The 268,766-nt window shown below is 28.8% G+C and overlaps 3 protein-coding genes across 9 annotated transcripts; 1 reads left to right on the top strand and 2 right to left on the bottom strand.

Annotated features, from left to right (window-relative positions):
* Positions 1 to 33,374: 33,374 nt before the first annotated feature.
* LOC129981874 (protein LZIC-like) lies at positions 33,375 to 43,275 on the bottom strand. The gene is made up of 5 exons (XM_056092913.1): positions 43,027 to 43,275; positions 42,342 to 42,477; positions 38,867 to 38,965; positions 37,657 to 37,834; positions 33,375 to 34,110 (listed from the first exon to the last, which is right to left on the bottom strand). The coding sequence occupies exons 1-5, from the start codon at positions 43,125 to 43,127 to the stop codon at positions 34,058 to 34,060; spliced, it is 567 nt and encodes a 188-aa protein (XP_055948888.1). The 5' UTR covers positions 43,128 to 43,275; the 3' UTR covers positions 33,375 to 34,057.
* A 201-nt stretch (positions 43,276 to 43,476) lies between these two features.
* On the top strand, positions 43,477 to 66,953 carry LOC129981875 (vesicle-associated membrane protein 3-like). 3 transcript variants are annotated; one of them, XR_008785381.1, is made up of 7 exons: positions 43,477 to 43,634; positions 48,903 to 49,008; positions 51,801 to 51,879; positions 53,119 to 53,198; positions 55,014 to 55,065; positions 58,995 to 59,078; positions 64,077 to 66,953. XR_008785381.1 is itself a non-coding variant. In XM_056092914.1 (6 exons), coding segments are annotated over exons 1-6 (339 nt in total). In that variant the 5' UTR covers positions 43,477 to 43,632; the 3' UTR covers positions 64,097 to 66,953. The 3 variants fall into 3 exon arrangements, 2 of the variants coding, with proteins under 2 accessions (XP_055948889.1, XP_055948890.1); XM_056092914.1 differs by lacking the exon at positions 58,995 to 59,078; XM_056092915.1 differs by lacking the exons at positions 51,801 to 51,879; positions 58,995 to 59,078 and adding an exon at positions 51,494 to 51,572.
* A 14,585-nt stretch (positions 66,954 to 81,538) lies between these two features.
* On the bottom strand, positions 81,539 to 218,093 carry LOC129980989 (uncharacterized). 5 transcript variants are annotated; one of them, XM_056091555.1, is made up of 5 exons: positions 217,959 to 218,093; positions 152,074 to 152,122; positions 100,416 to 100,503; positions 90,839 to 91,287; positions 81,539 to 88,260 (listed from the first exon to the last, which is right to left on the bottom strand). In XM_056091555.1, exon 5 carries the CDS (start codon positions 88,001 to 88,003, stop codon positions 84,644 to 84,646), a length of 3,360 nt encoding a protein of 1,119 aa, XP_055947530.1. In that variant the 5' UTR covers positions 88,004 to 88,260; positions 90,839 to 91,287; positions 100,416 to 100,503; positions 152,074 to 152,122; positions 217,959 to 218,093; the 3' UTR covers positions 81,539 to 84,643. The 5 variants fall into 5 exon arrangements, with proteins under 5 accessions (XP_055947530.1, XP_055947531.1, XP_055947533.1 ...); XM_056091556.1 differs by lacking the exon at positions 152,074 to 152,122 and having other exon boundaries at positions 217,959 to 218,087; XM_056091558.1 differs by lacking the exons at positions 152,074 to 152,122; positions 217,959 to 218,093 and adding an exon at positions 124,098 to 124,116.
* Between the last annotated feature and the right edge of the window lie 50,673 nt (positions 218,094 to 268,766).

The raw sequence follows: 268,766 nt of genomic DNA, 5'->3' as shown, positions 1-268,766 counted from the left end.
GTAAAGATAACCAGTAATGGATTTCCAATTAGGTAGCTGCTTAAGGCTGCAAGCAGGTCGATTAAATAACTTTATTTCCTAGTTGTCGATTAAATAACTTTATTTCTTAGTTGTCAAATACATAATTTCGTATAAAACACAAATTCCATTAATGGAACTTAATGAAACATATATGAACATGACCAATTAAAAAATTGGTCGTATTTCCATATGTTTCATTATACTTACTTAATTCTTAAACTATTGTTACTAAATATCCGTTTAAATAATATTTTTACAAAGGAAATCGGGCAGTCTGGAGTCGTGATAAATAAAAACAAATGCATAATAACAAAATTAATGTAATAAGAAATATTAACCTCCTAAAAAAGATTAATATGCTAAAAAGTATATTGAAATGTGAAATTAAATCGAGCATCTTATTACAAACGATGCCTTATAATATACACTTTGTATGTGCAACAACATTCTTAAGAGAGGCGACTTTTCGTGATAATGAATCTGTGCTACGAAATAATTTTCGGCGTGGATGCTAAATAGTAAACTCGAACATTTAGGATTGTTAATGAGCCAGGCTCTCATACAATATAAATGGAGAACAAGTTACTTTATGATATCGCCACAATGTTGTTTAAATAGGATGCTGTAGAATATCGTAAAGATGTTTTTGAAAATATTTTCGAATATTTTGTGCTAATACAGCTATGACTTATCTTTGGTTTTTAAACCAAAGAATCGAAAAATCGTAACCCTATATTTTATCAATAACCCATCATACATACAAAGTTTTATGCACGTCATTCGATCGCAATTTAAAATGTACCTTTACCAAATTTTAATGTACCTTTGGCTGTGTCAAAACCAGAATATTAATCTAATTAAACCAAATATACGATATGAATGAATACTGATACCTCAAAAATTTACCTTGTATAACTGGGAATTCAGGGAAATTCGGCTGCTAGTACAGTAATTCTTATGTTATCAGTGCAGGCTTAAAAATAAGAATTTAATAAATGAAGACTATGGAAAATATGCATTTATCAAATCATCTACATTGATTTTTAATTTTATGAAATAATTGAAGCCAGCTTAACTATTGCCATTAAACGTATGTTTTCAATTGCACAGTGTGATCAAATAAAGTATCCAAATGTATGGAAATACTTTGGATTCTATAGAAGTTAAAAATAAAAAGTAAAAATTCTTCAACACATATTTGAAGAAAATTGCCCCTCATATTGAACCTCTTCTACGGAGAATGAATTTTTACAGATTTCAAAAGTGGTCGTTTTGGCAATAAACGCCGTTTCTTAATCGATTAAAGCGACATTTATCTGCCCAAATAACCTTTCTGTGAAAAGAAGGATATGATTTCACCCGAAGTAGAACTGATTTGTAAAATTCTAGATGTCGATCGTGCAGTTGCCCATGTAACTGTTGTAACAGTGCACGGACTAAACAAATACTCTATACCAGTCATTAAGTTGAAATGTTCTTTATATTTGAATGAATATTCTATATATTCATTTTTTAAATATTGAGCTTGTACAGCTTGTAATCGCTAAATCGTACTTTAAGCACATTTCCTGGAAGGGTGTCTAGAATTCGGAAGATGACGTTTATATTCTTTTACAACCAGATGTAGCATTGTATGGCAGTTTTTCTGATTTGAATAATTTTACAGAAATAAAACTGTCCATTTAAATTTGTGATTAGTCGAAATCTAAAAATATACATATTTCTGCAAATTTTGTAGATAGAAATTTGAAACTTTGTATGAACATGCATAAATGCAAAAGAAACATTTTACTATTTGCTCAATAAGGACATATACAAATTTAATTTCTTAAACTTTTCATTATCAACCTCCACAGAAGCGAACATATTTTCATAACATTTTCCACCTTATATAATAAAGCTATGTAATTCAAGCGTATGTCTAGGTGCAATATTTAGGCAGGGAGAATCTGGTTTCATGTTTTTGGGACACCCTGTACCTATATATTTTTATATAAACCTCGCGTTTAAATTTTTTTTTTATGTATCTATATTTTCTATTATTTTTAATGTAATTAGTTATTATAATTTTTTTTTGCCAATGATTTTTGCAATATTTAATAATTTATTTATTGATCCATTTCAAGTTAGTCAACTTTTTATATATTATTTCTTTTTACTCTTATAATGCTGTTGTTATCTGCATTTAATATTTTTATTATTGTTATAATTAATTTTTTTCAAGCAATCGTTTATTGCAAAGCAAAATTATCTTCAAAGTCATAAATCAAACAAATTTTTGTTAAAAAAATGAACAATTAGATATTCAAAGAGGATACAACTTGGTGGCGGGGGGGGGGACAAGCTGATGTGGATTTTAAGGATTTGTTGCGCAGATTGCTTCCTTTCACATACGTTCAACAAACATTAGTGCAAGATCATGTTATGGCGTCTAAGTCACAGTAATAAAGAAAAACAATTTTATTTAGAGATACTTTAGACCTAGAAGGTTACTCAAACGTCCAATTTTGCAACAATTACTCAAAATCCTTCCATCTTTAGTTACACAGAGAATAATCCCCCTTGAAAATGCTCAGTATTTTGGGAGTGTTAGTAACATGAAACTCTTACGAAGAAATTAGTTGTTGGACGTTTCGTAAACAATGGATTTGAGATTTTTCCAATAAAATGTATCCAAATTTAATAAATCTGTTGCTTTCAATCCAGTCACAGCGTTCACGAACAGCACTCATTAGCTCACCCAGTCGGCATTTCCGCCTTAATTTTCTATATTATTATTTTTTTAACTTGTTTAGTTAATAGTTATTAACTAAACTAATTAGCTGCTTATATATATATATATATATATATATTAGCAGTTGTGTAGCCAAAAAGAAGAATAAACTTTTGGAATTTCAACTTCGATTTATTTCATCCCGGATGGTATATTTTATATAGATAAAAAGCGGTAAGAATAACGTCAGTTTACATCGCTAGACCAAAATATAAGAGACTGAAATTCCCCCTCAGTGATTTTACTATGAGATTTTGATGGAAATTTCTTTGATACGCGTCAATTCAGTAAAGGGAATCTTAGGTATCTTTGAAAGAATGTTGTAAGCATTAGGGTTTTTTTATCTCTTCACTCAGAGCGTGACAAAATGCTGAGATCATTAGTTTTCTAGAGCATGTGTAGAATTAATTAAATAAAAAAAAATTGCTATTTGGTCAGGAAATAAGAAAACATTTAAGAATGAAGTTAATGTAAGCTACATTAAGATAAAAATTTGGAATTTAATTAAGATTTAAATTAGATTTTATAATATCATTACACACACACACACACACAACAGAGCGTTCCATTCACAGTAAATGAAAACTAAGCTACCAAATTTGGCACATGCATACCTTGGAGGTAGGAAATGTGCACCTGGCGTCCCTTTTTTAATTTTTAATTAGAATTTTAATTATTAATTGAAAACTAACTTTCCCGTCAAAAAATCTTCATTTCCCTACCACCAAATGAGTAAGGCTTCAGTTTTTTTTCCCACGCTAACAAGGGTAGGCTTAACATATTTTCAACCGATTATTTCAAACGATACTGTTTATTTTCTTAGTGTTTTATGCAATTAAAATTAAACATTGTTAATTAATCGATCTTTCAGATTCATTATAAAGTACTTTTGAATTTAAATAAAACAGAATAAAGGAAATTAAAAATTTCTAATCTGCGTAGCGTTACCCCAACTGGCGTAGAAAATTCACGCATTTGCGTTACCATAACAGGCGTTGAAAATTCACGCATGCGCGTTGTGTTCTGATTGTTGACAACTATTTTCAACGGATGCGGACTTGATTTAAATTATTTTTAAGTTAGTTGTATGCTTTTGTAATTAAATTGTATTTATGTTAGTCATATATTTTTTGCATATGCTTATAGTTTTAAGTACACCGTTTTTAAGTAGTTTTTTAACCAGTTTTCGACCGATTATTTTAAACGATTATTTTTATTTTTTTAGTGTTTGATGCATTTAAAATCAAACGTCGTTAATTAATCGATCTGATCATGATGATCTCAGAAAATTTTGTTGAAAAATTCTTGAGATATTACATAAATTATGAAAGATATTCTTTAGTGCACGTACGGTTTAAATCCTGAGCGACTATTTTCACTACTCATATTTTTGAAAAGTGCTTAGTTTCAATAAAAAATATTTTTATATTAATTGCAGTTTAATTATTTTCACTTTAATTTAAAGTAGAAATTCTACGGGAGCTAACAGAAAATTAGATACATATTGCGTTTTGGTTGAAGGCCTTTATAATATTATGAATGAATTATATGTCTATCAAAATTTGAAGCTTTAAAATATTTTGATGAAGAAGCTATTAAAAGAGGAGGTACATAAAATATTTAATTATTAAAATTTTAACGAGCATTAAGGTTGGCGAACTGGCTGGTCGCCAAAAGCGGCTATTATCAAATAAAATGGGAAATTAAAAACAAAAACTTTACGAATTCATTGTTTAATAGCCTAAAACTCAATAATCTATTTTACGAAACTTGAAATTTACTCGCTTTGAGATCTAATTTTGGAAAAAATACAGTTATATTCCATTCTAGTTTGTAGTATATAGATAAAAACATAGATTGTGCCAGAATGCCGTATCATGTTAAATGAACAAATATATACTCTTACCATGGAAGCTATATAAAATGAGTTTAGAAACTTAATTCAAAAAAATTTATAAAAGAAAGATTTTAGAAATTCAAAATAATAAATTAAAAAATGTGCGATATTCTCGCCAAAAATCGATTTTTTAGCGTAGTCCTCTACCTAAAACAATTTTTATAAGAATTGCAACAACGAACAGGAATTCGGATGTATTTTGAATCTGAGGCGAATAAGCAATTAGTATTTTTACTGAATCTATCTTGTCATCCTTGACGAGTTATTTGGCGATTAATCTCTGGCATGCGTTAGTAGTATCCAAAAATCGAATTTCGGTTTTAGGCATGTTTTTCTTAATCGATTGAAACAAAACTGCACTTGTAGTCACAAAACCACATAGTAAATTTGATATATTTAAGTCATTGTATTTTTGAACTATCGAGTTTGTATATTTTTGAAAGTACAGACCAACAGACAGTCAATACATGGTTGATTTTTTCTCCAAATTTGACAGGAATTTATACTATAGATGTTAAATTTGTGTACCGAGTTTTACCAGTCTAGCTCTCTTCGTTTTGTAATTGTCGTATTAACTAAAATTCGAACTGCTGGACAGACGGATCTCTGAGCAGATTTTAAACAAAATTTGATTGCAAATTTGCTGTAAAGACAGTATACCAAATTTCAACAGTCTAGCTCAAAATGATTTTCAGCTATTTTGTCACAGGCGGATATTTTCTTAAAATGCGTTTTTCGAATTCTTGGAAAACTAAGACGCAGATATTGGCCAAAATCTCGAGTTCAAATTTTTTGACGATTATTATACTTTCTCTATACTATGTGTACGAGAAAGTAAAAATCAATTGATTTTATTAAAAAAAAAACTATTAGATCTTGAATATGAAATCCGCTATCTTCATTTTTAGGTACTTGGTCTTGTAAAATACTGTTACGAAATTTCCGGGGTTCGTTTGGATAGTGGAAGTTATATGGTGTGAAGAACGCTCAATCAGCAGGCGGCAGTAGAAAAAGAAACAAATTTGTTTATTTACACGAAGACACACAGGACAGAACAAGGAAGACAACTATATACAGCACAGAAGACGATTATCTTCAGCCAAGACGTGTAGCATACAACAAGACTCTACTGCAGACAGTAGAGCACAGCTTAGTTCAGCACTAGCTTCGCTCCGTCGCTGCACCGCTTATCTCTGGAAGGCCAGTTCTTTATCGTCGATTCTGACTACTCTCTTCTGTCGCTTCCCACTACGACTCCACTGGTTCACGACTGCCCGGCAGCTGGGGCTGCTTCCTTTTATAGGTCTCAGGAGGCGGAGCTAGAAGCCTCTCAACCAATCAGGAACGTTCGAGGCGTAACTTGGTTCCTACTGGACGGATCGGGAAAATTCTTAATGTTTCGGGTATAATTTATTTTGGCGCCAAATGGTCGCCAAGTTTGTCGCCAAGCTCTGGGACCTCCTATGGAACCAACTATGCTGGGAAGCCGCATCACAGATTCGTAACAATACTTTAAATTTAAATACTTTTTTCCCTCGAAGGTATTTACTAGCTAATATTCTTACCAAAAAATTAATTTAATCTTCTCAGTTGCATGTATTGGTTTTTCTCAATCCCTTCGTCTACAATGACGAGTCTGAATCACGCATCGAATTACGAACTTTTTAATTTTTTTTATCTGCAATTAAGTGAAAAATAATTTAAAATGAAAAAATCACTTGAAAACGCATCATAACTTCAAATGTTTTTATATTATTATAAAGATTAAAATAATAATAATTGACCCAAATAAGATGTGCCATCTAATTAGGAAGTTAAGTAAATTCTTATGTGAAGGGGTCAATGTGCTATATAAGAATATTCTATAAATAAATATTTTAATTATTATTTTATCAAGACATGTTTATCCAAAGCCAATTAAAAATTTGGAAGCACCTGAAATTATATAAATTTTGCAGCAAAAAGTAATTGAAATTAAAAATGAAAAATAAAATTTTTAAAAATGTGTTTTTTGATAACATCCAGACATAACATAGCTAATGCTGAATGCAGAATCTGAAGAATTTAAGTAGCAATTTGTTTAATAAATTTAATGCATACTTAGATAAGTTCTTTTTGTATAGCTGAAAGCTATCATACCACATATACTTATTTTTTGTTGTCCATTAAGTTGGCAATATTTATTTAGTGTAATAATTGCAGCCTGTAAATTAAGTATTAATGTTAAATAAACTTAATTCATAGTTCTACAATTTACTTATTCCAGTGATTTATAATGAATTCACATAATTTGGCTACAGCAAAGTAACTTTTTTTACCATGCATATTACATAAGAATGTCTAGAAAAAAGAGTGTTTTATTAAATTTTGTTTAACCATTAACTAGATTTTAGTCGGAGAATTCTCACAGTAAAATAAATAGAATAAATTTAATAATTCGTTACCGAGGAAGTTACAGTTAGATGAAAAAAAATGACTATTAATTTTAGAACTATTATTTATTAAATTCTGAATTATTATAGTATAAAAGTATATTTCCCTAATAACTGCACTTGCAAGTAATCGAAATAATGGATTAAAAATTTTTTTTTCTCCTAACCTATGATAACATCTTAACTGAAAGACGAAGATTAGTCGGCAAAAATGCGACGTCATATTCGCTTATCTGCTTATTGATTATTCTAAGTATAGCGCAAATTATAAGCTGAATGAACGACTTTTAATTCCGATCTCTGAAAATCTGAGGGCTTATCATCGTCGGTATCCATCGCACTGAATTCTTAACTGATCGATCAAAATTTTTTGGTAAAATGCAATATTTTATTCACCTCTCACCTTATCGTTATATTGCAAAACATAGCACAAATTATAAATTGAATGAACTATATTTGAATCAGATATCTAAAAGTCTGCGAACTTTAAATCGCATTTAGTTCATAGTAGACCTTCCAGAAATTGTCCGTAGAATGCGGTATCTTATTCACCTTGATGGATATACTCCAAAAGTAATGAAAATTATAAGTTTAATTATTTCAGAATATTTCAATCAAAAGCCTAAAAATCTGCAGATTTAACATCCATCACATTGCGTTCCTAGTTAGCCGATAAAAAATTGTGCACAAAATGCAGCACCTTAGTGACCTGACACTCTATCGATTATTTTGCCAAATATAGGCAAACCATTTTAACTGTTACCTGCATATTTCGACTGTTTACAACATGTTAACTTTAAGGTAGTTTTTAAATAATTATATTCGAGAATGTGTAGCTCTCCGCAAGCATCTTGAAGTGGTCAAGATTTTTGTTAACAAAACTTCAATCTCTCGCCGAGGAGGGTGACAAGGGTTTCCCCTTCGCCCCCCTGCTAACGCCGCCTCTGAATAGGAGTGCTCCCTCCTTAAACTTTATTCTTAGAAAATCTAATATCATCTTCATTTATCTTCCTCTAAATATATAATAGAGTAAGTAATATCAGTAATATCACTGACTCTCCAACCCGCCCGAAGGCACACGGATAAATAAATACTGAATGACCGGACCGCCACTACAGCAACAAACGCGGGAACTATGTTTGAGTCCTAAGGTTCATCACCGGCCACGGTACAACTCTTCCCTAAGGAAGTACGTCCTGTCATCGATGGGAGGAACCAGACCCCCACCTTTTCATGCACCCTACAAGGTAGTGAGAACCAACCACCATGCCGGAAGCTTCTTATCTTCAATTACGAGATGCCCCCCGGGGAGATTATATAATGTGGTAAGTCATACATCTGACCTCCGACCCGCCACGAAGGCACACGGAAATATTACTGAATGACCGTATCGCCGCAACAGCAACACTGGCGAAAACTGTGGTTGAGTCCTAAGGGCCATCACCGGCCACGGTACAACCCTCCCCGAAGTAAGTACGTCCCGTCATCGATGGGAGGAGCCAGATCCCCCACCTATTTGTGTACCCTCCAGGGTGGCGAGATCCAACCACCATGCCGGAAGCATCTCATCCTCATTTCAAGGTGGCTTTTGAAGATCACAACAATCTGTAAGATGGATGCCTCTCCTCCTGGTCTGCCATGTGTAGTGACGCAATATAGCGCGTTCTGTGCTTTGTAATGTAATAAAGAAAGTTTATATACATTTCGGACGCTTTCCTTTACACTGGTTGAATCTAAAATTGGATACAGATTTCCAATTTCGGTTGAAAGAACATAAATTTTTTTTATTTATCTTAATTGTTTTATTTTTGAACCTTTACATGCGAAGATCAATAAATGGTTTCCTTTTGACAAACTTGATTCAAAATTTTATTTGCATCCACAATTTTGATGATAAATCTCCAAACTATTTTTACCGATATAGACATTTCGGTTTTGAGTTATCGCGTTTTCATGCCACGGAAAGACAGACAGACTTCACTTGACGGATATTAGTGATAAGATTACATACCGAATATTATTGCTTTAATTCAATACGTTTCTGAATAATCATGATGAAAAATAAACAAAATTCCAAACACATGATTTTCGAACTTACGAAGGTCTTCAAAATTCGTTAAAATCTCGCGATTGAATTTTTTTGGTGATTATAATGCATTCTCTTTGTTAAAAATTTCAAATATTCAAAAGGAAATATATTTTGAATACTAGTTAACAAAATATAAAGATTTATTGTACAAAATCCTAACTATTTTGCATTCAGCCTATAATTCAATCAAATAAACATATTAAAATTGTAAGATTTTTATAATTTCTGAAATAGTATATAGATCAAAAATTGTGGAAATACGCTGTACAAAACTTTCTCATATCTCCTTATAAAAGTATTCCCGAGGTAAAATTGTATACTTTGGGCGAGGCCGTGGGTATTATAAGTGCTCAGATTTTTATTTTTAAAGTCTTGCATGTGAATGATTTGTGCTTACCAGTATAGTGAAGGAAACCAGTATGAACTTTTGGTTGGGTTTTTTTCTACTGATTGGAATCAAAATGTGACACAAATCTATAATTTTGGTATCAAAAATCACATACCAAATTTTATTTAGCCAAATCTCTAGGCTTCTGAATTTTTGTGTTTGCATGCATATGAACGCACAGAATTAGAAATAGTTAACCATTTATGGATTTAGCTTATAAATAAATATGAGCATATACCTACATTAGATTCCAAATTTATATCCAAAATTTTTTCCGCCTAAGTCTTTATGTTTCGTAGATATCCTGTTCACTCAAACAAAGAGCCAAACAAACCTCCTATGAATGGATTTCTTTCAAGATTTGGTACAAATCTGAATTTGGTGTAAAGACCACAAGCTAATTTTTATCCCTCGGAACTTCTGTGAGTTATCACATTCATTTTAAAATAATTTTTTTTCGGATTCAGAGTCAGGGTTTGAATCGGGCAGATTCATTAAAATCTAGAGTTCGAATTTTTTGAAGATAACAATAATTTTTTTCTTCCGTATATGGCGTACGAAAGAAAGTAAAAATAACACACATTTGTTTAGTAAAACATAAAATAATTTGATTTTTCAATAATTATTTTTTTACAAGTTTTTTAGAAACTTGTAAACTTTGAATATTTTATTTTCAATATTTTAAATTTTATATTCAAAGTCACAGTTGAAAACCATGAGATATTTTATTTATAATAATCACCACCATAAAATATTTTGTTGATTGTAGACAACAGTGCAATATTTTAGAAAAAAAAATGAAATGAAGAAGTGAGAATTTTTGGACAGTACATGCAGATAATGACAAAATTTAATTTCACTGAGGTGCTCTTATAAGCATACATTTAAAATAATAATTAATTTTTCTCCTCACCTCCTCCCTTCAAAAAATTAAAGGTTTACTCCTCATAAAAAATAAGCATTAAATATATTTTTATTTCAACAAAAAACAGCATTTTTTTGAAAAAATTATGAATTTTATATAAAAATCAACATAAATGAACTTGTAGTTTTAAAATTGCTTTATTAATTAAAATATTTTAAAATAAAAAAAAGTAGAACAATACCTAACAGTTCAAAACCAACAGAAATACTCTCTACAAATTTATCTCTCTTATTCCCTTATGAAGGTGCCATTTCCTTCTGTTTTCATAATAATTGTAGATCTTGAGTAAGAACGCAGACGCCCCCAGTGCTCAGATTTTTATTTGCAGAGTCCAGCCACTAGCGTTTTGTGCTTCACAGTATAGTGAAGAAAAATCGAATATTTATCTCTTTGAATTTTGTAATTATATTCTCTTGTTCTTAGACAGTGAAATTCCCAAGAATGGGTTTCATTTAAAATTTGATACCAATCTACAAATATAATGCAGAATTTCATCCATCTAGCTCAAATGGTTTGTTGAGTTCACATAGAGACTTAATTTCAAAAATATATTTTCCGGACTCAGGGAGATCTGATAAAATTTAGAGTTCGAATCTTTTATCTTTTTAATACTCGCATACGAGAAAGTAAAAATTAAAGAAGATTCAACGACCTCTAGTCCCAAACATTGTACATTCTAAAGTCTGGTTCGACGAGTCTTAATTTGGCTTGATTATAATAATTGTTACATTTTGTGGGTAACAATCTGTACGTCAGGAAATTTACGGAAAGACTGCTCAACTAAAACTTCTGACAACAAATTCAAATCACAAAAGCATTATCATTGAAGAGAATGGATCATCTCTGTATAAATTGCTTTTGTTACGTAAAGCAAATGGTAAGGATTATTTGGAATAATTGTCATTGTTTCTATCATACATAGCTGATGATCTGAAAAGAAACTTATTCGCTAAACTATAAAAGCAGCGGGAGTGATCTTCTCAAAGCTTTCTTACATACTCCCTAATAAAAGTGTTATTCCAGAAAATGCATTTTATGGCGTTAATTTGTTGCGAAATATCAACCTTTGGCATGAATTTACCATTTTTATAAAGCTATCGTAGGATCCTTAGCGACATTTTTGGCGATAAATCCACCGCATGCGATTAATAGTATCCAAAAATCGAATATGTGTTTTTCCCAACCGATTGAAACAAAAGTTTGACACAAAACTACACTTAAAGTTACAAAATCATGTGCCAAATTTGATATATTTGTCAATGTATTTTTGAGATATCGCGTTTACATATTTCTGAAAGTACAGACCAATAAACAGTCAACTTCGCCATGGATTTCACTTAAAATTTGATAGGTGTTTACGTTACAGTGCTCACCTGTTGCATTACATATGTGTATCGAATTGTATCCATCTAACTCTCTTCGTTTTGTAGTTATCGTGTTAACGTTTATTCGAACAGCCGGACAGACACTTCCCACGAGTGGATTTTGCTCAAAATTTGACAGAAATGTACAAATTTGATCTAAAGATTATATAACAAATTCCATTATTCTATCCGAAAGCTTTTAAGATAATAGACTGATAAAAATTTCAAGTTCGAATTTTTTGACGAGTACATACTTTCTCTCTACTTCGTGTACAAGAAAATAAAAATAAAAATATTAAAATTTAATAAAATTTTTATATTTGTAAACAAACTAAATTTTAAAAAATGGGAAAATAAAATCGGACATGGAATTCTGATTTACGATTTCCAAATAAGAAACGTTGCAGTTGTGTATACATGCATTAAAAAGAGATAAAGGAAATTCGAAACTATTCACAAACATCCAAGCATGATTAGATTTGACTTGCCTGCCCTTTCTTTGCCTGAACTGAATGAATATATCAGTCATTGCATTCTATGCATAGTGATTTCTAGAGCACACAATTTATAGAAAATAATATCTGTCGAAAAACTTTGATGTTAATGCTCAAAGAAAGCATTTTTTTTTTATCGTAATGTTAATATTATTAGAAAAAGTAGACGGGTGAAAGATTTAATTTAAAAAAAATCATTTTGAATTCCATGACATTGCTACAAATTGTGGTGAAAATTAATCTTGAAAATTCATAAAAAGAATTGTATAGAAGTAAAATGAAATTCAAATATCACTGAAAATTTAACTATTTTAATTTTGAAGAGATGTAAAAATAATTTTTGCAAGATACAATTATTCAAAATTCAAAAAAAAAAAAAAAAAACTTCAAAATTTCGCATATTTTTTTTATTCAATTGATATTTTACTTAAAAGTTTTATATGTCCTTTATTAGGGAGCACTTATTACATAAGAAATAACTTCTTGTCAAATTTGGCAGCTCTAGATCAATTGTTTAATCTGGTGAGCGCTTTGAACAATTTTTATACTACACATTTTACCGATAGCATGTTAAAATCTTAAAATATTAAATGTATATTTATTTTTTTGTATGTACATAAATAGATATGGTAGATAGAACAGTAAAAAATAAAATAAAATCGCCAATGTTTTAATTGATTGCCATTGCCTCCGAGCTTAATGAAATCTACTGAAAATTATTGCAGTATGAGTCCACTACTCTGAATTTTGTGGAAAAAAATAATTACATTCATTTTCAGCAGTCTCAAAAACATAAATTAAAGCCTTTAATTGTTATAATCTCTTAAATTGTTAAATATTTTACAAAAAATTATGAAAGAACACTTTTTTTCTCAAATTTTTTTCTTTGGAAGCTCACGATTTTAACCGATTAACCGTAATTCTAACATAAATTAGAAATGCAATAGATTTTATTTTAATTCGTGCCATAGTTAATTAGTTTAATATTTAATTTTTAAAGACAATCCACTGGTACATTTAACTTTTGATATCAAGTATACTCTTCACCTATTAACAATTTTCACATAATAAATTAATAAACTTTCTGATTAATTGATTATCCACTTAGTCTTCGAAAAATCAAATAGTCGTCCCTGTCTCAAAGAACAAAACGGAAAGAGAGGGTAGTAAGCCGTACGTTTGCCCTGAGCACATTGTGTTCAAAGAGCAGAAAAATATATCGGCCATCAATTGTTCATCAAGCAAAAGGAACATTAAACGCTCTCGTGCATCGGAAGTCGAAACTTCTAATTATTTCCTTCAAGAGGTTACTTAATTAAAAGATAAGTGTTTTATTTGATATAAAAGAATTCTTTATAAACTTTTAACATAAAGATTCTTAAAAGTTATTCTGAAATCTATTGATAAAAAAACTTAAGAACATACTTCTAGAACAAATTATTGCAGCGGTTTTCTACCTTTCAGAATTTAAAATTAAAATTTTCTTTACCATTTTATGAATTTATTCATTTACTCATTTATTCATATTATCTCATTTAATGAATTTTTACTTTCTCATATGCGCAGTTTAGAGAAAGTATAATTATTGTCGAAAAATTCAAACTCGCGATTTTGGACGAATCTCCACATTTTGGTAACCTATTTCCACACAAACCAATCTATACATAAAAAATGCTAACTTACGGGGCACAAAAATCGCTCATATTATTTGTTATTGAATGGCAACAGTCAAATGTAAATAAACTATCATACGAATTTTAGACTGCTTCATGGAACGTTTTTACAGTTGCATTGATTTAACGCTTCCCTTACTTAGTTCACGAAGCTGTAAATTATTATTAGAAATGTAATAGATATATTTTACCATGTCACCAAAAAGTACATTTAGTCAGAAGAAACTCTTCATCAAAACATTCAAGCATGTGCTCTTGCCAATTATTAAATCCATAGTAGGATTTTTATTTCCGTTTTTATTTCGTAATATATGCACTTTGTAAATTGTAGTAAATTGTTTTAATTGTATTCATGTATTTTAGTCGAACCAAATTATAGGGTCAAATACTTTTCTAAAGAAATATTAATAATATAAAGTCCTATCCCATATTAATCCTGTATTAATAATTTAACAATCTAAAAAATCATTAATCTAGGCGAACAAACTGGTCCTCGGAGGCGGCTAGTTTAAGAAAACATTGGAAACGGTTTAAATAGTTCAACAATGCAATCTACTCCTAGAAATGAGTCAAAAAAGAAAAATAATTAAAAATTGCTTTAAAAATACAATTTTGTACGATTATTAAATTGATGTCATTAAAAAAATAATTCTTTACTTTCTCTATACGTAGTATAGAGAAAGTATAGTAAACGTCAAAAAATTCGAACGCGAGATTTTGATGAATTCTCACGTTTTAGATCTCCTAAAGTTTGAAAAACACACTTTTGGAAAATATCTATTCGTTTGTGTCAAAGACAAATCAAAAATGCTTTGAACTAAACTGATGAAATTCGATGTATGGTTTTTCCATAAAATCTGCAGATGTCTATCAAATTTTGAGAAAAATTTGCTCAGAGGAAATCCGCCTGACTTCTAACGACGTCCTGCTCGAATATAAGTTAACAAGATAAATACAAAATGAGGACAGCTAGATAGATAATGTTCTTCACACAGATTTAACATGCATAATGTTAAATGCATAATCTATCAAAGTTTGAGACAAAAATAACAAGGGATTGATTGTCTGGCGGTCTGTACTTACAGAAATATGTAAACGTGATAATTCAAAACGCAATGACTTACATATATCAAATTAGGTATGGAATTTGTGATTACAAGTGCAGTTTTGTGTTAAATCAGTTAATTGATAAAAACGCGTCTAAAATACAAATTCGATTTTCGAAAACTATTAACCGGGTTCCAAGGATTAATCGCCAAAATACTCGCCAAGGATGACACGATAGATTCACTAAAAATGCTGAATTCATGCCAAAAGTTTATATTTCCTAACTATTGTACGCTAATGACATGTAAAGAGAGAGTACGCCTGGCACGAGAAATTTATTAGAAAGTACACAAGAAAGTTTTGAGTTGCTGGCTGAATTTTGAAATGCTGTAAAATCATATTTGTGCAGTTATATTTTTGGAAGTTGTCGTAGAAAAATCTCAAAATCCAGATTAAGTTTTAATTAATTGAAATTTAAATTCAAAATTTAAAAAAATCGTTCCGCGGTGCATATTCCCACCTTTCGTAGTACATATATCCCAAGTTTAATATATGTAGGTCAAACGATTTGGTCTATAGAGCATCTGTACTTACTCACGCAGAAATATTCACCTTCGTTATCAGTAGCGACATATATATACTAGCCGCCTTTGGCGATCAGTTTGTTCACCCAGATTATTCACCTTCCAGGCTATTAAATGATTTTCGGATAGTATTTTTCTAAAAAGAACATTTCATCTTGTTATGTGCTACAACTGAAAAATGCGGATTCAACTAAATAAGCTTACCAGAAATTAAAAAGTATATATATAACGGTATAAAGGACTTCGGTCTTTATACCGTAATACCGTAATACCGTAAGTACCGTATACCGTAATACCGTAAGTTAATGAGTGTCATAAACACGTGGTTGAATGTTTTGACGAATGAGTTTGAATTCCATTATAGCATTTAAAAACATTGTTATATATAATTTATCAAATTGAATTAAAATATTATTAAAGTTAAGGAAAAATTCTATGAAAATAACATCCATATTATAAAAAAGATATTTTTTTCTAAATATAATAAAATATCGATTAATTTATATAATAATTAATAGTAAAATAAAATTAATATAATTAAACAGGCAATTTTTTGAGTCTTAAGATAATACGATGGAAGTTGTAATAATTATTTTGGATGATATGACATCAGTTTCCATAGGCAAATCTATAGTTTCAAATCTATCAGTTTCCATAGGCAATAACTATTGCTTACCCATTTGGAGATGGTTAAGTCTATTTACTGCTCGATTAAACTTACTGCTTGAAGTCTGTTTCTTGATTTCATTTATATGTTCTTTCCTCAGACTGAATGCACTTTTCAGTGACACAGAGAACATCTCCAGAAATCTTTTAATAATATTTTGTAGCTCCATAAATCAGCTCTCTCTCTCTCTCTCTCTCTCTCTCTCTATATATATATATATATATATATATATATATATATATATATATATATATATATATATATATATATATATATATGGCAGGAAAGGTATTCTTTTACTTTTCATACGAAATCATGGAAAGAAAATTCTTTTATTTGTATCATTCATTTTAATTCCTGATGTTTTGTTCCTCCCGTTGTTATTTATATCATCCCATATGCTCCGACATATAACATCGGTATATACAAAACATATCACAGGTTGAGAATCTCTTATCTATATCATTACATTTTTGTATGTATGCAAAAATGTATTGTAATGGTAAAAAAATTCGAACTCGAGATTTTGACGAATTTAGAGTTCCAGTTTAGAATTCCCTGAGTTCGAAAAACACATTTTTGGAAAATGTCCGTCTGTCTGTGAGAAAGAAAACTCAATAACATTTTGAGCAAGACCGATGAAATTTATTATACACGCTTAAAACAAAATCGTAAATTTTATCAAATTTTGAGTAAAATCCGTTCAGGAAAAGTCTGTCTGTCCGGTCATTTGAATACAAGTTAACACGGTAACTACAAAATGAAGAGAGCTAGACAGATAAAACCCAGTGCGGAGATTTAAGTTCTATAGTGTTAGACACCTGACAAATTTTGAGCCAAGGGTTGACTGTCTGTCGGTCTGTACTTTTAGAAATATGTAAAAGCGATAATTGCTAAATTCACGCCAAAGGATTATGTATTTCTAACTATTGTTGTTGTTTCTTATGGCACTTGCCACGGACAAGCCCGCTGTTCGAAGACAGCCGATTTACGCCTAAGGGGGAGCGCCTCTTGTTTTTGTTTTTTTTTTATCGTAGAGCCAACTTGGGCCAGAGACTACGACTTGGCTACTCACGCACCACTCATTCGTTTGCACAACCCCTTTTCACAGGAGAGCACATTCACACATCTCACAGACAGAACAGGGAGAACAATCATGCCCAAACCGGGACTCGAACCCGGGACGCCCAGATCAAGGGAAAGACGCGCTACCCCTATGCCAGGACGCCGTTTGTAACTATTGTACGCCTTTTCAATGTAAGGCTTTCACTAGGATAACATCTATATTAGAAAGAACGTAATTTAGGAAGACTACTCCTGCTGATTTAATTACTGAGTTCACAGACAGTCAATATTCCATGAATTTGCTTTTCGGAGATATGAAACATGAAGATTTATAAAAATTTGACCTTGAATAAACATTTGACTAGCATATTGTTTTCTATGAACTGTATAGGTGAAACGAGTATACAAAATCCAACTAGAAATCGCTTTAAGAAGCTCCACATTTAAAGAAGCACCACATTTATCAAAGGAGAAATAGAATCATAACACGTTACAAAATTTAACCATTTTGACATCACTCTAGGTACAAAACAAGGTGAAAAAAATAAGAAAAATAATACGTCAGCGTATGTTCATTAAATCAACTTCAGTATCTTAACAGCTATTTTACAATCGATCGTACAATAGTTAGATAAAGCGCTGAAGGGCAAATGGTAGCGGCATGTTACTCAAAAAGTGAAGAAAGAAGTTTGTCGGAAATTTTGTAATGTTTGCATGAGATAATTCAGAACTACCGACGTAAGGTGACTAGATAAGATAATATAAATTAATCAGCCATAAAAGCACTAAGCGAAACTCCTTATCAAGTATTTTTTATCTTGCAATTCAAGCACAATTTGTTTTTAAACGTGCATCTAGAAAAGAATGGTTGCGAAAACTGGCAATGCGTAGCTCTGCAGTCGATATTTCATTACCCACAAATTCAATAAACATGAAACTGCCATTTAGGACAAAGTTGAATTGGATTTGGGAAAAAATGTGTGGAATTCATTTTTCCTCCAGAGAACAAATTTAAGGAAATACTTCAATCTTAGAAGCAATAAATATCAGCAATAGTGCTGTTTGGATTGCTGTCACCAGTTCATCCAACTTCTTCAAAATTTTTTGCCATGAGCCATTTAAAAAAATATTTTTGAATTATTTTGAATTCGTAGGTTTTTTTTAAGTGGTATAAAATTTATAGAAAAAAATATGTAGGGATAAATAATGAAATTATTTGTCTCCACGATATTGTTCAAGAAATCTCTATACTAAGTGACAAAGAAAAACTTTTAATAAAATATAAGAATTAAAAGAAAATTTAGCTGGAGTAGCGAACATTCACTAATTATAGTATGTATCTCTATTGGCACGCTACAAGTCAAATCATTTTAGACGATTTTAATGTCGACTTTGGACGGTAAAATAATTTTCTCAAATAAATTTTTTTTAAATTTTTTAATTAATTAATTTCCCAATTAATTAATTAAACATTACGCTAAATTTCGAACGTTTTCTCGCAATAATTTCTGAAAATTATTACACAAAACTAATTTTTACACCATTCTTAAAATTTAGAAAATTATCTTTTTAAGAATTTTGGCTTTCTCTTTCCCTGAATCTCGGTAATTTTTCAAAAATATTTTTTAAATAATTTTCAACAATATTTAGCACTATTGCAATAAAATTCAAAACAATTTCATTATTTCGTCACATTTTTTTCCTTTGTTAAAAGGAAATGAAGTTATTGTTTATATTTCATATTCATTTGCATTATCGACATTATACCTTCTGATTTAATATCCTTCAATTTTTTTGCGTAATGTTTAAATATACCCAATGAGATATTAGGTGTACCTAATAGGCTAACTGTATTTGCTTTTCTTTGTTGTTTTTTTATCAGCGTATTAAAATCCAGCTAATACACTATTGAATACGCTCATAATGTGTTCATGTCAATTTCGGTGCATTATTTTAATGTTAGAATGAAGAGTGCATAAGAAATATGAAAGTGAAGTTACAGCATGTCATTAGACAACGATCAACTAGAATTAGATAACGCAGAAATTGACGATTTTAATGCGATTTGGTCGTTCAATTCCATTAAAATGGTTCTTTCACAAAAGAAGAGTAATAAACTTAATTAAATCATTGTCTCAATTTTAGTTTAAAATATAATTTGGTGAACGAAAACTGCACTTGAAGTTACCAGTCCTGAATATATTGTTACGGAAAAATCCGAAAGCCATCCGATGGGTGCATGATGAAAAAATCTGATAAGCACAAAGTTAAGTAGTGGCACTTTATTCTACACGAAATGCAAGGGGCAAAGCATTCACGAATCAAATATAAAACAGCTCTTATAGTAAACAGCAGTACAAAACAGTAATGGTTACCTGTAACAACACACAACGCTCAACGAGAGCTCGCACGAGATCAATATTCCAAAGACAGACTTCGCTTAACTACTCGTTTGAGCTGAATTCAACTCCCCACATCTTTTGATCTATCTACTGATTGACTCCTTTAAGTTTTTTAGCTCCCTCATGGGATATCAAAGTTCTGGAACAAAAGCTGCAACCCCACTCATAATGGAGCTATCACCTAGATTCTAGAATATTCTGGTTCTTTCATTTTTGTCACTAAGGCTGGGATTTAACATTTATTCGGCAGCTATTAAAATATAAATAAAACTATCCTCCTTCTCAGGAGATTTACTGCGAAAGGAGGCAATATTACGAATCCATCAAGCCGATCAAAGCATAAACCGATGAAAGAAAGCACCAATAGAACAAAAACAACAACAAAATGTGGTCCTCACGCGTCTTTCCACTGCTACGAAAAGAACACCACTGTTATGAGAGAGCTAATATTTTACATATTTCTCAGAAATTTCTTAATTTTTTACATATCTCTCTGAAACTTCACATATTTCTAAAAGTATTAATTGCTTTTAAAAAATTCTGAGATAATTAGAAGCTTTAAAAGCTTCACGTCTCAACAGCACAAAATATTGTATGCATTCTTAATAATAATAATGATAATGTATGTATTCTTTTGGCGAAATGCTTTAGCTGATATGTACGTATTTTTAGTAAAACTCTTTCTCCATTTCGTTCACAACACTGAAAAGCAGAATTTAGATTTATCGAAGATGACCAATTTTTACAAACCCTAGAAATACATATATAGATTTACAAACATAATCACAATTAGAGTCTGGCTGATATTTTGGGAAAAATAAATAAAATTAAATAAGAAAAAAAAGTTAAATTCACCAAATATAAAATATTAAAGCGAGCGAATATTTTTACTTTTTCATATACGAAGTATACACAGAAAAAAATATTTTAATTGTGCGAAATTTCTAACTCGAGATTTTGATGACTCCATGTTTCAAATCTCTTGAAGCCAAAAACAAATTTTTGGATTTACTTCAGCCTAACTTTGAACAAGATAACACAAAAACGCCTTGAGCTAAATGATGAAATTTTATACTTGATTTTAACACGAAATATTACAGCTTACAATCGAATTTATAATGAAATACATTCACAGTAAATCTGTCTGTCCAGTTATTCGAGTACAAGTTTCAAATTCGATATCTTCAAGAGCAAGGCAGATAAAATTTGATACATAGTTTTAGCATTTAATCTGCCAAAGTGTTGACTGTCTGTCGGTTTGTGTTTTCTCACGCATGTGAATGCGATTATTAGAAACCCCACTAATTTAAATCAATGAAATTCGGTATGTGATCTTGATACTGTAACTGTAATTACGTGTAAAATTTTGGTTTCAATCGATCGGAAAAGTATTTAAAATACATGTAGTATGAGCCCCTATGGTATTCTCTCTCCCTCTTCGCCGGCAGATGGCAGTAGTGTTCTGACTAGACGGAGAAGCGAGAAAAACGGCAGAAGAGAGACGCTTGGAGCGGGGGATTTACGTCATAGATCTATATCTTGTGATCATTGTCCGCCAATACTATGCAAGGCATTTGTGCTCTTATTCAAGACCTGCAATTTCATACGAGGTAGAAGAGTATAAATAAATTTACAGGAAAGTATGTGAGAAAATTTTGGCTGAACATTCCCAGTGGTTGAAAGAGACGCGGACATAAAAAAAAAAATTGTTGATAATTCCAACGAAAACGTATGTAAAGTAAGCAACAGACATCTATAATAATTCCTAACTAATCTTCTAATCGTTCGAACTATGGCTTCGCTGTAACTTTAATTTCTCAGTTGCGCGGGCTACTATTTTTACACAGAACCAAAATGCTACATCGGCAAATTCGTTTGTAAAATTATAAGAGTTCAAAATACTTTTTCACCCCCCTCCTTTTTCTGCTTTTGTCTTCCTAGTTGGCTTACTGCACTGCGTTCGTCATAGGTTTAACAAAGAAATCTTGAAAAAAGATAATAATTGGACTATATTTTTTAAAATTCTGAGGAATAAAAATATTTCAAGTACATATATCGATAACACGCACGCATGCATGCATACACATACAAATATGCAGAACTAAATTCGCTAATATTTATGAAAAAACATTTGAGCTTAAGGAAGAGACAGATCGGCTAAAAACAAGTTATTTCCCAGTTACCAGATATTTATAAAAAATACAAACTCTATGATTTATAAGGAATTAGTATAATATTAAAACTGTTAAATGTAACTGGCCCAGCTATTTTCTGTTTCACTAATCACTTATTAATTTACGTTATTTATAAACAACAACTGTCTGCTTAAATATAATTGTGTTCAAAATTAGAAATAAAATATTCGTGAATCATATTAATTAATTAATTAATAAAAAATACATTTTTATAAAATTACTAAAATAAAAAATTATCCTTAACCAATCATCAACGTATCGATTATATTAAAAATGTGATGAAATGTGAAAAATGACCCAATTATTTAAAGAGAAATCTCTCTATGAGCTCTATCTTGTTTAAATCCGCTACTGCTTATTATTGTTCATGAACTTTAATTTCTAAGTACACCGTGATTTGTATGCATTAGTCTATTTTTTATTGCATCCTGTAACTTCTACGGACAGATGAATTTTGTATATATTATTAAAAAGTTGAATGCTAAAATTTTATTATAGCACCACATATAAGTACAGTAGACTCCCGATTATGCGCGGGCGGGTTATCCGCGGAGTGGATTATCCGCGCCTGCCACACAAAGTTTTTTTTTTTTTTTTTAAGAGAAAATGGTTCCAAAGCAAGAAGCAAACACAAATGACTGATTTCTTCAAAAAGGTGTAGTTTTACAGTTATGCTTTTGTAATTACATAATACATTACAGTATTAAAACAGTACATATGTATTAATTTTTCTGTGTATCCTTGACGCCTCTCGTAAGTACAAAGCACTTTTGTTTTCATTTAGGTTAGTTTTGAGTGATACACTAAAATAGTAAGCGTTTGTTAAACATTTCCTGCTGTTTATTTTACGTTTTATTATACATAAAACGATTTTTCAAAGTTGGAATGACTGTTTTTTCTTTTGCTATTCCCGTTTTTAGCTTTTTTCGGATTATCCGCGATTTTTGTTATCCGCGGTGGCCACGCCACCCAATTCCGCGGATAATCGGGAGTGTACTGTATTAATTATTTCCATATCAGAAGAATTCGGAACTATTCGTAGCCGCTGCATTTAAAAATTCTATTTGGACGTTTAGTGTATGCTAGTTGTTGGTTTGAATAAATATCATTCATGCAAGAAAAAAAAAAAAAAAGAAAGAAAGAAAGAAACAGAGAGAGTTGTTTTTCCAAAACTTTCTCGCATACCTTCTAATAAAATTGTTATGCCTTCGAACGTCTTGCATGACAATGCCGTACAATAGTAATGAAATACTAAATTTTGGCGTGAATTTGGCCTTTTTAATGAATTTATGTGTCATCATTGGCGAGTGTTTTGGCATTTCATCATCCTGGCGTGCGTTTAATAGTATCCGAAAGTCGAATTTGTGTTTTAGATGAGTTTTTCCCTACTGATTGAAAGAAAAATTTTACACAGAGCTATACTAGTAGCCGCAGAATCACATACCAAATTTCATATATTTAAATCATGAGTTGTCGTGTTAACCTGTTTCTGAAAGAGATAGACAGACGGCCAATCCGCTGTTTGGTTTGGCTTAAAATTTGACAGATGTCTCCACTATAGGTGTTAAATTGATGAGTCACATTTTATCTTATTTTCTTCGTTTTGTAGTTATTGTGTTAAGTTATATTTGGACAAACAGACTTCCTCTGAACGGATTTTACTCAAAATTTGATAAAAAAATCTACAAATTTGAAGTGAAGACCAAATTTTATTCTTCTAGATCAAAGTATTTTTAAATTATCTTTGCCACACACAACACCACTCCATGCCCCTGCAGCTATAATCTACTGGTTATTTAAACAGTGTAATGAGCATAAGTCAGCCATCTAACTCTCCGACCCGCCACGAAGGTATACGGATTTAAACCATAAAACTGAATGACAGGACCGCCGCAACAGCAACATTTGCGGGAACAGTGGTTGAGTCCTAAGGGCCGTCACCGGCCACGGTACAACCCTTCCCTAAGGAAGTACGTCCCGTCATCGATAGGGGGAGTCAGATTCCCCACCTATTAGTGTACCCCTCCAGGGTGGCGAGATCCAACCACCATGCCGGAAGCACCTCATCCTCATTTCGAGGTGTCCCCCCAGGGGGTTGTGTAATGAGCATAAAGTGGAAGAGTGAATTTATCTTTGTCAGAGACATTTTTCATAAACACATTTTTCGAATCCAGGGAAATCTAAATCGAGGAGATTCATCAAAATCTCGAGTTCGAATTTTTCGACTACAATACTTCCTTTATACTTCAGGTACGAGAAAGTATAAATGCTATTCTGATGAGCAATATTCTGGTAAGATTATCACAAGAACAAGGGAGAAAGATTTACAAATTCCATTATATCGATGTCTAATAGCATTCAAGATTATTGACTGGTGTTAGTTACCTATTCAAGAGATTCGCCTAAAGTAGTTTGGCATTTTATCGCGAGGAATTATCACTATTCGGCATTATTAACCAGTTACAATTAAAAGGATTTGATTGCCTGATAGAAAGTTTCGATTTTTTTAAGTCTTTTACGGACTCTGCGTAAATGGCCCTGGAGATGGTTTATTCATCAAAAGGCATGCCAAGATCAAATGCAGGAATTTTGGAGCAAGTAGTGCCAGCTAGAGTATCGTTCTCGACATCTGACTATAGTTCAAAATTAAGAGCGACATGCGAAAAATAGTTATTTTGGTACTTCACAACATGGTAAAAATATAAGCAAATAAAAAACTGAAAACCTTTATTCATTAAAAACTAATTAAATGCTTATCGTGCTTTGCAATCCTTATTCACTGATTAAAATCCTTAATGACAACTTAGTTATTTACTTTAACCAGCAATCAAAATAAGAAGTTACGGAAGAAAATAATGATATATTAAGGCTGGATTGGATTTTAAAGAGATATGAATATTAGCAGACAATCGTAACTTTTTATAGTTTCTTTCTGATTGTATGAACGTGAGAAGGGGTGGGCGGGAGGCCGAGCAAGCTCGAATACTTAACGTCTTAGATTTCGACTATCTTTTCGATGTCCCATCCATTTTTAAAAGTTCCCACGGCAGGCTAAATGGAAATGAGCTTGCTTTTGCCTTGGTCAAGCCTGCTTCTGTTGGAACCATGCATGGAGACAAAACATTCACTTACTCTAAAATCTCCTCAATTAACAAAAAAAAAAAAAAAAAAAAAAAAAAGGAAGTAAATAAACATTGAAAAGGTCAAACCAACCACGCATAGTTCATTCCATACAAGTTCAATATTTCAAGAAACTAATAATGTGTTTTTCTTTCAAGTCAAGTTTTGCCAAATAATATTTTAAAAATTGTGGGAAGCGCTTTTCCTTTTTACTTCCTTGCTTTCGAAATACAGAGAATTCGAACTCGAAATTCTGACGAATCTCCATGTTTTAGATCACTTCGAGTTCGACAAACATATTTTTGGAAAATCCCTATCCGTATGTGACAAAGATAACACAAAAACGCTTTGAACGAGATTGATGAAATTTGGTATACGGTCTTTACATCAATTTTGTCGATTTCTATCAAATTTTGAATAATAGCTGTTTTGAGGAAGTCTGTTTGTATGGCTGTTCGAATATAAATTGACACGATAACTACAAAACGAAAAGAGCTAGATAGATAAAATTCGGTACATTCGGTAGCATCTATAATGTAGATATCTGTCTCCTTTTGAGCCGAATCCAACAAAAGATTGACCGTCTGTCGGTCTTTTCGTTCAGAAATATGTAAACGCGATAGTTCAAAAACGAAATTATTTAAATGCACCAAATTTGATACGGGATGTTTCGACAAGTGTAGCTTTGTGTCAAATTTTTTGTTTCAATGGTTGGGAAAAAGGCGTTTGTTGTTGTTTCTTATGGCATTTGCCATTGACAAAAGCGCCTCTTGTTTCTATAGTAGGGCCATCTAGGGCCAAGAGAACAACTTAGCTACACACACGTTACAACCCTTTTTACGGGGCGGACTTCATTCACGCACCTGAATCAGAGAATGATCACCCCTGATCCAGTACCCCCAGTTTTATTACTCTCGACATGGAGGACTTTGTGACCACGACAGATTTATACGCGCGTCAGCCACCAAGCACGCCGGGAATCTTCGGCCGGCGGGGTTCGAACTCGCAAAATAAGGGACGCGTATCCAACACTCTACCAACCAGGCTATACCTCAAAAAAATTTAGATTTCAAAAAGGCGTTTAAAATATACATTCGTTTTTCGGATATTAACCACATGCCAGTGAATAATCGCCAAAGATCATACGATGAATTCATTAAAAATATTAAATTCACGACAAAGGTTAATATTTCGTAACACTTGTATACCAGTGCGATGCACACATTTTTTTTTTTTTTTTTTTTTGGTATAACCGTTTTATTACAGAGCATGGGATAAAGTTTTGGGGGGCACTCCCGATGATTAAAGGAAATTTTGAGAATTCCCTCACGAGCAATTTTTCGTTAACATTGCGCTAGTGTTGCATACACAATAAATTTTCGATGAATTAAGATGAGGGAAAAAAAAAACAAAACTGTGAGGTGGGAAATAAATAAATAAAATTATTCGTTTTCTGTGAGAAATATTCTTCTTTTGAGAATGATTTCAGTACTCATCTTATAAATATAAAACACATTTTCTACATCGTGTACAGCATTTTTGTTTTATTTGGACTCTTTAATAAGTGTTTATTTTAACACCATTAGCATATTGTCATAAAATCACAACAGATAGTTAAGGTAGTTTGAAAATGCCCATTTTGAAGAGACAAAATCAAGGAGACAAATCTAAAAATAGAAAATTGTTTCTTGTTAGAATATTGGTGCTATTGGAATGCCACGCATTACAAATTAACAATGAATTCAAATTTACGCTTGAAAGTTTACTAATCTATAATGCTAGTTAAAACAGAAGTTTTTCACTCTCTTTTCTCAACTGTTTTGCCTACGGCTGATGCCTCTACTCTTCGATTATATACCAAAAAAGAATTCATTATGATTATTGAAACGGTACCGTAATCAATTACTTAGGACGAATTTTTATAAACTCAAAATGAATTTTATGATTAGCTATATGCTTCTCATATAGAGAAAGTATAGTAATCGTCAAAAAAAATTCGAACTCGAGATTTTGACGAATCTCCACCAATCAGACTTTCCCGAGTTCGAAAAATCTATTTTTAGAAAATGTCTGTTTGTGACAAAGATAACTTAAAAACGCTTTTGAGCTAAACGGTTGAAATTTGGTATACGGTCTTTACACAAAATTTGCAAATTTCTATCAAATTTTGTGTAAAATCTGTTCAAAGGAAATCTATTTATTCAAATATAAATTGACACGATAACTATAAAACGAAAAGAACTAGATAGATACAATTTGGTCTGTGCTTTCATAAACATGTTAACGCGATAATTCAAAAACGCAGTGATCAATATATCAAATTTAGTATGGGATTTTGTGACTACAAATGCAGTTTTGTTTCAAACAGTTGATGAAAACGCATCTAAAATACAAATTCTATTTTCGGATACTATTAAGAGCAGGCTATGGATTAATCGTCAAAAAATTCGACACGGTAGATTCAGCAAAAATGCTACGTTCACAACAAAAGTTAATATTTCGTAACTATACTATACGAAAATGCCAAATAGGCGTCCTCTGGCATGACAAGCTTAGAAATTATGCGAGTAAGTTTTAGGGGATCACTCCAGCTGATTCTTCTTAAGTAATTATTAGAAAAATGTTTTGCAATAAATGTTGAATCATATTGTGGTTTTTTTTTTAAATAAAAAATAATTATTTTTCGAAATTATGGTGCAAAGATAGATGGGATGTGTATTCATGCCATTAATATTTTTTTTCCTTCTTTTATTTCAATAACAAACTGAATGCTGTCTTATGTTAAGACATTCTTACTTTCTTATACGAAAGATACAAAAATAAATTTTTTTTTATCCTTAATATATTAACGAATTTCTGTGATTCACAACGTTCTGTAAACAATTTTTAAAATTACGCCTTTTATTCCATCTGTGAACATAATAACTTATAAACGTATTGAGCAAGATCGATGAAATTTGGTATATAGTTTTAATACAAATTAATTCAGTTCAGTTATATCAACACCTCGTTTTTAAAGCAATATTAGGGCTATTTTGGAACGAACCTCATAATTTTGTACCTCGGTCAGATGACAGGGACGATACCTGAGCTACCCCCCCCCCTCCAAACTTCCGCACCACATCAGAGGGAGGACGTTTGGTTCCAACGAATTTAAACAGACCCGCTTATACGACGGTTCTTTGGTGGAATCGGGTCTCGAACCTGAAAACCTCCGATTCCGAACCGTTACCACCACGGCCTCAAAATAAACTTTAGTTTTCTGTCAAAGCTTATACGAAATCCATCGAAGGGAAGCTTGTCTGCCCGTAAGCATACATACACGATAAATTAAAAACGAGAGATATATGCACGAAATTTGGTATAAAGATTTATCATCAGAATTGTTGATGTGTACTAAATTTTGTACCAAATCTATCAAAGGAATAATCATCTGCCATTTTGTATATACGCAAGAAAGCGAACATGACAACTCGAAAACACAATGACTTAGATCAATAAAATTTGATATGCGATTTTGTAGGAAGTGATATAGATTACATACTTAATTTTTTCAATAAATTAAGAAGCAAACGCGTCATAGTGCATTACTACCTACGGAAGTCAGAAGAATTGAAGCTTGCAGGCTATTGCGACCTTCGAGGGTTTCCAATCTGTCTTCTGACACTGCATCCAATCACCGCTACATATTTAGAGAATGAAGAGGATAAAAGAAGAGCAGAAAGGAAAATGCTAGATTATCTAAATATAAAAGAAAATCGAAGGGAGTGCACCCTCGCCGATTTTTAATGACAACCTGGATGGAGATGTACAATATACGATAATCAATTATATTCCATTGTATTTTCGATCAAATCAAGTTGTTTTAGAAACCCTTTTAGAGAATTATTTCTAGATGTGTTATTAATACATTTATTTATTACGAGGCTATTTTTAGGGTGGTAAATGTTTATTATCATTTTAAGGTCTTCAGTATCTACAGGAACTGGACTACACAAGCTACAGCAATATTTTCCTCTTCATACGTAAATTTGTTTTCTTTTGGAACAAATTATTGGTTGGAAGATACGGGCAAAGATACCACCTCTTTTGGCAAACCAAGTTTGTGAAATGGAATTAAAACAAGCATATGGGATTTCAGGCAAATAATCCCTATTTTTTTCAAGAACTTTTTTATATCTCCTGGGTACATTGCAACAGATATAAACACTACCATCATTATTAATTATTACTAAAAAGTAATTTAAATAAAACAGTTAAGGTTATTTTTCAACACAAATTTTTATGGTGTTTTTTTTTTGTGCAAAATTTTTTAGGGTAGAAAACTTAACAAAAAAGTACAGTCGGCATTCCTCCAGGTTGCTTATAAAATAGAAAAAGTAACCTAGAAACGCCTACCCCATATCAGAGCCCCTTTATTTAAATTTTTAGTACATATTTGCCCTTACGATGCAAAGTAATGATTACAGTTTCTGCTCGCACCTGACTAAACTGGTCCAAAATTTGACACAAACTGTTTTTATTCTATCACACTAGTTTGTATAATTCTTATCATATTCTCAAATAAATCAGCATAGTTTCAAAAAGATTTTTTTAAAAATTCAAACAGGTCTAAATTTGGGGATATTCATTGAAATCTAAAAGTTGAATTTGTTGATGTTTACATGGTAAACAAGGGGGAAAAAACGTAATAATTAAAGGTGCTTTACATCGTTTTACAGGCATTCGATGCAACTCAAAGATAATTTTTTAAGTTACAGCTAAATAATTACAGAATTCGCTGACAATTCAGTATTTAATTACTCAAGGTTATTAATTACCAATTTCTTTTCATTCCAATTATTTTTTGGATAACAAAATTAATAAGTATCTATTTGAAGTTACCTCAAATGCTATTCGTTTTAAATTTATGTTAGTTTTTGATATAACCTTCCTTTTTTCTGTAAGTCATTAAACACGTGCAATGCTGTTTTCGTCTTTTTAGTGCCGCAATGATAAAGACTATCGTTTCGAAGATTGCTAATGATCGGTAGAAATCCTCTAGGAGGTTAATCTGTATCTTGAATATCCATGTGATATAAAAGTTAGAGATAAGGATTTTTTTCCCCCCGACCAATCAACAATTCCTGAATGAAAATGTGTAACTATTCCTTTTTTCTGAAAATTAATACATATATATTATTTGAACAAATAAGTTGTCAGTGGATAATAACATTTAATAGGATTGAATAAAAGATTTAACAAGATTGAGTAGGATTGATCAAAAAAGATTTGCTAGCAAAAAAACAATCTTTCTTTTTAAAATGTCTTCCATGAAAGCGAGATTTCTTACATGTAATACATGTATTAGTAACTGTACATTCCATTCGGAAATACTTTTGTACACAAAAATTCAAATATATATAAAATGGAAATCGTTTGGTATATTTGATTCGTAGTTTAGTGGTACAAAATTTTAAAAGAACCTCCTACTTTATGGCATTCATCAAATCATTCCCTCCTAGAGCCTGTTTATAAAATTTAATAAGACGCAATTTTTTTTAACTAACAGGGTAATACCAGGAGGGGGGGGGGATTATTTACAGGGTTGTCACTCAAATCTGGAAAAAAAATCTGTGTTTCCCCTCTATGTATATGCAGTATAAGATGAAACATGCAAATAGCACTCATGTGTTAGTTACTGAAGAATATCAACACCCCCTCCCCAATTTTTATCAATAGTAAAAGGAAAAGGAATTAAGCAATAATTCAAAATTAACTAATAAAATTTATATACATAAAAAAACTATGTCTCTTTATTATTGCCTAGAAGTTTAAGAGGCAAACTCACATAAGGGAAAAAGTATTTATCACTTACCTCATATGCTCTTTAAAGTTATGCAAAATTAATGACTTGGCTGAAATGAAACACACAATAACATTCTTGTTATCATGACTTAATGAATAAATATCACGAAACTATTTGATAATTATTTAACAAAAACATTACATTCTTGGTATCATGATTTCATGAATAAATATCATGAAACCATTTGATAATTATTTAACAAAAAAACATTACATGCTTTTTTTCTCATTTTTTATTATCAATTTATATGTTTGACATCAATTTCTGTAACTTCTGCAAATTTTTTCATTCATCAGTTTTTTTTTTCTTTTACAATAATTTATTTTTCAAAGATGTTATGCATTTCTTGGAATTTGTCACACAACCCCCCCCTCCCTCTAACTTTTTTCTACTTTTCTAAAGCTTCATACCTCATATACACTCATTTTGTATATTAAAGCAAATCTTTTGAGATTGGAATATTTAAGAAATTTACATAAAAGTTTAAGGCATCTTATATAATTTCTAAGTCAATTAAAGAATCTTCTTCCAGTTTTAACATGAATATCCTTGCTGATAATAAATCCACTTCCCATAGTATCATGCAACAATACAAGAATTCTTAAAATTCTCCAAAAATCGGACAATACTTTGACCTAAAAACATTAGAATAGATATAATCTAACTGAATTTCTTTATTATATGAATGAAGCTGTTTTTAGCTTTTTCAAGAAAATGTCAAATTAAATCTTTGCATGTCCTGCACATGCAGCGGAAATTTAAGTTTTGGAATAAAGAAGCAAATCAACCATTTGGTTTTCACATAATACTGTATTGCTTTTCAAGAAATTTGAATTTAATCAAGATACAGCTTTTGAAATAGCAAATATTTGGACATGTATTCAAATATTTTTCTGTAATATTCTTCAGAAATATAAAGCACTCTGCTAAAAGTTCCATTTTTAAGCTTCAGTAGGTCCTCTAGTACTCAAGTAATTATAGTTACTATTATAATATCAGTTATTTTTCTCACTCTCTAGAAATTGGACTGAACTATGCAAAAGAAAAGGAATGAGATTCATGAATGGAATTTTCAAATTTGATAAATATTATAATAAATCACTTCCAGTTTCCAGAAATAAACTATTTTCTAAATTCTAGCAGAGGAATTCTTAGCTTTGTTGAATATTATAAACGAATATTTAAACTTCCATGAAAGAAATTATTTTCTAAACTCTAGCACAAAAGTTTTTTTTTTTTTAAATTTTGTATTATACCAAAAAGAATAAAAATATACTATGTACTATTCACATATATGAAACAAAAATATATTTCTTTAAGAAGCGTTATTTTACATTCATTAAATTTTTTAAAAATAATTATTGCACCGCCAAAAGTAAAGTAATACACTGCCCTGTAACTCTGTTGCAGTTCCTACCCTGCAATCCAGTAACCCTTCTCTAGAATACAATTAATTGCAGGAAAATAATAATGCATTAACAATTTGGAGGGATAAATCTTTTTATTCTGATTTAGAATACAGAAAGTGTACTTTTCAATCAATACACAAGAAGGTATTTAATAATATGAGTAAGAAATTATTTAATTACTTCACTATAGGAAAATAAGCATACATACAATTAGAATTTTATGAAATAATAAGTGTCAGGTACTATCTAAGGACATTTAATAATAAATCTAGGAAGTGCATTTCCTTATCAATTTAAATAGTAAATTAATAAAATTAAAATTTAATTCTGTATCAATCGATATAATACAAGACACGTCATTTACATTTCAGGTATTTAAAAAAATATAAATACATTAGGTATACTTGAACAGATTAAATTTTTAAAGCTGTATGGGGGGGGGGGAGAAGATATTATTTAATCAAATATTACCTCATTAAGAAACAAATTTCAAAAAAAAATTTAGAATCAATTTTAAAAGTTAAATAAGCGATAATTTTCAAACAAATCATCATAAAGCTAAAAAGATTCAAATATAAAGTGTGATAAAAGATGTAAAAAAATCTATTTTAATGTATGATATATTAATATTATAAATACTAGAATGAACAAAAACAAATAATTACTGCTTTTTTTAATTATATAAATTCTGAAATCAAGATTTAAATCATTAAAACATTCTCATCAATTTGATATTAAAAAAATGAAAAACATCAACAAATATTCATGCCATGAAGGATCTACAGGACAATTATTTAAAATATTTAATTTTTTAGGTTACTTGCATTAATATAAAAAAGAATTCATTGGTGATTTACAATATCCAAAACAAACAGACAAACAAAAAAAAAAAAAACAAAAAAAAAAAAATTCTTCTGACAATATTTCAATATTTTACAAATGAATTTAAAATAATTTTTTATAACAATTTTTTTATATATTCATCAATATGGAAAAATTATCCTGTCTTCAAAAAATATTTATTTTGTACCAAAATTTGACTTACATACAAGTTCAGTATAAGTTGTATACAAATAAACAAATATGTCAGCAGAATATTATGATCTATTCTTTTTTAAGTATATAAACAATCAGAGCAAGTATACTTACATTACTTTTCCTGAATTAATTACTATTATTATCATTTTTAAAATTTGCATTTAATTTGTATGTCATGGTCAATAAATCTGTTTAACAACACACAATGTAAATCACCACAAATCATGAGAAAAAGATAATTAAAAATGAGATAAATTACTTCATGAGAACAAATCTAAAAGAATAGTTAAGTTGTTTTTAAAATAAAACATCTAACACAAGCAAAGCATTGTCCAACTAAGATTTTCACGAAAATTACTTGATTTATCAGTTTATCTAATAGAGAAAAAGGGAAAAACATGACAAAATTAACTTAACAATTTAGCAGCATTTATTAAACAGCAACATATCATATACATCATATATAATGATGCATCTTAGCAACAATCAACTTAAAAAAATCTATTCTAACATACATTGATGCGATAAATAGAGACCAACAAATCAATTAAGACGTTGGTATAAAAAATATAAAACAGACATTGAGCAACACCAAATAAAATGACAATTATTGATGAATTAAAGAATCACATTGATTTCAGCTGAGATGCTGCAGTTTCCAAAACTTTCTCGCTAGTCCCTGTAAAAATTAGAAAAGAAAATGTTAATTTCATAAATTGTACAACAGACTATTTATATAATACACAAATTAATTTTAGAGTAATATAAGGTAATAATATGAACATTCCATTCAAAATTAACAATAAAAAATATATCATTTAAAAAGATTTGAGAACAACATACTGAAATGAAAATATAACTTGGCCAGCAAATAGTTAAAATCTTTTTTGACAAGTATTCCCGTTTTTTTTTTCTCCTACAAAAGAATATGGTAATATTTCTAAGCCATTGTGCAATCTCAATCTTATTTGGCTTTAAATAACAATTAATTTTCAAACTAGGCATATACCTGTTATAAACAGTACATAATTTATTTCATTCAAATTCTAAATATTTTAGCTTCTTAACTGTGTAATTTCCTTTATTATTGAATAAGATGACTACTTTTTTGGAAATAAGCCACACTGATTCGACTAAGAATGCATAACACAGTTGAATTTTTTATGGATTAAAAATCATTTTTACATCAAGTTTTAACTTATTGTCTAAAAAAAAAAGTAATCCAGTAACTTTTAAAATGCAATAGTTCAATTTATCACTAAAGTTTATCAAACATTGTTGTAAGTGATTAAGTTTTGCATTAGATCATTAATGACAGACAAAATCTTTTAGTTCAGAATTATGTGAATTCTAATCACCGACATTAGGCTTTCTCTTCAGACTGTATTTACATTTTCATTATGATTTAAAGAAATTCACTCTACATATATAGTCATTCAAATGAAATATTAAAACATTTTGCTCAATGTAATGCTACTTTGCAAGACAAAAAGATATAGACAGACTTATGCAATATATATAAAATCAAGTTTCTGAACATTTTAATTAATTATTAGTTCCAGCATATCTTAAAAATAATTGTAATTTAATCACAGTTTTATTGTACAATGGTTTAAATCAGTATTAATCACACACAAAAAAAAGATGCAATGTTAGTCATTGTTACAATTTGATTATGATTGCCATTGTCATGCAATTAATACACAGGTACCATTAAATAAACTTTAATCAAAATAATTATATTATAGAGTACAGAAATGCTAGTGCATTTATTAAAGTAAGATGTATTTGCACCAAGAATTTGAAATTTACAGTAGAAAAGGGGAAAAAAAGTATAAAAAGGAAAGCAAAGTATAAAAGGATTTTTTCCCCCTTTTCTAGCATTTAGGAAAGAAAAGCATAAAGACTTCTATATAAGAAATATAGAAGTTCTTCTAATAACAAATATAGAATATATTCGTCTTTATAACAAATATAAATAAGGCCTTTTCTTTAAGTTTGTATTTAGAGTTTTATAGAACAAAACCATAATTTGGTTATGTGGAATAAAATTAATAATAATAGTCCGTGCTTTCCTTATAAGAAATATAAAAAATTGCTAAATCTAATATAGTACAAATAAACACAATTGATTAAATAATTCCGAGAAGTAGAAAATAGATATATAATATCAGAAACAAAATGTTAATATCATATACTTCTTAAAATTTTAAAATATGGTCTACATTTATATTGCAAGAAGCAACATTTTAATTATTTTTATAAGATCAAACAATTAAGAAAAATTACAGTAAAAAAAAAAAAAAACCCCACAAAATGAAGATAAAATGATAGAAATGATGAGAATATTTATATTAAATTTTTTGTGTGCAGAAACGTTTTATTTTGATTACGAGACATAGGATATCTATTGTTTCTTCCATCATACACAAATAAATCCATTAATTTTCTTTAATACCTTTTAACATTTTTGATATACTTTCAGGACTTGCCTGCCATAGAAATTGTTGAAAGAAACTGCCAGGACAGCTTTTTCTTATTGTCAATTTATTACTCTCCGAGCATCCAATTACTGTGACATTACAGATTTCAAGATATAAAAGCTTTTAAAGCAAATGAACTAAAAAAATTTTGTATTTCAATTATATTTCTAAATTCTCAAGTAAATTTTATTAAGTGGAGGAAGAGTATTTCAAAGGATACTTTATAAAATATACATATAAAAATGAATGAGCTGCTTTTGAATTAGGGAAAAGGACAACTTTGGGCTCAAAAAAGGACAAAGGGCATAAAGGTTTAAGGCCATGCTGATCTAGAGAAAACAGTGAAGGTCTGATGATACTTCTTTCTGAAACTAACCGAAATTAAATAACTTTCAAGAGAAGATCATAGAAGACAGGAACAGTTTCAGAAGTAGAGCACCAGATCTAAATATTTCACCAGATTTCAGAATTTCACAAATGGATTTTGAGGTTAAGCTGTTTTACAAGTAATATGAGAATAAAGGTATGCATTTACTTAAAGTTTATTGATGCTGGTAACTTTTTTTTTTGAAGAACCTAAGAGCAAAATGGAATACTATTTGAGTCCTGATCACACCAGTCCAATGGAGCTTCACATAGGAAAAGCACAATTAGCTTTAAATATTCCTAACATTGTTATTAAATTTGATACTAGAAAAAGGCTATATCCCCAAGCTGACTTTATGGAGCATATTTAACAATGGCCCCAAATGTTGATAAACTTAAGTGACCAGTAAAGTATTTGACTAATACAATAGAGACCCAAAGTGCACCATACAATCAAAAGATTGTTGTCTATAACAACATACAGAACATTTAGTTCATGAAAAGAAAGAAATAGAATGGCAATATTTACTTATGAAAAATTCCTGACATGCCAACAAGGAAAAAAAAAAAAAAAAAAAAAGTGTCAGGTGTAAGTAAACTTTAAAGAATATAAGATAAAATAATTGGGAATTGAGATGTTATTCACATTTAAATGTTCACCTCTCAAGTCTTTCTATTAGCAAATCTTGTATCAAAATGACTCTTTAAGAAAAATTCTGAGACATTTGTATGAAAGAAGCATTCATCAAAAAGAAGGCAAGAATCAAGTTTTTATTACATCACTCATATAAAATCTCAAATTATTTCAACATAAAACTTGGTGTGCATATCTTTAAAAAAATATTAATTACTTTTAAAAAATGCTGCCAAATAAACTTTAATTAAAATTAACTTTAATGATAATAATTTGTTGTTGAATTCAGCATTAAATTCTAGTTAAAATGATATATGAATATTTGTATTTCATATTGAAGCTGCACAATGCACAAGTATATAATGTTGTATGGTAAAGAATTTTAATAATTTTGACCAAAATATTAAAATTTCATACACTGATGGGATAAACTACTAATTTTAATATACTACTAATTTTAATATAATTTTATATTTTAAAGTTAATTCTAACATCAATATATTATAAAACAGTTTCATTTCATCCCATTTTAAGAGAATTTCTACATAAGGCATAGTTAGGGAACAGGAATATAAATAAAGCATGCAAGCATATTTTGAAGATAAATGAACATGTTTATGAAATTTTTTTATATACTGCTAACTTGCTTCAATGCTTTAAGTTGAATAAATATAAATACATTTCTTATATTTAGAATATATAAATATGAATTAATACACACACATATAAATTAATTAATTACCTGAATCTCCAGAAATCTGTTCAAATTCTTTCATAGTAGCAGTGGAATGTAATTGCAGAAAATGGGCTTCAGAAGGATTTAAATCCTCTCCCAGTTTCTTTAATACAAACAATATCTCAATTTTCTGTTGGTTCAGAGCATCTTGAGACAATTTACCAATTTTTGCATCTCGTTCTAGCTGTAAAGAAACAGCAATGTTCATACATAGCTAAAACATAATTAATACTCCAATTTATATATAATTGTTTCTTGAACTAAATAGTGTCAATATTACTTTTAGCTTTCTGATAAATGTTCTTCTTCCCATCAGAAAACTTTCAAAATTTTTTTACATGACTGAGACAAACAGAATTACAATCTTTTCTCATACAAATGATCTTCAAAATCCAAGAAAAATTTAGAAGCACAAGCCTGTTTAGTTGCTTTAAATTTTTTCTAAGTGTTTTAGCTTTCAGAACTATTAGAGTGATGGAACTAATTACTCAAATATCAAATTCTGAAACTTTCAAGAATAAAATTTAATAAGTTAAATTATTTACTAATACCATATAAAGGATTATATGTGATTCTTCCACATTTCATTCAAATTATCAAATAAATTTATGTATTAACCACTAGCCATTGGCGAACTTTTGGCTTAACTGTATGATACTCACAGACTTTACACTTAACTGCATGTCACTAGAGATCATAATCAATAGACTAATGTTTCTGGTGATTCTTTTAGCAATTAATTGCTAATTGCATCAAACGTAACATGACGCCATCCTGAGCCCCAGTGCCTATAACACTAAGTTATCTAACCAGTTGGATGAGCACAAGATGGAAGGAAGATTAACTGATTAACTGCACAAATATTTAATTTCCATACAGTAAAATCCACATTGATTCATTTTTAAAGAATAAAAATTTTTAATCCTACACGAATAAAAGAAAAAAATGAATAAATATGATCCAAATTGATGTTTTTTTAAGTTTTGAAGATTTTGATTAAAATGCAGTTCATAAGTAAAAAAAAGTTTTCAAATGCTCTTTATTCAATTAGATATTTAAAAAAAAGTCTGACTTGCATTTTCTATCAGCAACAAGACAATTCAGCTTTTTTAAAAAAATATTTTATCGAGCCTAGAATTATTAAATATACAAATATTTGTTTTATTATCCATAAGAAAATATTTTTTAGGTATACATTAGCAAGAATAAGTCTTACTTCAGATAATCTCTCTCGCAATTGTCCAGGCTGTTTCTTAGCAAACATCCTTATAACTTCTGGGGTTTTGAAAGCATTACTAATTGCAGCTTGAATAGCCTAAAAGAAAACCAATAAGTTGACATAATCTAATCTGTCCTCTGAACATATTGTTTAAATCAAACAAATTATGATACACTGATGATGCACATGCCTTATAAATATTATATGATGATTTTTACGGTATTTGTCTAGTATAAATCAGAATATTTTCTTACACAATTGCTGTCAATCATTTGGGTGAGCAAAAAAATTAGATCTTTATTAGACTAATCCTTTAACTGCAAATGATATACACATACCTTGTGATGTCAAGAGTGTTAACTACCATGAGCATATTTGTATGGCAAATACCTTCAATCTGTAATTATTTGTATAACTGCACTCTCTGTTTTGAAATATAATAAATTGGTCTAGAAGAGGGATTTGCCTATGATATAGAATAAGAGAGAGAATTATGTAGAATCCTGACCCTTTGCCTGTGATATAGAATTATGTAAAATCAGGTGGCAATAAGAAGCAATCATTTATAATTTTATCAGCAATTGAGGGGTTAAATAACCATTTCAAGTTGTAGAGGCAGAATTTAACGAAGCAGATAATTAGTCAAAATTTAAAAGATAGATTTAGAGAAAAAACATTTACATATGGACATTTAACTTATAAAGAGTATTACAAAAAGAATAAATTGTTATGTCAACAGAAAAATATAAACTTAACATTTATTACATTAGATAGATACATGTTATTTATTATTTTTTTTTTTTTTTGCCATTTGTTCATTTTAGTTCAGATTAGAGAATCATAACCTAAACTTTAGTTGAAAAATCAGAATATAAATATATAATAAACATTAAAAACATTTTGCAATAGTTACTTACTTTCATTAAAGCTAAATCAATTTTCATTCATGAAAGCAATAGATGACAAGTGAAATATAATATTTCTTACTAAAAAAATCTGTTATACACAAATTTTTATTCATTTACTGCTTTGCCTTAAACTTTTGCAAATAAATGCAGCAAAAGAAATAATCAAATCTGAAGCAAAAAAAGGCAATTATATTAGAATTGCTGCAGATCCTTTAATGTTATACGAGCTCCAACATTCAACCCCCTCCCCCACAAAAAAAGACTGTTATTAAAATATAAAAGGAAAATAATAGAAGAAACTTGGTATATAGTCATTATATCCAAACTGTAAACCCATATCAAATTTTTGATAAAAACTATTAATAGAACGAGCATATCAAAAGTTGAATAAGTTAGATAACATGGAAACTTTAATTTTACATTAGATTTTGGATATCAATATCTTTTATTAAATTAAAAGGCACATATGTAGTGCAATAATTTTTCCTTGGTAACATTTTACAAAGAGGGTCAATTTAATTTTGACATTTATTTATTTATTTGGAATGCATGTTCTATTTGGCATCTTCTTTCTGAAGAAAGAGAGAAGAAAAAAAAATCACACAAACAGATTGGGAAAAGGGATCATTGTGGTTTATTAATACTATTTCCTAAATCTCAATTAAAAAAGAATTGGTTGAAGTGAAGTTTAGTATGCTTCTGAGTTTGTCGCCAATATGGTAACCCAATAAAATGATTTTATAGCAACCTTACTACTGTTTTGTATGGGTCATTTTCAAAAAATGTTACAATTTGCTGTCCCACACAAAAAAGAAGAAATTGAAAGATAAAATATAACAAAAAGTTAAATCTGAGTATTGCACTACATTAAAAAAACACTGCTATATATTTTCAGCATTAAAAATCAGAAAAATTATAAAAATTGTTGAAATATAACACTTCTTTAAAAGGGAGTGCAGACAAAAATACCTGTCCCTTTCAAGTTTTGTTATATTCAACTCTTTATTTTGTTAACTTTGGTTGATAATTAAAATGAAAAAAATCTTTTTATTACACTCTAAGCAATTGATGTAACATTTTATTATATAAAATTAATAAATTTATTTTCTTTAGCAGATTAACAGATATACTTTGTCCCTAAGTCTCTGCCAAGTTCGTTACCAAATAATTATTTCCTATTTAATAGTAGTATGCATACTACTTTTTACAGCAGAATCATATTAAAAATTATTTAAATTCTTAGGCAAAAGTATAGTTTAGTGTGCCCTTTGCTATGCCAAGTCGCCAATAAAGATGGTGGACAATATAAGCAAGTTGTATATGAACTACAACTATTTAATATTTATATAATATTTATTCTTTTGCAATACTTAACTTAGGGTATGCGTTTTGGAAATTGTCCGAATTATTAATTTAAGAAATCCTCTGCAATGGAATTCCTTGCACTTTTCATAATTCTTTTTCTGATCTGATGGTTTTCTTGACAATTCATTATATCACTAATTGTTCAAGAATGGATGTGTGATGAATGAGATGGCAGGAAATATTTTGAACCTGCAAAATGGATGAAGGGTGAGTGGAATATATATATATACAAGTTGATGAAGTTGGGAAAAGGATGATTGTTTGAAATTTTGAATGGAGAATGGTTTGATTGCTTCTTTCTTTTCTTTTGATTATGTGGTATACCTGCTATCCACACAGTCCTTATGTTCATTGAGCTACTAGGATCACGCTTCCGCTGCTAACAAAGTCATAAGATGTTTTTCTTAAGTTAAAAAATTCTGCCTGGTGCCTTCTTTAGAGCCGAAGGCATCGCATGCTCTAAATTTTACTCTCTACACAAAACTTGCTTATTTCAAAATTGTTAAGATAAGCAGCGATATTGATCCCAAAAGTTTAAAAAAAACAAAAAAACATCTCAGATTAAAACAATACTAATGAATAAAAATCATAATTTTAATGCAAAGTGGTAACCATAACTGTTTAGCAGAAGTGTTTGCTTATATTGTCCGCCATCTTTATTGGCAACTTGGCACAGCAAAGGGCACACTAAACTACACTTTTACCAAAGAATTTAAATAATTTCTAATACGATTTCCAAAAAATTATGACCAACGGCACAATCCCAAGTTGACTACTTTGACCCATTCCGAGGCACATGAATAAATCTGAATAACTGAACAGCTGCAACAGCATTGGCAGGAACTGAGGATGAATTCTAAGGGGCATCACCAGTCATAGTACAATTCCTCTCATGGGTGGAATGTCTCATCATCATTGTTGTTGTTGACCCCACATCATTTCCATACTCAACCAATTGGGGAGAACCAACCACCATGCTGGAAGCTTCTCACCCTCATATCTGAGGTGCCCCCCTCCCCGTTGGGAGTGACCATAGTATAAGAAAGATTTAAAGTCAGATAACTACTGAATACAAAACAGCAATTTGATAAAAACAAAATCTCACAAACAGCAGGCGTTTATCAACACAAAATTCTAAGTGGAAAGACTCAAGTTTTCATAATCCTAACTATATTCTCAAATAAATATATAAATATTACCAGCTGCATGTTTCCAAGCTCATCAACAAGAGTCATGTTTCCGGACATAATTTTTGAAAGTGTAGCATTAAATTCTCGGAGCTGGTCAACAGTTTCAGCTTTGGCTTCTGCAAATTCATCCTCATCCATATCACTTCTAAGATGTAAAAAATTAGCATATATATTTCAAATAATTTTTTTAAAGACATAATTTCTAAAACAACACTGGCATTAATAATCAACACAAAGAAATCTTATAATATCTCTATTGGATCTAATTGGTAGATGAAGCACACCATAATGTGATTTATGCAATTTATAAATGTGAGAAGACTATATGGAATTTTCTTCTTATTAACTATTAAATATGATATATAGAATAATTTTAAACATGTTAAGTAAAAAAAACAAAACATTACTATAGGAAATATCATACCTATATTAGTTAAAAGATGCATTAGAAGAAATTGTAAATTTGAAAATAAATTTACCAATTCAAGAATATATTTTTTCCAATTTATAAAATAAGTAATTCACTTAATTAAAAAAATGCAAATTTGAAACGCTAAACAAAAAAGAATAAAAAGGCTTATGCATATAAAAGGATTTATAAAACGCTTAACGTAAAATTGGAATCATTGAAATAATTATAAAAAATCCAAGTATTCTTCATTTAAATAAATATGCATAAAATATAAAGTCTTACTCGCATTCTTCTAAATCAGAAAGTTGTGATACAAGACGATCTAATTGCTCTTCAAGATTATGCTTTAATTTATTAGTTTCGGATAAACCCCGGGAAGACATATTAAATTTGAATTGAAAGATGTTAAACTTTTTGAATCTGATCTTTATTACTTATATACAATAATTAGTACAGTACAAGATACTGTCAAAACTTTGACGTATTTTTAAAAATCGAAAGAAAATGAAGAGGAAATTCTCACAAGATTTGATTCTGTGGTTACAGTTTACTAATCATTGTTTTGAAAAATATCACTTAGTTAATGGTATTTTATAAAATGTTTAACATTTTATTTAAATTTCAAAATTCGAAATGTGAATTACAATGTTTAAAATATCTAAATGAAATGATGAGCACTGAAAATGTAGAAAAAGAAACGCGCAAAATACGGGATCCTTTTAGTGGTGCAATCAAGTTCGTGTGTGGCAATCGAGACAGCTGTCTTTTAATTGAGTTAGTGGGCGACGTTCACCGCCATAGGTGCTGTGAATTTGCGTAAAACATTAGTTTTTAATTTGAATATATTTGTAACTTTCATAATAGAGTGCTTCACTGTACAACAATAAAATGTAAGTACAAAATTTAATGTCAAGAAAACTTTTCTTTGCTATATTTCTTGTAATGCTATGTCCTGTGCTTAAGTAAAGGGAAAATAGTGTGACTCATGGGAAGATTGACACCCGGAAGGTTTTAACGAAGATCTTAACTTTAATCTTCATTCGGTTGATAACAAGAATTGGAAATGATATAATTAAACTTTCCAGTGAAATCTTTGATTTATTAATGGTTTCTTTGCTTTTAGTATTGTAAAATTTATGGCTTGTTTTGGTATATTTATTTTAATGTCAAGGCAATGCCAGTAGCTTGCCCTAGTTCTTTATAATACATCATATTTCACATAAGAATTTTGATTTATTGCATCTTTTCCCTTCTGAGGCTGAAGTCTATACTTTCTGCGACTTTTATAATTTTCTAATTGCAGTTTTAAGTATTGATGCGATTTGTACGTATTTTATACACCATAGTAAACAGCTCCAGACGTAAATGTAAATTTAAAAAAAAAAATGCAATTTCATGCACATTTGGTAAAATTTTCTTTTAGTAATTGTTTAGATAGTTTGTTCTTTCTTTTCATTTTGTGAAAATTTAATAAATTTGAAAATCAAAACTGAGAAATTTAGTTATGATTTATTGAACAAAATCTGCATCTTAATTTTAAAATTAGTTCACGTTTGTTTTGCTTCTTAAAGTAATGGGCATGGAATAAACATGAAACTAAGCATGGTTTTTTATGATGTAAACTTTATTTTATAAATCAGCTTTATTAAGACGTTTTTGATATTTAAAATTCTTTTAATGTCATTTGAATTCTTAATGTTGATTTAATAAGCAAATTAGGAATGTAAATTTTGTTTTCACACTTTTTTATAATAATTAATGTTGGAATTTGTCACACTATACATAATAATTTTAATGTTGCATAATGGCACAATGGGTATATTTTATAAAAATGGATATAAAATAAGTGTATGAAAGAGAAAAAAGAACAAAAGGTAACACTGAAAACTTTGGGGAAGGGGGAAATATTAATTTAAGGTGTATGATTTATTGTTTTTTTACATAGATTTTTTATAAAAATGAAAATATTGTTGTTAATTTATTTTATTAGATAATAAATTTGGTATAAGTTGCGGTATTGAATATTAGATACCTATGGGGGAAATTTAATCAATAAATACTAATTTTCTTAAATATTTGTCATACTTCACTGTGCAAATTTCACAGAACTTAAAATTAAAGTTATTATTGCCATTTATTGTTGTTTAAAAAAATGCTCATGACTCTTTAAAGACTATACAGGAGAATTAGGTACATGGTGATAAATAGCACCAAATTATAACTTATCAAATATGTTAATCATTTACTATTAATTTCTTATATTAATTAATCACACAAGTTTAAATGGGTTTGGCTGGAATTTTTCTATCTTGGTAAGAAACCTGATATCTGATTCTCCAGATTTACCAGTTTTAAAAGTTCTTGATGTCAAAATTTTGAAAGATTAATTTTTAGCAATAGCCTACAAAATATAGGCTATTGCATTTTATTCCTGATACTTCTCTAGGTTAAGTTTTGTGTTTTGATACTATCTGATAAATTAAGTTTTTGGAACTGATTACTTTTGGGAGTTTTTCCAATGACATTTGAATACAAAAATAATTGCTGTGACTTCATTTAATGCTAAATATCTTTTCATATTTTTAAAAACAACTGGAAACAGGATATTTCACAGATTGCTTAGTGATTATTCTGAACTAGATGAATATAAATGTGAAAGCTATCAAATATTAGTTAAGTAATGAGTGAAATATAAATGAAACCTAGTTAGGAGAAAAGATTTATATTCTATTTGTACCATATCTTCCATTTTCTTCTTTGTTTTCTCCATTAAAATAACCATAATGTTTGTTGTGATTAGCTTTATGTACAATAGGAGCATCAGAGTTCAAATTAGATATTGATATAGAAAGAATTGGTGTATGCCTATAGTAGATGCATTTAATATTTCTTTCATTAATGAGCTAATGAATTAAATGGATATCAAGTATAATAATTTTAAGTATTTCTGTCAAACAACACCTTTTAATTTTATTACCAAGCAACCAAAATATATCCCCAAGATGGTTGTATTGTGTATAATGATGTAGTTTCACAATCACTATCAACTTTGGGGCTGCTAAGCATTCAATTTTGTATTATTAAATATTGTACAAAATTCCTTTCATTATTTAGTAAATGTTCTATAATATATAATTTAAAATGCTTTTGTCAGTTCTATTTATTAATATTCATGCTTTGTAAAAACTACCTTATAATTAATTTTTAACCTTTTAATTCTAAACAGATATATATATAATTAATTTTTGTTCTTAAATCATTTTGACCATTGATGTAGTTCAAGATAAATTAAGATTGTTTCTCCTTCAATATTAGAGGAAAGGCTTGATTTTGGTAGATTTATCAGATTTGTGTATACTGTTTTTTCTCCATTCAAAAAAAGATATTTCAGAAAAAAATAATTAAAAAAAGGCGAGAAAAAAAAAGATTTAAAAAATTGAAATTTAGTATCGTTTGTATTTAACAAACAATCATATGAGAACATATGTTTAAAAAAAATATTATGGATATTAAAGATAGATTTTTTTAGATCATAATGAGTCACAATATATGCAATGTTGCACTGGAATATCCAAAACATTCTGAAAGCTTTATCCCATAAGCTATCTATATAAAATTGCTGATTAATTCTATAAGATACAGAAGTTGAAGGTTCCGATTTAGAATCAACTTTAATTGTAAAAGCTTTTACATTTTTGTTTCTTGCATTCTTGTTGAAAAGGTACATTTAAAAAGCTTTAAAAGAAATGCTTTCAGTTTTAAAAAAAAAAAAAAAAGCCATTAAAAGAAATAAAACACCTAGATTCAGGAATTTTCTAAAGCTGATCATTTTTATGTTATGTTATCAGTAAAGGTTTCTGTTCTTTTATTTGATTAGTTTGCTTCAAGTTATTAAATTTTAGTCTATGTGCATTTCATCATTTTCAAAGTATGGAAGTAAATGAAATGAAATCATTTATTAATAAAATTATATCATAGTAATATTTATATTTTGTTATTTTTTATCTACATCCCAAATTCTATTTCCAAAATATGCTCTCGTGTAGTAAAAATATTTTTTAAGAAACAGTTGTTTGAGAATTATCGTGTTTAGTAAAAACATTTGTAGTGTGGGACTCCTGAATTAACAAGGAATTTTTTTTATTGCACAAATAGAGTATTATTTGTGGAAAGAGGGTAACTCATTTATTTAGCAAATTTAATTATTTTAAATCAAAGTGGAGTTTTAAAAAAAATCTCAATTTCATTTGATACAAGGGTTTATAATTAGACTTTTTGCAGTGTCAATTTAAATTCATTCATGACCCTTAGCTTAATAATTCAATTATAATATCTATAGAAAAAAAAAAGGATGATAAAGAATTGGGTATGAATAATATCAAATACTTGTTGCTTAAATTAATAATTTATTTCATATGGATGAAGATAATTAATATTTCCTTCGACGGACTGTGCATTGTATACAAATGTTTTCACCCTCTCAAGTTGGATACTAAATTGCTTACAATGGTTTCAGCTTTTTTAAATTTTGTTAAAGCTTATATATATTATGATACATTTAAAATCCTTTTTAGTTAAAGACTTATTTAATTTTATGTGTATTTGTTGTCTTTGATATCTGCTTACAGTTTTGTGAGTTTTTTAAATTTATTTATGTCATCATAATATAGGTCAGTTTTGTGATAAAATCTTGTTGGGAAAACCTTTTCTAATTGCTTCTTGCATGGTAGTTAATTTCTTTCTTCCAGACTGACCTTGGATTCGAGCCAATAGCCCATTCTTAAGATTTTATGGGACAAAAGCCTTATTGACATCAATACAATACAATGCCGAAGAAAATACTTCTGCATTTGCTATTTTCTGTTCCTTATTATTTTGTCTGTTCAGGTTTTTGGAACCTAAATAAAATCTTGTTATATTCACCTCCCCCCTTCCCCTTCTGTCTTCAAATTTTACTCTTTTCTGTTTTGGTAATGTATATTCTAGAATTATTTTTGCCCATAAATTCAATTTATTTATAATAGCTCATTACTTTTTACTTAGTATTAAATAATTATTGAATTTAATGTTTATACAAATCTGCTGTATATTTTCTTATCGAGTTGTGGCTGTTAGTTCTTTGTAAACTAAAGAATTATACTTCTTAAGATTATTATGAGAAAAGTTACATGTGTTTAGAGGATAGTGGTTCCATGATTGAATAGCATGGATTCAATAATACATATATTTACAAATGCAAAATAGTTTATTATAGTTTTTAAACCAACTATGTTACATGCCTTTCTTTTTTATCAAAATAAAATCATATTAATACAATTTTAATAAGATATGTAGTCATCAAAAATTATAAAATGCTAAATTGCATATTAAATTGTTAATTACTAAGTCATTTTAAGTTATAAGAATTTCTAAACATTTAAAAATATAATTATGAAACATTGTCAATTCCTGCAATAAAAGAAACATTAAGTACTAATCAAAACATTTTAAAAATCAATTGGTGTTTAAGACATTTAAAATGTTTAAAATTTATATTTGTGCATTAAGTTCACACATAGTCCTGAATCCATGGATTTTTTTGTCTTTTTCACGCTTAGCTATTAAAGTATTAGTCTTGGGAACAGTTTTACAAGTGATTCATGTTTTTTGTACATTTGCACCATTTTAGCATTCAGCTATCAATTGTTGGATACTTTTCTCTAGACTGCTACTTGAATTTTGATCTGGTCTCGAATGTAAGTATTTCAATAGGTTAAAATAGATTGAGTTTTAATATAGTATCATATTCATGACACTCAAGCTTAGAATATCTCCTATTTTTACTTGCATGATTCCTATATTTCTTCACCGTTCCATTTGACTTTTAGACTCGTGGGTGAAGAGGTTATATGTTAAAAATGTGATTATTCTTAAATAAACTAAAACAGGGTTTAAGTCTTGTTGTCAGATGAATTGGAGTAAAAAATTATTTTAAAGTAGATTTTACATACTTATTTATTTTTAAAAAATCTTTCTTTTATATGCATTTGTACATTTTTATTGCATTTTGTGACTATTGTAAATATATATATAATTTTGTTTAAGCAATATCAATAAAAAAATGTGTTATATGTGTTATATATGAAGATTAAATTACAGTATGTTTAATTCTTTTTTAGGTCCACTGAAGGCAATGAAGCTCTGTCACCTCCAACGAGGCAGCCAAATCCACAACAGTCTGCAGCTTCCAAAAGGTTGCAGCAAACACAGGCACAAGTTGATGAGGTAATTTATTTATAATTAACTTTATTGAAATGGTGCATTATAAATTGTATTATTAAATGTTATAAGCAAGCGTATGTGGAATTTTTCAAATAAATTAATGTAATGAAAATGTTTTAATGCAATGAAAAATGTTTTAATACACAGATTCAAATTAAAAATTAAGTCTTGATCTTTAGTCGAAAGCTAAAATAAAAATTTCTGCTTAACCACAAGGGAATAATTTTTTTTAATTCTTTTATTTGCATTAATAACTAATTTTAATTTAAATAGCTATTTTTATTAAAAGTGTATATTATAAAAGATTGTTCATTTATGCATATATATATATATATATATAGATAAAGACATCCTATAAATGTTTTGTATATTAATATAGTGTATGTAAAATATAAGCTGCTTATTTAAGTAACATTTTGCTGAAATAATACCGGGAAAATTAAAAAGAATTATATTACCATTAATCTGTGTATTTTTCATACTTAAGAGTTTGATTGTTAAAATTTGGTGACTTTAATGGCTAACTGTTCACCTACAAACTATATATTTTAAAATAATTACCAAAACCAAAGAATCTGTTCATCAGTCACAACAACTATACTGATTTTGCCACTTTTTATTGCATATGAAAGCTTATGTCTAGGAACATCATGATGGTTCGTCATCCTCTCTGCTTCCATTTTTATGAGATATTGCAAAATAAAATGTGGATGAAGCTCCTGACTTAACAACTGGACCAGTTTTGTCTATTTTCATCATCTTGCATGTGTGGGTTGTGACTTTTCTGTTGTGCCAACGTCTTTGTTTTAGAATCAAAAGACTTCAAATACGAAATCCAATTTCCCTAAAGATTTGTTGAATGTGCAGACTTCGTGAACTTAAATCTGATATCATGGGTCAAAAGTTCTTCCATTGGTGTGGTGCAGAATTCTGGATATGAGATGGTAACTCAAATGTCATTCTTATCAGCCAGAAATTGAAAATTGAAAGATCCATCCCAATATAGCTCTCATGTTGCTTATAAATGGGATTTTAATATAACCAAACAAACTTTGCATATGCAGACAATTAGCATGCTCAGTATCAGTAATCAATATAATTTTTATTTAATTATAATTTAAGATTGTACCATTTTGATAAGATTTATTTCAATCAAATAGATTGACTTGACTATTATCAATATAATGACTTTATCAATATGAGACCAATATTAATAAGATTTAAAGAACTGTATTTTATAACAGCAAATGTGTAATTAAACTTTAATTATAATAATATAACTAAAAATAAACAAGTATTATTTCAAATTATATTTGTGCGTTAATGATTTTAAAAAACTTAAATTTGTTAGCTGTACTTCAAAACTGCAATAAAAAAATGATGAATTTGGTCTAACATTGGAAGTTAATGTCTTTATGAAAGTCTGATTTTGTAATTTAAAATGGAGAGTTTAGAGTACTAATGATGCTATGTGTAGGGGTCATGAACATTCATATGAAGCAAGTATTTTTCAAATTGGTACCATGTTTGACTCGAAAACTCCATTGAGATCTTTTCCCACAGAATATTGTGTGAAGTGTTTTTTCAGTTTATTTCAAAAATGGAGAGTAATGAGAAGAAAGGTAATCATTGATGATATATCTCAGAGTTGTGAGCTTTTATATGACATGAAGATTTTTGAAATTAGTTTTGTGGTTATGGCTAGGGAACTCTGTTGTGGGTTTTCTCCATGGAAAGTGTGCAATGAATTAATTTTTTTATTGTTCTCAAAAGTGGAGTATTGAGGAGGGAAAAACAACCTTGACTTCCCCTGGGGTCTTGAGCTTTCATGCGAAATAAGTCAGTAGTTAGAGCTGAGGGACTGTTTCTTTGCTTTTATTTTTATTTTAAATATCTAGTTTATTTACTAAAGATTTTTCACTTAAAAGCATATTAAGATTTTTTTTTTTTTTTTGCATTCATTTTCCAGTTGTAAAAAAATGTGAAATAACATCATTTTCTTGTTTAGTATGGATATTTGACAAAAATATAATTTTCGTAACTTAATTTTTTTTAATAATTTCAATAGTTTTTAAAATATAAAACTATCTATGAGTAAAAAAATCAGAATGTTTGAAAAAAAAAGTAATTTTGAAACTTCTGAATTATGAGACAAATGCATTTGTTTTAATGGAACCTGGCTTCCAATATTTTTATATAGCTGTATATTTCTAAAAAGTACAATAGTAATTTAATATGTATTAATATTTTTATTTGTTGCATTTATTTTAATAATTAAATCTAATATAATGTAATGATTTCTTTTTAGATGTCTTTTTCTTTGTCTTTAAAAATTCAATTTAAAAATGCAAAATTTTAGTATTTTAAAATATATCTATCCATTTTGGCAATATAATTTCTTGTTGTTACATATATTATGTTTCTTGCTTGCCCATATTATTGTGGGTAAATATCAGGAAAATGTGGAGAAATTTTATTGCTGCTATAGGTTGTTGGAATAATGCGTGTGAATGTTGAGAAAGTTCTGGAGCGTGATCAGAAGCTATCTGAATTGGACGACCGAGCAGGTGAGATGCTGAATGAACTGTGCAAAAGAATCAACTTGGTCTCTGCTCAGTTGGTCTTTTGAGGGTCATCAGGGTTAATGATTGACATGAAGAATGAATTACTGAAATAATTAAAAATGTTTTTTTCTATGACTGAATGAGTCCAAGTTTATTCTTTTATTAATTGTAATTATATGTGTCTAAATTATTTTTTCATTTTTGTTCATTGCTGCAAACACCTAAAATTAGGTTGTGGATATCATGCGTACAAATGTGGAGAAAGTATTGGAAAGGGATCAGAAATTATCTGAACTGGATGACCGTGCAGGTAACTTCTTTAAAAATCCTGGGGAAGCAACTCAGTGTCTGTAGCCTAGCATTCTTATTTGATGTTGCATGCTTGTATTTAAAATTGCCTTTTATAATTTTAAAATAAAATTTTTTCTATTGAGATTTTTTAAATTTATAAATTTTTTATTAGCTGTTTAGTTTGCAATCAAGATTATGAATTAAAAAAAAAATTAAATCCAAAATTTAAGATAGATTTATGTAAAATATTTCTAAATCTACATTTTATTTTCCCTAAAAGCTTATCATTTATAAAAGAGATATGCTCATTCATTGAATCCAAATTAATATTTATTTAGCGTGTTGATCTGTAATGGAAAAATCATTATTTGGCTTGCTTGCTTGCTTAAAAGATTGGGTACTAATATATAAAAAGAACTACAATTTAATAAATCATGTCCTTCTTAAATGTAATAACTAGTATAGTTTTTTTATTGTTAAAATTTAAAAGAATGCAGATTTTCTTTGAATTTTCAGTTAATATATTTTTTAAAAGTTATACATTTTATCTTCCATTTAATCATAAAATTCAAGTGAACCACAATACAAAACATGCAAGAAATAAACTATAAATTTGCTTAGGGTTTTTTTTATCACCTTTACTGTCTTTGCTTTAAATTTTTAAAATATGAATTAAGAATTATATAACTTGTGATTGAAAAGCATAATTTCTTTTAATTGAAGATAATTAGTAGCCCTATATGATTAGCAGAAAATTTGGGATTAATATTTTGATATTTTGGAACTTGAGTGTTTCTTTCAACATAAAATTAGACTTGCATTATATATATATATATATATATATATATATAATATGAATTGCAAATAATTAAAAGATTTATATATAGGAATATCCAAAATCTTAAGCTAGGTCAGATTTTGTAAAAATTTGTATGTAGAGATCCATAAAAAATGCAAGTCTTCTGAATAAACCAAATTAAGTTGATTTTTATTATTTTTTCACAATAGAACTAGTTAAAATGTATATTTTGAAGTGTTATTTTTGTTTCTTATGGTTACTAGTTGTATGCTTTTTATTTGAATTTGGACAATGTTTCTAATATACAAATTAAAAATCTGTGTCTAATCTTGTTTCGTTTGAGTAAATGTGGTTGCGGTTATTGTAATTGTTTTTTTAAATATTATAACTGTAACTTATTTTAGAAATATTAACATGATCACTATTTCAACCTCACTTGTTTTTCTCAAATCCCACTAGATGCTTTGCAACAAGGAGCCTCACAATTTGAACAACAGGCAGGAAAGCTTAAAAGAAAATTTTGGTGGAAAAATTGTAAGGTAAGAGGTTGCAAATTCAGAATGAGTCAAGGGGAAAAAAAAAAAAAAAAAAAAAAAAAAAAAAATCTTTGGATTTTAAACACATTATCTTGCTTGAGTAAAAATATGTAAATTAATATTCAACAAACTTCTTAAAGCATTTTTAAAGTTTTTCTTCATTTGCATTTCTGAATCTTAAGAATAAAAATAGAGTACTTTCTATATCTTGGATCTAAATTTTTATTTTGTCTAAGATGCATTTTTTCCCCTTTATTGTTGTTTTTTTATTCTTGCGAAAATTTTGCAATGAACTTTTTGTAAATTAATAATAATAATTTAAAAAAAAAGTTTTTCAATCTTTTTTAATTTTTCAACCTTTTAGCAATTTCTCACTATGCATTATATGCAAGTATAGAAGTATTCTATTTTAAATAGGAAAAATATATTACATTTCTACCTTTTGTAATATTTGCTTTTGCTGCAAACTTAAGATCCAGATGACTTAATACAAAATGACAAATGCAAAACTTTCATTTATAAATTTGTCTGCAGAAAGTATTTTAGTGTGTTAATCTTTTTCTTTAACAAATAATTTTCTATTTAATTTTTTTATTCAGAATTATTGTAATTTTTTCAACTGTTATATTTTTAATTTGTTACTTTAAGTATTACAAGTGAAAGCTTGTAAATTTTATTTAAAATTGTATTTCATATTGCATTGTGTGAATCATTTCTACTTTTACAGTGTTTAATTGTTGTTGAATCATGGGTTAGAATTGCCTAAATCTTTGCTGAAAACTTTGCTAATCATTGATATATGTGAAATTTTATATTTTGAAGCAATTGATAAATGCTTTTGTTATACACGTGCTGTTATATACAAAAATAAGCAAAAGTTATACGAATTATATATAAATCTTTAATTTACGTCTTTTTAACTGTAGCATTTACCAACCATTGTCGCAGTTTAATAATAGAATAATTACCTTTGAAGGACCCTATAAATCATGATATTAAATATGGCCTTGTAAAGCTTTTTATTCCAGTCTAAATATGCATTAAGTTACTATGAGAAATAAAAGAGCATATAAAAAAATTGAAAGCAAATTAACAAACATATAATTAGACCATTCTATTTACTTTATTCCTTAAATAATTTTTTACTATGTGTTGGAAGATTTTAAGTTATTCAGAGTAATTTTTTAATTTATATTTCTCTTTTTGTATGGGAAAATTAATCTGTTTATATTTTCTAAAAAAATGATAAATTACACTGTATTAGATTGCTAAATATTAAATGTTAAAACTAGGTGGCAAATGGGGTTCCATTTATTTAATGATTTTTTGGTTCCATGAAAATATATTTTTTCTACTTGCCATGAAATAATTTAATCTACTTTAATTGTAATTATTACTATATCAATTTTAATGGCTTGTTTTATTCATTTTACTTGAGAGATAGACTAAAAGCAAATAGGAAATATGCTATTTCTATTACAGCATTATAGCCAATTTTCACATTTCTAATAACTTGAATGAGCTGTTTTGAAATTCTAAGGTTTTATCTGTTTGGTTTTAGATGATTGCCATTATGGTCGGTATTGGTTTAATAATCGTTATCATTATTGCAGGTAAGTTTACACTTTTAGAGTAGCAGAAATAAATCCCTAGGCATGAAGAAAAGTTTTTCAGTTTTTTTCCCGTTTTATTTCTGAAATCTGAGATATATTGGGTGGGATTAGGAGAAAAAATTTTATTTTGTATTACTGGATTTTTATAAAACCATATATTTTTTTTCTTCATGCCTGTTTCAATTTTATGATTTTATTATTTCAGATGTGGGCAATCTTAATTGGAGTAGTTCTTATTATAATTATTGTTATTGTTGGTAAGTTTTATTTTTATTTTGTTTAGTTTTATTTATTTTTTTAAATTTATTATTTATTTATTATTATTTTTTTATTTATTGTTATTTTTTTTATTATTTTTTTGTATACTTTTCAAGCACACAGCAAGAAACAAAAGGAATAGAATATATGTATAATATTTCTAGGTTTAGAGGAAAACTTTACTAGTAAAAAGTATTGCAACTCTTTGAAAATGAAATCTTTTGATTGAATTCATTTGCATTTATAATTTTTTATTATATATGTAATTAATTTTTATCATGTATAAGTTAAAAAATTAGTTACAGCTCTGATGCTAAATGAATAACTACTTTCTAGTTCAATAAAATTGAAAGATTTATTTACAATTTTATTGATAAAATATAAAGCTATATATTTCTTAGTTCCCAAAAATAGAATAATATGGATGTTCAAAAGAAGTTTTGCTCAGCTAATTTAAAACTTCATACTATTACTTAGAAATATTACGTAACAAGGAATTTCAGAATTATCTTAATGCAAGTAACTTTCATTCTTAAAGAAGTTGGAAGTGACTGATTCCTTTTCATTCTTTTTTTTTTTTTTTTTTTTTTTTTTAAGTTGTATTTCTTTGAGTGTGTGCTATAAATATTTATTTTTATTTATTTGTTTGGTTAAACCTTGTTAGCATAAAATATTATACAATTTTACCACAATGTTACTTTGATGTTCTGAATGCCAGACAAAATCTTGAAGATATAATAACATTGTAGGGCATTTTATGTTAACAGGAAAAATGGTTTGTTCAGTTCTTTTCTTTTTTTCTTTTTCTTTTGATTTTTCTTTGATTTCATTTGTCTTAGTTATTTGCCCAATCTGAGTAAATTGAGTATTATTCAATATTATTTTAATTAAATATGAAATAATCGGTATTATTCAAATGATCTTTGCATCATCTGTATGTCTTTTATTATTATTAATATACAGAGTATTCAAAAAAATATTGAAAAATGTTTTCACTTTTTATTTATTGGAGATAAATAGGCACAGTAAATTGGAAAAGTCTGTTAATAAAATAACTATATTAATTTACAAAAAGTTAACTTTTTAATTTAAGTATGGCCACCTTGAAAAATTGGTCATTTGGAAATAATTTCGTTTTTCTACTGCCACATCATTATAAATTGAGTAGTTAATATTTTAAAACTAAATGAGTTGTGTTTAATTGAACATTATGTTCAGTGTATATTAAATTGGAATGGTGGTATATCAAGAACTGAAAACAAAGATGATAAACTAAGTCTTGCAAATTTTGCTGGTAGCCAGCACGGTAATGAATTTTCTGTATTTTCATGTTGAGCTATGGCATTTTTTAAATTAAAGTGAAAAAAGAATTTATATGCATTTTAATGAATTACAAAAATTCGTTTAAATGATTAAAAATTAATAGAATATTTTTAAAATATACCTAGTCAATTTGTGATCGCATGATGAATGAAAAATGATTGGTTAATTGAATTTGAGGATACAATTGATTGGAGGCCTCACCACTTGTACATCTAATGCGTAGGACTTGAGAGATGGAAATGTATTTGATAATTTGAAATAGTAGAACAATTAAGAGAACACTGTAAAATGAGAGCTGGAATCATCCTACCAGAAATGGATCTATCTATCACACAGTGATGTTTTTGTTCTTTGTTCTTTGAACTTTTAAACAGCAAATGTTAGCCCCATTCCTGAAGCAGTGGCTTGATTTCTTTTAGTGACTGTAACAAATGTTCAAAGGTCAGGATGCCCTGTATTTCTAGAATTTTGGAGAACTTATCTTCAGAGATCCGAACAACTTTTTTTTTATTTCGATGCTCTTGATTAGTTGATGACTTTAAAATGATTGGTAATGAATTAAATTCTGAATATATTGCATAAGTTTTCCCACATTATAAAAAAAAATGGATGAAATAATTTAGATTGTGCATTATGTTCTCTGCAATAACTTCATTTTATTTGCATGTATTAAATCTAAATAAATTTTATGAACATTTTATTCTTCTAATATTTTTTAAATGGCATTTGGTTTATTTTGGGAACTTTTATTCCGTTTTGCATTATTAGAGCACATATAATTTAAAATTTTGGAATTGTCCAAGTTAATTTAGGATTATGAAATAAGAAATATAAGAATGTCTTTTTGTTGTTTTCTACTTAAAAAAATTATTTAAAATATAACAAAAAATAATAATGAGGCTCATTCAATTAAGTGATACAGATGCATTTATTAAGGATATATGCAGCTACATTCACCATTGAATTGTAGTCTAACATGACATAATTTTAATTGGCTTTATTTCAATTATTTGTAGCAGAATAATTTTTTAAAAAACCATAACTAAAATGATTAATTTTTTTTTAAAGATTTGTATATTTATATCGGTAATATTCTGTTATAACATGCTTTGAAATGAAATAATATATATATATATATATTTAATTAGTTAGTTACAGAAGTGTAAAAATATTTGTACTTGTGATTCCATAAATCCATGAATTCATCCATTAAGCAACAAGTTGTAAAGTTTTGGTAGCATGTAATATTCAACATATATTTAAATTTTACTTGGAACATTCTTTGGGGTCTTTATTGTTTATGGAGGAACAGAATCGACCGAAAAATTGTTTCAGGAACATTCCTCTCGTCCCCATCCCCCATCATTAAATAATTTTTCGTTTTCAAGTAGTATGAAACTAGGGGGGGGGCGGCGGCGATAATCCTTATTCTATATAAAGGCGCCCTTACATCTGAAGAAAAATATATCCAGCAAATTTTAATCTGTCCTGTAATTGATCTAAAAAATATCAGTTCAGGTTTGTTTATAGTCTTTTTTTTTTCCTATTGTTTCAAATGGTTAAAAAAAAAAGTATATGTCATCTTTTCTTTTTTTTCTCTCATTATAATTCAATTAATTTTAAAGATGAAAATTTGCAGCATTTATTAATCTGATTGCAGGAAAAAGAATTTAATTGACCAATTCGATCTAGAGAGATCATATAAAAATTTGTAACAGGGTGATTTCATTAAAGCAATTATTTGTCTTATTTTAAATGCTTTTAAAATTTATTGTGCTTAATTATCTCCAGTAGGTAAAAAGTTAAAGCATTTTTTTTTTTTTTTGGAACACTGTATATGCAATTGCATATTTGTAATATATTGTATATAAACATGCTTGAAAATATCTTCAGTTTTTAGTTGAATAAGAATATAATTGCGACAGAGATTGATAATTTGTGAGTAGAGATTGATTTCGAATTACAAAATATATAGCCCTTTCATTATTGACATATTTGGTTGGATTATTATGTTTCTATTTTCACTTATTTGGATTTATTTCATTTTCTTCCATCTGATTTGATATGGTTTTTAGTCCTTCAAACTGAATGATTTTAATCTAAATCAAAATATGGTTTCTATGTATGTTTCATGCATTCTGTCTTATTCTATTCTATCTTGGCAGTCTAAGAAACTTTGTAACCAATTATGTGTTTTCTTTTGACAGCCATTTTGTCTATTGATCTTTTATTTCTCATTTTTTCAATGTTTGATCATTAGTAATTTTACTATACATACATGAATTTTTTTAAAGAAAATGGAGCACAAATTTCTGTAAGAAATTAGTAATTTATTGTTTTCTAGTGGATTTGTGTTAAAATCTGGATCTATATTTGTATAGAAACGAATTGAATTTTTCCGAATGAATTACATAAGTAATTCAATAATTGCAGAATAATATACTCATTTTTATCTTTCTATTGCAATGGTACATTTAAATCTTTTTTTTTTTTTTTTTTTTTTTCAAGTAGCATCTTTTCTGATTTTTTACTTCTTATTTAATATATATATTCTCTCTCTTTCTGCTTTCTTTAACTTTTTTATGTTAAAATTTCATGATTGAAGCTTCAAGTTTAGCCTAAAGCTGGATGGAATGGTGTTCAAAGAAAATTATCTGTGGAGTATTCAGCAAGATAGCAACCTTTTCTTGTAAGATACTGATTGAGTGTAATTATTCATAGAGTGCTGTGCTTCTAACACAAATCTGGATTCTTGCATGGATAGTTTTCTGTAATAACTGTTAATAGAATGCAAATGAATAGCTTTGTCAGTTTGAAATGATTTTTGAGATTAGTTGCAACATTATTCTGTGTTAATTTTTGTTTTTACTAATAGACTGATATTTTAGGTATTTTTTGTTACATAATTTGAGAAATTGCGCGGGTTTTATTATTTCTGTCAAAATAAATTTTAATGGTTTTAATATTTAAAACTTAAAGGCTTTGTTGATTTCAAAATTAAAATCTTTGCAATGAAAATCAACTTGTTTGGGAAAACAAAGTGTTGAATTTTCAATATACAAACCCAGTATTAGTTGACATTTATAAATTTTGCATCCAATGGGATTTTTTCTTACTTTTAAATGGGGAAAAAGAAAAAAAAACCTGATCTTTTTTTTAAGTACATAGAAAAATAGACTTCATTCCAAGCTTTCTTAAACTTCTTTCCCGGCTACATTTGTTTTTGAATGGATGAAAAAAAAAAAAAAACTTTTTTAACTTCATTAAATTTTAGTACAGTTTTAAACTTGGAAAATTAAGCTTTAATTAGTGATAGTTATAGAGAAATTCAATGCAAGTAATCATTCAGTAACTTATAGAAATCTTGAAATAGGACAAAAGGTTTTATGCCTTTATGAGGCCCAAAGGATTTAAAAACATATTGCAGAAAAGTGGTTTTTCCAATATAAAAACTTCAATTTCACAGTAGGTGCATCCAATGTCTTTTGTCAGCTGACTATAGATATTTCAGGAATTAAAACTATTTTCTTTATCAAAGGGAACAAACGGGTGGACTTCTAAAATCTTGTGTATATACTTGTATTTTAAAATTGAGTTATTAAATTTTATTTCAAAATTAGTAAAATAATATCTGTCTGGTCTTGTATTTCTTACTTGAATGCAATAATTAAAAAAATTTTTTTAGCATTAAACGTAAAAATATTTTCATAGATGAAATTAAAAAATAGGATTTACCCAAAATCTATTCTAATGTATTTTATATATTGTACTTTTATGCAACTATGTTTTCTGTTAAACAAATGTTTCTTTGTGTTTTATTAAAAAAAAAAAAAAAAAAAAAAAAAAAAACTTTTTCTGTGAAGCCTGGTGCATGTTCTCAGATAAGTGCAAGAAATGTGTCTTCACTGATTCAGATTCTTTTCTAAACCATTCCCCCCCCCCTTCACTTACTTGAGATCACTACCCTTATAGTTAAAAGAAACTGATTTAAAAAAAATTAAATTGAAAGGAAGCATTTTGCACAAAACAGTATCTAACTTTATTTATTTGTTGGAAGAAAAATTAGTTTAGATTTTTTAAAAAATTATAGAATTGGGAAACTTCTTTATATTAATGTAATTTATTAGAAAAAAAAAGAGTAAAGAAAAGAAAATTTAAAAATATTTTCTTTTTCAAATAATCATAATGGTGAAGTGGTATTATGTATGTATAATCTGGTTTCCATTTTTTCAGCTTGGGCATATTCTTAAGGTTATTGAGCTGCTATGGTTTCCACACCTTATGTGCTCACAGAATAACCAAACATCTACAGATATTCACACCCTTAAGAATCAGTCATGTTGTGTGCATGTCTATTGTTTCTATGTGTATTTTATTATGCATTTTGCTAGGTATACAAAGTATTAATGTCAAACTATGTTCGCGGCGGTATCAAAAATATATAAATTATTATTACATATAGTATTAGCTATTATCTATCAAAGCAGAAAATCACAGCCATGCTGTAAACTTATGCTGTGGGTGTTAGAATTAGACTATAGAAATTAAAGAAGAAAAAACTATATATGTATATATATATATTAAGAGATATTATGCAGAGTTATTTTATGACTTCTAAACATATCGTTTATATTACATAAAAATTCTTCATTACCTGGATTAAACTATCCTAAAGAGAGAAAAAAAATTTCAAAATTTTACATCCAGATTAATAAAATTATTCTTAAGACATATTTTTGGAACATATTAATTTTAAAGGTCTGTTTTTTTATAAAGTAGTTTAGATTTTTAAATATGGTGATATATTTTATGTAATGCAATATTCTTAAATAACACCCTACTAAAACATTGTATAGAGATTAAAATTTACCATCTTTTTTGCTAAACCATTTATGAAAATTTTCTTCTTAACAAATTTAATATCGGTAAATCTTTATATAAGGACCTGTTTCAGATCCAATTTTTATATCAAGTATGGGACTCAACAACCACACACACACACAAAAAAAATGAACCATAAAAATTTATTTGTCAATCATTATTTGAATACCACTTTTGAATGTACTGTTATTTCTACATCAGATTTAATGTACATAGCTGGTGCTTGCATTTTCAGACTTTAATGCTATGTATAAAGGTCAATTTTTTGCCCTTGCTTTAGGTTTTTCTAAATTTTAATATATATGTGTAGAATTATGGTTTCTTTTTAAAAGATGACTCTGCTTTAATATATGTGTGTAATTAAATATCTTGCAGTTGCCTGTATGCTAGCATGTATGAAATAACAGCTGTTGTTTAAAAATAAAATTTGTATAGATTTATTTCTCAAAAAAATATGAAAATTCTTGGGAGGCAAAACATACATCAAGTATTAATGGCTTCATAATTTTTCAAATTGAGTTTTTACATTATATGAGGAAAAAACATTCTAATTTTTTAAAACAATTTTTATTATTTATTCAAATTTCTCTATAAAATAAGTCCCTGTGGCGTGAGTTGTGTATTTTTTGTAGATGGAAAATATATTTTTTGATTGCAAATAAATCCTTATAAAATGAATAGCTTTATTTATGAAAACTATAAAGATGAAGCCAGTTTGTTGCAATTTATTTTCACTATTTCACATATTTTTTATTAAATTGTACTGATATATTTGCCAAATAGCCATCTTACTTTTCAAGGCCCAAACTTCAATATCTAATTATAACAGGAAGTTTTTAAAATTTTTATCAATATTTTTCAAGGTGAATTTTCAATAAAAATTTTTCAAAAAAGTTAAAAGCAGTTTTAAAACATAACAAAATGTAATTTTCAGTAACCTTTATAATATGAGATTTAATATTCAAAAATGTTTCCTATCATTTTAGAAAAATCTTTGCAGAAAATTTTGTACTTTCCAAAAAAGCTAAACATAAATAACTATTCTTATAGCTTATGTATAGGATTCTTTTTTCTATCTTGTCTTTTGAAAGGCAAAATTGTATACGAGGGTTTGAGGACTTTAATATTCAACCCTAATTTTTGAATAGAATTTCCCAATTATTTTTTATCTATAATGAGAGATTTACATTTATTAATGTATTTTTCAATCTAATGTGTGAACTATAGGCACCGAATTTAATAAAAATTTTTCTCATAAATCAGATCAAAATATCATCTTTTTAAAAATCCTGAAAAAGAAATATTTTTATATCTTAAGAAATGTAATCTTTTATTGTATTTAGCATATTTCTAATTAAAAACTTCTGATTAAACAAATATTAATTTTTGAATATTTTTGATACTCTTGTTGTATAGTAATAGTTTTCTACTGATAAAATTTCTTGAATAATTTATTCAGGAAATGTTTACAGTTTAGATCATTAATGTACAAATAAAAATCTTACATTATTTAGAAAAATGTATTATTTTTCTTAGAAAATCAACCTTTCATATTTCAAATTCGGTGCCTATAGTTATAGTTGTCATTTGAGATTGGCTGTCATTAATACATATTATTTAGGAGTAATTTATTTTTGTAAGTTATCAATGGCAAGCATGCATTTGTAAAAAAATAAAAAGGAAAATTGTAATATAAAATTATATTTAGAAACTAGACTTTTTTTCTTTTTCTTTTAAATCTCATTACTCAAATACTATAAAGAATTCAAATATTGTTTTCGTAGCTTTTGTATGTTTCTCATGATTTTGTTGATTTGATTTTAAAAATTTTAAAGTGCAAGAATGGTTTTTAACAACTAAAAAAAAAAAATACAAAAGTTGTGATTAAGTTAGTAGTATAAGTAATAATTTGAATAGTAAATAACATTTGATAAAATCATTTTGAATATACAAAACTATTGAATAAATTCATTTATTACTTATGATCTTTCCTGATATTAACTGTTCTTTTTTGACTAATAAATACAAATTATTTTGGGATAAAATTAACATCTTTAATCCATTAATTTTAATATAGTAATATGTATCAAATAATTAGATTTAGAATTGTTGCTAAGAATATCGTCTATTTTTGTTAGGTTTATAATTTGTAGCTGTTCTTTGGTTTTTCATAAGGAAAAAAAATTGCAGATTTTTCTGTGATTGATATGTTTTTTTTTTTTTTTAAACTCACTTTTGTTTTTAGTTTTGCTTGAATTTAGAGCTTTTTTTTTTTCATTATATTTTGAGAAAGTTAAAATTTTGGGTCTAGAAGATTGAATAAAATATCCATCTAAGAATTTTATTGCTGAAAATTTCAGAATTCCTGTGGTATCAAATATAAATATATTAATAGTGATATAAGAAAGTTGTAGCATATTTATAATATATCATGTAAACTTTTTTCTAATAATTTCAGCCCTTCAGTAGATCCATAATAACATATGGGAAGTGAAAATTTCTTTTTCAAATAACTTAATGATTTAATTATATTAAAAGTCAAAGCATATAATATAGAAAAGCTATATGAACTGCCTAGATTTCTTTTTTCAACATAAAATAGTGTAATTAAAACAAATTTATTTTTTGCTTTTTTAAACAGTTATTGTGATTACAGTAATCAAATGGGGCCTTCTTTTATTCATTTTTGCATGGAATGTATTTATTATTTTTATTTTGAGTTTAACCTTTTTTTTTAAAATTTTATTTGCAGTTCTGCTTTTTAATTTATTTGCACTTATATTTTGTTGCTTATTTTATTTTGCAGTTGCTAGTTTATCTGGCTAGTTCAGGATTCTGCACCATGAAATTTTAAATTTGTTTAAAATGCATGCAAACAATACACATAGATCAGCCTTTGGAAGTGGACAAATTTATTGAAGCTTTTGAAACCCTCTATTGACTGTTGTTGCAACATGTTCCCTTCTGTAGTAACAGTGTTCAATTTTTTTTTTTTTTTTTACTGCTCCAAGATTATTTATTGATTTTTTTAAACAAACAAAAATGTTATAAAATGAGATTTATTGTATGTTAATAAAATTTTTGTTCTTTTTGCATGTTTTATTTGTGCACCTTTTTTTCATAAATTCATTGATAGTATTTGCTTAAATATTAATTGTTTAAATTTATTCATTTTCTTAAAATATAACTTCCTGCTTCAAAAAATGTTTAAAAATTGCAAATTTCTGTTGCTTAATTCTTTTATTAGTATTATATCTACAAAATTCCTTTCGTATTGTTTTTAAAAAAATAATTTGTGTGCTAAATTTCGCAATAAATTTTTTTATATATATTTGCATATATTCTGATACTAATCTTAATGATTCCAAAACTAATATTTTTCTTTCTTATAAATTCTTAGTTATGTATTTATCCATGATATGTATTTGTCTTAGAGAATTTATGGCTTTCATTTTGACTTATTTTTTATTTGTATATGGTAAATTGTTTCTAAGCGTTTTATACGATTATCACATAGATACATATATCTGTGAACTATATCCCATTTGTATAATATGCCAGTTTGTCAAGTGATTAGATTGGTGTTTGCTCTATTACGGTTGTTCTGTCAATTGTACTAAATGTTTAAATGTAGGAAAAATGATGCGGATTCGTGAATAGCAAACATGAACCGATCTGCTGACAACTTACTATTCATGTAGTTCATGTGCTTGGATGTATTAAAATTGAGCATATAGACACCTTTGCAAACAAAATGTGAATTAGTATCATACTTGTATGTTTCAGTTTTCTGCACTGTATTATGAAGTTTAATATACATTCCTGGAGTTACTTATCTTACACATAATGACACGTTATTTTCTAAGTTGTATTCAAACCTCAGTTTAATCATTTTAAAATTACATAACTGTTGGCTTAATCTTGTATTAAATTTTTTTTAACATTTGTCATCTGAAATTATAAGCTTGATTTTAGAGTTTTAAATTCTTTAATGTTGCAATTTTTAATTGTTTTGAAAAATAAATTGAGAAAGTATGAAGTGTTGTATTGGTCACATGATAGTTTATAAATTATTCAGCTCTTGATCACAGTCATTGTATCAGAGATGCTTGGAGTTTTCATTATTGAACAGAAATAATATATTTGATTTTTAGATGTATAAGCATAATTTACCTTATTATTATTAGTATTTATATAATTAATACTAAAATAAAGATTTATGATGCAAAAATAAATTTGTTTATTTAATCAAATAATTCATAAGAGTTAGGAGAAATGTCTTTCTCTAACCCATCACTTTATTAACTATGCAAACAATCTTCGGTAGAAGAGATAGTTTGAAAATATTAAATGGGATGTTTCCATACAAGCTTCTTATGCAACATCTTTTTTCCTAAAATTAAACATTATTAAATAGTTTTCTAACCAATGAAATATAATAAACAGCAAAATTAATCTTTATTATATTATAAACACATTTAATAACATCTGTTTTTAATATTTTGAAATGGATTGTTACACTATATATTCATCTGCAGCAAAGCCATCAGCTTTTGCTTTCATGTCATTATGAAAAGTGTGTGTCTGAATTTCATTATTAATATAAAAAAAAAAAATTAGAGAAATCTTCTGTATGAAATTTATTTTGAGAAATGAATAAAGGGTGCAGATTAATGCTGTGTAAAGTCTTTCTGTAGACTTGAATGTGTTATTTATTCTTATGCATTATTCATGTAAAATAATTTGTTTTTAATCAATGCTTTTGAAATATTGGTTAAGTTTTTTTTAAATAAAAAGTTTAATATTAAGAATATATAATAAAGTGTAAATTAGATGCAATAATAATTTCCTGACCTTTATATTGATAATTTCTTCAAGTCCAACATAACAGGAATTGGAAATCAACAGCATAGAAACTTAAAATGTGTAAAAATAGTCAAAATTATCCAGGTTACTCGGGATTTTTTTAAATTATTTTTTTTTTAAATTTATTTATTCTTTTCTGACTTTGAGTGGCAGACAATTGTGGAAGCTGTTTTGTAATCAAATATAAATGTGTTTCATTTTTTATTGAAATGTTATTGGTAAAACAAATGAGCTTAATTAATTGGATGTAAATTTTAAGAAAAAACAACTTAAGGAGGATATATTTGTACTAAATGTGATGCATTTTCCTTACGCTTGTAGTATTTAACTATATTTAAGAATTTACCAATCCATTATAAAATTTCTATATGCTTATCTATTTTATGCATACTTTGTAAGATAAACTCATATAATAGTTTTCTTTTAAGCTTTTATCCTATATACTAGAAATTAATCTGTTGATTGTCCAAAAACTTTGTCAAGTATTCTCTGGTCCATTGACTGCAAACTTTTGCCCTATAATATTGTGAGAGAAAAATCATGTATATCATGTGTTGTTGGAAATAGATTGTTGAAGTGTAAAGTTATTGTGTTGTTCTTGTAACATAACTATTGCATATTGTCATTGTTTTGAGATTTGAGAATGATGAGCACATAAAATGTATATACATATATGACAGATTAAGTTATTTATTAACTTTTAGAAAAATGGGATTTGAAAAATCAATGTTTTGGGGTTTATTGTATGAAATAATCAGTATTATTTCAGTAATCTGTGTATTATTTGATGAATGTTAATAAATTAATTTATCTGCAATTTTCTCATTTCTGATCAATGACAACAACCACATTTCCTCATTCTGAAGCCTATTAAGTATTTAGTTGTATTATAAAGTTTGTAGAACTTTTGGCATAAATTATATAGCCTTGGCATATCAAGTACAAAATGTAAATATGACGGATTTCTCAATTTTTAGTTTAATTTCCATTGCTATTTATTAACCTTTCCAAGTTTTATGGAATATCTAACTATAGTTAAATCAATGATTAAAAAAAATCAATTGAAAGAATTAATATAAATTTTTATTCCAAATAATGATAAACATGGATATATGTTTGAGGGTGCTTTACAAGCCAAGACATTTGATATAGAGCTACTAAATTTAGTATAAATATCCTATGGAGAGTGAGAATGTACTCTGGAGCATTTTTTTAAATATGATTTTAATTAAATAAGTGACTTTGACAATTTCCTGCATATGTTCTAAAATATCACAAAAATATGATTGTGCAAGTTATTTTCACTTAAATTATGATTTTTTTTTTTTTTTTTTTTTTTTTGCATAATATCCAATAATATATTTTTTTCCAGCAGTAAAACTCGAATAATTTTAATTTTTTTCCCATCAAATATTTAAACATGCTCTTTTCTTCCATTTTTCAAAGTTAAAGGGTCCTTTTCATCATATAGTCAGTTAAGAATGTTCATAAAGAATAAGAAAGTGAAACAATATGAATTAGAAAAGATATTACCTGAACACTTATATCTTTAATGGCATTATAGTGTCATGGGATTCTTATAAAGTTATAGCAATTTAATGCTTGAAAATTTTATTCAGATAATAGTGAACATTAAATTATGCACAAGAAATTTAATAGAAATAAAATATAACCAACACTTCCCGGTGAACAATTAGTCGCCTTATAGGGCTAGTGTTGTAACAAAGCGTATTATTTTTTTAAAATCAAAAATCAACAATAGAGTTGTGGTAATCTTCAAGAGTGTTGTTACCTATTAACAACACCAATTCTAAACATTAAATTCTTTAGCACCAACCATGAATTAAAATTCAGAATTTTTGAGTAAGTGATGAAAACAGATGGTTCAAGCAGTTGAAGATCTTTATATTTTATAATTAAAATAACAGGAAACAGCTAAATATGGATACATATATCTTAAGAGTTCATAATGTGATTCCAAATCATTATTTTTATAACTGATGCAGAATTCTGCTTATAATGTATATTAGGATGGAAATACTGTTTTAAAATTGGATTGAATAATTTCTTTTTATTGTTCTCATCAGCTGTAACTCTGATTTCAAAATAAGAAAATTGTTGGTATTAACATGTTGATAAGTTACAAAAGTGCTTAAAATTGAAGACACAATTCATATTGCTTCTTCATTTTTTCTAAATGCTTCTATCTGACCTTGCTTATAAAATAAAATGATAAAATTCAGAACACAAAATCTTATTATTTTTTAAACTCCTTCAAATATGTCTCATGAAGTGAAAATTGATTTATTTTCTTTTAATGAATCATAAGACATGACATGTTTTACGAACCACAAAGATGTTTAATAGCAAAAGTTTTATATCCAATGTTTCTGTCAATTAAATCCAACATTACATTTAAATTTGTTTATGAATTGAAATAGAATTTTGTAAAAATCATTAATTTAATCAGTATGAAAATTATTACAGCAAATGACATGTAAAATGCAGCTAGATAATCAAGTTTTAAAGATTAGCTAGTCTTTCATCCAATGTAAATATGGAGGTACTTATAGGTTTATTTTAGAAAAGATAGGGAGAAAATTTTAGTAGATGAATTACATATTATGTGAATGTCGGTATCAGGACTGTGGTTATAGTATGTGAAATGTTTGTCTTTCATATAGAATATTGCTTCTTAAACTAGCAAATGTATACAGTATCTGTGTTGGTTCCCTCAATTTAAAAAAAATCATCTTTATTTAAAAATTTTATGAAAAGTTTACAAACAAGAGGATGTGATCTTCAAATTTTTATTAAAAAAAATGCCCCCTTCTTTGCTTGCTTATAAAAATTGTGGACCTTGGACAAAACAGAAATGAGTGATCAAATTTTTATTTCCAGAATTCTACTTATGAGTGTTTTATGTTTCGTAGTAGAGTGAAGATTATCGAATATGCATTTTGTATGGCTTTTTTTTTTTTCAATCGATTCAAACAAAAATTTGATCCAATTTGCAAGCAAAATTCTTTAAAGAATTTCAGTTTTTTTAAAAATCGTTACGTTTTTCGAAAACATGAAAATGTAGACCAGTAGACCGTCTACTCAATTATAGATTTCATTCAATGTTTGATAACCTATACTTCAGATACTAAAACTGCATATCGGTTTTAATACATGAAGCTCTTTCTATTTGTAGTTATCAAGTTTAGTTGTACTCGGGTCGACAAATAAACTATCTTCATGAATTTTGTTAAAAATTCGATAGAAAACTACAAACTTTGTATAAAAACACATTGCCAAATTTCAACAATAAAGAAATATCTTTTGAGGCATAGAATTCAGACTGACAATTTTAAATATGTTTTTTATTTATTTATTTTTGAACGATGGGAAATATGAAATTTGAAAATTTCATTAAAATATGGGGGGTACAATTTTTTGGCAATTACAATATTTTCACTTTATATATGAGATAATAAAAATCTGTCTAAGTTACTTTTTTCTAATCATTAAAATTTCATTATGCCTTTCTGTTTCATATTTGGTGTCTTCAGAAATTTTTATTTCCTGGTGGAAGGAAGATTACGCATTGCATAGAAACCAAAAGATTGCGTGTAATATTTCTGCTTATCTGATTTTACCAAATACTTCATACTCAGCAACGTTCTCAAATTACAAAATTTGAATCATAAATCTCTTACACAAAATTGCCGACTACATTTAAACGCAACCTAACGCTGATAATCGTGCAAGATTTTAAGAAGTAGGGTGCTGGCTAAATTTTAATATGATGTGGCATTTTTTCTATTAATATTTTCGAAATTATCCGCAATAAACATACGGATAATTTTAGCAGCTTTGTATAGACGCCATTTGTGAAAGATAGTAAAAATCAGCGGAAATGGTCTCCCTGAAAATTTCTCGTGCACTCTCTAATAAATATGTCTCTGAATTATTAACTACATGCCACTGGCGAACGATAGTTATGAAAGAACTTATTAGCACGCGATCTTTGGAGATTTTTTTGGCGATTATTCTCTGGAATGCTGTGATTAATAAGCACCAAATGTGTATTTTGGACGCCTCGCCCCCTTTTCCCGACAGTTTGAAATCAAAATCTGGCACAAAAGAAAAATCATATATAATTTCATGTACACCAGCGATCGCATGCTTTACTTATTGAGTTTACATGCTTCTGAAAGTACAGACGGTCAATATTTTAACGGATTTGGTTCCGCGCAGTCTTGGTTTCTACTCTTTGGATCTACATTTCAAATGTTAAATCCGTGTATTAGATTTTATTTATCGTTTTGCAGCTATCATGCTAGCTTCTATTTGGGCAGACTTCTGCATGAATTTTGTCCAGAATCTGACAAAAATCTACATATTTCGTGCATAAACTATATGCCATTTGTCTATCTTGAAGCATTTTTTTTTTTAAATTATCAAGTTTACAGACAGATAGACATAATTCCCAAAAATATTTTTTCGGGGCAAGACAAATCTGAAACGCGGAGATTCGTTAAAATTTCGAGTTCCAGTTTTATGACGATTAAAACATTTTTTCTCTTTGTATACTTCGTATACAAAAAAAAGAAGGAAAAACGAAATAAATAAATAATTGGTCACAGCTTATAAATAACATCCTTATTGGAGATTAAATGAGAAAAGAACACTTCAAATTTCTCTCTCTCTCTCTTTTAAAATAAAAATTATAAATCTTTGTAGTTTTAAGATAGAAACACATTTATTGAATAAAATTCTGGCGAGTCTTTAGCACAACTTTTGGAGTCAATTTTCAAAGGATAAAATATGAATAACAAGAATATTTTCTCTGTTCTACTGGAATGCGGTACTCTTATGTACGAGTTATCGTGCTGAATTAGTAATATTATTTTCCAGAGTAATTGGTTTCCTGATAAGGAAGGGAATATTACAAATATCTCTAATACCTGCTGAATGTATGCAAGATCAATGACTTCCCGACCTTGTTAACCATTTAGCGATAAAAACGAAGGGTCAAGAATATTTGAGAATCTTGACGGTAGTTCCATTAGGACTCGAGTTCCAGCGTTTGCTCTAGAACGTTTGATGTTCTGCTATAAAACCTGAGAGACTAATTTACTAACAGTCAATCTAGTCGATAGAGTAGTTGAGTTGAACTGAAAAGAGTAATTGAGCGAAGTCTCTATCTGGAGAGTTCAACTCAAGTTTGTTCTCTCTGAGCGCTTTGCGCTGTTGCAGTTATTTAATAGCTATTTCCTGATAGGACTGCTTTAACATACGCTTCGGCTGTGTTTTGCTTCTAACCATTCGTGTTTTACTAGAATAAAGCGTTGTTATTATTTATTGAGTCTGTCATCAAACAAGGTGAAGATAATTACTGAGGCTGTTAATTCTTTTTTTCAATTTATTATTTCAATTTTGAGATTATTACTTTTATTGTTTTAATTTTTATATTGAATTAATTGATAAAAAAATTTGCGATTTTTTAAAAATTTATTATTATTGATTTGTATTAAAAATAGCTGTATTTTATTGAAGTCTGAGGATGTAACATTCTCACGGAATCTGATGTAAAAATTTAATATTTGCATAAAAAAAATCTTTTAGGAAATTAAATGTTACGCATTCCCAGTGACAATTAAATTCTTTTCAATTATATTACATTCATTTTTTTCCTTCCTTTTTTTGCAAATTTTAGGGAAAAAGTCATTTTAATTCTATGTTTTTAAAATCAAGTAAATAAAAATATCGTCTTGTTCAAATTCTTCCCATCACACATATACACACACACGCATGTACGCACACAAATGAGAAACATGAAATCGAACAAAAGTTTGAGTATTAATTGTTAAAATACTTTTTACCTGACAAGTTACATGGTATATGCTCCTCCAATGCCATAACAAAAATTAATGATGGTTGCTTTTTTTTTTTTTTTTTTTTTTTTTTTTTGCCCTTTTACGTCATATTTGACTTTAAAAATGGGAAATAAACGCACTAATATTTCGTCTCCCCGGCAACCCTCAAGTGGCAACTAATATTCACTTCTTGCTTGCCCATTTATTAGGCATTTTCCCATTTAAATTTATTGTAGGCTGATCGAAACGTGAAAAATACGTCTGAGATAAATACATATTTTTAAAGAAATTGCTTTTCTATAAAATATCTTTTATAGTCGGACAAAATTATTTCTAAATTAAAATGTTAATTTAAGAACTAGGTAATTAATAGAATTACCTCTCATTTTTTAAACACTGATAATGATAAGCGGGTGGTTCATAAAGCAAGCATATTTATCGGTATCGAAAATATGTAAGAAATTAAATTATAATCGGAATGATAATTATTAACCGATAATTTCATGTAAATTTTTCTTTAAAAGTTGTATTTTTTACTTTAAAGAGAAAGTATTCTTTCCTAAAAGTATTGTAATCGTTAAAAAATGATATCGAGATTTTGTACATATATTCATAGTTAAAATTCCTTTTTTGAAATTATGTCTGTCTGTCCATTACGATAAGAGCTCAATAATCCAAAAAACGAAAAGATACAGGTGTATGACATCTGGTATGCTGCACATATGATACGAAATTTATAGATTTGCATTAGATTTTAAATAAAATCTTTTAAAGGGTATACTGTCTATCCAGGTGAGTGTGTGAAAGCATAAGTTAAAAGCTGCAACAAGTTAGACAAATGCAATTTGGTATGTAACAAACACGTATTTTGTATTTGGCAAAACTGCAAATATGTACTGAAGTTTGAATATAATCCATCCAAGGGAAGAGCTTGAAAATACATGTTGTTCATTTCAGAATCCTTTTTGGTTCATTTTATTTTCCGGAGATGATGTGCAGTAAGTAAAAATCGAGTTTTCCCATGGTGTGAAGCATATATTGCATTTATTATTTTCACCTTATGTAGTTTAAGAGTTTCTTTTTAAATCGTGCTGTTTTTTTCTTTTTAAATGTACTATCGTTCAATTTTATTCGAACATGTTTCTATAGCGAGGGTAGCATAAAATTAATATCTCCTTCTCCATCTGTCATCGTTCCTTTATTTTGGTGAAATCTAAGACGATTTTAATTAAAACGAATGAATAGTACGAATGGTGTCGCGTAGTCTATTTTTCCTAGCGTCCTTGTAGTTCTACAAAACTGAAGTATTTTTAATATTCCGATGTAGTGAACATTTTTGGCACGGAATCAAAACGAGCACTATAAGCGGCGTCAATCTATTTTATTTTTGATGTATATATTTTATTTTGCTCACTGACTCTTCAATACATTTATAAATCTCGTGCGTGTTATGTTTGGTTGGTAATTGATATTTTGAGTATAAGAAATTTCTTCATGAAAAAAATAAAATTATATTTTGCTCTAACATTTTTCTTGGACAATTTATACTCAATTACAAGGAAAATATTCAATTTTTTTAAGTGAGTTAGGAACCAATTAATCGAATGACATCCTTTCTAGAGAAATACAATATCGGCCGACTGGGAAAGTAATATAAGCGTGTGGGTTTCGAAGGGGGACAGAAATTCGATTTCCATTTTCAGATGTTCCGTAATAAAAAGAAGCTATAGCAACCTTGTTCTAGAAAATATGCATGTGCTAAAAATCTTTCTTATCATTTGCTTCCGTCAAGTTAAACAATTAAAAGCCTCCATAAAATCTTGTCTTTTGAAAAGTAAAAGCATATCGACTAGAATATTAAAATTGCAGAATTTTTTTTTTTTGAAATTCCTTTAACATTCATAACAATTATTAAGAGAAAAGGGGAGGAGCTGAGTTAAATTATTGTAGTTTACTGTATTTTTTATTACAAAAACGTGTTTTGATTGCGTTAAATTGTATTATCTTTAACTAGAATAATGTTTTGCATTTGTAACTTAAACATACTTTGCATTCCACGTAAGTTCATTCGATTTTCATCTTTGCATACAAAGGTAGTTTTATATTTCTGTAATAGTCCATATTTCATTTATTACTGCATTAACAATACGAATTTTTTTTATCATCATTTTCTTTTATATGTATTTTCCTTCAGTTGAGAAAATCATCAGAATTTCAGTAAACTACAATTGGAAATTGTTTAATTTTACAAGAACTTTCATATAGTTATATGTTTTTGCGTATTTTTTCATATTTTAATAAAATAAGGTTTTTAGGTAGTCATACTAGTTGAAAAGTATTACATTTATTTTTAAATTATTTTATTTAACTATTTACATTTTACTAATGATAATTCATATATCATGTAATAATTTTAATTATTGTATTCATTTATCTATGTTTAGACCATTCACTTTCATTGATAATATTACATGCAATTTTAGTAAACTGAATGTACTTATTTAAGCATTGTCACTTTATCCATAAGAATATATAAAGTATTTTTTATTGGAATTTTAAAGAAGATAGTTTTTAAAAATTTGGAAAATTGGAGATAAATAAGATAGTAAATGAAACTGGCACCACTAAATGGAATCTTTTAAAAAATTTTTTAACTCTGATTACTAATGAGACATATACATCCCACTAACATTTTAAAATAATTTATGATAGTTTTTACTAAAAACAGTTTTTGGTTACTTGATTCAGTTACTTCCCAACCTTTGATTTAAAAACCACTTGGAAAAAAATTTGGAACACATGATTTGTCTTTTTTAGAACCTATTCTTTCCCTCTGCGTAGAAAATGAGGAGGAATAAGAAATTTAAAAGAAATCCGTAGTCAGAATGTTAAGCTGTTAGTAGCATAAAAGAAGTTTTTTTAAATTACACGTTTTAAATGCAGGATTCAAAGAAGGGAGAAATTCATTCAAATGGAAAGGGTACAAAGTTCATTATTTAAGCCACAAATGCATTATTATTCGATTTAGAAAGATTAAATTAACTATTTCAGGAGAAAAGAAAAACAATCGTTAGAGGAGACTAAATAAAGGGTCTTTTTTGCTATTTTTATATACAGCAACTAATTAATCGCATGTTAGTGCTACTCATTTAAAACATCAGTAAGTTTAATTTTACTTCTGACAAACATTTTAATTTTTTATTTTTCGTTTGTTTTACGGCCAATAACAATAAAAATTAAAACTAGAACAGTTGCATTTCCGCGAAGCGAAATAAAAATTCACTATACTAAAAATGCTAAATGCTTTCAAGTACATATCAACAATTCATCTGAAACCATTAATGAATTGAATTAATACAGCATCACAACTCTCAACATATTAACCGGAAAGAAACAGTAAAATTAATTAGAGCCTATGCACGCTGTGAAATATCGACTTTCTAAGATAATATACCATGATGATAAAAATTCTGATCATCAAAATTACTGGAATACTGTAATACTATATGAGAAATATTACTTACTATTTTCAATACATACAGAATAAGAGCATTTAAATGCAAATAACTTTTGTCCCATTAGTAACTATATAACTTATTATACAATTCTATAGTGATTTAAATTGTATAGCTGTTAACAAAAAACAAGTTAAGATCACGATATATAATCTATTTCAGTATGACGTCATTGGAACACCATTTTCGTCTAATTTTATCAACAAAATGACCAAACTCTAAGATTTTATTTGGAACAATTAACTCTCTGATTACAGATTTTTTTTAAATCGTTATTTTGACGCAAACTTTGAAAATAAGTTCAAATACTTTTAAAAAGAAGCGAGTTGTTATGATAAGTTATTCGATAATAGTATGACAAAAGTCAAATTTTTAACAATAAAAGATAAATATATTAAACTGCTAAAAATCAAGAGATACAGCAGAAAATACTTACTGGTTTTTGGCTTCCAATTTATAAAAGTCATGGGATAAGCAGTTAAAGGGTTAAATGGTCTGAGAATAGTAATCATCTTTCTTTTCACATGTAACAGTTTTAAACTGATAGAATATATTCTATTATATCATAAAATATATGCCACTTACTGCTGCTTTATTATTCTATTCCAAAAGAATGAACATTCATACAAATTTAATTAAAAATTTAATAATTAGGAAAATTTTATTAACAAACAATTTGTCATAGCTGGATTTTATTCGATAGTTTAAAAAAAATGCAAACTAAGGAGCGTTTGAATATAATTACAAAAACTTTTTAAATCATGAATTTCATAAATTTCTCTATTTGATTCATCCATCACAAACTCAATATATATAAAAATAACTCTATTTAAATTTTAAAAAAAAATACAACCACGATTGCCTACAGATTCAGTAAAAAAAAAAAAAAAAAAAAAAAAAAAATCGACCAAGACACAATAGTTTTGAAACAAAATTCCTTTCTCCTGAAATGTAATTGTTTGATTTTTTTGTCAGTTATTCAGTAAAATAACATCATCCAGAGAAATCCATTAAGGTCGATCGTTTATGAATTTTCTCGGATATACTTTACAAAAGTTAGATCGATTAACTGCTCTCTGTCCTACAGTTTCACAAATCATCACTTTTTGGAGTACTACTGATAATCGGAACTTTCAACTCGAAAATGGTACTACAGCGATCGATAATGCATTTTGTTAAAAGCACTAACCTTTCTCGATTTATTAGATAGAAATGTTTTAACATCTTTTTTTTCTCAGTTATCTGACAAGATATACTTGAATCCTAATAGTTATTTAAAAATAATAATACAATTCCATATTTCTATTAGGCAGTGATTTTTAATCTGTCATTGCTTGGCCTTCAGTTTTCCATATATTTCAACTTCCTGCTTCCCTTACTATAAATTCCGTTGAATCTCCATCGTATTCTTCAATAAATTTTTAAATAATAATTATTATAATATATTTTGACTCTTCTCCCCTTTGCTGACCGAAAAAAAAACCCATCAAAATGTAGTACTAATTGTTTATTTTCCACATTTTAGTCTTTTTAATAACGCAGTGTATATTTATTTCGCAACTCCTAATATAGTGGTTAATATTTGATAGAGCATACAGTAAGAGAATAGAGACTTTAAAATGACAACCAAATACAGTGCATTTCAAATTATATAATCATTAAAATAAGGTATTAATATCTAAAAAATATTAATTGAAAGCAATTATGTCAAAAGCAATGAACATCAAAATATGCATTTCGAAATGTAAATGGTTTCGTCAAACATTAAAAAAATTAAAAGATTTCAACTATTAGAAGATTTTTTAAAAATAAAAGATTTGAAGCATTGTAACATGGTTATGTTAGTCTTGATTGAGCTATCTACATTTTATTTTTAAAATTTACTCTTAATAGCATAGCAATGATAGCATTCACATAAAAAAAATCAATAATTAAAACAATGGAAAATATTGTTGTAAAATTACTTAAAAACAGTTTAAAAATTATTAAATTTAACAAAAAATAGTACAGAAATAAAATTGGTATCACTAAAAAGTTTGTTTTCTAAATATTAAAGTGGTGTAAATCTTTTTTTCAATATTACGTTTCGAAGCTATTGAGGAAAAAACGTCTACATTTTAACTTATTTTTAATTAATAATCTAAATAAAAATTTTGAAACTCGTTTTCTAAATGAGCTTTTACAACCCAAGAAAAAATTATGTTGAAAGTTTGGTAGTTCTATATACAATGTAGCGTTTTGGAGCGCAGTGAACAATTTTTAATCATGCATATCTCAATTTACAGCGCGTTCCTTTATCAACCATATGCAGCATAATCTATTTGGATCTGGTATCATTTCTCTATTGTTTTACAGCAATATTATATATTTCTCTTGAAATAATTAATAAAGCAAAATAATACATTAATAACTGGAAAGTTCGGCAATATTCACAAGTATATCCACTTTTATATATTTTGAATAATAACGACAAATTTATAACACATATTAAAATAATTACTATGCTATATCATTTACACTAAAATGATAATAATTTTGTTTTTGTTTTAGATTTTATGTCTTTAAGTGAGCATCATTTTTTCTATACGTTTCTGGATGAAATTAAAAAAAAAAAGCTTTTCTTTTTAAAATATTCAAAGAACACAAAAAATTTCAAAAGTTATAGCAATTAATCTCACTTAAGTGTAAAGAATCCATTAGGAAAAACGGCTCAATGCATAATAATAATAAAATGAATCATTAAATATTAAAATAAACTGGGAAAATAAATGATCTTTTGTTTTTTCTAAATTGCACTTTTGAAAGTCAGGATTTCATAACCATTGCAGAAAGACTCCTTTCTCCGTTAATTATTCTACAGATCCATTTTTTCGTCACTACTATTGCATCAGGCCTCTCAATGCTGATCAATTATTAAAGAGATAAGACAAGAATAGGCAAGCTACATATAAAACATAGATGTTATGATTCGAAATGAGAAAAAGCAATTTCTTACTTTTTCTTTCACAGTTACTTAAAAAAAAAAAAAGATATATTCGTATTTTATCATACTGTAAATACAAGATTAAAGAATCGGCATTTGATAAATGCGCAATCCAGACATATTAAAATAAAATTATCTTAAGAATAAACGATGCTCCGCCATTCTTCTTATTTACGCGCAGTTTTTTTTTTTCCATGCGTTTATGCATTCTAAGCGATCAATCATAATTTGAAGCAAGATTTTTGGAAAATGAAGGTCTATTTTTATCTACTTTTCCATTTGAATGAATCGATTTTTCATTCACAAACTGAGATTATGAGAAGAATTTAACTTAAGATTTCATCTTTATTTGTGCTAGTTAACAGTTTTTTTTCATTTAGGAAAAGCAACACATTAGTTTCTGAAATAATTGTAAGGGGGCTTCATATTTTCAGTTAAAATGTGAAAGCCGCACTACATATAACTCGATTCATCAAAAATGTCTTACTTTGATTATAATACAAATTTCATTTCGATTCGGAAAGTCTATGAGATGATTACTGATTTGAGCACAACAATGGCAACACAACTTTTAATCATGGGAGAACGCTATCAGAAAGTGAACAGATAATGGAAATAATGATCCTATTAAGAACATTCATGAATTTATCTATCTCCGACATTTTATGAAAAAAATGACAATACCAGACTGAAATCTGTTACAAAATTATTACGAAGCAATGTATTTACAATTGGTGCAAGTACAAATAAAAAGTTTTTTTTTTTTTTTTTTTTTTTTTTTTGCTAATGAATTTAATAAAAGTAATGTCATATTCCCATGAGAAATTTAACTGCTCTGTTTGGGCTCATATCCTTTAAGCCTCCGGAAGATACAGAATTTATAAGTCGAAATAAAAAGACCTGTTTGAACATAGTATGGTATGATTTCATGGCACATTAGTACTTATTTCACCTAATGCAAGATAAATTTAAAAATAAAAATACTTTCAAGGGCAGCATAATTGTATAAAATAAACAAAGTTAAATCATTGGTACAACCTTTAAAAAAATTGGGGCATAGATAAAATATTACAATTTCAAATATTGTGTTAATAAGACAGTGGTTTTTATGAAATTCATACAGTTTCAGTTGGAGTTTGTCTCCTAGCTCAAACAAAATTAAAATAGATGCATTTCGTTAAACAGATGTTTGAAAATTTGTAGTATTAAAACTCCAAATATGAAAAGTCTCTATGTGTTTCTGAAGGGACTATTGAGCAAATGACTTAATTTTAAAATCGCGAGTCGAGGATAAAATGGACATCATATTTACAAATGGTTCAAAATTAAATTTATTATTTAATTATTACCAATTAACATATTCTAAACCATCTCATCCCTTCACATAGATTTACACATATGATTCTAAGCGCGCTTATCTCTTGCATTATAACCATGATTTGAGATAAAACGGTTAAAAATGGAAAAATAAATGTCAGAAAAATTGAAATAAATAAATATCGGAACTTTCTGTTTTTATTCCTATGAAATAACATTGTATATATAGATACAAGATGTTATTTCGTTTAAATCAATACTAATAAAATGAGATTAGTAGATATATATAGAACAGTTCAAAATATGAGATTTTTTTTAAACAAAATAAAACAATAAAATAATTTTAAACAAAATAATTCACAATAAAAATTTAAAATAAAGTTATTAATAAGAAATCAATCATTAAAATAAGTGAAAATTAATAGGATATTATATAAAAGGAAAATAATGATTTAAATAACATATATCTACTTTCTTAAATATCTATAAATTTTCCTATTTTAAAATGCATAGTAATCATTTAAAAGAATAAAGACACATTATTTATATTAACTGAATTATACCCTGCTATTTTTAAAATATAAAAAATAACATGATAAATAAATTAAAAACTTTTAATAAATCCGACCATACCAAATATTTTTTGTCTAATTTCTTAGAACGTAAATAATGAAAATATTTTTAAAAGGTTCACAGAATTTATTCATCTAAACTCAATGTGATAAGTAAAATGCTTTAATATCCTGCCTTAAATTCAATTGATGGAAGTTTAAGATATTTTTTTCTTTTAATATTATATACGCAAAAAGTCAATATTAAGTGCTTAAATTGCAATTTATTTTCAATCAGCAGACAATTTAACTTTCTTAGTTTTAAGAGAAGACAAAAGTTTTTTTTTCATTAAAAAAACCCTCATCATTAAACTTTTCCTAAAATGCATCCAATCAAAATAATTTCGGGAAAGTGCAGCTCGTCATTGTCAGTTTGCTCAAGAAAATTCATAACCAGTTGGAAACGTCATTTCAGTTTAAGGCGTTGATGACCAGGACATTAACATTTTGATTTAAGTTTTTATTTGATATTTTACATATTACAAAGAACTTTTCCTTAAAATTGTATATTTTTGGTATATATATATATGATATATTTTTGAATATTTTGAATGGTATACTTTTTGAGACAATAATATGACAAAACGCAAGATCTAAACAGTAAAGATTATATTGGATATTTTATATTACTTAAAAATATACATTTGATAGTTTAATAACCTAATTTTCAGCGAAAATGTATAATCATGAGAAAATGAATGATTAATGGTTCATTACTTTGCAATCCTTGATGAATTTATAAATCTAGATCATAAAATCCGAAAAAAGATACCAATTCATTTTTTGAATCAAAAAGTCAATTAATTAATAGCTTGATCCAAAAACGCAATCGGGAATCAACCATTATTTGTCAAGCAAAATTATTTTGAAAAAAAATTTTTTGGGGGAAAAAAGCCATAAATTGTGTGTTTTGGAGGTGGAAGAGGCACATTTCAGTAATTACTTCTTTAATTTTTGAAATACTACAGACAATTTTTAAATCTGATATGAAAAATAATAGATACAGCAGTGTTCTGGAAAGAAAAAAGTTAACTTGTTATTTTATTAAAAAATAATAATTGTTTCTCTTTTGGAAAAAGTGAGCAGAAAAAGACGAAAGAACAGTCCAAACACACAGAAGCTTGTGCACTTTATATAACTATCTAGCAACATACAAATTCTTATATCTCTGTTAACAAAATGCAATATAACTAAAATAATGCTTTTTTTTTACTACACTTACTTTACATACCATTCACAGTCCTATTCGTATTGAAGTAGTGTAAGTAATTTATAATATAGTTTGATCTTGTACAATATCGACTTACAGAATGTAGATATTTCACAAAGGTCTCTTTTCAAAAGCTCACGAAATCATGAACGTATTGCAACATTTGGTTCCTTGGCTCACATAAAATTATTCAGTGGCTGCAACTTTATTCTTTTTCTTCCGATTAATTTTTTGTACAAGAGTCAACAAGTTGAAGAGAACAAAGTCTGAAAATTGGGCTGGTGTAAGAAGTGACTTTTCAACTCTATATTATGTACAAAACTCCTATTGATCTCGATGTGACAATTTTTTTTACAATTGAACAGCTTCTTTTTTTTATAATTTTTTGTGCTTGAGCGAGATTTTATCACCACACAAGCTCTTCTTGAAATATACGGTTGTGCCTTATTATAATACAGAAAACAATACGAGAAAGATGTATCTCAAATAGAAGGAAGGTTGGAGGTAATAAATTCTGTCTTTAGAAATCTGCTTTTGGAGGCCATTTCAAGATTACATTATAAACAAGATAAAAAAATATGTGCGCTTCAATTATATTGAATGGTTATCAACAACTAAATTTAAAAACAAATAACTTTCGAAAATTTATATAAAATTAGATAGCAATTTTTAAAAAAAATCTTTCAAACAATTTATCAACTTAAAATCAATAAAGATACACTACTGATTAAAAAAATACATAAAAAGACATACAATCAGATTTCTTTGAATTTTAATGATAAGTATTGTTCTAAGAATGCTTAAGATATCTCAAAATTTAAAATTATATATATACATATATATATAATATAAAATAACTTCAGAAACATAATTTTGCAAGAATCAAGTTTAAAATATATATTTTTGTTATTTTGGATTTCAGATAGGAATTTATAACCTCCATTTCAAAGAAAATACAACAAAAGTCATGACAGCTAAATCAATTGTCTTATAAAGGATATTAAAATTTTACAAAATATTGTATTCAAAATTGGCTAAAGCAGAATAGATAATAAATAAGGAAATCTAAAATATGGAAAGAGTTTGTGTGTTATATCAGAATTCCAAAACATATTAAAAAAAAATACTTAAATGTTTATTTAAAATACAGATTAACACAAAGAACACAATAGGAAAAAAAAATGAAATATCTACACATTATTTTTAGAGAAAATATGAAAAATAATGAATATCTGAAATACAAAAGTTTTTTTATTTTATAGTCTGCGAATTTTAACATTGAACTTTTTTTTAGATGATTGTCCATGATACCGATATAAAATTTCCGATAGAATTATAGCTGTTTTCATTTGATTCCACTAAAAATAGCAATAGTAAAAAATAGTTTCATGTGTGTGTAATGTGATATATTATTTTATGTCTAATAGTAGATAAGTATACTTTGTGTTCTTTCAAAATAACTGAGATGATATAGAAACTGATAAAATTATGATTTGAAACTTACTTTCAAATTTAAATAATCTAAAATGAGGAATTTTATAACAAATCAATACATCCATTTGAAAAGTAAAATGACTTTACTTATTGGTTTAACACCAGAGAAAATAAATCACTACAAGAATTCTAGCTAAGCTAGGAGGGAATTTAATTTCTGTCAAAGATTGAAGAGAAGAAAAACATTATTCATGCATAGAATGAAAAACATTCCTTACAGAATAAGAAGTGTTTGTTTTAAACAAAATAAAAATAATAATAAGAAGAAAATACAAGATGCTTGTCATAAAAGTTCACTTGTGTAAAAGAGCTAAGAAAAAAAGATACTGTCCTATGCCGTTTTATTATGAAACTGATTTAATGAAATCACATATTCACTTATTAAAAATTAGAGGAAATAATCCAAAATTTGAAAACAAAATTATTTTATCAAAATGACATTTGTTATAAACTTAACATTTCCTTAAAGCTCTTGAACATAATACTCTTATATTTTAAATATTTATAATGTTTATAATTTTTATCAATTTAGAACATTCTTTTTGTAATTATTTTATTAAACAGTGCGACTAAAAAGAGAAAATTTACGAATTCTTTCTTCCTGTTAATTTCTATTTCATGATTTTCATAAATTGTTTTTGATATTGTGATAAAACCTTCAAATCCATTAGTTTCCTTAGGATTGGCGAATTTTAATCACAAACATCCTGTATTTTTCCAGTACTTACATAAATCATAAAATATATTTCTTTCTTTGATATTACTTTTTGAAAATGCGAAAAAAGGGCAACAAAAAGTTTAGCTATTATATAAACTGTTCTAATAACATATGAGATGCTTTATTTCAACAACCATATGGAGTAATTTTTTCGTGTTAAAAATGTTCAACACATATTTTAAACAACAAAGAACTTTTGCAATATAGGTAATTTTAATATTATAATAAAAAGTAAGCTATAATTAAAAAAAATACAAAATATTCATTTTTATTTTTTAGGTTTATCTTCAAATCAGGAGAAATAAAGAATTTTCAAAAATATACATAATTATTTAAAAATACATTATATAAAGGGATATTTTCTCAATTTATACACAGAATAATAAACTACAAGCAACAATCAACAAATAACTTTTTACGATAGATTCTATAATCATTCATAGAAAAGAAAATACACCAAGAAGTTTTAGTGAAATAATGACAAGATTTAGAAGATAAATAAGCTGTGATCACAAATACTTACCGGCTGTCAGCCGTTTCTAATGTATCTGTACGGAAGACTGTTTCTTACGGATGTAAATTAAAAATGTACACAATTTGTTCACTGAAACTGCAAAGCCCAAATTTTCATCTTATACGCATTTGGAAAGAAGATGAATAGAGAAGATGGTTAAATGCTGTTACAACACGTTCACTTTTTTTTTGTTGACTAACAAACACTTTTCGGAAGACCACACGTGTCGTCAGAAACGGTACCAATTAAGAAAAAAGTTCACTCCAGTTTTCCGATTCTCGTCATACATTTAAAGAATAGTAAATAACTCCTTCGTCTTTGTGAGGTCCTCCAGAAGCTATTGGATCAGGCACAGGGGAATGGTACAAGGAATCCGACGAAATCTTTGGCGACGAGCTAGCACCTTCCGGAACTCCTCTCTCGTCTTTTGAAGTAACAGGATGAGGAGGAACTTGAAGCATCTGAGAAGACACAGTCGGTAACTGAATCTGCAGAGTCTGGTGAGCAGCAGCAGGATTTGAGACGTTGTGACATGTTCTGGGATCTGGTGGTACCCAGCCTTTTGTGGGTAATGTCCTGGTACTGCCGTACATGCTTTCAGCGTAAGAATGATACCTGGTATCTGCTGGATGAGGTTTTCGATGCGTGTAAGGGATGGTGGCATTGCCTGAAATTTCTGTCAGGGCCACAGAAGCCCTATGTATATGCATGGGCATTTGGGACCGACTGGATTGAGCAGGAGGACCATAAATAGGGCACTGAGCAGAATTATCCGGTCTCCAATTTGGGTCCCTGTTCCAGACTCTCATTTGTTCGATAGCATAATCAGGTCCTCTGGGATGTACTAAAGGTGGTCCCTGTCCAGGCTCTTCACGTGTTAAGTAAGGATCCAGTTTATTAGGCCCTTGCATTGATTCGGACGGGTTGGGTTGGATTCGGCTTTGCACTCCTCGAACAGACGGTCTTCTAGCAAATCCAAAAGTGGGATCATCGTCATCTTCAGCTAAACTATATCTTTTGCGCAACTTTTCGATTCTTTTTGAATCCTGCTCAACAAACTGTTCAAGTTCATCTTTGTTTGAGCGAGTAGGTGCTTGTGAAGTTCTGCTAACATCTGGTGGAACGCTTGGTCCATAAGCAGATGCACCACCATTACAGCACCGAACATAATCCGCTGGCACTGAGGATTGACGACCATCACCATTTCTATTAACTGTGACTCTTTGAATCACCCTCCAGTCTCGAAAGTTCCTCGGAACTGTCATGGATCCCATATTCCTCTGATCAGTCCATTGTCCTTGGGGACCACTTGGATGAGCTACCATACGAGTAGGAGCATACTGCATATTGTGCGATCCCATTTGAGATGGATGTCCTGGGCACGCCATTCTTTGACGAGGTAAAGAAGGGTGATAACCATCATGACGTACATAATACCCTCCTTTAGGATTCATTGGCATAGCAAATCTCTGTACTGGATGAAATTGTTGCTGTGCATAAGACATTGCACTTTGGTTATGAATATCACTTTCTGATGAAGCACCATGAGGTACAGAACCATTAATGGGAATACCGCCAGTAGAGAGGATAACATCTGGCGGTTTGGAATGAAAATTCACAGCTCCTTCAGGGTTATCTTTATGCTCATCTATTGTCGTCAACCATTTCAATTTTTCCACAAGAGATTCTTGGGAAAGCAAAGGTGACTTGGGCCGAGGATATTTAACTCCTGGTTGCTGACGACGCTTGGCTTCAATACCTCTAAACAAAGTGCATTGCAAAGCGTTCTTTTTAATAATTCGTCTTATTTTTGAATTATGATGTGCCATACCCCTGAAACTTTCTTCATCATAATCTTCTGCATCCTCTTCGTCATATCCTATATCATCAAGTCGTATTTCTTCTTCTACTTCTCCACTTCTGGAATCAGATGATGTCGAATCATCGGCATCTTGTGGGAGATCCTGAGAAGCGCCACTATTGACAGACTGTTCACCAGAACTTTGTCGACTCAGGCTTTCTTCATTGGCTTTATCCATTTTGACAGCTGCTTGATGCATTTGCATATTTTTTATCATTAGTGACTCACGAGGTACCGGCTTTGGTTTATCTTCCGTAAGAGTTTCATCTAATCTTTCATTAAATACTTCATCAAAACTTTCTTGTTTTTGAATAGAAACGGTGTCACTCCTTATGGTGAAATTTTCTTGGTTATCGGTATCTACAGTTTTTTCTGGTTTTTTATTGGTTAAATTAATAGAATTCGATTCATTTTCATCCTCTCCGAACCTAACAATTATAGTATCCTGAGAGGATATACTGCAATCACTATCTGCCTCAGAAAGAGTCCTAGAATGAGTTTGATTGCTATCGTCGTCTTCCGTTTCATGATAAACATCGTCACCAGAGTTAGCAAATTTAGTAGACGAGAATAAGTCGCTGTCTTCCACGCGAACATCTCCTTCAGCAGAAGATAACAGAGTGATGAGCTTCCTAAAGAAATTATCATCTAATGCACCGTTTCTACTATCGCTGGAGAAATCACTATCCAATTCCTGGAATACACTGTTTAATTCCTCGTCAACAGCGAATTCTCTTTCAGCTTCTAAAAATCTTTCAAACATTTTATCACTCTCTTTGACAGAATCTAACTGCACATCGTTTGCATCAGTTGTTTCATTTTTAATTTCACAGGAGGCACTGTCGGTATTTTCTGTTTCCTTAGAAACACCGACGTCACTATTTTCTTGCGATGGCGCCGCTTCCGGCTCCGTTAAATTTTCAGTAACATTCGAAATCACCATTTCAATAGAACAGCACTCACCACAGAGGGAATCCTTAGAATCTGGTTCATTCGGGACAGTTTGGTCATCTATGGGGGCCGGCGGCGGCAATTCCTCCGAATCTCGATATTCAGCTGGAGGTTCGAAAGGTGGCACATCTTGGTATTCTGCTGGGGGATCGAACATATAGAACTCAGCACAGATAATGTCAGGACCTGTCGTGAGAGCCAGTAGCTGAATATCTTCACTCTCATCCGAATACAAAGTAACTGCTTCATCGAAAGTGACCCGTCCTTTGGGTTTCTTTCTGGGTTTGTTGCTCCTCTTGAGGAGGGATTTGAGCTCCTTCTCGACCGGGCGGTCATCGCTGGACGAGATAGCAGAGTCGTCGAAGCTAACCTGCCGCTTGACAGCGTGGCTCTTAGCCCGTGCGGTGGAATCGGACTCGCTGCTCATGTTGTTTGCGTCGCGTGTATGATGCTCAGCGCTCACCTCTGCCGGAGGGTCGGCGGAGCCCAGCTGCTGGTCCTCGCTGGGTCGGAGGGCGACATCGCCCAGCGTCGCTTGGTCCTCCGCGGCATCGGCCTCTTCGTCATCAATGAACTGGAAGTGCTCACAGTCGAAGAGGGGATTGTTTTGGTTGTCAGCGAGCGGCAGAGTGCTGGAACCACACCCATCGCATCCCGGCGATGTGAGCCTTTCGGGGCGGCCGATCGATGATCGCTCGCTGTCCTGCGCAATGGAAGGCAGCTCTCCGACACTCACGGAGCATCCTGTTGACGACCCTCCTCCCCCGCACTTGCTGTCCGCGGAAGTGAACGTATACAAAGAGTTGTGGACTTCCGCTTCGATCTTCATCTTCCGGTGACGGCTGTGAATGACCACACACGATGACCTGTGCCAATGTCACTCCTGTCAATTTTTTTTATATGGAAATGACTGCAACTACAATTTCACAGTAATATTAGATGCACCTTAATTTTTTTGAGGAATTTCCTTTCACTTCTTTTTTTCCCCCTCAACAGCTGCGTTTATTTTTATTTGTTTTAGGAGGGCAAAGAGTACTTTACAGAAGTAATTAATTCCATTTCAGCTTACTCGAAAAATCCGGATTACTGAAAAAAAATGAAATATTTAAATACAAAATAATATTATGTGAATACATTAAATAAACAAATCAAAGCAATGCAAGTATAGCGATATTGAGTATAAAATAATCATGTTAATGATTATTAAAAGTGATAGATAGATTAAATCTATTATTTATAACGAATGTTTAAAAAAAATCAGAGTTTAATTTAATTAATGTAATGCAACTCATACAGTAATTAAAAATTTTTGTCACATTTATTTATAAAATTAATTTTAAAATAATAGAGTAAAATGCATCTTATGCAGCATCTATGCAGCGGACTTTTTATTAGAATCAGGAATTGATTTAACGAATTTATGATTCCAAAATCGAGACTCTTTCCAGGCCAACTCCTTTATCACAGTTTTAAAGAATAAGCTTGGCAATTAGTCATTAAATTTTTTTTATATAAATAAGTATAGGTATATTTAATATATTAGGATAAATATTTTACAAACTTATGAAATTCGAATGCAGATTCTACGGTCATAAATATTACTTAATTTGAACAAGCATTTGAATAATAAATTTCCAGTTTCATAAATTCATTTTTAAGAAAAATACCAGCAAAAACAGCAGGATATAGTGGTGGATTTTAGGCATTTTAACTTCGTCATTTACAGTCATTTGTTACTCTCCCCATCTACTGCCCCCTCCCACCCCTCAAAAAAAAAAAAAAAATGCGACGAGGTAGGGAACGAGAAATGTGTTGTGTTGCGGCAGTGTCAAACAATACCGGCACAGGAAGTGCAGTTTCCGGATTCGCCCTCTAACATCTAAAAGAATCAAAGGTTCCGAGCCATTTCCCGCCACGCGCCTATTCGTTCTAAACAGAGCTATATTCATTCCTACTTTTTCATTTGTGCTCTGTTATTCACTTACAAATTCACTAGAAAAAATAGCAGTGCTTTTACTTAAGTGAGTTTTTACACCAGTTAACTCTTTCGTGCGATGAAATTAAAGAAAGAGATATTGTTCTTTTTATAGCATTTAGAAAAAAAAGAAGGAGTTTCTTTTTGTAATGTGGTTTTTTACAATCAATGTCGCGCATGAAGGAACGAAATAAGATGAATTAACAAAACAGTAAACCAGGAATTTCATTCAAATAAAGAAAGAACCTACTCTAATCTTTTGCTATGTTAAATATTTTGTATTCCAAAATGAGAAATGATTTTCATTAATTTGTAGACACTAAATTTTACATGAAAAAAAATCAAAGAGATATATCTTCGTCACAGTTATGTAAAATGTAATTATTCATGAATTGTTCGTTGTTCTCATTTCTTTCCAATAATGAAATTTTTGAACATATAAATCTAGCAAAAGGAAATTAATGTAAATAGAATATTGAACATTAAATGATCTTAATTTTTCATTTGATTTTACAGCTAAATAATAAAAAATCTATTTGAAGATAAAACATTAATATATAATTAATAATAAAGTAACTAAACAGTAAGTAATAAGAAATTAAGCAGTAAGTAATAAGTAATTAAACAGCATACAATATACCTATAAAATATAGATGGCCAGCGATGCATTTTTTACACACATGAATTCCTATAAACAACTAACGCAACTTTTTAGTACTATAGAAAACAAAAGTAATTGATTAAAAAATTATGAAAAGTAATCTATGTCTTTGAAATAATTACGTAATAGCATTTATAGCAAATATCTACCGCATTACAGCATATGAAGTACAAACTGCATAAAATCAAAAAAAAAAAATTATGAAAAAAACCCCAATATATTATAAAAAATTTAAATTTCAATTAAAATAATAATAAGTTTTAAGTAGAATTAAGCAGTAGAATTGTGAAGCATTTCATTGATGAGCTTCTTACAATAATTTCAGTAAAACGAAATTATTATTTTTCTATCGGGATTTTTCAAATAATATTACTCGGTCAGGTAAAAAGTTTTTAAAGAAAATATCAGTATTTAATCGATGCGGTTATAATTTATTTCCATTAAATGATCTATAAACGATTATTTACCAAACAAATTCTTTATTTAAGACAAATATAATAAACATCATGAAAAACTTCCTGTATATGAATTTTTTTACAGACATGAATTCCTATAAACAACTAACGCAACTTTTTAGAATTTTCGAAAAAGTTAACAAGTGCACCTTAATTAGCTGCTGAAATCACCATAAGAAATATTTTCTTATTATAAAAAAGTCTAATAAAAAAACAGGTTTCTTTTAAATAAAATATTTATATTTTAAAATTCCAAACGTATTGGAGCATGTATGTGTATTACTTCCGCTAACATACACTTAAAGGATAACAAGTGAAATAAACATGCGACTTGTCTTCTTATATTTAAAAAAATGCATATGCAAAATGAATTTTAAAATGCTTTATTGCAATCATATAAAAATATCGAATTCATAATTACATTGAATTTTATTCTGAATGAAATTAAGAAAAAACTCTGTTCTTAAGTTGTACATTAACGACAAACTGCAATTCTCCCCCAAAAAAACAAATGCACACAAAAAACAGAATAGAAATTATACATTGACCCAAATTTTAGCAAACAGAACTCACCATGTTTTTAAAGTAATCAATGAATGATCTCCTCGGAGCTTTGTTCCGTCAAGTAAAAATTTTTTTTTTCTAAACTTCTTCTGCAATACAGGTGTTAAATAACGAAACCAGAAACCAATAAAACTTTTGCATGAATTGGAGGAGGTGCCAGGAAAAAAAAATTCGTTGTTTTCTATAAGTTTCTTACTCGGAAATTTTCCTCAGAAGCAAATTCCAGGAGCAAGTCCAGATGTTACTTCCTGTTCATTTCGAAACTATTGGCTCCTCGATGTATTTCTTCAAAAGGTGTTGCGTGCGACGTCCCTTCTATGATGAAGGGGGAGTGGCCGACACCACTTTCCCTTTCAACTGTTGTCAAGGTAACAACGAAACATAAGAGCAGGAAGAGCAGATGCTGGAAGATATCTCAGGATCTGATCCAAGTACTCGCAAGTGGAGTAAGAGGGGACCTGTAAAGAATAAAAGGAAGTTTGGGTGAGGTTCATTACATGCAGAGATATCACTCACTACGACGTAAGAGAGTTGAACTCCTAATCTAATTTATTTCACCAATTATTCTAAGACATTCTAAAACAATATCTATGCATTCTTTATTATGATAGGATAGCGATTTCAACATAAAAAAAAAATTTATGAAAAAAAACTTTGTCTAACAGATATTTACATTACATTAAATTTTATTTAGAGAGTTGGTTGATTGTTTTCATACCATGTTTCGATTTAGTTTAGTAAGATAAGAGTCCTGTTTTAGAAGCTACGCAAGGAATTAATATTTCGAGACGAACTTCGCAATTTCGAGTAGTGATCACTTGACTAGCACCATATTTGAAACGACATTTCCTCCTTAAACTATCACAGCCGGAGACAATGTTTAACCTCAACGAATTTAATATGTATTCACTTTCGTACTCCGTGGGTCATTAAGGGATTCGAGAATCCAACTATCGGCACTCTGATCTCAAAGTAAATGCTCTTTCACCACTTCAACGCAACTTCTTTCACTTAATAGGAAATATCAATAACAATGCGTTTGCATAACAATTTCCACATAAGAGAAATAATTATAAAATCTTTTAAACCAATGACATGAATAGTGTTTGGATTATTGTAAGACGATGTGATTCAATCCTTTAGTAAAAAGTACTATTAAGTCATATTATTCTTCGTTAGTTTCTCGTAGATTGAAATCAAATGAGGATTTTCTTTATTATCTTAATTAAATTAATTATTTCATCTTAAATTTAAAATATTTCTTCACATTATCTACATTAAAACAAATCTTTTCGAAAGGATGAGGGAAAACACGAAATTTGTCTTTTAAGAAAATCGCATCGGAAAATGAACATCTCATGATAGACATTGAATTTAATTCGGATTGAAATAGAGGATTTCTACTTTGATGAGTTTAATATACTTCTTAATGTAAACTACTTCGAGCATCTTTATTCCCTTTTGAAATGAAAGATGAAAGTTTATTTCTATTTCTATTTAAATAATTTTGATCGATCACTGAAAGCAATTGATTTTGGTTTATTTCTGTGTATTAGTTTTTGAAGGATTCCAAGGACGTATTAAGGGTATTTTTTTAAAGAGCAAATGAAATTTATGTTTTTATATAAAAGCAGTATTTGGTTCAAAAATTATAAACTGCGATATATGAAGGTATCATCAAGATATTTTTCCATTTAAAAATATCGTGATTGAATGTTATATAGCATTCAATAGCAAGAATTGTTCATTACTTCAAAAAAAATTACGAAAAATATATTGCCAGTGGCATAGAGTGAATGTTGAAAAAAATTAACTTAATTTTTTTACCTAAACTATGAATTAAAAAAGAAATTTGCACAATGTCTTTAAACAAAAAATATTATTGCTTAACTTTATCTATCTTTCATGAGCGGTTACATAAAAAAATGTGTATAGAATTTCATAAAAACCGAACACATAATGATTTGAAATTTTGTTTTCGCCTTCTATCTTTTCAATAAATTTTCACTTCTAAAGAGTCACAAAATTTTCATTCCCTTATTTTTGAAAAAAAAAAGTAAGTTTTTATATACTCCTTAAGATGTTGTTGAATCAGTTCATCGGAGTAAGGCTAATGTTTGATGAATTTGACATCGAATCCAACAATAGGATCATGTACACCTTATGCTAAATTACAACATATCTCACTTTCAAATTATCATTACTGGAAGACATCTATCTTTATGAGCTGGAATCGATAGCCAAGTCATTTGCATTGCATTTATCTGCTGCTTGTGGAGTTTATATTTCGGTGGTATGCACGATCAAAGAAGGACAGCACCTTCTTTCTTCATTAATAGCTTTATTAGCGTTATCGTTTAGTTTTATATTGATCACATAATTGGAATAAATTTAAATATTAAACCAAAGATTGCAGTTCGATACTCAAGACTCATTTTTTTCATGAGTTCCCTTTTATTTTTCATAAGACTTGTATTATTATTTTAGCAGACTTTAAAAAACGTAAAAAAAATAAATAAATCAAGATGCATTTTATCCTCTCCTCATTCTTTTTTTCAGAGAATTTTCAAGTTGTCTCTTTTCTTGATTAAATAAAACTTTATGGAAATTTATGTTTAATTATCGAGCACTTTCTGTTTCAAGAAACAAGGAGTCATTATAGGTTTTTCTGACTAGTTTTTCTTTTTGATTTATATAAAATGAAAAATAAAAATAATACTTAAATTTGCAGAAAAAATGGACGTGGTAATAAAAATAAAAAACCACAAATCATGGTGTAAAAATTAAAAATTTGATCTAGCAAAAACTCCCGCTGCTTCCAGAAAATATATGCAAATGAATTATTTGAGTCAAAACCATATCAACTCAAAATTCCAATGAATTTTGGATGGCATACATTTTTAAAAGTATAATTTATGCTTACAGTTTTTAAAATAGCTCATTACTGTGTAGACAAAACCTTTGACTTATTTAACCGCTTCCGCTTCAATTTAAAATTAAAATTTTGCGAGAGTTAATAGAAAATCAGAGAGATACATAGTACAATTAACAGAACTTCGTAAAGTATCTATAATTGTGTGAGTTACGTGGCTATGAAAAATAAGGCTACATATAAAAATATTTTGCCGAGGAAATTATTAAGAAATCAAATTACATGAAACATTGAATTAAAAATGTTAATTAGCAGTAATCCAGGTGATTCAATGGGTCACCTAAGCCGACTAGCATCATATTAATCAGAAAATATTAACCTTATTCTGTATAAACAATAATTTTAAATAAATGGTTTCGTTGATGTTTGTACTACCTATTTCTGTTCTACTATAAAATACTATACAAACAAAAACAACAAAAATTTAACAAATCTTTCTATTTTTAAGGAGACAATAATCATAACAGACTTTTTTTAAATCAAACTCTAAAATTCAGTTAAATTTATTTTTAAAAATAACTTTGAGCACGTGGAAATTTCAATACAGATATTTGTAAATTGCCTATTATTTCATTTTTTTTCATTCATCTTTTTCATGGTTTGGTCGCATGAAAAGCACACTCTATTCATTTGAAAATATCCCTGCTTTTCATTAATGGATATTGCTCATTTATAGTGTTCTTAAGAGCACAATAACAATAACTAAATTGAAGTATCAAGTATCAGGGCAAATTTTGATGTATGCAGTAGAACTAAATAAGGGTTTCTAAAAATATCATAATACTGTAATCATAAAACATTGATCATAGTGTCGTAATGTTGTGCAACATTAATAATTAAAAAAATTGTAAGAAGCGAAAATTTCAGAACTTCATTTCTAACGAAAGAAAACTACATATTATTATAAGTAATTCATGCTTGGCAATAATAAAAATAAAGGAAAAATATAACAAAGTTAGCAAATTTTTTTAGAAATGTCTGTCTAAAAATAGTTTAAACTCGAAATCTCTAACAAGCAATCCAACATTTTCTCTTGTGAATTCCACAAATATATATATATTTTTTTGCCTACATCAACTTTACTGAACTACCAATGCTTCTTTTTCATATTAAATTAAAGTCTTGAAAAAAAAAAGTATTCAGCTTCAAAACACTGAAGCAGTTTCGTCTTGTTTTTGTTAAAAAATTAAATTATAGATAACGAATTGTCGTCGCATAGTCAAAATACGCTGTTTGAATTCAAAAATCATTTAATAGCCAATCGGAAATTAAAAGTAACAAATGACAAAAAGGAATTCATCATGTAAAAGTAAACACGGCTGAGAATCGAAAATGACAATAATTAACTTGCTCATTGGTATCTAAAGAATTCGTTTCGCTTAGAGTTTTAATCACATGCAATTCAAATTAGAATCATTTCAATTAAAAATCTTATTTCATAATCTTGTATCTATCTTATATAATTAATTGAGTACGTGCCTATTAAAATATAAAGATTTCTTTTTGTATTATTTGGAATAACTTAGCCCATGAAACGGCATTTCGAAATTTAAATGAGTAGTTTCAGATATTATTCGAGAATTCTAATGAACTCAGTAAATCTGTATTTAATTGACAAGAGTAAAGGAATTTTGGAAAAGAGAATCCTTAAGCAGTTACGAGGAAGAGAATTTGTTAATTACTTTCAAAACAATAACAAAATTATAAATCTAGGATAAAATGAGAAGAATTCAAATAAATATATGTTGCAATAAATTGGGGTGAAATTCTGCAATAAAGATTTTAAAACAAATGCTTAGCTTATATAAATAAAAATTTAACTCGTAACTATTATCTTTCTTTAACACAGCGATTTTTCTTCATTTAATAATACGAAAGGTTTAAGCATTCAAGAGATTTTAGATAAAAACAACTACGAATACAAATATTTTTTTGTATGTGATGATTAATGTTTGAACTAATTCAATAGCCAAACATATATAATGAAGAGGAGGTACGCTAATCAGTTTTTGTTAATATGGAATTCCTGAAACATTCAATTCGTATAGATCAACACAAATTTGAAAAGCAGGTTTACTATAATTACATCAATATACAAACAAATCTCAAAATAATAGTTTTTAAACAACATTTATTTTCTTTTTCGGAATCAAAGCATTCTTCAGTGAAAAAAATAAAATGGGTGGGGATTTGAATCTCTAGGTCGAAACGTCGTATGGTAATGTTTTAGGCTGGATCCACCTGTCATATTATTTTATTTTTTAAATCTTATTCTTAATCTAACAATAACATGCATAAAAAATTTGCATTCAATATCGTTGCAAAGCGAAGTGTATAAATGGAGTACAGTACACTCCCGATTATCCGCGGAATTGGGTGGCGCGGACGCCGCGGATAACAAAAATCGCGGATAATCCGAAAAAAGCTAAAAACGGGTATAGCAAAAGAGAAAAAAGTCATTCCAACTTTGAAAAATCGTTTTATGTACAATAAAACGTAAAATAAACAGCAGGAAATGTTTAACTAACGCTTAATATTTTAGTATATCACTGAAAACTAACCTAAAATGCATTTTGTTAATGAAAACAGAAAAGTGCTTTGTACTTACGAGAGGCGTCAAGGATACACAGAAAAATTAATACATATGTACTGTTTTAATACTGTAATGTATTATGTAATTACAAAAACATAACTGTAAAACTGCACCTTTTTGAAGAAATCAGTCATTTGTGTTTGCTTCTTGCTTTGGAAGCATTTTCTCTTTGCTTGGAAGCAAAAAAAAAAAAAAAAAAAAAAACTTAGTGCGGCAGGCGTGGATAATCCGCGGATAATCGGGAGTCTACTGTAATTAAAATATTATTACAAAAAATATTAAAATTAATTAATATTGAACAATAACAAAATATTATTGTAAAAATTGGTAAATTTAAATTCCTTTTTAACTAGGAGAAAAAAATGTACCGAGATAAAATTAACATCACTAAAAAATTCTTTTATTAAAATTTTCTACCACCGAAGAAGTAACTATACTCTTCGAAGCTCTTGGTTCAACTGTCAGTTCTATATAGCTATTAAGGTACCATGTTTGTCGTAACGCAGAGTAGATATCCAGCTTACAGATAATACTCAACTTATAAACATATTATATTAAAATATAGGATATATGGAGAAAATGCCTTTAAAGTTAAGTTATTTTACTGTTTCTACAGAATATTTCAAGAAATTTTGGAATTAGCTTGACAGAATTTCAAGCATAGAGTTGTATTTGCAATAACAGTACATAAAATACTGGTACGTCACCGCGCCGAGTGACACTAGTAAGTAACTAATAATGCTACTCAGCTTGCAAAACCCTCATTGTGACAATTTTTGATGTTAGGCCTCAAAATATCAAAAATTTTATAAGCAATGCCATTCCATAAGTTAGTTAGATAAAAACAGATTGTTTCAATCTGAATGTTATTTGAATTAAAATCTAAAAATCACATTTGAATGATTGAAATTTTATACATATATATACACAAGAAATTTCAACTTCTTTTATATACTTATCTGTTGACGGAAATGAAACTATTAAATTCGCATACAAAATAATACAGTTTTTTTTCTCATGATTGAATTTTTAAGTTTCAATTTTGGAGGACATACGATATGGATGTGCTGCGTATAGAGACAATTTTTTTGTGATTTTAATGAATCTTCTATGCACAATGTATTAATGTAATATTCGATAAATTCTGAATATAATTAAGCATACAATGCATTTTTTTTTCGTAAAATGTAACCAAAAAGTAAAATATATACCTTACAATGAAATAATGGCTATTGATTTGGATCATAAAGGTTATACACAATATTAATAAGACGAGAAGTAATCAATAAAAAAAGTGCCTTATCAATGCTTCTTGGTTTAAATTTTTTTAAATATGTGAAAAATGAAGCCAAATTACTGCATGTTTAAGGAATTAATTTTTAATTTTCTCACACAAATCGAGCTCTAGAGTGGTCTCATTATAAAAGGAGGTGAAAAATTCTTATTTGAAAGTGAAAAATTTCTGGGAACAATTCGCCATGCATGCACGCAAAGTTGTAATTAAAATTCAGCTCACTAACTGTTGATAATAAATTTAAGCAGGAACAATGTAAGCTCCACTAGTATGCTTTATGGTTGCTAGCTTTGCGTGAGAAAGCCACATTACGTTCTTGTGTGATGAACAGTTACGTAAGAAAAAGGGTAAAAGAAAATATACTGGTTTGTGTCTCGAGCAAAAAATCGACAAACAAAACAATATTGTGACGTGGTGTGGTGTTGTCACGGATTAGGATGAACAATTTCCACGGGGGAGTCCACATTTAAATAAAAAAGCTCCGAAAAGTCGTGCTGTTTCAACGATGAAAATAATTCTGTAGTAATTAGCTACAGAATTATTTTCTTAATCCAAACTAGTATTTAGGTTGCCTTTTTACTATTACCAATTAATAAAAAGTCTTACTTTCCTTTCTGGCGTAAAAGCCATGAAATTGACTATGATTCGCCAAATAAAATGTGAAAATCATATCGATATAAAACCACGATAAAACTATAAAACGGCAGATGTAAAATGTACAATAAAACATTAACATATTTTAAAAGAGTTGATAAAATTTAGCAAAATTTAGTTGATAAAATTTAGTTTAGTTAGATAAAATTTAGTTGATAAAATTTAGCAAAAAAGTGAACATCAACGAGAACGCAATTTTGGTCTAAATTTTATGAAAATTAAATTAACCCTGTCAAATGCGAATTAGCTTGAGATAAAAAGATAGGAAAACTTAAACCGATTAATTGTATAAAAATAACAATATACTGAAAACATCATAATTTTTGAAAAGTTTAAAGTTATATTTTAAATAATAACTACGTGCCGCTTATAGTATTGATTTCTTTATGCTGTTGATGACCCGAGAGAGAGTCATGTGCATTGGTCATGTAAAACCTATAACGACAATATTTCATTTCTTAAAAGTGAAGTTAAATTGTTTAATGAATGATTAATAGCATCATTTACGACAAATTCTAAAAGATTTGTTTCCTGAGTTTTAAAAAATACGGAATTATTAAATTTGACAGCTCCTTTTCAAGAGAACTAAGTCAACTATTTAAATTTTGATGATATGTATCATTTTATTCACATAGATTCCAATCGAATTTTAAAATTAAAAACATGTAAAGTAAGAAACTTAATTCTCGCCTTAATACATTTAAATTGATAGTTTGATTACGCGAACTTTAATTATAAAAATATCTGAAATCGGAGAGTATAATTCAAATTCAATAGTCCTATATTATGTTTGATATAATCTTGATCTTTATATATTTCTACGTTTTTCATAATCTGCGGGCACGAAATAACGAAAATGAAGCGCAGGAATATTGAAAACAAACGTAAATAATCGGAAGCAATCAACTATTGAAATTGCAGTAGAAAAGAACCGTTCTTTAATAATAAAGATAAAATTAAATAAAAAGATACTAATAAAAATCGATCAATACATATAAAAATGAATAGCCAGCTTCTAAAATTACAAAACTCAAAAAAATCACTGGATGAAGGTCCGATTGAATTGATATGGAAAACTAGACAGAAAATACTTATAGATCAAGAGGTTTTTACTAAGAGCAATTCCAGTTTAGAGATGATTCCATTGTTGTAAATGAACTGAAACCTAATTAATTTTATTTATCTCTTTCCCTTTTTGAGAAATAAGAGATTCTAAGATATTCTGGCAAAAAAAGTACATGACATATCAAATTAAATTTTGCTAAAAAGAGATGAGCAATGAAAGATGCATCGTCCTCAAAATCTACAAAAAAGCAGATAAATTTGTTCCTAATATAGGAAAGAGGTAATTTACACTTGTCTTTCACTGATAGCGCATAAAAAATTTGCTGACGTTTTTTCACGCGCCATCAAAACAAATTAATTGCAATGAGAATATTTCTTTCCTCTTTCGAGATTATCGTATTCAGTTTGATTATACCTTTTCGGTTTGAAAGAATGAAAATTCATTTTCTTAACATTTTTTTTTCTTTTTTTACTACTGCTTTTATTTTCCCTGAACTAATGGAAAGAATTCATCCTGTAGATGAGCATTATTCTGATTGCAACTAATCAAACTTGACTTCAAAAATAACAATTCACTTATATTTACAGCAATAATAATAATAAAAATCCACCACTCTCTAGAAGTATATATTACTTTTTCAATTGATTAAAATAGTTTGATTTATATCTTATTCACAATAAAAAATAAATTACTAAGAATTTAATATTGAAACATCTTTTTAGTCATTTTAAGTTTAAGGCACTTTAATAGTGTTTTAAAAATTTAATATTTCACAGAAAAAATTTAAAATTTTCCATATATTCACACTTTGTATCATATCTATCTTACAGAAATATAATTAATAAATAATCTTGAGGTAAAATTTATAGAAATTTTGATATTTTTCTATAAAAACAAGTATTTAAAAAAACGTTAATGAAACAGTTGTCCTTTATGACAGAGTAGCTACCTTTACCTTATTAAAATAATTTCAATTTTCTTTATCATACATATTCGATTATAATAAAGAAATGGTTATAAAATAATGAAAAAAGTATAAATATTTACCCAAGTATCTGCAGCTTGAATTGTTCTAATTAAAGTTGCAATTCAATTAAGAGGCCGAAATGTTACAAAGGTCTTCATGCAACAGCAACTGAAAATGAAAGATAAATAATTTTATAGATTTTAATTTATATTTATGCGTGCAAAATATCAACTGTTTTTGCAAATAAAATATTTTCACGATTGTCTCAATAATCAGAAAAGAAATAGTACAATAAATTAAAAAAACCCACAAAAGCATTGAATTTCTCACAATAGTATCTTTTAAAAAAATTATTCAAACATTGTTCTGCAATTAATCCTTTAAATTGTATATACAAATTATCACAAACCATATACAATTTTTAAAATAATTTATATAGTAATTAAACCAGTCTAAAAGAAGAAAAATATATATCAGAGGTAAAATATTATTAAAAAAATAATTAATTAATTAGATTTGCATTTATTTTTATTGCGTTTCGTAAATGGAGAAGGCAAAGAATAGAAAATTCTCCCTTTCATGCTCAAATTTAATATTTAAAAAATGCAACAATCAAAATTTTTTTATTAGTTAATTTTTTAAACATCAAATCGATTCATTTACATAAAGAAATCTGAATATTTAAGAATTAAATAATATCATTTAAATGTCAGTATCTCAAACAAATTCACACAGCTCTAGCAAGCTGGCAGTTAAGAATATTATTTTAAGAAAAATATAGCTCTTGGTTACAGTTAAACATTCACATTTCATTTAGTAATTTGTCTCCATACTTTTATTTTATTTATATTTCATAATATGACTTTTGTTCAAAATACTTTAAACAAACGTAACAAAGATATCAATCGAATAAAAAATATTAGTATCATTATACACAACGTAAAATTCTGTGAAGAAGGGAAAGTGGCTTTATTTCTTTATTCAATTTTTAAAGTTGAATTTTTTTTCCAAAGTCGGAATAATTCAATAAAAACTCAGAGATTCCGCAACCACTTCGTTATGCAAAGTAAGTGAATTCAGCTTTCCATAAAAAAAAAGCAAGGAAATTGGCCCTTGTCATTGATTTTTAGCAGCTAACAAAGAAGTTACTTTCGAGAATGACTCTGCAGAAATGTCGCCGGTTGAAAAGAAAGAAACGAGTGGTTCTGAAAAACTCTTCAAAACACTGATGAAGACGAATATTTTGCATGTAGCCACTCAATATGAAGGTTGTCAAAAAAGGAAGAGATTTTCTTTATATGTTGTCTTCTAAGTTCTGTAGCTTGTCTTGAAGAGCTTGTTAAAATAAAAGAGAAAATATATAGATGATATTCTGAAATTATTTAACTTTTTTGTTCCTAGCTAGCTACACGATCGAACTGTTCAGCAAACAACAAAAATAAAGGAGTCTAATTATGTAAGTTAAATAGAACATCATTTGCAACATGCAACATGCAACACGCATATGAAGGCAAAGATCAGATATCAAAAATAAAAAAACATGAAAATTCTGCATGGATACAGATACAATCTTAAATGAAATTCAAAATGAAAATGAAACTTGGTAGAAAGCAAATAGAAATTAATTATTATATTTTTAGTTTTAAAGAATAGAACTAATTTCAGAGATACAGATACATCTCAGGAAAAAGTTTCCGGGTGTTTCTAAAGATGGGTTCATGACCATAAAAGAGGAATTTTCATGAAATAGTTTAATCAAAAAATATAAAGGATACTGCTGATACAAAACAGTTATCTCTGTCATAAAAGAGGTAAAAAGAAAAAAAAATAACAAATGACAAAATAATTGTTTAAGTGAAACTATTGATATAAATGAGCGGAATTAATTAAAATATTAAACTAAATTTCATTATTTAATTCAAATTAATGCATCTAAAATACATTTAATATCTAAAATAAAAATACAATATAAAGCTTAAATAATGAATAGTAAACATTTCTAAGGAAGAGCTTATAGCAGATTAAAGTTTATAATAAATTAAAGAGAAAAACTATGGAATAAATAAGTGGTTAAAGATCTTATTAAACTGATACTGGTATTGCTAGAAGTCAAAATAAGTTTGTTATTAAAATTAAAATGATAGTTTCTTAATAAATAAAATTAATAAAAACTTATTATGCTAAATAAATAACATACTTTATTATGCATCATACTGGTAGAATTTAATACGTAATCACAAAACGGAAACAGTCGCCCTGTCCATGCCACCGGAGTGACTGAAAATTTAGCTGTCGTGATATATAATACTACGGTAGATGCGTAATATCTCTTTTATAAAGAATACATGCTCATATTGACGATTGGTTCAGAGTAGTAATACCATTTGAGTATACCAACAAGAGAAGTGAGAGCCAACCACTTTTTAGTAGGTAAACCAACTTTATTTTTGCAAATTCATTCAAAATATGTACCATTGAAAGTTAAAACACTAGCTGCACGCAATGCATAAATTTTGCAAAAAAAAAAAAAAAAAAAAAAAAAACATTACTTTTTTAATTTACGATTTTTTTTATCAAACTAAATTTTCATGTCTTCATATAACCTAGAATGCTATTATTCCAGCTAGAATACAGATATATGGATATATTATACAGATCTGAAAAAATGAATTAAAAAAATAGAATTATCTGATGAGTACGGAGTGAAATATAACGCCTCTCATCCAAGTGCCTACTTTTTCTTTATAGGTTTCGTAACAAATAACTTAGCCGCTGAAAAAAATTAAAATCGTCCCATTTGGCATACTTAGGTCAAATACCGTAATTTTTTTATTTAAATTATTTAATAGTTGAAGGCAGTGGGGATAATCTGACTCGATTTTAGGGTTTTAGAGAAGATTGTGCTCTTTTAAACCCATCACATTTACTAGGCTTTTTAATCGTTTCCGCTCTCCTAACGAATCATTTGAGGGAAAAAAAGACAAAACATTGCAGTTGATGACTGTATAATCAATGATTGTTTCGACAGCTGGTTACAACAGTGGCGGCTTGCTCATAAAGGCTGCAACAGGCCTTGAAATTATTTTTTTTAAAGTTGCACTTCCGTATTTTAGAACATTCTATTTTGCTTGCTTTTTCTACTCTGAGAATTTAATGACTTTTCCTTACGTTTTCCACACTAAGAGTACGTTGATAAATGAAAAAAGAAAAGAAAAGAAAAAGCAATAAAGGCGTGAAAATAAGTTAGAAATGAATTAATATGCAAAAGATACGAAGATTGGGAGTAGTCTGCGAGTAGCTCGAAAATGCCCACTGCGCATACAACTGACTGACTATTTTCAATTTTTTATTTTCAAAAATATTCGAAATATAAGAATATTTTTATTATTTATATATTTTGAAACATTTAAGCAAAGCCTCAACTTCCTTTGAAATTGTATAACATAAATTTTCCGCAAGTAAACAATAAATTAAGTGTATTTTACTTTGAAATAAAATAGTACAATTCTCCCGGATACTGACTCTTTGACTCAAAATTATTAATTTCAAAAAAAGCGTAAAAGATCTGTTTATACTTCATATAGGTATTATTATTAAATATAAAACTCGTGTTTACGACATTTTTTTCTGAATATTATTATTGCAAACTGTACGTATGTAAGATATAATAATGTTATTTCTAAGTAAGCAGTAAAACTTACACAAAAGCATAATATTTTTATTTTTGAATAATATTTTTTTATTAAACTTTATAATATTAAATCTAATATTTTTAATTGACTTTCGAATATCAAATATTTAGATAAAAAGTCACATTTTCTTTTTCTGAGAAATGAGGCCTCATCATTTCTGTTTTTATTTCGAAGTTCCCATGTATGTAAAATAATACCACATGCTTATTGTAGAAGCAGAGATTACTATCCTATACAAATCAAATTAAATTATTTTGTTTCTACATCAGCGAATATAGTAATATCTAAAATGTTATTTGAACTTTCAGCTGACAATTATACCGTATTTCTTGTAAATATTTATAAATATATCGATATTATGATTAGAAATAAAATGGAAAATGATAAAAGTTACTATTTCAAAAACAGAACATGTTTTAAAAAATATACAAAGATAACTTTTCACTAATGCATTTTATTTATTATAAAATTTTGTATGAAACTAAAATGGAGCAGCAGAGTAATTGAGTACCTCTAATGATGCATTATAAAACTTCGATTTGCAGAGAAAGGAGGAGAAGAATAAAAGAGAAAGTCGTTTGGAAACTCTTCTTTTTAAGCGAACTGAAACAACAAAATGCTTTTTAAAAAGAAAAATGATCCTTGTAAAAGTAAATGGAAGTTTTTGAAATGCTGGAGCATTTTACCGATGAAATAAAATACTGTACGAGTCAGGTAAGCGAAAAATGGATAGAAAATTGGTACATTTTTCACGTAAAGCAAATTCAGGTCGTAGTCAAAGTTTTAGGATAATTATATCATTAATGTAATCGATAAAAATACATCCCTGCTTGAAAACAAAATTTATCTTTAGGGAGAGAAATGTGACGTTATGAGAAATGTGAGGGGGGAGGAATCTACGTTTTTTTCCCCTCACATTTTTCTGAGAACGCTATATGATTGGTGACAGATTTGCTGAAAGATTAATTTTATACCAGTTTTTACATTATATTTACGTTGCATATTAGAATGCATAGCTGTAAGAAGTCCCTTAAGTTTCTACCAGAAAGTGTATTTATAATTTCACTTCTTCCGAATGGTGCTACAATGACAGTGAATTATTATTTTTTGACATGTGTAAGACATGTGTAAGATCATGAAGCAGAGAGCATAAGCATGACAGAGTAAAATAACACTGCAGCCATAAAAGAGAGCACGGTCATCATCGAAGATTAAAGCTGATCAGAAAAGAACAACATGTGTGGTACAGCAATTAACGTGCTAAAAATTTTACACTAGAGTATTTTTTAACATCTGGATCTAATTTTAACTGCTGTACTTTTATTATAACAGGTTAGATCTTACTTATTATACTAATTAAGTGCTATTAATAATATTTGATACAAGAGGAGTCCTTGAAGGTTAATTTTTGCATGATATTTCTACGAACTTTATCAAAAGAAAATTTATAAGGGTTCAAAAACACAACTACTGATTTATAATTTTCTAAATAAATTGATAAAGGAATAGCGTTTAAAAGTATTCAAAATAAATGTACTAAAAAAAATCTTTTTTTTTTTTTTTTTTTTTTTTGCATAATTATGAAGAAAAATATATTTTAAGTTAGTTTTCATTTCAAGCAAAAACTTAAATTAAATTTTAATATAAAGAATTGTCTTTCTATATTTTAACAGTGATGTTTATTCAGATTGTAAGCGAAAACTTGAAAGAAATAATGTGACACAAACTGAAATAAACAACTTCATGATGTAAAATCAAGAAAGCATTAAGTGAAAAGACTTTTAGTTGAAGAATAAGTAAAAAATACAAATCGTTCTGACCTAGTTATTTTCGGTGCTTTAAATAAAAATGTTTCAAACCTTTTTGTGGAAAACCTTGTTGATACACAAAATAATCCACTACATCTTCTAACATCTTGTTCTGAAGAGGAGAAAGGAACAGAATTCTTAAGAAAAATGTGTTTAAGCCAGCTCTTGTCTGAAGACAGTACTTCCGTGTTTACGTGACCAATCACAAAATTGCATGCCATTTCTGGCCGTCAACGTTTCGGAAGGAAAAAGCACTTGTTCTTTCCAGTGGGTAGATTGAACACTTTCCCTTTATATTGTTTCCCACTTATTATGCGGGCATTCCTCAGAAACATGGCCATATGGAATGTTTTAAAAAAGGATGTCATCACCTCAATTGAAAGATGTCTGGAAGGATGCCATCGAAGATGAGGAAGATAAACAGAGCTATTTGCTGTCAGAGGTTTTATTGGAAAGTATATTTAGAGATCAGCAAATTTAAAATAGTATTCAAATAGAGCGGCGTAAGCAAAAATTCTCGAAGCTGTGGACGATGACGAGGTTTTTAGTATAACCAGGATTGCAAAAGTTTGAAGAGGAAAGTTCATCTTTTGAGCCTAAGAACTTAGAATGCATGGATTTTGAAAAAAAAAATTGCCATTAAATTATTTAAGATGTACAATGAATTACGAAGGCAGGTTATAAGAATTAGCATAAACGCATTACAGTTCGAGTTTATAACAAATTAAAAAAACCTATATAGATTATTAAATTGTTTTATTATTTAAAAAATAATTCAAGCTTATTTTTTAATTTTCATTTTAAAGAACTTTTATTTTTTAAATTTTATTGAAGTATTAAGAGATATATGTGTGTGCTAAGATAAAAATATATCTGTAGTTAAAATTTCATTTTATGCTGCTTCCTATTAGTTACACTCCACTGCAAAAAAAAAAAAAAAAACAGTGGTTGCATTAAAAGGAATTAGTTGGAGTGCTAGTAAAAATCAAGATTTGTTAAAACTATGCTACAGAAGAAAAAGAATTAAATAGATACAAAATAATTTCTTAAAATTGCTGTTTTAAAAGAAGAAGGAAGAAATTATTTGGATCATTCCTCAGAAACATTTTTTTTTTTCAATTTCTAGCGAAATTAACGACCTTTACTAATTAGAGACAGATATGAAGTCCATATGTATCAATATCATAAAGAAATAGTATTCTACTCATATTCGTCATAATTATTTTATATGATAATTTGAAGTGATATTTTTACAATGATGTTGTTGCATTATTTTATAAGCATACCTTGCAAAAATTACATTAAGGTATGAGATAATAATTACAGTGCTTTAATCCAAAATAATTTGTAACAGAAATTTAATTTTTAATTACCCGCCTTTGTTATGTGAATATTATCAAATTAGTATCCATACTTGCAAAAAAAAATATTAAAGAGAACATCGATAGAATTGTAGTTTTATGATCATAAACCACGAAAAAGAAAAAATTAATGCAATGCAATTAAAATAACATTGATATAATATATATTCATATGCATATATAAAAAAATATGAGAATTAAAAATAAGACGTCGTTTTTTTTTAATTATATAAGAGAACTTACCGTGTCAAACTTCGTAACTGATGCGAAATGAAATGAAGAAAGACGCACACAGAAAATATACCGTTTGTTAATAATATGAAGTTAATAGTTAAATCATGTTTAAAACAAGCCACCGTAATTTCGGAAAAGTAAACCTAATACGTCAACTAATATTTTCCCATTTGTGCAATGAAGCGATATTAAACCACACTTTCGTCCCAGAAATAGAAAATCGATTAGAAGCGTGGCGAATTTATTATTTTTTCCCACCCGCCCAGAAATTCTTTGAATAATCAGCTCAAACCACGAGAAACCAGAAGGTGTCGGAAGAACACTACGATTCGTTGTGGAAACATCTTGCGAGGAGAAGCATTATTCCGTGGAAATTCCGTTAACTCTCTTCGAAAAGTGACGGCCTCTTTTCAAGATTTTGCGGCAAAACTTTTCAAACAATATATATATATATATACATATATATACTTGGAGTTATTTCCCCCAGCAGATATTTTGATTTTTGTTTTTTCTTTACGACAGAGTGGAATTATTTCAGGAATAGAATAGAATTCAGAAACTCCATGATTATCAAAAATTTCAGACGAAGAAGATATATTTTCATAGATAGAAAAGGTAAAATTTCAAATTACCCCCCCCCCTAAAAAAAGAGGAGAAGAATATTTTCTGATTTATTTTATTCCAATGTTTTTCTAATTTTTGGTTGCTAATTCTTTCATTAGCCACAAACAAACAAACAAAAAAGATATAAATTTAAAATTTACTCGCTTAATTTTTGAAAATAACATTAATACCAAGCAAGATTTAACTGTTTGTTGCTAACAATCCTATAATTATATTTGGCTACACTACACTATAACTGTATGATTCAGATAAAGCACTTCTCCTTAGAATAGAGTTTTTAAATATCCGTTTAATAAAAGTTTCAATTTAATAAATTAACGACCAATTTCGAAAGTGCACCATTGACTACCGTGAAATCATAGTTCTCATCAAGGATCATGCAATACGAGCTCCACCATCATATATAACTTTTTCTCCGAATGTCCACATTAATGCAATGAATGAATGTGAGAAGGTTTGAAACACGGTAATTTTAGTATGTACCTATTTAATCAGAAGAAGATAGTTTTTAACCGCCAATTACATAAACAAAATTGTGCAAATAAGCTGAAACGACCAATAGATTCATTTGAAACAAATAACAAACAGAAAAGAAGAAAAATGCTTAGCATGAAAAGCCACTGGAAATAACTCAGAAAAGTCAGACTTAAGAGGTATTGTATATAGAGTGTGAGCTAGATAAGCAACTTCTTTTTTAAATAAATTAGAAGCAAACATAAACATTTTGCACAATTGAGTTTTTTAAATTTAATTATATTCAAAAGTTTTCGGATGTGGAAAATTTAATACATAGAATATTTTGGAGGTATTGCATTATTCCTATTATCAATATTATGTTCCATTCTTACAATCCATGTTCTTTATATTTACCTAAGTAGATCCAAAATTTCTTTTACACTGATTTTAATACTTCAAAGACGCACAGTTTAGTACTTCAAATTTGATATTTTATTGCTCTAATGTAATTTTTTCAGTTAATAGAAGAAATTTAGAAAAAAAATGGTCTTAAGATAGAATTTCTTTGCTCGAAGTTGATAAACAATTGTCTGATAACAAATTCTAAGCGCTTATAACTAATTTCAGAGCATCTTGAGATTTTTGTACAGAAAAAAACTTTTATAGTAAATGTAATGCTACTCTAAAACTTCAAAATAATGAAATGAAAACTACAAAAATATTTCAATAAAATACTCTTTGAAATACGGATGAAATCAAAAAGTCAAGTAAATATATAAACAATTTTAATAATACACCACTATTCATAAAACTACATATAAAATACAGCGAGTAATTAGTGATGCAGGGTATAATCGTATGTAGTAGGTTTGAGATCTCAGAAGTTATTTACGAGAAATGCATTCACATTGTGAACCGAAATGTAATATACCACTTTCTAAAAATAAATTTCAACAGCTGCTAAAATGCGTAAGAATTTGAAAATGGTCCAAATAATGTTATAATATGAACGCAAATGATACTAAGCGAACTGAAAACCAAAATATAGCATCACAGATAAGGGTACCGCAGAATTAACCAACGGAATACATCATTTAGCTACTAAAAGTTGGCGGTGTTAACCTCAGAGCCTTGATGACAAATGATGATGAGAAGGAACTGCAAATTAACCCGGAGTGATTCTAATGTAGACAGATAAGTGGGAACGCAAGTAGCATTCAATTGTTGAAGGATGTCCAATACCGCCCAATAATGATGTCAGTTGGATGTAAGCGGTAAAAGGAATTGTTGTGATTGCAGAGCAAGTCGTAATCGAAGAAGATACTGAATCTGATTACCATATGTCTCTAAAAGTTTGCTGAAATTTACAGATCAACTGCTCTTCTAAAAGGTCATTATAGGCTTACCTATGAAACAAACTGAAAATATTGGATTCTAAAAAATAAACATTTTTACTTTGAATGCTTATTACAGCTTTAATTAATTTCATCAATTTGACTTGAATGTATCTTTGTAGTTGATATTAGAATTATTTTTGCATAAAGAAAAAAAATCGAGATATTTACAATTAAAGACATGTAAAAAACACGAATTTAGAAGCAGTAATTACATGGTTCCAGCAAAAAAAGTGAGAAACAGATGCAGTGGCAGATTTAAGCTTTTTGAGGTCCCAGGCAACGCTTATTTTGAGATCTAAATGTGAATCTAAACAGATTCACATTTTAACCTTTTTTAATTTAATCACCATATTAATAAATTTTTCGATTATTTTTTTTAGGAACTATATGAAAAAATATATAATTTTATATTTATTTGTCATGATTCATGATTTGCGTTACTATATTACTTAGCCTGAGGCTCAGCATTTACTAATACTATAAAAACTAAATAAACGTAATGAAATAGATTGGAACCTGATTACTTTAATTCGAAAAAGATTAAATATTATGCTAATATTTTAAAATTTACAGAATTTGCACTTTTTACAAATTTATTTATTTCGCAACAAGATTAAGCATTTCTTAAATCAACTTGTTATGGTTGTATGCAGCTGCCTAGTTAGAAATCCATTCCCAACTAGGCACACCAATATATTAGGCGTTTTTATTACTGCTTAACAATATCGAATACAGATCCGAATAAATTTTTAAGAAAGATATTGAACAAATTCTTCTCATCAACTATGTTACAGACACTTTGGAAATGATGCGCATAACAATTTATATTAATTATCAATTATTATTATATATCAAAGCAAGATTTTGCAAACACTTAAAAACTTTCTATTAAACTTGCAAAACATAAGGATTTTCTAAAAATTTATATTTAACAATATTTATAGAATAAAGAAACTTTTGAGATGCATAGAAAAATGCGCATTTGATGCTTTATTAAATTGGTATCTTTCTTCAAAATACTTTTTCCTCTCTCAAAATAAAATAAATTATTAAAAGAACATGGTTCAAATTGATAAAAATCTCATGGCGGAAGTATAAAAATCAAACTGTATCTTTCTCCAAAGGGAAACAAAATTGCCTTTCTACTAGCAAAAGTTTCAAAATTAGGTTTTTTTTTCTAAAATATAATTTTATATAATTATATAGATATAATTCACTTAATATAATTTAACTAAATATTATATAATTAGCTTAATAATAAAAATATAATTTTATATAATTAGGAATCCAAAAAAAAATCACAAATAATTCTGTTATTTAAAAAGAAAAATTAAAAATGCATGCTTACATAAACGTTAAAGCATCCAAAACAGTTTGTCCCCATAAGGTGAATTGTTATTTAATCTATTTCGGTGGTTTATAACGAGAAGTCAGATAAATGCTGGAGCGTTTGGCTTGGTTTGAAAAAATGATTCTACTAGACATGCCTTTTTGTGTTTTTTATAAACACGCAAATTATTTGAAGGGTACGAAACCATACGAAAAATCTGCCTCAGAAGAAGAAAAAATTACTTTTGTACAGTATACTTTTTTTCTTCTACAGTTTACTTTTGTACCTATATAATTATATAGCAAGATTTACACATTGGATGATTTTTGTTTATAACTATATATTAAGATTTACGTATATTTTACTAAGTACTTTTTTACCATCAAATATCAGTCGATTTTTTAAAAATCATATTTACTTTTATTTATTCTCATGATCTTATTTAATTCTAAAATATAGCATAACGCTTTCAAATTTCAGATTTAGCCATTTAAAAAAAAAAAAACGTTTAAAACTATTTTAATACGTTTTTTTTTTCTTTTGAAGTTTTTTTGCACTCGACAGTACAAACCTAATAACAATAACAAGTAACTTTTTCAATTAAAGAGCCAGCATCAATCAAAATGATTTGGTATCTGAATAATTATACAAATTCCCTCAATGATCAATAGTGTTTTCAAAATAAACATATTTGTTTAAAATATCATAAATGAATTTATTCAATGACAAACTTTTTCTTAAGATACAATAAGGACGGAAAATATTAAGAAAAAGTTCAATGAACTGATTTTATTTCATTTTCTTCTTCGACAACGAGTCGGAAAAAAATTATCATTTTCAAATCCAAGAAGATTGCTTCGTTTAGTTATTGTACAAGTAAAGAGGAACAAAAAGAAAAGAAGATGAAAAAATACTAGCAACATATATAGCTGGCACATTGTCAATATCTTGATAGCAAAAAATTACATCAGGATTTTGAAGAAAAAAGAAACTTTTGATAAGGTGAAAAAGAGCTTAAAACTGCAGCAAACCGTTTCCTTAGAGATGAACTCATAGAATGAAAGGATTTTTGATTCACTGCATATTTTTGAGATATTACAGCGAGATAAAACACGGTATAAAACAAAATGATTTTTTAAAAATTTTCTTTGATAATATTACAATTATTACATAATATTACACATACAGCAGAATGCTTTCAACATTGAAAATACTTGTTGAGAAGTAATAAACATTCCCAGCAATATAATTAAAGCCCTCACTATTGCTTGCATCTGAATAATTAGAAACCTCCCAAAATGAATTTAATGATGGTCCATCACATGTTTGGCTTCTAAAGTACCCATAAAACTTTCATCCTCTTTCAGAGAGAGGGAAGGCGAAAGAACACATCTCTTCTCCCTGTTTCACGGGTCGTCAATCTCTCGTTTTTAAAAATTAATGCGACTTCTCGAAAACATGCTTTGGCTTTTACAGCCGAAGGAACACAGACTGTCTCGCGATGGGGGAAGCCTTCTTTAACTAAGCGGAACTCTCGTTTCAAAACTAGCGGAACCACGACGCATTCAAGGGTTCTAATAGTATGTGAACGGCTGAACTGGTTCGTTTAGGTCTCTCTTCAATCGATGGTGGGAGCCTCTAACAAATAGCGCAAGTTGAACGCACAACCCTATTAGGAAGGAACGATGCACTAAAATGAGACCAGATGTCGGAAATTGTGCAAAGAGTATTAAATGAATAGTGCTTTGCGAGTGTACAGTGGAAAAGATGCAGAGAAACAGGATATTGTAACGATCGTATCCACTAATGATATTTAGAAAAGAGATGTAACTTTTATTATTTATCACAGAAAACTGACATAAAGCAACTGGCATTAAAGGATTAAACGTGTTCCAGAAGAAGGAAATGCAAATTAATTAATATTTTAAATAATTCTACGCAGAGATCAGAAGACAGAAATTCAGAGGGAAGCAATGTTAATTCAAAGTCTTTCTAATGGAAAACAGGAAATATATTAATTGTTAAACGAAATTTTAAATTAAACGTGTAAGGAGAACGACCGTCAAGCGACAGTTTAATCAGATGAGAAACATACAATATTTTCTAAAATTAAATAGATTTTTATCAAGAAATTAATAATTTAATTGAAAACTCTTAAGCATCGATGGTTTTCTAATTGGTAGATTATAACTTCAGTATTAATCAGCAATATCAGAAAGTAGATTTAAAAAACAATCAAATTAGTATAAAAAGTAGATTTAAGTAAAATTTTAAAGGATTTTGTATTAAATTTATTTTCACACAATGAACCAACAAAGTTTCTGATAATACAGTGTTCAATTTCTAGAATTCAGAACATATGAGAGTAGAATATTGAGAATACGTGGTATGTGATATACATGCATTAGTAGACGAAATACTTGAATACTTAGCACGCATTAATGAACAAGCGAAACGAGAAAAATATTTCTTAGACAACTACCCAGGAAGAATGTTTTTATTAAGAGAGTTCACCTACATTATTCACTTTCCAGGAAGAAATGCATAAAACTTTATATATTCTATTTTGGAATTACAATTAGTTTTTTATAAATCGATAAATAAAAGGGTTGATATTTTGAAATGCAAAATAGCTACAATCTTAGTCTCCGATTTGCAATTAAAAAGAATTATTGATACATCTTCAGCATAGCATGAAAAACTGAAAGTACCCTTCATAAGATCTACACCAAGATTAAAAAAAAAAAAAAAGATTTGCGTTGATGGCATGGATTTATGAGTCAGAGTACCATCGAAATCAAGATATACATCAGCATCCTAATAGGATGGCAAAGTAAAAAGAACACCTATAAAGTATTCATAATGGTTGAATGTATTTCAATCATAAATGATTTTGCCATTTTTCAGCTGTGCAGAACCAAGCAATCATTACCGGTGTAATGCCGACATTCTTTTTTCTCTTTCCGCTATAACGGAAAAATAGAATAATGTTCAATGAAACAAGCGAGTCATATAAAATTGTAATTAGAAAAATTATGTGAATTCGTCTGAATCAATCAACAATAAATAAACAGTGACAAACATAAAAATAATATCATGATTTTTTTTGATAAACAAAAATTATTGTAGTAAAACATTTTATAATAATAAGTAATAACTTCTTAAATAATAATTTAATAACTATAAAAACCAATCATGAAAAAATTTAGCAAACCAAAAGCTACTATCTAGAAAAAACAGATGAAGGAGCCAATACATGCATGAAATGAATACAAAGAAGCCTGATAATATATTTATTTTTATTATCCAATTTTTTGTTGAAATTTCTAGAAAGTCTGTTTTTTCTTTTGTTTCAAAAACGTAAAATCGTTGCTGTTTGGAAAACAGTCTTCAAGAGATAAGCTCTTATTTTATTTATTAATTAAAATAATGGGAAGTAGTTTAGCTTAAATGGAGAGAAGGATGACTTCACACTATATTATAAAATGGATTACCAGACCATGTTAATTGTAGTTCACAGCATTTAGTCAGCACCTGCGGTGTCAACACATAAATAGGTTAGTAACATTTTTGTCACGCTTCTATCAGGAAAAGTACCGATTGTTAATCCTTCTCATCGATTCACTTCGATCGCACAGCCACTGTAATACTCGTACTACAAGGACATACGATAGTTTTCTTTCTGAAGTAAATCATTTTTTCTTCTATGGAGAAGATAGCGGGTTTATGTGTCATGTCCTTAATTGGAAGAATTCGCCGATGTCTGAAAGACATTTGTAAGTTTTAATGAATGTATTGATCTGAGACGGAATGTCTTGTCTTGAAGACAATGCTATTAAGCAGCTTAATTTCTTTTTCAAAACTGATAATGCAGCTTGTAAGAAAAAGAAATACTTTTAGCGCATAAAACTGCAAGTTATTTAATGTGTGGTACTCAATTAACACAGAAAGAGATGAATATTATGAAATGATTATCAGAAACTAAGCAGAATTAATCTTCATATTAATTATTTTAATGACTGTTACAATTAAATGAATTAAAGATTGTAACAATAATTCATTAATTCTATTTTCTAACAATGATTATTAGTATATGACATATTTAAAGACTTAACAGAACAGAAATTTTTAATTTAGAATAATTGTTTTAGAATTTGAATCTACTAAAATCTCTTATGTGAAAAATTATTTTTATTAAGAAATTATAAATATATTTTTACAATTATTTCAAAGAAATAACTGTAATAAAAGTTCCCGTTGCACATTGCTAGAGTTTAAAAGACCAAAGATTATATCATGTTTTAAGAAATAATAATAAAAAAAAATACTTAACCATTTCTTAATATTTACCATTTCCAAATACTAACTGTTTCTAATGATTTTTAAATTATTTGTTGGAAATTTAAATGCAGCATTTGTTTTGTACGTTAAGTCACAATAAATTCAGATAAAGTACGACAGTAAAATTTAAACTTGAATAAATAAAATAAATAAAAATTTCAAATTAATATCCATATTTCTTAATTCTATGAATATATTTATTTAACATCTTTATATACCTATCATGTTTCGTTTTTTTAAAAATTCAGATCTACTCTAACATTTCGGTAAACTAAAACAAAATAAAAATCCTTTTATTTCTATAAAATTGAACACCCCACTTTTAATATGTGTTTAAGATAAATTCAAATACCAAGTGCTTAAACAAATTTTTCTACAACAGAAACATCAAAATGAAGGCAGTGATTTCTTAACTTACAGAGGAGCATAGAGCCGCATTTTCAGCTGACTTTTTCTCGGTGTATGTTAGCTTAACTTTTCGTCAGAAATAAAGTTTATCAAAACAAAAACAGGAGATAAAAAATATATATATTTGAATCAGCAGTTATGCATCTGCAAAAAACATCTGAATATGCTTTACTAGAAAGAAAAAAATCTTCATTCACCTTATAATAAATGAGAGAAGAGGTAAGTCAATTTTGCAAATAGATTTGGGAAGGTAAAAATAACTGATCTTTTGCAATTATTTTTTTAATGAGAAACGACATATGAGAGTTCAAGAACCGGAAGAATTTCTACCTCGTTCTTTTCAATTAAGACGATGAAGGGAATTCCGTAACGCACCCAGCATTTCAAACAATGTACAAACGTAACAATCTTTGCCCGAATCCACTTGGAAGCCAATCGTCACACCCCATATCTTCCATGGATCCGTTTAAGTACTTTCATGGTTAGTGGTCATCCAACGGAGAATGTCAAGATCAAACCTTTTTTTTTTCCCCTCCCCTCGCTTCTTCCAGTAAGACACCCATTATTTAACTTCCTACAGGAAATTACGATTCCCCACACGCTTCCAAAGCGGTTCTTTTGTCTTGTTTTTTGCGTCCGCGTAAAACAGGAAGTCATTCGGTAGCATTGTTAATTGGCAATGTCTGTGAAGTGCGATTTGGACTGGCTTCGTTCTTAGGCAAGCATACGTTAGCACTTCAAGAACGGATTCTGGGAATATTTGTTATTATACCCTTTAAAAATGAAAATTCAAAGAATGACTAAAAAATACCTTAAAACATAAATTTAATTGTGATTATTATATGAAATAATTCATATTTTCATGCTGCAATTTAACAAAAAAGTATCTATTGTTTAGTAAAAAAGCAATTGGCAAGAATTTAAAAAATTTAAACTTTATAAAATAATTTAAAATTATTTGATTGGCAGTGGTAACCAACGAGATGAAATTTTAGAATCCTATAACTTATATTCCTACACATTTACGTACAGTTGTATATACTTTAGGGTGAAAATTACCTTATTTAGATCATCCTTTTAAGTGGTCTAAATAGGGTAATTTTATAATATATATATATTATAATATACAGTGAAACAGAAATTTAATAAAAAAAGTAAGAGATTTTTTATCACTTATTTAATTCAAAAATAATGCATCTAGTTTTCCCATTAGCTGTGATATCTAAAAGAAACACATAGTGGATTATGATAATCCGTCTTGTGTTATTTTCTTCTATCTTTAACATATTAAAATTTGAACTTTTCTTATAGAATATTCATTTAAAGTTTTATGTTCAGTAGATATTTCGTAATCAAATTAAAGATAAAACTGATTAAAACTATCGGAATGTTAAGAAATACATTTCAAATATTTCAAAAAAACATAGAGTATTAAAATTGTATCGGTATAATAAAAGAAGCCGGTTTCTGAAAATGGATAATCAATTTCTTTACTTTTTGGTCCTGATAACTGTAACAATTAATTCTACATGATTCTTTCAGATGTAAATAATAGTATATTATTCATATGATCATCAACGAATTTGCATTCTTCAGCGAAATACATAAGCAAATCAGCGGCTTAAGGCAGCTGTCTAATGTATGTCAGATGTGCCAATGTTAATCTTCAGTTAAAATAATTTATTGATAATATCTAAATGGAAACAAACACTCATTATTTAAATGTAAGTACCAAATGATATATCAAAAAATCGATACAGAAAACTATATTTATGTCGATACACATATCTTTAAAAATCAAATTGTGAACAGAACTGCGATCACGATGAAAGTCCATCCAAGGTGGAGGTCCGATTGTGACAATTCTCTCTTAGGTCTTTTTTTAAATTAAATTTGAATAGCTTAATCATTAAATTCATAACATTATTTGCTAGTAGTAAAATTTTTTCAATAACTCCTTATTACAAATTTCTTTCTTACAACGACAAAATTATTTTTAAAAATCAGTTTTAATAAAGTTGCAATTTTGAAATTAATTTTTCAATTTCTTTTCCTGCATTTCTTATTACATTTATAGAATTCACTGAACTGTAACTGAACAATAATTTCAGAGATTAAATAGCTTAATGTGCGGTTAAAATGATTATTTGTAAGGCGAATTGTTTTTTTATAGGCTTACAGAAAAAAAACATTTATTACATAACTAAATAAAATTTAATTGTTAAATAGCATTGTGAAAGGTGTTACAGCGCATATAAATAAGAAGAATTATTTTCTTATCTACGTACAAGAAAAACACTTATGACATAACTGAGATTAAAATTAAGCGTAATCAAATCCTATTTATTAGTATTATTAAAAATTACTGAGAAATAAAATTTGCTGTTTTGATCCTACCAAAAAATCAAAAACTTTTTTACTTTTATGTTCATTTGATTATTGAAATGTTTTAGACATTGAAATCATTGGCAGGAAACATTTATCATTTTTTAATATTGAAAAGCAGAGTTCAATGTCATATAGAAACAGGAATTGTAAATATAAAAACGATTATATTTTGTGTAACATATTTAACCCATAAACATACCGTGATATTTTAAAATAGGAATGCAATTACTAACGTTAACACCTGAGTTAAACAGCTGTTTTTATATAGAAATCTGCATTTCATTCTAAATCAGGGCTTCTTAAACTATAATTCATTACAAAAAGTACAAAGTAGCATTAAAGATTGCGAAAAGTTTGGAACTGCATTCGTTCAGATTCTTCAACTTTATAAATAAATAATATTAAAAATAAATTACGTTATAAAAAATTAAATTTAACATAAAGAAAAAATATTTCGAATTTACTTTTATTTAATCAAGGATTTTTTTTCATTTTTCTAATTTACGTTGAAATTTCACTCGTGTAATTTTTAAACCCCATTTAAAACTCAGTTTCTAATATTTCCGGAGTGCTTTCTTCTCAAATTGATCACAATTTCCAATTTGAAAACTGTGATGGGTTAATAGAAGAAAAGTACGACCAAGAGAGGGGGAAGAAAGGAATATCATTTTCAGAAAGTGTCCCCCCTTCCTCTTCTTTTTCAAAAAAGAGTGTGCACTGGCGCATTCTTCGAATAGGGCAGGGAGGGGAAAATAAAGCTTTATCCTATAATTTTCTCTACGTTTCCTTTAAAGACTGAAAATCTATTTAACAACGAACTACTTTTTTTTGCCATTAAAAGATAAATATTTAATCTTCTGAATAGTCTTCATGGAAAGGAAATTGTGCTCGATATTGATAAATTTAAATATTGCATGCAAAATAAATTATACGATAAAAATTTGAGTAAGCTACAGAGCGAAATGTATGGTCTATACGCCTATAGATTTATTAAAATGACACTAAGAAGTTCAAATGAAATCAGATCACAAATTATATATAAAAGCACAAACAAATTGCAATGGAATAATATTTTGTTTGGCGTATAGTTGAAAAAAAATTTCTGATTTATTTAAAATATGATCTGTTTCAAAAATCTGATTTTAAAGCTTATTTTCAGTACATAGCAGTAAAATATAATAAATATTGTTAGCTACTGCTATACTTTTATAAAAAAAAGCAATATTCATACTAATTATATTTTGAATCGGAGATTCCACATTAAGGTACACCCTAAAAATTATCTGGCAATCCAAATATACATTCACAAAATCAATACTTTAACACTCGATAACTTGAAATTTGCTGTAAAGAGAATATATATTATCTCTTTACATGTATACAAATGAATTCAATATTTCTAAACCTTTAATCTTCCTATATTTCAATCACTAAAATAACACTTTCAGACACAATTTACATCGGTAAATAATAAATTTATGAACTTAAAAAAGAATATGGAAAACAGATAAAAGAAAATAGGCATATTAAAAAGATAAACTTAGGCATCTGTATATAAACTTGGTTCTACCATAATCAGCTAAAAATATCAAATCGTTTTAGTTAAACTTCAACAAAAGATGTCTAGGGCAAATGATAAAAATGATCGAATACTCAAAGATAAAATTTCTTATAGAAGAAAAAATTTCTTCTTTGTTCAGTAAAGATAGATTTTTATAACAACAGATCTACTTTTCAGAAAGATTTCTTTCTCAAAAGTAGGATAAGAGTAGAAAAATAGAAACTGTGGCACTCTCATCAACCAATCCTACGCAAAAGTTTCATGTTTCCCAGTGACAGTATGCCGCAAATTGAATTATCCAATCTTGCCAAGAAGTGTAACAGAAACGACGGGCATTACCCTGTAAACAACTCAAAATGACTGTAACTCGCCCGAGATTCTCAACATCAAGAGAGTTATCAGTGAAATTAATCTTCTTTCTTTCGTATTCAGTTGCCTAAGGGGAGAGCGTGATTGAACTGCAAAAGAAAAAGAAAAAGAAAAAAAAAAAAAAAAACGAAAAAGAAAGAACGAGAGAGAGCCCTGATAAACTCGACCGACGATAGAGCACTAGGCTTAATTTTTACTATTTTCCATGAAAAGATAAAGAAATTAAAACTAGATATAACACACCGAAACACAAAGGTGCTTATTAGAGTAAGCATCTATCGATAAAAATTACAATTATAGTAGGTATTTCGCAAACCATTCATTTTATTGAAACATATATATAGTTTTTTTCATACAAAGTAAAATTAAGATAAAGTTAACATCCATTTGATCCCACCGCCATAAAATTTATTCAAAATGCAATTATTTCAAAAAATTATTTCTAAGTACATATTATTTCTAAACAAAATAAATCGTGTTTAACAAAACTGCATTAAAAATTCATATCCTAGATAAAATTTTTTTATTGAATATCACTTTTCATTAAGTCTTAAATCAAAATAAAGTAATTAAATTTCCATACTATAGTAAAAGTAAAAAATTATTTTGTTAAATATTATTTTGAATTGAAAAAATAACGATATAATTTTTTAAAATAGAAAATTTTTCTTCTGAGTAAAAATTTACGAAACAACAATAAATAATATATATATATATATAAAGTAAAATTTAAAAAATATTATTTATATTGTTTTAACTAACTGTAATTATTTTCTAGCATTATAATATGATACCAAGTTTTGAATTTTGGAACAAAACATTTCATTAAATTTTTGCTTAATGGAAAAGAATATAGGAATTTTATAGAATTTTCGAATTAAAAAGCATATTAAATCTTCTATTGATAGCAAGTAATTTTTTTTTTTATTTTGGACTTGAAATTTACAAAAATATGCAGAACATACGTAAAGATTTCTTGTAGTATTTTATTTAAAAAAAAAAAACAAGATCTTGGATATAAATTTTACTTAATTAAAGGAAACTAGATAATATAATTTCAGCAGCTGGTGTATCTGGCTGAAACTCAATTAAAAATTCCTGGGTAAACAAAATTATGCCGTAATTATCTCAGAAACAATGGGTCGAAAATTTAATCAAAATCCAAGACTGGTATTCATGAAGCTAAATGAAGAGGAGATCCAAAGTCTTGCTTTATAATGATTTACTAGAACAGTAAATTTAACAAGTCATTGCATGTTTCTGTTGATCGTGAATACATTAAATTCGTTATCTGATTCCAGATGCCTTTAGCTACGGGAAAAGAGTCACCAACACTTACTCACGCAGTCAAAGTATACATTTAAATTCATTGCACTTTCCAAGCGATGTTTTACTTTCGAACGCTACAACTAACGGTAAGGCTTCGCCGACACGGAAGGAATCAGTAATTACTTTCTTTATTTACCTTTTGTGGTAATGCATAATTTTCTTTCATTTCATTGTTTGAAAAAAAATACAAAAAAGAATGACAAATTTCATTCAAAAATTATATACTAAACATCTCAGATTTACAGAAACTGATCATGTTGAAAGTGAATTAAGCAATTTAATGACAGAGGATAATTCTGATACATGAAATTAGTTTTCACTTTTTCAAAGTAGTTTCTCTGAAAAACTTTTTAACTTAGAATTTTAGTAAATACATAAGATTGATGAATATACCTTAAAAACTTGATTTAAATAACAATTATTTTAAACACTAATAACAGCTTTATAACCTAAATAAATTTTTTTTAAAAATATAAAAGTGATAATTTTACACAGCATAAATAAATGTGTTTTAAATTAGATCTTACTATAAAAAGAGATAAAAAAATCCAAACTTTCAACTAAGAATTATTTGCCAAACAAAATACACAGGTTTTCAATTGCATAAAAATATTTTCCGAAATTTCTACAAATTATATTAATTTTTTTAAAGATTTGCATAAATAATTAAACAGTAAAAAACATTTTATTGCAATATCAGTAATATTCAATTTAAAGATTAACAATCTTTAAGGATCAACGTTAGAAAATCGAATTATTTAGACTGCAAAACTTATAACTTGCTCAAAACGATAACTTTAGCATCTACGCTACTATCATATGCTAATAGTTAATCTTGTAACTTTTAAAAGAATAAAACGTAATTGTTATTTATTTTATAGCTGTTTTTGAATTTTTTTTTATATAATTTCTGAGTGCAGTTATATAGAGTGATCTTTATGGCAAAATTTAATTTCAATTTACTGAAAGGAAATGATTGAAAGCATTACTAAGTACAAAATGAGAAGAATTTGCAGTATTCTAAAATAATTATTCTACAAAAACTGGAATATGAAAAAATAAAAACCCCGAAAGAAAGTAAGGGGAAAAAAGAAACCATCCTGAAGACTAAATCAAATCTTTAAATATAAAGAATGTGGTTACTTTCATAATAAAATTTACTTAATTTAATAATCTGTTAATGATAGATAAAAGAGTATTATAAAGTAATAATTCTGTAAATATAATTTTATATTTAAATTACGGTAAATTTTTGTCTCTAAAAACAAATGCTTGTTTCATTGAAATAATATTTATTTTGATATTAGTCTTGGGTTTGCGAATAATACTAGTCATCTGTATATAATAGTGTTTATAGTGTTATTTATATAGTGTTATATAAACCAATACTCATATATTCAATAACTCATATATTTACCATTATATTAGGTATTGAAATTCAACATTTTTTATTATAACCAAGATTATGTAATTCAAAAAAATGCATAACTTTAATTTTACAGGATTCAAAAATGATATTTATATGGCCCGAATTTTATGCTATAATCATAGAGCAATAAATAGAGCACCGTTCAATAAAATATAAGGGAGGAAAATTCAGAATTAATTTCGCAAAGTGGAAAGAAGATATGTACCAATAAAGTACATGAATGTTTTAATTAGTTTCTAGCCAAAAACATTTTTTTAATACAACAACCAATTTTAATATTAGACGAAGAATACTTATCGCAAAACACGATAATTGCTTATTAGTTTTCACGATAATCATTAACAATATATTTTACTTATACTTCATACTCTGATATTCGGTGAGTGATACTTTGCAATTTTAATCAAGGAGAGTATCCATTTTAGTCCCTCTCCAGTGAAGAATAATATTAAAATATAAGCTGAAACACTATTAGCCTTTTCCATTTTATGCTAATCAATCACTCGATCCATAAGTACGCTTCTGAAGACTTTAAAATGTGTACATATCTTTAATAATTACTAAAATGTGTGCATATCTTTAATAATTACAAACAGGGAATAATCAGAAATATTAATCCTTATTAATTATTCAGTTTAATATTAATAATTAATATAATATTTAGATCGCTCGATCCATAAGTACGTCGGACCATCTGATACAGGGGATGATTTTGCATGGAATTATAGTTAAAAAGAAAACTTTCACTACAGACTTCTTATTTATAAGACAGAAAGAATTAAAGGTGAATAGATGCAACATAAAACAAGATACCTAAAAATAGAATAAAATAAAAAGTAGAAAAAATAAAAATTGTTATTTTTTGTCATGTAATAAAAATTGTAATCCAAGATAGAAAAATCTCTCACGCCTTCATTAGATACTTACGATAAGTTACGACACTTTTCCACATAAAAATTAATAATACATCGCGAAGACGTATATAATATTTCGAAAAAATACTGATAAATTCGAATCTAAAAAAGAATTTAATACCTGAAAACGAATTTCAAATCGTCTTCTAACTCACAACTTCATAACTCGATAGTAAAACATGCATCTCTCTATATGAGCCTTATGGCTGAAGAGATGTAAGTAAGAAAATGGGAAATTAAAATGGTAGAATACGTATTGAGTTTTTGAAAGTAATAAAGAAATATGAATAAGAAAGAAAGTTCAGATAAGATTAGCTATAGTTGGGGATGTTTGATGTAATTTTCTTCTGCTTTCATTGTTGAATGCCGACAAAACGCTTGCGCGCATTAAAAAAATAGGTAAAACTTAATGTACCAATATCGTGACGTCGCAGAATTGTCAAAATAGTATAAGAGCGTAAATAAAGGAACTAAATAGAGAGATGATGAAAAATGCCGCCATCAAAACCATTTGGAAGTGCCAAGATAAGATTGCTTCAGCAATGAAAAATCGAAATAACCTACATCAAGTATAGATTAGTCCTGGGAATTTTTTGTAAATGACTTTTCACTCAAATCAAAACCATCTAGAATTAGCATTTTCCTAATGCTTATCTAGTACTACTTACACGGGGCTGTAATACGTTCGTCGTGTAAAAAATAATCCGTTCCGATCTTTCACTCCTAAATATATTTGGAGATGTATATTCAGAATCTCCAAATTGCCATCGTTTTTAATAAAACTATGAATAGCAAATCTGTAAGAGGTGTTTTGGGAGTGTCCATCAGTTTTTGACTAGTTCAGTCAATCAAGCAGAAAGAAAATGAGAGCAAATATTCAATCGATTTTCGGTTGGAAGAAACAAAGTACTTACTCTCATATTCGGATTTATTTTCTGAATAAAACCTTTCTGTTGAAATGAAAAACTTTATTGGCATTCTTTAAAACATCTATGAGAGAATCAATACCATAAAATATAGTTAAATAAGCAAAAAAAAAAAAAAATCGATTTAGGAATCTGCAATCTTATTCTATTAGTCTTGCAAAGAATTGTATTCCAAAAGTTTTTGACTATTGTTAATCATTATATTCAATACACGTCTCACTCTCCCTTTACTCCCCTTTTTGTTGGAATTTCAGTTCATCCCTAACAACCCTTTTCGTTCCATACTCTCTGAGAAATGGTTCGAATATTTCATGAGAGGGAACGGCAAAAAAGATTCCGAGAAGATTAAGTAAGGGGAAAAAAAATAACATTCTACATAGTGTTTGCAGAAGGTTTGGAAATGATTCATAACAGAACGGCGGCTTTGTCATGTACTGCTGAATACAAATACAAAACGGCGCGTGAAAGCCATAAGAGCTTCAGTGTACAAAATAATGTGTGTCAGGCAAGGCCAAAAAAAAAAAAAAAAAAAAAAAAAAAAAAAAAAAAGGAATATTAAGGAGAAAGAACATAACTTTAAAATTTTCATTTATAATTTAATATTTAATATTTTAAAAAATGAACAATACTTTAAAAAATTGATTATTATTAATCGATTTCACAAGAATGTTATTGAATTCATGTCTAAAAATTTATCGTTTTTTGTTTGGATGCGGGAGAATATTTAATTTGTATTCTAATACATTATTGTATTTATTTCAATTACATCAATTTCCGATCGAAATAATTTGAAACTAATTTTTTTTTTTTTTTTTTTTTTTTGCTATTCGCCGACTACATTTACAAACTTTTGGATTTATAGTATACTATATATATACTAACCTTAGATATGCGCTAATATTATTATTTTCATAATTTTAAAATTTTATTTTAGTTCTCAGCTATCTATTGTGAAGCGTAATCTCATTACTGGTAAGTACATTTAACATGAGCAATCTTAGTCATTAAAAAAAACTTTTTTAGGGAGTATTTTTTGAAATCTATAATTTCAAATTTAATTTCAGAAGCTTGAAAAATCACGATTATAGATTCATAAATAGATCCATGAAGTTCTTGTTGTTGTTTTTTCAATTGTTTTATGAATAAATTTCCAGCAAAATCAGTTTTCAAAATGAATTTACACATGATTGAAAGAATTATCAAAATAAAATTCACAAAGCGGAAGACTGAAATACTTTTATAAGCAACAATTACATTTTTTAACATCTAGGTAGTAATCTAGGTAGTAAATCTAGTAAAATGAAATCATTAAAATTTCATAAATTCTAGTAACATGGATTTTCTACAGTTCTGTCAATTATGCCTAATTTATATCTCAAGTCTATTTTATAATTTTTTTAATAAAAATGTTTGAAATGATAATTTGGTGACGGTAGAATGAACATACCGAAGTTCTGAGATGACCAGTATTTCAAGCATTAAGCACAGAGACCAATCTTTCTGGACCAACACAAGGTCGCAGTAAAGAACTTGAGAATAATTTATTCAAATTTTCAGGTCACTATGATAAATGGTGGACAAATAAACAGCCAACAGCGTTTCAAAAACACGACACAGAACAAGATTCTCATGGAAAGAATGACACGAACTTTCCCATCACTTCTTTAAGGAGCGTATTAGAAATTCAGCTTACATCCAACCTAGTGAAGTCCAAAATACTTCAGCCATTTCGCACGCTATAACGAATGAGTGTTCAAGATGTCTGTCTTCACTTCAAGCATAGAAGAAATGTTCGATTTCAGCTTCATTAAATCTACTTCTGTAGGAAATAATCCTCAAAAGGACACGCGTCCGTCATTGTGCTCATATGTCATCCGTGAAGGAACGTCAACCGATTTTGCACAAACATTTAACGAAACTGGATCGACCAGACTTCGTTCACGGTTCAAAGACATCAGGCAATGTGTCGAATCATAATCGTCTGTGGAAATAAACGACTATTGTGGAATGAGGTACAGAAACCAAGGCCATGTATTAATATTTGATGCATTTAAAAATATACCATTAAATGCTGTTCTCACAGATATTATCTCATCAGACTGTTTAAATATTCTGAAGCAGAGACGTTTCTCATCGCTGAACTGAAACGTTATTAAAATTTGTGTGGCATATTCTATTTGTTGTTTCCGAACATAAAATTCTAATCCTATAATCAATGTGAAAGGCATATCAAAATGGCAGCTATAAGAATTATTTAAATTGATGAAGAACTTTTACTATTTTTCTTTGCAGACTTTTAAAGCCATCTTTCAAAGAACACTCTTTACTCCATACAAAGTAATTAATAAAAATAATTTCACATTACTCACATTAAAGAGCATCATTATTGTGCTTCATCAAATTAAAAGCATTTTGCTAAAAATAACATATTTTGCAAAATGTTTACTTTCTCTGAAATCTTGTCATTTTTAGAAAATATGAATAAATATTCTGGATCAAAATGAAGATTGCAACGGAATAGAAATCTTTCATTACAAATAATAATGAACAAGGAATTAATAAGGCACTTCGAATTTAAGTTTTCAATTTACGAAACAATCAGAAAATAACACAATAGCTAATTAATTGTGAATAATATGCATATAACAATTACATATAATAATAATATTCATAATAATTTGAAACATATTCGATATTTCTTTTCCCAGAGCCTTGACACATAAAATGCATCTCATGATCTTATTTACTCTTCTGAGAGGAACATAAAATCAGATTGAGATCCATAATCGAGAGAATTTATGTATTTGGATTTTAGTGAAACAGGGCATATTTATAACAGGGTATCGAAACCTTCTAACAAACCAGCAAAAATACAGCCGCATAAAACCACGGCTTTTCCCTGAGTTCCGATGCCACAAAAAACCCCAAGAACACGTAATCTATCGCATTAAGCATCGGATTTTAGTCTTCCCAAGGGAAGGATAGGGTTTCTCCAGCAGTCATTTGCAGCACTGGGATTCAAATAAATTTATATGACACAAGCCACGCGCTGTAAGTAGAAAGAGATGGTTAGTGACATGATGGCTGGCGAGCACGGCAAAAAAAAGAAACGAAGGGACAGTTAGCAAGTTCAATCATTAATTTCCCAGAGTCATAAATCAAGTACACACAGAATAAACAATGCACAAGCGGTTCATTTCCCATGCATTACTTTTTTGTTTATTTTAAGAAGTCTTATTTATTTACTAATTAAAAGAAAGATTTTAAACTATTTAAACTTACATTTCCGTCATTTATTTAGATGCTACTTTTGTAATTGGTTTTTGGCTCAGTTTCAACGGCGTAATTAAAGTGACTCTTAAAGTTGTTTTTCCAAGTATTTTTTTTTTTTTTTTTTTTTTTACCTGCTTTATCTGTAAAGCGACATTACAAAATCACTTTTTATTCGGCAGTCTTCAATTTTGTTTCGAACAATTTGTATAGTCGTTAGCATAGGTTTTTACTTCAAAAAGAAAAAGAAAATGTTTTTCCTTCACTGCATTCATATTTCTCTAAAATCTTGTAGTAAAAATTTATACCGATTCATCATAAAGGCAATATATTATACAAAAATGCAATGATTTATTTTTTAACAATGGTTGTGCTTTTTAAAGAGTTTTTGATGAGAAATGCATATTTTTATATAATATTAATTTTTACATTGCTAAATAAATATTAAATAATAATTCTTAATTCTACTGACATTGTTTAGTTTTGATTAGTCTTAAAAAAATGAACAGTGTTTTCACAAATTCTAGAAAATGCAAATATCTCGCAAAATTTAGTCTTATTACAAATTTCAGTTACTGAGTTATGTTATGAGTTTATGTAATTCAACATAATAACAAAAATGCCATATTTTATTTGAATCGAATACCACAGCTTTGTATTTTCATAACCCACCAATGTTTTATATTCAAGTTACAGGGTAATACAAACGTTTTTTTATTTTATTTTATCATTGATATGCAAAAAATACCACTCAAATACATCACATTTCCTCTCATCAAAATATCAAAGTGAAATGTAATCAAATACAGTAACGTAAGAAACTATGATGCAGTCTTTCACACTAACTTTAAAATTTCGTGAAATATATGAATTTATGTACGTGAAACCGATTTTTAAAAAATCAATTTTTCAAAAAGTATGTTTAAACAACTCAGTTTCACATTCTTCAATTAAATCGAAGAATTATTTAAATTTAATATCGTTTTCAATGTAATTAATTATTTAATTCTTTTTAATTAACAAATACAGTTACTGACAGCAAGCATGTTAATGATATACACTTGTGCACTAAGTCACACAGTGTATATTATGTATATTAAGAAATATTATGTATATTTTCAAATGTATATTAAGAAAATAAATATAATTATGTTTGTCATGCTATTGCGCTATCAGATGATTTCATTTCCCTGAATTTTTTAGATATGAAAGAACTCTTTCATAAAAATACTTTCTATAAGCATTTATTGGCATATTTAATTAATAGAATAATTTTACTGACTTTTATTCTAAAATATAAAATACATCCTAAATATTTACAGCTAAAATATATAAGGAGCAATCATAAAAATTCTGTAGAGAGCTGAAATTTGTTTTAAAAGTATTTCATTTATTAGTGATGAAATTATTGTTCCGTTATCCATTTTTGCATGCTGTTCGTCATTCTTTTTATGAATACAAATGTTAGATAAATAATAATGCAAACGAATTAAATAAATAAATTTAGAATGTAAATATTAAATTGACATTAGCAGAAGCGAAGTATATTCTCCAAATAAGCAACCACACACAAAATTATCTTAATTTTTCTAATGTTAAATATAAATTTCCTCTGTCTTCAAATGAGGGATAAAATGCGATATTGAGCAAGCGAAAATTACATAACTAATTACGTAGAAATTATATTATATAATTATGTAGTATGGTAGATTTCAAATAATAAATTGAAAATGATAAATGAAAATGATTGATAAATTTTCTATCTTAAATCTATTTGTTTTCCATCAAAATAATGCGAAATAACAAGAAAATATAATTAACGAAGATTTCGAACAAATGAAACAAGAAGGCTCTCTCAAACCTCATATCAATTCCACATGCTTTTTATCAACATTTTAACTATTTACATTTATTCTTACATTTTGAAGTCTATTTTTTAAAAATCTTTTATCTAAATTCTTTTCAAGACCATATCGATTTTGAAGCACTGAAAAAAAAAAACTAAAATATCTTTGGATATAAAAATGGGAACACTAATTAGGCGCATAGAAAATTTTCTATTATTTTTATACTATTTATTAGGAGCAAAGAAGAAAAAAATTGATATCATTTGAAATTAATTAATATTTAAATAACTTTATTGAAATCACTTGGTTACGCAATTTGATGAGGTTGAATACCAACAGTGAAAAAAAGATAAGAAAGAGTAAAAAGAAATTTTTCAATGTCCGAACAATAAGTAATTGTGCAAAAAAAAAAAAGAAAGACATTTTAGATTTATTCTCCAAATATTAAGCATTTAATTAAAAGACTGGCAGCTGTTTTATAGATCCAGCAACACGACCAAACTAATTAAAGATCTTATGAAAAACCAGACTGTTCCATCATAATGAATGCAAAAATATTACATTTTTAAAAATGAACTAATCTTACAAGGGAAATGTCGATCTTTAAATCCAGAAAGTTTTAATTAAATCTAAGGATACTAAATATCTTGAAAGAAAGATAAAGGTTTTTTTTTCTTTGCACTGGAATTGGAATGTTTTCAAAAGTTATGAGACTTTAAAGGATTTTTTTCTAATTATACATCAACTTTTATGATTCAAACTTCACACTAATATGCATTCATTATTAAATCAGAAATGCAAAAAAGTCAATATTGGGAAAATGAACTAAAATGTAAAAATCAAATAAAATAATCTGTCTTCTCTAAATATTGTAGAAATAATATTATATATATTTAAAAAATTTCGTTTGAAATCTAAAAAAAAACTAATCGACGATGCAATTTAACATTACTATTATAAATTAAGTAAGTTTAATGAATAGTTTTACTTATATTGTATAAAATAATCAGTATTAAAAATTTTTAAAAATAGCCCAAAAATGGTATTTGACAATATTTATGAATATTCCATTTTATTAACTTATTTGCTTAAAGACATGAGTCAAATGTAGATATTAATGAAAGATGTAATTTAAACAGTGGTATTTAAATTTAGAAATGGTTAAAGCTCTAATTAAAAAGGTATATAAATTTTAATCAGATGGTCAGTTAACATCATTAAAATTTAACTAATCAAAAAATAAGAATTCTGGAATTCATAAAAGAACATTAACGATTCTAAAACCAAAATTTACCATGCGAAAAAAATAATACATTGATTTTTCATTGTTAGCATTTCATGTCTCACTATTCCGAGAACAACAATTGAAACCACATGTCCAAGAGGTCGCTGTTCGTTAGTAGCCCAGCCCATATTTACTGACACATGACGATGGAAAATAAAAATCATCATCAGAAAAGTTCAGTCAGGTGGTATAAAAATATCCATGACTATGGAATACTTTCCGGCCACATCCACTCACAGCTGGTATCCTCTCAGTTCAATATCCTTCTCACAGTTCGAAAGGAACACGGAAAAGTTCCGACAGCTGCAATCCCTGTAACAATAGAATAGTTCCGTCACACAGTCCATATTCAGAATTCCTTTTTCTTCAGAATTTCACTTTCAACGAATATTGTTCAATATTCAGGAGAGGTTTCGGAGAAAACTTCTCTCCAAAATGATGGGGGGTGGGGGGAATTGATTGAAGAATATCCTGACAGTTCCTATAAGAAATTCTCTTTTGAACCTTCACTTCTTTAAATTTTGATAGATTCATTTTAAATCCATAATTCTGAAGGAAGACATAAGCATGGATGCGTCTGTTAGCACTCAAGCAGAAATCATTGTATTTAAACTACCTTATCTTAATACAAATAATTGTTGAACGATAATCGTATAATTTTACTTGACGATAATCGTGTAATTTTACAAATTTATTCTTTTTAATTGCTTAAAGGTTAGTAACAAATGCTGTTTCTGTTTATTCTAAATTTTGGTAAGGAAGAAAATGACAAATCTTTCTCTTGAAAGATCATATAGGAAGAAATACAATCTTGATGGTTATTATAAACCACCACACAATAAAGTCATATTCCGAATTCTGATCATTTGCAATAATCCTAAAATTTATTTTCAGGTGTTTTGATTATAATTTAAAAGTTATGATTATATTTCTATAATATATTTCTTTTAAACTCTTTAACGTTTAGTAATAAATAACGAGCTGCTCATTCTCAATTTCGTAACGAAGAAAAATGGCAGATTATTCTCTTGAAACATCATATGGGAGGATGTCATTTAATATTGATGGTAACTACAAACCGTCACACAGCAAAATCATGTTTCGAATTCTCATCATCTGCTAGAACCTTAAAAGCTTTTTCTTTCTAGTTCTTTGAATAGATAGAGTTCTATAATCCCATTCTAATCTTTCAGACTTTCTAAAATTAAAACAAGAAAATTTCTAGGGGTCTTTTGAATCTAAAAATCTAAATTAAGGCTTCTCAACCTATAGTATATGTACCACTAGAGATACACTATATTACTTTTGGTGGTAAAATTTGTACATAAATTTAAATTAATGTAATTTAATAATTACTATTTTTCGCATTTTAATTTTTATTATTTTTTCTTTTTTTTAATGTTTATGATCCAGATACAAACACATTTATTTTACCTTTTTAGTATTCTTGTTAAGTTTTTTATGCCTCATGTGACATAAATTTCACGAATGAATTCAAGAAAGATAACTCGTGCAATTCTAAGTTTCAAAAGATGAATATAAGCATACTGCAGAAAAAAACGCTAATATGTCTAATGTTTTTGGATACATCTCATCTTTTTATCGTATTCAATTTTCATTCATTCTATTAATCAAGAATAAATATAGGCCAATACTGCAAACAGAGCCTGATTTAACACTCATAATTAATGAATATAAAAACCTGACATATCCTAATGATACAGGTTTTTCGTCGCATTAATCTTCATCAATAATAAACCTTTATAATTGTTATTACGTATTTTTATCCTCTACTTATAACATTATATAATACATTTATATTTCATTATGACGTAAAAGTTGCACTTACGAATATTATTGAATAATATTCTTATCGCTATTTTGCATAAAATGTATACTGCATGTTAATATAAATGAAGCAAGATGCTATTTCTATAATCATAATTATGCATACACATACATTATTGTATATGCCTCATGCATGCATATTAATTAATACATACACGGAAGATTAAAACGTTTCAGATAGAAAATATCATAACACTTTCTCAAAAAATAATATCACCCCAATTTTATTTAACCAAAATAAGTGCATAAACACAGAGTATTTATTTAATGGCTAGTTAAACAAATTCAATTCGTTGATTTGGGGTTTGATATAAGAATATATTACTCGCAAAATTACAAACAACAGAATTAGTTATGGAAATCTTAAGATGTATCACCACATCTTATCAGAAGAAACGTGAATTAATTAAAATAATATCTTCCTAAAATAAAATACAAAATAAATGTCAACAGATAAAAAAACCCACATAACATAAAGAATAAAAATCCTGCTTACAGGGAATTTTTTGCAAACTTTCTTGGGAACAGAATGAAATCACAAAAGACAGTGTCGTTGTTTGTATTAGCAAGTTCCTACCTTTACATGCTATCGCGCAGATTGCACCAATTTTTCTAACCTGCCCTACAACCCCAAAGCTCCCCAAAGCACACTGGTCATAGAAAAGGAAGCACTTTGTGCCCCTCGCACGAATTCTTGACGCACCCTCTCCTATCCGGGGGTGTGTAACGTGAGAAAAAACATATGTTCGCTCGCCTCCGAATAAAAAACAGTCGCTTTTTCCTCTAGGGAGGGGTTGCCATAATTTCTTTGCATGTTTTCATGCAGTGAGATTGAAATCTTCAGAGGTGGTGGTGGTTAAACGTTTTATGCAGGGAGATAACGTTAAAAAAAAGTCGAAGGGTTTATGCCTTCCTAGAGAAAATGCATTACAGTTTCAAAAATATTGCATGAAGCAGCTGGAATGAACATAAAGTAAAAAAGAAGGGAAAATACTGTTTTTTCCCCGCAGATTTTTTAAATAATCGCTTCTCTAGATAAATACATATTTATTTATCTGATTCAATGATAAAAAAAAATTAAGTCATTAAGAATTTTAAAATTCTTTAGATAAAATCGGAATGCGATTTTCTATTATGGTATTTAGTTATAATAGTATGCTTATGAGCAGTCTCATCATAAGCATACTATTTAGTTATAATAGTATGCTTATGATGAGACTGCTTATGGCATCATTTGGAAGCAAAATACGGAGTTTGCCTTTTTTTTCTGGAGAAAAGTCAATTACCAAGTTGTAAAAAGAATATTACGGATTTAGTAGGGGGGGAGGGACATTTTGGGTACTTAGGGTTAAAACAGAAGGCTTAAAAAGTATGCTTGTACGCGATTGTTAATACTGTTACAAGACGAATTTTGCCAGAATAAAGAAAAACAAACCACCCTAGTTATCACAAAATTCACTTATTTTACATATTTTCTGTATTTAAGTAAATATGTATTTAAAATTTATATTTGGAACCTTGTGTGAATTTCATGTTGCATTCTTTAGTCTCATAGCAAATGAGGTGACTAGGGATTGCAATACCGGACCAAAATTTCAATACCGGTATTCGGTATTTTTTAAATCTTAATACCGGTATTTGAAATTTTAGAAAAGGAAAAAAAAACACAGGTGTTTCTTTGTTTTATTTGCCAGTTTTGTTAGAGAGTGTAAATATCACAAAAAATAATTTGTAACTTATAAATTATAACAGTATATAATCACAAAAAAGTAAAGGAACATCTTATTTATTTAAACCACAAAAAAAGTGTAAATATCATTATTCAGTCTGTGGTACTATTACAAATTTTTGAAATGTGATCTTAAAAAAACATGATGCATCAATTGTACTGTCATTAAGCCTGAAAATTAATTTTGTGTAAAAATGACCAGCTGTCGAAAACGCTCTTTCGGCATCTACGCTAGCCGGTGGTACTGTTAGCAATGCGCGATATATTTTTTTCAAGTATTTACCTCTAAATCCCTCATTTTCAAATAAATCGATTTATCGTCGGATGGTTTTGGATATAGCTGATTTATTTTTTCATTATCTTCATTGTCAATATCACTCTCACACTTACTCTCTTCTAAGTTGGAATCCGAAGTTTCTATATCCACAGTATTTGGATTCTTCTGTTCTTTATTTTTTTGGTATAATACATCTATTACTCCTAATTGAATTCCATGTGCATAGACAACTGCTGATTTGCACCAATCAACTTTCCAACTTTTTTCATAAATGTTGCTCCATCAGTCGTTATGGATACAATATTTTCTTTCAGGGATAATCCATGTTTCTCTGATTTAGATTTCAGCAATTAATTAAGCCATTAATTAGTAAATTAATTTCGCCTGTCAGGGAGACATAAAAACAAAAACGTATACTATTTTCCTATGTTCGCGATCCCTGAACATATAGTGGAGACAATTTTAAAAATTTCTGTAAATATCGAAAAACCGGTATTTAAACTTTTCAATACCGGTATTACAAAACTGTACAAATGGCTCAAAATACCGGTATTCGGTATCCCGGTATACCGGTATTGCAATCCCCAGAGGTGACTTGCTGTCATTCTACATCAAATATGTTTTTCGATTTAAGTTTGGCGCTGAATTTATAATAAAGGGCTGATCTGCACTACATTTTTTCAGGGCATATAAAAGGACAAAGTTTATGCAGGATATAATACCCGATTTAATTTAGCATATGTCACTGCTTCAAATGTGGAAAATATGATTCAAACATGTAGGAGCTCTTCAACGAAACAAGCGTTAAACAGGACATTTCGGAGGCATTCTAATAAATAATCGAGTTTGATGGTTTCAGAGAGTGGACTTCGGGTTCCACCTCACTTCACCCCAATGGACTTTTACTGGCAGAAATACCTCAAATAGCACGTGCATGGAAACCAAACATTTCAGGCCCTTCAACGATATATTGCTAATATCATATGATTTTCTAGTATATCACATGATATACTATCATATGATATTCTTAACAAATCAGTAATCACATGATTTGCTAAGAATTATGCAATGTGAAATTCAAACAGAACAGTTTGAACACAGAAAAGGAACAAGACAAACAATTGCCACCTCATTTTGGTACATACCAGTATCTGAAATCAAAAAACAAACAAATATGCATTTCAAGTGCTCTGTTATTAACATCAATGCCTCCGAGGTATCTTTTCATACTAAATGGCAATGCTCTCTACAAATTTCTTCACATCTCTCATATCATTTTTCGGGTAAGAAGGCAAATTCTACTACGCTATATATTGTCTCATCTCGTAGGGCATAGCATCATTTATTATACAGTATACAATAGTGCATAGACACCAATTTTGTAACTATAGTTCCAATAGTTCTGAAGATAAGGGAAGGTAAAGGACTTTAGATGCCTTGAGTATACAGCAGAAAATACATGAGTCTGATTCATTAGAATTAAAGAATAACGAACAGTAGCAACGTGAAATTTGAACATGCCAGATTAGTATATATTCCTAGATTAACTATGCTATTTTTAACCTTCAAAATTAATTATTTCTTTAATTAAGTAACAAAAATTAAGCTCAATTTTGGTGTTTTTACTTTGTTTTTTTAAAAATAATTTCTGAAATAACTATTAAACGAAAATTATTTATACATCATATTAAAGGCTAAATAATTGACTTTTTTAATTCTTTAATAATAGTTCCATTTTTTTCTAAATTTTTAATTAATTTTTCAAAATTAGTTTGACACACAATTTGTAACAATGGTCTCTAATGTAGACATTAAATTCAATCCAATTTTATTGTGTCTAAAAATCCTTTTTTCTCTACTCGGGTGTTTCTACTATTGTTAAATTTAGGGTAAAATCATTGCCTTTCTTGAATAATAAATCCAAGAGAAAGCTTTTATTTCCGCTTTTCTAATGTAATATGCATATCTTTCTGTGTGCACGTAGAGCAATCCAAAGACGTTGTTACACTATCATACGATGTTTCATTTCATTTTCACAATTTAATTTTTCTTTATCTGTGTGTAAGGTCATTCAAGGTTACTAAGTTTTGTCTCTACTTAAGAGAAAGATGACATATGGAAGAAAAGAAGGAATATTATGTGATGCGCTTCCGATTAGGCATACAAACACCAAAACGAGTAGAATGATATTTCCAATCATGGCAATAAAAACTTGTAATAAGATTTTTTTTTTGTCATAGCAGTTAAGGTGAGAGAAAAATGGAATTCCGAGATTTCTAGACTCATATTTAAAAATTTGGAGACTTAAAGAAAGAAGAATGCGGTTAGTTGCTGACAGAGGAGAAGGAGGGCGGATATTAACGAAAATTGCAGTAACAAAAAAAATTCTTTTATTAAATGTAGAATACTATAAAAACTTAAATTTGAAAATATTCTTCTTTCGCAATAATGTCGTATATTTCAATTAATGATATAATAAATTTTTTGCTTTCGATATTCGATTCGTAGCTCTGAAATTTAGTTACGGACAAAAACAGTTTACAATTTTTAAATGAAATATTATAAAAAATAGTTTAATGAAATATTAAATAAATACATGAAGGACTTTTTCATCTACGTAATAAATAAATACATGAAGGACTTTTTCATCTACGTAATAAATAAATAAATAATGATTATTTTCTCTACAAATAATAACAATTTTTAGAAAAGTTATGCCAGGATATTACATAAACTTGAGTTACAAAGAAGTTAGTATGGATTTTGTGTAAAAAAGTGTAACATCAACAATTTTTATGGAATACTAGTGAACAGAAATAACATGGCAGATTTTTTATCGAAATACTTTATCAAAATATTTTTAAAATCTTCAATTAGTGAAAGTAGCAACATAAGATGATGTCAAGTTAAAATAAAGAATCGGATAAAAAATACTTTCAAACTCGAATAGAAAGAAAAAGGTGAAAATTGGAGCAAGAGAGGCAACGTGATGTGTACTTTACCTGAAATTTTTTTTCTATGCTTACAATTCAAGTGGGAAAGATAAAGGCCTAGATGTAGTGCGTCTTTTTTTTTTTTTATCAGACTACAAGAACCACTTGGGGATTTATCTCTAGAGCAAAGACATCAATCTTAAAAGAAAAAGAAAGGGAATTTTCCTGCGTAGTAAACTCAAGGAAATATGCAGATTACACACAAACTACTCACAACTATAATTTACGCCAAAAAATTTCAAAATAGTCCATCCAAATCCAAAAAAGTTTTCAGGAAAACACTCAGTAATGCCAGCATTAAGATCCAAGATAATTCGAAACGGACTTTTTTAGATTATTATCAAAATAATGACATTGGAATATTGCAAGAATAAAGATTTTCTAGGAAATAAAACATAACTTTAACTAAAAAAATATTTCAACTGATGAAAAGAAGGCTTAAAATGACTATAAATGCATGAGTAATGTTTAAGCGCTCGAATTCAAACTTCTATCCATTACTCCAACGAGCAGTTTACCTTAAAACAGTTATATTACTTTGGTCGCATCTCCGAAGGCTCTGTAATGTATATCGCTACATCTATTTTTAAACTTTTCTTATTTAACAAATGATTTTCACCTGTGTTGTTTTTCTCCATCGAAATTTCATGATCTCGAATAAAATAAATGAAATTGGCAGACGCAAATTTCGTAGTTTCATGTGCTATTACGAATTTTGAAACTAAAATTCAACAATTTAAATAATTTTATGTTTGAAATTTATTTTTTAATACTCAGAAAAAAGAGGACATTTCTGTAAGTGTGTCTGTTCAATTTAAATCAAGTTCATAAGTTTTTTCCCCTTCATAAATATGAAGATATTGTTTCTTTTCATTTTAATAATTTTTAAGATCATATATTAATAAAGTTAGCTACATTAAATTCAGAAATTTAAAAAAAATTATACTCTACTTACGATTAAATTATACTCTACTTGAAATTATACTCTTAAATTATACGATTAATTTTCTTTTTGATATTTCTGATTCTGTTCCCGCTGAAATTTAGAAACTGACACTTTTTTAAGACCATTTTAATAGGGACAAAGACTTTTTTCTAGCAGATATTTATTGATCAATCAAACTTTCAAATTACAAAAGAAATACACCCACGTTATAAGATTACAAATACTTATGAAAGATGTCACAATAACTTTCTAGTTTTGTAATCCGTTTCCAAGATGAGAAAAAAATTATGGCGATAAAACAGGTACTCATAATGAATCTAAATATTAGACTCGGATAAAGTTTTAATGTAACCTAATTAATGAGAATCCTTTCGACTAAAAAAGCATATGCATAGAATCTATCCAATTTCAATAAATTAGGAGGAACAATAATCAATATGTTTGTAAAGTATCTAATTTATATTGAAGAAGTTCCTTACTTTTTTTTGCTATTATTTAGTAAAAGATTTAAAGCAAACTTTGTATGATTACTTGTATCTAAAATAAAAAACAGGACATAGAGTTTATTACAAAGGAAAGAAAATAAACTTTTTAATAACAATAAAAGAAAATGAATACATACATTTTATTCATTTTAAAATCAATTATTATTTAGTATTAATCAGTTATATATTTAGTACAAACGTGCTGATTATTTTGAATATAGAAATATTTAGAGAATAACAATGCTGCGAGCAATACGATTATAAAAAAATTTTACAGAAGTAAGATAATCTGACATTATGCCAGCTATGTATACGATGTTATAATTAAAAATAAAAATGGAAATTAAATAAAAAAGTTTAAAAAACACAAACAATAATTTTATTCATATAAATTGTGAAAGATGCCGTATTTAAAAATAAATTCGCTACAATTAACTATCAATTCAGATTGCAGTTCTCCTGATATAAGGAAAGACATAAGGATAATAGAGCAGATGACTATAAGTTTACAAAATCCTTCCTTTAAATATTTACTAGGTCAATACGTATCACAAAAACGCTATAAATAAGAAAAGAAACACAATACTTTATATAAAAATATCATCCCAAACGTAAAGAAACAAGGAATGCCATATTCAAGAAAACTCTTAATATAAAATGAAACATGAAAAATATATCATTTTAAACTGAAAAACCGTAAAAAAAAGGCACAAGAAAGTTAAATGCCTTACAAATAATAAAATTCAATTTTAAAAATGCATTAGTTACCAAAAATATTAAACTTAAAAATTAATTTAAAAAAATAGAAAAAATTATCAAAAGCCCTCCGATTTATCGAGTAAACTGTAAAATTTTGAAGGCATGCAACCAAAAAAAAAAGTGCATATTCTTGTAAATATTTGTTTGTTTGCTTATGAAGAAAATTTAATAGCTGCACCAAAATCAATACTTTAATTGAGAAACAATATCATCAATTCATTTCTTTATCCGAAATGCATCGAAATGGCACTAAAAATCAGCAGTTTGATAGCCCTAATGATGAAATCTATTCATATCTTTGTAAAAGAAAAGCTGAAAAATGTGTTCCATAACATTTCATATAATCATTTATTCTAATTTCTGATTCGATAATGTGACTCAGAAAGGATAAAAAGATTTGAGATAATCTTAAATCCTAATTTCAACTATATATTTATCAAATAGGGTATAATTTGGAGTATTCGACTAAGATACGTGAGAAAAATATTGGAACCGCGTAATTTGGTTTTAAGATTTTCAATACGTTTTCCAACCAAAAATATTTTAACAATCCAAAGGGACCTTAATTTTAGAACAGAAATTACTGCTTCTCAATAATAGTAGATTAATTGTAGATTAATATAAAGAATAACCCAGCTTAAAAGGATTAAAATGAAATGTCAAAAAAATCATAGGAGCATGTTTGGACATTTAAATCTGTTTAATAACTGAGTCCTTTTTAAAGAGAATATAATCCTCACTTTATCCTTTCAGAGTTAGTTAATTATTCAAGTAAACTTATTCCAAAAATAAAGTATTTTGTTGATCTAATTAAGTGCTACTTCGGTAATATATCATTCATCATTATGAAACATTAATCCGATGCATTTTTGGACGCTTACCAGATTAAAGTTGAACATCGAAAACTATCAATTACAAAAGAGTGCCTTAAAATGATAATAATTGGTTATTTTAGCGAGAAATAGGGATTAATAAATGCTACAATAAATCTTCAAAAAGTGGAGAGATCATTTATCACTTTAAATTTATCTTAAATTTGGATGATTGAGTAACGTGTCTGGCGACTTTAAATTAATAAGAGAAATTATTTATTTTCAGAAGGAAATTTTAGATTTAATGCAATAAAATAGATATTCCATAAAATGAAACAATCCTCTTGAATACCTTTATAAAAATAAAAAGCTTGTATCATGAAAATTTCTCAAGAAAACATACGATTCACAAACTCTATGAATTGCAAATTTACTTCACTTTCTTCTTTGGGTTTTTATTCTGAACTTTCCGCCAACCATTTTATCGTTGGTATCGGTTCGGCTTTTTTTGAAAAAAAAAAAATATCCTCAATGTGAATTTCAAATTCGAACAGCTTGTTTGCAGCATGTCCCGAATCTAAATTTCACTGTCAAATATGATAAAAGTATACAGAATGCGTAGAAACAAGTAATGAAATAAATATCAGAGATTTCATGTATGCATGCTAAGCATTGCTACATCCTATATTGTTTTATTTTCTCTTATTTTACAATAATCTCTTTTCTCCAAGCATCAGTTGCGAATTTTTCCTTTCATTTTGCAAACGACTTATGTTATATAATATAATTTTATGTATAATAATTTCCATCATACAATGCATTTTTATAATAACACTTAAAAATGAAATTTTTTTCGCACGATCTCAATTTATCAAACGATTATAAGTAACAAGGTAATTACCAATTTCAATTAGCGATAAATATTTGGAAAATTAAATATTTATATCTGAAAACTTCTAATATCTCATTTTTTGAAAGTTTCCCAAATAGTTAAAAAAGTATTAATTAATAGAAAATCTTTTCTGCATTTAAAAAAAATTCAAAATTTTAATCTCTAAAAGAGATGGAAAAAGTTAACATTTTATCCTTAGATTTTATTAAATTGAATTATTTGAAAATGCACACATTCAAGAGTAAAAATTAGTTTCAAGAACTGAATTTGGGAAAAAGAAAATAACTAACAAAAAATATTACTTAGCTTAAATACCAGATGATTAGAAAAACATATAATTTAATTTGAAATATAATAAAAAAATCACCAACCTGTATCAACTTAATCAATGCATAATCGTCTGTCAATGGCATTATTTCACAAACCATATTTAGATAGGCGTGCTTACAACACACAGAGTGAAACAAATTCGGAGAAACTGAACACAATGGGAATAGAACTAGCAGCAAGTAAAAATGACATAGACTTAACAAAGGATCATAACCAAAGAGTTTTGAGAAGAACTATTTTCCTCCTTTCTCCAGAAAGAAAGTTCACTATGACAAATTTGATACCAATCTTCGGAATTTTCTAACGACGAGACATCTGTATCCTCAAGGCAAGTTAAGAAAACAAATAAAAAAGCATAATAAAAGGCATAATCTTCATGTAAATCAGGTAAAAGCATCTATTTCTAGATGAATTCAAGCGCATCTGGATACAAGGAGAAAGTACGCACTGAGAATATTAGATCAAAATTATCAAGATTCATGACCGCGATGCAGCAAACTTGAAGCCATGGAGTGTCATGAACAGGAAATATTAACAAGTGAAAATATGTAAAATAAAATTTATAAAAAGTTCAATTTGTTTTGTTGCTTAAAATAAATTTACGTGAATAAATTTCTAAAAGAAATGATAAAATATATGAATAAAATTATTAAAAATCCAGATCACACTATGGCTTTGAATGTGCAAACAAGTATGAGAGGTAAGTGAGTTTATATAAATATTTTGTTGAAAATCTAGGCATAGATGAAATCACGCCTACTAGAATTAAAACACAGAAACATATTGACTCGTTTTTAGTTTTAGCAAATTAAAACAACGTGAAAACTTCTAATTTGATATTTAACAAACATGTGCGAAGTATGATATCAGCACAAGATCCATTGTTCATTTATGTTCTGTCTTCTCTTTTCATTCTCAAACTTTCTAATTTGTTTTAAAAAATGTACACTTTTCTTTTGATATTTTAATCTTAGTATTTTCATTGTCATATGGTGTTTTCTTTTTTGTTTTGGGTGAAATAAACCCAAATATCAATAATACCACTTCAAATATAACAAAAAATATCAATAAATCCAAAAAACAATAGAAATGTTGAATTAAAAATTAATATTGCAAAATCCTCCAAAAACTTAGAAAATGATGCAGTCAATCCAAAAAATGTTATTTCAATAACTTCAATAGTCCTTTAGATTGAGGATCCAAATATATATATTTATTTTTCTCTCTGCTGCTAGGTTTTTTGGTAGTTTTCCAAGGAAAAAAACTTGTTTTAGCTCATGCTAAAATCTACGCAGAAAACACCAAATAATATGACTAAATTCTTCAAAATAAAATAAAAAATTCTGAGAATATATTATTTTTATATAAGTTTTTTAGTGGTCCTTGCTTTTGATTACAGAATTCGAATTTCTTTTCTTCCTAATTTTTTTAATAATTTATTCATTTAATTAACAAAAAAAAAACAGAAATGGAAAATGGTTTATTGTTATATCAATAAAGAAATGCATTGCCTAATAAATATCAATGTGTTAGCTATCGGTAATAAAATTCACAAAACAAGCTAAAAAGATTTGAATGAACATTTCAATACCATAGCAAGCTAAAGGAAATATTCATTACAATTCAAGATAAACAAATCTTTCAATAAAATTAAAGAACATATATTGTAAAATTTTTAATAATTTCAAAGGCACATCTAAAAGGAAATATGGCATAATAGTAGGATGTCCTATAAATTTCTTCCTTTTTTTATACGAAATGAATGTATATTTTGTCGAAGATTGATTAATTGATTGATTTATATATGAACCGCTCTGCTCTATCACCTTTTTCATCTCTCAGGAAGCCGCATTATTACATCTCTGCAAAATTGTTGAAGCTTTACTTGTAAAATATTTCTTGAGATCATTTTTATTTCTCTTACAGATTAGAAACGTTTATTATCGAGAATATTTTTTTGATGACAGAAGCAAGGAATAATACGATGGTGAAAGATCAGGGGAAGTCAAAGGATGTAGTACAATTTCCCAACTGTAACATTTTTTTCTCTGACAGCCCAATGGAACATAGGTTTTGCACTGAAGTGATAAAAAACGATGCCATGCCAATTCGTCAATTTTGGTTGTTTTTCGGCAATGGCGTCTTTCAATTTATCAATCTGACAGCGGTATTTAGAAGATTACACTTTGAGACTCTCACCAAATGAAAAAATAAATTTTCATCGCGAGAAGTCCACACCTACGATAGTTGAAGATCCATTGTCAAGTGCATTTTTTACGTATGTTTTGATTTAAGAAAAATACAAGTTTCAGTCTCCAGCGACAAATCTCTATAAGAAAAGTTGCCTTTGATGTCACTAGAAAAGTAAACTGCACAGAGAGAAGTGGTTCATGAAGTCAGTCTCCATTAATAAGTGCGGAACTAAAATTTCACATCGAATGGCATATCCTATTTTCATCCGGTTATTATGTCTCGTTCTCCTGGGACTGTGCTATACGTTATTTCGTACACGGTATTTCGCAGGTTTTTAGAGAGCATGAATTTGATAAGGATTAATCGATGCTGGACGATCGTTGTGGTCTTCATCTTTCTGGTAAAAATTCCAGTCCTAAATTTCTTAAATAAATTGCGATGGTTGTAATATTCATAGCACCACTCCCATAAATGGTACAAATATATTTTGAAGTATCCTAGCATTCTTACATTTTTTAAAGGTAAAATATATGAAGGTAAGGCGATGAAACATAACGTGTCGAATATGCTCTATTTGGCAATCCATATAGAACGGCATAAAAAAAGGTTTAAATGAGATTATATTACTTACCAAACATATTTTAAAAGAGATCTAGAAAGACCGAAATCGATCACTGAGACAGCTAATAGATATATCAGTATCTATATAAACAACATGTTAAAATCATTCCTAACATGATGCGAAAGAAACTTATGGGACATCCTAATAAATAAAAGTATCAGTCAGTAGAAAAACATTTCTTTTGAAGTCAGGCAGTGTAGCAAAAAATACTCATCATGCTATCCAAAAATAAAATTACGAGAAGAAATTCTAAAAGAAAAAATAGTAGAATTTATGATTACACATGTAAACCAAGAACTTTTCTATATATTTATTCTATGATGCATATAAGACAATTTACAATTTTGAACGATAACGACAAAAATAAACTCGTGACTTTTACATCCTTTATTTGAATGTATATGTAGAGAAACTTTAAATTAGCAAAATAGGAGGATATCAAAGAGAAAATTCAGAAACTGTTGGGATTTTAAACTATAATAACCTTTAAGTGGCCATGATTACTTCAAAAAATAACTTTCCGGCATAAGTTATTACAAATAAAAAGTTCTATGAATTTAAAAGAATAAAAATGAATGTAATTAAACGCATTTTTAACTTTATTTGATACATTAATATCAACTGACACTACATACGTTATTTGTAATCAGCAGATATAGATTGTTTCAGAACTAAAAACTTTAAGTAAATGTATGCATTTTTAAAAGTTAAAAATTTAATACACATGTGTTTCTTTCGTATACTTCAAAAAACGAAATCAATATTAGATTTATATATTAGATCTGATATATACAATATTAGAAAACTTAGCTTCAAAAGCAGTGCAATTTTGTACAAAACAAAATCATAAAAATAACTTCAAACTCAATGCTTCTTATAAAAAGTTATAAAATAAAGTAGTATGGAAAAATGGAAAATGTATCTATTTCGTTTAAAAATCTAAATAGCTTAAAGTAATATATATATATATATATATATATATATATATATATATATATATATATATATATATATATATATATATATATATATATATATATATATATATATATATATATTATATCAACATATATATATGTTCAATTTAAAACATAAAAATATTGAATAAAATGAGCACATTTCTAAAATACATTTTAAATTAATTCCACAACAATAAAAAAATTATAGGTTAAATCCTAGGTAGATAATCGTTACTCTTTTGACTCATTGCTGGATTTAAAAAGAGGCAAAGGGGAAAATTCGCATGCACAAGACAAATAAAAATTTCTCCCCTGAAAGAGCTATGTTAGTAAAAGGAGATAAAATTATATTTAGATCACGAAATGGTGAAAATCTCTCTAGAGTAAGTAGTGACCTACCTACAAACATAACAGCCGTCTGACCCGTGAGATGTTGATGTAGGTAGGTCAACAGCCTATAGCCAGCGGAGGTTTCATCAAAGCTTGACCTGTCAATTCAGCCATCGGTGTAAAACTCTTTTCATTGAAATGGATAAGATATTGCGAGATAAATGATAGCGAGGAACTAATTGGTAGTTTACACACACGCGTAGCTTGGAAGCAAGGATGTAAATGAATTCGCAATGCCAATTAACACGCGCCGTTGAATAGGAAGAGCTATTGTCTGATAGCCTCTCGACCTCGAATCGAAAAAAGAGCAATTGGTGCACTTTATTCTGTTTTAGTTTGGAAAAACTTAATGGAAATAAATCCTTCACAGTCAGCTAATAGAGAGCGCACAAAAGTATAAGTGTAAGAAATTAAATTTATACTTTTTTTCCAAAATATACTCAAAATATTCTTCCTTTTTAATCATAATAACAAGTAAAAAATATCTAAATATATCTTTAGTTAACTAGATTATACTATCTTACAAACTTTTACCTTATACAATATGGAAATTTGTTAATATTTTTATGTATAAAACGGAAGCTAACCTATTTTCTTCAAAAAAAAAAAAAAAAAAATTAACTTTAAATTCGAATATTAATTTTGACATGACAGAAGGCTTTCCCAAATTAAATTAGTTTAATTTTTAAAAATTAATTATTTATAGTGGGAAATTGCGCAGTGAATTTAATTAGTCATCGTCGCAGTTACCAATAATCACTAATTAAACAAAAATAAACCATCGAATATGAAAACAACTATATTCATGGAGTCAGTTGCGTAATTGAGAACGATGTTCCGCGAAAGAAAGATTTTCTGTCTAGCTATATTTAAAATAATTAAAATAACTAGCCACGCTTTTGGCAGGTACTAATAACTACTTGAATAAAGCAACCGGTAAACTAATAAACAAATATTAGAAAAGCGTTCAGGCAAACAGCAGTAGGGAAACGTTGAAAGAACATTATTTCTTCAGTAAGATTTTTTTTCTTTTAGAGTTTCTTCAATATATAAAACATTTACACTTCACAATAACTTAAATACCCTTATTTGAATTTAGTCGGGGATTCGCAACAACGATTATAAGATTTATTAGTTTCTCCTTTAAATAATGCAGCTGCTAACAGCTAAAATATTAGATAATCTAGAAAATCATAAATAATAAGAAATCAAAAGTTTGTAAATAGGGAGAAAAAAAATAAAATTTTAAGGGAAAAAAGTTACATCTTACAGAAGTAAAATAAAGCTTAAAACAAATATATCCAACTTTATTTTCCATATGAATTAAAGTGCTAAATTTACCGAGTTAAAACTTTAGAAACAAACACAAATTACGATCTACTCCTAAGCCTTTAAGAAATTTAATTACAGTAACAAATCCGTTTCCAAAACTCAAATCCATTAATTTACCATAAATATTAATTGAACGAACTTTCAGTGTTTATTGAAGACGATTAAGAGACCAATATGTTAAATTTGCGGTAGAAGAGGGAACTGTTAGCGCATTAAGAAGGTCATCTCCAAGCCCTCGAGAAGAAAAGCATCGATCGAAATTCGAAAGCTGACACCCAAGACTGTTAGAATAATGCATGAAGTTTTCGCAGTAAATTCCCTTCAGAACCGGCTGTCTTGAGATTACAGAAAAATTTCCGGTAACTCTATTCCCAGGGCGCTACCAAAGGCCGTGACTCAAAAGACGGATTATTTACGTTCGATGCCTCGAGTTACTGTCTCGAGAGAGACAAGAGACTGGAGTCCCCCGCGCTTATTCAGCTCTCATATTAAAACAGCCAGCAATTGTCTCTGAGGCATTTCATTTTGAAAAGAAGATGGAAGGAAAGAGAAGTTTGCTATTCCGGTTTATATTCGGAAGCCGGTATCTTTCTTATTCCACGTTCAACAGAGGCATACTATGAAGTCTGTCTTTCTCTTCATTAATAGGGAAAAAAACGGGAGAGAGGAGGACTCAGTAGTTGATATTTTGCAAAATAACTGGAAAAAGGAATTAATAAAGAAGTGAACAAAAGATAAAATAGCATTTTAATATTATTATACAAGACACCCATTCTTATCGTGGTTCAGCAACTATTTTCTAAACTGTTAGATATAAACATATAGTTCTAATTGAAATGCTTTAAATAAAAAATTATTTTTTATACTTTTTGAGTCAATAAATGCATTTCTAAAAAAAGTTAAGAATTCTTACTTTTTACATGGTCCCCGATCCTATCAGTCATATTCAGTACAAAATTGTTAATATCTAAAAATTCTATTGTTATATGACTAGAACTGATTGAGCTATAGCTGTTTAACCTAAAATAGAGCAGTATATAAACTTATAACAAGTAACAAATTGGAAAATAACACAAAAGTGCATAATTTCAATTTGAAAAAAAAAATTCCTTAAGATTTAAGCTTGAGGCTATGGATTTAGCTGGAAAAGTCGTCTGAAATAGATTTTTTAATACTTTATAATTCGATCAATTTTAGTCGCATAATAATAATTTGTTTGTTTAAAATGTTACAATACCAAGAATATTTTATTAAATAGAATTGATAAAACCAAAGGACTTTATAAAAATATTTCGTAATTTGAGAATTATATTCATCTACTTAAACAACATAATATGTAATTATTTTCATCATTTAAAGCATTTTTTTTCTTAATTGGAACTGCATATCAAACGGTCTAGAATTTACTTATTGGGCCACGATAAAATTTTATGTTATAATTATTAAATAGTTAATAAAAGTTATTAAAAAATCATTTTATAGAATAAAAACATAAATAATGAAATCATTCCTTTTCAATTCTATAATAAGATAAGCTTTTGAACAATTTGACTTTTATAGTGAAAATGTTAAGGAGAAATAAAGTTTATTTGAAATATTTGATAATTTAAAACTATTTATTTCTTGCAAACATAAGCAGGTTCTAATAACTATAAATTCGTTACTTATTATGATAGATGTTCATATATTAATACCTAATTATCTAAATATCAATAATTTTAAAAAAAATAACAGAAAAATACATACATTTATAACACTTAGTGCTTCGCGAGCAATGCAACAATTCGGCAATACACTAACTGTAGCTTTTTTAGAAATTATATTAGTTTAAATTAATTGAAAATTTGAGAGTAGACTCATTCAACAAAACTTCCTATAATTTAAATAAACAAAACGCATCAAATGTATTGTGAAACCTTACATTGTTTACAACAAAACGAATAATGATAAAAACGTAAGTATAAATTAAATAAAAGGAATGCTTGCTAATTACTTAATGCAAACGCATGGAATTCAAGAAATATTAAGCAATTATTAAAAAAATTAATGCAAACAGCAAAATTCAAAGGGATTCATGAATATTTGCACGAATTGAAAAGTGAAAAAAAAAAAAACATTCAAGGGATTTAAAAAACAAAAAATTGCAAATACTCTACTTCTTCGTCTAATAAACAAAACATTTACTAATAAAACTTGGACTATTTTATAAGCTATATTCAATCAATCAATTACAATCAACCACCGTAACTGTTAAGAAATATTTTTAAAATTATTTTTTTTATGCAGTTGCCAATTCATTACAGAAACACGTAATTATCGTAGATCAGGTTAAGAAAAAGCTTTATACAAAACACGAAATGATCCCTAGATGTCATTGAAAACAATGCAGCAACGGGTAAAAAAAATGTTAAACCAATATTAATAATTGATTTGACGCCATCGGGAATTGTGCCAAAAGGACAACCGCGTTAAGAAGATTTGATGACATTATAAGCTAGTCAGGTTTTTAGAACGTCAAAACAATCACTATAACTGTTACTTTTCTCGACAGTGAAACCCTCAATAAATGATTCTTGCTCTCATCGTGTTTTCCTGTAGGCACTAACAAGTAAGCAACGCTCTTCGTACGGAAACGATGGAGTGCAAAAGAAACTTGTGTCAAAACTTAAAACAGTTACTTTTCACTTAAAATTATATAAAAAATTTTTTTGTGAACATTAAAACATGTTGATAAAATAAGTTGTTTTATAAAAATTCAAAGAAAAGAATAGCGAATAGCCGCAATCAGAAAAAAGAATGAAAGAAAGACGATTAAGAACAATTGAACTGAATTTTTTCTTCATACGTCAAATTTCTCTTCATTTATTCAGTTTAAATTTCAACAAAAACTCCCATTCCTCAAAAAATTGATAATAATCTGCATTTTAACAAAACTGCGAAGACGAAGGCATTCTGATCAACATTCTAAAAATTAATATTGGTATTTCCCCAATTATTCTTCTTCTCTGAAATAAGATATGCTAAATATTTGTCTTCAAATATAAATTTATTGTTTTTAAAAGGAAGCATTTTAATGAAAATAATTCAGAGTAGTGCAAAGTATACGCAGAAGGCATGAATTTTCATTCTATAATTAAGTTAATAAATGATAACATTTACTGACTGAAACGTGATATATAAAAGCATTTTAGGCAGATATAATCTGAAAATATATTTGCTATTTTTCCCCCTTTTTACAAAAAAAAAAAAAAAAAAAAAAAAAAAAAAGCCTTCACAAAATTTTAGCCGTAAGCAATATTGGGCTAATTAAATTATAAGTAAGTTACCAATTTTTCATATCATTATGGAAAAAAATATGATGCTTAAAACTTCTAAGAATTGGAATCTGAACACAAATAAGAGGAATTAAAATTTTATGAAGCTTTTAAACACTTTTAAATTGCAATGTCACTCCAAATTATAACGTTGTACAATAGTTGAGATTCGAATTTTTAAAAATATTTGGATTCAGATATATTTCGGCATCAATAATGGACAAAAACAATTCTTGATAGTGGCGGTTCATTTAAAAAGCAAACATCGCCCCTCTTACCAGTAACCAAAGACTTTACAAATGAGCCTAGCGAGACTTCTCCAACTAACCTGAACACAGTGAAGTTATTTTAGCTGGAACACACACACTACGTCAAGATATCTTTAGATGACATTAATTTAGAGACAGAATCGATTAAACACCTTAATTAATGAAACTATTAATTTGATATTTTAAATAATTAAGCTACGGTCAATTAAAAATAATTTTTTTAAATAAGGACCGAGTTTTCAAACTAAGATATAGTTATTTAAATATAAAAAACATATTGCCATTCAAATTCTAAATATTAAATTATTATGACACTTAAAGTAATTGAACAACCATTGATCAAAGTTTTAAAAAACTGAATTATTTTGAATTTATAATATTTCTGAATTTATACTTCGCATGAAATAAGAGATTTACGAATGTAGAAATTAAGACAGATTTCACTTACAAAAATTATAGCAAAAAATTAAGCGAAAGTTAATAACAAGAAAACGCGACTATTATTTTAAAGAAATAAACTAGTTGTTTAATTTTGAAAAAATATATCTTTCATATCCGTGAAGACTTGTATTAATAATTAAATACCTGAAAATCTTAAATAATCAAACTTGCTACTCACCACGAATTTAAATGTCAATGTTACTTTATGAATTTCCTTATTTCAGTACCTAAAATATTAAAAAAAAATGAGTTATTAAAAATATCTGCATTCTAACAGGGAAAATTTGAAATAAAATTTATAACAAATGTGAAAATTTACATTTGTATCTGACTTAAATGAACATTTCATACAATTGTTAAACAATGTAATAGAGTTCGAAAAATAGAAACATAGAATATATAAAATATATTTTCAACTAAAATTTCATTTTCTATTTTAATAAAAAAATATAAATAATATATTTTCCTTAACTTTCAGTTACTCTAGATTTGAGTTAATCTTCTCAAACAAATAATATTTCACCAGAAAATATTTCAAAATTTAATGATGGTGATGATCCGTAGAATAAAATTAAAAATAAGCATTCAAACACAGGAAAAGAAACATTCAGAGTTAATTATTAATGATAATTAGATAAAAATCTAAAGTTTTACCTAAAATGTATAAGAAATAATTTCTAAATATTTTCCTATGAAACGTCTCTTAAGATACAATCCAAGATTAGCGATTGATAATCATATTTGTTTCTTAACTACAGAACATATGACGTATTATAGTTTTAAAAAATTAATATAAAAATTTAGGAACAGTAAATAAAGATCACAAAATTAAAATGAAGAAATAAAAACCCTCTTTTTAGATTAATATCAACATATTTTTCACACGTGTATAAAAATTCTTTTTCAACACAACTTATTTTCAAGACCCCTTTCCAACCTCCGACGAATGCAATTAATGCGATTCCGACAATGAATTATATCTTTCAGGATGAAAGTTTAGTTCAAGTGATTTTTAGAAATGTACTTTAATTTCAAAATTATGTATCTATATATATAAAAAAAGAAGGGACCAATGCCAGTTTATTCATTTTCTCTAGAATTTGCGAACTGAAGAGGGAAAAAAAATTGCTTGCCAAACAAACGACTTTTATAGAACAAAACAAAAAACATGACAGTTGACAGAAGTCTGTCCAAAAAATTTAAACAAGGAAGTTTTTCCCCTCCATTACTTCTGACACATCCAAGGCTTGTGTCAATCTCCCATGCTCAGAAAAATTTTAATCCGGTTCAAAATGTCACGAACACAGTAACATACCCAGTTTTAAACGAAGTTGAGATTTCGAATTAGCAGACTTAACTGGAAAGTAATTGAGAAAAGGAAATAAAAGATCCCATGAAAGATTATTTCAAATATATGCGACTAAGTATTGCGGTTTTCAAAATAATTAGTAGATTTCAGAAACAGCAAATTTCAGTGCCATTTTTTTCCATGCTGCCTGAAAATATTAACAATGAGCTAACGAATAAACGTATAATTAGTAGGAGTTCAACAAACAATAAAATATATGTACAATTAAGTCTTTGAAATTTACATACAAATGCATACAAATCTGATTTTGCATACAAATCTGATATTATCGTAAAAAGTATAACATTTTATGCATTCAGTACTGAATGAAGTTCTGAATTTTGTTCACTTATTGTAAACTTAGTTGTTATTTATTATGGAATTTTATAAACTTATACATTGTGTTTACTGATTTGAAAACGAACAATTTGATTACACAGAGAAACTATTATAGATAAATTGATTGAATTATTAATGAATTAATTTTGGAGATAATTTACTGTCTCTAATAAATCGTTTTTGGTTATCACATTTTATATTCATCAAATTATTATATTCATTTCAAAATTTATGTTATAATCCATTAAAATAAATGAATTCTTGAATAAATTCTACAACTTTTGCGAACTACTCCAAGCAACAATAAATTAAATCGGTTCACAGTGAAAATTTTTTTCTTTAAAAATTACTAAGGAAGGATATTCTTATTAAAGAAAAAAAGAAGAAGAAGAAAACAAAAACTAAAAAGAAGAAGGAAAACAAGAATTTGAAAAGAGTTAATTAAATGACAATTTCATTTTCTATCCACTAATATTACTTCACATGAATATTTCAGTTTATAATTCTATGCATTCCAAATAAAAGCGAAATATTTCTTTTGCAAATTATCAAAAATGCATTTTCATTTAAATAAATAACATTTTTTACCTTTTCAATATAATTTCAGCCAACATAAACTACTCAGCATTTTCTATCACTTATAAACAGAAAAATAAATTGTAGCATACAAATCTCAAACAAAATAATTACTATTCCATGAAAGTAATGAGAAGAATAATGATCATTACCATCAGAAATGTTGCCAAAAGTCATAATCATAAATTCTACATTAATGTGATATCGTTTGACAAAATAGCATGGGAAATTAATTTTGTGAAATAAGAAATAATGAATTATAAAAATAGATAAATTTCAGGAATTCCAAAAATATTTTTCAATTTTAATATTAAATTTGATAGAATAAATGACAGTCAAGGCTTAGTCATATTTTATTTGAATATTTTATTTCGAAGATGAGGCTATTTCGCTTTCACTTGTTTAGAGATATTAAATCGTTTTCATTTGTAACGGATAATTATTTATTAAAAATTTAAGAGCACATCATATTTTAATCTGTAAATATAAAGGCAATCTTTTAAATAAATTTTTAGACAAATAGGAAGAAAATGAATTATTTTTCTACTTGAAAGATTCTATTAAATACCACTGTATTTCAATTAACTATCTATTAACATAGGAACATAATTAAAAGGATTCTTCAAAGAATTCTGTATATAATTTTTAGTTAGAAACGTGCATCTACATTTATTAGATTCTTAAAAAATAATTCAAAACAAATTTTTTATTAACCAAAAATGAAATCAAATTATTTACTTCTGAAAGTTATAATTCTAAAAATGATTATTTATAAATCATTATATGATATATAACGAATAATTGTATATTAATTTTTAAAAATATCTTATTTAGCTTTGCATTTAAATAATACTTTTTGGAACAAGCATCGATAATTGATTTTAAGCGAATTCTTTATATTTACAATGAAATCAGAAAAAGTGAACAAATTCCAGTTTTATTAAAAAAAAGAATTTAAGTTGCTTAACTAATTTTCAATTTTTGGAAATATTTTTTTCTTAATAAAATTTTAAATAAAGAGTTTCCTTCACTTTATATTAATGAGTACATTCAGGGTCAATTCAAAACATTCATTTTTAAATTCAAATGGATATCTCCCCCCCCCCAAAACCCCCTTTTTTAAACGATCAGAAGTTGATTTTATCTGGGTCCAACACTTTTTAAGACTTCTTAAGGGGTTAATAATTTTTCCCAGAGTTCTCTTGTAAAATTTTTATAAATAAAATTAAAAACGCCATTTTTTTTCGACGCTACAAAAATGAAAACTTTAAAGAAAAATTTGTTCGATTATCGTCCTTTAATATTATGAAACATAAGGAGATTTTTGTAAAATTAATCAATTAATCAATATTTTATTCATCACAAATAGTGCTTTCATAATGCGTATGTACACAAAGAATCGGGCAGAGCCCAAGACTTGTCTAATAAACGAAATGTAAAATAAATGAAACATGGGAAAGAACGATATTTTAATTTTTTTTCTTTTATTGATATTTAAAAATGTCTCTTTAACCTGAAAATCATTATGAGTTTTACTGTTACTTAAAAGTTAATTCATATATTGATAACTTGCTTTTAATATGCGGTGACGATTGCCGTTAGATGTTTAAAATGGGTGATTTTATATTCCACTGTACGGATATTTAAGTTATTATTTACAATGTTTAGTTAAATTTCATATCGTCCTTCATAAATTTAAACACCTTATGAGAAACATTAATTTTGTGTGGATTTTTTCCAAAAAATCGTTAGCATCATTTATGAAAAATTTTAATTCGAATAATGATATCAGTTAATCTAACACCATACCATTACTTCAATTCGAAAATTCCCATAGATTGAAAGTATAGCAGAAAAATACTCGAAAATATTCTGACCTCTGCTTTTCATTTAAATTTTAATTCATTAATGCGTACACAGAAAGAGAGAAAACACAATAAAATGATTACTTTATAGAATCGTTCCTTTTTTCATACGATATTTAAAGATTCTAATGATAAATAAGAAAATAATTTTATATAATCCTAGATTATAGAAATGCCCTCTTATTTGAAAAGAATTGTCATTTGCGGATTGGATTCGATGTTTAATATTAAATTTTATCTATTTTTTATATTTCACTTATTTAAATATATACACTTTTTTACAGCAACTATTACAAGAGCGAATTGCTTCAAATGCCCATAACAAGCAGAACAACAGATTAAAAATGCTATTTTTAACACTGTTAATAAGAATTTATCATGACACAATTCTCAACATATTTAATATGCAGAAAGCTAAAATTTTGGTAAGAGGCCAAGACACTGAATTGACCATGGCGGACCAGAGACTAAGAATCCACTTGACCTATTAAATTTTGTAAATCATCCAAACTATTTGACAAATTTGTGATACGTTTTTTCTTTACCCTCAAAAAACTTGCACCATTTTTTCACTACTTGGAAACAAATATAACTGAAGACTTGGCCAGATAAAGAAAGCTCTTGTGAAAGCCAGACATTGTGACTCTGGCACTTTTCTGAGCTAGTACAGAAGAATCCAAAAATTTATGAATGACACTCCTTAGCCAAAGAAATGGCTCGAGACAGGTTATAAACCTCAGTGGTGGTAAGTGGATTTGATGCCTCACGCCAATGGGAGTTCAAGATAGAGGTTTTCTTTTATATACCAACAATGCTCGGCTTATTCTGGGGTGATTTTTAAGGGAAATAATGGCTTCTTCACTTCCAGATGCCAGACGCCGGAATGAAGGGTTGAAGGCTCTCCATAAGTTTTGGAAGAGAAAAATAAAGTTCCCGGTTCTTAAAAAAAAATTGATTTGTTTCAAAGTGCTTACCAACAAAAGAGGTAGTCAGATAACCCACGCAAAATTCAGAGAGTTAAATTTATGAAATATTGCGAGGATCTTTAATGCCACGATCGTTAAGTCAGAAAGATGAAAGATTTCTCTGTCCCAAAGTGTAAAATTCTTTGCGGCTAAAGTGGGTAAATAATTCAACGATTGTGCTTAATTTCTGGGTGGTGTATATGAATGATTAAAGCGATTACGACGGAATTATAAAACAGCAAAGCATCTAAGCTGAAGAAAAATGGATGGGTATAATCTATTCGAATTTTTCTTGCATACTCCCTAATAAAGGTGTTACCCCCCCCCCCCAACCACGCATAAAAATTATGAACACCATAAGTATCCAATATTTGATTTTTTTTTTTAAATCATGTAAGAACATGATGTTGTTTTGGTTTGGGTTATTGAAACCTCAAAATGCACGGGCAGGAAATTGGCGATTTAACGATTTTGAGGCATCAATTTTTCGCTTCTAGGATTATTAGAAAATGATAAATAATACTGTCACATTTGGCGACTTATCGCCAATAAAAAGTTACAATTTGGTGGAATGTCCATCATGTACCCGATTCTCCTGTCTGGCCAATAAAAGGCAGGGTCGAAAGAAGTTATCGCCCGAAGAAGCACAGAAAAGAAAATGGGAATCAACACGAAACACCGAAGGGAGGTATTGAAAGGTGCATATATATATTATAATGATAATGATAATATTTTTTTTAATCCTGCACATGAGATTTTGTGTGCTTCATAGCATGATAAAGAAAGCCGCTACTTATCTGTTATTAATTGCCATTTTGAAAAAAGTAGTTATGAAAAAGCCTATTGGAATATGATTTTTCTCCGTTTATTTTTTCAACGATTGATTTTTGGAATGCGATTAATACACAAGTACCAGAAGATAGAATATGTATTTTGAATACCTTTTCCCCAACCGACTGAAAAAAACAAAGTTTGACGCAACTATAATTTCAGTAAAAAATAATCACAAAACAAATTAAATTTATTTAAATCACCGCGTTTTCAGTTATGCACTAGCACGAAAGTACAGGTTTACAGACGGTCAATCAGTGATGGATTTGGATAAAAATTTTATATTAAATCCGAATCACATTTTGACCCTAATCCGTCAACATAAGATCGCAAATTCATAACTTTAGATAACAAAACTGTGTACTAAATTTTATCCGTCTTGTTCTATGCTTTTTGCAGTTGTCGTCTTTTTGCACTCGGACTGTAAAACAGATAAACTTCCTGTACATGGAATTACAACATTTTCATAAGTATTCAATTATAAAAAAAAAATATTTTATTTCAATGATGAAAAACTGCATATCATTGTAAATATATTTTATATTAATCCAATTTTGTTTAGAAATAACAACAACAAATTAAATAGAACTATTATTTTTATTTTGTATATTAATTAAAATTATACATTGTTAAGCTAAACATAAAATATTGCTAAATTTTGAGTTTCAATTGTTATAAAATACTACTGATTTATTATTTTTTATTACCAGTATCACTATTTCAGAAATTATTTATTTTTGAAACAAAATTAAATAAAGAAGGTTATCTTCAACAAGTGAAATAAAGCAATTGTAACCATGTGACCACTCTACTTACGTCTATGAAAATTAAACCTGCATCACCTTCATACTGAATCGCTACGCAATTCCTTTTATCGTCCGATTTTAAACTGAACAAAGCATTGCCATTTTTTCAAAATATTAATTAGTTATAAATAAGATGCCAGCAGTAAATTAATCACAAAAACGGACTTGCACCACTTTTAAAATAAATGGTCCATTTATTAATTTGCACCCATCTTAAAACATCACATTTCTTCACTCGCTTCGCGGTATAACTATGAAATATCGCAGGATATGAATTTGAAGGATTCTAATTAAATTACCATACCATGTAAAATTTTCCTTTTAACATAAAATCGGTGATGCACTACAATTTTACAATTTTTTTTTTTATTGTTACCTGCAATATTTTATGAAATTAAATTTTGGGTTCGCTATTAAGTATCGCTGTTGGCTATTTAGTTATACACATGTTTTTATCATAACTTCGTCTTTTGCGAGTATTTTCATTGTATTAAAGTAAATGCATTCTCCTTGCATTTCACAATAAGTGTTATTTAACCAAGCTTTTAAAGAAATTTATAAAAACATTCGACATAAGCAATAAATTTAATATCTTGTTTTTAAAAAAATTACCTTGTAAATAGTAAAATAGGAAAGTACAAATTTGTTTTAGCCACAAATTAATTTGTTTCAAAATGTCATGGCCACTAATTAACAGAAGCAGATGTTCAAGACAGATATCTCTTTCAACAGCAAGCATTAAATTATCCGTAGGTGGTTACTGTTTTAATATGACTTACGGTGTGCGTTTTTTTAAGATAATAAAAAGTGGAAAATAGTAATAAACATTTAATAGCTTATTAGATAAAAACAAAGAATTTACAGAAATAAAATTTTGCCTCCCTTTACAACTATATTTTTTTCACAGACTTAACGAACAAAACAAGCATAAAATCATTCTGGAATATTCAAAACTCTTATTATTTATTGTATTATAGCGATCTTTAATTTCTTAAAAAAAAATTTTATAATTTCAAGTCCAGAGTTTTCATATTCTATGTTATTTCATTTTTTAAAAAACTTTATCGGAGCTATTTTTATGTTTTTACGAAATACTTTTTATGAACTTCTGAGTTTCAAAAATTTATAAGTTTACGTCAGATGTTATGAATTTTAAAGCAACAGGGAGAGAGATTTTCTACTTTTTTCAAGAATTCATTTTGCTTGCTCAGTGAAAATATTAATTTTCAGAAAATCTTTTTTTTTTTCGAGACTTCTTTTCCCCACTGCAGTAAATTGAAAAGAAAAATATTTTTTATTCCATACTGCTAGTTCGTAAATATATAAAATGTATTCAAAAATACAAAATTTTATTGGAGAAATTTGAGATTTTCGAACTTCAGGAGATTAATTCCATTTTTTTAAAAGATGATTCAAAGGATACTGAAAATTCTTATAAAACAGAAACCTGGCCTTCAAGTATTTTTATAGTTTAAGTGCCCTTGTTTCTCTAAATAAGGCCTTCAAATGAGAATTATTTGATGAACTTCAAGTGTAAATTATAAAATACCAAATACTTAATTATAATTATTAATTTATTAGTATACATTACTGTATGTATATGTAAATAATTTTCATATTAGAAACAGAAAGAAAAAAAACAGATATTGCATAAAATATTAGATTAAGTAAATAGGAAGTTGAAATTTGCTATGAAACAACGACGATTTCGGTGAGACAAAATTCTAATGTGATCTTTTTAAAAATTCAAAGTATCCAGGTTCGGTTAAAATATACTTTTTAGAGAAAAATCCAAATTTTATTTTATAATCTAAAAAAATAATCCTCAACATTTTCGATTCTAAAATAATTTTTTTTTAAATTTATAGGAAGACAAAACAAAAGACAGAACAGTTTTATTAATATATAATACATAAAAACCAAATGTCCAGAAATATATAATATATAAAAACGAAACCAGAAATAAAAATATATAAAAAAATTTTTTTTAACTCAGAAATCTTTGGAAATAATATTTAAAATATTTATGTTAACTTTATACTTATCCAGCCTAGTTTACTTTTTCCCCGCAATTCTTTTAATGAGAACTGGAAGAAGTACTTATTTTTAATTTAATATTATGAACTAATGTGCAGGCAAATATTTCAAATGCATTTTCTGAAAAATAAATATTTCATTATTATTGGTTCCTGAAAAACATGATAATTCATTGCAAAAATAATTCAATAAAATTTAATGAAACTTGGTAGGTATGCCTCTGAAAATACAACAGACCGTCGGTATTAAAATATCTCCAATTGGTCATGTTTTACACTCTTTATTTAGTACAATTCTTAGAGCAAGTTAAACAAAAATCATAAAGGACAATTTTGAATGCTCATAAAATATTTTTTATAAAGGTAATTTTTATTATGTGGCTAATCACATTCTAAATAGTTTGAGAAGTATGAAATAAAAATTAAAGATCATTAATTTTTTTATCATGATAGTTTTCTTAATATTGAAAATTTTGCTAAAATTTCCTTAACGAAGCAGCATGTTTCAAAAACTAATAAATATCATTTTTAATAATAAATTAACAGCTAACTGTGACTATTCAACATTTTGAGAAAAAATAAGGGTATTAACAAAGATAAAAAGTAAGTACCGTGGTTACATTCGTTATAAAATATTATATTCAAAGTTAAAATTATTTCTTTATAAGCAATTTATTTTATTTTGACCAACTTTCAGGAAACATATATTATTTAAAGATTATTTAAAAACTCGAAAGATATCCTTCGTTAGAACCACTGTCCAAGATTATTTCTGAATCGAAAAATTCGACTTTCTCTGCATAAAAGACTGAGATTTAATACTGTTATCAAAATAATTTTCATTATATCAAAACGTCAATGAATTATTGTAAATATTTATAAAGGAAATTGTCAAAATCATTTATCTCATTTTAAGAATATGAAATACTGGTATTTCCATGAAAAAGATAAACACATCCTCAATTGCATCAGAAGTAATCTTTACTCGCCACAAAAGTCATTTCAAAATCCCGAATTTTGTGTTTATCTTCTTTTAAACCAAACGAAAAAAAAGTTTTACGTTTACAACCACAAATTGCTTCAAAGAACACTTATTTTAGCGAACTGAAATACATTTCCAGGCCTTAAAAACAATAATCAGTACCAGTTACAAGAATTACAAAATCTATTATCTTGCTAGCTGTAGTAAGCAAACAAAATTAAACTCTTTAAGTATTAACAGTATCAGAATGTTAAGGCCAATTGCGAAGAAAAACTCAAGTAGCAATCGGTTTCTACAGAATAAAATTTACTTCACACACAAAAGAAGTGGGAGAAAAAAAATATTTATTCCGCATCAGTAGTTTGGGCAGCATGCCAAAGGATAGTTCTTTTTTCGTTTCTCCTTAAACTTCAAGCATCATTCTATTGTAGAGGGTTATTCTATAATATTTTTTTTTTCTTTTTGTGATATCAGATACAGCGTAAATCATGCTGGGCTCAAACAGGCTACTTTACTGCGTCACAGACATTTCAACAGCAATTCCATGTTACAATTTTGGCATAAAAAAATCTATCACATTTTCCCGCTTTTTTTGAAAGATAGACAAAATGCTATCTACTTTATCACCGCCTATTTCGAACATTTCTTAGAGAAAAATCCTTGCATACAGCAAAATAAAAGATCAATTCCCTGTTCTTTTGATTTTGTAAAGAAAAAGAATTTAAAAAAAGAAGGCTGTAATCATCAAGGATTTTAAGACTAATTTCAGCATTAGAAGGATTTTGATTTTTCGGGGAATGAAAAATGCTTGCATAAGAATATTTATTTACTTCTGTAGATAAAAATATGATTTCAAACGAATTAATAAAACAACCAATCTTAAATTTAAAGTTCTTTTTAGCATCCACAAAAATTAACGATGTCAATATAGTTAGTTCTTTTTGGGAAATTTAAACAAAAACCGTTTCTAGATAGTAACAGTAATCTGAACATAAATTTGGCAATGACTGCTTGCCTATTTTTTCACATGTGGAGAATTTGTTTAATCTGTATAAAAACTGTTCAAAACTTCAAAAATTATATTTCTTATTGCCATGGTAACCATAGATTAATATATAAATAAATTTTGTTCCGAATAAAATTAAAATAATAGAATACAAAAAACATGTTACAAGAATATTTTGTGTCTCATTAAAAAAATGTAAGTAATTTCGAATAAAACTTTCGAATTACGGAAAAAAAAATCGTACACGTTTTTTTGTTCGGTGATCAAATTCCAATTGCTAATTTAATATACTGTTTGATAATGTCTAGAACAAAAAAAAAATATTCTTTGGAACTAATTTTTTTAAGTAATAAAAATTTTAGCAATTAATATCATTAAGTAAAAAATGTTAAAAGTCATTTATATAAGAATGCCAAGGTAGGAAAACAATGCTTCCTGTAAAAAATAAAAAACAATAAACAATATCCTTACATTTTAGAATTCTTCATTCAATTACAATAATCATAATTTAAACAATATAGATGATAAATCGCAACCAGTAGAGAATTTATGGGCCACAGCAATATACTATATAAGGCCTTTCTTTTAAAGATCTGGTAAATTTCCTTATTCATTTCAAAACATTTTAACTTAATCAACATATTAAGCACTTATTTTAAGTTAGTTTTATATTGTATTAACTTTGTAAAGAAGCTTATGTTTTTATTTACTTATTTATTATAATTCACAACTGCGTGTCATCCATTGGAAAAATATTACTTACGCATGCGATATTTAAAACGCATTTAAAAATATTGAAATAAGTAAATGAATAAAATGAAAAGATAGGAACCTGACCTTTTATACTTGGAAAAAGTGTTAATATTATCGCACTATTTCATATTTAAAAGTACTTGCATTTTTTACAATTTTTTGACATATAAACTAAAAATGTCTTTAATATACCTTGCGTCAACTCCTTAACCTAACAGTCTTAGACAGGTGTTCAATTTTCCTAGTTGAAAATCCAATAATGTGTTTGGAAACTTAAATTTATTTATTTCTTAATAAACGAACTAAGTAAAGCAGAACACTACAAACCAAACCAAAAGAATGTGCTCTATGGCTAAATGTTTAATGTCCCATTTTAAATTTTCTTTTATATGGTTTTAAAAAACGAATCCACAAAAAATTATTTTTTTACTTTCATATGCAGGCGAGTACACAATTCGAATTCAATTAAAATGATTACTAAATTTAAAGACCTAATTTCGAAAAAATTATTTTTTTTTAATCAGATCAGCTCTCTTTTGAAAAAATCTACAAAAAACTAAATACATTACTCTGCTGATAAATTTCAGAAGAGTTTGTAAGTTTCAAAATTTGAAGAAAGTTACTTTATTTCTAGAACAATAGGACATGCCGGTAAGAATTCTTCATTCAGAACTAATCGAAAACAAATTAGTATAAATAAGATAACATTGATTGAAAAAGATAATTTTAAAACGCCTTGATAAGAGAGGCTTCCTAAAATCTACTGATTATAAAGATCCTGAACAAGGAAGGTCTTTTGGAATCAAATCTGATTCGAACAAATTCATATTCAGTAACGGCATTTAAATTAGTCTGGGAAAAAAAGAGCAATTGAAAATAGATATCTGAATAAAATAAAGTATAATTATCGCAAATCATAGCTGACAACAACTGTCTCATGAATGCACATAAATAAAAATTATGTTCATATTCATTCACACTTATAATATCGTTTCTCTTTTACAGATCGTTCGTTCACTTTTATATTGCAGCAAGTACATAATTTTATATAATTATTTTTTTATAATATCACTCTCATTTATGTTACATCATAAAAATAATTTTATAATGCTTCTCTGGTTGCGGCAAAGGATTGCTAAAAAGCAGCATATTATAAAGAGATATACCAAATAAGGAATGTCTTACGGATCAAATTTGATTCTAAACAGCTTCATATTCATTGATTGTATTGAAATCAGGCTGAAACAAATGAGCAATTGAAAATAGATATCATGAATGAAATAACATATAATTATCACAAATCATAGTCGACACCATCTGTTTAATGAGCACATGTAAATAAATATTCTGTTCATGTGTATACAAACTCATAATATCGTTCTCTTTTTACAGGACCGTAAATCAAGATGACGAGCTTCCAGCGCGGTGGAAGAAAAGAAAAGGTATAATAAATAAAGGTCAATGGGTCTGTAGGAGCCGCGGGGAAAGAAAGGAAGGGGAAAAAAAAATCGCACAAGCAGGAAATCGGGTATCTGCTTCTAACTAGATCAATGTCATGGAAAGGGGAAAGGAATACAGAGATCAGTCAATAGCGTAATTGAGAGGAAGTAAAAATAAGGTTCTACGTGATCGAGGCAGGTGATGTATGTGAGCAGTTTGGAAATTCTCGTCTGGTTTTTTCACGGTTGTCTTTTAAAGAGATGATTATTAATTTGAGGAAAGTCTTTATGCACATTGAAATATTATAGATACTATCGCTAAAAAAAAGTTCTAACTGCCGAAATAAAGGAGAAATTTTAAAGAATCCATTTATTTAGATTGATTTGAAAACACTGATTGTTTAAAAAATAAATAGAAATACAGTACACTCCCGAGTATCCGGCATGCGTCTATTCTGCTTCGTTTCCTTTTGCCGTAATTAAATTTCAACTGGGAGGGCACCTCGTAATTGAGGATGAGAAGCTTCCGGAATGGTGGTTGGTTCTCGCCACCCAGAAGGGTACAAGAAAAGGTGGGGGTCTGGCTCCTGCCATCGATGACGGGACGTACTTCCTTAGGGGAGGGTTGTATCATGGCCGATGATGGCTCTTAGGACTCAAACCATAGCTCCCGCCAGTATTGCTGTAGCAGCAGTCCGGTCATTCAGTTTTTTTTTTTTTTTTCTTCGTGTGCCTTCGAGGCGGATCAGTGATATGACTTATCGTAATTAAATGAAGAAGTCAAGGCGTCTAAAGTAGGTAATTAGACGCCTTTGGTGACAAGCTTTTTTGCCGAGAAAATTATCTTTCCTGGTTGTTAAACTATTAATATAGAATGCCTCTTCAGTACACTCCCGAGTAGCCAGTTCATGACTATCCGGCTTCCTTCCTACCCGGTCTAGCTTTCTTTTATCGTAATTAAATGAGGAAGGCAAGGCGTTGCATTGGCAACATTACCAAAGCATTGGAAGCGGGCTAAAATGTAGAAGCAATCATCTATTAAGAACTTTTTCAAAATCTAAAAACTAGAAATTTTGACTCTTATCCTACTCCCTTTTCATATCTGTGTGATCATTTATCAGTGAAAAATAAAATCAGTTTGAGCAAATTTTCTTAAGAACTAGGCCTAAGATTACGTTAATGTTTTGTTTATGTTTCCTGCATTTAATTTGGGCATTACAGAATTTATGAATGAATCAGAAAAGGAGAACAGTTTATATCCCTTAACTTACTCTTTCCTCTAATAAATTCTTGAAACGTGTAATGTAGTATATAAACATATATAAATTTCCAGTACAGAGCCTTCTATTTTAACTCTACAAGTGACCGACAATTGCTTCTATGATTCACCGGGTTCACACTCAGATAAATGGTGGGCTTAGTACCAATAAGTAAGAAAATACGTACTGTAACAGTGAGTTATACCAATAAAAACTATTATCTCATAATGGTGGGCAAAGAAATGAATTCACAGAACTCCGGTCTACCTGACTTTTTGTTATTCGGCCAGTCCTTCCACCACATTAGGTCGGATACTCGGCTGTATTGTATAACAAATACACAAGGAATGAATTTAATAAGCAGATAATTCAAACTATATACATTTTTTAAAAAGCAGTAAACAAAAATTGATTTAGCAATAAAATGAAATGGATGAAAGAGAGTGATATAACTACAAATGATTATAAAAAATTAATTTATCAAATATACATTATTTAAATACAATTTTAAAGCGAAATGAATAATAACAATAATACGCAGAATATTATTTTCCACAACAAATTTACTTGTATTTATCTCCCAGATGAATCAGGAATTTTGCGTCACAATTCGAACATTAAAACCCTTTCAACTAATCGCTTGCAACATAATAAAGACCGAGCAAAACTAAGTTAATTAATGAAAAAACCATTGCCATTAATATCAGATTAACATAAATACCTCTTTACTTTTGGCGCATATCAGGTCATCATTTAGCTTTCAACTAGCATTCGTTATCCCGAGAAGTGTCGTTAAAACTTAAGGAAACTTAATTTTCGTTCATTAGTGAACTGTAATTAGAGGGAACAATCTTTGGAGAACAAATAAACCGAGAAAAATATCCATTAACCAATCACTTACGATTTGCGGGAAGCCGAGGAAGATTATGTTTGGTTTTTTAAATGACTTGAAATTAACACTGCACTCAAATGTTGTTGAGAAGATAACCAACTGCGATTAACATTTTTTCTTTTCTTTTTGCAAGCGATAATTTTTTGCTAAAAAAGATTTATTCTTTTTTTTAATAATATATAAAAACTGAAAGAAAACAGACAAAACCCAATTAAATCTTCCAAAAGATGTAATGTTCGATAAAAAAAAAGATTAAATAATTTAAATAATCATTACTAAAACATGTAATTTGTAATTTTTGTTAAAATAGTTTCAGTAGCAATTACAGCTATATTGGAGGATTATATTAATATATGGCTATAATTAGGGATTGCAATACCGGTATACCGGGATACCGAATACCGGTATTTTGAGCCATTTGTGCAATTTTGTAATACCGGTATTCACAAGTTTAAATACCGGTTTTTCGGTATTTACTAGAAATTTTTAAAATTGTCTCCACTATATGTTCAGAGATCGCCAACATAGCAAAATAGTATACGTTTTTGTTTTTATGTCTCCTTAACGGGCGAAATTAATTAGCTAATTAATGGTTTACTTAATTGTTTAAATTTAAATTAGCGAAACATGGATTTTCCCTGAAAGAAGATATTGTATCCATAACGACTGATGGAGCAACAGTTATGAAAAAAGTGGGAAAGTTGATTGGTGCAAATCAGCAATTGTGCTATGCTCATGGAATTCAATTAGGAGTAATAGTATACAAAAAAAAAAAAAAAAAAAGAACAGAAGAATCCAAATTCTGTGGATATAGAAACTTCGGATTCCAACTTTGAAGAGAGTAAGAGTGAGAGTGATATTGACAATGAAGATAATGACACTGTAATTGTTGAAGAAGATATCGCTAATGAGGATGAAATATTAACTCATCAAGAATTGCTTCCTATAATTTATAAAGTTCGAAAAATTGTTAAGATATTTAAACGTTCCCCTATAAAAAATGACATATTACTAAAATATATACTAACTGAAAATAAAACAGAATATATGTTAATATTAGATTCTAAAACACGTTGGAGCAGTTTACTCCTAATGATGGAACGATTTTTGAAACTGAGAAATCCAACCCAAAAAGCAATAATCGATTTAAACCTGTAAATTAATTTTTCAGATAGTGAATTCGACTTAATATCCAAAACTGTATCAGCTCTACTTCCAATAAAACTCACTATTGAGGCATTATGTCGGACAGATTCTAATTTATTAACAGCTAATGCCACAATAAATTTCGTGTTGCAGTCACTGAAAGAACAGCACATGCAACTATCTGAAGAATTATATATTACATTGAAAAATCGCACAGAAGAAAGGCATACCGAAATAGAAAATGTCTTATGGTATTTACATAATTATAATGATTTTAAAAATGAAAAAGAAGAAAAGAAAATAACCAATTCAAATCTGATTAAGTTTATAGTAAATTTTCTTAAAATTTTTTTACCCACAATCCTATCCACATTCAGAAGAATTCGGTTCAGTTATCGAAGATTATGATGACACTAATGTCGATAGTGAAAGGAATCGTCTCTTGAAAAAAAGTTAGAATTATCGATAGATAAAAAAAAAAAAAAAAAAAAAAAAAATTCAACGAATCAAAATACAATACAGAAATCAGCTATATCCAAAACCATCCGACGAGAAATCGTTTTATTTGAACATGATAGATTTAGAGGTAAATACTTGGGAAAAGTATATCGCGCATTGCTAACAGTATTTTTGCACAAAATAACTTTTCTGGCTTAATGACAGTACAATTAATGCATTATGTTTTTTAAGATCACTTTTCAAAAATTTGTAATAGTACCACAGACTGATTAGTGATATTTGCACTTTTTTGTGATTTAAATAAATAAGATGTTCCTTTACATTTTTGTGATTCTTTATATACTGCCATAATTTATAGGTTACAAATTATTTTTTGTGATATTTACACTCTCTAATAAAACTGGCAAATAAAACAAAGAAACACCTGTGTTTTCTTTCTTTTTCTAAAATTTCTACTACCGGTATTAAAACCGGTATCCTGGTATTAAGATCTAAAAAATACCGAATACCGGTATTGAAATTTTGGTCCGATATTGCAATCCCTAGCTATAATATACCGAATGTAATAATATATAGTGTTGGATTTATAAGTGTGAGTCGAGATCAAAATAGATCATTCAATTTTCTTTTATTCAACAGAAATGCAGTGGAAATTTAATTTCTCAGTGTTTTGCAGGTGGAAAAAGAGACCAATGCCACACTCAGAACAATATAATATGAAGTTAGATGCCGAGTGTTATGTGACTTGCAATTATATTACTAAGCTAGAAATATATACTTCATATTGCTAACTTAGTCATATAATTGCAATATTGTATAAATCGACAAATTTAAGTATCTCCAAATGTCCAGTTATTTTTTACTTTCTATTATTTGTAAGACAAAGAAAAATACAACAAAGATTTTGATTACCAAACTACATTTATATAACTAAAAAAAATTCATCAAAGCAGTGCTTTGATACTATTCGTGCAATATGAAGTATATATTAATATTTATTTTGAGAAATACATAATTTTTTTTCTTTATGGTCTATCTTTATCGAAGTTTTCTCATTCTAACTTGATACAAATTAATTGGTAACCTCATTAATACATGCTTAGTTTAAAACCAAAAAACAACCTACGTGCTTCACATATTTTTTTGCAAAAGCATTATACAGAAAATTGCTATTATTTTTTAAAGGATAGTTTGGTTATATTAACGTCCCGTTTTGAAGCAACACTAGGGCTATTTTGAGACGGACCTCGTAATTTTGAACCGCGGTCAGATGACGAGGACGACACCTGAGCTGGCACCCCCCTCTCCACACCACACCACACCAACGGGAGGACGTTTGGTCATGACGGATTTAACGTGCAACAGTCCCCCTTACACGACGGTTCTTCGGTGGAATCGGGTCACGAACCTGAAACCCTCCGGTTCCGAAGCCGAAACCTTACCACCAGGCCACCGCGGTTCCTTTAAAGGATGGTAGAATTCACCCAACAAAATATTTTTAAACATCAAACTGGTGTGATGTTGTGTGTGTGATTTTTTACTATTATAATTAAAGTCGGTTAAGAGGTTGTTTGATGCATTTTCCAGCTGCGGAAGATTGCATCTTTTAAAATATAGGAGTTAGAGCAGAGTCGAATTCCGGAAGCAGGAGGTGATTTGTCTAATTGTTTTCTTCGCTTGTGATTTTGAGAGTTCTATTTTCTATGTGCGGCGTACTCTATTAAATTCATACTTTTTTGTATACGTGTAAATAAAATATCTATTCTAAAATCTTGTGTCATCATTTCAAAAAGAAATAAATATCACAATATTAAAGTCATGTTCTATTAATAACCTTATATCTGTTCTATTTATTGTGTAAATGGATCTTCCTTACGGAGTCAAATCGCATGACCTCATAGTGACATTAAAAACATTACCTCTTAAATTAATCGATCTTCTAACTGCACAGGATATTTCTTTAGTTTTCAACAGTTAAAAAAATTACGCAATTAAATATTTAATGAGATAAAGAAACTGTTTGAATTTCTTTGCAAAAATGAAATCTAATGCTAAAAATTTGGCAAATAAATATTTCTAAAAAAAATGTCAATAATCAGGAAATGCACGACAAGTAAATTAATATAATTAAAGAGACAATGTATCAAATTTTAAAAAAATGCAAAAAATCATTTTTGTGTTATAATATTTTTGAAATCTATCGCAGAAAAACGTCAAAATGTCGTTTATTTTTCACTAAATTAAAATTGTTAAAAAGTCGCCCTGAGGCATATCTCCAAGTATATCTCCAAAGTATATCTGTCTCAAATTCGATAGCTTTGGGTTTAACAGTATCTCCGGTAGAGCGTCAACTCAAGCACACACTTTCTCCTTCATTACTGGTAAAAATAAAATATTTATATGAAATAATAAAAATATTTAATTTTGTCAAATCAACATTTCAGTAAATATAATGATGAATTAGAAAACAATCAATATCACTCGGTATAAGAATTTTCGTCTATTCAAAAATTACTTTTGTTATTTGCAATTAGAGTATAACTTTCTGTTCGTTTTTTCCTTTTTTCATGAATGGAATATTTATATAGAAAATGTATTGTAATAATAGAAATAAAAAAATGGCTTGAAAATTTGGTAGACATTGGCGTTTTATTTTAGTTTGACAATCCATTTTAGAAGTATTCTGTATATGAATATCGCAATTAAGTCTCACTTACTGTAAAGACGGGCTTGAGATTCTCTTTTGTATAAAAGCACATTAGGTCTTTCAACATGGTTATTGCTAATTATAAAAAAATTATAATATATTATAAACTAATTTTTATATTATTAAAAATAACTTGGCTTAATTAATTATCCTTATTAATAATTAATTAAACAATAAGAAATACTACATGGTTAAAAAATCATTATTAATCACAAGTAACATGCAGAATAAATTGTAGTTGTCTTAATTCTTTACAGAACTACAGGCACTAAAATTTAGTTAACAAAACGAATCCGAAATCCACAAAATGGTTGAATGCGCAAGACTGCGTTCAATTGAAAAAAAGGTTCAATTACCTGGAAAAGTAATGAAAAAAGTAAAGTTCTAATGAAAAAAAGTAAAAAAACTAATACTCAATAGCAAATAACAGTAAGAATAAAATCTTATGCTAATCATTCTCATTTTATGAAAGAACAAGAACACAACATCAGTTAAGTGTTTAATTTCCAAACTAATTTATCCCAAAATAAATGCTGAAAATAATAAAACAGATATCAGATAATTGCAGTACAGCCGTAAAAAACATGAAAATGATATTTTTTCCTTTAAAATAATTGGTAGGTAAATATTTTTTCAAAATGATTCAAATCAGAAGTCGTGCATTCCTCTTTTTAATTGACTTTCAACACAAAGATTACGTATTTTTTTAATAGACACCTTTTATATTCGTGTTAAGCAAATATTACCCGAACTTTTTTTTATTTCTATATATCTTTTTTATTTCGACCACCAAAATAAACGAAGATAAGGTTTAAAACGGTTTTATTATTCATTGTTGAGAACCATTAGTAAAGAAAAAAAAATATTACAACTAACAGAACATGCTATTCTATTCCATTGTAATAAAAGCAGACGTAGACAAACAAGCAAATTTATTTGCATAAAACATAAAAAGGATTCAATTTCAAAGGTGAAAAATTAAGTATTGAATTTTATGCTAAATGCAATGGCAAACAAAGCACTTGTCGGCAGAAGAGGCGGATGTGTTTTACCGAATACGCGAAGCGGAAAATATGTTTTAAGAAATGAACAAAACGATTGTAGTGGAAAATGGAATGATTAGAATGTTTCGTTAGATGTTTGCCGATAATATGATCTCAGGGTTTAATGAAATGGAACCAAGAACTAAAAATTTTATTTATTTATTTTTTGAAAAACACCGGAAACCGATGCAACAAAATAGTATAAAGAGGAAAAAACATTTGACCTTCAATGTCACACCTTCTTTACATTAAAAATTTATCTATAAATGCTTTTTTAATGTAGGATCATCAGATTGGAAATATGAGCTAAGATATAATTGAAATACAGTAAACATTTATTTATTTTACAGAATTAAAATGAATAAATGTTGAAAAACACCGATTAAATTTTTAGATACAGTCTCTAAAGGAGATTCGAAATTCTAGTCCGAAATATCATAACATGAGATTGTTTTAAGCCTGCTCGTCTATATTGTAAACTAGCCACCTTTGGTGAATAACTGGCTTACCGAAATACTGAAATTTTTAATGAAATATTTTATGCAGTTTGAAAAGTAAATGGCTTCTTCGGCAAAATATTTTTAAGCTTCAAATTTCGATAGTCATATAACTCAAATTATTATAGAAGCTTTACGCCTTCTGCCTATTTTACTAAGCATTTCTTTTATTGCCTTTCAACTTTTCTAAGAATCGTAAAAATTGGACAACTTTGCTGTTTCTAGAATTTTAACAATGTCATCTAATTTCTAACTTACAACAATGTAAAATTTGGTATTTTCTTCCCGTTAATAGTATTTTAAATATAAATTTAAATCGTTTAACAAATTCTTTCCGGAATTAAATAAGTAAGCTTGCCTTCCTGAAATCTGCTTTCCCAGTAATGATTTGTATTAAGAATAGAATAGCAATTAGAATTGGAAAATAAAAGTGAAAAAATATATGCAATTTTAATAGTGACTTTTATCAATAGCTTAAGTATTCTTCCAGAATTCTTATGTTTTTTATTATCTTTCGTGATATATTGAATATTCGTTGAGAATTCTTACAATTCTAATTCGAAAATATTCTCTAAATATATATTTTTTTAATTTGATTAAGTCAGGAAAATATTTAAATAGCAAAAATTGGTATAATTAAAAAGATACATTTTTTTTACTGTAATATTTTTTTTATTTTATATATTTATTTTAATATTTACTATAATATTTTTATTGTAACATTTTCGTACTGTAGTATTTTCAGAAAACATCATGAAAAAACATAGAAATTCTGTTAAATTTTTAATTAATTAAACTTCCAATAAGAATTTCAAAAAATCGCTCTTAAGTGCATAATTCCACCCTCTAAAGTATATGTGTGTACAGTTTGATTGGAAAGTAAGCCTGTACAGCGTCACACACATATACACGCACAAACACACATCTATCTTTATTATTAGTAAAAATAAAGATAAAAATTATTTATTTTAATTAATTACTTTATTTACTTTTAATTTAATATAGCAGTGATTATTGCACATAACATATACTTAATAATGTGGCAATTTGTAATCGTTCATAAATTTAGTAAGTTCAACATTGAGGAAAATTGTTGCAAAACATGCTTAAATATTTTTTAAAAATCATTAAAGTTAAAGAAAACTGCTCTATAAAAATTAAATTGATATCACTGGGATTCTCACTTTCGAAGTTTCAAATTGGTGCATAAATTATCTTGAGCAATAATACGGTCCAAAGTATTCCAATTAATTTTTAATTACAAATCTAAATAAGATTTTGAAAAAAAAATATTTCTTAGCGAGCATCTATTATTCAAGGAAAATTACATGGCAAATGTGATAGCTTTAAAGCCGACGATCTACAATGTAGACCGTTTTCAATCATTTTTTTTTCATGCACATATCACAATGACATATGACATGATGTAATTTAGAGATAATATGCCAGCCTATAAACATCATCAAGTTAACATATCTGACAGAACACCATCCCTTTAACAGCAAACCTCAGTAAAATATTTCAATCTATATTATCAATATTTAGCATAAATTGTCTTTGGGACTTGAGATATCAGCAAATCATGTGGTAGAGTTTGGAATCGGTAAAACCAAGTTAAAAATTCGATGCGAGAAAATATACGTAACAGCTTTTAAAAACTTTAATGACAAAATAAATGCATTTAATAACAGTTCAGTTAATAATAAATTAAATTCAGAAAAATAAAAATTGAAAGCAACGTGAAAAAGTATTTCGATCCTCACCATTGTCTTAATTCGAAACTCCATATCCTATAACAATGCAGACAAGTAAAAAAAAATCTACTCGTAATTAATTAAATTTGTTTCCGAGTTCTGTTCGATCTAATCGATAATCAGATTCGAATCTTTATTAGAATTATTCGAACGTAAATATAAAAAAACATTATTTTTAATTTATAAAGATAATATAGAATTTCTAAAATTTAGTCAGCTATATAAAACTTAAGAGCGATAGAAGACCTAGATACGTGATGCCTAGATACGTGAAGTTCTGAAACTATATTCCCTTAATGAATCTCTAAATGAAATATCACATGAAAGCACTACCATTAAAATTCTTAATTATTGAATCTTTAATTGAAATATCACATGAAAGCACTACCATTAAAATTCTTAATTATTGAATCTTTAATTGAAATATCACATGACAGGGCAGCCATTTCTAAGAACTTTCAGTTCCAAAAAAGACGAGCATGCTCGAAGATAATGTCATTAAATAATATATCTATCAAAAAATGTGCGCTGCTTAATAGTAAATGCATATTAATTAATCAATAATGCAATATTGAAGAGAAAAGGTTAAGGTATCCGCAATTTCTAGGTTTTATAAAGGTCTATAGGTCTTATAAAAAAATAGATCTATACAAAGAGAGGAAATTTATATAATATTTTTTCATGTGAATAAAATCCTGAAAAGTCTTAACAACAGGAAGATGGCTCACGATGTGAAATAATTATGTTTCTCTTAGAGCATTAATGACGAAACTTATCCGGACGAAAATAACATTCTACATTTAAGTGATACTGAAAAAATGAGAATGACTAAATCTATTCAGATATGGAACGGGGTACGGATTGCGTGCTTGTTTCATTGTTTGGCATTGAATTTGGGATGAGCAGATTAGAAAAAAACAGTTTGTACCGATGATGTCACTCGTGTTTACAGTTTGCAATGACCACGGAAGACCTTGAAATCGATTAAAATACCCGATTCGGTTGCATGATGGAATGTTTCATCCGCTCGACAAACGATGATCTCTCGTAAATAATGTTAGAGACATTCCATCGTGATAAATTAAAGCGAAGTTTTAAAATGACGTGTATAGGTCTTTGGTGTTTATAAGGAAATTCCATAATGCCGATTTTTCATTATTCTCTCGAAGAACATAAGATCAACATCACTGAACAAGAGAGTGTTCAAAATTTGAGGAATAAAAAAACTAATAGTTTCAAAATTCGAAGCATCTCAGTTATATATTTACTCATTGTTTTTATGGGGAGATATTCATTTTATTATTTTTTGTGTTTTCGTTACTAAATAATTGCCTTTAGAAAAGCATCACGCTACCAGAATGAGGCTTATGAATAAGTTTAAAAGGAGACAAAAAACAATGTTTGTCATTACGGGAGATCAATTAGTATTTAAGACATAAATATTTAGTATAATTGATGGCTACGGTGCCCTGGTGGTAAGGTCTCGGCTACGAAATTGGAAGATTTCATGTTCTAGGCCCGACTTCACCGAAACACCGTCATGTAAGCTGCTCTGATGCACGTTAAAACCGTAGAGAGCCAAACGTTCTGCTGGCGTGGTGCGGAAGCTTGGATAGGAGGAATCCCGCTCAGCTGTTGTTCCTTGTAAATTTATTTACTTGGCAACTAAATTAAAATTACCTTTTTAATCACTTTGCATTCGGTCATCTCTCTTCGGTCAACGGCCTTTTGTTACATGTTCTGCATAATTAAGAGATTTGCTATTTATGATCTTTGTTCCCACGATCGATGTGTCCGAAGACAGAGGAATTTCAGACTTTTATATAACTAACAGTGTTTGAAAAATCTTGTCGGATCATCAAGCTCAGTGTTAAAAATGCATCGATTTAGTTTGAAAATGTTGTATAATAATGATGTTTAATTCGAATAATATCAACAGATTCTGAAAGAAAGAAGCCAAGACATCGCTTATGGGCTCTCACAGCATTCAGTGTGAACGAATTATGGATTCTATATATTCAGTATTATATTCAAAATTTTCCTTCTTTTATGAGTTATATTTGCATTGAGAGGACGTTAAATAATAAAAATCCCAATAAAATCGGTTTTCCCTAAATGAATTATCATAATAATAATAATATGCGATGAAAATATAAAGCATATTTTATACACAGAGTGTTCATATATGAACTGGCACTACTCAGAGCCATTTGTAGCTTGATCTTATTTCTGGAATATCGCCAAATTTGGTTGAAAATGTTATGCCAAGATAAGAAGAATGAATCCGAGTAAAATTTCATAATTCCAAATATCGCCAATAAAAGATAATGCATTCCATGATGCCGTTTCATGATGATATGTAATGCTTTTTATAGTCCGAGAATTCTTTGATTCCTTAAAGATGGCAGGTTAAGAATCTCAGGAAATTGAATTTGTAAAAATAAAACGTCTCCAACAATTTCGTAACGAAAAGTAGCAATTTTTATCATGCAATGTTAATGATAGTAATTACTGTAATAATTGTTCAATGTTCTAATTCAATTCATCAAAAGAGTATTTATTACCTGACACAGAAAAGATGGTATTATATAATTTCGTGAAAGTATTCTTGATTACAAGATTGTTAATCGCAAATTTGAGATCGAAAGCCATATTTTACGAACCTCATTTCAGACACAAGAATCGGTAAATATCCATCCGTTTCCAAATCCCAAACAACTTTCAAGACATTTTTTTTTAATTTAAAAATAAATTAAATTTATCGACCACTATATATTATTAAATCCATTTGTGCATTTTTAAAATATTCCAAGCTTTTTTTATATGCATCATGCATTCCTCAAAATATCAAATATTCTCATATCAACGGGAGAGGTCTCTTCTCAATTTTCTCGCATACATTCCAATAAAAAGTCTTGAACCATTGGATAAGGCCACGAATGCCTTAGATGCAAAGGCTAATAAAAATTACGAAATATAGAACTTTGCATTTACTGAATCTATCCTACGAACATGTATTTTAGATACCTTTTCCCGCCCGACTGAAATTAAATTTGACACAGAATTACAGTTGCAGTCTTAAAATAACATAGAATTTCAATGCTTTAAGTCAGTACGTTTACATATATAGGAAGGTGGGGATAGCCTGGTTGGTAGAGCGTTAGATTCGCGTACCCGAGGTTGCGAGCTCGAACCCCGCTGGTCGAAGATTCCCCGCGTGCTTGGTGGCTTAAGCGCGTATAAATCTGTCGAGGTCACAAAGTCCTCCATGTCGAAAGTAATAACACTGGGGGTACTGGATCAGGGGTGATCGTTCTCTGATTCAGAACTAAATTACGATCTGTGAATGAAATGCGTGAATGAAGTCCGCCTCGTAAAAAGGGCTGTGACGTGTGTGTTGTCAAGTCGTAGTCTTGGCCCTAGTTGGGTCTACTATAAAAACAAGAGGCGCTCCCCCTCAGACTTAAATAGGCTGTCTTCGAACAGCGGGCTTGTCCGTGGCAAATGTCATAAAAAACAACAACAACATATATTGGAAAGTACAGGCTATCAACCCTTCGACAGATTTGGTTCAAAATCTGATAAAAACCCATATTTCAGATGCTAAGCCTGAATACAATACGTTGAGCTAAATAGATAAAAGCGGTGAATTCGATAACTATATATCGAATTCACTAATAGTCGAATAAGTAGACATGACAGACTTAGTCTAAATGGATTTTATTCAAAATTTGAATTTAAAAAAATCTACAATTGGGACTAAAATTCACCCATCTAGCTCAAAGCGTTTTTGAGTTATCATATTCACAGACAGGCATAATGCCAAAAATGTGCTTTTCGAACTCAGGGTGGTCTGAAATTTTAAGATTCATCAAAATCTTGAATTCGAATTTTTTGACGATTACAATACTCTCTCTATATTTCATACATGAGAAAGTAAAAATGTCGCTATTAATTTAAGTGGTGTTTTCTGTTTTCAGTAAGGAGAAAAAAGTGCTTCTAAATATAACAGCATAATCTTACTCTTTAATTTAAAAGGGAATATTTTATATTTATTTCCCTCAATCGTTAAAAAATCCATCAATTGAAATGTGTGTAGCATTTTCCTTATTTTATCCGATCGCGTTTTTCTTTTTCCCTCTGATAAGAAATTATTTTTCATTCAACCGAACCTGCGTATTTCAAAATCGAATCTCTGCACTCTTAATTTAACCATTAAACGCAACCAATGACTCCGCTACCACTAAGCGGACCGAAGATTAGACAACGTATCTCAAGAGACTAATCAAGCCCCCGTATCTCACACTAGCACGCTTTCCGAAAGTAAATCGACAAGACAGAGATATTTATGGGGAAACTTACCAGGTGGCGTGGTAAGCGATCTGGCCACTTATTGCAAAGGAAATATAATTTATGAATCCAGAGACTGCGTTAATAAGCAAGGACCGAATACTTTTGCTTTTCTTGTTTTTGTTTTTCCTACTTTAGGTGGTTGATGGTATTTGTCCTTGGCCTTCGAGTTAGCTAATGCGACCATTTTCTGAAGACGCTTAATTGTAATTTGTTGGCAACAGGCCAAGTTCTTTTTCCACTGCGCATTATGATTGGGCAATTTTCGAATTGTTTGAAAGTGAAACAATGCAAGGTTGCGGGGAAAGGAAATCACCTGTGGAATGATTCATAAAGCTTGATGGAAAGTTATAAATCAAGAAGAAGGGTTTCTGAAAACATCGAAATGTCATTTTTGATTGAATAATGATATGAAAAATGTTTTTATATATTTGTTAATAGTGGTTTATTGACAAGGAAAACTTATGTATGTATCCAACTAATTTTCGTTAGAAACTTTTCACACAACTTTTGAAAGAAAAAATGAAATTTGTAATTGATTTATGGATTCTGAGTTCGATCACTTTTATGTCAGTATATAATAATAAATTCTGTTGATTTATTATTATATACTTCAACAACATCTGAAATTATTCAAATGTTGTTGGGAAATAAGGTTCATATCGACATTTTTTAAGATATTAAATTCGAGATATTTTAATTCTAAAAATTTTAATTATTTGTTTTTAAAAATACATCAGGATATAAAAGTACGCAAGATGATAATAAGTATGAAATGTGTCTTTGAAAATAATAAAAAATTACTTAGATACAATAATTAATTTATAATTATTTCATTAAGTCAAGTGATTATTTTGAATTTGAATTTGAGAGAATTTGTCGAGTAAAACTGATTTAAAGCTTCAACGTTTAGATAAAATATCAATCATTTGTATATATTTAAGAAATGAAATGTAGAATTAACGTCCTATACAATGTTTTGATTTTTTATTAGCTAAATTAACCTTTTAATCATCATTACGGCGTATCATCGACCCTCCCTCAACGTTATAAGCTGAATTTAAATCGTTTCAAAAATGACATAATTCAATACTAAAATTTCACAGAATCCACAAATATCTCTATATTCAAGGGATTCTTTAATCAATAATTAAAACTACACATTCTCAAAATATATCATCTAAATAGATAAAAAAAGCATGACAATTAAGGAGTTACCTACAATATCATAATATATATCAAATCATGAAGTAAGACACAAATGTGTTATATGACATTTTATTACCTTAGTAGCTATAAATTTTTTAATCAGAGCATTGCTTGGGACAGCGATTTCTGAAAAATTCTTTCTTCTTAAAAAAAATGACTTCTAAAAATTGAATGTGATGATATTTAAAAAGTTTTAAATCAGTTTTTAATTACTTCAGAAATTAAAAACGAAGTTATGGTTAAAAATAAACTTGGAATTTATTAAAAAAATTCTTTCAATTAAAAGAAAAAATTATTAAATGTCAGTAAATTAAAATAACAGACAAATCATCCCATCAAAGTTGCAATCTTATAAAGAATTCAATTTCAAAATTTATTTTTTACAATAATTTTTTTTTATTTCTGTAAAATAATAAAATGGAATAATACAAAAAAAAAAGAACTGAAAAATAAGAATAATAAAATGAAATAATGAAACCGTGAAAATAGCAAAATCATTAATGATAGAGAAAATAAAAGTAAGAATTTTTGGAATTTATAATTTATTTCCGAAATCTCTTCCTATTTCTTTTCAGATTTAAAATGTATGTTTTGACACACGAAAACATTCACCTGCTAGGTTTGATGAGACCTTTCTTTAAGTCCTTGCGTACAGTTCTAGGAAAAAAACTTTATATTAAAAAAAAAAAAAAAGATGCAGAAACTTACACCTCTATTTAACCCTCTAAAGCAGTTAAAGCAATCATCATTTACAGCAAAGAATCCTTCTTTTTTTTTACTTCTCTCTTAACTTTAACCAAATACAGAACAAAAGAATCGAAAGACATCTCCTTGAAACCACCATTTGGCACCACACACAAACGATGGTTCGATAGACAGTATTGCGAAAGGGAAGGGAAGCAATTCTGGTCAAAGACTAACCATTGTGTGCTGGGAAACCACCAACAAAGACCGGTGGCAGTGTAACCGGCGCTTGATTGCCTGGTGTTAAGGCAGGGAAAAAACAACGTCCGAGACGACGAATCAAAGACAGGCCACTTCCTTTTCAGTTGTGACACATGGATGTCTCGGTTGTCAATTAGACGAGGCAGTCTGGCAGCAAGCCAGCCAGCCACCTAATAGCCCTAAATTACTCCTTTGACATCAAAAGGTCACAGCTTCCAATTACCAATGACAATCGATTGTCTCTTTTTTTGACTCTCTCTGCGATTGCAGAAACGAGATTGAACACTTGATTCACTTGGATTCCCTCGTACGATAAAGTTCACATTTCGAAATGCTTCGAGGTTTCAACTTAAAAATCTTCTGTACATGAGGCATTTACGAGAAAGGATATTTGACAAAATGTCCAAATTAGCAAGTCTTTGTGTGTGTGTGTGTCAAAAATTAAAATATAAATTTAAAAGAAAAATATTTATAAGACAGCTTACCACAGTTTGTATGTTTGTTTTCTTCATTCAGAGGAATGAAGATTCGGTACTTACAAATCTAGTTCCTCATTGTTGTAATTAGATAATACTGAACTTATGTTTAACCATAAATCTTAAAAAATATTCGATTCCCTACCGATGACTTAAAAATAATAATAGTATAATCTTAGCATCAAAGACAATACATAATTTTTCCAAGAGATTTATCAATTGAATCTCTCTGAAAGAATAGTTAAACACATTAAAAAGAATTCTAATGAATAATTTCAATTTCGTGTGATTCATATCAAATGAATCGCACCACATTAACTAGCAATCTATTCACGTATTTTACTTGAAGGAAAACAACGTAACATTAGAACAATTTGAATGTGAAATGAAATGTTAAACGATGTGACAATGACAAACAATATTAAATGGTATGAACAGTTACATTCTTCACGAGAAGTTCCACTCATTGAGATTCCGTATCCAAATGGTAAAAAGAAAATACTTGATTAAATTGGAGACAAATTGCGCAACTTTTCAACCAGCAGAACAATGTTTTAATAAGACGCTATTTGAGAGATTTAGAAAATGATTTACAATTCTGAGCCGTTAATCAAATCACAACATACAGATTTGCGCAGACAGAAAACTCCCCTATCTCTCACATTACACCATTTCATGATAACTTTATGGCAAGGGCCAGAAGATTACTACCAGTTATTTTCCCCCCAGTAATTATTAAATCTCTCAAATTTAATAATTACTGGGGGGAATTCATTATTTAATCTTTCGTCTAATTAGACGAAAGATTAAATAATGAAAATTGCTGGGGCTAAATAACAATGTTTTTCCTATATTATGGACAACTGAGATAAGTTCTTATGAACGAATTATGAAACCATTGCAGACTATTGCTTTTACATTCTCACGTAATCTATATTTTCATCAGAAAAGTAATATGAGTAAAAATAGATTTCAGAATTTTCAAAGTATTGTAATTTATTTTTCATTTTTTGATGGCAATGATTGGCATTTTTATTTGGGTTTTTTTTCCAGAGGGTTTTTTTTGCCGGTTTTTCATGTTTTTTTTATATGGATGCGTCACATTTTATTTATTTATTTATTCAAATTCCTGCGATAAAAAGGGAGTTACAGAAAAGACTAACAAAAACACTCCTTCAAGATCTTCCAATCTTTCCTTTTCACGACAACTTCGCAATGAAATTATCTTCCATATTTATATAAAGAATTACTTATTAGTATGCCTGCCTGCGTTGTCCAGGCAAAGCTATCGCACTTAAGAAATGAAATTTGGCACTCAGATAGTCCAAACGTGAGTTTATCACCACGAAGTTTGAATTCTAATATTTATTACAGAATTTTTATGTTTATATTGTGCATATAATTTGTGCAAGTTATGTAATTTTGTTATGTTTTGAATATTTTGTGCAAGTTATGTAAATACTAACTAGAATGAACTAACTACTAACAATTAGCTGATTTTATTGGTAAATATATTCACAATAAAAGTATATGTAGGTATCATCAATTTCATACATGCAGATATCCCGATATATTTTTATCTACCGACGATCTTTTCTTTTTCTTTTGGTGATAATATATTTCATTCAATAATAATTTAAGACTTACAATTCTTAAAAGTATTTTTTCAAAACTTGATAACTATTCGAAACTAAGTCGGCACCAAAAATTTCAATGTAATAATTAATAACAAGAAATTTTAATTTAATGAAATGAGCGTCTCATAAATAAAGTAAGCCTTCTTTCTCGTAAATATCGATGTGTTCCTGGATGGGAACAATGAGCAAAGTTGAACTTTTCCAAAAAAAAAAAAAAAAACAACATTCCTTTGTAGAATTAAATTTAGTAATTGCATTTTTTGCCAACCTTTGAAATTAAGCAGAATTCTTTCCACAAGAATGAATATAACACAATAATTAATAAGTATTGTAATTGGGGAAAATCTTTAAAAAGTATTTACATATTAAGAGATATTTTCGTTTTCCTAATGCGAAGCCAATAAGCCATGACTGATGATTCTAAGAGATTTTGCTTGACAGAATCAAATGTGAAATGATCCATAAAAACATCCATCTTCATTATGATATAAAAACGATCGATCGCATAAATGTAAAACGCAAATTAAGCACAAAGTAATAACCGACGCGTTATAAGATTATAATTTAACTTGCCTCAAGACTATAATTAACATTATAATTTAAATTTATCGTTTGATCGGTTAAATAAATAACCGACGAGTTATAAGATTATAATTTAACTTGCCTCAAGATTATAATTAACATTATAATTTAAATTTATCGTTTGATCGGTTAAATAAATAATTCCTTAAATTTGGCAACATGCGAACTGTTCTAGTTTCCTTAATTTTTTTTTTGTTTTTTTAACTTGCTATTTAATAATTTTGAAAGATTTGAAAAATTTACACTAAGGAGTATATGTATTAGGATGTTATTTATAACAGAAATTAATCATAAAAAGAAGTTTGACGAACACTTTATGTAATTAAATTTTACTTTAAAATCAGTCATAATTAAAATTTCTTTACTTATTTAAAGAAAGTCAAAATTCTTCGCCAGTAAATCTTTTTCGCTTAATTTATCATTTAAAAAATGACATATTAAATGTTACTGTTAATCTTAAATCGTAAGCAATAATTTTTACCACAATTATTAAATAAGCATAGTAATTATACACCGGCTTTCACAAACAAGCAAGAAATTACATGGTCAAACTGTATGCAGCCATTTATGCCGGTCGTTTCATCTTAAAAACAGCTCAATTTAGATTTCGCAACAATAAACTATCTATATAAGGTTATTGTACTGAGAAATTAGAGAACTTCTATCACAGACCGAAAGGACCACCATTGCATTCCGTTGTTATCACACACATCAGCACTAACAGTTCAGCTCCCACGATCTAAATCAAATAAGATAAACTATCGTCACGTTCAAACATATCACACATATCCGAACGCTTTTATGTTTATTCACACTCCTTTTATGAGCGTAGTGTTTACAGAATCATTCCAAAATACACCTTAACTGGAGAATGCACACAAGGTTCGTCAACGGATGTATTACGTGCTTATCGCACGCACATACAGATTTACAGTTATTTATTATGAGCGGAAATATTTTTGAACTATTTGCTGCTATTTATCACGTACAAATACTGCCAAATGGCTTATTCATACGTATTTATCACGTACTAGAATTAAATAATATCCAAATAAAAGTACATTCAAAAGGAATTATACAAATTCAGCATTCAAACAGAATAATTTTATAAACTAACTGCAATCATTTGTAAGAAAATAGCACTTCTACATTGTTAACTAAGGATTTTAATAACGAGTTTTCTGTCTTTGATTATTATATAGGCTACAACCAAAAAATGTCAGTGACGCCTTTTATCCAAGAGCACTATCTGATGATCCTATAATGATAAAGGAATGTCATTCAAGTCACTGGACAATAAAAAAAATTTTCAAAAAAAAAAAAAAAAGATATTTTAGGAAAGTGCAGACATTTTACCATTCAGATTTATTTTAAGAGAAAATTTATAATAATTTATACCAATATCACTACGAAGCGAATAGTTATTGCAAATTTATTAGCAATATAAATAAAGAAGATGAAATTTCAGTAATTCAGTTTCTTTTCTTCACGTTTCTTTTAAGTAACAGCTGTGACATGTGAATACGAACATTACTGTCCATGTCACAGGATACTAAAGGATAGTTTATGAGTTATTTTACAATTTTAGCTGTACATATGCAATCCGTCAGAATTTGAAATTTTTGCAAAAAAGAGAAAAGGAAGAAAGAAGAAAAAACAAACAAACGGTTATTTTTAAAAAATGACAAGTTTGAAAAAATGTAATAAAGAGCAATTGTTAAAGTCAACACCTTTCCGATTTTGAGTTTCCACATCAATTTATATAAATTTATATGAATACACTCCCATTATTCTATTTTTCTTTGCTGTGGATAAGGAAGCATTTTGCTGCATATCGATACTTTAATCAATCAACACTGTACTGTATATTTTCAGATTGTATAACAACAGATTTCTACTATTGGGTATAAATGCAATGATAGACATCCAATAGTACAATAAGAGTTACCATCTTCCATTCTTCGTTTAAAGTCCTAGATGGAGGGTTAAGGAGTAATTGCTTTTTTTATACCTCCACAATATGTTTGCCGTTAAAAATGGTAAAAGCGGGACAAAAAATATTTTTTTTATGAAACAGTCTTGTCATAATATAAGTAAACTAAGTATTTAGATTCGTAACACGTCAAGCCTTTACGAATATACATAAATTTTGCATTTAATTGAGATAAAACTTGTTTTATAAAGTTCATCCATATTATAAAGTACAATATTATACATACATATTATAGATATTATGCAATATTATCCATATTATAAAGTTTTGCTAAAAACAACGCTTCCTTATTAAGAAAATAACCTTAAATTCAATAACAAACTGAATGAGTTGTACTATAGAAAATATAGCAATAACATTTATTTTGTTTTAGTAGACAAAAAAATTTAAATACAATCTAATTTACTTAGTAATTAACATTTTAGTTCCTCACTAAAAATTTATTGCTTAATTTTTTATAAAAAATGCATTACTATTATTCGAATCAAATAATACAAATTTGAGATTAATAATTGACAAAAAATGTACGAATATTTTAAGCCCCTACTTCACAATGGAATCAGAATATTGTCCAGGAAACGTGAAAACATTATTCTTATGCAACACAATCGCAATTAAAATTAAATTGCCGAATGCGAACAAGAAGAAAAAAAATTGCAAACGATATTTGCTTTCGGGAGCGCAATTTCATTCAGTATCGAATTTCCATGAAATTCATTAATTATTCGCTCTTTAAGTGATAAATAAGTGTAAAAATATTTTAAGCACATACTTCACAATAGAATTAGAATATTATCCAAGAAACATGAAAAAAATAATTCTTACAATGCAATCGTAATTAAAATTAAACTGCCATATGCAAGAAAGAAAAAAAAATGCAAACGATATTTGCTTTCTGTTGCGTAAATTCATTCAATATCGAATTTCAATCAAATTCATTAATTATTCGCTCTTTATCGGTTTCGGCTTTAACTAGTTTGGTTTTTAAAAAAATGGAACAAGCTTGAGTTATAATTTCTGCTAAAACCAGTAGTCCCAAATCGGAAACGATATTAGCGTCAACGCTACTGAAGACGATTAATGCAATAGAAACACAATCGCAAGCAATTCACAAGAACATTTTTCTCTCTTCTTTCAAAATGCAAAATAAAACAGGTAGGTACAAATTACAAACAACTATTGGAAAGCGGCCAAGAAAGAAGGGAGGGGGGGGGAGGATGAAGTAAGTTTGTCTGAGACAGACCGAAATTACGTGGAAGAGAAGATAAAGAGGCTGGAAAAAAAATAAGAAAAATAAAAATGGCGGATGAGGAAGATAAACATTGCATTTACTTTCCTAACCTCAAAAAGCACCTCGGACCTAAATATGGATCGAGGAGTGGAATGTAGAAAAATTCTCCTTTTCCACGCGATGTTTCCCTAAAACAAATACTTGATTCATAACTTTGCGAGCAGCTGGTTGAATTATTGCTTTTCATACTTCATGACAGACCTCCGGGGTAATTTCGGATAATTTTAGAGCAAGTTGTTTTAGAGAATTACAAAGTTTGTGTTAAAATGGAAGGTATGGCGTGTCCAGGAGGATTTTGTCCTGCTTTCAGAACTGTGTTAAATTCATTTTGCATCGATCGTTTTTTTTCCCTCTTTATTTATTTATTTACAGGGAGAAGGATTTTATTGGGAAGATACAATTTTTTTTTTGTAGAAGAAATCACAAAATTTTCCTTCGCCTTATGATTTGTATTAATGTTTGATTTTTTTCATGATATACTATATATTTTGGAAAATAAAGAAATAATTTAGATTTTTTACACAGTTGTTTAAATAAAATTATTAATTTTCAGAAAAGCACATTAATTCATCAACAATTAAAGAACAGAAATAAAAAAAATATTCAAAGGAATACTTCGATAATAGAAAACAATTTAATTGTCGGTTGAAGTTTTTGAAAATATGTAATTGTAATAATTAATTTAAAAAATGTAATCAGAATAAAAATAAATAATACAAATCTAAGTAAGGTTATTAATTTTCAGAATACCCCATTAGTTCATCAACAAAATAAAATAAAGACAAAATAGAAAAAATAAACAAAATTACAAAAATAAATACAAAAAATTTATTCAAAGGAATATTTGATAAAAGAAAAAGATTTAATTGTGGAATGGAAGCTTTTAAAATATGTAATTGTAATAATTAAAAAATTGTCATAATAATCAAAATAAAATAATACAAAATAATTCCAACAGATGCCTTCTAATATATTTATAGTGGAAAGGTTTTTGATTTAGGCTGTTATTAGGGATTGCAATACCGGACTAAAATTTCAATACCGGTATTCGGTATTTTTTAAATCTTAATACCGGGATACCGGTATTAGAAATTTTGGAAAAATAAAGAAAACACAGGTGTTTCTTTTCTTTTATTTGCCAGTTTTGTTAGAGAGTGTAAATATCACAAAAAATAATTTGTAACTTATAAATTATAACAGTATATAATCACAAAAAAGTAAAGAAACATCTTATTTATTTAAATCACAAAAAAAAAGTGTAAATATCACTATTCAGTTTGTGGTACTATTACAAATTTTTGAAATGTGATCTAAAAAAACATAATGCATCAATTGTACTGTCATTAAGCCTGAAAAGTAATTTTGTCTAAATATTACCAGCTGTCGAAAACGCTCTTTCGGCATCTACACTAGTTGGTGCGCGATATATTTTTTCCAAGTATTTACCTCTAAATCCCTCACCTTCAAATAAATCGATTTCTCGTCGGATGGTTTTGGATACATCTGATTTCTGTATTGTATTTTGGTTCGTTGAAATTTTTTTATTTATCACTAATTCTAATTTTTGTTCAAGAGACAATTCCTTTTCACTATCGACAGTAGTGACATCATAATCTTCGATAATTGAACCAAATTCTGAATGTGGATAGGTTTGTGGGAAAAAAAATTTAGGAAACTTTACTCTAACTTAATCAGATTTGAATGGGTTATTTTCTATTCTTCTTTTCATTTTCATTTTTAAAATTATTAGAATTATATAAATACCATAAGACATTTTTTATTTCGATATGCCTTTCTTCTGTGCGATTTTTCAATGTAATGTATAATGCTTCAGATACTAATGTGTGCTGTTCTTTCAGAGACTGCAACATGAAATTTATTGTTGCATTAGCTGTTAATAAATTAGAATCTCTCCGACATAATGCCTCAATTATCAGTTTTATGGGAAGTGGAGCTGATATAGTTCTGGATATAAGTCGAATTCACTATCTGAAAAATTAATTTACAGGTTTAAGTCGATTATTGGTTTTTGGATTGGATTTCTCAGTTTCAAAAATCGTTCCATCATTAGGAGTAAACTGTTCCAACGTGTTTTAGAATCTAATATTAACATATATTCTGTTTTATTTTCTGTTAGTATATATTTTAGTAATATATCCTTTTTATAGGGGAACGTTTAAATATTTTAACAATTTTTCTAACTTTATAAATTATAGGAAGCAATTCTTGATAGGTTAATATTTCATCCTCATTAGCAATATCTTCTTCAACAATTACATTGTCATTATCTTCATTGTCAATATCACTCTCACTCTTACTCTTTTCAAAATTGGAATCCGAAGTTTCTATATCCACAGTATTTGGATTCTTCTGTTCTTTATATTTTTGGTATAATACATCTATTACTCCCAATTGAATTCCATGTGAATAGGACAACTGCTTATTTGCATCAATCAACTTTCCAACTTTTTTCATAATTGTTGCTCCATCAGTCGTTACGGATACAATATTTTCTTTCAGGGATAATCCATGTTTCGCTATTTTAGATTTAAGCAATTAATTAAACCATTTATTAGCTAATTAATTTCGCCCGTTAGGGAGACATAAAAACAAAAACGTATACTATATTGCTATGTTCGCGATACCTGAACATATAGTGGAGACAATTTTAAAAATTTCTAGTAAATACCGAAAACCCGGTATTTAAACTTGTGAATACCGGTATTACAAAATTGTACAAATGACTCAAAATACCGGTATTCGGTATCCCGGTATACCGGTATTGCAATCCCTAGCTGTTATATCCATGCTGATATGCTGTATCAGATAATACTGAGTCATTAGTTGGTCGTTTCACAGACACGTAAACGTAATATTAATATTAAACGTTCAATGTTCTGAAAGTATTCTTCAGTTATTTATTAAATATTTAATAATTAAATTTATTTTATTAATTCTAAATATTACAACAAATAATCTGAAGAAAAAGTGATGGATATTTATTGTAAAAATGTAATATCTTGAGCGATAAAAGCAATTTCTGATTGGAGCTATTTAAGCATGTAAAGATATTTGACTGAAAATCATGAAGAATTCTACACAAAAGAAAAACATTTTATAAAAGGGAAAGAAAAAAATCACCCTAAAGTAAACTCCTGGCCTAAAAAGACTCCCCCCCCTCATCTTTCTCATTATCAAACGAGTCTTTCGTTAATGCAGGGGAACAGAAAAAGTGAAGGAAAACATTCGAGCTGAAAGAACTGAAGTTAGTTCGTAAGGTTAATTGAGAGGGCAGTTTGTCGTCTATAACAGAAGATTAAAAATCAGAATAACAATCTTCATGTTCTGCATCAAACTGAAAACTTTGTTGCAAAGAGAATTTGTTGTGTCAATACTGCTTTAAACAGTTTCATTCCACTTCAATTGTAAAATTAGTTAAGTAATATGCATACAAAAAATCGTTTGGCATTTGGCGTTTTTTTTAACAAAGTTTGTAGCATAACAGTTCCCAAACGACCGAAAGAAAAATAAATAAACGGAATACAAAAATCAACAAGAAAATCATCAAGATCTTGCTTTGAAAATTAGTTACAGAAAATCTTTTCGAAAAATGATAATAGTTATTTCTCACAGTAAGTAAATTTTCCTTTTTCTTAAAATAAAATTTAATCTCAATCAGATATAAGCAAGACATAATAACATTAGATATTTATTAACATGAAATTCTTAATAATTAATTTTGATAATACGAATATAAAAAATTAGATATATAATTGTATTGTTTTTTTAAACATTCCATCTCATTAATTTCATTCCTATAATACATCATTTATTTCTCATTATAATTGAATGTAATTAATTAGAACATATCCTAAAATAAATTTTAAGTTGAATAACAGGAAACAATTTACAATGGCAAAGGATTTTTTTATTCCATGATTTAATTTGAGATTCCATTTAATTTAATAATTTGATTTAATGATGACATTCTTGTGTATAAGAATAGTTTTAAGACAGTTTAAGAATTCAGTAAAATCAGCGTGAATGTGTGATTACTTTCTCGAATAGAAACATCTGCAAAATCGCAATTTTTGCATGAAAGTCACTACTTAAACACAACAGTAAAGATTTCTTTTTATATTCAGCTAAACGTTATATTGAAGGATGTGAAAAATTATCTGTTATTAAACACAAACCCATCGGTAGCATATTCATTTTTTTTAAAAAATAATGAATGACCAAGAGTGTAATTAGACATGTGAAATCAAGATTTTTTCCATCTACATTTATTTTTATTTTTTTATTTGGTTTTTGTTTTGCAATTATGACCAAGTCAATTAACGTGCGAAAAACTGAATGATTAATTAAGTTAAATAAAAAAAATAAACTATTCGGGAAATAAGAATTCTAGAATTTTCTTTTCTGGAAAACATAAGTCGAAGCAAAAACTTTTTAAAGATTGCAGTGTTTAAGTTTATCACGATTCTTACCAGTAATCCTCAAAAATAAAAATATTTTTTTTCGCTCACCAAAAGAAAAATTATTAAATGATTTATAAAAACTTAAAAAAAAAAAATCTAAGGAACTAGAAAGACAAAAACTGCCCCCAAATGGCTCATTCGCTTTGTTACATTCGAAACACAAGAAGGAAAAACAAAAAGAACCATCTGTTCCTCTCGCCGACTGTCAGGGGAATATTTTTTTTTCTATATTTTCTTAATCAAATCAGATGGCGTGAAAAAAGAGAATTTTTACTGACGTCTATAATTTATCACGTGTATTGGGAAAACAACTGAAGCGGTAAATCTAGAAACTTTTGTCACTTCGAACCCTCAATTTAGTTAATGACGTAAATAAAAAAAAAATAGTGCCCCATTCACATAGCATTGTAGTTGGGAAGATAATAAATAGCTTTGGTTATAAGAGGGTTTTTCTTAACAAAAGGTCTTTTGTTCAATGGCTGTGATTTTTCAGTAAAAACGGTGATAAAAAGGCTCTAATGGCAGCAAGCTGGTGGGAAAAAAATTTTAATCTATTTTCATATTCAGAAAATATTTCAGTAAAATTATAAATATATTCAATTTTTCAAACAATCAAGCATTGATATTCAAAAGAAAAATACTATGGTAAAACAAAATTTTTGTAATGAAGTTGTTATTTATTGTACAGTACACTATGTGTTATACACTAGGTATTGCTGAACTCTACATATTTATAGTACAAAAAATTTCAGTTAAAAGTGAAAAAATATCCCCTATATAATCTATCTATGATATACAAATAATAATTAACATGATTATATTCTTAAATATCCAACAGAATTAACAAAGTTTCTTTGTTCTGTTGGAAATTTCTTCACCATGTAAAAATCTTTTTCATTAAAAATAAGTTTCCAACAAATATAATCCCCCCCCCTCTTTTCAGAATCTGCTTTTCTCATTGTGCAATTTAGTTAATTTAAATTTCTTTAATAACAAATTATTTACGAAAAGAAGCGTTATCACTTCCATAACCAATCCAGATTCTGAAATGTGTGTTATAATTTCCTTCATTGTTGGTTTAAGTCGGTTTTGCTTTTGCTTTAGTTTTTTCATTCATCCATAACATAAATTATTTGAGGCCGGGATAGCCTGGTTTGTTGGGCGTTGAATTCTCATCCCTTGGGTTCGAATTCGAATCTCGCCGACCGAAAACATGGTTGATGGTACATGGAACATGGTATCTATACATGGTTGATGGTACACTTATAAATCTGTTGTAGCAGCAGAGTCCTTCAAGTCGAGACAATACCATTGGGGGTACTGATCAGAACTGATCATTCTCTATTTCAGATCTGATGGTCTAAATTATGGATAAGTAAATGAAGTCCACCCGGTTAAAAGTGCTGTGGCGCATGAGTAGCTAAGAGGCACTCTTGGTCTAGGTGGCGCTACTGAAACAAGAGAAGCTAAATATCGGCTTAAAATGGTTAATTTTGTCAGCGGGTTTATCTACTACAAGTGCCATAAACAACAACAACAAATCATGGTCTTCTAACATTGGAATGTCCAAACTCTAAAAAAAAATCGAATTTGGGTTGAAATAGTCAGTAATTATAGAAATTATTAAAAGAAAATAAAACATAAATGAATTCCCTTTATTCCACAACCAGTCGAAATACTTCATCTTGTCTTCGATCAAGAAGTATTCTGTTTTGAAAATCATACGAATGCATGGAATGTTCTAATGTTCATTGATGTAAAATATTGAATTACAATACAAATGTTTCTGCAGTTACAAGTAAACACAAAATTATCAAACCATTATTAAAATAACGATTTTTTTTGTATTAGCAATATATATGATGTGCATTCTAATCATGGCTAGATGGCAAATTTCTAAATAATCAGAGATAAATATGTTCTTACAATTAGAAAAGTGTTTAAAAAATAAAAACAAATTATAATTTATGTTGCTTGAGATAATAAATGCACAATTTAAGAAAAAAAATTAGCTAATCTAATTCAAAGATAATTCAGAACCAAGTTGCAGAAGAGTAGATTTTTCTTGTTCGAAATTTTAGTGCATAGTCACATGAGATGAGCAAGGGGGCAATGGATTTCCTAATTTTTTCATACTTTTATTGATTCAAACAACAACGTAAAATATATTTTTCATATTACTGAAATTATCTTTCTGATTGGAAATATATCCATATCTCTATCGATTTCGGTATTAATTACTGGGCCAAGATTAACAGTAGACATTCAGCATTGAACAATTACGAAAATTCCAATAATTTTAAAGAATTTTTTTTAAAAGTGTAGCATTTGAATTAATTTTTATTACGTTTTGCAAAAAAAGATATAGCTTAAGTTGCGTATTTTGGCGTTGGTTCGCTGTCGCATGTATGCACAACTAGTATCAATAGTTTTTTTATTCATATGGAAATGTGATTTTTTGTTTAAATAAAAAGTTAAAGTTGAGGAGCTAGAAAAATATAAAACCACACTTAAAAGATTATTGAATGTATTTTTAAAATTATTCGCCTTAATAATTTGGTAATTCCTTAATTTAGTGATTAATAATAGTGACTCCTTATGTATCGATTAATGGGCAAACTGATTCATTCGCATTAGAAAACTAGCCGCCTTTGGCAACCAGTTGGTGCATTCAGAATATTGATTTGATTAATTTCAATTGAATCTCTTACGCATAACTTGATAATTCATGATTTTCACAACAAAATATTTTTATGTATCATATTACTAATGAAATTAAAGCATCATATTGTAAATAATATTTTATGCTATTTTAATAACTTTGTACCTGTTCTTTTTACTGCATATATGAAACCTTTCTAATGGTGTCAAGTGTCATGACATCACAGTGCATTTAAAAACGTAACTCTCAGCTAAACTATATCAAATAGCACATTTTATTTTGCAAACCTTTTATTTAAAATAAATTCACTTCCTAATTCCGTTAGTAAATTTCGCTAATAATTAGCTGGATCTTCCTCTCTTAGCTTTCATCAATGGAAGACAACAAATGAAACATTTGATGAAACTGAAATAATGAGAATAATTTGAATTTCATCGCAATAATGAAAATTACAGTGAAGTATTTGCAAAACTTAATTTTTTAAAAATTGTCTAACATTAAAAAAAAATGTATGGCAATCACATTGGTATCATTGAAAATACTTTTTTTTTTAATATTTAAAACAATGTAAAAATTAACGATGTACTATAGCATTTTCAGAAATTATGGCGGCCAAAGTTTTCTTTAATTTTTATTTAATTAAGATTTTAAAAGAAAAACTGTTTTGATTTTCGCATTTCAACTTTCTATAGCAGGTGTATTGAATTTGGTAAAAATCTAATCTGTTCTGTATAGCAACGATACACACACTCACACACGGAACTATCATTTCCTTTTATAAGTACAGATAACAACTTTTCTAGCATAATTTTTAACATAGTAACCTAGTTAAATAAAACCCATGTGAAAATTTCTTACCTCATAGCTAAGGTAACTAATTTAACTGACATGCAGACGATGATTACGAAAACAGAACGTGAGAGAAAATTTATGGTTTGAAGCACTCATGACAAGACACGAGGAAAACAACTCACGAATGTTGAAAAAAGCCTACTTTTAGCTCTTAAAGTGGAGAGTTTGCCAGTTGGGAAAATACAAAAACACACACACACAATCATAATATATTGTTCATAAGGTGACTTTTCACAATTTTTGGTATTTTAGAATTCTCAGGGAAGATATGTGTGTGTGTGTGTAATGATATTTTAAAATTTAATTTAAATCCAAAAATTAATATCTTAATTTTTTTCTTAAATTAACCCATGTTAACTTCATTCTAAAATGTTTTCCTGATCCAATCCCCATTTTTTTTTACTTAATTAATTCTACCACGTGCTTAATAAAACTGCTGATTCCGTGGTTCCCACATCGGGAACGAAGGCATAAAAATCCTTAACACCTGCACAACTTTTTAAAAAAAGATACTTAAGATTCCCTAGCTTAATGCCGATAAGTGGCAGAGAATCCCTATCAGAACTCATAATAAAATCAATGAAGGGGAAATTTCGGTCAATTTGCTCTAATATCGTGATGTAAACAGAAGTTAATTTATCATCGCTTCTCCTCTGTGCAAATAATGATAAATATGTAAGATAATGATGAAATAAATCGAAGTTAATGTTTCAAAAGTCACAGTTAAATCTCGTTTAATTTTAAGATTTAAAAAAATTGCACCGAAATCCACTTTTTTTTTACCTTTTAAAGTATATTTGTGTGAAAGTTGGTAGCTTTAGGTAAAATGGCATATCTTATAGGCATCCAACACACACAAGCATAGACACATAGACACACATAAACTTTCTCCTTTTACCCTACATTAGTTTGAGAACGGCGACAACTACCGCCACAAACTTAATGTCTAGATATAGCGTTACATGATAAAATCGGTTGCAGCGCCACCTATTGGCAAACAAAGGAGTTGCCATTCCCATCTCGAAAATAGTACAAGATAAGGAGAAAAAAAAATCAATGATGAAATAATAGAGCGTCTTTGATTTAATACGAAAAAGATACTTTGGGTGCAATAATACCAAAACTAAAACGTATAAAAAGCGCATTTATTTGGTCGCGATTCCCAACCTTCTTAAGCCAGAAATAAAACAGATCATATAGTTATCGGCAGATACTTGAATTTTCGATGTTCGAAATGCTCTACGCCATCCTATCGACGTTTGTTGTTCAAAAGATAATCCTTCTTCCTGTTTCGCTACAGTTTTGAAAACTCTCGACCGAACAAATGCGCATTTTGCTAGTTCTGTTCTTAGTATCAGAGCGTTCAATTTCTTTCAGTACAAAATTTGTGTGATTCTTGATTTAATCAGTAAACAATTGTAAGAACAGGAACGAAAAAAACTTACATATATTTTAAGGTAAAGAAACTAAAATATATCTTACTTATAATCGATCGAAAATAGATATGAGCCCTCAAACAAAGAATGAAAAAAACGTGTTGTCCTCCTTATTTCTGATATTGATTTTCGGATCATCAGAAAATGTCCTCTCCCTTTCGTGTGGAATCCCACAGATGGTCATGTCAGCTCGACACTGGTTAGATTCATAACAAGGAAGAGCAAAGCAAACAATTTCTTTTACGTAATCACTTAAACCTAAGATGGACGAATAGTAAGTAAAGCTTTGAAATAAATAATACAATTAAGATTACTTAAGACAGATTGAAAAAAGTGGAAACGACGACGGAATTTGAGAATATTTCCTAAAATCCATGTTTATAAAGAAATGAACCCATATAATTCATAAAAAATAGTTTTTAAAAACCTAATAAAAAGATATGGTTCGATTTTTTTGGGGGGGGAGGGGGGGTGATAATGGAAGGAATCGGAAGATTTCAGGCGTCAAATCTGATGCCTCCGAAGAGTTGCTGTTTAGATGATGTGATGCACGTTAAACTTCCTGTCCCCAAATAGCCCTCGTGTTTTTCCAAAACGGGATGTAAATATAATCAAATCAAATTAAATTGTATCGAGTATCAAATTGAATTTGCTACTTGAAAACTGAGCTAATTCCAGTGATAAATGTTTGCTTATTTCAGAAAAAATGTTGAACTTCTATTCGGCATTGTAATTTTTGGGAACATATTTTGAAATGGCACAGATTTCAATGGTTATCTGATTAAATGGACAAGTACTTCATTTGAAACTTATATTAAAAGTATTATTTCAACTGAATTGCTGCATATAAGAAAATAGCAAAATTAGCAGTAATGCAATCAAATATCGAATAATTTCTCAGAAAATAAATCACAAAATTAAGCAGTTATTCTATTCCAAATGTTGCAATGGAAAAGAATTATACCCCATTCACGCATCTCTTACATTTTTTTTCTCCATGTCAAAAAACTGCGGGATTTTCTGTTCTAATAAATGCTTCGGTTCTGTCTTTATTACTGCAGAGAATGTTGCCACTCTGATCAACTATCTCTTTAAACCAACTTGATTAGCACTTCTTCCCGTGTATCAAAAATCATTTAGATTTGCGTTCATTGAACGTAATGTTCACGCCTCGAAAACATACTCACAAAATAAAGAGTTCATAATTTGAAATATAAACTCTGATGACATTATTAGTTTGCGATAAAATTTGTAAAACCAATAACATTTTACTATCAACATTTACATTTAATAATTTAGTAAAATGTTGTGATTTCAACATTTTATTAAAAAAAGATTGCTATTATGGAATTCTTCGAATTATATATTATTTGTAATAACAATTTCATTAAAAAAATTTTTTTAACAAATCGCCTTAAATTACATATTACAGACGTTATTTATTAAAGATAATCAATTTTTTCTCCCTCTAAAATTGGAAAAATGCAACTATTATTTTAAACATCAGCAATTTGTAGAAATTAAAATTGTTTCTGCAATGCAATATTGTATTAACAAACAAAAACACAAATGCTGTTGAAAGTGATATGTAAAAATTAACTGGATTGCTCAATACCATATAAAGGAACACTAGGATAAGAAATATCATATATGAATTCCTACGATATTGAAATTTTATTTTTTTAAGGAAAAGTTATTTTTTATCACTATTTTCTTTGTTGTTTTTTATTTTCTCGTATACGCAGAATAACAAAAGTATAGTAACGTCGAAAAATTCGACGAATCTCTACGTTTCAGACGTCCTTAAGTTCGAAAAGCACATTTTTTGCAAATGTCCATCTGTCTATCTGTTACAAAGATAACTCAAAAACGCTTTGAGCTAGATGATTGAAATATGGTATACGGTTCTTACTCTAAATTTGTAGATTTCTACCAAATTTTGAGTAAAATCTATTCAGAGGAAGTCCATCTGTCCGGACGTTCGAATATAAATTAATACAATAATTATAAAACGAAGAGAGTTAGATAGATAAGATTCGGGAGGCATATTTAACACCTATAGTATAAACACCTGTTAAAATTTGAGCCAAAACCAACAACGAGTTGACTGTCCGTCGTTTTGTACTTTCAGAAGCACGTAAACGCGATAATTATAAAACGCAATGATTTAAATATATCAAATTAGGTATGGAATTTTATGATTATAATTTTAGTTTTGCGTTGAATCTTTGTTTCAATCGATTGAGAAAAAATGTCTAGAGCACAAATCCGATTTTCGGATACTATTAACCATATGCCAGGGATTAATCTCCAAAAGTAAAATAATTGATTTAGCTAAAATATTAAATTCATGCCAATAGTTAATATTTCGCAACTATTGTACGCCAATGTCATATCATATTGTACGCCAATATATCATGTTCTCTGACATGATAAGATTATTAGAGAGTATACGAGAAAGTTTTGGGGAGATCTCTTCCGCTGGTTTGACTATGAAGTAAGAGACTACATAGTTATGTATCCACATTAGTTAATGCAAAAAGTTTCCAATACTAAACAACCATTCTTACAAAGATAAAATCAACAAAAAATTAGCAATAATTTTTAGACTTAAAGATTTTGACAGATGGAAAATTCACCTAACGCAAATAACAAAACATGCAAGTCAACAATAAAACTAAGAGGAATTTATTCTATACCAATTCAACTATGACCAAGAGTAGGTGGCATAGAATTGGTATAGAATGCGGAAAAGAACATTCTAGGTACGCTACGTTCAACTTATCACTTCTGAATCTAAGTTTCATTCTAATACTATCGAATTCGATTTAATTCCAAATGAATTCGCATTGTTGCCATTATCTGAAAACAAAAGTGGCTAACTAAGTATTTAGAGTATGCAGTGAATCGAAATAGAAAATTTATTCATTTCTACAAAAACGATTCACTCTCATATACTTAGAAATCAAATACAAAAACCAGTAGAAACAAAAACAATAAGAGTATTAAATACAATAATCACTTTGGAAACGAACGAAAACAAAGCAATTTCTATAGTAAAAAAAATGGAATCATAAATACCAAATTGAATCCGAAAACTTTTCTACAATGAATAAATACCACACGCTCGCATTCAGCGATAAGAGTTAAGTCAAGTGTGCTATTTGCCTATTTCATTGTTACTGCATATCGATAACCAAATAAACAATAAGAGCTTTTCCCGCTATTTTAAAAAATTAGGCCGAACGTTTTCGAACAAAGATAAAAGAAGACAAAACGAACTGATTCGTTCTGAACGAGCCATTGGGTGACGCATGGTCGGAGATGAGCAGAATTGTTCTGAAGCGTGCCATCAGGGGTGGATTTCACGCTCGGTAAAGTTGGCTGAGGGGGAAAATAATTCTAAAAAGGAACTTTAAAAATAAACGGCAGCATCTAGGCGGATATTGTTTGGCAAGCATATGCTGCGCATCGCCAAACAGCGAAGCAATGATTAGATAGTCTGATATCTCCAGACACAAGGCACATCTACGCGCCTCTTAAGGAAATGATTTTGCTACAAAGTATTGTATTATTTAAAACTATCATTAATCTCTTTTTTTAAAAATGAAGGAAGAGTCTGTGTATAGAAGATCGCCAAAATATACAGAGAGTTGGTGATTCTTCTATATGACAGGAATTGCAAGACTTTAAATTGGCATCCAAGTACTGCACTTAAGAACAAGAATACAATAAGGAGATTTTACACTAAAATAAGTGAAATAGAATTGATCGCAGAAAGCTATAATTAAATACTAAATTTGAAATGCTTTATAAAAAAATCAAGACATGGAATTCCTGAATCGCAGAAACGCTTTTAAAGTATTGTAAATCGGTATTAATTGTATAATATTAAATTCTTTTTTATAAGCGCACTCTTGTGATTTTTCTAAAATATTATTGTGATATCTTTCAAATTTTAATATCATAATGTAAATAGAATGCTAATAAAATATATTCGAAAAAAGTAAGTTGAAATCTAGTTTAGGATGCCTCTTCATAGCGTCGCGGATGCCAGTAAGGCCAAGTGGCTCAAGATAGCTGGCCAGATAACCAATATTGTAAAACAGCCATAGGCCATCTTCATTTCTGACTTTGGCGACTTGGCATTGCTAATATCCTTGGCGAACTAAACGGGCGCACTAAAGTAGATTTCAACCAAAAAGATTATTTTGAAAACATGAGTCAACTTATTAGCCAAACAATATTTGTTTAAAATCTTGGAAGGGATATGGGGAACCGCGCAGATTTCATATTTGGCTTTCGCCGAGAAGTGTCAGAACAGACAGACCATTCGTCATCTTTCGGTAAAACAAAATTAAGTAATATATGTCAATAATAGCTAGAGGCATTTCCAAAAAATATTTGAGCAATGTATGTTGTCCTTCATATACGTTAGTATAAATTAGATAATAGAGTTTCATGCCTATTTATGGTATTAAGCATATTCATATCATTGCCATCACCATTAGCTAATTTCGAAAAATATTTTCAAATTTGAAATTGATGAAAACAAATTCTCGATCGACCATGGCTCAAGAAAGACAGTTGCAGTAATATGTAAATTGTCATTTACATTTCGTAAATGGATAAAATGTACAAATTCTGCGTTTACATTGATCTTTTTTTAATTAATTTTCCACAGAAAATATTTAGTATAGCAGTTAAATACCGGAAAACCCAAAAATATTCAGTGGATGATTATAGTAATTATGTAAATTTCTGCACGTTATCACCAAACATTCGATAGGAAGATGACGATTACAACACATTTCAAAAATAAAACTAGCAGTACTTATCAATTTCGAGTAACTCATTTTACTAGATAGGAAGATAATGTGAGTGAGGCGGTGTGAATGTAACAAGAGGATATCGAATTCGCAAAACTGGCAGAGCGATAGTCCATTAAAGAAAGTTTAGTTATCTTGGTTTAATATGTTAAGCGCCATCTCAGTCAGCGATGAACTTTCCATTTCCACTGAAGATTGACATTATACTTTCATTTCGTACTTTGTAATTCACTAGTGATCGATTTTGTATTGTTCGTTCAGTTCCTATACAAAATTTAATAATTGAGATTCAATTTTCAATAATAATTTTCAATCAGTTTCCATTGGTCATCGTTGACTGATAATATATATATTTAAGAAACTATAATTAATATCTTAAAAAGAGAGATCACGAAATAATACATTTAAACACATGCAGTTTATTGTAAATATACATAAATCTCTAGTTTTCAACATATCAAAAAAATGCCGGCGTCCTGGCATAGGGGTAGCGCAACATCCCCGTAATCTGGCCGTCCCGGGTTCGAGTCCCAGTTTGGGCATGGTTGTTCTTCTTGTTCTATGTGTGAATGTGCCCGCCTGTAAAAAGGGGTTGTGCAAGCGAATGAGTGATGCGTGAGTAGTCATGTCGTACTCTTGACCCAAGTTGGCTCTACAATAAAAACAAGAGGCGCTCCTCCTTAGGCTTCAATCGGCTGTCTTTGAACAGCTGGCTTGTCCGTGGTAAGTGCCTTAAGAAACAACAACATATCAAAGAAATCGAACATCACTAGATAGACAAAAAGGATTTCAAATTAAGATAGGTGCTGAACTTATTAAGGGTGTTGATGAATTACTAATATATTTAAATTGGCAAGTAATGAGTAAAATCGATGATTTAATCTTTCATTACTGCATCGATGATTTTACTCCATTACTTCCATTACTGTTACTTGGTAACATGTACATAATTGTACATTGTACCATTACAATGCTTGGTTAATTAAAAATAATAATATTTTAATCATATTAAAAAGCACTTTGTAATTATATATTTGCTATGATATAATTTACGCATATGAATTATCGAGTATGTATCGATAAGAGGCGCGCAAATCTTTCTTTGTTTAGGAACATTAATTATCCTTACAGAAACCCGACATAAGAAATGTACTTATTGTAATTAATGAGAATTATAACTTCTTTAATTACTAACATATGAGAATAGTTTGTACAGACACCTATGGATACCACCATCAAGAAAAACTAAAAAAATACTGAAGGAAATTGGCATATAAATATGCTTGATATGAAAACTTCCTTTTTCGAGGGCGAGTTTGATTTTTCTCTCATACCACATGCAACTTTGCTCTATTTCTAGTGAAAACTACAGTGATATATTGCAGCAAATACCGCAACACATGGCAAGATACGACTAACAACCGAAAGCAACTCTAAAAATCGAGCGTGGAATATGGCTGTTCATCTGACCGTGGGATCATATCAATTGGATGATAAATTCTTTTCCAGATAAGATTTTATTGATCGTGAAATGCGTAGTTTCCTTGAAGGCAAAGGAAACTCGCATTCCTTTTGATATTAACTATGGTTGAAGCAATATTGATTTTAAAACGCGCAGAAGTAGTTTCCTCGAAATTTTCTCGCATATTCTCTAAAAATGAGTTTGTGTATTATTAGCCGTATTCCACAGGAGTTGCGACAGAGCTTATTAGAGCGCAATCTTTTTCGATATTTTTTAGCAATTTAGAACAAATTGTATTTTAGACGCTTTATTTCTCAACTGATTAAAACCAAAATTTTGCACTAAACTACAATAGTAATCACAACAATCACATATAAAATTTCATATATCTTGGCCATCACGTTTTTGAATAATAGTATTTACATGCTTATGAAAGTGCAGACTGAGACGGTCAGTCCCAAGACGGATTTGGTTTTCTGAATCTAATGTGTTACTTTAGATCTTAAATCTGGGCACCAAATTTTATCCATCAAACTCTTTAGTGTTGTTATTATCGTGTTAACTTGTATTCGGGCAGCTGAAGAGGTTGAACAGATTTAGAGTAGAAACATATCAAATATCATATGTCAAGTTCACAGACATAGAGCCATAATTCCAAAAATGTGGTTTCAGTATTCAGAGGGAAGAGAACGTGGAGATTCGTCAAAATCTCTAGCTCGAATTTTTTTGGCGATTACAAAGTACTTTGTTACTTGTTACAGTTACTTTGTACACTTTGCATATGAAAAACGTAGTAAATATATTCACAGAAATACTAACCGATGTGACCAACATATAAAAAACAAGAAACTTAATCATGTTTCTTATAGTAGAAACAAGTTAATATTATAAACAAACAACACAAGATAAGCCGGCGTCCTGACACAGGGATAGCGCATTCTCCCCATGATCTGGGCGTCCCGGGTTCGAGTCCCGGTTTGGACAAGGTTGTTCTATCTGTGAGATGTGCCCTCCTGTAAAAAGGGGTTGTGCAAGCGAATGAATGATGCGTGAGTAGCAAAGTCGTACTCCTGGCCCTAGTTGGCGCTACTATAAAAACAAGAGACACTCCCCCTCCGGCTTAAATCGCTGTCTTCGTAACAGCGGACTTGTCCGTGGCAAGTGCCATAAGAAACAACAACACAAGATAAACTTTACATTCAGATAACTCGTAAACTCTTCTGTTTCCAAATTAAAGGCAATATCGTCCAATACATCGAATTTAGTATTTCAAATCGAAATCTATAGATTTGAATAAGGAATGAAGATATGTTTTCATTGAGATATCTTAAAGCCACTTAGAAACTGGTTTCAGGTTTTCAATGATTGTATTGCGAAGTAACTTATCAAAATTTAATATGCAACGTTGAATATATTAAGGAGAAACAGTGAATACTTTGTACGGTGATTTTGAAAAGCATCTAAGATGCTTAATTGATGAAATAGTGCTGATAAAAGAATAGACTTTGATGTTCATCATCGATTTTCAATATTTTCTCTCGCAATAATGATACTTAAAGTTGGAAATTTAGTTCAGATGTTGCTAGTTTTATCTCTTGCACTTGTTCGTTCCCATTAGCTTAGAAATTATCAAACGTAAAGGGGTAGAACTATCGATTTTTCAGATAGATTCAGAAAGGAAAACTTGATTGGAAGTAATTAATCTTGTTTAATTAAGGAAATTAAAAATTCCTCAAGTTTTTTTTTTTTTTTTGAAATCTTAAAATTTTATAAAGTAGCCTTAAGGTCATCAAGATATGGACAGTCCACAAAGCATATTCATAATTTTGTGGCCATTTAAAATTAGTAATGAAGTTCTATTGTTTCCAATCAAAAGTATGTAAATTCACATTGCCAATTATTTATTTATTTATTTGATATCACTTTACCAACAAATACAGTCATATTTAAAAAGCAGTGATGGAAAATGTCAACTGATTTGCACATATCTGGATTTAACGTTTTAAACTTTGCAATTCGTTACTGTTATTATAATTTGTAAGAAACAAAGAACGGTGAACAATCAAGAGTTCCATTGGATTGAAATTTCAGGATATAATTATGTGGTGATCCTGCTTTCATCAAAATGACGTCGCAGGTTAAGCTGCGTGCTCGTGCAAGCGGATTAATCATGCGATGCACGAACCAACAGTATTTACTTTTTTTTTTTTAGATTTATACATGCAGTCCATTAACTATCAAAAACTTCTTCTTAATGTTTCCTTTAAATAAAAATACAATTTTTTTACACCAGTTATTAAATTGAATATTATAGACACCCTTCATAACTATATAAGATCGCAATAGAACAAAGTTATATATATATATATATATATATATATATATATATATATATATATATATATATATATAAAGAGACATCCCCCACACTAATATGTAACAACATTCACTGTAATAGTAAGAAGTGTTATGCTCTTAAGTTTCTGAGTTATTTTTACATCAAAAAAATATTAAATCCAAAATTGTAAAATCAAACTTGCATACATTAAATAAAAATTTTATCTAACTTCATAAACGAATTAAAATATATATTCTTTTATTCTTAATTAGGCGCTTTTAGCGACTAGCTAGTTCGCAAGGAATTTTAATTATGCTTAATTGCTTTTATGCATAACCTGATATTCATAGTTATCTTAATACATTTAATGCATACTTAATGCATTTTTAATCCTCAAATAGTAGCAGACATTAAAACCGTGTTATTTTAATACCCTTATAACCGTTCGGGCTATTGAAATAAAGTCTCAAGGCATCGAAGTGCCATCCAAAATTTAACTGTACCAGTAATTTAACTGTACCAGTCTTCTATAACTTCACTTTCTTATAGTTCATGTAAATTATGTATATAGTGAAAAAAGTAATTTAATCTTAACTTTCAACAATGGAAGAAAATGAGGTGATTAGATAGTTTACGAAAAGATGAAAACGATTTGAATTACATTGAAATAACGAAAAATACTATTGAATTGAGGGAAAAAAATTTAAAATATATCATTTCCAAAAAGAGTTGCACGATAGTTATATCTGTATTATTAAAAAACTATTTTTTTAAATTTTATGTTAGTATAAAAATTATTTTTGAGCAATAATATTTTGAGAAGTAATAGTTAATGCAATTTTTATTAAATAATCAACATTAATTTAGCTTAACTTTTAATTAATTAAGATATCAAAAAATTGTTTGAAGGCACATATTTACTCGTGCCAAATTTAATAGCTCTAAGTTAAACGGCTGACCTATAGAGCGCTTGTGGAGAAACAAGCATTTTCTTTTTTATAAGTCAAAATAACAGAAAACTGATCATTCTGTAATATTATTTCAATCACGAATATTTAAGCTAGCATATTTCATTTTAAATCTAATCACATTAAGATCTTATGCGAAGCATGCTAGTTTGGCATTGTCGTAACAGATTATGAACTAAAAATATGTTTGACTTCTGTAAGAATATACAGTGTTATTGGTTAATTGATTTTAAGAAGCAAAACAAAAATAGAAAATTCTCCTCATGCTCACAGACGCTGATCTAGAGAAACACGGGGAAGTCAAAAATTCGTTACAAGGTCATAAAATTAAGATTTGCAAGGGGGAGGGAGTCATAAAGTCGTAGAGAATTATTGGTCCGAAACTATTTACTGGGTTCTAAATTGGCCTCACGAGGTTAAAATGTCTGCCATCTGTGATAAAACTTGCCATAAAAAGTAACTGAAATCCTGAAGTAGGGCAAAATAACAAGAGCGGCACAGGTTAAAAATCAGGAAAGTACAAAAAGTTATTAAAGAAATTAATTAAATTTATAACATGAGTAAGAAAATACTTAGGTTTATGTCACAGATATTAGATTTAGGTACAAGTAATTTTACTTTGCTATCATGAGGGTCTGTCTTTCTCTTTTAGAGATTTAAACAAACCACCGTTTTAAACTGTCTCGTACAAAAATAATCAACTTTGGTATTTTGTAATGACAGTAAATGTTTCCTCGAATAATACGTAATTCTGATTTTGAAATGCAGGATAAAGTATCGATTATTCGAGTTCCTGGAACATTCTTCAATATAATCTATATTCGAATCTTTTATTAAATAAAGATATTCAAATTTCATCGAAATCAGTCAGAAAAAAATATGTTACGTCGAAATAAAAATTACCTTATTGTTCTCAAAAACACACTATAATAGATTACACACCATTAAGAACGAATAAAAATAACACACCATAATAGTTAGCTAAAAACGAATAAAAATATAAGATTTAAAAGAGAATTCATTTTTTTTTAAATAGCCTCTCTTCTTTTTATTTCTGCCTTAAGGCTGATTTAAAAGAATTTCACCTTGAAAAATCAATTTGTTATCACATTTCAAAGGGATTTTTTTTCCTTTTATTCTGTAACTGTTGATTAAAATATTTCCTTGCTTCTGAAAAAGAAAAATATATTTAAAGCTATTATACAATCTCACTCCAAGAAATAGTTCCGTTTATTTATTCATCAAACAGTTATTTCTTGAAATGTTCTATATAATCAGAATACGAGCAAAGTGGCGTCTCCAATCCAAATTCTTATGCCTCCTTTTATCTAATGCTGTCTTACATCGTCATGTCCTTTAAATACTGCAAGATATATAATACACTCTAAAATTAAGTTGTAGCGGCGCATATAAATACTTTATATGAACATGAATTTACTTCATTTTCATAGATAAGAAGTGCCATCTGCCCACATAATCTGGAAATATCAAGACGCCATTATATTTCAAATTCGTAAAGTAGATCCCACCTTTTTAAGATAACCAATTACTTATATATAAAGGTCAAGCTGATATTAAGGGAGAATCTACATATAAAAAAACGAAAGTTTGTATGCCTTTTATACAAATTTACACTTTTTGTCCGATCTTAATGAAGCTTGCGCATGTGCTGTTTAAGGCAAGAGGAAGACTACTGTTAATTTTTCAAGTTAATAAAGTTTCAAGTTAATAAAAATATTAATTAATTAAAAATTAAACAAGTTGTGGATGTTTTTTCGTTTTCTTATCTTCCCAAAATTATTTTTAAGCGGCCTTAAAATTAAAAGAAAAAAATAACCTTTTTAATTATATCAATTTCATTTCTATATAAATATTAAAAAAATTATTTATTTTTTTTAAACTTAATTTCACACAAAATTTGTAACAATGTTTTTATTGTGGTAAAATTCAAACTGATTTCATGTTTGTTCTATGAAACCAATCATTTGTATGTTTTTGCCAATGTGACAGTTAAAATAAAATATAGTTTCCTTTGGGCATTAACTTCAAAATCGGATTCCCATATTTGCTTTTATTTTGTGTCATATACAATTTTTTAATTTGCAAAAGTCGTAATTTATAGTAGACTGGTTTTGTTAAATGCATTTTTTCCAGTCTTATTATCAGTAAAGAGTCTTAAATTTTAAATACATGCATTCAATACTAATAGTTTATAAGCCGGAAAAGTCAATTTTCTAATCGAACAAGCTAGTCTCCAAAGGCGTTTATCTATCTATCTATCTATCTATCTATCTATCTATATATATATATATATATATATATATATATATTATGATTTTAAAATATGGAAAAAAAAGTTGCGGTAAATCTTCTCATCTTCCACTCTTCAAAAAAAAAAAAAAAAAAAGGAAACATACTTTCGTTTTTTGAGAACCTTTCAGGCGTAGGATGAAAAGTAAATCCCAAATACTAAAATTTACAGAATAATCAACTTTTTGGCAAAAAAAAAGTGACATTTTTACTGACCGATGTATATGCAAGTAACAATACAACAAGTTTAATTAAACAACATAACTGATCATATTTATTCCCAAAATCACTTCTTAAACTACATTAATCCAATATCTTTTGATTTTCTAAAATCTTTTAAGAGAAATTTTAAGTGATTTTTAAGAGAAAATGCAGTTTAGAAATGCAGCCTGTTTTCTCATACTGCAGGGCTTAAAGGCAAAGTATTTATAGACTTTTCAATATATCTTATTCTATTAATCAAATATTTGCTTAGAACATCACAGAGAAGTGTTTTAATTAACTGTTTTTAAATTAAAGGATCAAATTTGAAAAACTGCTTGAGAAATAAACTTTTATCAGTGCTACAAATAAAAAACTTGCAGACCTTTTAAACTTCTCTTCTCCTCTGAAGTCTTTTATAATTAATTAAATGATCAAGCATTCTCAAGTTACTTGAAATCGGTCTACTTTGTAAATATTACAGAGGAAGAGTTATTAATTAAGATAATGAATTTAGTTCAAATTAAGAATTCTTTTATAAAGTAGAGAAACAAAGAATTCTTTAAGAACAAGGAAATTTTTACATTAATTTAATGAGTTATCTGTTTATGCATGACAAGGAATTCAGGCAGTTTGGAACAGAAAATTTTAAATAATCAAAGACATTTCTTTTTTCCAATTCCTACTATTAGTTAACACTCTCCCTATACATATATTTATATATCTTGTTCAAATTTTCAATTGTTAATAAAATACTTTTTATTCATCCACTCAAGTTCAAATACATTTTTTAAAACTTGTAGTGGATGACACTTGATATTAATACAGTTTTTTCAAATATTAATTCATTAATTGGATTTAATTAATTTTTAATACTTTAAATAGAGTTTTAGTAGTTTATAATAAAAATTGAAACCAACAGGCAGTAGCTCAATTCGGTGTTGTTCACGTGAAAGTGAAGAATACGAGTTCAATTCTTGCGAAAATCAATAACTTTTTGATACTTAATAATTTTTTGATAATTATTTAATAAAAAGTAACTAAAATAAAATTTTTCTTTGTTGACCTAAGTAGGAATCGAATTAAATTTTTTTATATTACTTGTTTGATTCATAAAGTAAATTTTACATTTATTATTTATTTAAATTGTTTGAAATGAATCACAAAATTAAATAAATGCGGTAACCAATGCCCAACTAAATAAAAAAATAAACACAATCAAGTGCTATACATAATAAGTTAAGTAATTACTAAATAATGAACAAGGCAAATAAATACATTGTAAATAGACATAAAAAAATTTTTATCGCTGAAATAGAACGATAAATTTATAATTATTATGATGTATCTTTTGTATAACATGCATAACTCTAAAATGATATTATTTGCGCATGGGCATCAAATGGTTTTCCCCCTTTCAATTTGCAATAATTTAGCTTAAAAAGTTTGAAATTCTTAAGTCATTTATGATACCAACAATTTTATATATTATTTTATCCATTATTAGTCTTGATTTTTTTTTGTAGATTATCAATTTATTTTATAAAAATATAATGTACAAATTTGTTTAAAAACTCATAATTTACAAACTTGTGTCTTTCATGAATTTACTCGCTTTCATAAAACAAATGCTAATAATAATAGTTAATAGAATAATTTAACAGCCGATACAAATTCGAAGAAACAAGAGACCATTCTAGTAAAGACAAAATTTAAAAATAATAAAACTTAATACATAATAAATAAAATTTGTATTTGAGCAAATATATATTTTTAAGTGATAATATCAATACCATAAGATCTGTTTTTTTATTAGCTGTTTAAGTTCGTAGTTATTCATCGACAAAAATCATTATTATAATAATTTAATGAAATAAATCTTTTCTATTTCAAAAGTTCAATTTTTAGTACACAAAATTATTCTAATATAAAATTAATCATCATTTTAAAGTCCACAACTCACCAAAAAAAAAGAAGATTTTTATCTTTTGGCTTCATGAGTCATATTTTTTCAAGCGAAGTATTTCATATGGATAAGATCATTATCACAAAGTCAATTAAAATTTTACGGAATAATTAAATATATCGGAAACTTATGGCCCTTATTGAATAATTGAAGTAATTGATTCCATCTATTCAACATTTGGTGATAATTAAAAATCTAAATCTTAATACTCGTTACCCACTGAAATGAAATTAAAGTCAATAATTCACAGTTTACAATAACACAACCGAAAATTTTATCAATGAAGACAAACGTTATCTTATCTATGAGAACAATCAAGACACTGAAGTAGGGACTTCAACGTCTTTTCAACGTACTCAATCTGACCTTTGTCTAGAGATAACAAACCTTATCAACGCCTAAGATAATTCACAGTCCTATCGAGTAATAAAACGGAGTTTGTTTACATTTAACACATCCTTTAATTAACTTTGCTATATCTAGAATCTAAGATAAAACGAATTTCATAAAAAATCGTCTGAAATAAACAAAACTTTATTTTCTCCAATCTATTGATTCCACATACATCAATGTATTCTTTCATAATGGAGTGGCGAATAACAAAAATAAAAAAAAATATAAAAATAGCATGTAATTAACCGATAAGTATAGACATTCTAAGGCAGCAAAAATGGTTAGAATAACAAAGTCGATAGGTAAATTCCTTTTAAGTAGATACGAGAACGGAAAGTTCAGAAAGTCAATTGGTAAGAACAGAAAAGGTAACATTTTTTAATCTCTTAACGGCAACGTCTGTGTGTTTACAGTAAGAATTAAAATGTCAGCGAAGCATTCAGACGGAACAAACTCGATTTATGACTGCGTCTGTGATTCACAGTTCGCATTTTAAAGAACTTAGCAAGAAGAATTCGTTGAGATAGATGATATAACAAACTTGTTTTAAAATCTGTAGAATCGTAATATGGTTACATATTAAAGCATAAAACTTGGGTAAGAGATATTGTTTATGGAAATTTGTAATCTTTATCTTTACTCATAATAAAGACGAATACGTGCTAGAGTGTATGTTGGAGCTCTACAAGCTAGACCGTTTCAGCTAAGGTTGCAAAAATTGACGCATATATACTTTGGAGGTTGAAAATGTGTTACTCGAAATTATTATCATTATTTATTTATTTTGGAAATTTCAATAGAATTTTAATTCTTAAAGAATAAGTGAAATTTTGACGCTTTTCCGCGATAAAAACCGAAAACAAAAATGATTTTATATCATCTTAAAATTCAAAAGATTATCTTTTTGCTGGTACTAATTATTTAATACATAAATTAAATTTTTTAAAACATTTTTTAAAAATATTTTAAGCGTATTTTCCAACAACTTATTTAAAAGAGTAAAAGTAAAATTTAATTAACACAAGTACTTTACATGCTCATGGGAAACATTAGCTTTTTATCAATGCGTTGCTATCACATTCACAACAGCTCAAATTAAAAGATTAAGTTATTATTAATTGCAAATTAAACTTTAAAAAATGTAATTTTCAGCGCGTGTGTGTAAAAAATGAAATAAACATACAATATTTTCTAAAACAGTCAGTGCAAGAAAAAGTTTTCTGAATTTTTTTTGTTGTTTGTTTGTTTTGTTTGTTTCTTATGGCACTTGCCACTGACAAGCCCACTGTTACGAAGACAGCGATTTAAGCCTGAGGGGGAACGTATCTTATTTTTTATAGCAGCGCCAACTAGGGCCAAGAGTACGACTTCGCCACTCACGCATCACTCATTCGTTTGCACAACCCCTTTTTACAGGAGGGCTCATTCACACATCTCACAGATAGAACAAGAGAAGAACAACCATGCCCAAACCGGGACTCGAACCCGGGACGCCCAGATCACGGGGAAGACGCGCTACCCCTATGCCAGGACGGCGGCTGAATTTTTTTTAAATACCTATATAATTAATTCAATAATTTTGTAGTATTTAGGGCAAACATGGTTTATATACATATATGGGAAATTTATTCTAATCGAGTTCCAAAACTTTTTTTCTAATAGTTAGTGTTAGGTATATACATATAATACGAAAAATAATTTAAGTGAAGTAAAGAACATTGTTTTATGCAATTTGAATCAATAAATGTTCTGATTTATTACGCATTTTATATTTTTATACAGACTCTTGGTCCTAAGAGGCTTTTATACAGATCCTTTGTTTAAAATTCAAATTCTACGCGAGTTAATAGAAAATTAAAGAGACACATATTACAATCAACAGAATTTCGTAAATCTTCTATCATAGTATGAGTTATATTTATATGAAAATGGGAAGCTTAAAAATATTTTGCTGCAAAGCTATTAACACATCAAGTTACATAAAATATTTAATTGTGTGTTTAGTGTACATTAATTCCAACGAGCCAGTTAGTTGCCAAAGGTGGCTAGTATGTAATAAAAATCAAAACATCGTTATAAGTATCATATCATAATAATAAGAATATTATAATACGTCTGCTGACTAATAAATTATTTTTTATATACAGAATGTAGCATGTGAACGTCATTAGATGTGTGTTTTGATTAAGCGGCCAAACGTAGCTAAAACAGTTTAGCTTGTATTTAACAGTTAAATTATAATGAAGGAGAATCACAATAAATATCTTATCGACTGATGCTATTTCCCTGCTTGCTCGGATGATAGCCATCGAAACGTCTTGAATTCATAAGCATTTAATAATGTCGTAATATTAGCTTTGCGTAACATAATAGTATATGCATAACATTAACATAAAAACATAAATGAACATTGGTCATAAAGTTGTGCAAGATCGCATTCCTTCGTCAGCTAATTTCTCCGCAGTTTGTCGGTCTCCGGTCACAGTATCTTTCGATCAAGTCATTGTTTTCTTTACGTTTCATCATAGTCACGAAAGAGAAGATGCTTGCGCTTAATCGTGTCAGATAACGCGGTTTTTAAAGCTAGTTCTGAAGTCTCGGTTCATAGATTTTTCTGTTCCTATTTACTTCGAAAAATTAAAAGGTTTCAAAAACTTAGCGGCAAGAATTCGCAATTTTTTTAGAATATTAATATTTGATCATTAAATCATTTCTAAAAGTATTAGGGCATCTATGACATGTTTCTGTTGCTACTGAATTATGTAAAGTTGCTAATTTAAGGATTTTAAAGTGCCATGCTTTCTTCTCAAGTCATTTGGCACAGTTATGTAAAATTTTATTGTTTCTTTTAAAGCAACAGTACGGAAACTAAAATACGGCATGTTGTAAAGAAGTAGTGCCAAAGCTGCGACTAACATTTTACATAAGACTTTTTTGAAAGTTCGCAACAGACATAATCCCAGACAGTCACTTTGAAAGTTTTTGTTTTTTATAAAATAAATAAATAAATCTTCTAATTGTGTTAGTTGTTTTCTACCACTAAATTAGTCCACTTAAGCAGTCTAATTTTTTTCAATGTTTATTTTAAATCTTACTTCTTATGAAATCATCGTTCGAAAACTTTAACTACCCAGACGAAGACAGAGTAAATATTGACGTGCAATGCATGGAATAACAAAAAATTAAAAAAAAAACTATATTTTCAATTGAATGTTATATTACTCTCATGACTGTATATGATTTTTACTTTCTCGCGTGTATGCAGAAAAGCTGTGAAATCGTAAAAAAATGTAATGTTCTGGTCAGTGACAAATTTAGGTATTTTTCATATATTTCTCAGGCAGTTCACATTATGAAACCCTTCTTTTAATAAACTGGCCAATTCAATTTCACATTTCAATGCATTTTTTTAACAAGTCGATGTTTTATTTTATATTATTTTTTTTATTTCATTAACTTCGTCAAACTATATTTGTGTTTACTCATCTATTATGGTTCCAAACTGCATGGCATTCACGCTTGTTCACAATACTATTAAAATAGATTTTTAGTATATATAAAAATTCTAATATAAAGTGAAGAATCTGACCAATAACATTTGATAAAATTTTAATATTATCATAATCTTTTATAATTTATGGAATTTGTCTTATTTACGAACTTATATATTTGGCAATAAGAGAAATAAAGTTCTTTAATCGATCCCCTCTCAGTTTAATGGCCTTAGGCCTAGTCTGTCTAATCATAAGAATTTCTTTTTCCGTTTTAAGCATTTTACCTTCCGGACAAAAAAAACATCACTATCTTTCAAATTATATTTGTCTGTGAGCATAATAATAATAATAATAATAAACAGGAGGACGATATCTAATATGTGGGATGAATTTTACACCAAAATTGTAGATTCGTATCGCCAGAGGGCAGTCTGATCCATTTCAGTTTCAGTGTAAAGGAATAGGTTAAGTCAAAAAGAAAGTAACCTGAATTGGTGAATTTTGGCATATATTTTTATCACCAGACTTATAAATTTGTTTCAAATTTTAGAAATGATTCATAACGGATAGACTGTCTATAAGTCAGTCTATTCCTGTGTAAGCGAAAACGATAATTTAAATACGCAACGAATTAAAAATTAAACCAGGAATATGATCTTGATGCCAAAATTATAGATCCAGAAATATGTACCTATTCGATTAATGGGTAGAAATCCATAAGCAAATTCGATTCACTTAGCTTCAGATATGCAAGCACACAAGAAAGATGTCAAAAAGAATACGTTTCAAAAAGTGTAACAATTTATGGCTGATATCTAGGAAGATGTGAATTCAAGGTATACGAATAGGGAATATTTTTTTCTTTACAAATATAAATTTAAAGGAAAGCAAACTCTAAAAGCACATAAGTGAATGGTTCCAAGATTGCAGAACTTATATAAACGGAAAAGTTAAATTTTTGGGGACATACTGAGTTGATCAATTATCAGTTAAGAATTAATCAGATAGAGCATGCGTAAAATCTTCACAATGAAGAGAGACTGCCGTATGTTGCAAAAATAAATTTCAACTATACTTATGTAAATGTAAATTGTGTAATGGTCTAGTAGGCATAAGTTTATTTGATAGACGCATTTCTTAAGTCTTTTCTCAAGCCAATGTCTCCTGAAAAATTTTAAGATTAGATTTAAGAAAGTTTAGGAAATTAATTTAAATTTTTTATTTGGTAAATTTAAGTAACAATTTAATATTATCACGCGCCAATATTAAGTCATTTAGGATTATTGTCCATTACTGCCAACCTTCAAATGACAGATACATTTAACCTCAAGATGACAAATAAAAAGATAAAGAAACGTAATAGTTTCCAATAATATAATATGAACATGCGAAATATAATATGGAAGTCATTACTTTAGGAAATCTTCTTTTAATCAAATGCGTTATATATTCTTTTTAAAATTCTTCTAGAATATTTTTCTGAAAATATCTTATAAGAAGTTTTAGAATATTTAGCACATTTGATTAAAAAAGAATTTTCCTAAACGGATTATTCTTGATTCTTGGCGACAGACAAAAATTTACAGATCCAAATTGCAATTCTATGGCCACTACTTACTGATATATTTCATTTCAACCCATCATTAGGCGCAGGCGATCTCTTAGATCACTGGATTAAAATTTGCGTTCTCTCTTAAATTCAATCGAGTATGATATTGTGGCCTTTTATCTCTCTTCTTTGATCGAAAAGTACAGATTAGAATAATTTTGGCTTTATCATCCATCGCCAATAGTCATGAACTTCAACTCCGATTCGCCCGATCAGTTTTCCATTTCAATTTATTTTCCATATTTTAAGCTGCATAATAATGTAATTGTTTTAAGGGAAACGGATTTCAAGTGAAATATATTTTCTGAAGAAATTGTGAATGATTATCTAACACTGGCGTAACTAATTCCTACTGTAAGTAACTATTTCCAATGTGACCTCTAAGAAATACTATCTTAGCGATGGAAACAATTTCAAAGAAATCATAGGATTTGCAACACAGTGTAAATAAAATAACAAAAATAAAATAAGTATTTTTATGACAAAAACTAAAGAATAAACTCTCAAAATATAAAAGTGCACGTGTTTTGAGAGATCATGCCAAATGTCAATTATTTTTAATTATTCAATGGATTTCAACAATACGGTTTTCATTTTCACTTTTATTTCCAAATCATGCGCACACCAAAATTTATGGTAGCAGATAATTATCTGGAACTAATTCCTGCTAGTTTAAATATGCCTTCAATTTCTTTTATTTTCTAAGGTAAACTATCATTTTATTATTTTGTATCTAAATACTAATAGTATATTTAAATATTAGACATTTGTCATCGTTTAAAATTGCTTTATCATTGTTAAATCCCTTTATACATCTCCAGTAAGAATAGGATTTATTACAGCGGTTTTTAAATGCCTTATAAACACGAATATCTTAAGGTGTTGCTGATAGATTAAATGAGAAGAGGGGGAGGGGTTATAGCGGATCACTTTTAAAATAAGTTGCTAAGATTTCATTAGTCTAGTTGCAAAATAAATAAATTTGTAAAAATAAATATCATTAATGAATTATAAATAATCAGGATAATGTTAAGACTTTTTCTAGTACAAATGTTCAATTTTTTTTATCGGTCTCACTATGTTCAATTAGTTATTACAGTATTCACAAGCAGCAAGCGACTTCTTCAATAATATTGTATTCAAACATAAATACAGAGCAGTCATAAATCAACTGAACAAAAATATATTAATAGTCCCAATATTATTAAAAAATTAAGCTAAAATAAATCATTAATCAGACATTATTTATAATATATTGAAATGTAATTTTAACTGATTTAATTAGTTTTAATTAAGTTTATTAATTAAATTATTAAAATAAATTATAAATAAATATAAAGTATAAATTTATAAATAGAATTATTAATTAAAAAGGCCTCATAATGACTGTCTATCGCTGAAAAGATGCTTTAAATCTTCTGTTACAAATCCAAAACGAGCGGGCTTGTAGAAGAGATCAGTCAATCGTTGTCGTATGATAACATATCAAAATAGAACATTTTAATACCACGACTTCTATATAATAAGATTAAAAACTATTTCAAAAATTTGGAATCTATCTGATGGCATATTTTCTTTATGACAGTTAACCCAGTTAGAATTACAACAGTTAATCTGGCTGAATATATAATATTTTTAATTAAATTTTATATAAATAGAGGGATAAAATCTTAGCCTCCCCTATTATTTACTTTTCTTAGCAAATCTGAAACTAGAAAAATTGCGAAAAAGATTCTCTTTTCGATTTCAAATTATTACTGAAAGAATATTGATAACGAAAATACAACTTTCCACTGGCCCAATTTTAAAGATCATACTCAGCCATAAAACTAAAAAAATAATAATAAATAATGAAAAACAACAATATTTTACTTACATCACCTACTTTCCCTCGCCGGGATGATCCTTCCACAACGACACAAGAGAAGAAAAAGTTATCCTGAACGAGAAAAATTGAAAACGCACTCCACAGCCAGAAAAAGAACCCGTTATATGCGTACTCGCCTCCGACTCGATGTGTACTCTAAATTTCTTCTCTCTCGCATCACCACATGAGAGGAGGAAGCCACGTGCTTTGCGATGGGGTCACGTGATTAACAGAGAGCGCAGCTGTTCCCCGCGCACCTCACGCTCTGACAGATACACAAGGGCGAGTTTGCCAGAATTGGCTGCTTTTCGCATTTATTGGAGGCATTTTATTTCTATATTTTGGCAGAACTGTTGCCAATCTCGCCAAACTAGATCTGAAGACACGGAAACGATAGGAATAATTTCAGATCTGGTTTCCTTTTCAAAATTTGTTATTGGTTCAAAGTATCTTATATTCTTCAGGAATAAAAATGCTCATACTATAAGTGATAATAATTTTGATGATTGACTTTTAGAATTTCAATGATAAATTTGTGGATAGCAACGAGTCATTTTGAGGTTTGATAAAATTTTATAAATGAATTATTTTTAATAATTTTCCACAATCCAAGGGTGGAAATGTGCACCTCGTAGAACGCCAATATACGTATTCTTTATTATTAATTGAGATAAGTTAACTTATATTCCGTAATAAATCAAATTAAAACGCAAAACTAGATCATACTAAAATATTGCAAAAAAAAAAAAAAAAAAAAAAAAAATCTCGAGGCATCAATGCTTATTGAAGTTTTTCATAATTTTCTTATTTAATAACACAGCCCTGAGTCACATGACCATTATCGTTAAAATAATTATCAATTGTATCTAAAGGAATTAGAATGTGTGGATCTGTCTTTTTAGAATTGCGGTCATCTCTAATTCGTCTTTTTATAAAGACAAAGAAAAAAATCATTTTGCCGTTATCATTTTTCACATATATAGTATCTTATAATATTTATTTTTTGTCCCGTTATAAAAATGCATTTTATTTAAAAAATCAATTATTCGGATTTTAAATAACAATAAATCATTAACATACAATTACGTTAAAATATTTTGGAGCTTTTTTACATATTTTCAAACTGTGAATCAATTACGTACTTTTCTGATAGAGCATGTGAAGAGTATGATTGAATCGATGAGTCAGAACGAATTTTATACCACGTCAAATAAATATAGCGCCTGAGCTCAGCTCTGATTACAAGCTTTCAAAACTTTCAGTCGCAAGGAAGGTTGCGTCGTAGTCGTGGTTGCGTTTGATAGTCGTGGTTTCTGTATCATGGGAAGGCACCGATTCATAGGTCCATGCTAGAATCAAATTATTCCTAGTATCCTAATTTCACATCCTTATAGTCAATTCTAGTATCACATTCCGCTATTTTAATACGGTATGTTCCTTTGATTTCGGTTCATGCCCCTTTTCTACGAATGAAACATTTGCCTGAAGAGTACCGATTCGCAAGTTCCGAAGAAGTACGATGATTAAGACACTAGAGGAAATGGCAAATGAATTATTTGTATGAACTATGATACCGATGCATAGTTATGTATGACATTAACTTCGAAGAAAACACTAAATAATTATGTTAACAATATGTTATACATAGTTATCCGGTTAATAACACTTAATAATTATGTTAATTATGTTAAACAATTATGTTAATAATTAACTAACTTCCAGAATGAAATAAATCTCTGGATTTTTTAAACGTAATAATGTATAACAATATATTGGAAATTAAATATAAATGCATATCGTATTCTCTTATTTTTTGAAATGAAAAGTAATTAATTTTAGTTCTTTTGCTTTAGTAAATGTCTAAGTTGTTATTATTATTATAATTATTGGCATCAATGTATGTTCAAATTCCGTGTATCCTGATATTATTGACAGACTGATCAATCTTTCTTGATCCTTCCTCATACAATTATACGCTTTTATCATTTTCGGTTTTGAAACATTCTTTTCTGTTACTAATAATGTTGTATATGCAAGTAACGCAGTAAATGAAATCAGAACTATTTTTTTATAATTCCCCTTGGTATATATTTGATGAGTTATCAATCATCGAATTGTTACGATAATCTAGCTTTTTAATATCTGCAGTTTTTAATTCGAATTTGCTTAATCAATCTCTCGAGAATTATAATGTAAGGAATTTCTTTAAAGCCAAACATCCTTTTTGCAACGCTTCAAAAGATTTCAATTAAAAAATACTTATAAGAACAACAAAATTTCCTTTTAATACAAACAAGTGATTGAATTTATCATCCATAGCTGCAACTGTGATTACCCGTAACTGAGAAATAAAAATCGATGATAAATATTTGAAATCGCTAATGGGGTTGATCCTTTTCTAAATTTTTATTTTAAGTAGAACTGTTATCTTTTCTTTTCTTTCTTTCTTTGTGTAATCGTCAAAAAATACAAGGTTGAGATTTTGATCTCTCTAAGAATCTCTAAGACCTCACTTAGTAAGACAAACACATTTTTTGGAATTATGTTTGTCTATCTGTCTGTGAACCACATAATTCAAAAACGCTTTGAGCTAGACAGGTGAAATTTGGTATGCAGTCTTTACACCAAATTTGTAGATTTCTGGCAAATCTTGAGCAAAATCCATTTTGAAAGAATTTGTCTGTCCATCAGACCGAATATAACTTAACAAGCTAACAAAAAAAGTGAAGAGATCTAGAGGAATAAAATTTTGTACACAAATTTAACGTCTAAAGAGTAGATATCTATGAAATTTGAAACCAATGATCAAAGGGTTTATTAAGTGATTGGCCGTTTATCGGTCAATCCTTGACATGTTTGTGTATTTTAACCAACATGTAAACGAGAAAACATAAATAATAATCTGATGACTTAAAGGTGGGGAGGAGATAACCCCTTTATTATAGGGTATTCGAGAAAGTATTAGGGAGACAACTTTTACTGGTTTTAAAACCATTATTCTTTCATATACTCACTAATATTTGTTTTTGGTTTTGTTTTTTGTCATTGTATTACGCATGTCAATACTTATTTTCTTAACTTGTTTATTGCTCACAAATTATTTCAAAAAAGATTTTATACAACACAATTAAAGATCCAATGAATTTAAATTTCATGATTTTTTAATAAAGTCCATCTTTTTTCTAATTACATATTACTATGGAACGTGGCTAACTTGAAGGTGAAGGAATCATTAAAATTTATTGGTTCAGATATTTAATTTTAAAAATTTAAGTATAAAAACTAGTTTCTAGGACAATTTTTAGCTGAAAATGGCAATTAAGACTTATCAACAACATTTAACAGACTGATAATGCGTAAGTAATTTAAATAAGTTTTAATAAGAGCCATAAATGAAAATATTTCATCATTTTAAAATTGATCATTATAATAAATAAATCATATTTAGCACAATGAATATACCAATTGTAAATTCAACTTTACTAAACTTAACTCCATCTGATGTCAATTAAATAAAACAGGCATTGTAAAGACAAGTATAGGCAATTCTGTTAGTAATTATTTATAACTCCGATAGTGGAGATAAAAACCAATTTTCTCCTTATAATCGTTATTATTTAACAACCAATTCTTGATTTGCTTGATAACACATGCTTGCCATATGTGACTTAAAATGATCGTTGTGCTAATCGATCAATCTTTACTGTCTGAGCTAATCAATTTATTCTCTCTGTTGAAATGGTAGTGAGAAAATTCATGCAGAATAACCAAAGAATATGACTGACAAAATGGCCCAATATTGGCGACCAATAGATAACCCTAAATGATGGTATAGGGTTACCTATTGGTAAAACGGCAGCTGGAAATAAAACGAACTTGAAAGATGAAATTTCTTTTGTGCCTTTGAAAGAAAAAATTATAGATCTTTATCAAATTTTGAATGGAATTCGTCAGAGGAGTTCATCTGTCGTTTTGTCCTTGAATACATGTGCATATAAAGACACAAAAGCACATTTACAAAGATGGATGAAATTTGGAATATAATAATATATTTGCCTCAATTTCTAGACCAAATCTATCTATTGGTATTCAAGGGTTGTTCGTGTATTAGTGAATGATATAACACCAAAACGTGATCACCAATGTTATTGAAATATTATATATAATTTTGTTGTCTGCCATGTCCGTGAGCATGTGTAGGCATCATAACTCAATAGTGTAACTTACCAAGATGAACAAAATTTGGAATATCCTTTTATTCCCTTAATAAACTATCTGTGTCAGTTTTTTGACTAATTGTATATTTATTGGTCTATATATGGGCTGTCTATATATAAGTGAACACTGTAACACCAAAATGCAGCTACTAAGATAAATGAAATTCTATAAATGGTCTTGTCACCTAATTAATTAGTAATTGTAGATCAGTTAATAATTGTAGAACATAAAGAAATTTTGATTCCAAAAGCAAGAGATCCAAAATGCAAAAACTTATTCTCTTCATTATTCATGAAGCTAAACACGTCATTTTTGTAGAAGCTTACAAGATGACCAACCAGATAGTTAACGGATTCTGATCGTTAAAGTTAGTTATTTTAAAAGTATCCGCACACAAAAAATTAAAATAGAACAAAGAACAATTAATTGAAACAGAACTCCTAAGAATATCGATCAATTTCGCTGAGAGAGGAAGAAAGAAGAGCTGTGTTAAAGAATTCGAATGCCTTGGGCATAGTTTTTTGACTCCTTAATAACTAGGAATTTCTGCAGCTTTATTCTTTAATATAACATTGTATAGTGTTATTAAAGAATTAAAAATGGTTGATTACTATGATATTAGGTATCAATGTGCGTTCTTTGTATATAGTAAATTTTTTATAAGCATAGTTCATTGTTTTTCACTTGTTGATTCGTTATGAATATATTTTTAATAATACAAATGTTTATTTAATCAATCAGAATTGTTATAAGATCATTAGTTGTCTAGTTACAGGTGTTAATCATATATTTACTTTTAAAATATTTAAAATCATAAATAAATAATGTTTTAGTTCAAAATTATAATAAAATCTGTATTGCCTATTTTTGGTGGTCTAGAGTCCATTAATTAATCGCCAGTGTACAATTAACCATTAGATAAGAATGACCTGGGAAGTTGCAGGTTCAGCAAAATCTACATGAGGAGTCGTCGGCCCAGAATCATAAAAAACATTTTTTTTTCAAAAGTCTCCTTGATAAATAAAATACGGGACTAGTAGGTTAGCTTTACCCCACATATAAATTTCCATAGAAAATGTTAATTTCCGCTGAATATAGAATTATTTTCATCGTAATTTTAAAAGGTCACCAGAAGTAATATTTTCGCTACAATAGTTACATGATCGATGACCAAAAAGAACGTCTTGCTGCCCATTGATTAATCGCCACAATCATAACGCACATGAGGGGCTATCCTTACACTGGTATGTGGACGCACATGCCAATACACTAGAGGCATGTCTGGCTTCTTTTGTCTGTCTGGATAAAATAAAATACAAATAAAAGTGAAAGTGCGATGACAAAAGAAAAACTTATTCACTTATGATTTCTATTACAACTCTAATTGTATTGCTATCAGCTTATGCATTTTTACTTTGTTGGATACGAAGTATAGAAGAAGTACTATAATCGTTAAAAAATTCGAACTCGAGATTTTGAATCTCTATATTTTAGACTTCTCTTAAGGCGAAAAACATATTTTTGGCCAACATATTTATACTATATGTCTGTGAACAAGATGACTGAAAATCTTTTAGAGTTAGATGGAGTTGATATAAGGATTTACGACTAAATTTGCAAATTTCTATCAAATTTCGTACGAACTCCATTCATATGAAGTCTGTCTGTCTGGCTGTTTGAGAGAAAAAAGCGCAAAATAGATAGATAAAAGCTGATATGCAGCTTTAGCATCTAAAATATAGATACTTAACAAATTTTGAACTTTCAAACGGTTGATCGCCAGTCGGTTTGCACTTACGCATGCATATAAACTTATAAACGCAAGGATTTAAATCAATTTGATTTACGATGTGGGATTTTGAGACTATGGTTTCAAGGCAAATTTTGGCATTCATTGGCCAGAAAAGGGCCTCTAATAATACATACTTTGGCGATAAATTCAATAAAAATACTAGATTCACAACAAATATCTATATTTCGTTACTATCGTGCACCAGTACCATGCAAGACATTCGCGGCCTTCACCAAGATCCACAATTTTATGCTGAAGAAGACCGATAAGGCCTTTGCTGGAGAGAATACGAGAAACTTACTTTCTTGCATGCGAAATATATATAAAGAGAATTTTGTAATCGTCAAAAAATTCGAATTCGAAGGGTTTTAAGCATCTCCTCTTTCCAGACCCCCCTTGAGTCCAAAAACACATTTTTAGAATTGTGTGATTCATATGAATATTCATACGATCCATGTGAATATGATAACTCAAAACCATTTTGAGCTAGATAGATGAAATTAGGTATTTAGTCTTAACATGATTGATTGATTAGGTATTTAATCTTAAATTTATTGATTCTTACCAGGTTTTCAACGAAATACATTTAGAGGAAATCTATCTGTCCCGTTGTTTGAATACAAGTGAACTTCAAAGCTACAAGTCTAAAGAGCTAAATATATAAAAATGGATGCACAGTAGTAGCATCTGAAGTACCCGTCAAAGGGTTGACTGTCTGTCGATATGTACCTCTGATATATGCAAACGCAATAATTCAAAAACATAACAGACAAATTAAATTTAGTATCTGATTTTGTGAACTACAGTTGTAGATTTGTGTCAAAATTTTAATTTTCATCGGTAGGAAAATGGCTTCGAAAATATATATTCGATTTTCTGGCAGCTGTGTATCAATCTTTACAATTAATCGCCAAAAAGAGTTTTCTCGTAACTATTAGAAGGGAGGATAAAAATTAGGAGGAGGAATATACGAGAAAGATTGGAGGAAATCATTATTGATGATTTTAAATATAGAAATCTTTTTTTATAGGAAAAGCTCTTGTTATTGGCATCCAATAACAATATCAAAGAAACGGTCCTTTTTGTAATTCCCAGATTTAGACCTATAAAGCATATTTTTTTTTAAATAATGATTTAGTTAAGAGAAAGTTTATATTTAAATGGATGTAGACATTTCTATTCTCTTCGCATTCTTTCTTCTGATGAAGACATGATTGAACATGCACTTAGAAGGAAGAAGAAGACAAGAAAGGATGAATATGAAGATAAAAAAAGTTACATACAAGGATGCAGAATTACTGACTTACATAAAATTTGCTGCTATCTTCATCTTTGATGGCACATGATGTTAGAGAGCTTCACTGTATGCACAATGAATTTTTCAAAGTGTTAGTGAAAATTCATGTAAGCAGGTATATATATATATATATATATATATATATATATATATATATATATATATATATATATATATATATATATATATATATATATATATATATATATATATATATATCATCTGTTAAGAATTAGGTAACTTTCATATGATGGATGTTGAATTTTTTTTTCTGAAAAATGAAGTTTTGTTTATGTGTCAGGATTTTAAATAATTGCGATGATATTCAATATTATAAATCAAAAACTATTCAATCAATTGGTACTGCAGTTTCTAAAGATGGCGTCAGAAAAATTCTAAGAACATAATTATTTGTAAAAAATCTTTTATCTAGAAAAGTGATATCTCGTTGTTCCATGCAGGAAAGATTCTACCGAATTACAAAAAAAAAAAAAAAAAAAAAAAAAAAAAGTAAAGTATTAAAAAGCTTTTTATTTATTTATTGCAAATTTTTTTGAGAAGAAACCACATTACAATGCCCACTTCATATGAGCGATGTCATTAAAATTATCAATATTCAAACGCAGTTATCGAATTTGGAACAAGCGAATAGTTTATGAATTTAGGGCTATTTATTGAAAACTCTGCTTTTCTTTGTGTAGTTTGAAGCGTAAAAACGATACAATTCCAATCGTCAACATAATGATTTGACTGTTATAAAATTTAATTATGAAAAAAAATGCAGAACTTAATTATTATTTTTTTGCACATTTTGTGAAATCGAAATATTTAAAAATGCGTGCTAGTTCCCTGTTACTTTACTGTGCTCGTTTATAAAAAGAAATACTAAAGGAAATCTCAATATCAACAAGAATTCGCAATTTTTTCCAGAATATTGAAATGAAATATATCTGGATATTTCGTATAAATATTAAGCACTTTTTTCCCAATTCTTGATATTTTGCTTCAGAAATACAAAGAAAAGACTTAAAACGCTTTAATGCTTTATGAATCTAATTAATATCCATACATTAAACATTAGGCACTTTTCCCGCCGAGTTTCTGTTATGTATTTCTGCGTATCATAATTAAATTCTTCACCGTAAAACACTAATTGACAGAAGATTATAAAAATAGTAAATGCTTCCTGGATATAATCAATAAATATTCAAATTAACTTATTCAGCTTTTGACAGTGTAGTAGTTTTAGGTTTCAGAAAGCCGATTTTACTAAGGGCACAAAATTTAATTGTATACATTTCTATTTTCTCTTGCTTAAAGTATAAAAAAAATATTGAAAAATTCTAAGTAGAGAAAAATTCTCAAAATCATCAAAAACTTCGAAGTTAAAATTTCAACAAATCTCTGCTTTTCAGGCCTTTCTGAGTTTGCGAGACACATTTGCGGCATTATGTCTGTCTGTTTGTCTGTGAACAAGATAATTTAAAAACGTTTTGAGCTAGGCGTATAAAACTTTGCTTGCGGTCATTAGACCAAATTTGTATCTCTCTGTCAAAATTTGAATGAAATCCATTCAGAAGACTTCTTTCTGTCTGTTCGAGTACAAGTCAGCTCGACAACTACTACACGCAAAGAAGTAGATAAATAAAATTTCATGCACATGTTTAACAACTAAAATGTAGATTCTTATAAAATTTTGAACTAAATTTCACAACGATTTGACCATCGGTTTATACTTTCGTATGTATATAAGAGCACAATAAGTCATAAATGCAATGATGCAGTAAAAATTCTAGATTCAAGCTAAAGATCCATATTTCGTATCTAATTTTTGTCTATGCCATGCAAGGCAGTTGCAACTTTATCAAAAATCCACAGTTTTATGCGGGGATTACCTTTATTTGCGAATATGCGAGGAAATTTCGGGAGGACACTTTTGAAGATTTTTCTGATACTGATGAATTGCGTACTTGTTACCGCAAAGGAGACCCAAGAAGAGTTTTTTTGTATGTGTATGTGTGTCAATTCAGTGACAAATATCAGTGGTCGATCTGGCAGTTAGCATTAACCTGGCGGTTACATCCCATTTTCTCATCGGAGGACTCGAAATTTGAATTCAGATTTCAACAAAGATATCTTCCATAAATATGGACCGGTATATGTTTAATGTGCAATCAGAGATCAATCACTCTCATACACACATGCACTTAAATCCTCTGCTATGATAAGGAGCTTTGGAGAGGGTTACTTCAGCTCTCTTTTCGCCCCCTGACGAAATGACGTGATTCGATCGAAATTAAATCTCATAGTGTTTTAAAACAGTATGCTACTACAATTAAACTGAAACAGCCTTTTTGTTAAATTTTTATTTAATTCATTTGCTCTCTAAAACATATATTAATGAATTATATAATAATTAAATAATATAAAATATTTTAATAATATATTCAAAAATATGCTAACATTTTAGAGTATTTATTTTTATTTTATGTATGTTGAATGTTTATCTAAAAATGGTGAATTGGAATATACCATCTTTTAATTCTATTTTCAATGCTCAGTGATCTACTTATAGAATTATTATTAGACTTTTATCGTTAAACAGAAATAAATTTGAAATATGTGTTTGGTTGTCATTTTAAGGTCGCTGTGAGCACTACAATATCCAATAATGAAAGAGGGTAATTTTATAATGAATATCAGCAACAATACTCAGTTTTAAAAATATAATTCGGAAGCGTGTTTTTCTATATTAAATTACACCGAGTTCACATTGTTTATAATTTTGGTTTATTCTTTTCTTTTTCACAGGATATGCAATCATTAGTAATCAGCGAGCTTATGATATATCTGTAGCTGAAGTGAATTGACGTTCTTATATCAAATTCACTACTCCTACATTTCAGTATAAAGCTGATTGTGAAAAGATACGAAAGCTAAGAATCATAACTTTTCATTCCTTTTTTTATGTAACTTATTTTTTTTAATAATTACTCTGATGGAGTTGCGTGATCGATTATTTCATTCCTTTTTTTTTTATCAATATCCTGAAAATTTGTATAACTGTTCAATACAATATTTTATTATTTTTCAAAATTTAACTACCTTTATTCGATAAATTTTAAATTAATTTTGGATTCATGCAAGAGGCGCCATCTGAAATCTAATCTCAGAAAAACTAATTGCAAGATATTATTATATTTAACACAGCGAGTTATGAAATGCATGAAAGATTAAAAAGTACAAATTAATAAAAGTAAAAAAATTAAAATCGCACCTTTTTATAGTATTAAATGATAAAAAAATTATTAAAAATCTAAGGGTCAAAATAAAATCGTAGAAGGTGAGTACATAAGGAAGAAATTGCATAATCCCAAATAATGAAGAAATTTCTTCCCCTTGAATATCACCAGGAAAAAAAATTCGGTAATACATTAAATTATTTTATGAATGTAATAAATTCAAGTTTGCTTAGAATATAACTGTCTGTACTTGAGGCTTTAAGATTTTGATTTTGATTCCCATATTTTTGTAATAAAATGGATTATATTCTGCACCATTAGGGTTGAGAAAAATGTGCATTAAAATACCTTTATTTTATTTTTCTTGTAGTTATTATACTTCAGATACTAACATAAAAAAGTCCTATTTTAAGTAATGAAATACTTCCCGAAAATAGCATAATACCAGATAAAAATAAATATTTGAACTGAAAAAAAATGTCGAATGTCAAATTGATTATTGTAAATACAAGTCAAAAGCACCCTAAAATTGTTGCCTACCTTATATTTTTGCACCTGCAGAAGTGTAAAACAACTCGCCGCGTTTTGGTCTAGCAATTTCATGATGACAAAGCAGATAACAATAATAATGAGCGCTAAGAAAAGCGTCAAGAAATATTGTTGTAAGACGCCAAGGGTGTCTAAAATTGCTGCAGACATAAGCTGTAAAATAAGGCATCAGTGCCAGGAATTTGGCATTGAAAGGAGGGCATTTGTTTCATGATGTCGCTTTCGGAAGAAGTATTTCGAAGACGGAAGTATTGAATGTGCTGGTAAAAATAAGTAATCTTTCATGTCTTTCGCCAAAAAGGCAAAGAAGCAAATATATTTATATATTTTCAAATTACTTTTTTCGGATAGAAAAATTGCTGAAAATGTACTCATTTGGCAAATAATATCAAAATGAACACATTTTAACATGTGCTGAGTTATGAATATTTTAACTGGGAAAGTGGAACAAGAGCTCCTTTTATTTCCGATATTTTAACTTTCCTTATTTCAATATAAGATTTCTTTTTTCAAAAATTTCGTTCTGCATTATTTAGGAAGAAAATGAAATTTATACACTGGATGATTTGTATCTGCCACTGTAATTTGAATTTCTAAAATTCTTTCTGTGGATTTTAATTTAGTTATAGTAAAGCCCCGTTTTAAAGCAACCCTAAGGCAATTTCGAAACGTACCTCATCATTTTGAGCTGCGATCAGATGAGGAGGATGACACCTGAGTTCGCTGCCCCCCCCCTCTCCAACTTCTGCCCTGCACCAGGCCCGCTTAAACCATGGTTTTTCGGTGGAATCGGGTCCCCACCCTGAAGCTCTCCAGTTCCGAACCCGAGACCTCACAACCAGGCAAAAGCGGCCCCTACTTTCTGTGGAAATTTGATATGAGAATTGAAGGCTCAGATGTCGTCTTCATCCCTTCAATGCCATTTAAAAATTGTAAAACTCTCCTTGCATGGTTTTAAATCTAGTATTAATATCACTGAATTTTAAATTTGTTTCACTCTAATAAAGATTCTATTTTTAAACAAAATTACACAACAAGCAAAGATTACAAGCATTGTGCCTAAAGTGTGTTTCAATGGCCGCGTTATAAATTCTTGTGAAATCAACAAGTCTTTCTGCTGATTCTCATTCCAATAAAGAGATTACTGATTAAACTATCTTAAAGGATTTAAATTATGTCCCACCCTTTTAAAACGTATTCACTCGGGTAATCATTTACTTAATTTTCCCTTGCATTAGGTATTTGCATGTATTTTAATCAGCGACCTCTATTGGCAAGTATGCGAAGTATCTATATAAACGGATTTTGGGTTTTATGGATTTACTATCACTTTATTGTTATCATTTTGAAAGTTTTCCATTTAATATTATTGAGTTATTCAGTGTATAAAGACCCCAATCATGGAAAACGCTCCAAATTGCATTTTCTACATTCATTGCTATTTTTAGTTTGATTTAAAGAAATGTGCTGCTGAAGCTCATCAGACACTTTTAAAAACTTACTGTGATCTAAATTATCGGTTTTGGTTTGAACGGTTTAAGAGTGGAGATTTCTATGTGAATGAGGACCAAAAAAAGACCTGGAGAACTAAAAAATTTGAAGACAATGAATTGGAAGACTTATTGGAAGAAAATGATGAAAAGTATTTTGATTGACATATATTGTGCCAATTTTTCTCAATAAATGCCTTTTTAATGTGAAAAAACGATCAAAATACATGCAAACTGCTAATAAATAAAAATAAAAACATCTCTGTATATGTTGAATAATAGGAGAATTAATAAAGTAACTTTCTTGGGATAATTTATAAAAAACTCTCTTTATTATTTAAAATTTTCCATTTTATAAACAATGTAAAGTTAACTTGTAGATTATTCATGATATTACTAAAATAAGTTCAGAACTTATTTAAGGAATAACACTGTCCCCAAATGGGTTCAAAATCAATGCTTTGTTGGTTTGATACATGCTTCATCTTGAAGCACCACCGAAATAATATTCTGTGACAACCTCAGGACCAGATTTTGCCTTTTACGGGCCCATAAACAATACAAACCTCGGGCCCCTTTTGCCCTCTAAACTTTCAAAACCAAATATTTTTAATAGATTTTAATTTAATCTATATGTAACTAGTTTTAATCAACAATATTTCATAAAATAAAATAACATTTAATAACAAGTCACTTTCTAAAACGCTGATTTTGTTACATCTCGGATAAAAAAAAGTGCATTGCTATAAGTTAAAAGCAATTTTAAAGAAAATTAAAAAATAATCTTTTAACAGAATCTAAATAATATTTAATAATAGGATCTCGCAATATTTTTTAAACTATCGAGCTTCATATTTTTCAGAACTATAAAATACTATAATATAAAACATGAAAATGATATTAAATTACGAATAATATTAAATATTACCCCAAAATCAATTTAGACAATACTTGATTTTAATTTTAAAAATTCAGTGTCGAAGCTTTTATAATCAACTGAAAGCAGAAAATTAAAAAGCCTTCAAAATGCCGAAAAAAATTCAGAGAGCTCTGATCTTTTAGACAGTTGCCTATTTTTCCTGTTTAATATTCCAATTCTAGACAACCTCATAATTTTTAATTAATTTTCCTTAATTAATTAATTTAATTTTTGGGAATTATTCAGTTAGGGTTATGAAATTTTTTACGCATATGTATTAAAAATAAATATGTCAAATTTCTTAAAAAACATTTAAATAATAAATAATTTTTAAAAATTTAAATTTTTTTTAATTTTTTCTATTATTTTTTTCTTATTACCCAATGAAATTTATTTGGTGCAAAACTATGTATGATTTTGTAATTCCAATTAAGTGGTAATGTTTTAAAAATACGTTTAAGCTCACTTACTGAATTTTCATAGGAATTTTATATTTTTCTGAACTAAAATTGACTTTTAACTATCTAAAAAAACTCGAAACATAAAATACACACCCAATTTCATTTAATTTCTTCAAAAATTAAGATACCTGGAGCATTTCAAAGATATTTAAATCTACTTACAATATCATTTTGAGAAAAGTAATCAAGATGTACTTTTTTTCCCCTCTTAACCCTTCAAATATTTATTTTATTGAATATAAACATATATTTTGGTGATGAACCGATAAAAATAAACATGCACGTTTTCGCCCATTTTTGCTTATTTCAAAGTCCACTGCCCCCTTAAGTAAACGCGACCAAAACCCATCGTATAATTTTACAGATTTGAACACATAACTCCGGGGTCACTGAAAAATTTCCAAAATTTTCTTAATAAATGACTTTTAAAATTTTAAAAATCCACTGAATTCGATTTATTGCAAAATGAGTCCCGTTGCACCCTTCTCAAAGGCCTCTGACAAAATATCCGGGTTGAAAAACTTGGCAACAGCGATAAATGTCGCCTGAACTGCTTGCTTCACGCATCTCTGGTCTGCTCTCCCACAATTTAAGCAGGGATTAACTGCCTTATGTGTGTTTACGCCCGAAATCTCTATGTAATAACTTGTGGTCGGGAGGCGGACAGTATTTGAAATTTTTTTTAGCAGTTTGAAAGCTCGCAAGGCTGTAAAAATATTTCTTCTTTTTAAAAGCTTTACGAAAGGAGAATATTTTTTTTTTCGGAAGGTAAATAATGGAAAATTATTTTATTTGCCGTCATCAGATTTTCAGTATTAGATAAGTTAACAAAAATAATAAAAAAATAGGGGAAAAAAAGTATGAATAAGACACTGATCATCAAGACACTGACATTTTTTTCTGATTATCAAGTTTTAGTCTGTGATTGAAAAGGAAATTTAGTTTAATATATTTATTTAGGGATTATAATTTATTGGAATTTAATTATAATCAAACAAGATTTTTAGATTATTTTTACATATTACAAATGGAGAACGTCTGTGCCTTGATGATCTTATCTGCAAAAATTTCATTAGAAGTGAGAGTTTTAGTTTAGTTTAGTTATATTAACGTCCCGTTGGAAAGCAACACTAGGACTATTTTGGGACGAACCTAGTAATTTTGAACAGCTGTCAGATGACGGGGACGACACCTGAGCTGGCACCCCCGTCTCCACACCACACCACACCAGCGGAAAGACGTTTGGCGCTGATGGATTTAACGTGCAACAGACCCCCTTACAGGATGGCTCTTCAGTGGAATCGGGTCTCAAACTTGAAAACCTACGCCTCACGAGCCGAGACCTTACCACCAGGCAACCACGACCCCATTAGAAGTAAGAATTCATAAATCAAGAAACTATCACTTAATTGAAATGGTGAAGTAATTGATTTATCTAATTAATTTTTTGGAGCCGGCGACATGGCATAGGGATAGCGCGTCTTCCCAGTGATATGGGAATCAAGGATTCAAGTCCCAGTCCGGGCATGGTTGTTCTTCTTGTGTTTTCTATCTATGAGGTGTGTGAATGCCCTCCCCCCTGTAAAAACCGGCTGTGCAAGCTAATGTGACGCATGAAGTAGGTAAGTCGTACTCTTAATTCCCAGTTGGCGCTACTGAAAAAAACAAGAGACGCTCACTCGGCTTAAATCACTGACAGATAACACTGACAGCGGGCTTGTAAAGTGTCATAAATCACAACACGACAACAATTTTTTAGAGCTTTATTTTTTGACACAATTCTCGCCACCTGAAATCCTCAACTGTGTTACGTATGTTTTCGCGCAAAATCCCTGTGCAATGGTATCAAGTTTTGACTAGGACGGTATACAAAAATCTTTTTAAAAACATAAAAACTGGTAAAATTAAAAAAAAAAAAAAAAAAAACTTTTTTTTAAAATTTTATTGAGGGATATTTTTTTAAACCCACTAGAATAAGCAACAGGAAATTATTTTAGTTCATCACATAGAGTGCCCATTATTTAATCATTAAAAAAGTGGGTTAAATCACTCACCAAAACTTTCTCGCATACTCTCTGATAAAGCTGTTACCCCACAGAACGCCTTGCCTAGCATTGGCGTACAATAGTTACGAAATATTTACCTTTGGCATGAATTTAGCATTTTTACTGAATTTATAGTGTCATTCTTGGCGAGTTCTTTGGCGATTCATTTCTGGCATGAGGATAACAGTATCCGAAAATCAAATTTGTGTTTTAAACCCGTTTTTTTTTTTCAAACAGAACTACACTTGAAGTCACGAAATTCCATGCCAAATTTTATTTAATTAAATCAGTATGTTTTAGATTTATTGCGTTTATAAGTTTCTGAAATTCGAGAAGACCGACAGACTATCAACCCCTTGTTGGATTGGTCTTAAAATTTGATAAGTATCTACCGCATATACCTTAAATCTGAATCCCAAATTTTATTCATCTAGCTCTCTTCGTTTCATAGCTATCATGCTAACTTATATTCAAACAACAGGGCAGAGTGATCTACACTGAACGGATTTTGCTCAAAATTTGATAGATATCTACAAATTAAGTGTAAGGACAGTATACCAAATTTCATCAGTCTAGTTGAAAGCATTTTTTATTTATCTTTATCACAGACAGACGGACATTTTTCAAAAACGTGTTTTTCGTACTCGGGAAAGTGTGAAACGTGGTGATTCGTCAAAATCTGGAGTTCGAATTTTTTGACAATTACTACGCTTTCTCTATACTACGTATACAAGAAAGTGAAAACTTCAAAATTAGGAAATATTTTGTGGATTTCCAAGATATTTTCGAATTCCTTTCTATTCTTAGAATTGATCTGTGATATTAAAAAAAATTGGTTCAATACATTTACTTGTAGAATATTATGAAGACTTCTCAAATCAAAAAAATATTTCTAAGCATTTTTTTTTTATTCATTGGAAATGAACAGCCTGACATAAGTAGGTTACATCTATGTTTTTTTCTCCCCTGAAATTCATCAATACAGTTCCCCTTAAAAAGAAGAATTCATATTTCACAAAACTGTGATTTAATTAAAATATTTTTAACTAAGATATTTTTTTAGATTGCATTTATGGCATATTATACATTTAAAGATTTGCTGATTATTATGTATTAAAGTGTCATAAAACTTGGGAAATGTTTCTAGGTTACTCCACATCACCCGTTGTTAAACTGCTTTACATAATTATGAAGTACGGTAGAACTTGCTGATTCAAAGCGAAGAAACCACGAAGAAGCTTCGCATTAAAAAAGTTATTTACAAAAATGAGAACAGCAATGGGAAGTTTTAAACTGAAAGTAAGAATAAAGATTTATTCTTAATTTTTTTAAAAATTAATTAATTATGTATGATTAATAAATTAGTAATAATATATAATTTGTTAATAATTAAAAATTTTTAAAAGTTTATCCATTTAAAAAAAAGAATATTTTTAATGTTTACATTTGTTTTCATCAAATCAGTTTACGGTGAATTTTTTTTTCTTATCGTACATTCTTTTTTTCTTTCAACACAAGTTGCAACATGTGTATCTTAAAAATATAATTGCGTGTACAAAATTTCAATTTGAGCACGCAATTAATTTTAAATTAACTTAACTTTTTAAAATTAACACGTTAGTTCATCTCATCGTATTGAGTATTATTAGACTTCTGGTTCGCTGGTTAGAAAAGTAATTTTAAGAATAAGAATATTAATAATTTATCATATAATTTGAATAAATATATAGTTGTGGCATTTGAATTGATAACTGTACAATAGAGCCTTCTGTATAGTTGTAAAAACTTATATAACAAATAAAAATAAATAAGAAATTAAAATATTGTTATCCAACTTTTTGTTCTGTTTCCAAATTAACCCTTTCTAGGGCCGTGGTGAGTATGCTTTCCACCAAATTTATCAATCTTTGTATGAATTTATGTAGGTTGGCATAAGTTCTGTCAAATTTTTTTAGAAAGACAGAAACTTAGATGTTTTAGTTCTTTATTTTACACAAAATAATGTGTCTTGATTTATAGTTAGTTATTAATTAACCAAATTAATTAATGAATCAAATTAAATTTATCTAATAAGCTAAATGAATCCCTTTTCTTATTCTAATTTCAAGCCTAAAAATATTTTAACATAATATGACTAGAAAAAAATGGCCCTTTAAAGGGTTAAAATAGATTCGAATTATTGGCAATATTTTAACATTATGTTAAGACAAAACTTAACTGTTCAGAGGGGAAAAAAAGTAGAATTATAAATGAATTTGAATTAAAAACATTCCAATTATTCAGCTTGCCCTATAAACTATGAAAACTGAAATATAGAATAAAATCTTTCTAACCACTTAAACCAGAACTCGATGTATCGATTTAAAAATTCATCGCCTCATTCATACAAAATTTTGGATTGCTCTTTCTGTAGCTTCTAACGACCGCTTTTATATTTTTTCACTCCTTTTCACTTCGTTTTGACGGAACTGCGCTCGAGTGAGGTGCGCCCTCCCTAGGAAACAGGAAGAGAACCTGAGAGGGGAGCTGGAGGTATGATTTTAATAAGCACGAAGGAAACGGAAGTAAAGCGCCGTGAGTAAGTTACTGATACTGCGGGGTAAACAAGGCAGGTCCTCGCTTTTATGTAATACAAAGTCACTACTTTTTCGTTTATAGCTTTTTTTTCTTTCTTTCATAGCTTGAATGCTTAAACAAGCCATATTTTAATCTTTCCTGACTAGGAATTATTTGGTACTTGGAAGAAAATTGTATCGAAAAATCGATTGAATGCGATTGTTATTAAAAAGGCTCGGATGAAATGGAATCTGAGATGCTCAACTGAAATGCAGATTTTCTTTTATCGAACGAAAGCGCGATTTTTTTTCTGGGTGATTTCATGTTTTGTTATTGGAAATCGTTTGGTCTTTTGAAGAAAAATCTAATCTTACATCAATGTTTCTAGAATAAAGAAATAAAAGGTTTCACTTGATGTGTAGTGTCTAATTTTTGAGCCTTTGGCACAGATATGTAATTTCAGCTCGAAAAACGGTTTAAATAGCGTAAGAATCATATTTCATGCTTTTATAGTCAATAAATGTACAAGAAAAAAAGTATGAAATGTACTGCCTCCCATTAAATTAAAATAAAATATTTTTGACATTCTAACGTTTGAAATAAAAAATTGGGGTTTCTTTTATGACCCAAGCTGTTTTATGAAGCTTTGATCATAACTACTTTAGATGATAATAGATCATTTCAATAACATGTAGAAGAAAATTGACCAATAAACGGACAGCCATTGATTAAGAAATCCTGTCAATACTGCTACTGTTCATTTCAGTATTTTGAGACTACCACTTTTTGACGATTTTATCTCACTAATCGGTGAAACGCGGAAGGATGAGCGTATTTCCGGAGTTCTTTGTCTTCTTTGATCTTGATTCCCACCCTATTAGAAAACTTTTTCGTTCGATTTTTGTTCAAGTGTCGTGTATGTTAGTATTTTGTCGTTTCCGACCTTATTATTTTATTTTATTTTAATTTACGAGTAATCCGAGTTCATTTTATTGTTAAATGCAGACATCTTCTCCTTTCATATTTCCTCTCACCCCTATTTTGACGAATTAAACCCATCCTAATGCATGCGCCAAAGCGCGGAGGGTTTTAGAAACCGTTGGCAAGTCCGACCCGATCGAAGGCACATGAATAAAAATATTGAATGACCGGATCGCCGCAACAGTAACACTGAGGGGAACTGTGGTTGAGTCTTAAGGACCATCACCGGCCACGACACAACCCTTCCCGAAGGAAGGGTTCCGTCATCGATGGGAGAAGCCAAATGTGTATCCTCCAGGGTGGCAAGATGCAACCACCATACCGGAAGCATCTCATCCTCATTTCGAGGTACCCCTCCAGGAGTTAGAATCCATTGGCAAACAATATATTAAATGGTGGCGGAGTGGTTGGCTATATACAAGAAGAAGAAGCACTTGATTTAGATAATTATTGATTAACCTAAAACAATAAATTTCAAAGTTCTGCGATTTGGCAAGTTTAAATCATATAAGAATGCGATATTTTGATTATATGAGTATTTTAATAATAGGATAGGATTAAAAGGATAAATATGATTAATAGGATAGAGCACTGAATAGAAATTTTGACTTTGTGATATTTTTTCAGAATTATACATCTGTTATCTTAAAAAATTCTTTAAATCATTTAGGAGAAATCCTTATATCGTATGTTTAGAAATTATTTTTTGGAAACCGATTAGAGTAGAAATCATTCATATTCTAGGAAACATGTATCTGTATTAAAGAGTTTTCTGTTGTTGTTGTTTCTTATGGCACTTGCCATGGACAAGCCCGCTGTTCGAAGACAGCCGATTTTAGCCTGAGGGGGAGCGCCTCTTGTTTCTATAGTAGCGCTATCTAGGGACAAGAGAACGACTTAGCTACACACGCGTCAGAATCCTTTTTACGGGGCGGACTTCATTCATACATAGCATTCACTCACAGATCGTAATTTTGACCTGAATCAGAGAACGATCACCCCTGATCCAGTACCCCCCAGTGGTATTACTCTCGACATGGAGGACTTTGTGACCACGACAGATTTAACGCGCGTCAGCCACCTAGCACGTGGGCTCCGGCCGGCGGAGGTCGAACTCGCAACCTAAGGGACGCGAATCCGACGCTCTACCAACCAGGCTATCCCGGCCTAAAGAGTTTTCTAAATGACGTAAATTCATTCAGTATAACAATTACAAAAAAATTATCGAAAATGGCGGAAAAGTTAAAATATTCACCAAAATATGCCAGATTAATAAGTTTTGCTGTATATAAAACGCAAAACCATTCGAGTCAGCTTATCCTTTAATTAAATTAATGATTTCTGAAAAATAATGCAATAAGCCCTTTCTTTATTTTCTATAATGAATGTGTCAGTGATTATAATCAGATTTGAATGCTTTTGAAAAAAAAATATTACTTGCGCACTTCAACTGTCTGAAAAACATTTATCTTGGAAAAAATAAGTAATAGCTCTCAACTTTTCAAAATCCTGTTTCCTTTCAAAACTCGAAATAAAGATCCCAATACATCATAATAAGATTTTAGAGGATAATATTTGAGAAAGGATAAGTAAAAGCAACAGTAAAATTAAAGATATACAAGATGTACGCGAATGAGTAAAGTTTTAAGTTTTGACAGCAGGAAAATATGTGTTTAAATTACACTTTATTGTTATCAATTTCATGTAGAAATCTTTACTAAATATTCTCTTGAATAATTCTGTGACTTCTTTATCACTTGAAATGCCAATTTATTTAATTAAAACGCAGTGCTAACGAAAATTAAGTTTGAATTTTGGGACACTTGGCGTGTTTCAGTTAATATTAGTTCAGTATTGGCGTGCTTTAGTTGAACTGCAGAAACTGAAGAAAACTGTACACAATTTTCTGCGGTTTCAATACTTCATCATTCTTTTCAATATAAATGCATCAAGAAATATGAGAATTTTTGAAAAGTTTTGCAGTTTAATTAAAAATAATAATTCTTTTAATAAAACTGATGAATAAAATCTATATTATTTGTAAAAACAAGTAATAAACTTTCGTTTAAAATTATATTTTTCCATCAAATAAATTTCACAATTCGGAAAAATGATTTTTAAATAACTAGCGGGTATAATCTTTCCAAAATTTTATCCCATACTTTCTCATAAAGATGGTATCCTAGAAAACGTCTTACATGACACTGACGTACAATAATTACGAAATATTATCCTTTTACCTGAATTTACTATTTTTATTGAATCTATCATGTTATCTTTGGTGAGATTTGGGCGGTTAATCCCTGGCATGCGGTTAAAAGTATCCAAAAATCGAATTTTAATTTTAAAGGTTATTTTTACCATCGATTGAAAAAAAAATTTGGCACAAAATTACACTTGTATTAAAAAAAAACCCATATCAAATTTGATATATTTAAGTCATGGCGTTTTTGAATTATCACGTTTAGATATTTCTGAAAATACAAGACTTTTAGTCTCTTGTTGGATTTGGCTCAAAATTTGAAAAGAGTCTGTAGATGTTAAGGCTAAATCCTGGGGACGGTACCGCCAAATTTGGCGCCAAAATCTATTGAAAATAGTCATAGTATTGAGAAATAAAATTCTGAAGATTACAGAGCCTGCGGGGCTTGGCGAGAAAAATTTTGCGGAAAATAGCCAAATGGTACCCGTCCCTAGAACTGTCCCGTTAAGGCTAAATATGTGCACGGATTTAAAACTGATCCGAGATTATTATGTAAAATATGATGGAAATCTACAAATTTGTTATAAAGACCTCATACCAGATTTCATTCATCTTACTCAAAGCGTTATTGAGTTATTTTTGTCACCGACGGACAGACATTTTCCAAAAATATGTTTTCATACTTAGGGAGCTTCTAAAATTTCCTCGTATACTCTTTAATAAATGTTGTAGTGAAAGCTTATAAGCCAATTAACAGCTACGCTACACGAGCAATTGCTTTTGTATTATGGTCATGTTACTGGGCTGTGAGCCACAATGTCCCCGGTTCTATCCTCGCCCATAACAATCCGCCACAATGTACTTGCCTATTATTAACTACTGGCCATTGGCTAACAAAAGTTAAGAAAGAGCATATTAGCGTGCGATCTTTGGCGATTAATCACTGGAATGCGGTTATAACACAAGTGCAAAATCATTGAATGTGCTTCTGAACTTTTTGTGCGGTTGATCGTGACCCAAATTGCCAAATTTGTCACTAAATCACCTACCAAATTTCATAAATTTAAGCCATTGCTTTTTTCAGTTATTGTTTTAATATGCTTGTAAAAATGAAGACCGACGGACTTGGATTCAAATAAGATACTTATTTATATTTTAGTGAATACAACTGTCAAGTAAATTTTATCTGCCTGGGTCTTTACATTTTATATTTGACGATTTTACGTGGACAGATGGGGATATAGACTTTTTCTGAATGGATTTCGTTCAAAATTTAATAGAGGTCTCAATTTTGGTACCAAATTTTATTTTTGTAATTCAAAGCTTTTTTTTTTAGTTAATGTGTTTACAGATAGGCAGAATTTCTTTCTTCTTCAGGGAGATCTAAAAAGTAAAAATTCGTCAAAATCTGAAATCTGAATTTTGTTTTTTGACAATTTCAATATTTTTCCTTTGTATTATCCCTTCTTTATTCAATATTTTCCCTTTGTTATTCGCTTTGCATTTGTAGTTCGTACATGAGAAAGTAAAAAATTACAATTAAATACTAAAGGAAATTTATAAAAATAGTGAGCCCAAATAATGCACCTAAAATATCTATTACCTATTTCTAGTTAGGAAACCAAAAATCTTTTCTGGGATAAAAGTGGTGGGTGGAACTAATTTGAGATATCTCTTATTTATTTTGTTCTTGTCTACGTCTTCCTTTCCCAACAACGCAAGCATATTTTTGCTGTTTGAAACAGAATGATTTCCACTTCTATTTTTGGAGTTAATCTAACATGAAAGAAATATCAGTTTCACAACCATTATATCGATTAATATTCGTTTATAGCTTTGAGTATTTCCAGGAACCCATTTCGGTATGAGACAAAATTTATATCTTTTGTTTGAAAGATGGGAATTATTTTTAGCTTTAAGATACTTTTACTTCTCTAATGGCATAATTAGTGAAAGTAGTACTGTTCTTGAAGATTCTAGAATGTTGGGAATAACTGTGACGAACTTGAAAATAAATGGAAGCTAAATACAGATCATTAATAATACACAAACGGAACACAACTAGAAACCGAATACCTGAAATTAAAATATCTGCTTTCAGTGTTTAATTTTTTGCATTTAAATAGGAATATTGATTTCAAAATAAGTTAACACAAAATGGGGATCATTGATTGTATACAAACGAAATACACCCAGAAACAGAAAATCTGAAATCTAAATGTTTGCTTTCAATAATGTTGTGGTTATTTGCATCTAGATCATCGTCATCCTAATTTTTCTGTACACTGAGATGGTGTATGAGGTTACAGTAGTTGCATGCCATTCAACTTGGTCTAAATCAACTTCCCGAGTGCATTCTTAATGCGATCATCGAAAAGAATTTCTTTTCTTTTTAGTTATATTTCGCCGTATGGTTCTTGGGCTTCCTATTTCAGCGCAATTCTTGTTTTATCATTTGGCGGTATTCTATGTTCAATCAATGCCCAGTGTTAGTTTTTTCTTTTAAAAAAAGTTTGGTGGAAATAGGTTTGGCAGAAGTTTTAATATACAATTCAATATTTGACGTTTTATTTGGAAATATATTTTAAGAACCTTTATGAGACAAGTAGTTCGGAAGGCATTCATTTTTTGTTCCTATAATTTATAAGTTTTCAAGCTCCACTACCATAAAGAAGAATTGCTGGTACAATTTCATTAAATTTCATAGAACTTGAATTTATTTCGTATATTTGAGGCTATTCTTTCCGGGTCTAAGCATTGCTTTGAATGAATAACGGGGCTTTCTAATTCTAGTTTTTATCCCTTCAACCGTATCTCTCATTTCCAAAATATTAAAAACAGCTGATTTCAGCAATTTTATTTTGATTTATTAAAAATGAATGATTACTTTTACTATGCATTTTCATCATTTTTTTTTCTTTTCATTTATATGCAAACCTATCTGTTTGGCAATATTCTCGAGTCTATCTTTTTCCTCCTGTCGGCAAAATTGAAGACAATAAAATAATATCGTCTGTAAAATCCAAAGTGAACTGAATTTTCAGCATTCTCCTGTTTTTTTTTAATATTTTAATATCTATCTAATTACAATTATAAAAAGCTCCCCAGACAGTTCGCGTTCCAGATATTAAATGCTTTTAATGGTGCGCTATTTACAGAGCTATACTTCCACAACATAGATTTCTAATAATAATGATAAATAATTCAGAAAATCCATAGATGCTCAATGTTTTCAAGAGGCAATTTCTGACATTGCGTCAAATACATTTTCAAAATCTATAAAATAAATACAAAGAATTTAGTTCAATGTATTGCTGAAGAATGTTCAGGGAAATAAAAATATGGTTATTGTACTTTTTCCATTTTAAACCCTTCTTGTACTGATTTAATAGTTTTATCTACGCCATCTTTCATTCTGTTAACAATAATTCTGGTAAAAAAATTTTTTGATGTATCTATGTTTTTTCCTTCTAGCTATCGCATTTAATAAGATCTTTTTTTAAAGGATTTTTACAATCAGTGATTCCTTCTAAGCTTTTAGTTCTTTCTCTTGTAGCCACACAAGTTTAAACATCCTGGAGGTCAAAAATTTAGTATCAGCTTTGAATAGTTCAATTTTTATGTTGCCCTATCTACATGCTTTCCCGCTTTTTTGGATTTATTAGTCTTCGAAATTTCCGATACAATAATTTCATTTATTTTACATCAAGTTTAAATTCTTTACTAAATCTTGATAGTTCTCTCAATTTGAAACTAAAATTATACAAGATGCAATTCATGGATGATATACAAAAGCAACACACTTAGAAACCGGATATTTTTATTTAAAGGATTTTAGGGGCAATGCAACTATTTGCCTCTCGATAGGAGGATCATTTTATAGTTTTTACTATTTAAATATTTCTACTCATATCTCACAATTTAATTAAATAACATAGAACGCATAGTAATCAATATTTCCGTTTCATGTCAGTTGTTCCAAAACAACTATCCATAATTTTGTGCTGTACTATCTGGTGATATGGCAGTAATGTAGACGTAATATTTAATGTGGGATACAAAGTGAAGATAGAGAAATAGTCAATGGTTAAACAGTGTCCAATCTCAAGAACTGGGCCGAGGTCACCAATTTTCATCGTCAATTAATTTCTCAAATTTACAAGTATAGATAACTAATTGGAATCCACTATCTTTATTTTATAATGGTAACTTAAAATTATTTTCTTTTGTTTTCATAAAATTTATTTCATCAAAAGTGGTCCATATGACTTCATAAATTGGTCGCCATTGTTACAATTACCATTTACCATTAATATCGTAGGTGAAGTTGACTAGTAATTATAAGATTAACAGTCTTATCAATAAAACTCTAAATCTTATCGTAACAAAAGTATAATAAAAAATATAATTACAATAGGACAAATTAAAGCAATTATATCACCTCTTTAAATTATATACAATAATGTTAGTGCGTTCTGATTGATTAGCGATACTCTGAAATAGAGAAATAATCAAGTTAGCGTTCAAAATTGGCGAAATCGGTCCAGTAACTGAGGTTGAGTAATCTTCAAAGTTTCATTTTGCAATATCTGTCGAAATGGAGTGAAAGGGTGTAGAGGCCTTTGATGACATATCTAGGGGTCATAAGCTTCCATATGAAATTAAAATGTTCAAAATTGGTCAAATAGTTGAGGCTAGAACTATGTTGCCGCTGGCTTTCCCCACTGACAATGTATTGTGAAATAATGTTTTTAAAAAAATTTATTGATATGATGATGAAGATCAGATACTGGATTTTTCTGGCACAAGAGTCATAGTTTTGACTATTTGAACCAAACAAAGGTTAAAATCATATCAATGTAAAATAATCAAGAACGAATAGTGCACAAAAGTCCTTAAAAATGCAAGAATTTGAGAATGTGGTGTTTTGCTTATTAAGAAAAGTAATGGAATGCTCGAGTTTTGAAAAAATTTCAAACGCTGAGCATTGAAATTTGGACATGTTGACAGTATATGTTGACAAACATTTGACAGTCACATTGAGAACACAGATATGATTGTTCACCTAGTCACCACCCCGGGGGACACCTCGAAATGAGAATGAGAAGCTTCCGACATGGTGGTTGATTCTCGCCACCCTGGAGAGTACACAAAAAGGTGGAGGTATGGCTCCTCCCATCTATGATGGGACGTACTTCCTTAGGGAAGGGTTGTAACGTGGCCGGTGATGACTCTTAAGACTCAACCACAGTTCCCCTCAGTGTTGCTGTAGCGGCAGTCCGGTCATTCAGTTTTTTATCCGTGTGCCTTCAGGCGATCGGAAAGTCAGTGATATGACTTTACCTTGTCACCTAATAACTAGTGAAGACGAGGGAATCTTGTATGTCCAATGCGTAAACGGGTTAACACTGTGTCTACTTTTCTATTTGGTAATGAAAAGTTGCACATGAAGTTTTATAGCTTGTTGTTTATTGTTACTTTCAAAATCCCCCTTAGCCTGCCATATTGGACACTGGAAATTATATTAGAAGAAAAGTAAATTATAACGATTATCATAAAAGCGAAAACTGAAAATGAAAAATCCTTAAAATAGATCATGAAAATGATTAAATTCTAATTTAAAATATTTCAATTAAAGCTCATATATGGATAATGTTCCACGCACGATATTTTCATAAAAAATTTAAAGGACATTTCTTTTTTCCCATTTTATCTATCTTCCTTGTTTCTTTCGAGCATTCTCATGTTAGATAAATGATGAATTTATGTATCCTAGTCGAATAGAAGACAGCATACGAAAAAAAACCCATTTTCCAACAAAGAGTTCAATTACGATACGGAATTCGTGGTAACAGAGATGATGTCATTCCTAATACTTGGATCTTCCCACAGGGAGTCCATAGTCAAAACGCCGAAACTAATGGCAGAAATCCATTAGTGACTCCTTCCGCCCGCGCTACTTAACGAACTCGAAATTTAACTCATCTCGAATCGCGCTCCGCTTGAGTCCAATCCTCGGAGGCGGGAAAAAAAATATTCCATTTTGTGGAGAGACTGTCACAGAGAGGAGTAGTTGTGATGTTACGTTATGATGGGACTTAGTCATGAATTAGGGAAGTGGTGGGTTTTGGGGTCATAAATGTGTCTCTTGTTTCGAAAGACAAGAAAAAGTTGTTCAAGACCTATAAAGAGGGAAAAAAGTAATTCGTTTCTTTCTTTTTCTTTTTCCTTGCAGAAATCGTAAAATGAGTTGTTAGAAAAAAAATGCTATTTCCCAGCTTTATGAGTTTCTAGCCGCCTTTGGCAATTAGCTTATTCGTCCATAATTTTAGTTTGTGAGACTATTACTGTAGATTGTGTTTATTTAAAATCTCACCTTGTTATTTAATAACACTGTAAAAATATGGATTGAAGGGAATCAGTCTTATACAATTGCAAATTAAAAACCATATATATAGTAAAATAAGTAGAAGATGCTACTTTAAAATATCTAAAGAATGATTTTTTAATCTCAATATTTAATATTGACAAAAAACCCATGCAAACGGGTTATTCGACTGAATAATTAGATTAGAAATAGGCGTCCTGGCGTAGGGGTAGCGCGTCTTCCCCGTGATATGGGCGTCATGGTTTCGAATCCCCGTTCGGGCAAGGTTGATCTTCATCTGTGTTCTATCTGTGAGGTGTGTGAATGTGCCCCCCCCCTATAAAAAGGGGTTGTGCAAGCGAATGTGTGAGTTTCATCTTCATATGAGCTAGAAGTCAGACTTCTGCCCTCTGGTTCACAGGGGTCTTTACCTTCAGAAGCTACTGCACCCCATTTCGGTGGTAACGCGGACACGACATCATCATTAGATTAGAATATATCTCATTCAAGATTTCATTCAAATATATTGTTATATATTGTGTATATTAAAATCCAATAACATTTTTTACTTTCTCGTATACGTATAGTAATAGAAAAAGTATAGTAATCGTCAAAAAATTCGAACTTGAGATTTTGGCGTAACTCCATATTTTAAATCTCTCTGAGCTCGAAAAATACATTTCTGGAAAGTGTCCATCTATATATCTGTGAGAAAGATAACTAAAAAATGCTTTGAGCTAGATGGTTGAAATTTGGTATGCGGTTTTCACAATAAATTTGTAGATCTATGTCAAATTTTCAGTAAAATATGCTTAGAGGAAGTCCGTCTGCTCAGCTGTTCGATAAATACAAAACGAAGAAAGCTACATAGATAAAATTCGGCACACAAATTTAATGTCTATTGTGTAGACACCTATCAGATTTAGCAATGACTTAAAGATATCAAATTTGGTATTTGATTTTGTGAACTACAAAATACGGTTTTGTGTAAAATCTTTGTTTCAATTGATTGAGAAAAACGTGTCTAAAACAAAGATTGGGGGGGGGGGGTGCTATTAACGCATGCTAGGAATTAATCGCCAAAAAGACTCGCCAAGGGTGACACGATAGATTCAGTAAAAGTGTGAAATGCATGCCAAAAGTTGATATTTCGTAAATACTGTGCGCCAAAGGCATGTAAGAGATTATCTGGCATGACGAATTTATTAGAGAGCATGCGAGAAAGTTTTGTGGAGACCAGTCCTGCTTCTGTAACTTAGAAAAATGCACGGAAATAAAATTAGTATAATTATGAAATTTGTTTTAAGAGAGTGTAAAAATGAATGCGAGTTAATATTTTCAGAAGTTATAACTGAAAAACACCAAAAACTAGATTATTTTAATCAACTTCTGGTTTAATTAAATCGACTGGACAATGACCTCTCTCTGGTCTTTGAAGACCATATGCTCCAAGTTTCAACAAGATTGGTTTAAACACAGTAAGTTTATTAAAAGATATAAAAGCATTGATCTTTGTATGTATATTACCCGCAATCATTGAAAGACGGCATCTTGCAGAAATGCAATACAGAATGCGGAAAAATTGACTGAAAATGTCTGAAGAGAGTAATATTTCACACATATCTTATGCATTTTGTAGAATGCTAGATCACAAAGTATGAAATCCATTTGAGTTAAGGCTTATTAAAAACGAGTTTTAGTGTATAGTTTTGAAAGACGAAATTCATTATTAAGATTAAACCTGTTCTATAGATTTGCTTTTTTAATTGAGAATCAGTTTTTGTTGTGATCAAACAGTTTTTGTTGTGACAAGGAGATTAGTCATAAAAATTAAACTTTTTCCGTAAGACCGGAGTAAAAATTTAAATTTAGTGTTTGTTTATGATATAAACGAATAAATAAAGAAATGAGTCTACGAAAAATAAAACTGAATGAAGCGAGTGTTTAAACAACTATCAATATAGCAATATATATTAAAATTATCTGTCGTTGCTATGTATTCATGTCCTACAAATAAAAAATAAATAAATAGTTGCAAAATTGCTTTAAAATAACTTAAAAACTCTATTATTGCTTAACAATATTTTATCATATGCATGTTTATCAAAATATATTCCAAATAAATTCTTATTAATTTTGTTGCCAGATGAAATATAAATTCATCATAATTAAAGATTACATAACATAGAGAGACCGTAAGAACATAAGCAGCCGCTTTTTAAATAATCTCGTTCATTACTGATTTAATTCAAATTATGTCACTGATTAAAATCCCAGTGATGTGTTAGTTAAGTGTATTAAACATTATTCCTGATAATTATTCTAAGAATAGCCCATAATTTACCGAAGAATTGTTTAAAACTATTTACTTCTTCTTGTTTTTTTAATCATAAAAACTTTTATCATAGAAATTTTTTATTAGATTAAAAGTTAAAAAAAATGTTGAAAAAATGAAAAATGAGGATTATTGAATGTCTTTTTTTAATAATATTTAAAAAGTTGACAGATATAAACTTATTCATTTTTTAGATACTTTTTTTTGTTCCCAATTTTATTTTCTTAAACATACATGCTTGAAATTGGACAAAAAAAAAAAAAAAAAAAAAAATACTGTAAAAATTACGAAAAAAAAAAAAGTCATATATGACGCTTAATTGGACATTTGATGGTTTGGCTTTGTATTTCCTGTCGATTTTTCGTCTTTTCCTTTCTTTAAGAAATATGCTTCATTCTGTCACAAGAGGAAAAAAATTTAAAAAATCAATTTGAAACTTTAAAAATGTTTTTATCCCCTTTTTTACATGTCTGAAAAAAAATGCATTATAAAGTGTTCTAGGATTAAAGATTTTTTTTTTTCATTCTCTTTACATTGAATAGTGTTATCTTAGTTGGAAAATTATGTGAATTAAACGAAACTAAAGTATTTGTTTAAGAAAAATTTTAAAAAATTAATCATTTTGGACAATTAAACAGGTAATCAGAATTACCTCCAGTAATTGCAAAATGCTGTAATAACGCAACAAATCTGATTTATAAAATTGAAGTATTTGTTTGAGAAAAATTTTAAAAATTAATCGCTTTTGTCAATCTTAAGCTAGTAGCCACAGTTGCCTCCAATAGTGCAAAATACTGTAATAATACAGCAAATCTGATTTATAAGATCGCATTCAACCTGCAATCAATAGTTTCTTTTTCTTTACAAAAGTAGACGTTTACAATGTGCCTCACAATTCAAAAGAAAACAAGGGAGAAAATTTTACCTTTGATTTTCTCGTATATTTAAACAAAAGAGAAAAAATATTTTCTTTTTGTTTCAGCTGATAAAAAGTTGAATTTTCTGAACGTATCATACTAGTAGGGACAGAAGAAAGGAACCCTCCACGGTTACGACTGGTTCACAAAAGTGAGTCTCTTTCACTTACCCGATTCCTGTTTGATGTGACTCAATATATGATGTTTTGTGTAAGAAAATACAATTATAAAACTTGATATCTAACTTCATTAAAAAAACTTTAGAAGTTAAGGATCGAAATTTAAAGTATAAGGGCGAGATTTAAAGCTGAAAAAATGATGATATATTTTATGCTTCAATGATATGACAGGGAAGGTAGATGTATTTGAAAATGGACTAACTATGAGAAATTTTTATCATTGCTTGTTTTTAATGCTAAACTTTTACTATAGTTATCACAAAAGTTTAAAAAATAATAACTTTTTAGCAATTTTTGTAGATTTTAAATGCAATATTACTTTATTAGGAAAAAAAATAATCCGAATCATTATGTCTTAGTTATTAACAAAAAAGAAAAAAAAAAACTCAGGATTTGTATCACTGAACCTGATTTCACAACCGCAATTGTTGTAAAATATGCTTTATTTTTAATTAAAAATCCTTTTTTTCAAAAACTAGAGAAAATAATCTCAGAACTTATAGTTCGAAAATGTAAAAAATTTTCTGAATTAAAATTTTAAAAAAAATAACTTCTAGATGCGTATTTCTATCTTCCAATGAAGGCTTGAGCCAAATTTGGTGACTATAGGATGCACACGCACTTGGCATGGCCTTTTATTATCAAAAAAAAGTTTAAATGATCTAAAAAAATACAAATTTTCTAAATAACTATTCATCGAAATAAATAAAACACTCAATAATTTTCCGGTTTGAAGTAAGCCTAACTGTTTGGCCAACTTACTCCTCATTTTTTGATAATACAAATTTTAAATAAACTTTAATCTTTTTACGTTTATTAATTATTCTTATTTTAAATCGTGCACAACACTGGGAGCGTTTGGCGGATTATTTAGGTAGAAGGCGAAATATTAATTTATAAAATGGGCACATAATACTTCAAGATGTTGTCAATGTGAGTACGTATTCTATTCTGAGGTAATACTACTATGCTTGAATAGATGACTCTACTGCAAAATATAAACCCTAAATTTCTTCTAGTCTTTATTTAACATTCTTTTCTAGACGACACAAATAAATAAGTATAAACTGATAATAAAAGTTAACTTATACTTCTAACCACGACTTTTATTGCAAAATATGTTCAAAACCTAGGAAAAGAGCCTTAGAAAATAAACAAAAACTTGGAAACCATGCGTTAAAGTATTACCTGGAAGGTGCAATCGAACGGTACCATCATTTCCAGAAAAATGTCAAAACATGAAATGAATTTTTGGTAGATAGACGATATTCATTTTTCAAAAAGCTTTATGTGTGTATGAAGACTGAATCGGAATTGCGAAGCATGGGTGTTTTATTATTTTTTTTATTTAAAAGATTCGGTCATGCAGCCATCTGCTCGTATATTTCACTTGTGGACAGACAGCAGCATAAACGGCAAACTGCATGCACAGCTGGCCTCGAAGTAATATCCGCTCTTTATTTGTTAAGAATGATAAAATGCAATCCGACTTCCGTATGGATTTATGATTTCAGATTAACTCTTGAGTAAGCAGGTACAAAAAGGAAAAGTTGGGTTGAACGTCCTTTTCTTTTTTAATAAGTTAATGACATTTGAGAGTTATTCGCCTCTGCGTTTATGATCATTTGGGAAATTAAAACGCCATTGAAGTTCTTGAAGAACCATTGTTGATTAAGATATAGAGCTGTAAAGTGAGACATAAGGGGTGAAAGTTCGAATTCTCAGTATCTAGAAATAGTCACTTAAGGTGTCGGACTCGCATTTAATTTTGTTATTCATTTAAGAAAAACGTTATTTACTGTACATAAAAATATTAGTCTTTATCGAAGGATAGGTCAATGACTGTGTTCACATAAAAACCAAAAAAAACAAATGCTTATTCTTTCTGGAAACTTACTCTTATTAAGTTTCCATGAAAATGCTCCATTTTCATGATTTAAATCAAAACCGAACGGGATTTTTCACCTGTTTGTTCGTCACAAGCGATGCCATTTCATATAGTAATGCTACAAAATTATTTTTAGGTGCAATCAAGAATTTAGGTTTAATATTTTAAGTTATTCGTCAATTTGTTATTAATACAACCAAGAGCAATTCTATTGCTGTGATTTTGATGAATTTTATTAACTTTTAGCTATTATCCAACGACGGAAGTGAAACACTTGTCGGCATTCTCTTGGTAAATTGCAGCATCCTAACAGTGTAAAAACATTTAAAGTTCGACATCAGACTTCGTATGGGTCGAGTCCATACATTAATAGGACTTTTGGATGAACTGGATTTCGAATTAGTTTTGAAGTTGAGACCTCACTAAGGCCGTAGGCCATCACTGGTATAATCTTTAGATAATAAGGAAGTGAAACAGGAGAAATTATTTTAAGATAGGAATTTGAGAGGAGCGACAGTAAAGCGTTTGCTTCCCTTTTCAATTTATAAGAATATACGTGATCCTTTTAGATAGCCTGTAGGATTATATATTCACGTTTAGCTTCGTTAGCAATGATCCCATTCATCACGTATGTCTGAATCCAGTATCCTTATCACACCAAGACGGTGTAGTGAAAGCTTATAAGCCAGTTAACATCTATCCTCGCTCATCACAATCCACCACAACGGCTTTTTAAAAATTTCTCGGCTTTTGGATAGCATATTAGAATGACTGATATTGTATAATAAGTCTTCACCGATGAACTGAATATGGGTATTGTTTTACTGGACATCACCAAATCATTAACCTAGTTTGAATCGACGTCCTTATTTATAAAATGACCAAGATAAGGATCCCTGAAGGAATTATTAAACTCCTTTCTTCTTACATTTCTAACAGGCAACCAAAATGAAAATATCTTGAAATGCAACAGAAATGTCAACCAAGGCTTGACATAACAATATGTAAGCGAAGTACTTTGGAATTAATATTATTTAATATGTATTCAAACTCATAAACTCAACCATTGCAAGAACACGGTGAAAATAAATGCGTTACTCGTATGCAGAGATTAAGATCTTCGAACCTGAAAGCATTTCAGAATTTTCTAAGACTCGTTAGTTGAGCTTGTAGTAGTTTTAAATATTTTTTAAAAATGCATAAGATATTAAATAATTGGGAATTTTGTTTACAAAACTGATTACTTTTTAGATAGTGCATCATAATAAAACAAATATTCGAATGAAGAGAGGCTACAATTCTTTTGGAATATTAAAACCTTGCTTTGTTTCTTAAAAATACTCAAACAATAATTTTTTTGTTCTGTTGGATATAAAAACCCTAGTACATTCCTCTAATTTAAATTTAATTTTAATTACTTTATCAATTACTTCTTATGCTTTATCTGATGCTGAACTTTGTTATTTTCTCTTTGCATAAAAGGTATCATATAACTAGTAACAATACTCTTGAAACACGAAACAATCAGTCAATTAGAGCCAAAATAATGAATATATTGTTCTAAAATACTTAGTCCACTTACGAATCGTGATTTTCACCGTGAAGAGTTGTTCAAATGTCGCCAGGGTACTTCATGTCGCGTTTGAATTTCCAAATTCTTGTTTTGTCAAGTTATTTAGGAATAATGGTATATTTGAATATATAATTATATATAATCAAAGCTTTTCTGCTCAGAGCTCAGAGGAGAAAGGAAAAAAAAAATAGCTTGGTAAAAAATGTAGAGAAATGAAAGAGAATCGAAAATGCGTACATCGTTGAAAACAGTATTATGAAGAGATTAAGTTATCAGGAATATCCTAAAAAGGAAAATTCAACAACATTAAATGACCACCAAGAATGATCTCTCAAAAGCTTTCTGGTATACTCTCTAATAAAATCATTACCCCACCTCACCCCAGCTCGTGTAAAAATGTAGATCATAAGTAAATCTTAAATGTTTTGCGTGGCATAAGCGAACAATAGTTAAAATCTATAGATATTTGCTGTGAATCCAAATTTGGCGATTAATTCTTCGCATGCCATTAATACATAAGTACACTAAAGGTTGAATTTATTAGACATCTTTAATGTACCGTCGATTGAAAAGAAAATTTAATATAGAACTACGACTATAGTCACAAGACCACATAACTGGTTTCACTTTCTTAAGTCGTTGCGTTTTTGTGTATGCATACGATTACATTCATGATATACATAGTCAAAACGTTGACAGATTTAATTCAAAATTTGATAGGCATGTACATTTCAGACGCTAAGCTCGTGTACCAAATTTTATTTATTCAGTTTTATACGCTTTGTTTAGTTATATTAACGCCCCGTTTAAAGCAACACAAGTGCTATTTTGAGAAGGACCTCGTCATTTTGAGCCGCGATCAGATGACGAGGACGACATCTGAGCTGGCATCCCCCCTCCATACCACACCCCACCAACCGTAGGGCGTTTGGTCATGACAGATTTAATGTGCAAATGACACCCTTACACGACGGTTCTTCGGTCTCGAACCTGTAACCCTCCGATTCCGACACCGAGACCTTACCACCAGGCCACCGCGGCCAGCGATACTCTTTGTAGTTATTATGTTCGTTTGTACACAGACAACCGAATAAACAAGTTCTCTGAATCTATTTCATATAAAATTTGATAGAAATCTGAAAATATGATTCGAAGTACATAAACCAAATTTCTTCCATTTATCTCAACGAGTTTTTGAGTTATCGTGTTCACAGACAGAAAGAAAGAGAGATATATTTTCAAAATTTTGTTTCTCGGATCCAGGAAGAATTAAAATATGGATATTCGTCAAAATGTCGAAGTCGAATTTTTTTGGCTGTTACAATGATATATCCATATTTCATTTTCCTTTCATATTTCGTATACGAGAAAATAAAAATTAAAATATATTGTGAACACAATTAAAATTACAGTTTTCTTGGAGAATAAAAATGATAAATTTTTTGACTAACAAGCTATGAATAAACAGCATTATGTGATACGCATAGCATAAAAATCGTTCATAACAGTCTATAGCGCAGATCGATGGACAAGAGCTATCAAATTTTGTATGCAGTTACTTTTCAGATAGTAATTATTCAATTTGAAAGTTTTTTAAAGATAATAAAAAAAATTAATTAATCAAAATTTTAAGTGTTTTTCCAGTACTTAAGATTATTATTGCATAAAACCCACTTTATGCGGCATTTTGAAATTTCGAAATATAAACTTTTTAATGGTAGCAATTTTATTTCCCAAATAATTTTTTTTGATAATTTTAATAAAATTATAAAAACGTTTTTAAATATATTTTTCAATACTTTCCATCGTTTTAGTCACTGTATTTATAAAATGCAATTTAATCACAATATTAAATGTATTTTTTTATCCTCATGACTCATATAATTTAAGAGCAAATTGTAAAAATACAATGGAGATAGAAGAATCAAGCCCAAAACGCTATCTTATTAGAGATTTAAATCCTTAACAAATCACGCTTTACTTTACTAACGGTACTCTTCATAAAAAACGATTTATAATTTTTTATTACTTCTATATTATATTCTGCTTATAAAAATACATTCAGTTGTTTTTTTATCTTGATAATGTAAGCAAGAAATTTACTTTTCTTTTCATTCATTAATTAAATAGACAAATGAGTATTTATGACAATTGTTTGTATCTACTGCATTCCTGTCCCAAACGCAATCCGTTAGTTAGTTATATTAACGTCTCGTTTTAAGTAACACTAGAGCTATTTTGGGACGGACTATTCGTAATTTTGAGCTGCAGTCAGATGACAAGGACGATCCGTGAGCTGGCACTCCCCTCTCCAGACCATGCCACACCAGTAGGAGGACGATTGGCCTTAACGGATTTAACGTGCAACAGACCCCCTTACCCGACAGTTCTTCGGTGGAATCGGGTCTCGAACCTAAAACCCTATGGCTCACGAGCCGAGACCTTACCACCAGGCCACCGTGGCCCCCAAATGCACTCCGTAATTAATATACATCATGATTGTGAGGCAATTTTTATGCAATGGCGATTGAATGATTCTTACATTATGGACTGTCTTATTTTCGATCGTTCATTTTTGAAATCATTTGTCGTTCTTTCTCCTGATCTCAAATACATATGATCAAGATTTGGTCTTCCAAAAATCTTCCATTTCGAATGTCATGAATAAAACCAATTTGATTCTAAACCTCCTGATTTTTTTAAAGGGAACTCAAATAAAAAATTTTGAAGCACAATTTATGTAATAATAATAATATCAACATAAAGTTGTTCGATTCTTATTTTGCTGCTTAAGATGATCACATCATTTAGTTAGCAGAATTCCAATTTTATTTTCACAATGCACATGATCAAATGCAATAGATATGGATTTAGACTTTTATTCTGGCCATTTCGTTTTCTGCGAACGGAACTCAATCTATTCTCACATCAGCAACTTAAAAGACAATAAATTAATTAAAGAAGTCCTTTATTCTTTTTATCCATTGATTCCCAGTAATCGATGCAGGCTAAACATAGTAATTAAAACTTCGGGACTGATCTTCCCATTATTTATTCATGAATTCCAGATCCAATTCCAGGAATAGGAATGAGCGGAATTTCGCCTTCGAAGTGGCGGAATCACAATCCGATTTTGAGAAAGAGAGGACACTACATTAATTTCTTATTTATGAGCGGATCAGGATGGAATTCACTCTTGATTAACAATCTTTGAGCAGTCTTGTGCTATTTAAGTGCAGCTTTTAAAACTGTTTTATAGATAAATACGTAGAAAAGAATGCTTTGCATCTTTTTAATATTTCGTTTCATCAAAAAATTATAAATACAAAGAATTCATTTGGTTCGCTAAACTAAATAAGTATTGGTACATTGAAGTATGGATTCATCCTGAAATGGAAACATTGCTGTTACGATCTTTTTTTAGATCTTCTATGGAATTAATTTGTTTCCTATTCTGTGATACGACTAATTTGAAAGTACTGATGCATTTTAAGAACATAAACCAGCTGAAATGATCTCCTGAAAATTTCTCGTATATTCTGTAATAAATTTATCATGTTAGAGAACGTCTTACATGGCAGTAGCGTACAATAGATGCGAAATATTAAATTTTGGCTTGAATTTAAAATTTTTATTGAATCTATTCTATCATCCTTGGCGATGAATATCTGGTATACGTTAATAGCATCCAAAAATCGAATTTGTGTTTTAGAGACGTTTTTCTCGACCGATTGAAATGAAAATTTGACAAAAAAACTGCACTTTTTGTCACAAAGTTCCATACTATGATATATTTATGGCATTGAGTTTTTGAATTATCGCGTTTATGTTTTTGAAAGTACAGACCGACAGACAGTCAACCGTAGTTGGATTTGGCTCATTATTTGACAGGTGTCTATACTCTATATACCAAATTTTATCTATCTAGGTCTTTGCGTTTTGTAATTATCATGTTAACTTATATTTGAAAAAAAACCAGACAGACAGATTTCCTCTGAACAGATTTTACTCAAAATTTGATAGAAAGCTGCAAATTGAGTGTAAAGACCGCATACCGAATTTCAGGTGTCTAGATCAAAGTGTTTTTGAATTATCTTAGTCGTAAGTAGACATAAGGATTTCTTCCAAAAACGTGTTTCTCGAACTCAGGCAGGTCTAAATAGTGCAGATTCGTCAAAATCTCTAGTTCGAATTTCTTGACGATTACGTTACTTCCTCTATATAATGTATACGATAAAGTAAAGTTAATTGAAAGCAATTTTAATTTGTTTAAATGTGTACAGAAATTGCACAAATCATTTGATGTGACGATAGTTCATGGACTATCCATTAATTGTGACATTTTTGTCAGATTTCTTTTTTATTCCAACCAATCAGTTAGGTTGAAACTTTGCCGATGGCTCTTGAGTTGCTTTACTCCTAGATAACCTAGGACAGGGGTGGCGAACCTTTATGGATCAATGTGCCGTTTTTTCTAAAAAAAAAAAATGTTTAATGAAGTACAGACGTGCTGCCAAATAATTTTGATTTGTCATTATTCGGAAAATAATAAAACTAAATACAACTCAAAACTCTTTATTTACTACGAAAAAATACATTTTAGTATAGTAGTAAAGTTTTTAGATATACATGCTATTCAAACTAAAGTAACATTAGTGTGACTTCTGTTGTGGCAGATTAGATGACAAATAACTTATATTAGGATTATAAGATGTTACTTTTAGAAGAATGCATGCTGAATAGGAGTCATCTGCCAAACGGTTTCTAAGCGAGTGTTTAATGTTAATCAACTCTGAAAATAATGACTCGCAGGCATAGGTGGATGAAAATAGGGTTAAAATAGCATGAGCCAGCTTCTTCAAACAGTTAAATGTGTGGAATTGAATTCCATATTTCCAAAATTTTGTTACTGGTAATTTTATTTATATTACTTATTAATCTTTCTGTTTCAATCAATCCCAACTTTTTCTTTCTTTCAATAAATTTTTGAATCCATATTGAACTAGACTGGAAATCAATCAGTTGCATTTCAAATTCTTTGAATTTCCAACCAATCGAATTGGGACAAGTTCGGTTTGATCCTCGGGGGGGGGGCTCCTCGAAATGAGGATGAGATGCTTCCGGCATGGTGGTTGGATCTCGCCACCCTGGAGGGTACACTAATAGGTAGGGGATCTGGCTCCTCCCATTGATGATGGGACGTACTTCCTTCGGGGAGGGTTGTACCGTGGCCGGTGACGGCCCTTAGGACTCAACCACAGTTCCCGCCAATTGCTGTTGCGGCGGTCCGGTCATTCAGTTTTATGGTTTAAATCCGTGTGCCTTAGGGCGGGTCGGAGAGTTAGATGGTTATCAAATGAAATCACATCAGGGTACATAATAAACTTGATCGTTTACGATAATTCTTTGAAATGTAAAAATCTCGCTGAAAATTCCTTGATTGAAGAATCAATTACAGAAATAAACTCCTCAATAACTTTATCTTCTTCTGGTTTCTCATGTACATCTAAATCTTTGATATTTTTTTTTTCAAGTTTGGGAAGTTTTTGTAGTTTCTTGTAATAATATCGTTTCTGAAAACATGCAGTTTAGCGTCAAAAGAGTGAATGAGATTTGTCACGATGATAATTGTTTTATATGTGCCTTGAAGCTTTATATTCAATTCATTGAAATGTTGGCATACATCTGTAAAAAACATCAATTCTGAAAGACACATAGAATCCAACAACTGTGGGAATTTTCCCCTCATTTTACAGAAACAGTCTACCACCTTAGAAGTAACTATCTAACAAATTTGTTGAGGGTCTAATAATATAATTTACAGTGTATTTTGAAAATTTTTTAAACCTGCATGACAAAATTTATAGACTGTGTCACAGCCTAGAAACTTTATCATATTAATAAGCATAGTTCAATATTATTTTTAGGTATAATTATTTTAGAAGATTGTTTAGAAGTAATGTATCTTCGTTGGCTTTTTTGAGAGATACAGAAGCTTTATATAGGTATTGTAAGCTTTCTTCCGAATACAGATTCTACTCATAAAGTATGTGAACATCAAAAAATTTTCACTGCCGCTTTCATCATCTGCCAATTAAAGAGTAAACAATAATATGTTCTTCTTCCGAAGGTCAAGATTTTTACTTTTGTCTTGATGTTTCTATGACTATTGAAAAAACAATGAATCTTTTTGATTCATCTGTCTCCGATTTCATCTCCTTTCTTATTATACTTTTTTTCTTTTTAAATATATTATCAAAAATTTCCTTGCTTTTAGAAGTTTCAAATAGAAAATACTCCAATTCCAAATTGACACAAATTCCTAAAATTTTTACTTTGTATTTGTCTTTCTTTAGACAAATGTTCACAATGGCTTTATATCTTGATAATAAAAATGAAGCTGTAAACACAAATAGGAGAACGAACTGAGGAAAAATTTATATTTCTGTATTGCGATTACGTTTGTGTTTTCAGCGGTATAAGTGTCCTATATTTTATGCAATTCGCCCAACGCTGTTGTTTGTAAAGCTGATCATACAAACATTATGGATAAATAGTAGGTCGTGACACACGACTAATAAATTCTTTAGCGACACAGCATAAGATGCTCGTTTGTGGAAACAATCCGTTAGACGGTTCTGTATTTTCGCTAGAGGTAGATTTAAAGGGTGCCCCAAAATTAACGCAACATTTGAATTTGCCACCATTCATACAGTAAAGTGTTGGAAACCCTATTTAAAAAAACCATATGACAGCTGATAGTTTAGGATTAGTAAAATTGGAGTGTTACACGTAGAACAACGTATTTTCATTGTTGAAAAATATTTCAAGTATAATGAAAGTCTGGCGGCAAAGTTCGAAAATTTGAGAATTAACCCCCCCCCCCCAGATCGTGTGATTTAACACTAATGAATTTCTTTTTATAGGGTAATTAAAATCAAAGGTCTATGCCAACAAGCCCACAAGCATGCGTGCATTGAAGGAGGGAAATCAACGCTGCATCAAGGAATTTCAGCCACATTTATGCAAAATGGCCATGGAAGGACAATAAATCTTCTAAATCATTCGAACGATTTATAAGGTTTGTTTTTCTACAAGATCTTTCTTTAGCATGCATGTTTGTTATATTATTATACTAGCTGATTCTGGTGAAAGGTGGCTGTGTCGAGACTATTGATAGCGTTTGATTTCCATTGAATATATCATGAATAACTTGACGTCCATGATTCTCTCAATAAAATATTTTTAAACATCTCATTGTGGAAAGTATTAAAATCGTGTTACTTCAATAATTTTAGACCTACAAATTATATATATATGAGCATTCCTAGTGGTGTGAAATCCCATGACGTCATAATTCTATCGAAGATTTTTGTATCCGGTTAAACTGTTTCAAATTGAACATAGAATAAATGTAATGCAATTAGACTTCTTATTCCTCGTGCAAATTGAACAGATAACAAAACCATTCTTCTTTAGCCTTTAACAATGAAAGAAATTCAAGCGATGAAAATTTCATAAAATAATGATTTGAATTTAATTGCTGAAAGTTAAAGAAAAGAATTTATAATGCCAAAAAATGATTTCAGGTGATTAAACTAATATCATTAAAAAGACAATGTTTTAAATTTGAAAACAGTGTAAAAATCAGTTTTGAGTATTAATGCATTTAGGAGTTATCTTCAGAAAACGTCGAGATCTCGTTTAACTGTTAATTGATTATTTTTAAAAAATCGATCTGAAGTGCATATTCCCACCCTCTAAGGCGTGCCAGATTTCGTAGCCTTATCTCAAACAGTCTGTCCAACTGTTATGTAAAAATCAAAAATATGCCCGGATTCATCATTTTTTTTTATTTTTTTTAGAAATTATCACGTGTTTACAGATCAGTGTGCTTAATTTCAGATCAGTATCATAAAAGCTTGCTGATAGAGCTTCTGCTTTGGTATCGAGGTTCAATATCTAATTTCATCCAAAAGCAAACCTGTTTATGAACCTTGTACATGTTAAAACTATCATGTGTACTAGATGTCTAAAAATTGGTGTAATATTACGAATACGTAAGAACCCCACCAACTGTTGAACTCTTTTGAGACTTAAATTTAAAAATATTCTACCAATAAATTCTGGTATAGCAGCAAAAAATCCAATTCCTTTTCTACTCTTTCGATGCACCGGCGTTTTGGTATAGGGATAGTGCGTCTTCCTCGTGATTTGAGCGTCCCGGGTTCGAGTCCCGGTTTGGGCGTGGTTGTTGTTCTATCTGTGAGACGTGTGAATGTGCTTTCCTGTAAAAAGGGATTGTGCGAGCGAATGCGTGAGGAGCAAAGTCGTACTCTTTCCCTTAGTTGGCGCTACTATAAAAACAAGAGACGCTCCCCATCCGGCTTAAATCGCTGTCTTCGTAACAGCGGGCTTGTCCGAGGCAAGTGTCATAAGAAACAACAACAACTCTTTCGATGTAAATAGCAACTTTCTGTCTTCATTCATTTGTGAATTATTGATTTTTTTCCTTAATTTTCGAATCATTTTATACATATGTTACATTCAATATGATTAATTCGTTATTATTAACACCAACCGCTATTATTATTAAAAATAATCAATTTATTTACATTGACCAAAAGGTATACAATACTTGTCGCCAGCATTGATCAAGGATGCAACGATCAGTCAGTTGTACTGATTGAAATAGCAAGCAATATATCATCCGCATCTAAACTTATAGAAAATCCGCCAGTTCTAGAGAGCAACAATTCATTTGAAGTGATGAATTTCTACCTTTTGATGGTTCAGCATGAACCTTTTATTAGGGACAATCAAGAGGATAACCCTGATTTATTGAAAAGTTTGCAGATCTTTTCTAAGGAAACTACAGAAAGAATACTTGTTAGGCACTGAAGAATTTAACAGATGACGGCCCACAGCATAAAGACAACGATGATGTTATCACTGTCAGTCAGGTTCAGGACGGTATCAGTCCAATACCATCTTGAATCTTTTGCTGAACATTATTCATATGCAAGGGTTATTCAAATGCTTGATAACTTCTTCAGAAGGTATAAAAAAATTAAATATGTAGGAATATTTTTCAAATATGTTTGCATTAAATATATGCTTTTGTTTCTAATTAAAATGAATGAATAATACGAATGATGTTGTGTGTTCTGTTGGATGCATTGGTCATTCGGATGTAAGGATGACTTTGGCTTGGGCTCAAAGGCATTTCTACAAGAGGTGTCTATCGTATACCATTTTTAAATAGTAATTGGCAACAGCTCAAGTTGAAAAGACTTCTAAAACTACAGATTACATTATTACGCCTAGATATATAATTTTTAATATGATATTATTGCATTTTGAAAAAATTCATGTATTAGGACTGGATCTAATTTTTAACACCAGTACCGATAATTTGTGTAATAATGCCGGGTTTACACTCAGCCAGTTATGAGACGGCCAGTAGGCAGCGCATGGGCAGAAAAGAACTGATTTATATTTGCCACAATTTCATAAGATAGATTCAGGCTTTCCATGCTTGGCTATAAATTGCCAAGTATCGTATTAAAATGATGGATATTTACACAAAAAACATGGTAAAATAAAATTTAAAAAATGTCAACATATTTAAATTTGGAAAACTATAAAAAATGGCAAATAAAGTGAAAAAAAAAGACAACCTCGCATCAGAAAGAACAAATAGCAAAAAATGTCGGAATTAATCTATGATAAGTAATCAATTTTTTCTCGCCAAAAAAACCGCCAAATTCCACAAACGTATACTCAGTAAGAAAAAAAATACAATACAGCGACATGTTGTCCCCATCGGGATAAATACTTGCCATTGACCGTTTTAACATTTTTCAGCCTTTCTACGCATACTCTGCCTACTGGCCATCTTATAACTGGCCAAGTGTAAACCCGGCATAATGCTCTACGTTTAAAAAATATATTTCATCTCATGGAGCTGCTTCTGTAACTTTGAACTTAGTACCTAGAAGCACATATTATGTCATTCAATAATAATTCGGCTTCTCATAAGTATCTATAAGCTGTCAACTTGAGTTGCTATCATTTCTAATTTTTTTTTTTTTTTCTGAATACCCAGTATAAATTAAAACTCCAACCAGCTTACTAACTCACATTCCTCCATTGAGAAATTATCTTTCCTTTTTATCAACAAATGCATTTTTATATTACATGATCGCTTCCGCGTTAACTATCTAAGGAAAGGCTGTATCAACATCTCCCGCATTTTTCGAATTACAATTCCTGCATGGGGCGCCCGCTTCCTCCCAGCTTTCTTTGCATTTTCTTTTATTCTATTGACTTAGGAGTATTTGCTGAAGTTAACATGCCTCTCTTAGCCAATAAGCTGGATAAGCAGGAGGAAAAAAAGTTAAATATCCTATGTCAACGACACTTTAACCACAATTGTAAAAAGTGGTTTAGGAACCTTTCTTTTAAAAAGTATTTAACGCAATAGAATAGAAATACTATTCGACTTATTTAAAATCAGTTTCTTTATTTTGATTTTTAAAAAAGTCGATACTTTTGATCACAGCAGATGGTTAACTTTTTAAATTCCATTAACACATTTGAAAGAAATTTTTTTAGGACTGAATTAAGAATTTTATTTCCAGGGAAGGTTATTTTCCTTGGAACAATATATCATTTAGATGTTTTCTCAAAAACTTTTTCGGGTACTTACGTATTAACGCCACCGCAGCTACATATTTGGCGGTTTTTAATTGTCGCCAATCACTTTCAAAATTCAATGCCACCTCAGCTACAGATTTGGCGGTTTTTAAGTGCCGCCAATCTATATCTAAAATTTTTGCGACAAATCATAAAATAAAACACTTTATTTAAAATCAAAACATTGCTCTTTATTGGCACATTAGCGCAAAAACCGCCAAATCTGTAGCTGCGGTGGCGTTAATACGTAAGTACCCTTTTTGGAATAGATTTCATACTTTTGTATTTTGATAAAACGTTGTAGTGAAATATCTAAACTTCCTTATAAAGACGTGAAGACTTCTCAAATGTAGTGAATCTAATCTAAATTAAATTAAAATCAAAAGTTCACTCGGTTAACATAGTAGGACAGAGTCTTGATGAAATCAGATTTCGTGCCTAAGAATCCCCAATTTTGAAAGAAATATTATTTCTCTTAAACCCTCACAGCCTATGTCTAACAAGATGAAATTAAATTCAAGAATTGGACTTGGGTTTTTATGACGTATTTTCTAATACAAAGTACAATACTCTAATCATGGCTAAACAAATAAATTCTAAACAGTTGAAAATAGACATATATTTGCAATTGGGTGTTGTTATTGTTGATTTAATAAATGCAATGTTGAAAAAAGCAAAAAAGTTTAGCTTTTTAATGAATCCCCATTCCTATCTATCATATTTACTAAAATATTCCAGATAATGCAACGTCTTAGTTAAAATATATATATATATATATATATTCTAATGTTAAAATTTATAGAGTTATGAAGCTTTAAGTTTCATTAATTCAAACCAATTAAATTAATAAAACTGTCAGATTTAAAGCTGACGAGTCTCTAAATTATTTGAGATATAAACTCTCTTGTAAATATAGTTAAGTAGTACCTTTAGTATGTACGGTATTAACTCACTCAGATAATTTTTTGAGAACCTCCAAGAAAGTGGGTGGGGTCCTAAGCTATAACTTAGTATAGTTTGTGTATTTCATACAAAATCTAGTACTAGTCTCGAGTAAGTATCGTTAATTGATTGACGATCTTTACTGAGACGACTATTAAAATGTTTTAAAATAACTTAAAATTGTGATTTCAAAGCACCATAACTCTTTCAGTTTTAATCGCAGAAGGATAGAATTTTTCTGGTTAATATGTTATAGTGTCAAGAATGTTTAATTAAATATGTCTGATAGATGCTCTAGATTGTATAAAAATTGGCTTTGTAATTTTGTCAACAGTGCATTCATTGATCCAAACAACTTAAAGTGTGATTTGTTGCGTTAATTACAACATTTTTCAAATTGTAAGTAGATACCTATCTCTACAGACTTAGAAATCAGATATTAGACTATGATTACAGCGAACACCCTGTATATAAACTTATGAAATATTGTTAATTACTGAATGTAAGTATACAATAAGGAATTAATTAAACATTTTATGAATTTCGGAGTTATTATGACAAACTATACTTTATTGTATGTGGTTTATATTGCTCAATAATTGAAATAATTCCACTGCATATTTTAAAATATTTACTCTGTAATTAATTCTGAGATATGCAGCATTATATCATTTTTAATGTTTTGTGAAAATAGCTCTCAGACTATGCTTTTTGGGATATACTCTCAACGGTTTTCCTTTAGCAATAGATTAGATTCAGACGATTGAATTATTAATTTAAAATATGAAATATCTGCAACTTTGGATTCCGTTACATTAACTGCCTACAGTAACAATACATTAAGCTTAATCCTGACACTACATTAACATTACATTAAGCCTAATAACACTGCGTTAACAATACGTTAAGCCTAATAACACTGCGTTAACAATACGTTAAGCCTAATAACACTGCGTTAACAATACGTTAAGCCTAATAACAATACGTTATATTAAGCCTACTCCTGATTTTATTATCAGAATTAGGCTTAAAAACAGATCATTAATGCATATCAATAAATCAATAATATGCATAACGAAAGGCTTGAATCAAAATATTTTGAAGTAGTATAGCAAATCGACGCCATGAAATGAAATTGCTCAACAGTACTTAACGAAAAGAAAAGTAAAGAACTATGTGTGAAACCGCTTAAAATTGAAGGCTTGAAAGGTTTTCAAATGAAGCAAAAAATCTGCAAGTGAAAACTTGATTTTATTAAAATGTTTAAAATATTTAGTCAGTGAAGCAGAAATAAAATGAAACAAGCCACTGTAAAATGTACGCTTCAAGAAAGTAACCCTTCATTAATTAAATTAATATAGGAAAGCATCTGGGGCTTTCAAAAAGAAGAGATTCTTTTTAAAATAGTGCGTAAAAGAAGTTTTGACCTTTTGACATTCTGGAAGTCTTAATAACGAGCCCCAAAAAATGATTAATTTAACTTTTATGTTTCGGTGGAAGAGCTTTTGTTTGGAGAAAACAGTGTATAAAAATAAAATATTAAGCGCGTCTAGGAAGTGTAGTATCTAAAATGGATACTAGAGTAAAAGAAAGGAAAAAGAATAAACGATATTTGTTTGTTGGGAATCTGAAATATATTGAAGAGAGGGTGTACAATGCACCAAATAGCATTTTGAAATAATGTAATAAAAAATTAGTTAAATCATTTTTTATTTGCAATTTATCATGGATTGATATCAATTGATTTCTTTTACAACATTTTTCTTCTGACTAAATGGACACGGTGAAAGACGGCATTTTCAAAACATTTATTAATATTTTGCAGTCCCATCAATTAACTTAGAGACACCCTCAATTCAATACAACTGTAAAAATATTTAATAAAGCAGTCTAAAATTCGCACGATACATTTACTTTTGATTGTTGCCATTCAATAATAAGTAATAACAGCAGTTTATATGTTGATTTTTAAATCTAATTTAAACTTAATTAATTTCCTAATTTTTTATCTTAATTTAACACATATTAACTTCATTCTAAAATAATCTATTATTTCCTGATCCAATTCCATTTTTTTAAATTTAATTAATCCTACACAAGTTCTGTAAAACTGCTTTAATCAGCAACTTCCCACGCTCCAAGAAAAGGGATAAAACTGCTTAATTATTTGCATCATTCTTTTAAACATATCTGAATTCCTTTCCTAAGTCTACAAGCGTTAAAGAAATCCCTAAAAATATTTCATTATAAAATAAGATTGCCAATTTATCTCTCTTTGCTTTATATATATATGTAATGATATTTTATAATTAAATTTAATCCTAACTAATTTCCAAAGTTTTATCTTAATTCAGCCCATATTAATTTCATTCCAAAATATTATCTTATTTTCTGATCTAATTCCACCTTTTTTTTAAAAAAATTTAATTAATGCAACAGGAGCTCAGTAAAATTGTTGATATCAACAAGTTTCCATACTCAGAGTGAAGGAATAAAAATTTGTCGATCCAACACATTCTTTTAAAAGATCCCTATAATTCCCTTCCCTAAATCGACACGTGTAAAGAAATCCCTATCAAAATCTCACAGTATATAATCATGGGGATAAATATTTAATTAGCTTTTCCTTTTTTCGCTCGTGTCGCTCTGTGTGATGTGTCTCGTTGCTGCTGCTTGTACATAAATTATGCCTCCCGGGATAAAATAAAAGCGAAGTTTAAAAATTCAAAGTGTCTTCTCTGTCTTCAGCCCCGAAGCTGCTCAAAACTCATGTATATATATATATATATATATATATATATATATATATATATATATATATATATATATTGGCAAAAAAAGCACACTTTAATTATTTAATAGAGAAATATATCAATTATATTTGAAATATTGCTCATTATTTTCATTTGTGTTGAAACGATGAAATTCATTGAAAGAGTTCTTTTCTTTTTAACAAAATAAATTAAATGAGTCATTTCAATTAGTTGCATAAAATTCTTCAACAATGAATGATTATTAGTTAAAAGTTCATATTATATTCAGCTCGATTCATGTTTTGCAGTTCCATTTTTTTTAAAACTCGGTACTTCATTTGCTTCATCTTTTAAAGTACTCTTCGCTTCTTTGCACTCAAAACTGTATTCTAAGCTCTTCAGTGAAGTATTTTATTTATTAATTGTTTCATCCTATTATTTTACTCATCAAAAACCACATCAAAGTTTTCTAAATTTATCGTCTGCTAAATCAGATTCATTTTTTCATTCAAGAGCAGGGGAGCTTTTACATTTGAAGTGAATAAAAGATAAATAACTGAAGAATGGTGAGAAACGACTAAACCGCTCTTCAGCTTGGACAAAAAAGCACGAAAAGTGCTTTACGCCCCTTTTCGGAACACTCGAATGACAGTTCGGGCATGAGAAATATTTACTCACTGTCGAATGGAAATTTATTCGATTGGGAGAAAATTCGTCCTTCAATCAGTTCGGTGTTTGCGTTCCCTCACAAAATCTACATGAGTAACCGAATAAAATAGACAGGGAGTTAAAAAGAAAAAAAAAAGAATGAAAAATAGAAAGGAAATAAAAAAAATGAAGGTGTGAAAATCGAACGGCATGCCAAATCACGAGCTGCAAATAAAAGCATTCTAGTTCAATCAACAGGAGAGAAAATGGAACTAGATATTAGAATGTCTTTCGCGGTTCGTGTTTCACTGCGTCCTGTAATGTCGCATGGCGTCATTCGTTTTACTAATAATGAATAAATGGAATTCTTGAGTTGTCTTTATCATTAACGACACCTCGGTAAATGAGATTTACTGAACTGATATTTTTTTTTTTACTTTTGTGTTTTATGAATCAAAATAAATTGTATTATGTATAATTTTCCTTGACAATTCTCATTTTTAAGAGAAGAATGTATTTATTTATGCATAGAAGATTCAGTTCAGAAACTTGATTATCCTATTTAGCATATAATAATGTAATAAGTTTATTTCACAGAAAATGGTGGAAATATCCTGAACCGTAACGACGAGGACGAAAACAATGTGTACATATAATCACTAAATGAGAAATGGAAGTGACAGGATTTTTCTAATGGGCAATTTTTACTTGCATATGGGCTTCTTGAATTTTTCTGCGTCTAAATTTATAAAATGTTTTTTTTA

The sequence above is a fragment of the Argiope bruennichi genome, chromosome 8, assembly GCF_947563725.1.
Source record: "Argiope bruennichi chromosome 8, qqArgBrue1.1, whole genome shotgun sequence".
Lineage (NCBI taxonomy): Eukaryota > Metazoa > Arthropoda > Arachnida > Araneae > Araneidae > Argiope > Argiope bruennichi.
Note: the sequence above shows the minus strand (reverse complement) of the source record. Positions and strands in the feature narration are given on the sequence as shown.

Coding starts and splice junctions, on each gene's coding strand:
- LOC129981874 (XM_056092913.1), bottom strand. CDS start 43,127: ATGTCTTCCCGGGGTTTATCCGAAACTAATAAATTAAAGCATAATCTT. Junction 38,966..42,341: donor AGCTTGGAAACATGCAGCTG/GTAATATTTATA, acceptor GTTTTCTTTTAG/GCTATTCAAGCTGCAATTAG. Junction 34,111..37,656: donor ACAGATTTCTGGAGATTCAG/GTAATTAATTAA, acceptor TAATTTTTACAG/GGACTAGCGAGAAAGTTTTG.
- LOC129981875 (XM_056092914.1), top strand. Junction 49,009..51,800: donor CACAGGCACAAGTTGATGAG/GTAATTTATTTA, acceptor ACCTAAAATTAG/GTTGTGGATATCATGCGTAC. Junction 53,199..55,013: donor TTTGGTGGAAAAATTGTAAG/GTAAGAGGTTGC, acceptor TTATTATTTCAG/ATGTGGGCAATCTTAATTGG.
- LOC129980989 (XM_056091555.1), bottom strand. CDS start 88,003: ATGAAGATCGAAGCGGAAGTCCACAACTCTTTGTATACGTTCACTTCC.